This window comes from Syngnathus leptorhynchus, chromosome 16 (genome assembly GCF_054491065.1).
Source record: "Syngnathus leptorhynchus isolate UIUO chromosome 16, UIUO_Slep, whole genome shotgun sequence".
Classification (NCBI taxonomy): domain Eukaryota; kingdom Metazoa; phylum Chordata; class Actinopteri; order Syngnathiformes; family Syngnathidae; genus Syngnathus; species Syngnathus leptorhynchus.
The window spans coordinates 8491773-8729216 of NC_141210.1; the positions used below are offsets into that span (position 1 = coordinate 8491773).

The following is a 237444-nucleotide window of genomic DNA, read 5'->3' on the forward strand; positions in this document are numbered from 1 at the left end:
GCTAATTTCAAGTCATGAAAAAGCGGTTGTGGTCGCTCATTGTTGCTAATGTCAGCAGCGTGACGCGCGCGGACAGGGGAAGGAAGCTCTCCTTTGCAACTGACATCAGCTCATTTCATAATGAGACTCCTGGCAGAGGCGGAGCCTGTCCCAGCGAACTGTGAGCGAGATGATGGCTTTGGATTTTAATGACAGTAAATCGCGTGTTTTTGGAATGCAGGAGGGAGGAGTCGCTAGCTCGCCGTCATTCGCTGAAGGCGTTCCTGTCTGACCATGCCAATGCAGTTTCTGTGTGCCTACAGAGCGAAATAGTGATGAACTGACATTCACTTCGTGCGGTTTCGAGGAACAAGGCCTGCTGTAGCCCCCCCCCCCTTTTTGTTTTTGCAGTTGGTCAATCAGCCTGTGCCCCAACTCCAATCAGACCCATTTAATGTCACAACCTTTGTGTGTGTTTTAGCTAGCTGACGCAATGCTGGTTACAGATACGACTTAATAATAGGTGGCGTGTTATTCGTTTCCATCCAGACCGTCATTCCGTCTTGAACTAATTCTGCTGAGCATTCATCCTCAGAGGGCCTCGGCGTCTAATGGCTCCTAATTGCATGCAGACGCCACAGGCGGAGGGTGGTGCACGGTGGGTCGCGGCGTAGCACGATAATCACACGTAGTCAGCATTTGTTACGATAAAGCGGGGTGACGCCGGGGCGCAGGTTAAAGTGGTTTCTGCCTCGTTTTCTGACCATTTGAGCATCTCATTTTTTGGCATCTGAGCGACGCCACGTCGGAAATAACGTAATTCCCATATAGACGGAAAGAAATGCATTCGAGACGCGCGTTAGCGCAACGGCTGCTAAAATCTTTTCAACACACATCGACTGATTCCATGATCGATTCTGCTCATAGATTCTAAATGGGTGAGGGAATGAAATAATACAAATGATAGATGAGATGAAAACTTTTCACTTAAAATTGAAGCAAACTTTAAAGCGCTTCTCCTTTGACGCATATTGGAAAGGTTCAGAAGCAAAATGAGTGTCGACGTCATCACTCATACGCAACATGAGAGAAATCAATGAGGAATCATTGCACGTGCAAAACATAATGTGGTGCATTTTGTCATTAGCTTCAATAAAAATCCAGGGAGTTCTTGAACGTAAAGCTTTAAAAAAAAAAAAAAAAAATTTTTAATAATGAATATCAAGAAAAAGGCTCATTTCCACGACCAGTGGATGACAACCTGGCGCATTCACAGAGGATTTTAATCCGCTCCACACACATCGAATGCAGGCCAAATGTTCAGTTGTAGTTTAAAGTTGCCCTCAGCATTTTGGATTGTATTTGTCTTGATGGTGGGCGAGCCCAAGCAGCAATCCCTGAAGGCTCGACAAGATTTAGGTAGTAGACACCTGATGATTCAAGAACACGTCTGCAACTTGTCCTCATGCACACTTGGCCTTCGTTCGAAGTGCACGCGGTTCCTTCTTTTTCGACAGACAGATGCGATTATCACCCCTTGATTTTTAACCGATGGTCCATTCCAAATCATCCAACTTGAAACGAATAACATTGAGTGTCATAGCAGCACACTATAGTTAGGCCAATCTATGATGGAGTCATTTAGAAAAGATTTGCCCTCATTAATGTTTTTTTTTTTTTCTTTTTTTCACAAACAACCAAAAAACAGAGATAGACGCTTTCATGTGGCGCAGCCCCTTTTGAGAATCGCTCGAGAATCTCTGCTACAAAGTTTTTGCTTTTCTTCAGCTCCATCTTCACGATGAATGCTGTAATTACAAAATGGGGGGGGGGGGGGTGCTTCTTCGCTCCACTTATTACCAGATGTTTTAAAAGGTCACGCCAGTTGACAGACACGCGCACTAAAGAGTTGGCGCAAGAAAAGCGGGGGTGAAGCAAACAAACATTTGGGCAGAATTGAAACAACAGCAACTGTCACTTACGTAAGGTGAGCACAAAGAAGAAGAAGATGGGTGGGGGGATTGGGTGTCCCGTGTGGACATGGCTGAGCGCACATGATATACGTTTGATGGATAGATGGATGGATTTGCATCCACAGAGAGAAAGTAGAATCAGCCTCCGACACGAAGGAGGGCTTTGTGTTGAAAAATATTCATCTTCTCATAAAGATGTGCACAAACAGCTGAAGACAAAGGTGCCTCAGTGAGTCCGCAAAGGCTGCTGATTGTCTGCTGCACTTGGAAAGCGAGGCCCGGCCCAGCTCGGCTTTCGGCCAACGCCGTGCCACATAAAAGGTGTCCTGCGTGAGACGGTGAGTGGAAGACACTTCGGGAATCCCGAGGACATAAATTTCAGGGTTGTTTCCTGAAGGTGAAAATATCCAGGGACTTGGCGCCTGTGGAGGGCGAGGGCGTGCACGCGGGGGCGGGTGAGGAGGCCAGCGGCGTGGACGTGCCCCCGTAAGGGCAGCTCTGCAAGTCTGCATGCTCGCCAGAACACTCCACGGCAGGGATGTAGCGGCTATCCCACATGCCCGGCCCGCACAGTTTGCACAGGTCGTGGAGGCTGCAAGGGATTCTGGGTAGGAGGCGGAATTGGTAGAGGAGGCTGCGCGCCTGGGGGACCAAGTGGGGGTGGGGGAAACAAGATCAACCCAGAGAGCTTGGAAGTAGTGGATGCAAAACAGCTTGTTGCGCATTTTCATAACAACCGGCGGATTTTAATGTAAGCAATGACCTTGAGGGGGAAAAAAAACCCCTTCGTGGTCATTCTGCTTGTCAGCTACGGAAAAAAAAAAAGTGATGCAAATGTGAGCTAAACAAAAGCAGAAGACGGGCCGGACTGCATGCATAAAAATGAGGATGCGGGCGGCAGCGCACACGCTCGTTGTCAATCGTCACTCGCCCGTGTGGGCAGCTCACATTTTCAAACAGCAACACACAACATATTGACCGAAAATGGGCAGCTCTTCAAATCATCCAGATGGCAAACTGACTACGAATGAGGCGGTAGCGCTTTGGATGTTGCCACGGCAACACCAGATCACTTATTTTGGTCAATTACAAGCACGGAACCATTTCTGGCTTTTTTACATGTTTTTTTTTTTTTTTTAACAACGTTACAGCAATAAAACAAAACAAACCCCAATCACTAAATATACCACAAAATCTGAATATTTTTTCCCTTCAAAATGCTACTCAGTTATGTTAGCACGTAGCATGCTACCTGAGCTGAGCAATTCATCTGTAGTCTTGATTCACTCCAGTGCTTTTGTCAGTATGTTGTTTTTTTTGTTTTTTGTTTTTTTGTTTTTTGTTTTTTTAAAGGTCTAATTTTTGACAGCAAACAGAATGGCGTTAGCATACAAAAGAGCAGTCATTCATTTATCACTGTTATACTGTCGCAAAATTTTGTTTGGTGACTTTTACGACGCTACTGTTGCATCTCAATATTGCAACTGGCAACTTTGCTAGCAAAATCAAATGAATGGGACAAGCAGAACGATGAACGAGCGAGTGAGCAAGCAAGCGGGCGAGTGAGTGAGCAAGTGCGCAAACGAGCTGGCGGTCCATGCGCATGCATGCGGTGCAAGTGCAATGAAAGGCATCACCTTGCGTAGCACCAGCTCTCCGTTCATGTGCATAGACAGGTTGCTGAAGTGCAGCAGCATTTGGTCGGTGGCCAGCTGCTGGTCTGTGACATCCTCGCCGTAAAGGACGATGATGGCCACGCACAGGAACAGGTGGAAGTAATCCGTCTGGAAAAGGGAGAGCCCTTGGCTTTTCAGTTTTGTGGCTAAAGAAAAAAAAGAATGTCAACACAAACGTCTTGATTTGGAGGGGGGGGGAATAAAAACTATACGGGATGCTTTGGGAGTCATCTTGCTTATTAGTTACTTTTTCAATTTAACACTTGAGGCCTGTAATATTTTCCTCAATAATAATTTTTCTGCTGAATCATCCGTTTCATTTCCCCACTCACATTCAAACATATTTTTCAAAATTCGTTTTCAAAATTACATTTTCAAAGAATCCTTTTGTAATGAGTCATTTCATTTGTGAGCGTTTTTGTCTCGAGACCTGGTAGTGCGCCCAGCAGGCTTCCCACATGCGCAGCGCGTCCGTGTCGGGGAACTCGCGCTTGAAGCAGAGGAGGATCCAGCGGTGGCAGAAGAGCAGCTGGAGCCCGTCCTCGCCTAGCGCCGTCAGGTGCCGGTGGAAGTCAGGCAGCATCAGGCGCAGCAGCTCACGCAGGTACATCTGCGCGCACACACACCCACACTTAGGGCAGGCCGGCCACACACACTCGCGAGGTTGAGCTCGGCGATCCCACCAGCTGCCTCTCCATGTCCTCGTCCCGCGGCGAGCTGATGAAGATGGTGTTCTCCATGAGGCCCACGAAGCACCAGAAGGTGTCGCTTTCGTCTTGGATCTCAGTCAGGAGCGGGGCCACTAGGTCTGACATGCCCTGGCAGTAGCCCATGACGGGGTTAAACACGGCATAGTTGAGCAGGATGCGCCTGAGGCAAACAAAGATACATTTTCCACTGCATTCCATTTATTTATTATTTATTATTAATGGTGAGTGACTCGATGCGATTGGCCAGCAGTGCCTGCTACCAGCAGAATTTAAAATTGCTAATGGCATAAAAAAAAAGAGAAATAAATAATAATAAAAAAATGCTGGTTTGACTTCAAGACAAGACGACATCTTTTATGGACACGCTGCCGGGAAACAGCGTTCCTCCCGGCCGTACTGAACATTCCAACGAGGTTAATTGCATAAAAAGAGAAAAAAAAAGACAAACCAAAAAAAGCCACTAACAAAAAGCCCTACTTAAAGTGGTTGCTATAGCAACCCCTATGGTCGCTACAGAGCTATTCAATGTTCTTGTGTGCGTGTGTACGCATGTGTTTTTTTTTTTGTTTGTTTTATGGATAGCACTTTAAAGTGTTTCTGGTAGCACTCATGCATAATTAAGTTGTCTGAAAAACAGAGAAGGAAAGCCTCGAGGATATTTTCTGTTCATATCACAATACAAAAGGCCGAGCAAGACCAACCGGCCAAAGAGAGGATTGAATGGTGCAGCCCCACCCCGTTAATGGTTCGGCTGATTCAAGATGCAACCACTTTTTTTACTGCAGTTGGAGTGAATTTGTTAAGATATTTCCGCCCCACAGATGAGCTGGAAAAATGAGACTGGCTGATAGAGGGAGGGCGAGCAGGCAGAGAGAAGGCCTCATTCACTCACCTCATGATCTCCACGTTGGGGTTGTTGTCGCCCCTGAAGAACTGGTTGCTGCGGTCCGTCCTCACCACGTCCTTGTCCACCGTGAACTGGACCTTCCTCCAGAAGTCGCTGTGCTCCTCGGGGCTCATGTTCAACCTGGCGGCGGGAACAATGTGCGTCAAAAGGCCCGTCGCGGAAATTTGGAGACTCGCTTTGACGTACATGAGACATGTTTGAAAATAATTCCTGAATTGCTTATTTTACATACTTTTTTTTTCTGCAAAAAATTTAGCAATGTGTCACGTTTACAAGGCATTGCTATTCACTTTAAAGGCTTATGTCCATGTTGAGCTGTTGCAGCAATAAATGCCCCAAGCACCTTCTTGAGCACTAAATGTAGCCGAGTCCTAACGAGCAAAAGGGATTTCATTAACAGTGTTTGTTTTGCACGCGGCCCCGCCCGTCCGCCCGCAAGGAATAACAAGCATGCAGGCAGGCACCTGACGCAACGCCATGCAAGTGTTGGACTTGCGGTGTGTTTGTGTCGCCGGGCACCTCCCCGCGACACCCTCTCCTCTCAAGCTTGTTTCTCTAGAGTTTTATTGCTAAGCAGCAACGAGTCAGCTAAATGGATCCACTTTGCATGTTTACTTTGTGGAGACTCCCTGGATAATTTGGGAGGTGCACTGGACAAGCTAATGAGCAGCAAATCTAATTTCTTCTCTTTGGTGTTTATTTATTTTGGGTGTATTTTAGACTTTCTTACTTTTGTGTGCATCTGTTTTTGGGCCCATTTCAATGATCACCTTCTCGTGATTGACTGCGTCACTTTTTTATTTCAAACAGCTGAGGAATCGTGAGCGAGGTCAAGAGACACGCGTCCGGCCCGCTAATGATGGACGAGAGGCCCCGTGGGCGGCTCTCGACAAACAACCCTTTCAAAAGGCCTTTAATTAGCTTGATGGGACAAGTTGACACGTGAACAGGCCACACCGATCAAAGCCGTCCGCTTACGGTCACATGGAATTATGTGCACACTCAGCCCGGGTAGAGGACGGGAGGTGTGTCCGCTCATGCATACCGCAGCTGTGTTTTTAACTCTTACTGACAGGAGAATACGATCTGATAAGCGTTGACATGTTTTTCCTCCAGAGAGCTTTTTATTTCGCACCCGCCGCCTCCCTCTCAACACCTCGTTGTTCCTATTGATTGCTCAGCCACGGCGCATCTGACCAATGTTTCGCAGCCAATCACGCAGCCATGCGACAGTCGGCAAGATGACAAAAATCTCACCTTCTTTGCTGGACGTCGTGGTAGTGCGTCCGCTTCTGCAGCCTCCACGCCTCCCTGTCCTGCGAGCTGGAGTCGTAGCTGTAGTAGTGCAAGAGGAAGGGCCACACCTCGCCGCGGATAGATGGCTCGATACCCCCGAAGAAGATGGCCTGGTGTGGGAGCAAACGCGGTGAGCGCAAAGAGCCTAAACCAGACACCGAGGCTGGGCATGAGACAAGCACTGAGATGATTTTCAAGAGGTATTATCAAACTAATGAGTCAGGATGTCGTGTCTTTTAAAAAAATATAGATATATATAATAATAATAATCCTGCAATCCTACTGCATGTCATTATAGCAGGCACCGGGGGGGTCTGTGAGAAACTGGCTTCAGCAGATTGATTGCCTGTAACATGGCTCACATTGTGACGTTTGAAAGCCACATTGAGGAGGCTCCGAGCAGGACAGGCTGACAATCTGTTGACATGGATGATCCATCGCAGCTCAAGGTCAGGATCAGCTTTTATAGAAGGGGAAAGACTCACCTTGCGCAGCTTGTACTCCTCCTCCACCTGACCGTTTTGATTGAGATGTCGTAACCAAGCGCCTACATCCAGCCTCCGGTAGAGCTTTTCCTCGGGATGGCTCTCGGCCGACGGCAGTATGGACCTCTGGATGGAAAACTGCATGCAGGACTTCTCGTTTGACACCTGGCGCAAGCAGACAGACGAGCAGGGGGTGATGGGAAAAGGACGGAACGGGCAAACTAGGCATCGGAATGAAGAGGAGAAAAGATGAAAAGAATAAAAGAGACTGATTGGATTTAAGGTCAAGCTTTTGTGGAAATGTTCAACTGAGACATGAGTGATGAATTGGACTGCATCTCTTGTTTGCGTCAGTTGAGGCTTTGCCACCTTTCCCACCTGCTGTGTCTCCCTGCAGCACTTCCACTGTTGGAAAACCTCGGCCAGCTTGTCCAGGCCTGCGTGGTGAAAGTGGAGGACCTTGTACTGGCTCTCCCGGCTGGCTATCACCAGCTGGCCGCCGGTGCAGGCTTCGTCGCTGAGGAGGAGGAGGGCATTGGAGTTGCATTTGACAAATTGCCATTCAGCTCACTCTTACCTGAAGAAGAGGCGCAGCGACCTCATGTGGCCCAGGTCTACTCGGAAGACGCCGCACAGCTGCTCCAGCGCCAGCACCTTCTGCTGCTCCTCCCAGCGAGCGCCCTGAAACTGGCCGTTGCTCTCCAGGCTAGAGGCTGAGCTCGCCGACTGCTGCATGAGCTCCTCCGACAGCTCCCTGCAGGGAAGACAAAAAAGCAAACCGGTGAATGTCAAGTGTAGCCCAAGCAGGGAAAGTCCAAAATGCTCAAACAGGGAAAAATCGCTGAAATGCTGAACGTTTGGCAGCTGGCATGACTCTCTCTTTCCAACACACAAACGCGCACAAACACACACACGCGCACACACACACACACACACACACACACACACACACACACACACGCGCGCGCATGCACACAGGCACGCTAATGGAACATAGCTAATGACCATGCTGCTGCCCCCTACACGTCTCCTGACATGCAAATGGTGAGAACCAGCGCAAAGTGCTGAAATGTGTCCAAGCTGCTTATACTTGAAACTTAAGTCACACTTTATTCAAAACATTCGCCAAATTCATTGTCTTTGCTCTCTTTGCGACTTGTAATTATAAATCTTACGTAACAAATTCAGCGCCGAGTTTGCAAGAATGTACACAAATGAAAAACATGCAAGTGATACTTGAGCGACCCGTCTCCAACTTCTGAAAGACGAGGACGATCGATGGGGACAATCCATTCTTGTCTTGTTTGCAAAGTAGTAAAGGCTTTCTGATGACTTGTGGTGCCCCTAATGTAGCGTCTTCGCTAGAGGCCAGACTGGTAGCAGACACTTGTGACTTTGGTTACAAGTATCAAGAAACTCCTCAAAAAGCTCGACTGGGGATTCTTCTCCTCGCCACAGATAAACGGAGAATGAGTCTTGATGAGTAAACTGCACCCCCGATTGTGTCTGCCACCCTGTGACGTCATTTACCTGCAGTCGCCGTTGAAAGACGGTGAAGTGAGTCGCTTACTGGACACATGCGGTATTGCACCCAGGGGGCTGGAATAATTTTGTTTAGGGCTTTACTCTGTGGCAAGCTGGAGTAACTTTAACTCACCCATTGCCGATTTGAGTGACTTCTTTGTTTGCTGAATGTTTGAATTTTGGCTAATTGTCATAAGAGTGTCAGGGGAGTTTATGAAATATAACACACTGACCTGCTATCACTGTCCAAGAAGACGGAGCCGCCGCTCTCGCAGAGCGCCTCGCTGACGGGCGACAGGCAGAAGGGGGAGGAGAAGGTGTCCGAGTCAGAGCCCACGGTGCTCACTTCATCGGAGAGCTCACAGGAGCCCTCATCGCCCTCCTCGCCTGGCCGCTTGTGCTGCGCTGGGGGGCGGTCTGTCCCGCTCTCGGCCGAACCCTGGCTCTCTGCCGAGGAGCTGCAAGTGAGGTTCCTCTCTTCGTCTTCTTCTTCCACTTGCGCAGCTGGCGGGCGCGAGCGCGCTCTGCAGGGACAAGTTCAACGGCACTGCAAGTTCAACAGCACTGCTGACACTCACAATGGACACTTCATTAGCTACACAGTCTAATGAGTATGGCAAATGTGCCCTTCACAAACATAATAATGTACAAACTTTCAGCCCTCAAGCTTTTAATGACTCTTGAGAGAGGTTCATTCCTCCCTCGGGTGGTGTTTCATTTCCAGTGTCATGATTGCCAGGAGCAGCAACAGTAACCAGGTGACTCCCAACACCACTTACCGTCTGCCTCTGCACCGCGCGTGGCGTCGCACGGGCGAACTGTCAGGCGTGATGTAGCGCAGCGCCTCTTCGTCCTGCCTCTGAATACGTGAGTTGGGTACCCAGGTCAAAATGAGAGTGGTGCCCAGGCTCTCGTCCTTCTCCACGTGCACGCACAAGTAGCCTGCAGGGGACGTTGTCACGACACAGAGGGGAAGCGCAAACTTAAAAGGCACAAAATTGGCATTGGTACATTTACAACATGCAAGTAGAGTCGAGTGGAAGCTCAACGAACGTTACAGACGTTGTTGAGGTTCGAATCTTTTCTTAATTCTTGCACGCAAACAGGCGCTCACCGACCTGGGTGGTGTTCCGCCAGGCCCGGCAACGGCTCTGTGGGGTGCACGCACACATTATTTTTGGAGTAAATGATCTCTCCGTCCAGGCCCGAGCGCTGCGCCACGCCGGGGTTAAAGGTCAAGAGGTCGGAGGCCTTGGACGAGGCGCGCCGCAGGAGCCGACCCAGAGACATCTCCTAAGAAAGCGGCACGCGGGGCCCATCCTCTGCGGAGGAGAGCAAAGAGAAGAGATGAAGTGCTATTTCTCTGTGACGCTTCAAAACATTAACCTGACTCTTCCTTGTTCATTTTGCCTCCAGCGTCTGCTCAGTTGTTGCTCGGCCACCCTCAGCAAACAACACGCACCGGAAGGCCAACGAGCACGTGCGCTCGCGTCTCCACTCGTATGGCAGCCCAGGCTCGTATCAGCAGCAAACACGTCACTCTACTCGGTTCAGCATGTGCAGAAAACAGCCGATACCTTTGCTTTCTCGTCACATCAAGCAACCGCCTGTTCGCCTTCTTCACGCTGATGTTGGTTCTTAGGGTTTTCTTGAATGTTTGTGCCTCGCTGTCGGCTTGACTTGCTCGTGTCGCCTGCTTTTTTCGTCTAACCCAGGAATGTTCCCTTCTTCTTCTTCCTCCTCCTGACTCACTCTGTATGTTTACCTCCGCCTTGCTGACTGAGCAGACGCGCCACTTCCCGATGCCCAGCTCAAGATGGAAAGTGCCCCAGCAGAAAGGTTCGGGCACCCAGGGCGAGATTGCAGAGGGGAGAAGCATGGTTTTATTTGTGCATATTGTGAAGCAATCAAAAACGGCTCCACAAAAGTTTAACGCGAGTGGAAATGAAAACCTCACTCGTGAAAGCAGACATTAAATCAAAACAAAACTGACGACAACATTGACTTGGTTCCACAACTGCACTTTGGACTGACGAGGCCCCCGACTGTGCCATATCAATTCCTGCGCTATTATCTTGTAGTTATTTTGGTCGACAGTCACATTGTGGTCCACTCGGTTCAGTTGGATGTGGCAGCTGCCGGTTTCCATGGTGGCACACAAATGAATGACTTACTTGACTTACTCTTCTGATGCCCAGTCGAACAAGACATTCACTCAAACATTTCACAAGTGTATGGTACGGTAGCTGACTTACTCTTTTGATGCCCAGTCTACCAAGACTTTTACTGAAGAATTTTCACATTTGCGTCAGGGATTTTTTTTGTGTGGGTGGGGTGGGGAGTGGGGGTGTAACTGCACCAAAATGGAACGCAGTACACAGTTGGAGTAGCTCCTGCGGGACACTTGATGTTCTCAAAGTGCTTGCGTCAGCTGCAAGGGGTGGATGAGAGTAAAATCAAGTGAGCGGGGCGGGTCACGTGTAATAATGCCCGTCTCGTTGGTAGGCTGGGAGGTTTGCCTGGGGGCTCTATCCTGGACTGTCAAGCAGAACCCGCCTGGCATGACCACTACAGACAGGCCCGGACTAACACACGAACCACTCACTGACCGTATGCCATTTTAACCTGTCAGGAAATGACTCCATTGATATTTAACGGTGTCCATAGTCTCGGAGGTGAACTTTAAAATTAAGAATGACACGCTATTGGCGTACAGAAGCGGAGGGGAAAGACGTCTGGCGTGCACCTGTTTCAGAAGCCAAATGAATGGGAAGCCAAGCGGCATGTCGGGGCAAGAAAGCCGACGCGGCTCACCTTCGTCCCACTGCAGAAGTCTACAACCCACGCTGGACGTCCATGTCAACCCGCAGCGTGTACCGGCGTCGTGTCACTGCCTCTCTCCGGGAATTTAGCTTGAAGTTCACAGGTTGCAAGTCTTGTTTGCCTCGCTGTGTGTTCAGCTTGTGACGCCATTCATCTTCACTGCTGCGACCTTTTCGTTGACGCCAAAGATTCCATTTCCGGATAGTACCTTCAAAGTAAAAAGGCCAGAGCGCGATTGTCGTTTTAAGTTGAAAGGCACATTTCGTCAATTCTTATAGTTAGCGTTTAGCTTGATTTCCCAGCCACTTCAAATCGACCCACCCTCCAAATCACAGTTTCATGCACGTTTCGTTGTTGGTGGTATATCTATTGTTCTGATGATTGTTTATGCATGGTCACAATAATAGTAATTTGGAATTTCGAGTAAATAAATAAATAAATAAATAAATAAATAAATAAATAAATGACTAAATAAATAAAATAAAATCGACGCTTCCCCACTGTTTACGACTGATCACATGACACGGACCAGGAAGTAATGACCCTACCAACCACGCAGCAACGGTCGGCTGTGCCATGGCGTACAGAATACATGTTTTTATTTTACTATTTTTAAGCTTTTTTCTAGTCTTGTGCTTTTCACAAACCTATTATCTTAACGACACAGAGGGATTAGGACAAGTGTTTGATGGAATCGGAGGATTGAGTGGTGGAGGTGCGACGACACGTTTACTCGTCAATTATGCGGAGCCCTACCGAAGCCAGATCCTCGATTACCTTTTTAAGCCAAATTTTGGTGCCTCTTTGCACATCCTTAAGGTTGAAATTGGAGGGGATGCTCAAACTACTGATGGGACGGAACCGTCGCACATGCACTATGAGGATGATGAGAACTACTTCCGAGGGTATGAATGGTGGCTGATGAAAGAGGCAAAGAAGAGGAACCCAAACATCACCCTTATCGGCTTGCCTTGGGCATTTCCTGCTTGGGTGGGCCGCGGAAAGCAGTGGCCTTACGAATTCCCAGACATCACTGCAACATACGTAGTGAAGTGGATCCTTGGCGCAAAGCAGTTCCACCAGCTCAACATTGACTATGTTGGCATTTGGAATGAACGCAATTTTGACAGTAAGTACATCAAGCTACTGCGGTATAATTTGGACAAGAGTGGCCTGGAGAGTGTTAGGATCATAGCCAATGACAACCTGTGGGAGCCCATTTCCCAGTCTCTTCTGCTGGATCCAGAGCTCAGCAATGCCGTGGACGTGATAGGGGCCCACTACCCCGGCACAACCACTGTCATGGAGGCCCTGAAGACGAGGAAGACACTGTGGTCTTCGGAAGACTACAGCACATTCAACGACGATGTCGGAGGAGGCTGTTGGGCGCGAATTCTCAATCAAAACTACGTCAACGGATTCATGACTGCTACCATTTGCTGGAACCTTGTTGCCAGCTACTACGAGGCGCTGCCATTTGGCAGAGACGGTCTTATGACGGCGGCCCAACCCTGGAGTGGCAACTATGTTGTGGAGTCGCCCATCTGGATGACAGCCCACACATCGCAGTTCACCCAGCCAGGCTGGACCTACCTGAAGACTGTTGGACATTTGGCAAATGGCGGAAGTTATGTGGCCCTGACTGACGGCAAGGGAAATCTTACAGTTGTCATAGAAACCATGACTCATAATCACTCCTTGTGCATAAGACCTCCGCTCCCACCGTACTCAGTGATGTCACAAAACGCAACCTTTCAGCTGGAAGGCCCTTTTTCCTCCATCAAGGAGTTACAGGTATGGCGTTCCCGCTTTAACTTCAAGACAACAAAGCCCACTTTGTTTCAGCGTCAAAATCCTTTGAAGCTCAAGAAGGGCAAATTCACAATAAGTCTTTCCGAAGATGAGGTTTACACAGTGACCACGTTGACAACAGGACAGAAGGGCAACCACCCAGATCCACCTGCCTCATCTCCTTTCCCAAAGGACTACGAGGATGACTTCAATGTCCGAGAAGCTCCCTTTTCAGAAGCTCCAAACTTCGCTGACCAGACTGGAGTGTTTGAATATTACACCAACCGGACAGATTCTGGGCTTCATGCATTCACTTTGCGTCAGGTTCTGACTGAGCGACCCATCACTTGGGCAGCGGATGCGGACCAGACTATAAGCGTTATCGGTGACTACACGTGGCATGACCTGAATGTCGAATGTGATGTCTTTATGGAGCGTGTCAAGACTGGAGGTGTTTTCATCGCAGCCCGGGTTGACAAAGGAGGCCAGACAATCCGCAGCGCCAGAGGAGTGTTCTTCTGGGTCTTTGCCGATGGAAAGTACAAAGTGACTAATGACCTCGCAGGTCAAAGCGTTTTGGCCGAAGGACCGTCCGGTACACGAGCTGGTGCCTGGCACACGCTGTCGCTCAGCGTAAAGGGCCAGTTGGCGTCAGGGAAGCTGAATGGTTATCCATTGTGGACGAGCGCCGTGGTGCTGATGCCAAAGAATGGATGGGCGGCCATTGGGACGCGCTCTTTTGAACTGGCCCAGTTTGATAACTTTGCTGTGAAGGCAGGAGGACAAGAGTCCTTCCCCCACATGAGCAAGCCTTATGTTACGATCGTTTGAACGAATGGCAGTTGAGGCGCAAAGCTTCATCGACAACTCATCCATTTTGAAAATGATCAGCAACTGTTCCCATAATCGTTGAGGGACCTCGTTTAAAATCGTCGGTCGGAATTTCAATTTTGCAGTCGTAAATGCTCTGAGATTTATTTCTGTACGTCCATTAAAGAAGACTGAGTTTTTAAAAAAATATATATGTCCAATCATCTGCTTTTAGTTTAGAAAACAATGGTGAACTATTTTGCCTGTTTTTGACACATTACAAATCAAGTGCACTAACTGAATCCTAATTTATTTATTTTTCTGAATTTTCTACACTGTAAATTTGAAATAATATCCTGTTTTTGAATGAACTTTTTTTTTTTTTATCAGATTCTGTTATAAAAGACACGATAATATTGCCCGTCAACAGTTTTTGATGCAGCTCTCATTACATTAATGCAGATCTACCCAATTAAATTGCTGAGAGAATCAGAGGGAAATAAAGTGTCCTTTTCTGATGATGCATTTTCTCTTTTTAAACGTCAAAATACCGTAATTTTCGGACTATAAGTCGCGGTTTTTGTCATAGTGTGGGGGGGGGGGGGTGGCCTATACTCAGGAGCAACTTATGTGATTTTTTTTCACAAATTTTCCAAATTCAAAAATCCGCGATGTAGATTACTGTCATTTGAACTGCAAGTGACGTCACCCGTGCCGCGCGGCGGTTATTTACATAAAGGACAAAGGATTCGATCACGGGATGACGAGGATGACGAAGGGCCCCACGTACTACCGGCATCATTAGCGGCTTTGTTTGTAAGTAACACGGAGGACAAAGAGTTTGAAGGATTTAATGATTTGGAGTGACACAGAAGGTTTGAAAAACTATTATGGCTTTTACGCACGCCCGGTCCTTCTCGACGGGAGCTCTCTTTCACCTCCGTGGATGGAAGTTAGGGGCCGGCGCTCGGCCGGGTGGCTGTCTGTGGACGGTGGATGCGGCTCGGACATGGCTTTTACGCACGCCCGGTCATACTCTACGGAGCTTTCTTTCACCTCTGTGGATGGAAGTCGGGGGCCGGCGCTCGGCCGGGTGGCTGTCCGGGGACGGTAGATGGGACCCGGACATGGCTTTTACGCACGGCCGGTCCTATTTTATGGAGCTCTCTTCCACCTCCGTGGCTGGAAGTTCAGTAGTTGTTGGCTCGTTGAACTCTTGTTTTGTTAAATAAAGAGCCGTTTACCAAACCCACGTCTTTGTTAACGCTACAATATAGTTATATACCAGATCTCTGCAGCGCACGCGCGGCGTTGTTGACAAAGAATGAGAAATTTGATCGATGGATTTAATGATTTGGAGTGACACAGATGGTTTGATAATATTGTTTTAATATGATGGTTATTTGAAATATACTTTATATATTGTTATATGGGTCTGTGGAATAATTAGAAATGCAACTTACAACGGGTCCAACGTCAGCATATGCGGCGCATATTGTTTACATAAAGCAAGATCGATGGATTTAATGAATTGGAGTGACACAAATGGTTTGACAAACGTGTTATTTATGTAATACTTACTTGAATAACTCTGAATGTTACGTCAGGCCCGATCTCAGCTCCTCGTTTGTGTATGTGTCATGTTAGCATACCGTATCGTTTAGCTTGTTGTTGCTGGTTCATGTCTGTTTTTGGTGTTGGATTTTGACAAATAAATTTGCCCCAAAAGTGCGACTTATACTCCGGTGCGACTTATATATGGGTTTTTTTTTCCACTTTATTGTGCATTTTATGGCTGGTGCGACTTATACTCCAGAGCAACTTATAGTCAGAAAATTACGGTATTAAAAAATAAATACAAAAAAATGCATTGAATATTTACCACCCCGAAAAGAGTGGGCATCATTAAGATCCAGTGTAGCAGTGACAATCAAACAAGACGGCAGGAAAAATACCTGCAAGAAAAATTATGTCTCATCTCCAGTGGCAGAAAAAACGGGCGCGTCACAGTGACCACTGAACCGCAAACATCTTTGATATGGGCAAGGCCAGACTGCCGACTTTTAAAAGCTGTTGGAAGAGAGCGGGTGTTATTCTTTTGCAAAGTCATCACCGTGTGTTGGCTCACTCACCTTTGTGTCAGGGTCATATGTAAAATCCCTCACTCTGATGCCGTTGGCCACCACGTATCGGGGCGTCGAGGGCACGCCCATCACCCGCAGTCCTCCCAGCACCAGACCATCCAGGGCTCCGTTGAGCCAGATGGGCTTGCTCACAACCTGTGACTGAAACCGCGTTCAAGGTCAGAAACATGGACGCTGATAGGAAGTCGCCGTTTCGGTCGGGAAGTTCGAGCGACCTGTCTGGCGCTGATGACCATGTAAGAGTAATTTCCTTTTTCAAAGGTATCGATGTCGTCGCCGTCATCCCAGAACAAGTCACCCTGGGCCGAGCCTTTCACTGACAGCGCCACCGTCAGGAAGAAAGGCTTCCTGCGTGAGACCGTTGTCGTTAAAGCTGGCTCCTTCCAGAGAAGAAAATAAATGAACGTGAAAATGGGACATTCATCCAGCCATCAATTTTCTATACTGCTTGTCTTCATTAGCCAAATAAATAAATACAAATAGCACTGTATCATCCTTGAGCGAATGAAAACATTTCTTTGAGAATTCCTTCAGCGTTTCAATGCGGATGTCATTGTAGACGTTAGCTGGAGGCAACCGGACAAACCAGTTCAGAACACCACAACAATCAAGCGCAGACAAAAAGCATCGAAAATAAATCTGCATGTTTCCACCAGTCCTATTTTTCTACTCTTCTTCAGATCTTTATCATTTTCTTCCCACAAATCTCTATTCATTGTTGAAATTCATTAATTTTGTCGTGTTTTGGGGGCAAATTATTAGTTCTTGGTAGTCCATCGAGGTGCGATGATGACGTTATTTCTATACTCAGCGATGACTGCAAAAATAATGCACGCACATAGCGTCGTTCCTCCATACTGAGCCTCCAAACTGAGTATATTCACGTACGACGACGGCGATAGCGGTGCCCCGACCTGCTGGGGGACAATGCAGCCCTCCCTCACGTGGATGTTGATGGTGTCCAAGGGGGCAGGCAGAAGCCGGTACTCGCCGGTACTGTGTGCCAGCCGACCCTGACATAAGGTGCAATGTTTGCACTCGCGCTAAACAATTCAATTTGCAAATCAAAACCGTTCAGCTCACAGTGCGCAGGTTGTACCAAGTCCCGGGAGGCAGATAGGCGGACACCTCCGTTGCGCCCTCCTCCAACACGGGGCTAACAAGGAGACAACTCCCCCAGAGGAACTGTCGGTCTATGGTTTGACAGTGAGGGTCGGCGGGAAACCTGCAATGACAAAAGTCTGCGTCACCCTCGTGGCAAAAGATGAAGTGTTGACGGGACGTACTCCATGAAGAGAGGCCTGGCCACCGTGTTCCCAGAGGTGTGCGCGTGATGAAAGAGCGTGTAGAGGAAGGGCAGCAGGGAGTAACGAAGATTCAGGGCGCTCCGCATGGCCGCCTGGGCCTTCTGCCCAAAGACGAAAGGCTCCTGAGGCTGTGGAGGCCAACGGTCAAGATGCACCATAAGAGAAGACACAGCAGCACGGCTCGATGTAACGTCATGGCGCCTGCGCGTGCGTATTACAGCATACTGCCGATCGTTATGGTTCCTCATAAACGGGTAGAAGGCCCCGAGCTGCATCCAGCGCACGCACAACTCCTCTGCTGTGTCGCCTCCAAAGCCGCAGACGTCGGCGCCCGCCAGGGGCACCCCGAAGAGGCTCAACTTCAGCACGGCTGAGGGCAAAACATACACAATCTTGACACAGACAAAAGTCAGGCCAGTGCTATGATCTCGCCGTCATGCCTCCGAATGGAATGCATCAAAGACGCTCAAGCACTCACAAGGGATGGAGTATGCAAGTTGCTCCCAGTTGCTCCTCACATCTCCCGTCCACACTCCAGAGAAGCGGCCGATGCTCGGGAAGGAAGAACGAGACAGGACAAAGGGCCTCTTCCCACGCGCTTTCACCAGAGCGCTGCAAACAGCATCGGAGCCCACACGACACAAAGCGCGTTTGCAAAAAGTCACTCGAGACAACTGCAAATTTGTTCTTTGAACTCCAAACAGACGCCAAGTCTGCCATATGCCAACTATGCTTTTGCCCGTCAGTCAGAGTCGCAGGGCATTAAAAACCCCAAAATACGGCAGCATCTAAAAACCATGCTACGTTGAGGGTGCCCACCTCGATCCGAGATGTAACACTGTGAGCTATTTTAACCAACCTGTGAGTGGCAAACGCTTCAGTCAGTCCATACATATTGTGTAGGTTGTAGTGAGTGGACGCGTTTTGCCGAGCCGACATGCAGAGAGTGAAAGAGCTCAAGCGGCCTCCGACCACCCCTGTTTAGGACACGCACACAAATATTTCCCAGAAAGGTGCTCTGAATATTGTGCACTGTATTTGACCCATCTCTAGGATAGCAGTAACGAGCAACCGTGCGGGCTTACTGGGCGTGTATGGTGGCTTCTCAAGCTCCGTCTCGGGACAACCCTCCAGTGAACCCGACACGAAACTGGCTGGTTCGTTCATGTCCTGCGTGGAATTTGAATTGGGCCGGCCAATCCCAAGGCACAGAAAGACAAACAAGCAGTCATGCCTAAGGACGATTCCCGTCTGCAACCAAGCCAACGTTCACATTTTTCGGCGCACGCTATACTCTTACGATCCATAATCCATCCACTGATACTTTGGAATAAAAATCCACAATACAGTCCTCCCACCACTGTCTGGTCTCCAAGTTGGTAAAGTCAGGGAAGGCCGTCGCACCGGGCCAGACCTGAAAGCACATGCAGGAAATGCATTTGTTTTACAGTTCTTGGCACAAGCTACGTTTGAGACTTTCCAATTGAAAGCCCACCTTGCCGATTAGGAGTTGACCGCTGGCATTTTTGATGAATACATCTCGTTTGATTCCATCCTCGAAGGGATGGTACGTTCCCGGAGGACTGGTGGTACTGATCCCAGGATCCTCATGAGGAATGCAACACACACACCATTTTAGCAAGGGTCATATTGCCACCTGCTGGGTGCAAATAGTTGGCAGCCGGTTGGAAATGTCCCCCCACCAGGATGAGGACGTACTTCAAGCCTTGTTGGTGAAATTCCTCCACCATCTCCTTGAGGTCCCCAAATCGCACTGGGTCATTGGTGAAAACCCTGCCTTTGTTTGCGTAGTCCAGGTCATTCCACTGCACATCCTAGGGGGGAAAAAAAAATCACCAATAAGCCAATTACCAGATGACAACCTTCAACATATGTGCACTATTGGTTTCTTAGTTTAGTGAAGTGTCAATTTTATCCGGGCTAAAAGATTGGAATGCACAATCACATGACGGTACCATGGGGAAGTTAGCGTCGTGCATCCGCTGAGCCACCCGTCGGGTGACATTCGTGCTTTTGTAGCCCCAGCGACACAGGTGGAAGCCCAGTGACCAATACGGCGGCATCGCCGGATAACCTACATAAGAAAACCTTTCCATGGCAGTCCTTTAAAACGCAGAAAGTCGCTGCTGACTCTGCGTACCGTACCAATGACTTGCAGGTATTGTCGTATGACGGTCTGAGCGTCGGGACCCATGAAGATGTACAGGTCGAGGATTCCGCCTGTGGTCACCCACGTGAGAGCCGGCAGTGGCTGCAAGATCACTTCTAGACACGCACATGGGCATACACTTGGAATTAGGAGAAGACGTATGAAGAGTAGCTCTTATAGAACAGAGGCATCACCGATGGCATTGCTGTTGAGAAGGAAGACCCCATGCGCCAGTCCGTCCCCTTCCTGGACCACGTAGAATGGGTGCGAGCCGTAGAGGTTTGCACCAGCCTGGAGAAAAGAGAGTGCGGACGTGGCTTGTCAGTATTGGTATGCCGATATCGAAGCATACTTTGCTGATATTAAACGGGTCCAGCATACTTACGTGAGGAGCCATGTCCCTGTTCCAGAGAGTCAGGGAGGTCCAGTTAAGGTCCAGGCGGAGAGACGTGTAATGCTCCCCGAGGCCTGACACTAGAGACGAGGCCAGAGTGGTGGACAGCTGCAGGTACTGGTCGGCAAAAAGCAGAGGAGCCACCGTGCTATTCATACTAAATGGGCACAAAAAAAATAATAATAATAACAGGAAGAAATGAGCATTGGATTACAATTATGTCAGATTACATAAAACATACATACCAAATGTTTTTTGCAGGGTGTGCTGAGCAAAATAGCATACTTATTTGTGGTGATTTACATGAACTCACATGACCCTTCCATTGGATGCACGTCTCACAATGAATCCAAATGGGTTGGACTGGTACTCAACGGCAAACAAGGCATCTTGGCGACTGGTTTTGCCCTGAGGCACTCTGGCGGGGAGGTCAACTTCATACCGGTCTGACCATCGATCCTTCAACTGCAGAGAAAGCAAATATTTGAATACCTTGGGGATTATTTAAGTGAATTTATTGCGAGAGGGCGGTAGGTGGTTGGTTGTTACAATGAGGCGCAGGCAGCCTGCGGACTCTTGGCTTTCTTCCAGGTGAAGAGTGGCCACATCTTGGGGCAGGTGAGACGGCGAGGCGCGGGTCAAAGTGGCAGCTTGGCCTCGCGCAGTGGGCGTCAGGTCGCCCATTTTGTAGCCCGGGTACGAATGAGGGTAAAAGCATAGCGGAGCTTTTGATGAGGCGTTGAGAAGAAAGTAACAGCAACCCCGCTCTTCACACTGTCGCCTCGTGAGCGCTCGGTCCCGGGCACAGTCGAAGCGTCTCTCCGGGGACATGAGGCACAGGGAGGCCTGGACTCGCACGTCACTGACTCGTGGTGGTTCGAGTCCATTGCGGGGGCTGGTCTTCGGTGTCTCGCCCATTCGAACCAGTTTGCTGTCGAGAATGAGCATGTGACCCAAATCGGAGAATGTGTAAAATGCTAAAGCAACCAGCGCGGCTACACCTAGCTTGACACAAAAAGCCATGGTGGACTGTTCGAACAAAGTTTGGAGGTCATCAAGCGATCGCTTACTGACGCGGAAACAAAAGAAACGCGTGAACGTAATTTAGAAGTGCGAAACACAAGTGCAACTTCCCAATGTTTTTGTCACGTGTCCTTAAAAGACAAATCAACGACGGCACGCAACGAAGGTCAAATTGACACAAACTGGCTGAGGAAATAGAAATATTGTGTGACCAAGAAAATAAACAAGTTAAAATAAGTTGAAAATACGAACACAATTACCAGAGAACACTATACATTCAAGCAACAGGCGGACAACACCCAAATGACAGATAACGCTGCAAGTGAACCACGACATGGTCCGCGGCCCTGTAGTGGTTCGAGACAGTATTGCAGGTAATCCTCGAAATGGAAAATAATTGTAACATTTTTAAAAATAAGAGTGATTTATTATTTAGATTTGATTCATTTTCTAGCTAATTTTGTGGATTTCTTACCCATCCAAATTATGTCATATGCAGCTGAATTTCCCAAAATAGACAGAGATGCAAATAAATAGCCTGAATATGTCTATCCTCCTTTGGTGCAAAATAAAATAATATTCTGCCAAAGCATTGGTCCCCGAGTTACTTCTTGGTTATGATGGTGGTCCCTTGGAAAAAAAACTGTTGAAAACACCTGCACTACATGAACGCTGACTATTCAATTAGTTGAAATAGACTGAACCGATACACACCAAAGTCAATTTCAGTAAAAAACAAAATAGAATTTAATGTGCAAGTTATCAACTTCATTTTGACACACATGTGGAACGTTCCAAAGCACGAGCATTCGGCATTGACCTTAAAAGTCACACTTGAATAGATAATCACATTATTTAAAGAAAAAATACCTGCAGTATTTTGATCCTGAAAACCTCAGAAGACTGTCCACTCGCAGCACATCATGCGAGCACATTTACAAAAGTTTACACTACAACCATCTGGAGCCATTCAGCACAGAGATGCCTTGTTTTTGTTGAGTTTTTTTTTTTTTTTTTTTAAAGGCACATTTGCCACATGGACCAAGTCTATAAAAATATTCATACAGTATCTCGGCAGTGAACAAATTCACTGCAAAATACATTGCACAATAAAACTACCCCGTATGTTCAACAATTATCATCAACAATTACTACAATAGAAGGCCGGACATTTTTGGGATAAATACTATTTTTGGACTTGATATTAAAATGCAAATAGAAAAATACTCAGTTCAGCTACAACACACAATCCAACAACCTTTTGAATTGTTGAGCTCTGTTGCATTTAAGTCAAGAAGGCACTTGTTAAATCCACAGTGCAGCAGCTGTTCTGGTTGAGCGGCTCCCAAGCACTGCAGGCCCGTTCCTCACCGGCACCAAACTCAGCAACTGGCCAATCGTGTGCGAGATGCGGACGAACTATGTTTGCGTCGATCTACCGTCGGACCCACTGAACCTGAGATGAGATGTCGGGGGTTCAGAGGTGAGCGCATGACAGTGTGGGCCTGACGGCGACACCAGCAGTCTTGGCCGACAGGTCTGCAGAAGCAGAGGACTGGTGCGGTCCCACAGGGCCGTGTCCCTTCTGTGCTTCATCTTGTGAGCAGTGTGCGGATTCTGGGGGTTGCGATGAGTCCATTGTCGGGTGTCGACTTTGTGGCGGGTGGTCCGCTTTTGCCGCAATGGAATAGTAAGGCAAGAAAAACCTCTCTGCAGCGCACGTCCGCATGGCCAGGTATGTGTGGTTGAGCAGGTGGGGGAAACGAGACGTAAAGTAGCAAACAAAGTCATCGGGGACGGAGCCCAGCGTCTCCCGGACCTCAGCGGGCAACTCCCGATAATGATGTTTCTGTTCAAACAAGGCGAGTGTCAGGCTCTGAAAGGGCATGGCCATGAAGTTGTGAGCACTAAAGAGGAGAGCACCCGCACGCTTACCTTGTTCCTCATTGCACGGAGCAGATCTCGGACTGAGCTGCCTTTGTAGGAACGGAACTTTCTCAGGTCTGCAAGCCATTAGAATTGCATGTTGTGTTGAAAACAAACACGGAACTTTGCCTCAGAGAGCTTCATCCTAACAGAAGGTTAAACATCCTGGGGCACAAAGTGCTTAGAATCTGAGTCTTCTAACTGGAGAAATAATATGAACAAACATTTTTTATGCTATGTGGAACGTGGTTTCTAAATTTCTAACCTTGTTCACCAATATAATATCAAACGAGACTTTAAAGCACCAGGCTCCTAACATATCTCCCCTTGGCCATAAAGACAAACGAATGGACAAAATGGATGAATGAGCCACGGCTGCGGGGCGACGGCGTTTTACTTGTGTCCTACCCGTCTGCAGCGGCACCGTGATATGCTCCCTCCAGTCACTCTTGACCACAGCACGCCCCCCTCGCTCCAGCTGCCTCACGATGGCTCCGTCCAGTGGCTCCTTCTCTATTCTGTCGCTCACATCCTGCCAGCGACAACAAGCATGCAAGTAATGCAGCTCGCAAGATTAGCCCGGTAAGCCCCCTATCCCCCCCGTGTGACTCCCATTTGATTTGACTTGTTTCATTTAAGTGCAACCAACAAGACAGACCTGGAAGAACTGCAGTTCCTTCTCCAGGCTCCAGAAGAAAGGGTGCTTGAGAACACACTCGGCTGAGGGCCTCAGATGAGGCTCCATGCTCAACATCTGCTCGATTAGGTCTCGAGCCACGATGTCGCCTGGTTTGAGACAACACAAAGACGGGCCGTGACGAAGCGCTCACAAATCTCCTGTCGATCAGGTTCAGGCCTCACCGTGTTTGTCCGTCTGCAGATGGTCCAGGCTGTACGCGCCCAACAGGATGTTGGCCTGCCTCTGCAAGGACTTGCCGAAAGGGTGGCGACCTTGAGACACCACGTAGTAGAAGACGCATCCGGCAGAGAAGATATCAACAGTGCAGGTCTTCAAAAAAACAAGAGACAAAACATACTGTGAACATCTGCAGTGAGTCGACAGAAACGAGAATTGCACCGTGGTGTAGATGCTATAGATCTCCGACGTGTGGCCATTTGGCACAGCTGGACTTTGAACTCACCGGGTTGTCTTTCCAGTCCTCACTGAGAACCTCGGGAGCAATCCATCCCTCAGTCCCCGGCACGCCGGACCTTCTGCTGAAACTGTGACGACCCACAGCTAATTTCTTGCACAGGCCGAAGTCGGAGATCATGGCCCGCACCCGCCCGTGGGCGTTGGGCATGGACACCAGGATGTTGTGAGGTTTCAGGTCTCTGTGAACTGCAGGGAGAGATCAAAGTTGAGGCGGGAGCGGGGCTGACGATGTAGTGTTGTCGCAAATGCAGAACAAGCATTTTCAAACAATGACCAATGTTGAGGGAGTGCAGATGAGCCAGTCCCGAGGTGGCCTGCTGCAGCAGAATCACCGGCTCCAGTCCGCGACGGTCAAAATCTTTCATCTCTACATACTGGACAGACCGCAAAGGAGCGCAACGTCACACACACTCTACTATGCCAAATAAACGCTTGAGCCAACGACGGCGAACCTCTTGAAGCGTGGCGGCGCATAGCTCAGTGGCAATGTACTGGAACTGGCGGTCCCTTTCGGTGCAGAAGTATCGAATGACATTAGGGTGCTCGTCTGACTCTCGCAGCAGCTGAACTTCCCGATCTGCAAAGCTGAAGCACTCCGGGAGAATTCTCTTTACTGCCACCGGACGGTTGTCAAACTGACCCCTGGCGGCAAAGGCCAAATAGATTGGAGAGCTGAGCCAGACAACCAAATCCCATCTACCTTTCTACTTACTTGTATACGATGGTGCCCTCGGCGCCGTGACCCAGCACTCGTTTGGGATTGAACGTTATGTTGCCCACTCTCACAATGGCGGAGTCATCCTCTGATGAGACAATAAGGACAAACCGTCAACAGGGTCTTCTTGACGACGAGGAGCGTCGACGAACGCCATCTTGACTTCACCTCCGTCCTCGTGCTCATTGGCAGAGCCGCCCAGCTCGGAAAGGGAGATGTTGGAGTGGTTGGAGGCACGCGGGGTGACGTTGGGGCTGCTGTGGTCCGAGCATTCCGAGCGAGCACGGGCCGCTTCCAGGTAGTCGCTGTCTGTGACCAGAGGAAGCGACGCGTCGGCGGTGGGGAAAGGCTGCTGTCTCTGCAACATCTCCAACCTCTCCTCCATCTGCCGTTGGAACTCCTGGTGCTGTAGCTGCTGCTGCTTGTGGACACTCTGAAACAAAAAAGGCACTAAAGGATCTTGGATGAAAAAAAAAAAACATGTCTTGTGGTTTCTTGTCAGTTGTTAAATATGGAAACAAGCTACGCGGAAGCTCAAATTTCAAACGAAAGCATGATTAAAAAGACAGTGCAACAATTATTACTCCACTAGGTGTCGCTATTTAACTTGCCTTGGGGTAGGTGATCACAAAAGCCACCCAGCCAGCCAGAAGGAAAGTAGAAAAGATGATGGTGGCCATGTCTTTGAGCATGGAGTCCACAGGGGCCTCCGGGCGCATGGTGCGACCACTCAGCCCGGGTTCTTGGACTGAGATTTCAGGCATAGGAGAAGGCGGAATGTCATTCCTGACAACATTGTCCACCTCCTAGAAGATGAAGAAAGCGAGCAGCCAAAGAAACATTTACTCTTGATGACCACAGCATTAGTCACATTCACACAATCCAATAAAATCTTTTTTTTTTTTTAATGGAAGGACACAATGGAAGGACACACACACACACGCACGCACGCACGCACACACACACACGCACGCACACACACACACACACGCACACACGAACACACACGCACACACGAACACACACGCACACACACGAACACGCGCACACACGCGCGCACACGCGCGCATGCACACAAACGCACACACACGCACACACACGCACACACACGCACGCACACACACGCTCACCTCCTCAGCCTTCTTGTTGCTAGTCGGTGGAATGACGTTGCCTTGGTTACGAGGAAAGTTGTCAGGGAATCTTTCCAGGATCTTGTTGTGAGCTTCAGGCGGTGTCTCGTGATGACCTAGAAGGCGAGACTCTTGTGTTTAAAACGGCAAAGCCTAGGACGCCAGCATGCGGCGGGCCTACCGATGAGCAGCAGGTAGTTGCGCATGAAGTTTATGCGCTTGCGCTGGCGGAGTGCTGCATTGAATTGGACGCTGGTGCTGGGCGTGATGACGCACTCTTCGTCCTCATCCATCTCCCGCCTGTCGGGGCCCTCCAACATGGGGAAGGTGCTTCCTCGAGGCTGCACACACAAACAAATATTTAAGCCATTCATAAACTAAGGCACTCACTCCACTTTAACATTTTTCCCATTGCGGGCTCAGCTCGAGTTTATTACTATAGGTGACAGCAAACACAATTAGGTTGACATCCTTATCCTTCGGCACTCACCACCACTGTGACTCCGTCGTGCACCAGGGAGGGAGACGCATACAAGCTGGTGGAATATTTACCCACATACAAAGTGGCCCTATCACAAAATGAAAAAAGAAATATCAAAGAGCATGCTTTACATTCTTAAAGAGGTGTGCAACAAGAATGTGGGGAAATGAGCCTCAGACTCAAAATTGAACCAAACATTGGGAGCTCCCCGACAAAAATTAAAGCAACCACCAGCTTCTATTTGCTTACATCAGCTTATTGTCCAGCTTCTGCTCCTTGGGGAAGGGGTACTTCCACTGGGTGATTCGGCCCACCTCTCCAGACATGAAGGTGAGATAGCGTAGGGTTTCCACGGCGACATTTGTGTGAGCAACTTTACGCAGGCCCTCACGCTGCCAGATGTACATGGCCACGACGGGTGAGTTGTAGTTTTGGACCCACCGGACGTCGCCAGACTCAATGTCCACCGTCACCACCAGCCCGTCGCCGTTGGACACAAAGTGGGCCATCTCTGCAGGCGGAGTCAACCGGATTAGCATGGCGACCAACGCTGGCTTGCTAGCTGCCTTACTGTATTTGGCGTCATCGTCAGGTAGGGTGGAGGCGTAGTCCGAATAGGTGGCGTTCCAGCGCAGCTCGCGGCTTTTGGTGTCATACATGGTGATGGTGTATTCTGAAACGGGGACGCAATGTTTCCACTGTGAATAGGCCATGCAAGTTATGCAACGTGAACAAAAGCCAGGGAGAGCGGCCAGTATCCGTTTCAGCTTGTCAATGCAAAAAAGTAAAACTTGATTTGAATGTCAGGGATCACGCCAAAGATCATTTTCTTGCTGCCACGTAATAAATACGCTGCGCGTCCAAAAACGTTTGAGAAAAACGAGTCAAAGGAGCTCCAAGACTTCAAAGTGGATTCAGTGGAACAGGTGCCATCGCGATTCCACTCGCCACACAAACGACGACGAGTTAACTGGGAGGCCTTTCGTTTTGCTTACCCGTGCGTCCCAGATAGAGTAGAGAGGAGGACGGACACGGCATGTCAGCAAAGGATGACGTCAGTGTCTGCTGCTTCTCACCAGTCAACAGGTCCACCACATGCCATAAGTCCTGCTTCTTGCCTACACGCGCACACACACATCACGGTCAGCATTCAGCGATCACTTGGTGCAGGGCGGAAGGCTGTAAGCTTCCTTGCATCTAAGTTCTTATCCTCTTTTATCTGCTGCACTTAGCAAACTGACATCACAGAGTTCGGGATGGGCCTTACCCATGTAAAGGATTCCATCAGAAGTGCGGCAGGGAGACGCTTGCACCAACTCCGGAATGGTGAACGGTAATTTCTGTTTAAGAACGACAAATACACAGCCAACCGGAACGTCCTATTATTGGATGCTAACTTATGAGAGCGAGACAAGATTCTTACTGTGAGCCCTTCGTTGTTCTTTCCACCCAGAGAATACAGGCTGCCGTCATTGGGGTCGGGCAGAAAGGCCGGCCTGGAAGTTACGGGGGAGAAAAACAAGGGGACCTTTAATGTCTCACTGACAGCAAGTAATTGAAGGGCCAGTGAAAATGTTGGAAATGCGTGAAAGCACAAAAAGCAACGTACTCTGCAACATGCGTGGGGACCTGAAGAACTGGATCTGGAAAGACAAAAAGTTGACATTCAAGCGTGACAGATGCATGAATCAGCACAACAGACCAGAAATGATTCATCCCAATGGCAAATGTTTAGAAATTCAGAGAAATCGACCAGCATGAAATCGTTCTTGTATACCGTATTTTCTGGACTATAAGTTGCAGGTTTTTTCATAGTTTGGCCGGGGGTGCAACTTATACTTAGGAGCGACTTATGTGTTAAATTATTAACACATTATTATATAATTTCACATTATTTTTACACTAAACCGCATGAGGGCGCTCTAGGCCTGTGAAATAATTGGAACTGCAACTGACGATGAGTTGACGTAAGCCACATAGAAGAGAATGCGCTGCATCTTCTACCTCTGGAGTTAGTGGAGTTGTTTAAAAGTGACACCAGGGATGATGATTTTAATGGATTTAGTGATTTGGAGTGACACAGATGGTTTGATAAACTTGTTTGCACGTTATTTATGCTATAGCTATCTGAATAACTCTTAATATGTTAAGCCAGGCACATGCTCAGTTTATTGTTTGTGTCATGTAACGTTAGCATACCGTACAATTATTCAGCCTATTGTTGCCTCTATCCTATTTTTATTTTAAATTGCACTTCAAGATGACGTGTCTGTTCTTGGTGTTGTATTTTATCAAATAAAATTCCCTCAAAAATGCAATTTATACTCCAGTGCGACTTATATTAGGGATAAGAATGGCGAATGTGAAAAAGCACAAAAAAGTAGCGGGATATATATATATATATATATATATATATATATATATGCCGCTACTTTTCCGTGCTTTTTATGCACGCACACAGTCGCGGTGGGCGGGGAATACTCGCGAGTCGCCGAGGCTAACGCTCCCCATATATAAAAAAAATATTTTCTCAACGGATTTACACAATTCACGAAAATACTTTTGACGGGAAAAAACAAAAATTCGCGGATCCGCGGAGAATTCTCATCCCTGTTATATGTCTCTTTCTTCGTTATTATTATGCATTTTATGGCTGGAGCAACTTGTACTCCAGAGCGACTTATAGTCCGGAAATATTCCACATCATAAGGCGCTAGGGGTTAATTGTCTCGTCCTTATCACGCTGGTATTCGGCAATGTTACCGGCTTTCCAAAGAGCTATTATGCCAGGACATTACGTCTCTGTGTGCCACACAAGCCACACAAAACAACTTTAGAGATTTTGGAATTTGGTCCACACAAAGGGCGCATCTTATCAAAAGGTGCACCTTCATTTTTTTTAGATAATTAAATGCATTTCAGTGCGCCTTATGGTGCGGAAAATACAGTTCACTAAAAAAATGAATCACTACCCGAAAATGGCCCCAGTTAAAAGACAAGCAAGAAGAATTATAATCTTGCTGGTGTGAACACACAGGTTGTGGACCAGATGATGATGATCCTTTTGATGTGCCCGAAGGAGTCAACGTGCGTGTGTGTGTGTGTGTGTGTGTGTGTGTGTGTGTGTGTGTGTGTGTGTGTGTGTGTGTGTGTGTGTGTGTGAGGGGGGTGTTAGGGTCATTGCAGAATGCAACTCTTTTCTGTCTTATCTCTGGCAAGCGCAGAAGACGGCCTGCCCACGTTGGCTCGCCTGTGTCGACCTTGACAGCAGCCTGCGCTGTATTTGCCCCCCTTGCCGTTAATCATTACACATTTTTCCAAGTCAAAGCGAGATCTCAAGTGCGGCCCAAACGCAACGACTGCAGTCATCTCCGAAACATTCTTGGGTAGCTATCAGACAATAAAACAAGTCTGTGCTCACCTTCTTTCAGCGTCCATTTGATGGAACCTGATTTCTTGCTCACCGCGTGCAAATTTCCATCCAGAGTGGACACAAAGAGCAAGCTCTCGGGGAGCGAAACCGTGCCGGCATTGCAAAACACCTGAAAAGATGGCAGGCAAGACAAAAACAAACAAACAGCAACGTCATTACCAAAATGCCTTCTCAAGTGCAATTAAGAGCAACATAGGTTTTTTCATTGAACAACATGCTGATGCAACATTTCTGTGGTGAAAGTGAAACGAGAAGAAAACCGGACAACCTCGCCAGGGGACTCGCCCTCAAATACCTCAGCGACTTGTGTTTGCAAAATACGTAAAGCTTCGTGCAGCATCCTGAAAAGTTTGATATAGCGCCGTTAGCATAATAGCATGTTATTTTGGAATGTTCTCAGAAAACAAGAGATAACAACAAATTCCACAAACAAGATGAGTCCAGTAGCCACTACTGTGCACAATCAGAACCCCCCTCCTCACATACACACACGCGCGCACACACGAACACAAACGTTTTAGCAAGCAAGTTGAAATAACTTGACAATAATGTGATGAGGCTAGCAATGTGCAAGTACATCGAGATGCCATTGCGCTTGAACCTGAGTCAACGGAAGCTTCGTTCCACGGGCAAGTAAAGCGCATAACTTGGCTGATTCTGCAGCCACAACGCTTTAGAGGACTTTCAGCCGCTTTGTAATCCGCAAAATACAGCTTGGACAACAAAGTTACACTGCTTTGTTTTTGTTGTGCCACCAACAATGGAGCAGCCAAGATGGTCATCTTCTCACCGCTATTGATGGAAATCTCGCACTAATCCGCTTGAAGGGTCTTTGGGGTGGGGGTGGATATGATGCAGATTAGCCATCGCTAATTGCCAATAGACTCATCTCAGCATTTAGACACTTTTGATGGGTGGAGTCCGGGGGATTTCAAGTGCCCTTACGATGAACACAAAGTACCCGGCGCCCCTTTAGCGGTAATGTGCTGTTTGCAGAAAAAAAAAACAACAACGAGGCCAAAAGTGGAGAAGGAAAAAGCAACACTCGTACATGTGCTGTACGGAGGAAATGTCCGCTCTTGTCAGCTTTTCCCAATTTTATTCCAGACACCAATGTGAGGCAGATGATAAAACTGCTCATCCGTAACAACATTGGAGGTATCATTAACATGCGCAAACATAAAATGATCAAACAATCTGCATTGAGCTCAAGTTTGTCATCATCGAGCCAGCAAATTTCACATCGCCGCCGTGTATTTGTTGAAGCTCATGTGCGCTTATCAGAAGCGCGGCGGTGTTTCAGCCCAGCGTGGGTCATGTCACGTGTTGGACCCCTGCGTGGGCACACGTAGCCAATCTGCAGCTGTGATAAGATAGCGCAAGACCGCAACTTATTTATGAGCAAAGTGGCTTGTGTTGGTGCGCTGCGATGGGACCACAAGGCCGCAGGGACCAGGAACAGGCAACAAACATCAAAGTACTCTGACTTTCCCTCCAAACCAGCGGAAAAAGGCACCGGGCTACCTCCAGTTGGGTCACTTAGCAACCAGCAGCAAATAAAGGCAAGCTACCGTTGTCCCTTCGCAGTACGGTGTGTAACTAGCATTTGCATTTTCAATGAAGCAAAAGCGGATGGTTTTTGGAATGTGCAATGAAGCTTCCGAAGAAAACCTGTACTGGTAAAACAAGTTAATTCCACACAGAAGTGCTAATCCGGCGTGCTCCACAAATGTTGCCATCGACAGAATTTGGATTTTCATCAATCTGCCTTGTTCAATGGTCGCCCTTCATAAAATCTGCAAACTAACCAATAATTACGAGTGCATGCCCAAGTTCACTGCAATAAACTCGAAATCTACTTCCTCTGCTGTGACACAATCCGTCCATTCCATGCATCTCTGGTCATCTGTTACACCCACCTACTCCAAGTTATAAGTTGCATCCTGCATTCTCCATCGACCATCATACACGCTCTGCCTCCTGTGGTGAAAATTACACTGGCTTTTAACATCACAGCTGGATTGATGTTTATTGGGCTGAGTGGAGGATGTGCAACACGAGTCAATCAACAGATACGATAACACAAACACATGCTGCTCTTACGACACATCAGTCACAAGAGTATCAACCGCCTTAGCATACTACTGCCCTATCAACAGCATCTGACCAAAATTGTCACTCCGTAAATAAATTCTACGCAATCAATTACGCCATTTTACGTTTATACGTCAGCTTCTGTGAAGCTCCCTGGCCCATGATGTGCTTTTGGTACACCCAAAGCAGGTTCACCATATTTTGGACCCAAGCTAATAATAGCCAGTGCCGCTAATCACCTGGAAGAATTAGTTTTTCACTTGCGTTTAGTCAAACGTGTGCTATTTGATACCTTGAGTGGCAGAGCGGCATAGTAGAGCAACATGCACCAGAGCAGGGCCCGGCTGCTCACTGTCCAGTCCATCATTTGGGGTCTGAGAAGCAAAAGATCTGGTCTTTGACGTCAGTTCACTCCATACAAGACGTCATTTGGCTGCCTACGCGAATGTTGTGAAAGGTTTGATCGAGAGTCGAAAACAGCATTGTGGCAGCGCTCCGGCCATACCAGTTAGCTTTTTCGCTTCCTGAAATGAAACCTGGGAGGAGGTGGGACTTTGTGGAAGATGTGACATAGAGTGGAGGAGGGGCCGTCCCATGGGGCGGTGCCAGCCAATAAGAGACGAGGACAACCGCCGGAAATGGCTAGATCACTTCCGGGAGCAGGCTACTGCTCAACATGTTTTCATCACTGAGACGGATTCGTGCCCCAAAAAATTCTTAATTTATTTTTTATTTACAAATTTTATTGCAAGATGTCGCTTTGATTATGTAGCTTTTTATCTTTTCACGAAGGGTTCATTGTTCACGGTGCGTCATCATCACCACTAGGCCGCGTCGATTGACAAATGTTATGGTAAGCAATTTGATTCAACCCGCACTAATGGAGAATTAAAAGAGGTGGTTTAATTCGACCCTTTTCTTTTCTCACAGAAGTGAATGCTAAGCCATGGCGAAATAGTCGTCACGTAGCAGGCAGCCACGTGGATAGCAAACACGTGGTGCACCACAGAGGCCCTTACTACGTAGGACTGCGTTGTTAAGAAGTTGGCGCTGTTCATAATGATTCAAATGCGTTAGACTTCTTGATGTTCAATGAAGTAAACCCAAAACCTGATCCAGCGCCATATATTATTGTAATCCAGGTTTGTCTCTGCTTGACTATTAAATAAATTTCTATTTTATCACACCCCCCACGACTCCCTGAACTGGACCGCTTGGCTTTGAAGTGTGCAACATATACAAATAAAGCACATTTTCCTCTGAAGAACGACTTTCATTTAATGTCTTGTTTTACATAATGAATGTGAATAATGTAATTCACTATATGTGAATCCTGGTTGAGATATTTGGTGGTCATGCAGATTTGAAAGAAATGGTGCAAGAACAAAATTCACAAGTCCTGTTATAACTGGAGTTTTTTGGCTACTTTCCCAAGTTTCTCTTTTAAAGCATGACAGTTGTGTAATTGTCACAAGTGAGTGGCGGTTATTTTTTACAATCACTTGGCAGTTGATTACTTTTTTTTTTTAAACTGGAAATGCTAGGAAAACCAGAAATGCTTGATGCCGAACAACTAGGTATTTTCCCAGGTTGCGTGAATTCCTAATAAAGTGATGTTGATTAATATAAATGCTCTTTGCTTCATCCATGTCCAATTATGACCCCCATTTATTAGTTTTTTTTTTTTTTTAATTGATACACAATGACCTGAACTGTAACATTCTGACATCACTGAACACAACAGCAATGTTTCGTCACAGTGCGAATGAACATCAAAACTTGTGGAAACAATTTACAATAATGGCACTTTTTTTTTTGCGTGGCTGCACATGTTGCACTGGAGGAATGTTTGCTTATTTTAAAGGCACTTTCTGCCTCATAGTGACACTGACAAGAAACCGTCATCTGTAAAGCAACTAAATGTTGGCATATCTGCACACAATACAGAAAAAAAAAATTTAAATGGCAAAAGATGCACTTGTTGGCTTGATGTCTGTCTTGACACGATTGAAACAATATGGCTGAAATCCAAAAAACAGACACCCAAAATGTCAGTATTTTAATCCTGTTGAGCTGGCAAAATATATAAATATTCCCCCTACAGATGACTGTCAGTCAGTAAAATGTACAGAATTGAAAGCAAGAGTACTCGACTGCAGACAATAGCCACTAATGACCCTTCGAGCCGAACTGCAAGAATGCTTTGGCGATAAAAACACATGACTAACTTTTGAATGAAAAGTGTTGCTAAGAAGCACATTGTCAAGTGAACGAGCGACTCATAAATACATTCATTGGATTTCGGCAAAGCGTTAGGCTGCTGCGTCTGCTCGTACTGCACATTTCAAGCCATACAAGCCCCACCTCCTTTCTAAAGTACTTCTCCCGCAAGAAACAAGGTTTCATTCATTGAGCTGTTTGCAAACTCGTGCCAGGCACACACAGCAAAGATGGCCGGAAGAGTCTCCATAGGAAATTTGTCCATGGGGGATAATTATTTACTCATCCTTTGTGCCAATGTCAATCAGGTTGACAAACTTTTCGCAAGGCGTCGGAAAGGTCACAAAATATGCAGCGTACAACTCGAGTTTGGTGTAGCCATAACTCACAGGTTGAAATGCTTCTTATTGTTCAATCAAACGGCTACTTCTCAAAATGCCACGACATCCAGTTGCCACGGTGACAAAAAACAGCAGTCCGGACGTCGCCTTTACATATGGCAGACCTCGGACTCTTCGGGTTCTGGGCCCCTCAAGGCATCGTTTGACTCGCTCATCGAGCTGGTATTGGATCGCGTGTCCATGGCAGAGTGCATGATGGGTAGCCACAAGTCATCCATGTTTGGCATGACAAATATTTTCTGTCGGGAGGACAAAACATATTTGAACTTTCGGGGGCCTACTGAATTTATGACATCGGCTATCGTTGATTTGAAGTATGTGTTTGGCAAGTAGCGAAAAATTTATTGCGCGGCCATTTTACAATTTCCAACCTGCATCTTTAAATCGCATGCAATATGCTCTGCTCTCAAGGTTGCCACATTCATATGCATCTTGAAATTGGACAGCAATGTGCAGAACAACCAGTTCAAGTACCTGAAACTCCTGGTCCAGTTTCTTCTCAATCCATTCGGTCACATGGACAAGAGTGACCTCCCTCTCTCCGAGCTTGGGCCGCGCTTTGAGCTCCAGGTGAGGTGGACTGCGGAAGCCGTACCTGAGCGCCCAGAAGTACACCTTAATGGGACGCGTTATCCAGCAGAGGGCACTAGCGCTATCCCCTCAAGCATAAAAGGTAAATTTACCATATCCTGTCGGTAGGAGGCGGCGGTATGTTGACGGCAAGCGTGCCTTGACACTCCTGCACCTCCACGGTGAGCAGCAGCGGCGTGTTGGCCACCTCCTCCATCTTCTTCTTGATGAACTCTGTCTCTGTAGCCTTCTGAAAGTACTTGGACTTGGCGATCTTATCCACAAAACGCATGATCTTGCTGGGCCTGTGGCCTCCCATGTAGCTGAGCAGAAAGCGAGTCACACTGATTATTTCTTAATGACAAGTTGCTAAGGCCCCATGATGGGAAGGAGCGGCTGGGTGCTCCGGTAATTCAGCGCTAGGTCAGAAGGTGGGAACATTGGCTTCCAACCAACACGTTCGTGTGGCTTTTCAAATATTGCTCTGCTCACCTTTCACCTCCGGGGAAAACGGCTTTGTCACTGAAAAGTTCCACAGGATCCTCTTCATCAGAGGAGCCGGCGCTGGATGACTCCTCGTCACTGTCCGCCAGACAGTAGGTGCGTGGCCTTGACCACTCCTTGCTGTGCTCGCCGAGGCCCTCGCCCTCCTTGCCCAGACGGGCGAGGTTCATCTTGGTCTCCAGAGTCATGAGGAAGGAGCCCGTGTAGGAGACCTCCAGATCGAACCACAAACCTGGAGGGACAAGCCAGACAAGAAAGCTTTTGACCTACGTGGCCTGTGGTTGCCATGGCGATAAAACCATTGCTGTTAGCAGCGAGCCATTTCATCCCTTGCCAGAAGAGTGCTTTTATCCTGTCATTGTAGATGAAAAGGTCAGGCCTTGGGCAGCTGCACTTCCTAGCTGGGTGAACCTCCTGTAGTAATATCTGAGCTCTCAGTGAATAGCCCAAGACCATAAGTAACTAAAAACAGATGTGTCATTTCCATGAGTTGGCATAAAATGACAGAAAAGCACTTTTTGTGGGACACGTGCTTGCTTGTTTGTTTTATTTTTCGGAAAAGTGCAAGTTGAAAATCAACTCGACCATCGCTCGCCCAAATCATCACCAAGGGCAAAGGGGGATTTTGGGTGCGAATCCGCGCTCGGGTTCCTACCTTGGTGGTCCACAGAAGGTTTGGAGGCTCTGAGAATCTTGGGCATGGAGAAGCCCATATCGAGTTCCGTTAAGGTGAGCTCATTCATAACATACGGCAGCTGGGAAAAAAAAAAGAAGGGGGTTTTCAGTGCGTTGGCACTTGAAGCGCACTTGAGTTGGATTTGAGATCAATTTAAGGGGAGCACCCACCCGGATCTTACTGAGCTTCATTTGAATCTTTTTGGAGACGACGTTGGCCCAGTGCTTCTCTCCTAGGAAGTCCCAGAATATTCTCCCCAGAAAAGCGTTGACCCAGGCTTCTGGTTCAGCCGACTCATGTGAACTCCCGAGCCTCTGAGGGGAAAACGGTTCGATGGACCAAAAATGAAACGGAAAAAATAAATTTCCTAAAAATTCAATTTCCTATTTTGCCAAGCGCACTCTATTGCTTTAAAACGGAGCAGAAGCTCTTTCTCGGGTTTGGCAGAGGTTGTTTTTCCACATCAAACAATATTTAGCAGCGCTACATTCCAAAATATAGATTTTCTAAAAGAGAAGTGAAATGAATCAATTACAACTCATCAAGAAGCAGAACCATCCGCAGCAGCAACTCCAAAGTTCAACCATCTGTTCTGCCATGCCGGTCAACTTCCAAGCTGTTTGAATTTCACAAATGCGCCCAGTGCAAATAATCGAAGCAGTGCCACAGGGTGATGTCAAACCATTACATCTGTCTAAATGACATATCACCAAGGGCGGTTCGGCGGCGCACTGGGTAACACGTCCGCCTCACAGTTAGGAAGGTGCGGGTTCGATTCCACCTCCGGCTCTCCCTGTGTGGATTTTGCATGTTCTCCCTGTGTCCGTGTGGGTTTTCTCCGAGCACTCCTGTTTCCTTCCACATCCCCAAAACATGCTTGGTAGGCTGATTGAGCACTCCAGATTGCCCCTAGGTGTGAGTGCGAGTGCGGATGGTTGTTCGTCTCTGTGTGCCCTGCGATTGGCTGGCAACCAGTTCAGGGTGTCCCCCGTCTGCTGCCCGATGACGGCTGGGATAGGCTCCAGCACGCCCGTGACCCCCGTGGGGACAAAGCGGTACAGAAAATGGATGGATCTTTCACCACGTTCCTTACCTTTTTGGTACTCGAGGGGCTCTTGTCGGGGCTGCGTCTGCCAGGACTTTCAGCGGCAGCCGGGCTTGCGGGCCGAGGGCTGACGTACTTGGCCATATACACATCATAGTCCAAGAGCGTCTTCTGCCTCGAGGAGCTCTCCCGGCGGCGAGGCTGAGGGTGGCACGGCTCGTCGGAGCTTTCTCGGTCGTCAGCCTCCTGACTGCCCACACACTGGTTGCCGTGGCAGGGCTGCGAGGCTAAAACAAAAAAAGTGGACATTGTGGCATTTAGGACAAAGATTTTGGTGCATCACACACTGACCACTCTTGGGCAGACGGCCGCCTCGGCCATCAGACTTCATCTGGGACGCCATCAGAAATCTTCGGAACCACTCCTCTTTTTCCCGCCCGGTCCTCCCAAACAGGTAGATTGTCAGATCCCCTCCTCCGGGCGTCGGCTTCTTCGGCTCGTCCGCGGACGCGTCAGCTTTTTCAACCTTGTTGCCCCCTTGCTCGGCCTTCTCGTCCAGCGTTGTGGGCTTCCCGTCCTCTTGGGTCTTCTTGGACATAAAGTCCTGCTGCTTGGCCAGCTCAATGCAAACGGGGTACTTCTTGTTCCAAACTCGTTTTCTTGCTAGGCTTTGTGGCATCAGGTAGATCTTTGGGGGAGGGGACATAGTTGAGAAGGTCAGGGCTGAAAGCGGCGTACATGGGCACGCTTGCGACTTTGGCTTTGGGCAAGTTTAGCGCACCTTGCTGTCGGTCAGGTCGTAGATCTTCTGGCTGACGTAGGTGATGTCAGGCTTAGGCTCGTTGTGAGCGGCGCGGCGGGAGATGTTGCGGTTTGGTTTTGACAGTCGCAGAATGGAACCTTCCAGGCGTACGAAGACTGAGTGCGTCAGGGTGGCGTGGTACATCTCCGGGTCATAGCTGTGGATCTCGTTCATCCAGCCCTGAGATGCGACGGCCGTGCAAAAGGGGAGACAAAAGAGGGTTGAGTGCAACTGGCTGAGCAGCAAAGAGATGCGGATGCCTCACCTTGAAAATGCCCGGTTCTTGGATATCGAGCCGGGCCGCGTTCCAAGGTTCTGTCCTGCGTCTTTGCTTTCTCATTGCCAAGTGGGAGCGCTGTGGAGCTGACAGCCAAAGGACCAGAACGGCCAAGGTCAAGCCCGCCAACGTGCCGTGGAGCACTGCACATACGTACGGCGGGAGCGGAAGGACCAAGTACCCGTACACCAACTGGGTCAGGTAGACCAGACCCATCCAAGGCACAGTTGCCGCTTCCTCCTCCTCTTCTTCCTCCATCTCCATTTCGCCAGAGCTTCTGCGGAATCTGGGGCGATCCCCGTCTGGGGTCTCCGTGTCAGTGCACAAGTCAAAGTCTTCGCTGTAAAGCTCACAAAAGTCCTCGTCTTCCTGACGGGCCGCCAGGGCCGACATGGAGCAGCGACCCAGATTGAGCGACGGAGACCTCGCCAATGCGGATGCAGAGGTCTGGCTGCGAGGAAAGGAGAGGACGACACAATCGGGTCCATGCCTGGTGGGTGTTTCTTCCTCTTCCTGGCCCTCTGCTCCCTCCTCCTCCTTGATGCTGCTGCCATAACCTTCCGAGTGTCCGTTGACCGCCGCAATGCCGCTCAGCTCCGACGCACTGGATGACAACAACCTGGCTCGATGGGGGCCGCCCGTGCCCGATTCCTCGCCCATGATCTTACTAAAAAGCTGCAGGGGGTCTGACATCACCTCAGAGAGACGCCGCCTTGTATCCTCGATCTTGGCTTCTACTTCTTGAACCTTGAAGAAGGACCTGCCATCCGGTGATACGGTGGGAGATGATGGGGCCGTTTTGGAGTCTCCCCCCACCTGGGTGGCCACGACTGGGGCTGTGGACAAGCGAGGCTGGGAGAACTGTTTGAAGAGTTGCATGTTGCGAGGAGGCGGCCGCTGCGACGGCTGCGCTTGTTGCTGGTGGAGGGCGGAATGAAGAACATGGTGAACGGAGTCTTCCTGCTGCTCAACCTTTGATGTCTCAGTGGAGAGGGACTTGACAAAAGATTTCATCAAGTGTCTGTGGCGGGCATGCGATGGGGCGACGGCAGCTTCGCGGGCCTCCGCCTCGTTGGACATGGACCCGACCAAGCTGAGGAAAGGTCGGGAGGATGACAGCCCGGACGACTTGCAAGGGGAAGAGGAGCTGGAGCTCGTGGCCGGGAGGTTGGCGAAGGGATGTTCGGAAGGCCAAGAGGAGCTGGTGGGAGGATTGCAACTCACTTGAGGGTTGCTCAAGGTGGGGATGATTGTCATGGCCGAAGAGCCGACGTTTGCGGGAGCGCTGGCCGTCGTGCTCTCAGATTCAAAAACCAAGTCCTCTTTTGACCTGCAAACCTCCAGAGCTCCCGAAGCATCCAGCTCTGATTTCCCTCCATAAAGCTCCTCTTCCTCGTCGTCCTCCTCCTTGCCCAGAGCGGAGAAGTGGATGGTAATGGTGTCACGCGAGAGGGAGCGCTGGACCTGCAGTTTGGGTGCAGGCGCGTGCCGAGAGGGCGGAGTATTGGCACGTTGGTTAGCTCCCCTTCCGTTGCCGTCCCTGCCGTGACGGCTCATCGCCACCCAGAGCGTGGGTCACGGCCTGGAGGGCAACGACACAAGCATTCAACAACATGAAAACACTCAAACTCACTCTTGCACACCAGAGTACATTCAATTGTGATGACCATTTGAACGGAAATGCAAGCACTCTTCGACGTGCTTATCCATCCATCCATTTTCTGAACCGCTTTGTCCCCACGGGGGTCACGGGCGTGCTGGAGCCTATCCCAGCCGTCATTGGGCAGTAGGCGGGGGACACCCTGAACCGGTTGCCAGCCAATCGTAAGGCACACAGAGACGAACAACCATCCGCACTCACACTCATACCTAGGGACAATTTAGAGTCTCCAATCGGCCTACCAAGCATGTTTTTGGGATGTGGGAGGAAACCGGAGTGCCCGGAGAAAACCCACGCAGACACGGGGAGAACATGCAAACTCCCCACAGGGAGGGCCGGAGGTGGACTCGAACCCGCACCCACCTAACTGTGAGGCGGACGTGCTACCCAGTGCACCACCAAGCCGCCTTGACGTGCTTATGTTTCAATTAATTATTTTAAAATTAAAACAAACAAGTAAAAATATTTTATCGCATTTGTTTGAATATTAGGGCGGCTCAGTGGCGCAGTGGGTAGCACGTCCGCCTCACAGTTAGGAGGGTGCGGGTTCGATTCCACCTCCCTGTGTGGAGTTTGCATGTTCTCCCCGTGTCCGCGTGGGTTTTCTCCGGGCACTCCGGTTTCCTCCCACATCCCAAAAACATGCTTGATAGGCCGATTGAGCACTCCAAATTGTCCCTAGGTGTGAGTGCGAGTGCGAATGGTTGTTCGTCTCTGTGTGCCCTGCGATTGGTTGGCAACCAGTTCAGGGTGTCCCCCGCCTACTGCCCGATGACGGCTGGGATAGGCTCCAGCACGCCCGCGACCCCCGTGGGGACTAAGCGGTTCAGAAAATGAATGAATGAATGAATGTTTGAATATTAATTATATTTTAAAAAATCAAACCCCTAAAATTATGTCATTTTACAAAATCCCAACTCTGTACATTCAGCTGTGATGATGGGAGGTGATATTCTCCGTGCCTTAACTACTAAAGGCCGATAATACAAAAATAATAAAAACCCCTCAACCTTTTAGGATTCACGTCTGTCAAAAAACATCAATGCATGACAGGCAGTAAACGTGACAGTTGCAATTCCAACAGCGATATTATTATGTATTATTGTGCTCGGTCTAATCCCGACAGCCTCTTTTTTGTAACCATTTAAACAATCTAAACCCCCAATCAATGAACAGGAATTCTCATAAGAAGAGCCAAAATGCGCTCTTGTTGCATCACATTTGGCTTTGCGGGATCTACAATGCGAGTGGGAAAAGGTTACACATCGCTTCATGCATTCACATGATGTTAATTGCCATAAACGCGCTCTTAAAGAGACACGACCTCAATTTTGCCTCACAGTATGCTGGCTGGAGTGTAACATCATCGGGGCCGCTTTATTTATGACGGTTGCGAGGAAGATTCGGTCTGTTAATCTAAAGGGGCCTACAGCAACAAAATAATCCGGTTCATTGTCAAATCCAACCGCTGCTAATTTAATCCATCCAGGACGTAAATAACCTCAGTCTCACCCTGGTTACTGCATCCTCATCTCGGGGATGTCCAGGCCATATCGTAGCATCCAAAACAGAATTTGAATATCTGCGTAATCCGAGCTGGTTCCGGACGTGATGAGCCCCATGCACCATGGACACCCCCCACCCCCAACACACAATAGAGAGCGCTGGTTGCGGGGGTTTCCGAGCGGCCCAATTTGCTCCGCGGCACGTCTCGCTGGCGCGATACGCGATCTGGGCTGGGTTGGGCTGAGTTTGTTTTGGTGAATGGGAGTCAGTCCGCGCCACACCCCCTCGTCAACGGTGACATTTCATTTGCGTCCCCTCCCTCCGCGGACGCGGGTTCATCATGATGGACTACTGCAGGAGGACGCCCGGCTACTGCACGACGAGGAGGCGAGCTGCGTCATGGCACCGCAGGAGCGCGCTTCCTGTTCCGCAAATTCAGCCCTGTCTCACCCGAACATGGACTACAGTTTATCACCCTACAAAAGCTAACAAAATGCAATCAATTCTTTGCATTGCGATTAGAAAGGCAAACGGTAGAAAATGTCAAAATGCTTCATATTTTTGGTCAGATTTGAGCCAACGAATTGCAGGCGCTCAAAGTACTTGTTCGTCAGGACATGGTGCCACCTAGCGGTCTGACATAGCATGTCAGCATGAGAGTCAACGCAGGTCAATAAAACGTTCAGTTATCACCAGCACCACCCTCTGGTGAGAAAATATATTGTGCATGGGGTTGTCGGGTCTTCTGACCAGACTTTTGTAAATTGTCTAATAATAAGAAAGAAAGAGGAACGTGTTGCAGTAATTATGCCTTCACACAGGCACACTTTGTCCTGGTGTGAGGTTCTTGTTGCTTCCTCTAGCTTTGCAAAGTGATCCCACATGATGAATCACATGAGGCCCCCTGCTGTTCAACTCTCGAGGCAGGCATGCAAGCAGTTCATCTCCCTTCTGATGTGCTGATGCTAATGAGTTTTTTCTTTACGAAAGATGATGGTGCGGGTGGTGGTGGTGGTGCTAGAGCAGCAAAATATTGCAGCCAGCCCAGCCGCCTCCGTCAACAGTACATGCACATGAATGCGTGTTGTTTGAACTTCACCAGAGAAGCATTCAAATTGAGGTTTCCCCTCCTCTTTGCATCTCTTTCCGGGGGTGCGCAGCCTTACTCACAAGCGCACCCGATCAGGTCGAGAGATGGGGATTATGATATGCAAATGAGGCTTCGTTATTGGGGTGCCGACATTCGTCGCGCGGAGCAGATGTAGCACGAAAAAGTGCTGCCCCTTCTTAACTTCATCCACCTAGCCTTTTTTTTTTTTTACATTACGTGCCTCCTGCCTAGAACACGTCGACCTACAGAAGCCATCCACACACTCCACTCTTTAATTAAAATAAAAACAAAGAAAGTCCGGAATGGTTGAAAACAGATTGCATTGCTTTCAAACTGGCGTCATCTGGTGGCGTTAAGGAAGTACAACGGCACCTTGATATTAGGACTCACATGGTTCGTTTGGAAAGGCTCCTCCCGGGGCCCAAGTGCGATTACGTTGCAGATTTAAAGTTCCCATGGAAGGGGGCTTTGGTGGCTTTCAGGTTGGGGGCCATAGAGGAGCTCTTTATGAGTTTGGGCTCTGTGTGAATGGACCCGGCCAACTCCCAGCATGCTAGCCCAACATATTGGAGGGACACAGAGAAGCTATTCAAGTTTGCCAGACATAGACTCCCCCCACCTCCTTGAGTTCTCATCTTTGTTATTCTCTCTTTAAGCTTTGCTGGTGGAGAAAAAGACGATAAAAATTATTTGTCTGCCATCATTTTGCACTTTCCTGCCCCTACATGGTCAAGTTTAGTATTGAAGAATCTTTCCAAAGTGCCCTTTCAAAATCAACCTGTCTCTCTGTTTTTCCTCACATTTTAAGCAAAACTTAAACTGTCATTGTGTTTGATAGATTTTTATATTCTTTAGCCTCTGTGAAAAATCATTCATTCATACAGCTTAATGAGTCACTTACAGTTGTGAAAAGCTTACATTTTATTCCATTATGTTACAATTTTATAAAGTACAAAAACAGCACTACCCCATGCTTATATTGATATTTCTTGTACTGTGCACCTGAATAAATCACTACAAAATGTTTCAATGTATAATTGAGCAAAGACTCCTCAGCATCACTCCACAAATGCCGCCCTCCCCATGCGCTTTAATGCCACCGATCTCCACCTTTCTCCCCCTCATCACCCCATCAATCTTTGTCCCCCGTTGGTCCCCCCCCACGGCTGAATCCCTTTGAGCAGCGACGACACAATGCATAAATACATCAATCTGCCGTCTGGCTATGTAACGTGTCAGATGGGTTGCGGCGGCCGAGGGCATGCTGACACATAACCGGCAACGACCTCTCTCGTGTGTCACCGCATTACAGATGCACAACAAGGCCTGCCTCCAGAACCTGGGGGGGGGACAAAAATAGGCAGTCAAACCGGGGGTGGTGGTGCCAGACTGGCTCTCATGCTCTGAAGCCGTGCCGCCGACCTGATGTCGGATGTTGCTCCCAGGTCAAAGGGCAAAGAGGCTGTTAAAGCGTCAGCTGACCTCTTTTGGTTACCAGGCACACGCATGTACTCACTCACTCACTCACTCACTCACTCACTCACTCACTCACTCACGCACGCACGCACGCACGCACGCACGCACGCACACACACACACACACACACACACACATACGCACGCACACACACGTACGCACACATACGCACGCACACACACGTACGCACACACACACACACACTTGATTTAAGCTTGCATAAATCTAAGGGAGGTCACGGCTCCCACTGGTCACGGCTTAAATTGAAACTTCAAAGGCAAAAGATGATTTTTACACTCGTCCTCAAAGTTAACCTGTCTGTCTCCGCTGGGAGAGAAAACAAGATTTCAAAGTGGCTTGCAATTGGATAACTAAAACTCCAACAAAAACTTGGACAAGAATTTCCCCGAAGCTTAATTTCAGCTTCAATTGCAGTATCCCTCTCACCTCCCCTAGACAAAGAAAAAGGTGTGTGAGATAAAAGTTGTAAAAAACTAAGAGCGGAAATCAGTAGACTTAATGGATGAATTTTTATCCCACTGCATTAAATCGGCTATGATGAGGAAAAATTCAAAGAACGAGGGGGAGGGAAATAAGGCCCACGCGCGCCCGCACAGTCGCTCCAAAAACAAATTAAGATGGAAAATGCTCAGTCTGGTCTTCAAAGCGTCATCGGGCCTGTAATAGGGGGCCAAGTTCAAAGGCCCACTCAAGCCTTTGCCGACCGAGCTGGAGGAACAACACTTTGGTCTTGGGTGCCCTCCTGATGTTTGTTTATCCTTTGCATCAGTCTCCCGTCATTGATCTGTCCGACTCTCTTTATTTGAGACTCCCTCTCCTCTTTTTTCTTGACTCCATCCGCCATCGACTGCATTCCCTTTGACGTTGTCTCCTCTCATGCCTTCATCACATGCACCACTCTTTCAGATGTGACGATCAATGTGCAATGGCGGGCAGGGGCCTCGAGGCTCTGTCGTCCCGCTGGTCGGCTTCCCGGAGAGTCCTAACCTTGGATCCTGGTCAAAGCCTGGACAGGAGGACCCTCAAAAACAAGCCAGCCTTGTAGGACAGATGGCCCGCACAAAGGCAAACACCGCACACAAGCTCGTCTCTTGCCTTGCTCTGGCTAGAAAGACTTTACTCGCTCCGTGGCGCTTTGTCGCTTTTGTGTTTTTTTTTTTTTTTTAGACAAACATCATTTATCCGCACGAGGGAGGGGGCGTTGGCAACTCATTTCCCCGAGTGGCTGATAGTGGCTCAGAGATGTTGCCACAATTCAATATGTGAATCGTCACAATGTCGCACATGTAAAAGGCAACTAAAATGCACACGGGCTTCCGCTTAAAAAAAAATTCCGGTACTTGTCACCGTAACGCCAAGACAAAGTTATAGCCAACGTTTGAGTGACAAATTCCTTCCTTCCGCATAACTTGTGCTTATAAAGGTCTTCAAAGGCTCGCATTGAAGGAAAAGTTTCCGTTTGAATACGCGTGCTGTGCGCAGCGTAATTTCCTTCACCTTTTGATGACAGTGGTCTCTCAAAGAGCTAAAAACAAAAGAAGAAAAACTCCTCGCAAGAAGTGAGCCGGCACATATTTGACAAGGCTTTGTTTATATATGCTGACAAAAAGAAATGTACGATTACACAGAAACCCGGACTGTTGGTGGAGATAAGAGGCGGCCAATAAGCCTCGTCTGAAGATAAAAGTTGCGACAAGATGTTTTTGTCTTGAAAGACACTCGCAAAGTCCACAAATTGGTTTGCAGGTCTCAAGCGGCACCTTTTACTGAGATTTCTGCAATTTGACGAAAAAGACGAACAGAAACGTTCCACATGTGGAATTTCTCATCCATTGCGGTGTGAAAATCATCATCATGCCAGTCAACAGAAATGGGAAAGCTTATTACTATCCAAATAGTGTTTCTCTTTGCAAGAATATTGTGTGTGTGTGTGTGTGTGTGTGTGTGTGTGTGTGTGTGTGTGTGTGTGTGTGTGTGTGTGTGTGTGTGTGGGAGGGGGGGCACGAGTCCAACCTCTTTCTTTGAACAGGAACTGCTGGAGGGCAGCGGTGCAAGAAGGTGCAGCACATCACGAAAAGGAACTCCGCCGTGTCGCAAAAACCCAACGACAACTCCGTAAGGAAAGACAAAAACAGGCTCCAGCACGCCCACAACCCATCACCACTTTCCCCTGCCTATACTGCACAAAAATATGTGGATCCCGGATCGGCCTCTACACCCACCTGCAGACCCACAAGTAGACAACCCTGAGAAGAAGACAGTCATAGTCGTCCCGAGTGACCGCCGATGATGATGGTGTGTGTGTGGGGTGGGGTGGGGGGGGGTGGGGGGTTGGTGGGGGCACGAGTCCAACCTCTTTCTTGGTCTAATCCCGTTGTCTAAGACATGCCCTACCTTCATGCATGTGTGTGTATGTGTATGTGTATGTGTGTGTGTGTGTGTGTGTGGTGGCAGACGTGTCATCAGGACTATTGACTCCAGGCTAAACCCTTCCTGGTGGCTTTTTGTTTGAAAGACGCAGATGGAGACCGGGGGCTCTTGACCTGTGACCTGCGCCGGTAAATCACATCAGTGGTTTGCTGGAAGGGGCCGCGCGATGGGCAGCTGCGCCGAAGCAGCTTTCACTCACGTGAAATGCTCGCGCTCAGTTTGAGAAGCGCAGACGGATGCCGACGCGCTTCAATTGAGGAAAAAGACGCAAGCAATGGAGGACTGTGAGGACCTTGGCCCAAACAGGCCAAGGCGGCTGAACCAGGGGTCTCGGCTTCTCTGGATAGTGCTCCTTGATGGAAGCCCGGCTGCTCCGGCAGCGTGCCGAGCTAGCACAAAAGCTTCTGTTGTTGGCTGCACCTGCATAGCTGATGGACCTGGCAGAAAATGTGCAGGTGAGAGGTCAACGAGGCCCAGACAGGAAGGAAGAGCACACCCACTGACCACGGCCAACATGCAGTGGACTGAAATCTAAAACGGGCTTGTTTGTTTTTTTCAAAACGTGTGACTATAATCCAAACATTGGGAAAAAAAAAAGACAAGTAACGTTTTAGTCCACGGGGATTATCCTCAGGTAGGAGTAGACAACATCCTGCCTTCCAAAAGCAAGTCACTGTTGCTGTGCTTCAAATCCTGCAGGATCAAAAAGCAGAACTAGGTTGCAGAGCTGAGGGGGGCGGGGGGTGTATCCACTGAGAACCGAAGCTGCATATTTGCATGTAAACGACACCAAAGTGCGTTGGAAAGTGTGCCGCCGAAACTCTGAATGGAAACAGTGGGGTGGGGGGGCTGACGCTCTTTATTGGCTTATTCATTCACTATGATTGTACTTAAAGTGACATTATTCAGAAATATCTAAAATTGCACCTTCCTATTTCACATTTGTGTTGACTTGATGTTCATCCAAAGCCACTTGTCGGGTTACTTTGCACTTTGGCTGGAGGTGCTCAAGTACAATTTCGGCGACTATCCCTGGCTCATCCGTGTGGAGGCCTGACTGCTCGTCAATCCGTGTGACGACTTTTATTCTCTTTCACAAGAACATCCACCTTGCCTGCAACGGCAGATGCAACCTTCCTTTGCCCATTTCCAAGGAATAGGAAAAGATGAGCCCAGAGGTAGCATCACACAACAGAGGCTTTGAAGAGCATGCGTGTGTGTGTGTGTGTGTGTGTGTGTGGGGGGGGGTAATTCAAACCTGCCAACTAGCTTTAGGGAAAAGGACTCCCCGTCTGTTTACCTTTTGCAGCATTCCTGCCCCCTCTTTTGACGTGCGCCACCAAGCGAGATGACAAAGGAGACGGAGGAAGGAAGTCACGTTGCTTCCTGCCAAACTCATCAGGAAGTAATCACCTTCATTCCAGAAGGCACCTTCACCCACGCATACCATGCATACAGACACAAGCACGCAAGCACGCAAGCACACAAGCACGCAAGCACGCATGCACGCAAGCACGCATGCACGCGGTCCGCCTTCAAGCCACTCAGGTGCACAAGCAAACACTCGGAGAGTGTGCCCTCCTGTGAAGTGACAGCAACACTATTTCTGTGCACAGAGGATGATGATGATGACTAGGATGAAGATGAAGATGGTGGTGAAGCCACACACTTGCATGCTTGCATGCATAAGCTTGGTGCCAAGCTCTGAGGGCTGAGCAAGCTAAGAATATACAAAATAAAAGCAGAGCAAGAAAAAAGTCTGCTGAGGTGTTGCTCCACACAAGGGATTCTGAAATTCCTTTCAACAAAAGTAACTTTGCTCCTCAGCTAGCCTCCACTGAATTCAGACCTCTGCCAGAAAACCACACAGGTGGTCAAAAGAATGGAATCACAATTGTCCATTGAATTGAAGTCCTTGCTACTAATTTCAATGGTTCAAAGCAAAAGTCACAAATAAAACAAGGCCTTCAAATCACCGGAGTGCCCGGAGAAAACCCACGCGGGCTCGGGGAGAACATGCAAACTCCACACAGGGAGGGCCGGAGGTGGAATCAAACCCGCACCCTCCTAACTGTGAGGCGGACGTGCTACCCAGTGCGCCACCGAGTCACCGTCACCAGTACAGTTAAGCGTTATTGTAAAAAGTTACTTTTAAAAAGCCCTTTTTTTTTTTTTCAAATACGACAAAACATTCAGGTTCCTCAGCTCCTGGCCGGAGATGAGGCAACTTTATTAACATATTGTCAAACAAACTTCAAAACAAGCTCCATCGTAATCCCATGCACACGATATGTACAAATTATGGTTTAGAATTTCCACCCAAACGTATTAAGCAGCCTCCACTTGACTTCACGTTGCTTCTAAGGCCGGGCTTGAGATTCTAAGAGAAAAAGTGAATAAAGTAAAAGGAAAAACATCATCCATCACGACGCGCCCACACACTGCACGCTACAATTAAGCAAATCAAAATAACAACATGCTCTGTGATGTGTGCTTCAAAATGCTGAGCAGGCTCAGTTGATCTCCGTTTTGGATGGAGAACAGACGAAGAACGGGGGGAAGATCTAAAAAGGAGCCAGGGTTCATTGTCGGGGCACAGACAGCAGCTTCAGACATGCAGATGCTCTTTTAAGAGCCAGCAAGCTGTGATTAAAATGACATCTGCATTTAGATCACAGAGGAAAGCAACGTTCAATTTGGTCTGCTGCTTGAGGCACAAGTTAGCATTTTGTGCCTCATCAAATACGTCACGTACTGCGAGCCGTTCGCAGATGGAGGGAAGTTCGCTGCTAATTAGCCCGCGGCAGTGACCTAGCAACTGCTGTTGGCTGTGTCCAAAACTTTCAAAATTGTTTCTGCGCTTGTGTCGCCACCGTCACGTGATCTAAAAAAGCGTGAAGTCTTTATCAGAAAGTGAACTTTGGATACAGTAACATCCGACTTGGGCCAGTTGGCTTTGAAAGGGTCGAGGGAATAAATTCCAACTCCACTCTTGTGGTTTGTTGATCCAATTTACCAGGGACGCAAGTGAGAAAAGCTACAATAATAGAACCGAAGCACTTCGTGGCCTTAAATAATTGGGATAAACTTCCTTCGCAATAAAGCGACAACCTTCCAACTGTTAGACATTCAGACTATCAGCCGACTGGAGCCAAACGGTTAAAAATGCCATATTCTGGTCTGATGCGTCATCCTTTGCTGCATTCTCGACATATTCCTGGTGACTTGCCACTAGAGAACATTACAGACTAATGCTTGATGCCCTCACTGGGGGATTTCTTCATTTAACGCAGACACGGTACACTTGTCCTGCTACTTCTCGTTTGTACGCACCAAGCAGCAAATCTTTGTCTCATATTTTTGACCCCTCACGCCCACCGTCCTTCGACAGCTTGAGACCGCAACCTTGACAACCCAAGCTAACTTCTGCTGCGCGGATGGGAATCTTTCACGTTTGGCATCTGTCTTATGATTTGCATCCATACAATACAAACGTCAGTCTGAGAGGGGGGTAATACATCCAGGTCCGGTCCTAAGGGACCGGAGCTGCCGGTGGCTTCAATCTGTGGGAGACTTTGGGCTAAGAAGACTCAAGGGTAAACGTCCGCTCTCCTGGTGTTCCTCTTCAAAGAGTCCCAGAGATGTAAGCAATGGAGATGGGCCCACGGCTTGCTTAACTTGCTCGTGAGTTGGTGTTTGTGGTGCTGTTTTTGCTTCATTTGCTCATTAAAGCAGAGTGTGTCATTAAGGGGGACAGAGGGCGGGCCAGTCAGTCGACCTTCGTGATGCGTCCCTGACATGATTGATTGTGACCGTCAGGCCTCTCAGCTGGGTGTCTCGCAGTGTCGGGGCTCAACATAAAGGATTACACGAGCTGGCGCTAACCTTGGCTGGCTTTGGGCGCCCGGGGGTCTCGCATCAAAGACCCGGCAGGGAACTTCAGCATTTTTAATCAGGCGGGTCCCGACTCCGTGCTGGCGCAGGATGCCGGATCACTTTCATCATGACGACACGGCGACAAGCACAACAACTATTTAAGAAAAAAAAGGGGGGGGGGGGTAATTTCTGGGTAAGTTTCTCTGCATATTTTTTCGACAACAAGCATCCGTTGCTCATAGTGATCGAATTTTGCAAAACGAGAAGCTTTAAAGTTTACGTATCACGTTAATAAGTTCTTCTGTTTTACGTTTTACTCATTCAGTTGTGGTCTATATAAAGTGGAACAGTGATGCTTTTATCTGAATTCTTTGTTTTGATAGAATGAATATAAAAGCAAAAAAAGTGGATTTTCCATGATATGTCGAATTTGAACGTCTTCAAGGCTGGAAAAACAGGCAAAGGCACGTGTTCAAATGCGGCAACATACGTAGACATACAAAGAAACACTCACTGGCATATATTCATTATCCTCTGTGGAAAACAAATGCAAGGTGTATTTGGTTGGGTAACATTAACATTCTGTAAAATGAATGATATACACACATGCATGCACAGACAATTTGGAGAGCTTTGATGTCACTGCTCAAAGGGGCGATCGGGGTGGTTCCCTGACCCCCTACCCCCCGCCACGTCCAGGGCGACCTCGCAGTGGGGAGCCAGGTGCTGACCACTGGATACTTTTTATTTGATCAGCTCATAGGAACACATTGGACTCTTTGAAAAGAGAAATGAAAGATATGGACCAGCATCCACGGAAAGATTCCCTGTTGCGCTCAAGGCACAAAGGCCAGCGTGTGTGCGTGCGTGTTGTGTGCGCATGTCTGTGCTCAATAATGAGAACAAACATGCAAGAGAAGAGAGGCAACTCTCAGCAGTAAGCAGCCTGTTGGACTTGAAAACACAAAGGTTTCTGCATAATTGAGCAAGTGCTGCCTTGCTTAAGAAAATCTCGACAGTCGTAATGTTACCAACATCAAGAACAGCAACAATTCAATATCGTTTATGATAGCCATATAAGAAAATGCACTCAACAGGGAGCCCAACAAACTTTAAATTTGACCTTTAACCTTAAGAAAATCCCTGCTGTGCTGCCCGACATCCTTTCCAACGGGAAAATCGTTTTTACGCCATCGTATTAGATCACTGGTCACGTTGAGTTGAGTGGAATAGATTCATAAAGGAGTCGAGTGCCACGGTCCTGGTTGACCATGTCACCAATGTGCAATGAATGCGGTGCTAATGTAGCGGGTGGCACACTAAGATGAACTTTAGCTTTGTGGAACTAAAGTGGCCAAATGACCACAGAGTCCACAGCTGCAGTTCAAAGCCTATCAGCGTTTGAATCTTAACAAGAAAGAGAAGTGGGGGGCTGGTGGGAGGCCTGCGTGCACGGCGAGCCAGGGCCACAGCCCGGCGGCCTAGATCTTCACCCTCTCTCACACACACACGCACGCACGCACGCACGCACGCACGCACACACACAGAAACACACAGAAACACACAGAAACACACAGAAACACACAGAAACACACAGAAACACACACACGAAGGCCGACATCAAAACCACAAACATTAAAGGCCACGCAGACAATCGCATCAAGACCCGCAGCGAGGGCCACAAGAGTGCTGACACACACAAAAGCAAAGAAAACAAATGACACACACAAACACACACGTGGACACAACATGGGTCCCCATGCGGCCAGCTGCGGGAGGTCGCGCAGATGTGACAGTTGCGCTATCGGGCCAACATTAAGGCCTGCCGCTTTAAACACACGCTTTTGAAGTCACACCAAAGTCAGAGCCCAGGATCTCTCATCTTCCATCTCGCTTTTAACGCCGCAGTGCCGACATTTCATTCTGCCCCCCTTTTCATGCTCCCGCCTTTGAATTCTGCCTTTTTAAAAGACTAATTTGAACTTCTTCAAGGCTGGAAAAACAGGCAAAGACACGTCATTAGGATTCTTCCGCCTGGCGCGCTTCCTTTTGCCGCCGTTCAAAGGTCCACCAAAGTATCGCCGGGCCTCTGATGTGCGCCGATTGATAAACACGGCGCCGTGCGGTCCTAAGTGGCCAACATAAGGAGGCCGTTTAAACTTTGTGCATCCACAACAATGATCACAGCGTTAGAATATCTGCGCCCCTTTGAACCCAGTTGCTGTCTGAAGAATGCAACATGAAAATGAGTCGCTGTGCCTTGTCATAATGAACCATTGAGGCGAAACAAAAAAAGGACACCTCACAATAAAGGCTGTGATTAAATGAGAACTGCAGCAGTATATTGCCCGCCGGTGAAAGGAAAAACACACCTCAACTCTGGGATTGGAAATTGCAAATCCAATGAAAACAGCAGGGGCCCCATCATCGAACTCTGTGGAACACCATACAACAGTGGGGTGAGGACTCTGAAAAACCAAGGCTAACACAAAAAGTCCCGTCTGTCAAATATGATCAAAAGCACACTGTCATGCTAACACGTAGCATTTAATAGCTCCACTACTGGATGAATTTTTAAACGACGCAGAGTACAAGTGTGTCTCGATTATTCCCTAATTTTGGGGATGCACATTACATGGTAGGAGCCATCTCTACTGTCACCTTGGTCACGCACTAAATGTGCGCTAGTACTAACTTGCTCTCTCATCAGACATCATTAGCAAAAGCCAAGAAAAACAACAAAGCAGTGAGTCGACTGTGTCATTTTATTTATAATCTCTTTAGATTGAGGGAAATTCCAGTATACAGAGCGTGGACGGATGGCGCGCATATGATGCAAAGTGCGCCAGGTTGAATGCTGAACTGCAGTCAGCAAAGTCCACGGCAAGAATTCCGGTCTCTGCTTTTGAGCTTGGAACAACCAACATTTTAGGAATGTGCAGCCCCCTGACACACACGCACACGTGCGAGCGCGTGCACGCACACGCACACACTCACGCGCACGCACAAGCGCGCACACACACACTTTCTCCATCATCCTCGCTTGTTGCTGACCCGGGCTAATGTTTCTGTTTACTCCACTCAGTGTTTCACACATCAAACGCGGGTTTGTTTACTCCAACTCTGACCGCCCGGTCTGCTGGCCGGGGACGAGCAGAACCAACATTTTTTTTTCTCCCCTTTTCTCAGACTTTTTTTTCCCTCTTTTCATCTGGATCACAGCCTCCCTTGCTTCTACATTTCTAAGACATTGCACTCTTTTGCTTTGGAAAAACTAGCAAATGTTTGGCACTTTCTTTATTGCCCTGCTGCTCTCGAGCTATTGGGGAGTGCAGATAAGCAAAGATATCAAAAGGTATCTTCAGGATGATGCATGTATGTTGTTTTTCATGATTGCTTTTGGCTTGCACGTGCATAGAAACGAGCCCCTTCCCCCAAAACGGCTGTAAAGAGTTATGCGCTTTTTACATTTTTTTCCCCCACAGAGTCAAGGCAGGTTTGGTGTTCTCCAGCTTCCACTGCGGTGAATGCACAGCGCCCACTGACATCATGCTAACATTCGCCCACTCGCTGATCGGAAACCTGATCTGGGACATCTAAGATGTTATGAAAACAAATCAAAAACGGTGTTTGACTGCAAAAAATCCGTTAGTGAATTAACATCGTCACGTCAAAAGTTTCTCCTTTTGCGTTAATGAGCATCATGCACTCGAACTGCTGAGATCGGGCTCCGTCGTGTCGGGTTTCGCTCAAGGGAGGCGCGAGAGTATCCGTGTTGTTGACTAATCAGTGCGATGTTTGGATTTGAGATATGAGATATGTGCGAAGACGAGCCATCATCTCTCCAGGCCCAAACAAGAAGCACATGAACATGAACATGCGGTTCTGGTTCTCTTCATGGGCCGCTGTAGGAAGAGCGACCCCTCGTCATGGAAAAGACCGTACGAGCGAGCAAAATCCAAAGACGTGGTAAGCTGTAAAACTTCACATGCGCTCTTAAGCGCCCCTACCCGTTCCTCGTCATTCCCTAAGCCCCATCGCCTGCAACTACCCCGACAGCCAGAAGGAGCCATGGAAACAATAGGAGAGGAGGAAGCCACAACAATTGGACATGTCTGGCAAGCAAATATAAAAGCATGGTTGTTGTTAGATTGCCCGGTGGCGGGAAGGTCGGTGAGAGAGCGGATCCCAACGTGATTCCACTTTACATGATCGAGTGTCTTCCTAAAGGGGAAACACAACATGACCGCATTGCTCCAAAGCACCATTCAGCTCCTGTAATGCTATCTTTTTATGACTTGCCACTATATGAATGGTCATCAAAATGAAGCCGCAATCATAGGCCAGCTCGTTCCCATCTGATGGATGGCGTCTGTCTCGGAGCCCGAAGGCGCAGGACTCTCGGGTCATATGACTGCTCACGTGCTCTCGAGGCTACCGCAGCGGCGCCTGGCCCGGTTCCAGATGAGGCCCCCCATTAGGTAGACCACAGTCTCCCACGGCTGTCTTGGATCATGCTCATAAGGTTTCGGGACCTGGAATCGGGGGTCTTGCTTGCTCATATCGCTAACTGGCCGAATGTTTGTGAGATCTTTTAAGACAATACACAACAAATTCCCACCATGGTTTCACCTCTTGCTTTTCTACCAATCGGAAGTACCCTGGCGCCGACCGTATACAAAAATTAGGAAAGGCTCCATGTCTCTTTTTGGAAAAAAGACAATTGAGTGTTGACGTCAAAGACTTGACTGGTCTAATCAAAGCGCTTGTGAGTGATCCCGGCCGCACTTCCTGTTTAGGTTGCCGCCTCGCTGATGTTCACAGCTGGAGCCTTTGATGCGGACAGAGAGCAGGTAGCGGATGTTGGACAGCCACGGCAGGGGAACAATAGTACACGGGGGAGCGAGCGAGCATGCAGCGGCGGCAGGATGGCACGCAGTCACACCAACGCACCAAACACCGACGGTGTCGCCGTCGCAAGAATGTAAACGGAACAATGCAAAAGGCCCAAAAGGATCTCTTGCAGTCGCTGTCCTGTTTCATGTATGTGGAACAACAACGTTGCTTTCCACACAAAATAGCAGGAGTCAGGCCTGACACCTCACACCACCCTGTCCTGTCCTGTCATCCCCTTGACACGCTGATACTACTTCAAAAAATGCAAAACTGTAAATTCAGAATTTCTGAAGCTGACAAAAGGTGTGCTAAATCTTGGACAGGTGATTGGCAAAAGTAAGATGCCACTTCTAGGTATCGTCACATTCCACTTGCCACGAGACCGTTGAGCCAATGAGCAGCAAGAACTGGTTTTGCGTCACGTCCAAGTTACCTTTAAGGACCTTTAAATGTCCCCTAAATCCAAAATAGTCCATCTAAAATAGCCATGGACACAAAAGAATCATTGACAAGGTCCTCCAGTGCTGAGCGAGCGCTTGTGAAGAGTCCAAAAGCTGCCCTTCAAATCTATGCACTGACCTTTGCTGATGAAAGTGGCCCCTCAAATGCTATTTGAACAATATCACGATGCCCTTTCAGAATGAAAGCTGTGCTCTTAAAGCCGGAGCCACTTGAAAAAAGGAGGGAGGCAGGTGCTGCGCATGCCAGCCACCTGCGAGCTGTTACATATTTACGCTGAATTATGCATGATGCCATCCCAACCACTGTGATCTTGCGGAAAAACTGCGCGCTTAAGACTACCATTCATTCAATGGGTGGGTTTCTTTTAATCGAATTTCACATAAAGATCCCTTTGTCAACGTAGTCTGTGGAAAGCTATGTCCGAATGTGGTAACTTCACAAATACTGTTGGTCTGACCCAAATTCGTTATTTAGACGCAATTTAAAGTGTTAACAATACCTTGCAATCAGTAACATTATTGTGGCATTATTTTGCCTCGAGACTGAAAGTCTGCACATTTTTAATCGACAGTTAGCAGTGAAAACAGTTTGGAGTAACTTGGTCAAAGCTCACTTGCATTTCCCGCGGTCATCGTCACTCATCAAAGTTCGCAGAGCTCCAGACCGAATGTACTTGGTGGTGTGTTGTCTGCTCTGGTGCCTATATTCATCATCTTCTCGCCCTGCTCTTTGCTCAGCGTTTTGAGATCGCTCCCTTTCATCTTCAGTCTTGCCCATGATGGGAAGGAAGAAAGTACAGACTCCAAGGACACATGTGCTTTAAAAACGGGATAGAAGCGCAACAGAAAATGGATGCATAGGTAAATTACCAGCATCCAGATGAAAAATTGTTAGGCTAATAATACGCCAAAAGGCACTTTTGAGTTGTCCTCCTGTAAGCGACTCCCACGTAGCGTTTAGCTATAATAGTGCACACCCGGATGCAAGTGGGCGAGCATTTTAATCCGGCGCTAAAATTAAAACTGAAAAATTCCCTATTTACGTTGTTTGAAAACAACTGCATCACGGTGCCCTTTCAAGCGGGCTATTTCTGAAATTAAAATTACATATTTGCAAGCCGCTGTAATTACATGTCTTTTGCTGAATGGATATGGCGTGTCCGAGCACTGAGACAGGAAGTCGGTATTAACCTAGTAACGCCTTGTTTGTTTACAGGACGACGCCATGTTGTTTTGTCTTGTGACGTCACGTGTAGCGCAGGCGTTTTTTTGTTTTTTTTTAGGGGGGGGGGCGCAGGAGGCCAAATAGTTTAGCGTGTAAATAGCATGTTTTGTCTAACAGTCTCATTATCGCATACTTTAAGATGGATGCTTGGCTCGCGCATAAAAACACAGCTGGGCTCTGGCGGCCAAATTAATGCAATGTGCTTTAATTTCCAACAGGGACTGAATTAAGAGCTGATAATGGATGCAAATCTGACAAGAGATTTCTCCGGCGAGTTACGCTCACCACAGCAGGGTGGATGCGGATTAAAGTTAACAACACTAACTTGCACACATTCCAATTAATTTTAGTCCGTCCATACGAAGTCTCTCCGTTGCAAGAAAACCATAGGAAGCCATTTGCTCATTTGAAAAATAGAACATTTTAATAAAGGCTACATCTCTTTATAATTACAATAATTAAAGTACCGAGCTCTATAGAATGCATAATTTACAGTTTTAAGTGGAGCTGACAAAGCCATGTAAAATATTATAAAACATAAAAGGATGATGAAACGAGATATAGATAAAAAAAAATGCATAAAAATATCTTTAGTTCAATATTTTTAGGCCCCTTGTGATAATCAAGGGAGTAACGGGACCCCTTAAAATGGGGTCAAACACGGCAAGAATCCATGTAGGCACAGCTGCTGTACTCCATACAAAATTCGTCATTATCATGCAGCTCTGAGTTGCACACAAATCAACTCGGTCATACATACGCGCACATACAATAAAGCACATTTGGGGAACAGGCTGTCGCGCTTTTGTTGCTCAAAATTCTTCAAGATGTAAACACGTCTTTTTCTCTGTTCGCGGAGACGAAGGCTATCTGTGCAACGCCTGCGCCACTCAAACCAAGGCACTGTGATGAGAAGGATCAAGACCAGTCCCAGAGAGGAGAATTTGTTGAAAGTGGCTCTTCAGAGAAAATGAAAGGGGTGGGCGTCACAAATAGTAGCAGTAAATGTAGGATTGTTCCCCATGAATCAGCAGAGGTATTGGTGAAGTTTGCAGCCGAAAAGAATAATTTCCTTGTTAAAGTGAGGATTACAGAAAAAAAAAAGGAGTCATTTTCTGTTTTCCCGCCCATTATCAGAAGCATGTCCACGGAATTGTCAGGTTGTGGGGATGAGATAGTTTCAATAAATAACAATTCAGATCTTTACACTACAATAATTTTAGGCATAGGGTCCGCTCTGTTCCACTCCATTCCGCTTGCTTGACGAGTGGTCATTCACCTTCAGTCTTGTCGACACGTTTCTGAAGAGTTTAGCGGTGCACTTGAGACAAGTCGCGCCTTCATCGGTCTCAGTCCATCCTCTCCACCTTGCCCAGGATTTTGCCCTCATAGGTGGGCAACAAGGAGCCGTCGTCCGAGACTTCCTCAAATACGGCGCCGCACTCAAACTCGTTGCTGGCCTTCTTGAAATAGTATCTGTGGCAAATGCAAAAACGCACATGACGTTAGGACACTTCTTCAATAAAAACGGGGTTGCTCTGTCGAAGACAAGCGAACAAGGATCATGTGTGCAATGACTTCACTGGGCCGTTAATGATGACACACAGCACCATCCTCATTTTTGAGGAAGAGGAAGCAGCAGGAGTGAGTTCCCAACTGTGTGTGCGTGTCTTTGTGTGTGTGTTTGAGGGGGGGCAGACAAAGAATTTAGTCATTAACTATGTCATGGAAAAATGGCTTGATTTGCACGGTGTGTGTGTTCGACTGGAATGTGTGTGTATTGTTTTTTAACGAGAATACACAATACTTATAAAAAGTATAGTCTTGAGAAAAACATGGCAGAGGAAGGCGAGGGGGGGGGAGGTGGGCTTGACGCTGGCCAATGAGCACGCGGGCTCCCATTAATGAAAAGCTGCAACATGAGAACGAATGTACAGGAGGTGTCAACGTGTTGAGGATACAAGACCAGTGATAATTACGAGCATCACTCCGACACAATGGAGTATCAAGAGGAATCATCAAAAGGTCAGAAGAAACAGACACAGAGGCAGAATTTCCACTCCAACATGTTTTATGTAGCTACATCTGCCTCCCCCCCTCTGTTTTCTCTTTCCCTCCCTCCCTTGCTCTGCTTACACTGACATCTGGCACCAATATCGTCTGGCAGGGCGCAGCATTACTGTTCTTTGTTGAACCGCTGCCATGTTGAAGAAATGACCCAAGTCCACACATTCTCTGGCTGCTAATAAAGCGCCCGCCTGTCGCTCTGCTCTCTCTTGCCCCCACATCAAAAAAATGTGGACGCTAGGACACAGGAAGACAAAATAGCGAGCCGGAGGGATAGCAGCAATAGCGATTGGAGTGGCCCAAACAAGGCTCGCTTGAGCATTTTGCCTTCAGAGAGTTCTAGTGACATTGCAAGCACCAGATCTGGTGCCATCTTGCCCCCCTTGAAACAAAGTCTAAATATTGTCAGCCTACAATACTGACAGAAATGTGCAAACATCACGGGTCTTTGGGGGGGTAGCGGGAGACGAAGCAATGCCCCCCCCTATGGCATCAGTGAGGCATTTGCATGCTGGCCATTTGTGAGAGTCTTTGTTGGGCGAAATGAAAGCAGCCGAGGCTTCAAAGCGGCGTATTAAGTGTGCCTTAGCATGGAAATCAATACCAGATGGGACCCAAATCGGTGCAGTTCAAGCTCTCCCACTAACCCCTGTCACAAAGCCACCCTCCCTCTTGTCCTTCTCATTCCGCCTTCAGAAACACACGCGTGCACGCATGCCTGAATCTAAACCCACAACATAAGTTACACCTGTCATTGGGCCAGTATCGCTGAATGTTGCTCAGACATGCCAGCTTCAACACCTCGCCGTGTTGCCAGATCGCTAATCATTTCACAAAGCGGTGCAGATGCATGAAAATTGTTCCCTTGCTACAACCTTTCCGAAAATGCCAAGTGCCAGGGTACTTCCGGGCATTAATCGTGTCATCGAGTACGGCTACCCCAAACCGAAAACGACAGCCCCGAACCGAAAACGACAGCTAAATCCTCATGTGTTTGGCTGAGGGGGATAAATGGAGCCAAGTCGCTGGCGTCGGCATCTTTTGAATTTTTGGTAATTCGCAATAAGGGAACTGCTCCTCAAGCGCTGGTACACACCTGTAGGTGCCCCTCTTGCGCAGCTGCTCCTTGAAGTGACCGAGAGTGAGGCTGTGGCTCTTCATGGTCCTCCGATACGGGATCTCCTCCCCGCAAAAGAAGTAGGTCACCACCGTCTCACCGCCGCCACCGTCACACGGCCTGTGGGTCGTCAAACTCTTTCGACACTCTGCAGTGCTGCAAGACATCGAGAGAGAGACAAAAGGTGTGAGAAGACTGCCGCTGTGGGGGTCTGAGCTTGCCTTCTCTCATATTGTGAAGAGATGATGCAACATACTCGTCTGACTGGGGACTGGGGCCGGTGGCAATGATGAGGCAGTTTGCAGGAGACACAGGGGCGGACCCCTCAGTCTGCACAGGCACAACGTGGCTCTTGTCTCGCTGGAGACTGGAAATCGAATGCCTGCGGAGAGAAAGCATCATCAGCATCGAGTGCAATTCATGGTTTGGAAAGCACGTCGCACCTTTGCTTAGCGCTCTTGGCAGTGGAGACCTCCTCCAGTCGGCGGCACGCCTCCTCCAGCTGGGCCAAAGTATTGGGAGGGGGCAGGGGGGGCATGGCGGGGTCTTGGACGAACGGCTGCGACGGCTGGTGGCCGCGAAGATGAGCGCAGTTTCCGCCGCCACCCCATGTGTGAGTCTGGGTCGAGGAGACCCCAAAAGATTTTTTGCTGCTCTGGGCACCACTGCAAGAAAATAATAAAATAAAAATTCCACTCAACTAAGGACAAGGTCGACTTTCTTATCGTTCCATTTTCCCAACAGCGTCCCAAAATGGGCATTTTGCTGGGTCAAAGCCAAACTTTGCTCACCTTGACTTGTGTCTGCCTTGTCGCTTGCTTTCGAGAATCCACTGCAAGACATTGCGAGCGGGATCGGCCGTGTCGCTTGGTGGCTGGAGGTGGCCGCACTCCTCGGTGCACCTCTCGGCCATGCCCTCCTCAAGCCCTGAGCGCCGCGTGCGTCGCGACAGAGAACTGGAACGTCTGTCGGCAAAGTTTATGCGTTTGCTCTCGACTCAGACAGCATAGCGACCACGGCTAAGAGGAGGAGAAAAACTGACCCCACGCTGGCATCGGCGGAGACGGCGCTGCACAAGTCTCGGCCCAGGCTGCGGCTACGCTGATAACCCTGGCAGGGCGGGAACTCGCCACCAGTGGAGCATAGAGTGCGCACGCGCAGAGCCGCCTCTCTCTCAAACTGCTCTTTGGTCTTGGGGCTGGCATGATGGTGGATGTAGTGGTGGTGGATGTGCTTGCTGCCCTGCCTGCCCACCAGGGTCCCGTCAGGGCCCAGGCCGAGCACCAAGGCCCCCTGGTCAGGACCGGAAAGGAAACCCGCCTTGAGTCCTGAGCCGGCCCGCATGAAGGGCCGATGATCGGGCGAGCGGGAGCGGGGCGAGTGCCAGATGATGGCCGGGGACTGGCACCCGGGGGTCTTCAGGACACGCGACAGGTGCTCGTCCAGGATGGCCTGGGGGTCTTCCTCGGACGAGCTGGGAAGTAGGCTCTGTGGGTGGGGGGAAACCTGCTGAGCGCTTCCCACTACCTCTGCGTCCTCTCGTTCCTCCTCCTGGTGACAAAGACGCACATTTTCAAGAGGAGCGCACAAAGCCGTGACCAAGGTGTCCTCTAAGCACACAAACCTCCTGAATCTGCTGCAGCCTCTCCTCCAGAGAGCCGAGGCTGTCCTGTTCCCTCTTCAAGCACTCCAGGCGCGAGATTAGCTGAGCGGCGAACTTTGCCGGCTCAACCGTGACCCCTTCCTTGGGAGGACACCGGGCGCGCTGCAGAGAGAAGCAAAACCCTTAAGGACCCCAACCCTCCGTCTTTGAAAGCGCTCCGAGACAGGTGCGGTCGCAGAAGAGGGGGGGGAGGAGGTTGCACCGGGCCGGTTCCCTCGGCCATCCTTAGCGGGGCTCTTTCAGGCCGTCCGACTTCAAAGTGTGCCCCCCCACCCTCCATCAGAAATCAAAAACGCAGTGAGGGGTAGGGCGAGGTGTTGCTGTCAGGGGAGATAGACGGGAAGCGCTCGCTTTACATTATGGAATAAAAAGGCACATGTCGACAGGGGGTAAGGAGAGAACTCCAGGGGGGAAGGATGAGGGATTAAAAACAGATCGAGATGCAAAGATGAGCGCAGGAGGGCAGAGAAAAAGAACGTGAAGAGAGCAAAGGAGCCACATAAAAGGTGCCACAAAAAAGGATGGAAGATCAGAAAGGTTGAGATAATGTATGCCCCCCTTGCCCGTCACACGCTGGGCACCTTTCAGCTACTAAGTGACACAACACACACACACACACATGCTCGTATTAAATTATTTGCATTTTTCGTACTGAGGCTTTCTTTATTTTTTTGGGGTGTTTTGTTTTCTCCCATTCCTTTGTAGTAGAGATGAAGGGGAGGCGAGAGAGAGAAAAAAGTCAGTAAAAGAAGCGTTCCGATGGAGCCTGAGGCTGCGTGCGGCACCCAGGGAATGGCAGCCATCGCCAAAAATCAGACGGGGGAAACAACAACAAGGCCAACAAAGTGAAAAGAAAGCAAAGCAGGCGCGCCAGAGAGGGAGAAAACTTGCCAGAGCCAATCTGAACATCTCTACCCCCAAAAATTGGTGCGTGTCAAAACCAAACTTGAGGTTACACAAAGTTTATTTTCACACTTCTTCCCAAACCTCAAGTTAGCTTCCATTAATAGCCTTAAGCTCGAAACTCCCCTTTGACCAACTGAAAGCTCACATGACATGTTCAAACTCTTCCTTTCGATCCCTCACCTCAGGGGGTGGGGTGGGGGGTGCACGCTCTGCGTGAAGTTGTCACTTTTCCGCGCGCGTGCTCCATTCATCCTCGGATCAAAGCGCAGCGTTCACGCACACATGCGCGAGAACGTATCTTTGTCGGGCTCATTTCCGAGCCCTCGGGACAAAGCGACGCGAGATCTTCGCTCATCTGGCATCTGTGTTCTCCATATTTGCATGACGGGTTGGGGAAGAAGAACCCTGGCGCGTTGCGAGCACGATGGCGATAAACAGCTTAGAGACCTTCTGCTCTCCCGCAGAGTTCAAGGAACCCTAATGGGGGGTTGGAGGTGACACCAAAGGTAGCGAGAGGGCTCGTGCGCGCGGGTGGGAGGCGGGGTCTTTTGACGTTCCTCCTCAGATCTTTGCTGCTGTTGTTGGGATTGCCGCGTACAACTATTCATAGAACCAAGAGCGCCGGAACAGAGGGTGGTATGGAAATGACGGGGCTACTGGGTTGAAAAAGTCTCACATGTCTGCCTACGTGCATGCGTGCGTTAATCTACTTACAGGGAAAGCAGGCAGAGACACTTGGCTGTTCATGCGCACGTTCCGCTGCATCTCCCTCTGAAGCAGCTTCTTGGAGCTCAGTTTGTAAGGAGGGATGCCATCTCTGAAAAACCATCAAACACAGCGCCTGAATAATGACTCATTGTCAGACAAATTCAAGGATCAAAACAGACACAGAAGATGCCATTTCTCATCTTTCAGGCTTAATGGCAGATTAAAGATGCACCGAGCCAATTCCTGTTTTGGTTCAGACCGAGTTCACTTCAATTAGTCGGGGTGTCCGTTTCGCCGCGGACTCGGCTTCTGTTTCCACTTGGACGGCTTTGTTCATGAGGTGACGTTGGAGCACGGCAACACCGTTTAACCCGCTGATGAACTCAGCGAAGAGGAAAATGGTGGCGTGCGATCTCCACTTTGTGCTCTTTGTTTGTGCGGAGTGTAAAGCGTCGCCTTTCAAATGGGGACGGGCACCAGGACATCAGCTAATGGTATTTGAGCTAGCGCATACTCGTGTAGACTGCCAATACCATCCAACGATACTTGAGGCAAAACAAAAAAAATCTGACAGCGTAAATCATCCTTGGCAGTCGTTAGTGCTTGGTTGGATTGTGTTCGTTATGCCATAGTATTCTTTTGTTCAGACAAATTGAATAAAAGAATATTATGGCTAGTAGTTGGTGCTATACCAACAGATACTAATTGAGTGTTTTGCTCTACACCAAAATTAAAGAAGACTTGCTTCATATCAATTTTTGATTCACGTTATACTACATTTATTAAAAATAAACAAAGTGAGCTTGAAGGGTTTGCAGTTTCAGGGTTACTGTTGTAGTACGAGCCATGTTTCCTCCTCTTTCCCTCCCTGCCTTGCACAATTCAGCTAGCATTAGCCACAATTTTGCTAACCCAGATGCCTACGAACTTGTCTGAAGTTCAAATTTATCTGCAAGCGCATCTGGATTAGAGGCACAAATTCTGCAATTCCAAAAGTGACGCAGATTCGTGTCTTAAACGTTATCGTGCTTAGAGGTTCTAGGCTTAGCCAGCGGTTACAATCTCCCAGATGGTGTAATGGCACAACTCACCGCATCGTTCTGATCAATACAAAGTGTCGCTAAAAACCAAAGGTTGACAGACCTTTCCATTTTCCTTCCTTTGGCCGGCCACCATATGGGCTGGCTGGCACTTTTTTTTTTTCACCTTTGCTGGTGACTGAGCTTGAAGTGAGCAGCATTTTCTACTTTAGCTTTGAAATGCCACAGTCATGCGCATAAGAGCCGTAGCCCCCACTGCTGCCGTTCGCCCCCCCTTCCCCAATCTTCATTTGGCAAGCGCTGCCTCTGATCTCCGCACATCAAAAGGCTGGTTTGTAAGATAAGGTAATGTTTGAAGTCTGCGCGAATACAGCTGCATTCCCCAGCGTCCAAGCAAATCCATAAATAAGATATAAGCAAAAATTCCCCCTCTGCCGCTTCTCTTTCTCTTTCCAACCAACTGCGTCCTCCTGCCCCCACCCCTAGCCCCTGCTTCTTTTCTATTCACTTCTTGATCCGTGCATGGCATTCGCACGTTTGCGGCCCATTAAACCGACGTTCTGATCAAGAATGAGGACAAATGACGGGTCTCGCGCAACAGTGCAAAGTAAGGCCGAATGAAAAATGGGCTTCGGTGCCTTTGAAGCAGATACGCAACAGTGTTGCCCTTTTCGGGGACTCTTTCTTTCCATCAAGCACGCTATCACGGGGCCCAACCTAAGTGTCTTCAGGCGCAAGAGCTCGTCAAAACATTTCTGGTTGGAATCACTCAAAAGCTTCTTTCGTATGCGCTTGGTTCGAGGAAAAAAAATGCTTTCCCACTTACACACTGCTGTCGGTCACAGACATGTTGTCGTCTGTCAAGGCATCGCTGGACACCTCGCTGTCGTTGGTGCTGCTGACGGGAGCAAAGGAGCCCACATGGCAGATGTCTCCTCCCTTGGACCACCTGAAAGACGCCGCAAACATTCAGGTGAGTAAACAAGGGCACGCAGGTGCATGTGCGTCGCATCTTGCTCGTGTTTTGTGTCAAAGGTGATGCAAGCCAAGCCCTCAAATGGCTACTAGGTTATGTAAAATTCAATTTCAAAAGCAATGGGAACGCCGCCCCCCCCTTTTCTGTTCCACTTTCTCCGCCTTGAGAGGCCAGCAGCTTCCTTCGTTCGCACTCACACGTTCTTCAAGGTTGACGTCCCGCTGCGTGTGCATCCTTTCCACGGTACAGGGGGAGGCGACCAGGAGGAGCGGCCAGGCAAAAAAAAAAAGCACAGTCGACACGCGAGTGTGTGCTGAGAGTAGGAATGAAAAAGAGGGCCGGGCTAGCATGACTAACAGCGTCTTGGGGCCCCGGCAGTCGACTTGACCTTCACAGGGGCTCGCACAGAGTCAGGTATTTAACACAGCTGGCCTTGCATTCTTCCTCTCTCATTTATCCTTTCTCCTCCCTCGCTTTATTTCAAGAAGTGCACTAAGCGGCCCCCAGCCCCCTCCTCCTCCCTTTTTCAGCTCCTTTCCCCTCACTTTCCAAAAGGAAGAAAAAGGATAAAAGTGGAGAAAGGCGGAGGGAATCAGACGAGGGTTGACGCAAACAGGAAAGAGGGCCTGTGATGGGGTTGGGGGGGGGGGCATTATTCTAAACTGTAGCTGCTACCATTTGGGTTTTTTGTTTTTTTTGTTTGTTTTCCAAGTGTCTGATGAAAAGATGCAAAGAGACGGACGGGGGAGAAATGGCTTCCACATGTTTTGAATTCGGACGACGACAACAAGATACTGAGGGGGGCTGGGCCGAAGAAGCATCACACGGTTGGGTTTTAACCCGAAGATATCTGCAAAGATGAACCCGCCAGACGACACGTCGAGTTTGTTGGCCACGAGACCAAATGTGCCTGACCGACGCGTTATCTTTTGTAAACGCGCGTTTGCAAGCATGGTCCTCTGGAACTTTCCTGGTGAGAGACGATCCTCTGAGTTCCGCGGAATAATTCCAAAGCACCGGAAATGTGCACAAGGGCCAGCAAAAATAATTATGCTGGGGCTGCTGCTGACAATGGTGACAGGGCAAAAAACCATCAATGGGAAAACGCTTCCGCCGCTTTTGTCTTAAGTAATATCGTTATAAAACGCGTTGCAGTAAAACAGTGTCATGTGATTCTTTCTTTTCTTTCTTCTACTCTGGGAATAAGCCCTTCTCCGATTAACTTAAAACGCATTGCAGTAAAACAGTGTCATGTGATTCTTTCTTTTCTTTCTTCTACTCTGGGAATAAGCCCTTCTCCGATTAACTTCAAATTGAAATAACCGAAAATTTTCCAGGCAGGCCAGAATTCCTAGCCATTTCCGACGCTTGCCCTAAAAACTGGACTTTCTGTATTTTCTCAGGCACATTCTGGCTGAACCGGTCTACTGCTGGACTTTTCCAAACACGCACATCATGGGATGCAAAAAAAGTTTGACTGTCTTCAAGATCCATAAAGATGGCAGCCACTTGTTACGATCCTACGCGAAGCCAAAGAATAAAACGTCATACCTGTAGCCCCTCTCCATGACCTCCAACCCCTTGACGGTCACGGCCATCCGCGGCGACTTCACCAGCAGTCCCGTGGCGGCTGCTTTGCTCTTGAAATCAAAATTCCACTCTTCTTCCTCGTTGAGTGTTGGCAGATATCCGCACACGACCTGCAGTTCGCTCAGGCCGTCGGGGTTGACGTGAATGGCGTTCTCGCCGCCACTCCTCACAAACTTGAAGAAAACGTCAGAGGACAGAAACATTTGGTAGGCGTTATCCTCCATGTTGCTCTGGATCTCCATCTGCGCCTGGTCGAACATAGCGGAGTCGATGTGCTGCTTCTTGACGTTATCCCTGATAAAGGTCTTGGTGGCGGGCTTAAGCTGCTTGGCCACCACACCGTTGTTCTCGATGTAGCGCTTGTAAATGGCCTTGGCCACTCGCTGCGTTTTGCTATCCTTCAGGTCCATCTGCCTAAAGCCGTTGCAGGCGAACCAAAAGTCCAAGGCGTCTGCGCACCTTTCGGCCTCCAGGAATGTCCGAAAGAGGAGGGCGCCGTCTTGGTCCCCAAGGAGTGAATGCAGAGACTTGGTCCAGCGGGACAGCGGCGAATCCGGTGAGGCGCTCCCCTCGGGCTCCCCGAGACCATCCTCGTTCCTCCGAGCCGAGGGGCCCGGCGGGCCGAGCGCCACAGATTTGCTGGGCTCTCGTTTCATTGTGGTGCGTTTGCCGGGGTAGCAGGGCGCCTCGCCCTCCTCCCCAGGCACCGGGGGTCGAGGAGCATCTTCTCGGAAACTGCTGGCGATGTGGTCCACGAGCAGCCAGCTCATGGCTCTTCAAGGCAGCAGCAAAGACGCGTGCGTGATGATCCCGCCGCCTTCTGAGCTTTGCTTGTAATCTTCTCACTCTCTTATGTCAGCGGGGAGCTTCTCTCGAGCAGCCTGTCTTCACTCTACAATACAAAGTATTGATCTAATCAAAACCTGATCCGTCTCAACCTCAATTGGAGACTGCTTTCCCCCTTGATAACTTTAACAGGAAAAACATTGCAGTCAACACAGGAGGAGGCAAATTCCGCAGCTCTATAAATATAGGCATGCCTCCCATTGCTATTTTTTCCCATTATTTTAACATGTTGCATGCACACTTAGTGGAAGAATTGCGAGAAGGCGCGATTGTACAAAACGAGTCTTATTCAGACTTAAACCACGAACCGCTAAAACCTGCCAAAAGTCTTTGAGTATGACCTGAACAATCCATTTGCGCGAAAAGGCATATTCACCAAAGGATATTCACCAATACATCCAGTCCAGGTTTCTGGATCAGTCGCGACATGTGCTTCACGTCTGTTCCGAGCACCAACTGAGTACCTGACAGACTCAAATATGGGACAAACTAAACCCACATTACTGGGGAAAAACATTGCCAAAGAATAGTTGACCAAGTTTTCTGCACACCACTAGATTCATTTAAGACTTGTTTTCGGTATTTTGACGTCATCAAGAACTCAGAACACACAATTTAGGTACTCTGATGAGTTTTTGGTCTAAGACGTTTTTACGTTCAGATCTGTGTAAAACGTCCAATATGAGCATCTAGAGTAGTCCTAGAAAACGTATTATCTTGGGGGCAAAACGGACCTGCTGTCAATAAAAGCGACGCCTAAGTCAAAATAATTGGCTGAATGTGTCCTTTGGAGTTGAAAATGTTCTAAAATAACCCCCCCCCCCCCCCCCCGCCTCCCAACTGCCTTGGACGGCAACTTCAAAGGAGAGTCAACGGCACATCAAAGTGAACTCCATTGAAGAAAAGGGAAGGCGAGCACAAACTTACCATCGACTCACACGAGTTCGCTCCTTCTGTCTTTCCTTTCACGTATAAAATAGTCCCAAGTGTATCCACGGAAGGTTTATAATCCACAGCGGGGAGGCCCCCTTCTCCTCCGGCTTGCTTGGTCGCCACGTTCGGCTCCGTCCGCGAGTCCGATCCGTCCACGCTTTGCCGAAGAGCAAAATGCAACTGGCAAGGGGAGCGCGAGAGCCAAAAGGGGGCGGAAAAACAGCGCTTTCCTCGCTCCTCCTCCCTGTCGTCGTTGTCTCCTCCTTCGCCTCCACCTACCGCCTGCTCCTTTCAGGCTGCCATGGCGCAACTGTGGCCCTCCTTTTCTCCTCAAGGCGACTGCCTGCCTCCCTCCCTCACTTCAAAGTAAGTGCCGACCGGCGGGTCCTGGAAGCTGCATAACAACCCGAGACGGCCGCGTTGTGTTAAAAAAAAGCAACAACAAAAAAAACTCCCAACAAAGTAGCGGAAACGTGTCGTGTGTATCCCTCGCGTCAGCGTAGGCACACATATAACGGGAACGGGGGATAGGGGGTTCGGGAGACTGTTTGGCGCGACTGTTGCGTGACCAGGACCTTATCAAAGGCGAGCAATCTTGCGCCAACTCCCCGAGGCTTTGGCGCGTCACAAGTAACTGATCCGCCGCCCCAATAGCATTATCGCTGCAATCCCTCTGTTGCTACATCAACTTTAAAAGGGATTTTTTTTTACCCCTCCTTTTCCTCTGCATACTTTGCGAGATTAACCCGTTGGAAGCCTCGGGGATGCACAACGCGTGCACAGACGTGCGACGCTCGCTCCAAGAGGATTTTTAACGGCATGATAGAGCGCATATTGGAGACCCTCTACCCAGTTTGTTTATGCAGTAATTACACGCAGGGTAAGGTATATATAGTACTGTATTTAAAAAAAAAAGACCCATCTGCAGACTTGCATAGAGTAGACGTCACTCAACAGCACCCGCCAGTGGCGACACGCCCAGAAGCTGGACAGCATGTTATTTGAGCACAAAACCTCAGATCCGGCTGAGATTGCATTACCAAGCCATCATCTTAAACGCTCGGTCCGATCACTATGCACTGTGGCACTCGTACTTATTGGGCTATCACGATATGTTGACTACTTTATTCAGTTCTCATCTTGGTTGATGAGCTTGGACATCCCCAACCTCTGTGCTGGGTGAGAGCGTCCATCAGGTGTGTCTCAGGAAATGATCCACTTTCACTTCATTTGTTCAGAATTTATTGGTTTGTTCGTGATGTACTACAGCAACAGGCAGAATAATAATTGTGCAATTAGCTTGCTAACTGTTGCCAACAACAAAACAACATTCCTGCGTTCAACCAAACGGGCCCAGAATCTTCACAGAGGAAGTCATTGAGATAAGAACTTCACTATTGATGAATATTACATCCAGCTAAAGGCAGGAACAAACAAACGCAGAAGTCAAGGACACCTGGTGGCATTAACGTGCAGTTGTGCGTTTTCTCACGCTGCATGGAGGCACCTTGTACATGTGCAGGTGTTCCCAATCAAGTGTCCGTTAAGATACTCTGTGGAGAAAGATGAACCGTGAACAGCTAGGCCATCTGTTACAGGCTGAATTCAAAGCGACTCATGTGGGTCGTACGGCTATAAAATGAACAATACCAGACAGACGATGTCGCCATTTATTTAGCAACAGATAGCTGATGCAGGGTGCACTCAATGCACCATAACCATTCAGGGTGATGAAACAATTTGAATCGCAGTGAAAACAGTGCCAGCCGGCAAGTCCAACGGCAACCGAGACGCACAATGCTCAATAAGACTAAGCTAACAAAAGCTGCGCAAGAGTGCATCGGCTTGACCTCCGCCATAAAACCCGCCGGGGTGGAGAGCATCGCTGGACCGATGGCATGGGCCCCTGCTGACCGGTAGTGAGGGCCAGTTGGGCTCTCACGTCCGGCCTCATCAACGAGGCTCACGGGAGGTCCCCTTTGAGGTTGGCTCGTCCAGAGGAGATCTGCGACTGACTGCGAGCATCCTTGGCTCTTGCCACCCCCCTCCCAAAAAAAAAGAACCCCTTTGAAAGGGGGCTTGCAGAGAAGAGTTTACGGGCTGTAACCATCACTCGGTTGGAGAATATTTTATTATTACCGGGACAGGTCACACTCACCCCAAGATACAAAGAGCACTATAAATAGAGTGCGCGCATCAATCAAATGTTTGATTAGAGACAGAGCTGTTTCTGCTGCCGCTGTCATGAAGTCGTGAAACACATCCTTTTCAACGACTTGAAAGGCTTTTTTAATGGCGGTTGTAACTGCTACTGGCCACCTCAGTTGCCGCCATAAACGCCGGCGGGTGTGCGCATGTCTACCGGCGCTGTCCTGGCCAGAGCTCGTGGCATTGTGATCGCTAACTGGTCTCAATGACAGGATTGTGCGCTGCCGTTCCTCTCGGCTCGGGGTTAAACTCTTCTGTGAGACCCCTTTGAAGTATTCATCCCTTTATCTGGAGCCGAAGCCAAGAATTTGGGCTGGGGTGGGGTGGGGGGGGGGGACAATAGAAAACGAAACCAAGAGGGAAGCTTACCGCAATTATCAAGCTGGGCCATGAGGAGGAAGTCAGCTCACGCGGACCCGGCTAGGAAAAGCCTGGAGATAAAAGGGCCAGTCCATGTAGCACAGGGGGTGGAGTTGGAGGGCAGGAGAGGGTTCTGTTTCAAGTTTGTTTGGTGTATACACACCCCAAGCCACAAGCGATTGCCGCCAGAGGAAATGGAGGCTAGCTCTTCAAAGCAGGCGACAACAAGGGAAGGGGGGTTCAACAATGGCCTCTAATGGGAGCGAGGAGCTGCATGAGGATCAACACAGCAGATGTGTGAGGCGATAAAGGTGTGCTTCTACAGAGCTGTTCCGTTCAGATCGGCGATCCTCAGTCTTTACTGCCTGGGTAAGAGGGTGGACTGCCATTCACACACCTATGTACATTTTCAAGTCGAGCGAGGCGGTGAAAAGGGTTCAGTTGGAGGGGAATCAAGTTGCATCATTTGAGGCACCAATTGAGCCCAGAACGATGCGCGTTTCTTGTGTGGAAATAGATCAAAGTCGGCGTGGGAGTTGTCGCCCACCTGTGCAGTTTGATGATGGCAAGATGGACGTGGGAGAGGCATGTGTCAGACCGGGAGTGGGATGGCCGCAAAGAAGGAGACATGAAAGGAAGGCACAGATGAAATACAAAATGGGAGAGGGAGGGGGCGTTGAAGGTTATTTATGCCCCTCCCTCTTTTTAATCCCATTTTGCGCTTGACTTTTAAATCTAGCAATGTATAGAAACAATGTCGGATGCAGCGTCTAATCCCGTTTGGGCCATGAAGCCGGCTGCGCTCTGACAGTAATGACTTTCATTTCCGCCTCTTTTGGCATTCGAGCCGACCAGCACACAGTCGACCGGCCGGACGCCACTTTGTTCCGCCATGCTTGACGGGATGGCCGCCCTCCTCCCAAATCAGCCTCAATCCCAAAGACTCTCTCACATCCTTAATCTATCACTTGAACCCTGCGGACCGGCTTCTTCCTCTGTGCCTCCCTCCGGTGAGCTCATTAACTCAGTCGCTCCTTCGATGTCTTACCTCAGCTTCCTACATCGCAAAACAACTTTGTCGACTGCCCATTTTATTTTATAAATCTATTTAGACTACTCTTAAGACAACCAGAAGCAAAATAAACTGTAGTTCCTGAGATATTCGGGATGTTATGCTTTGGCATCCTATTATTGTTATCAAAAACTCAATGTAAACTTTAATGATTGATTTGCATAGTTCGTTCATCCATCCAAAAATCATTTGCTAGCTGTGTCCTCAGCGTTTGGCATCTCTGTAACAACACATGACAACCCAGCAGGCCACAATTTATTCAGAGCACACCGCAGGAAGCATGTATCAGTTTGAACTGGTTTTGCACAAATTCCAGTTTTTGAGAGCAACCCTACTCGAAGGAGCGCTCGCTAATAATAAAAATGGCTGCGCGTTCTCCTCCTCAGCTTCAAGTCAAGTCAGACAATGACACAGACGCAACCTGCTGTGCCGTCGTGGCGGAGGCGATAGCGCCTCTAAAGCCGCTTTCAAAGCACACAGCTGCGTCTCTTTTTTACAGCCAGAGTGACAGGCCGGGGAGGGAGAAAGAATCGCATGCCATAAATACCATAGGAACAAAGAATCATATGAGACAAAGGAGGTGATGGTAGACAGTAAAAAAGCGCAAGTGAAAAGTGTCACTGCCGCCAGACATGTTCATTGACACGAGTAGGCAAAAGCAGGATTCAGGTGCCACGCCCACGTTCAAGATGTCACTCAGGGCAAAAGCAGGCCTCAAGTGCCATGGCCACATTCATGTCATTCAGGTGCCTGTGTGGAGTGGTGCAAATAAAAGTCCCTGACCTTGAGTCTTTTTACAGCCCGCCTTATCTCGGCCTCTTGTCCTCAAACAACCTGTCGGAGGAACAAAAGAACGCTGATAACAAAAAAAACTTTGAAGGGGAAAACGTATTAACCGAATAATCTCCATTTTGGATTACCACTGTGTCATAAAGCAATTTCATGCGGCCTTTTTTTTTTTAACCTCTTCCTGTGAAAGACACTTGATTGTCAGCGGGCTGCCTTGAGCGTCAGGCTACTGTCAAAAAGTCTTTGCGATGTGGAGATAAGTGTGCCGCTTTCATCCTTAATGGGGCTGCCCGGACGACAAGCGGCCCTTCATATTTACACACAGGCAATTACCCATCTTATTTTGGTGGAGACAATCAATTAGCTGTCAGCGTAATAAACCGGAGATCAAAGCCACATTGGGCGTGAGCGGTGGAAAAACATAGACGACTCATTAGGGAGGAATCGACGGCTGCCGGTAATGCGCATTGTGCTGCGTTTCCTCATAGTTGCAGAAATGACTCATGGGCACAGAGTACCTAGATCATGAGTTTAACAGGGAGAAGTTCTTGAACACATGTCAGTTGACTGCTCAACAGATAATTGTTGCATTCAAACAGTGTCAATTTGAGATTTGAAAGCAGGGGATTTTATTTGTAGGAATGAGAGCGAGTGCAAGCGTGGAGCTAGCCACGCCGCTGCCACTTGATCGCTTGACAGATGCCAAAATGTGCACTGTGTATTGCAAGTCCAAAGGTATTTATGTGAGCCAGGCGTCCATTTGATTTAGAGAATGCAGATAGGACAAAGCGGTACGGAACATAGATGGATGGATGTTTATTTGGAGGCCACGTTCATTTTTGTAGAAAAACGATGGTTTCTTGTAAAAAGTTAAAAAACGTGGCGGGTCACGCTCAGGTCGCGCTCCAGAAAAAAATGCCTTAACGTTTACATTCCACCTTTCTCAGATGACATTCTTTCTTTTTTTGCTCTCATCACTCACTGCGCAGGCAGCTAAATGAAAAAGGCCGTCACAGAAAGAAAGACAGGCGTCAAGTTTCATTGGGAGACAGTCGAGCGGCTCTTGCAAACACGCACATGTGGTGTAGGTGAAGAAAAAAACATGGCCATTACGTGCTTTGAAAAATACCTTTTACAAGACACAAAGTATGGATGGAATGTGCGCAGGGCAAAGGCAAAGTTACGGCACCTCAGCAAGTGCCAGGCGCGCGACCAAAAAAACACCCATCTCAACAAAGACTGAATTGAGAAAATCAAATCAATGACATTACTCAAGGGGAAAAAAAATTGTGAAAATGAAGGAATGTCTTTTATTAAGAGAAATTGTGAGACATTCCAACAAATGACATGAAATAAGGATTTAAGTATTTCAAATAAGTATTGACCTCAAGGATGAATCTTGGATATGTAAGACCATCTTAAGAAAATTGAAAGAAGAATAAGAAAAATTCCAGTTAAAAAAAACTACAAAAAAATAAACATCCACTTCTTTCTAACGAGTTTGACACAATCGTAGAAAAATGAAATTAACTTTCTGTGAAAGAGATTTATATAAAAATATATGATCTTGTTTTAGGCGTAGCTAATATTGAGGCTGGTGAGTGGCATGTCAAAACGAGCGCTGGTGGCATCTTAGGAACTTTTCGAAACCGCCAGCGTAAAATGAAGTGTAAAGCGGATGTGGCGGTGTGATCAATGCTCACATCTCATTGGCCGTCTACGTTCCTCTCGGACTGTTGTCCCGCGCTTTACCGGGCCAGCAACCTGCATAGAACGAGTGGCAAAATCAAATCAAATTAAAAATCGCCTTAAATCTGACTGGTGGACATTCTTTTGAACATCTGACAAACTAACCTGTTGTTGTGACATGCGTCTGAGCTTTCCTGTAGGACGTCAGCCCTCCTCTGAAGGAAATTGACCTGCAACAGGAATAAGCATGATCAACATTAAGTGACGTTTTTGTTTGAATTGGGAGGGGTGGTGTGTAAATGAGAGATTGACGCCAAAACAAGCCAGGATGAAGAGTGGCCACCTGAGCTTTGAGTGAGGCGATGGTGTCCTCCAGTTCCTGTCGGAGCTCGGCGGGAATCAAACCTTTCATCTTCTCCTCATACTCCCGACATACCGTGGTCACCTGAATGACCAAAAAACTGTTGAGTGCGGACGTATCTTGTGCCGCTCGAAAGCCAAGGGAGCTGCGGACTCCATGCACATCTTTTTTTGGAGCGGGCAGCAGCATCCACGTGAGCGCACACGCACGTGAGCACGTGCAGTCAGCAGGCAGGCAGGCATTCCCACTCCATTCACAGTTCATGAGTGATCCACCAGTCAGAGCGCCTTTACGTCACCACGAGGGGGTCCCACACAAACCGGCATAACACCCGCTAGTGGCGTCGCTAACTCGATGACACGGCGCATTTACACAACGCATCATTGTGGCAGCAGAGACTCTGTGAGTTTGCTGGCGACGTCTCCGCTGGGGGAGGAACTGGAGGAAATCTGTCTTGGGCAAAATTACACGGCGAACAAACCAGAATCTGATTATAGAAGCCGAGAAAGGCTTTCAAAGCGACACGAATGCAAGGCTCGCCGGCCAAGCTTGGCATCTCACAATGATGCGCGCAAACGCAGGCTTGGAGCTACAAAAGCATCTGCGGCGTGAATCTTATTGCTGAGTCAGGTATTTTGGGAGCCCGAGTCTGATGGATGACATGAACAGAGCAAGTGCCATGGCAAATTGCTGTTGGGCGGAAGCCTCCCAATATTTTTACCTTGACTTGCAGGCTAAATTTCAATATTCCCCATTAAAAATAAGTTGCTGCTTATGAAGCAGTAGCTTCTGAAGCATAGCATTTAAAAGTTTAAAAACGGCGAGTCACGTTGGCCGGTGACTGCTGAAATCAACGCTCGTGTAAAACTGAGGCCATCCTTCGTGACAAAACTTTAGGATCCAAAAGCCGTTCCCCGAAGCAGCTGACTTGAAGATTTAGCCTGTATTTCAAACGTCGCTGCAGTTCCCCATCGAAATTGTTTTGAAGACTGCTCTGACGAGCGTTTTCCCCGCTCAGTCATTGAGAAATTACAACATTTCATCTAAATATAGTCCTCAGATGGCGGGGCCCCGTCGCTACTGTCATGCGTCGTGTTTTTTTTTTTTCTTTTTGACAGCTGCCAGCAGAAGGGAACAAGCCCACAACACTTTGAACATTCAAGTGAAGTTTGTCACCTCGTCGCCGGGAAGGCTGACGTATGCTAATCAAGGCGTTTGTTGCCAGGAAGACATTTTTGCGACACCAGCGACAAGAAAAACCTTGTGAGGAACAAGGCGGCACATCGAGAATGACGCCACTCACAAAGTTTGCACCAAGTCGCAAGCGTGCCATGATTTGAAAGATTCCTTGCCTTGCTGAAAGGACTTGAGAAAGAAAAAAAAAGGGTGGAGAAGATTAAAAGTAGCTTCAGATCTGGCTGAGGGTGTGGGAACTGACGTGGGGTTTCCCAACTTTATTGAGGGCAGGCACCCATTTAAAATCTTAAGGTGCAGATGTTAGTCGTGCCAAAGCTTCAAACAAGCGCCGCACATTCAAAGAGCGCGCTGTCGGAAATTTTCCCACAAAATTTACCGTTGTACAGCACCAGAGACACACAAATCCAAATTCCGACCTGACTTTGTATTGTAAAACTCCATAAGAGGCTTTCAGTACCGAAACTTGAAACAAATGCAATGTCAAATGTAATTTTTCTTGCAGGTATTTTTCTTGCCGTCTTGTTTGATTGTCACTGCTACACTGGATCTTAATGATGCCCACTCTTTTCGGGGTGGTAAATATTTGATGCATTTTTTTGTATTTATTTTTTAGTACCGTAATTTTCGGACTACAAATCGCTCCGGGGTATAAATCGCACCAGCCATAAAATGCACAATAGAGTGAAAAAAAAACCATATATAAGTCGCACCGGAGTATAAGTCGCACTTTTGGGGCAAATTTATTTGTCAAAATCCAACACCAAAAACAGACATGAACCAGCAACAACAAGCGAAACGTATGCTAACGTGACATATACACAAACGAGGAGCTGAGAACGGGCCTGACGTAACATTCAGAGTTATTCAAATATGTATTACATAAATAACACGTTTATCAAACCATCTGTGTCACTCCATTAAATCCATCGATCGTTCTTTATGTAAACAATGCCGCGTATGCGCCGCATATGTGCCGCTGACATCGAACTCGTAAGTTGCATTTCTAATTATTGCACAGACCCATGTAATGATATATAAAGTATATTTCAAATAACTATCATATAACAAAAATATTATCAAACCATATGTGTCACGTCTAATCATCAAATCCATCGATCAAATTCTTCGTCCTTTATGTCAACAACATTGCGTGTGCGCCGCACAGATCTAGTATATAAACTATATTGTAGCGTTAACAAAGTACCAGGAAAGACATGGATATGGTAAACGGCTCTTGACTTAACAAAACAAGAGTTCAACGAGCCAACAACTACTGAACCGTAACGATAAAAACATATACAAGTTGCTACACGAAATAAAATATATCTATAACATAAATACGTTTTTCAAACCTTGTGTTACTCCACATCATTAAATCCTTCATTGTGGGGCCCTTCGTCATCTTCGTCATCCCGTAATCAAATCCTTTGTCCTTTACGTAAACAACCGCTGCGCGGCACCGGTGACGTCACTTGCAGTTCAAATGACTTGCTACATCGTGGTTCGTTTATCGCGGTTTCACTACATCGCAGATTTTTGAATTTTGAAAATTTGTGAAAAAAATCACATATAAGTCACTCCTGAGTATAAGTCGCTCCCCCCCCACCCAAACTATGGAAAAAAACGCAACTTATAGTCCGGAAATTACGGTATATGCATATATAGTATATGGCCGTCACTCGACTTTTCAAATTAAAAATAAAGTTATAAACTGATGTGGGTTGCCATTAGTGCCATTAGAAAAAAAACACACCAATGAGGGGACATCCGACAAGGGCCATTAGAAAAAAAACCACACCAATGATGTAACGCTCAACCTTCAGCAGTTGCTGAAGAAAATCCGCTTCAAGTCTAAAGTGCAGATGACCTAGAGTCACTCAGAGCGACAAGCTGGAGATACACTTGGCTCTCAAAGGGCTCTGTGTGGACGCCTTTGAGCGCTGCAGCGACCTCGTTTGGTGCTCACTGCTAAGCGCTTTTAATTAATGGGGGGGGGGGGGCACATTAAATAGAAGGGCAAAGATGTGACGGAGCGCGTCGATGATGCAACATTAAGCTGGACTGAGTCATGCGGGGCCCCGGCGTGAAGAGATCCAGACGAGGGGCAGCCCATTACCTTCTCTTGGTTCTTCAGCTCTTTGCCAAGCAGCATCTTCTCTGAGCTGCGTAGACGCCTCTGGAGACTTTCCACCTTTTCCTGCAGAGCCTGAAGGAAGGAAGGCAGAAGAGCGTCAGGCGGCTTGTCGACGAGCTGGAACATCAGGTCCAGGTGTGCGCAACGTGGAACTGATGAGGACGAGGCTAGCGTGAAAGCCACACGGGCGCAATATCAATGACTGAGAGCACGGCACAAATGGGTTCCGAAACAATTCAGATTCAAGTGAGAAGACGGGTCTCAAACGCAACGTCTGAGGGCCAGATTGAGCCCACCATTCATTTTTCTGTGGCTCACTGAAGCAAATAATAGTGCATCCACTTGACATTGCATTTTTTAATGAATTGGATTTGTCTTCATTTGAGTGAGTTGCCATTGACAAAAGTATTGAGACGGGAGGAGGAATGGGAAAGAGTCCACTGCGGCTCGATGAGCTTCCGGACAGTAAGGTTGTGACCGTCCTCCATTTGCTTCATAATGATTGGCAAAGAAAGGCCCCAATAAAGAAAGTGATCAAAGCCAATTGCTCCTTGTGACTTGACGGGTAATTATTATGTCATGAGTGTAATTACGGCGAAGCTAACCTCATTTAGCTACTTTTAAAGAGCAGGGTAGAGACTTTCTCACACTGGGGATTAGCCAAGTTTTGGAGCCCCGGCCAAGCCCATCATTAATGCAACGCTTATATTTATATTTGCAAGGCAATAAAAGCGGGGCAGCATCTCGCATCCGTTCCAAGGGCTCACTTGATGACATTGCCCAAAAAGGGCGGCAACATTCTGACAAGAGGAGCAAGAAGGGAATATAAGCAATGAGAGGAAAGTCATGAATGCATTGTGTGTGTGTGTGTGTGTGTGTGTGTGTGTGTGTGTGTGTGTGTGTGTGTGTGTGTGTGTGTGTGTGTGTGTGTGTGTGTGTGTGTGTGTGTGTGTGTGTGTGTGTGTGTGAATGGAAAGAATGGCGCGCATGAAACACAGAAGCAGATGTTTGGAGCGCAGATGTGGACACTTCGTCTTTGATTATTGGGCATGAAAAGGTGCACATGTGCGGCACACACACAGCAACAAGTGTGTGTGTGTGGGGGGGGGCACATCTCCCCTTGCAGGAGTTGAGTGAGCGGGCCGGGTGTGAGACTTTTTCTGGTGTGCTCAGTGGCCAGGTGAGAGAGAGGCCTGACCACCAGACGCCAGAAATCCCACGTTGGAGTGTGTTTCGGGCTCCGGGGGGCATGAGACGGAATGCTCTTCAAAACTCCGAAGCGTTGAGGCTTGACTTCCAACCTGGGCCCATTTCAAAAGCATTTTCCATGCTGACATGGAGCTCGGCAGGCAATTTCTATGGAGCATTTGGTGCCATTCATTTCCAGATTGACAGTGTTCATTGGTCGTCCCGATGCTACTTTGCAGACGTCCTGATTGGCTGCCCACAAGGCTACAAGCGTTGCTGAAGATTTCATCATTCCATTGTGTTTATCATCAACCAAAGGCTGCAAAATAACACGAAGAAGTCCAAGCCGACGGATCGACACGCTTGTTATGTGAGGGAAAGCTAAGCTTGTCTCTGAAACTGGCATATTCCAATCGATTGCTCACAGCTCAAACCGCCGATCTCGGGGGACTTCAACCCACTCCATTTCTTTACCTGGACTCCAGTTGAGACTGTTCAAATGTTCCATGAAACAATGTGCTCATGCTTCATAATTGATTGCTATCATGACTGTTGTTTGCTTTGGGAAAATGTGTCATGTGATCAGCGTCACGAACCGCATCGCATGCCATATCAAAAAGTTAACAACCAGGTGCAGTGGTGCAAAAGTCCCCGTTTCGCCAGTTCAACCACTGCAGCGCGGTTATTACGCAAAGCCTTTTCAACTTCACATCAAACAAACAAATTGCAGTGGCAGCTTTAGGGCGTCATTTTACGTGTCACGTCAAGTGAAATGTGACTGACAACTTGCAAACATTGGCGACGCCCAAGAAGATTTTTAGCGTGGATGCTGTGTTAAATATAGTTTGGAAGCAGCCATTTCGGGTGAATTCCAGAGCTCCGACTTTGACCACCTCCTACGACCCGATGAGTCTCAGCATGGGTGGCATTCTTTTGAAAACCTAAAGTTGCCTTGTTATGCAAACCTTCAAACTGGAAAAAAAAAAAAAAAAAAAGGTGGCGGCTCTCAGGTGTGGTTTTTCCATCTCCCAAAATGTGACAAGGTGACTTAACAGCTTGTAAACAATCGTGGCGCCCAAAGAGATCAGGCTGCATGCTGCCAAAGAAGCATTGTGTCTTTTGTTTTAAACCAAAATCAGGCAAGCTGTAGGAACAGGACTTATGACTCTTGGCTCTCATGATCTATCTGATGGACCTACCTTTTAAGCCATACCCTAAAACAACAAAAAAACAATGGCCAATGTTTAGGACCACTAAGCCAAACTGAATTTAAAAAAAAACACACAAAAAAAACAGGTAGACATTTGAGCATAGTTGCCTGAAGAAGCCGCCCTGACTGGTTTAGTCTGAATTTTTTAGTCTGAAATGGCAGGCTGCGTCCTCCGAAAGAGTCCAAATTTGTCCCACGGAGGATGCGGCTGAGAAATTTGAACACGGCTGAAGTCAGCAGGTTTCTTGTAAGATGTGGGACATTGATTGGCCAACGGCTGCCCTACCAACCCTGCTCAGTAAATGGGGCCTTTTTCAACTGCAAGCGGCTGTTTCATGAGAAGATGCCAGAGATACGTAGAAATCAACTTGGAAAGCGCGAACCTAAACTCAACATGGATCCCCGCTGTCCCGGAAGAGTGCAAGCGTGACGAGCCAACAACAACCTCCCCCCCGCCCCCCAGCCACATCTTTGCAATAAAACCACTTGTGATTCCCGCAAGTGTGACATAGCAATTTTGCAGGTCTTCTAGGAAGTGAGACTTTCTTGTGGGCCTCGCTGGTGTCATGTTTTGTCTCTTTCATGTGGCTTCTGTATTTATGCGCTTCAAAAACATCTCTGAGGGTTGAAGTCATTACAATAATAGGGACTAATCGAGAGTCCAAATCGTTCCCCTGATGAATCATACAAAGACGGTTGAAATGTTTCACTGCTAAAGCGGGCAGACGGAATAGATAGTCACGATGTACACGGCAAAAACACCCACATATCATATTGAGTCCAATAAACGTCACGTCCAAAGATCTGAAGAAAACACTATAGCTATTACTCAATGTGTTGCGTCTGTCTCCGTGGCAACCACTCCGAAAAACGAATGCCGGTTTTGTTTTTGTAGGCGTTCCGATCGTCAGAGGAAAACGTTTTCAAAACCCACCACTCTACGAAAGAGCGCTTATTGACATGCAGGGCTCGTACGTATGTGCTGCAACAAACAAACAAACAAACAAACAAACAAACAAACAAACAAACAAACGTATGTTGCGCTCATCTTTTACACGCAAGAAAGTCCAGATTGTTCAAATGTCAAATTGTGTGTGTTTGATCTGTGGAGGATTGTGGTTAACTGCGTCCAGATGCTGAGAGTGATGTGGCCTTTATCTGCCATGCATCTTTGCAAAACAGACCGGCAAGAAGTGGGAGGATCTCATTTGCTCAGAGAAAACTGGCGAGAGAGAGAGAGACAGAGAGACAGAGAGACAGAGAGAGAGAGAGAGAGAGAGAGAGAGAGAGAGAGAGAGAGAGAGAGAGAGAGAGAGAGAGAACGCAGGAAAAAAAAAGGTGAAGAAAGGTTGCAGACCATCTGAAAGGTGAGAAGTTAATCCACTTGATGGCCTTGAAACAACTTCTACTCGACTGAAACAAGCCTGTTGCTGCGGCTTGGGCAGCAACAGGCGCACACAAACTTCACCAAGATGTGCGCACTACAGCGTCAAGCGAGCGCCAGTATGATCTCGCCCTTCTGTGACGCCTTTCCTGGGTGGTCTCCTCCTGGCGCAGATAAGCGAGGCCAGCGTGGTGCGTCTCCCAGTGGGAGAAGGGGGAGGGGAAAGGAAAATGCCAGGGGCCTCTTTAAACGTGACTTTTTTGTTCGGAGCCGCTTCAAGTGCGGCAGGCGGGGGCCTTCTAGTTGCAGAGACCTGTCAGAAGTTTCTCCCAAAATCGAGATTAAAGAGATGACACTCAAGTTGCAGACAGGAAAAACCCGCACACGCGCCCGCACGCACGCATGCTAGCAGCAATAGTGGAGGTGTGCAGGAGGGTCTACTGAACTGCTTGTGAATAATAGAGGAGAGACGGACTGCCAGACACGAGTACAGATTTTCTTTGAACTGCACTTGAGTCAAAAGGATGTAGGGAAAAGTAAAGAAGTGAGGAGGAGGAGGAGGAGGAGGAGGAGTGGTCTCCCTCCTGACATGTCAGAGGGGAGAAACTTCTCCCCACCTCTCCCACTCCGCTGTTGTCCATTGTGATGCCACTGATGTCCAGTCATAAAGACACATCAAAAAGGCCGTAAGGGGGACGCACTGCACCGTTCTCGCTCTCTCAGCTAAGCCGCTGTGAGCATCAGTAAAAAGAGAATTGGAAACCAAGCTAAATGCACCTTACGTCCACCCGCGCGCTCTGCGAGCATTGTGTCTCAGCTTGATCAAGTTCTGTAGCTCTGGGGATGCCAAGTACGTTTAGCCCAGTCCTTCTCAAATAGTGGGGCGCACCCCCGATGCCAAGGGGGTGTGTGTGACCCCGGGGAACATGCATTTTGTTGGCTGTACTAGATCATCCACGGCAGTAGGTGGGAGTGGCGGTATCATTGTAAGAGTGTGCGTAGGGAGTATTCACTCTATAGTGTTGAGGGCACGGAACATACGCACACACAGTACAGAGCAGGCACAGAAAAGTGCAGTGAGACACCATGGAAAAATACTTAACAGGGTTGAAAAGAACAGCGGAGAAAGACGGAGATGAGAGAAATGAGTCACCCGAAAGCTAAGACAAGGAAATATGATGAAGCGTATGTAGCGTACTTCAGTGTAACTACGGTGGGAGACGAGGAAAGACTGGCGTGTTTACTGTGCCTTGAAATGTTGGCAGCGGACAGTATGAAGCCAAAAATATTAAGGCGGCACTTAAAGACATTGCACACGAATCACGCTGATTGAGTTTTTTTCAGCAAAAACGGCCTGAATATTCCCAACAATCATCCCGCTTTGTGAACCCTACTTCAGTCAATCATCGAGTACTGTTAGCATCATATAAAGTAGCTTACCAAATTGCTCAATACAAAAAAAACCCACACCAAATAGTTTTATTCATTTTTGTTTTGTGGGTTAAAATGTTTTATACACTGCTCAAAAAAATTTAATGAATGTTTTTTATCAGGGTATGGCATGAATTCAATTACACTTTTCTGATAAGGTTTTGGTCAGGCACGTGGCAGAGGGGGTAGTTAATCACTTTCAGCTGCATTGGTGTTGATGGAATTAACAACAGGTACACTAGAGGGGCAACAATGAGATGGTCCCCAAAACAGGACTGGTTTTGCAGGTGGAGGCCATTTCAAGCTCCTTCCTCTTGATCTTTTTTAACTGTTTTTCCACGTGTTGGCTTTAGCAAGAGTCATTATCACGACTGGAAGCATGAGGCGATTTCTTAACCCTCCTGAAGTTGCGCAGATTGTCCAACTCCTCCAGGATGACACATCCATGTGTGCTGTTGCAAGAAGATTTGATGCGTCTCCCAGTACAATCTCCAGAGTATGGAGGAGATTCCAGGAGACAGGCAGTTACTCTAGGAGAGCTGCACAGGGCCGTAGACGGTCCTCATCCCATCAGCAGGACCGATATCCGCTGCTTTCTGCAAGGAGGAACAGGTTGAGCACTGCCCGAGCCCTATAGAATGACCTTCAGCAGGCTACTGGTGTGAATGTTTTTGGCCAAACAGTCAGAAAACAGACTTCACGAGGGTGGCCTCAGGGCACGACGTCCTGTAGTGTGCCCTATGCTCACTACTCAGCACCATGGAACTCAATTGGCATTTGCCATACAACACCAGAATTGGGAAGTCCGCCACTGGCGCCCTGTGCTTTTCACAGATGAGAGCAGGTTTACCCTGAGCACCTGTGATAGACGTGAAAGGGTCTGGAGAAGCCAAGGAGAGCGCTATGCTGCCTGCAACATCATTCAGCATGACCGGTTTGGTGGTGGGTCAGTGATGGTCTGGGGAGGCATTTCCATGGAGGGACGAACAGACCTCTACAGGCTAGAGAATGGCAGTCTGACTGCCATTAGGTATTGGGATGAAATCCTTGCACCCATGGTCAGACCCTACGCTGGTGCACTAGGTCCTGGGTTCCTCCTGATCCACGACATTCCCGGCCTCATGTGGCAAGAGTATGCAGACAGTATCTGGAGAATGAAGGAATTGACACAATTGAATGGCCCTCACGATCACCTGATCTAAACCCGATAGAACACCTTTGGGACATAATGTTTCGGTCCATCAGACGCCGCCAGGTTGCTCGTTAGACTTTGCAGGAGCTCACTGAGCTCCCACCATCCGTCGTCTCATTAGAAGCATGCCGCAACGTTGTCAAACATGCATACAAGCATGTGGGGGCTGCACAAGATATTGAAAAGAGTTTTGAATTGCAGAAATTGAATTTAGGCAAAATGGACGAGCCTGCCACATCATTTTTTCACTTTGATTTTTGGGGTGTCTATATACTGAGCCCTCTGTAGGCTGAAAACTTTTATTTCCATCAGAAGATGTGGCATCCTTTTGTTCCTGAGACATTAAACTGTCCATATCAGTACAGATATCCAACTTTTTTTTTCACCATTAAAATCTGATGTGTTTTCAAAGTGTTCCTTTAATTTTTTTGAGCAGTGTATATTGTGGTCCTGAGTTAATGTTGATTACTTTGAATTGAACATTATTAATTGCTGTTATTTAATATGATTTGTGTTTATTATTATTTTATTGTATTTTTTCAGCACAAACTGGCAGTTGGTCAAGAATGTTTATAGTTTAAGTAATTATAATTTATTTTTTAATTTCAGGCAAAGTGATGCACTTGGAATCTGATCTGTTACAGACTAAAAAACAACATTATTAATAAAGTTATTATTTGTTGTAAATTGATCTTTCTTTTTTATTTAGTTTGTGTTTTCTTTAATGTTAATAAGGGTACAAGCATGGGTGGCGCAAAGGGTGGCGCAAAAGGTTTTCTTCTCCCTGGGGGGGCATCACAGAAAATAATTGAGAAGCACTGGTTTAGCACAAGGGCGGCTCCCCGTGTCCGTGTGGGTTTTCTCCAGGCATTCCGGTTTCCTCCCACATCCCAAAAACATGCTTGGTAGGCCGATTGAGCACTCCAAATTGTCCCTAGGTCTGAGTGCGAATGGTTGTTCGTCTCTGTGTGCCCTGCGATTGGCTGGCAACCAGTTCAGGGTGTCTCCCGCCTACTGCCCAATGACGGCTGGGATAGGCTCCAGCACGCCCGCGACCCCCGTAGGGACTAAGCGGTTCAGAAAATGGATGGATGGATGGATGGATGGATGGATGGATGGATGGATGGATGGATGGTTTAGCCAAAGCACTGCAGGCAACAACGAATAAAATCAAAGAATAAAATCACAAGAAAATGTCTGCAGGGTCTAGAGCATTTTCTATTCGGGCTCCAGAGCTCTGGAATGCCCTACCAATGGATATTAGAACTGCTACCTCAGTAGAAACATTTAAGACACGTTTAAAGACATATTTCTATGATATGGCCTTTAATTAACCTGTAGTGGGCGATTCGGCTGGAGTTTGTTTTTGCTCCCTCTCCCCGACCCCACTTCCCCCATCCCTCCCTGGCTGGGGAGGTGGTTAGGTGACACCCAAGCTGACAGCGGCTATCTAGATTCTCGTGGACCAATTCAGGATGAGGGAACTGCAGCAAATTACCCTCCTCGAAGACACTGCCAGTACGATGGAGGCCTTCTCCGACAGCTCTTCGCTTTGGCCTGGACATCCACTTTTTGATTTCCATATTATGTATTTTATGTGCCCTCTTTGCATCCATTGCAGCCTGGTGATCCTGGAAGGGGGATCCTTCCATCTGTGGTCCCTTCTCAAGGTTTCTCATTTTTCCCCTGGTAGGGTTTTTTTGAGTTTTTCCTTGCCCTTTTGGGAGCTCAAGATCAGGGGATGCTTTGAGAATAATTGTCAATTGTTTGTCTATGTGAAGCCCTTTGAGACTGCTTGTGATTTAGGGCTATACAAATAAACTTGACTTGACTTGAATGTTGAAGGTTTTTGTTCAAAAGCTAAAGTTACGCGATATTGCCGTTTCAGTCTTTTTTCCGCCGTGCAAGAGCAAAAACGTAGTGAGGGCAGAAAGACAGGTGGCCAAACAAAACATCCATCTCCTCTGCACCATTTCAAGATGGCTGCCTCCAGTCAAGTTGTCTGCCACAGCATTTTAGAGAATAAATTGCTCCATTTTGAAATCGATCCCTGTTTTATGGTTAGAGTGCACCCTACGCAGTGGATTGTTTTGGTGATGGAAGCACAGTGCACTCATTTAGCCATTTCCAACTATAAAAAAGTCCATATTAGGTCCACGGCCGGACTGACCATAGGGAGAACCGGGAGTATTCTCGAAGCGCCGGCCTAGGATTGGCCTGCTGGCCTACGTCTCTCCGTTTTTTTGTTGTTGTTTGTTTTGTTTTTTAAGTCTGCCGGTGTGGCGGTGCGCCTATCAGAGACAGCCCAGGCCAGGCCACTTAGGTGACTCAGGCCACGAGCATGTGAGGAGGGAAAGACGATTGGTTTATATCAATTAACACCCGCTACCACAGTATGTATCAACCACACAGCGCGTGTGGAGGAAGGGGTGTGTTACATATGTCAGGTCCCAGCTGCTGTGGTGTGTGTGTCGCTAGCGAGCGGTGCAAGTGAGGATAATGGACTTCAGACGTGATAAAAAGAAGAGGAAAGGCGGTGCAGAGAGGGACAAAAAAGAAAGGCGCAGGAGGATGACGTGGCCAAATGCAGAAAAGTTACGGATTTATTCAGCCTTCCCCACGGTGCCATCAAAAACTGTGTGTGTGCCCGCGCGTGAAGGCATGCCAGTTTGCACATGTTGTGTGCATATGTGCCGCTGCCATGTAATAAGGCTGTCCCGCTGTTGATTTATAGTTAGATTTAGTTCTAGTTGATTTTGTAAGTTGAAGAGTCATTTGTTATTCTTTCTTACATGCACATTCGTCTAAACTTTGTAACTGGCCCTGGCTAATTTATTTATAGGAATGTAATCCTCGACACCATCACAGAGAACATCCACTGTTGTTATGCAGCTTCTGCAGTGCTCTGCTCAGAATTTGACTGCATGGACCCAAGAAACTTTCCTTACATCAGGGATAAAGGGCTTCCAAAAACAGCTCTGGGAGAGCTTAGCAAATGCCTGGCCATATTTATCATATTTGCTGAGTGTGCCACAATTCCAACCTTACAGGCAGAACTGACTAGCCTTGCTAATCAGTGGGAGACAATGAAGATGACACCTTCAGCTTGTTGTAAAGTCAGGACAGACATTGAACTTTCAGAAGCGGGTGTGCACACTGAGAATCCTGAGGAGGGCCTGGAGTTGGAAAACACTCATTACTCCTCTTGTAATGACTGTCCCATATGCTGCTATTACGTCCTGTCTCATTTCAACTTGCTCACAGATGCCCACCATGTCACTGGTCTAACATACATGTTCTTGCTGACGTTATCTGTAACACAAGTGGCCTGTGAAAGGACCTTCTTCACACTGAGATTTGTGAAGAACAGACTTTGAAACTCCATGAGCCAGGACCGCCTAGAGGCTTTTCAGTTGATGTCAACAGAGAAGGAAATATTAATAGAACTTGACAGCGATGATATCCTTGATAAGGTGGCAGAATTCAGTGCTTTGATGCGTCGCATCCTGACCTTCTAAGGCAGCATTTACAAACTGTGGGTTCTCGACTTAATTATAATGGGTCAGCAGGGATTCTATATTTCCAGCACTTTATTTTGGTAATGTGTAAAGAAGTTGAAGTTATTGTTTCAGTCTGAAAAATAAATAAAGAGTTTGTCTTTATTACCTGTCTTCAGTATTATTTTATTTGATCATTATTTGGCTTGAAAAATGAAAACCAAAATATTGACTTGTACTTGCCATTTTGTTAATATACCTTTTCTTTACATGATAATGACGGTGTACTGTAATTTTCGGACTATAAGTCGCTCCGGAGTATAAGTCGCACCAGCCATAAAATGCACAATAAAGTGAAAAAAACATACCATAATTTTTGGACTATAAGTGGCTGTCGAGTATAAGTCGCACCAGCCATAAAATGCACAACAAAGTGAAAAAAAACGAATGTAAGTCGCACCGGAGTATAAGTCGCACTTTTGGGGCAAATTTATTTGTCAAAATCCAACACCAAGAACAGACATGAACCAGCAACAACAGGCTAAACGATACGGTATGCTAACGTGACATATACACAAATGAGGAGCTGAGAACGGGCCTGACGTAACATTCAGAGTTATTCAAGTAAGTATTACATAAATAACACGTTTATCAAACCATCTGTGTCACTCCAATTCATTAAATCCATCAATCTTGCTTTATGTAAACAATGCCGCGTATGCGTCGCACATGCTGACGTCGGACCCGTTGTTAGTTGCATTTCTAATGATTCCACAGACCCATATAACGAGATATAAAGTATATTTTAAATAACTATCATATTACAACAATATTATCAAACCATCTGTATCACTCCAAATCATTAAATCCATCGATCAAATTCCTCATTCTTTATGTCAACAACGCCGCGCGTGTGCTGCAGAGATCTAGTATATAACTATATTGGAGCGTTAACAAAGTACCAGGAAAGACATGGGTTTGGTAAACGGCTATTTATTTAACAAAACAAAAGTTCAACGAGCCAACAACTACTGAACTTCCAGCCAGGGAGGTGGAAGAGAGCTCCATAAAATAGGACCGGGCGTGAGTAAAAGCCATGTCCGAGCCCCATCCACCGTCCCTGGACAGCCACCCGGCTGAGCGCCGGCCCCCGACTTCCATCCACGGAGGTGAAGAAATCTCCGTAGCGTATGACCGGGCGTGCGTAAAAGCCATGTCCGAGCCCCATCCACCGTCCCCAGACAGCCACCCGGCCGAGCGCTGTGACCTACGTGACTTCCATCCACGTAGGTGAAAGAGAGCTCCTTGCGCTGAGGGTAACAACCAATCGCCACCCTTAAAAAGTCCCAAAGCAAGGCATTGTATCTTTGTCAGCAACTTTTTCACAAAAGAGGACATTTGCTTGACATGTCTGCGCACACACGCGCACGCACACACACACACACACACACACACACACACACACACACACACACACACACACACACACACACACACACACACACACACACACACACACACACACACACACACACACACACACACACACACACACACACACACACACACACACACACACACACACACACACACTCGCTCATCTTCTGCAGGTATCCGCAGCACCTGTTCTTGACCCACTGTTGCCATTTCTTCCCACAGGCAAAGTCATCCATCCTTTCAAGTCGCTCAGAAACGAAGGCATACAATAGACCGGCGCAAGTCAGCACGAGCTGCCACAAGGAGCCAACTCGCATTGTTTGTTGCGCCAGTGCCCGGGAAGCCTTCATTAGCACTGCCGGCTAAAAGCGCATGCGAGCGAGTCGTCTTCCAACGACGGGAGCACGTATTATGTATGCTGTCACTTCACTCGGAGGATGTCCAAAGGAAGACCTTGCCTGCCTTTGACAAGCATACCAGGAATCAAAAAGGTGCGCCCCAACACAATATAGCCGGCCGACATGCGCTGCGCCACAGACAAGGGTACTAACTCAAAGCTAGGTTTGCTCCACAAGCTTGAGGGACATAAAGAGTGTGTGGATAGAGAAGGCCAAGTCAGACAAGAAGATTTCAGTCTTGTGTGCTCAGGCGGGCAGGCTATAGAGAAGTGCTCCCGCGGGGAGCGAGAACAGCGGCGCTGATCAAAGCCCTAGCGGGTGACACTGTGGGCGGAGTGCCATTGTTTATTCACCAGCCACCTTTTGGCAAGGCGAGAGGAGCATGTGTGCCTCCGAAACAGTTTGAAGAGTTGGAAAAAGTAGTCTTGGAAAAGTGTGTGTGTATGTGTGTGTGTGTGTGTGTGTGTGTGTGTGTGTGTGTGTGTGTGCGTGCGTGCGTGCACTCACCTTTCACTTGGCAAGTGGAGCGCGGCTTGCAGTCGTGACACATTTTGGCAGATGCGCAGCACAGCAAGTGTTTGCGACCAGAGGCACCACCGAGCAACCTTGCGAGTCGCATAACTATTGATGACTTTACAGACATAATCGTGCTCATGACTTCAAGCTGCTAATTTTTGCTCATACAGACACAAAGCCCTCCGACCACACGTGACCTGCCCGCCTCGAAGCGCAAGCCTTACATTGAGTATCCCATAAAGGCCTCCACCACTGACGCCAACGCCATCACAGAACAATAGCCATTCCACTCATTTAGGTTCCTCCCCCGAAGCCCTTCGTGAGCCTCGTCATCCGCTTGACCCGCAAAGTCGTCTTTAACTGGTGGCCTACGTTCAGGAACATGTCCCTTGGCCCAGACACTACAGGCAGTCTTGATTTGGCCTCTCGTGGGCGCCCGCTCAACTGCCGCCGCATCCGATGCTCAACTTCCATTTTCATGTGCTCGCCTTGTGAATAGCATAAAGCCAAAGTCGCCCTGACCTGGTTGGCCTGCTCGGCCCGCTGGCTCAGATCTCTCCTGTCTTGCTCCCGTTGATGGTCGGCCTCCTCGCGCTGCGTCTCCATCACCTGCCGCAGGGCAGCGGCTTCCTCTTTGGCGTTGCATACGGACTTCTGCAGCTCAGCAATTATCTGGAGGACACAGAATGAGGAAATGTGCACCGGGAATGCGTTTGAGCCCAAGACCGAAAGCCTTGTGAGTGAGTGAGTGAGTGAGTGAGTGAGTGAGTGAGTGAGTGAGTGAGTGAGTGAGTGAGTGAGTGAGTGAGTCGGTCAGTAAATAAACTTTAGTCGCCGTCCCAATTTTTGAGGAACACGTCGTAAGGGGCAAACGTTCTCAGGCTTCTTCATCTAAGTCGTAATGAAAACACATTCCACATGTGCAGTGGATTTCAACGAACGCTCACCTACAATCATGGCTTGCCCGCGGTGGAAGAAAAGGAAAAAAGTAAACGACAAAATGGATGAGACAGGGCAAAAACACAAGTTCCTCTTTGAAGCGCCGAGCCACTTTGTGTTGGCCAACTTGCGGTGCAAAAAGGGACTGCCTTGCCTTGTCATTCCAAAATTAACATTCTATTTAAGCCAGCGTCAGGAAAGCAAGGCAAGATGACAGAGCAAAGCCAAGCGGACAGAGGTGTGTGTGCGTGTGTGTGTATGTGTGTGTGTGTGGGGGGGGGGGGGGGGGGGGGGGGGGGGGGGGGGACGCCGGTGGCGTGCTGGTGCCGTTCCTCGCTTTGTTAGAATGCAAAATGCATTCAGCTCTGAGGCAGCAATCTAGCTAAAAGTCAGAGAGGCTGCAGCAGTAAAAGAAGCAAGAAACACAAGGTGCAACTGTTCATCCAATGCGTTCCTAATAAAGTGGCAACAAGTGGAATAACATGGCCCATTTTGTTGATTCGTGCCTGCGAGTCACGTTGTGAACACATTGGCGTGGCTTGTCAACGGCCGCCCAAGAACTGAGATGCCCTCCTATGAGAGCATCATACAAACACTCATGCGCCGATTCCCTCCTCCTTTCTTCCTTGCTGACCGGCCGAGGATAAAAGGAGCCATCTCCTGCCAGTACGGCAGCTCCACCCACTGCGTGCCCGCTCGTGAAGTGAGCGGAGAAGAAGAGTGAGGAACGGTTCACAGGTCACCCACTCGCAGATGCGCTAATTAGGGCCCGTTTGCGTACACGAATAGGACCGTGCACTATCTATGTGGGCGCGATGCTCGCGTAAATGCGGCGCTCCCTCCGGATAATGCTACCTTTGTAATTGGGCTATTAGGAGCCGTGCCCTTTGGCAGGCAAGAAGGGCTCCCTAACCTTTGTGGTTCCCAGGCATCTTGTTTACATTGGACTGGGCTACGTGAATTCAGTGTTCCGTGAAGCGGTTACCTTTGCGGACCTGGCGAGTGTCTGACTGTATTCCTTCTCAATGTGCTTCAAGCTGCTGTTGGTCTGGAAAGACACAGACAGGGAGTCAAGCATGACCATGAGAATCAAGTGACAGTGCCATGAAATTTTTTATGCCCTCCTTACGTTTTCCATCACAGAGATGCTTTTTATCTTTTGAGTCAAACACAAAAAATGACTTCTAAATCATGATTTTATTGATGAAGAAAAATATAATGCAAAGCTTTTGTGCTAAGATAAAAACAAGTAATTGCTTGTTTAATTACAAATTAACGGTGAAAGGTAAGTTCAATTTCACTGGCCAAACAGCCCGATTTGTTCAATTAAAAAATACAACCAATATAACCTACCAGATTGGTGTACAAAACCAACCAACCAAACAAACAAACAAACAAACAAACAAACAAACAAACAAACAAACAAACAATCACACAAAGCAACCAGGCCACCCATCAGACAAGTCTGGCTGTGACCTTGTGTGCCGCCCTCCCTCCCTGTTGGCACGGGGCCACTCGGTAGTTACTGCACATGTTGCGTGTAGGACGCCATTTCTATTTGATCTCACGCCAACAATGCGTCGCTTAACAACAAGGTTGGGGGCTTGGGGAAATTAAAACCGAGCTGCCAATTAGCTACGGGGGACAAACAAAGACATCGGCCCAAGACAAAGAAGAAGAAAACGGAGAGGGGCGGGAGGGGGCTCCTTGAAAGTGTCTTTGGCGTCGACACGTCTGTTGCTGTTTTTAGATGTGCGTTGTAGTTTTTCCATTCTTTTCAAAGCCAGTTATCACACATGAGCCAGCCGCATGTCAGACGTCAGAATGTTCGAGTGGCAGGATGCATCATGCGGTGCAGCTTGGAAGTGCCTTGCTCAAGACTGGGAGGCACACTCAGAAGTTGGTCAAAAAAAACACACAGTGCTCACTACTCAGAAATTCCCTTTACTGACGGCCACTCGAGGGAATATCGCAGGCAGAATTATACAACATCATGCATTATATAGTTGAAGGTGCTCATGAGCCCATAAAGACGGATCGTAACGTGCATCCTCGTCGAAGGGGGGGGGGTAAATAGAAAGCCGAACCGTTTGTATCGAACGTGTCGGTGCGAACGCGTTGGTGCGAACGCGTCGGTGCGAACGCTTCGGTGTGAACGCGTGAGCACGTTCAAAGCGATGGGCTGCGCCTCGCTGAAGGCATTTGCGTTGCGCCGAGGGCGCTCTGAGGCTGCGCCGAGCTCTTTGAGCGCCTCGCCCGCCTTTGAAGAGCGCCAGCCTGAAAGTCGCTCACCAGAACTGAATTCACAGTCAGTAACGGGAAGCAGCCAAGAAAGTCAAAAGATGTTTCAAGGCCACCTCATGGAGGAGCCAAACTGTGAGCTCAGTCACTGCAGAACGGAACGGAAACACCTCGCGCACAGTTCTTAACAATAAATTCTGCATGTCTTTTCAAGTCAGTGGGAAAGAATTTTCAGAATGTGTCGAGCACAGTCCGTAACCCGAACGGGATATTGCATCCAGATGGCATTTTTTATCCCCCCTTGGCTCCTCCCACACGTTTCCAATAATCTCGCATCGCCGAGGAGCACTTGTGCTTTTCGGCGTTGCAGCCCAACTGGGCAGGGAAGACAAAAGACGACAATGTCAGCCGACAAAAAGGCTGGGACGTGCACGTGAGGGGCAAAGGGAGCGGCGGCAACAAATTGTTGTGGCTGATTTGTTGGCCTAAGGCGGGAATTGAATTCTGGTCTTCAGCTCCAGCCGCAGTGGCATTTGTGAGCATTCAAAACGACTCAGTAAGAAGAGTTCAAAGCGGTGGCGGCGGCAGAGCCACGGGAGACGCTATTTGCTCGTTTGTCTGTAATCATTGCCGTCTCGTAGGGAAGGAGCTGCTGCTGTAATGACAAGAGACTTTCGTTTACATGTCGCAGTGTGCCACGGCTGCCTGTCAGGAGACATTCTCTTCAAGCTTACTTGCTCGCTGTCAGCGTCACACGACACAAATATGGCACTGACACCAAGTATACATCTAAATCGTACAAGAAGAATCAGACGTTAACTGTTACACCCATAACCGTTATCCAGTAACGATCCCCGCCCGGTCGCCGTTTAACGCTTACAATGAGCGCCGAGCTCACGAGCTTTAATCTCGACCTCATGATTGCGTTGTAATGGATCAGAAGTTCAATCTCTTCTTTTAAGATGCATGTAGGATTGATCTCATGAGAGCAGTCTCACGTGTCAATACTTGTGAGAAGCGACGCAGATAGCTACAGCAAGACGACACGGGCCAGAAGAAGACCAAAATCAAGACCAGATTCACCCACTTTGCAGCGCATTGGACCTGTCGTCAGACGGACTCATTATGTAGAAAGTTTGACTCTACTTTGTGACGGGAGACTGTGTGTGTGTGTGTGTGTGTGTGTGTGTGTGTGTGTGTGTGTGTGTGTGTGCGTGCGTGCGTGCGTGCGTGCGTGCGTGCGTGCGTGAGGGGTACAGCAACAGCCACGGATTGGTATGCATGGAAGAGAAAAGAAAAGCTAGATCGGGAGGTGGTGCAGGTGAGAGAGGGGAGCCGGAGCTCGACTGCATCCTGCAGATGCGGCGTCCTTATCAGGCAGCGAGATGGCTTCACAGGCCTGTCAGTTGAGCACCCAGATTGGAGGACACACACGCGCACGTGCATACGTAGACGTGCAAAGATAAAGTTCAATGGCAATACCTAAAAAAAACCTTCCCCTCCACATCCTTTTCCTTCGTGTTTCGACTGCTCAACTAACAGCGGGAAACAAGCTTTTTCTTATCTACTCTGATATTCTGTTTCTCATTATTTGACTCCCAAAAAAGACGCCCGATCCCCTCCCCCTCTTTTAAATGTCTTTGATGAGAATCCATTTATGGATTTAATGGGTTTCTTTGGCCTTTTTTTCCTGGATCTGGGAGATGTGTTTGAAAAAAAAGAAAAAAAGAAGCGGCCTGCCCAGGCTGCGCTTCCAAGAGCACGGCGAACTGCAGAGGACAGCATTTTCGTGCGCATCAAAAAGAAGTAGACATTTGAAGCTCAGCAAACACAGCCACACAGTCAATATACATCTGAGGCAGGCCTGCCTGGCTCACTTCGAGCCCAAAACAGGCCGCAACAAAGTCACAAGTTTGCCCTCGGAGCCTCCAAGTCAAACTTAGAAAGTGTCTGTGTCTGTGTGTGTGTGTGTGTGTGGGGGGGGGGGGGGGGGCTGGGGGGGAAGGGGCTTTATGATTGTTTTTTCTTTTCACTCACTCAAGAGAATGGCAAAACCATTCATCTTTTTTTTCAAATGTACAGATCGTGTTATCAACCACCTAATTCAACATTTACCCATTTGAAATCCTCACAAGAAGAAGCAGAAGACAGCGAAAATAAAGAGCTTGGACGGATCCAAAAGCAGACAAAAAAAAAAAAGAACCAGGGTACAGCTCATCTCTTTCAAATGGGACTGAGCCTGTAATAAGCACATTCTCCTGCTCTGGTCCATTTCCTCCCCGGTTGTGTGCCGGCCGGCCGGCCGGCCACATGAAGGCCAAAAAGACCATGTTGGGTTTGGACTCAGGGAGCCGATGCTGCCGCGCATCTGGCGCACACATCAACAACAATGCCGCCTTTGATCCACACCACCTGAAGTTCGCTTGCAGCGTTACGTGTCAAATTCATCCGTGCGTAAAGTGACCTCGGTAGCAGCTTGCAGAAAAAAAATTTCAGTGCCTGATGCAAATTCCAAAATCACGTAAGGCCATTTCCATACCTTCTCCTGGGCCGTTTCCTTCTCCTGCTGGTAGCTTTGCTTGAGGTCACGGAGGACGCCTTCCGTGTGGGAGAAGAGCGCCTGGTTGTCCAGGTGAGCTCTTTGCTTTTCCTCCTCCCATAGCGCTGCCATCTCGGCTAGTTGGCGCTCGTGCTGGCCGCGGACCACCCGCAGCTCCTCGTGCAAAAGCCGCAGCTGGGCCTCCAACTCAGAAATGGTCTGCAAAGATCACACACGCGTTTTCAGGGCCCGGATGTGATTTTCACACATACATTTACTGCAATGTGCGAGGAGCAGAGGAAGTGCCACTGCGCACTACGCCATGATCAAATCATGTAATCCGTAGTGTTGCCACCTGTGTCTGACAAAAATCCTGTAAATGTTGACCATTGAATCGACCTTTTTGTTTGTAAGCAATGGCGCCCTTCGCACATCTAACCCAAGATAAAAAAATCACCCTTCTACACTGCAATTGTATAGCTCTAATTTGTAAAAATGACACTTGCTAGTTATTTGTTTTGTTAATTGCTTCATTTAATAACAGGCCTTTATTATTTTTGGTTTATTTTCAACGTTTTATTGTCGTGGACACCTGGGGGCAGTATTGGGGAAAAAAGGGGGTAATAAATAATTAGGTTCCGTTTGCTGATGTGGAATAAAAACAAATACCATACATAATTTTCGGACTATAAGTCGCGTTTTTTTTTCTTGGTTTGGGTGGGGGGACAACTCATACTGAGGAGCGACTTATATGTGAATTTTTTCAAACATTTTCAAAATTCATTCAAAAAAAAAACAAAAAGGGGAAACCACGATAAACAAACTGCGATGTAGCAAGGGATTGCTGTAATTTGAATTTCAAGTGACGTCAGCAGCGCGGCGGTTGTTTACATAAAGGACAAAGATTCGATCACGGGATGATGAAGATGACGAAGGGCCCCACGTACTACCGGCCTCATTAGCGGCTTTGTTTGTAAGTGACACGGAGGACGAAGAAATTGAAGGATTTAATGATTTGGAGTGACACAGAAGGTTTGAAAAACTATTATGGCTTTTACGCACGCCCGGTGCGACTCAACGGAGCTCTCTTTCTCCTCCGTGGATGGAAGTCGGGGGCCGGCGCTCGGCCGGGTGGCTGTCCGGGGACGGTGGATGGGGCTCGGACATGGCTTTTACGCACGACCTGTCATACTCTACGGAGCTTTCTTTCACCTCCGTGGATGGATGTCTGGGGCCGGCGCTCGGCCGGGTGGCTGTCCGGGGACGGTGGATGGGGCACGGACATGGCTTTTACGCACGCCCGGTCCTATTCTATGGAGCTCTCTTCCACCTCCGTGGCTGGAAGTTCAGTAGTTGTTGCCTCGTTGAACTCTTGTTTTGTTAAATAAAAGAGCCATTTACCAAACCCATGTCTTTGCTTGTACTTTGTTAACGCTACAATATAGTTATATCCTAGATCTGTGGAATAACGACGAGGCTGATGTTAGGGCCCACGCGCGGCATTGTTGACAAAGGACGAGGAATTTGATTGATGGATTTAATGATTTGGAGTGACACAGATGGTTTGATAATATTGTTGTAATATGATAGTTATTTGAAATATACTTTATATATCGTTGTATAGGTCTGTGGAATAATTAGAAATGCAACTTACAACGGCTCCGACGTCAGCATATGCGGCGCATACGCGGCATTATTTACTTAAAGTACGATTGATGGATTTAATGAATTGGAGTGACACAGATGGTTTGATAAACGTGTTATTTATGTAATACTTACTTGAATAACTCCGAATGTTACGTCCGGCCCGTTCTCAGCTCCTCGTTTGTGTATATGTCACGTTAACATACCGTATCGTTTAGCCTATTTTTGCTGGTTCATGTCTGTTTTTGGTGTTGGATTTTGACAAATAAATTTGCCCCAAAAGTGCGACTTATACTCCGGTGCGACTTATGTTTTTTTTTTTCACTTTATTGTGCATTTTATGGCTGGTGCAATTCATACTCCGGAGCGACTTGTAGTCCGAAAATTACGGTAATGTAAATTTTCACAGTCTGCAAGGAATAACCAAATGTAGTAATGTAAAGTGTAATGTCAAACAGCGCACCTGATTGCTTAGAGTGTGGTGGGTGCTTTGCTTGTGCTTCTGGTGCTTGCTGCGCTTAGTGCGGTTTTACCTTAATATTTGAGGAGAATCTTTGCTGGGCACAGGGAGCAGCTAGCATATAATGAATTGCATGGGCATGGTCTTAGCCACATAGTGCATTTCTCCTGTTTTCATTGTTAAAACATGTCGAGCGTTGATATTTTTTCTTTACTGGCCTGTCATCACCTCCTGTAGCACCCTTGTCATCCGTGTCTCCACCCATTTTCACAATAAAACTTCACTCTTTTTAGTCACTGGATCCTTTGATTTCTCTCTCTCCATATCCTACACACACACTCAGTTTCCATCTCACCATTCCTAATGTGCCGCCACTGCCCGCCGCCCCACCACCACAAATGAGTATGCTACGTCATTTTTCTAGAGCCAATAAGGCTGTGCACAAGTTTATGGACGTAGGCATGCTACAATTAAACTGAAATACACATTTTGCACAACATGCACAAAAATCCGGGACATCTCAGTGCCAGACAAATGACGATGAAAATCCGGGCTAATCAGGAAAATCTGGGACAGGTGGCAACACTAGTCAGCTGTGGATTGACATCCATACAGGAGCTAAATAGGCATTGAGTGATTCTGACCACTAGGGGTGGTAGAGTTTCATGTTGGTGTGTAATTTGAGCAAAGAAGAAGTGGCAGTAGTACAAAAAGAGCTGAAAGTAGAAGATGCAAACAGAAAATGAAAATATAAAGGAGATGGAGAGTTTTGAAATGAAATGGACAAGTACCTCTGGGAAATACACAAAAATGCAGCATGATGTCATCAAATGCCATAGAATCTGCCTCTGCTTTCTCTCTCCAGATGAGCATAATTTATGAAGCCGGTTAATATTCCAAATGCCACTCCTGCTCAATGCTTCCTCATTAATATTGTCAGTCAAAGCTAAGGCGTATGGCTCATGTTGGAAATGCAACACATACAAGATGACTTCCGTCCGTCCTACTGCATCGGAATGAGAGTCAATGCTGGCGTCAAAGGATGGTGAGCAAGCTTGGCGAGATGTTTGTCTCCCATTTCAAACTGCAAAAGCCCACAGCTGAGAGGCCCACGCACGAGCCCACGAAGCCCAGAAAAAAGAAAAAAAAGTCAGACTCGCCGTGTTGCTTGTCTGCATCACATTGGCAGGACTGAAATGCTTTGAAAAACGGACGACTGCCTTATTTAGTTTTCAGAAGAGCGGCACATTGCCGTGCTCTTTGATGACCAAAGAGAGAAGAAATCGTTATTCAAGACACCATTTGAGTAGAAAAGACATTTACCGTAATTTTTGGACTATAAGTCGCTCCGAAGTACAAGTCGCACCAGCCATAAAATGCACAATAAAGTGAAAAAAAACATATATAAGTCGCACCGGAGTATAAGTCGCACTTTTGGTGCAAATGTATTCGTCAAAATCCAACACCAAGAACAGACATGAACGAGCAACAACAGGCTAAACGATACGGTATGCTAACGTGACATAAACACAAACGAAGAGCTGAGAACGGGCCTGACGTAACATTCAGAGTTATTCTAATAACTATTACATAAATAACACATTTTTAAAACCATCTGTGTCACTCCAATTCATTAAATCAATCGATCGTCCTTTATGTAAACAATGCCGCATACGCGCGCCGTCGGACTCGTCGTGATTTGCATTTCTAATTATTCCACAGACCCATATAACGATATATAAAGTATATTTCAAATAACTATCATATTACAACAATATTATCAAACCATCTGTGTCACTCCAAATCATTAAATCCATCAATCAAATTCCTCGTCCTTTGTCAACAATGCCGCGCGTGGGCCCTAACATCAGCCTCGTCGTTATTCCACAGATCTAGTATATAACTATATTGTAGCGTTAACAAAGTACAAGCAAAGACATGTGTTTGGTAAACGGCTCTTTTATTTAACAAAACAAGAGTTCAACGAGGCAACAACTACTAAACTTCCAGCCACGGAGGTGGAAGAGAGCTCCATAGAATAGGACCGGGCGTGCGTAAAAGCCGTGTCCGAGCCCCATCCACCGTCCCCGGACAGCCACCCGGCCGAGCGCCGGCCCCAGACTTCCATCCACGGAGGTGAAAGAAAGCTCCGTAGAGTATGACCGGTCGTGCGTAAAAGCCATGTCCGAGCCCCATCCACCGTCCCCGGACAGCCACCCGGCCGAGCGCCGGCCCCCGACTTCCATCCACGGAGGAAAAAAGAGAGCTCCGTTGAGTCGCACCGGGCGTGCGAAAAAGCCATAATAGTTTTTCAAACCTTCTGTGTCACTCCAAATCATTAAATCCTTCAAACTCTTCATCCTCCATGTCACTTACAAACAAAGCCGCTAATGATGCCGGTAGTACGTGGGGCACTTAGTCATCTTCGTCATCCCGTGATCGAATCTTTGTCCTTTATGTAAACAACCGCCGCGCTGCTGACGTTACTTGAAATTCAAATTACGATTGCTATATCGCGGTTTGTTTATCGCGGTTTCCCTTTTTTTAATGAATTTTTAAACTGTTTGAAAAAATTCACATATAAGTCGCTCCTCAGTATGAGTCGGCCCCCCCACCCAAACTAAGAAAAAAAACGCGACTTATAGTCAGAAATTTACGGTACATGGAACAGCCAAGAAGAACTCTCCCTGCTTGATACCCGTGATGTTGTAAAACGGAATTTTCCACGTGGTGTGGTGCACAGATTGGATATTGGGCGCTTATTATTTCCATATAACAACAATGCAGACTTTTCAAACAATGAAGCTGACGACCTGATGGAGCATTTTCGAACATGTAACATGTTTGCCTGCCTCACTTTCAAGAAGCTTGCCGTCCTGTCCTCCATCCCAGCGAGGTCCGAATGGCAAACCACGCTGCTGAAATGTGCAGGCAAAGCACATATATGGAATTTAAATCTAGTCAAAAGGAGACTACCAGGAGCAGCCTCGAAAGCGTACGACGCAAGTCACGGCTGTGAAATGAGCTACGGGGCGAGATGGAAACACGGCCACGTTGATGCCACGTTTCAATTCAAAACGTCACCACATTGCAAGCCATCCAAGATATCTAAAATTTAAGCAAAAGAACATTTTTGTCACAATTCTGATCGATAAGGATTTTGAAGTCACATTACTGAGAGCCAAAAACATTCTACGCCGTCGCTGAGTTACACTGGCGCTTTCATTTTTTCAAGAAGTACCATCTTTTTTCCCCAGCTAAGAGCAAATCAAGCATAAGAAAAAATCTGTGGCTCATTTCCAACTGTGCGCGCAGGTCACTCAAATGGCTTCTCACAGAGCGCCAAGCAAAAAACGACCAAAGGGCGAACGGGATGAAGAGCCGGCGCCAGTTTGTACAATACAAAATGAAATAAAATCAGCATCTGGCTTGTGGCACCTGCGCAACAGTCTGTGTTGCAATCGGACCCGACCAAACAAACTCAAACAAAAATCTCAAGGAGCTAAACTACAAAGGGGGGAAGAAACATTTTTGCTAGAAATGCCTTTCAAACAACTAAATAACGACCGCCACTTTCCAGATTTCACTCCCACAAAAATCATTTGTAAAACATTTCAATAAAATCTAAAGACGGGCTCAACTGATCTCCATCGATTTCCTTTGTTTTAATTGATCGCTATTAAAAATTCTTGTGCTGCGGTATTTCCCACTTTCTTTCGCGCACTTTCTTTCCCGCAAGAAACATTCAAGCACGTTTGAATGTCTCGGCCAGAATTTCAATAGCCCGCTGTGCTTTTGAAACGGCGGGCGGGCATCATAGGAAGCGGCGGTCGACAGGAGTGCGGGCGGGTCCATGGTGACCGAGTGGGGACCCCCTACCTGGCCGTCGCGCTTCCTCCACTCCTGGCTGCGCTCCTGGTGCGCATGCAGGGCGGCCCTGGCCCGGCTCTCCAGGCTGCGCACCTCCCGCTGGCGCTCCAGGACCAGGCTGTCCTTTTGGGCGCAATGCTGCTGTCGAAGGCGCGCCTGCTCCTGCTCGTGCTGCATGCGTTGCTCAGCCATCTGATTGGACAGGCAGGCAAAGAAAGACTTCATCAGCCAACACACTCGGCAGACTTCGTCGTCATGACAACTTGTCCGTCCGTCCCTCCGCCAAGGCTCCTCCGGTCCACTCGGCCGGACGGCGGCAACACCTCCAAAAGTTTCCCTTGCGTCTTTGCACGGTGGTCACGAGGTGGCGTGTGTACATCTGGCTCCCTCCCTCCGCCCTCTCACCTCGCCTGCCCGTGGAGGATGGCCCTAAACGTGCCATTCGTTGCTTTTGCAATCGACCCCCCCCCGCCTCCTTCTGTGATCGGCATATAAAAGAACATCTCGCTTAGAAGCTGGCAGGGGTTCGCCATCTGGCCGCCGCGACGAGTCCGTGCCCCATGCTAAGCGCCTGACAGCACGTGAAAATCGGCTTAGAAATGACGTTGGCAAAAACAGAAAGAAACTGCGGCAACTCGACTGAGAGAACTTTGCTAGTAGCGAAATGCTAAGCCCATTCGACAAGCTAGCAAGGCTAGTCATGTTGCGTGCGTCTGGAGATGAGGCTGGTTGCAGCTTCTTGTGGGAAAGATTAGGCGAGCTGGCAGCCCATCGCAGCTAAGAGCAAAGTCACCTGCTGAGAGGTGAGTCTTGCCAGCAGCTGGCCAGCCTTTCCCAGGCTCCGCTCTCTTCTCACTCGCCGCCCCCCCCCCCCTCGTTCCTCCCGGGACGACAGCGAGGGGCTGCTAATCCCCCTGGCGCATTGTGTTTGACGGCACCCTACCTGGCCCAAGAGATCGGGCGTCTCCACGCTCGACGCCTGCTCTGTCCCTAAAGCCGTTTCCGGACCTTGTGCGCCATTCAGAGCAGGCGATGAATAAGCGGCCGTCTATGGGAGGCCGGATTCCACCCTCGCTCTTGAGAAAATTACCACAATGCTCACTTCGTTTCGTGGGCAAAAACCGAGCCTGCGGCTTTCTTTGTCGCACGGCTTCTGAAAAGGCCAATTATGGTGGGATCAAAGTGATTTCATCCCTTGGAATCGGTGAGCAATGTGACAACAGACAAAGCCCGTCACAAAACGCAATGACCAAAACTTGTTGGCGGAGCGACAACGTCTTTGCCACTCGCAGCGCTGCCGTGGTCAATTGATGCGCACCTTCTTTAGATGCAACTCAGGCCCACGCTCAGAACACCAACACCCCACGTGTTTGTGACCAAGGGTAGAAATGGGGACTTTTTGTGTCTTTGCGTCGTTGCATCGCAGGACGGTCGTCCGGCCAGAAGCAGCACGGAAAGCAACACAAAGCACCCGACAAAGCGCACTGTTCATGAAAAGCCTCTCGAGAGCGCATTTGAAAATGTGAACGTCGCCAACCTTCCTTCGAATTGCTAACTGCACTCTTTGGGTTTCAAACACGCATTGATTTGGACAGGACGGATGACAGCGTCCCGCAAATATCTTTCCCGCTTTCCCTTTAATCAGCAAGAATGTCGCTCGCTTGCATCGCCGTCGCGCAGACAGGCGGGCCTTCATCTCTCGCTGTTTTTATCTCCAAGACAAAAGTGTGGCTGATGTGCTGCTAACCCGCGTCGCCTGCTGTCAAGCGCACCCCCCGCCACTCTGCAATCTTTTATGGTGTACCTTTTCCTCACGAGACGGGCCTAAGAGTGAAAATGGGATGTTGGCATCCAAAGTGCCGATAAAACCACACTCGAGTCGCTTTCATTCCACAAATAATCCTTTGATGGTTGGAAAGTGTGAATTTAGCCACCTAAATCTTTCCGCTGACAAAGAAAACATCTTGCGGGTCTTTAGCGTGGTCGTGAGTTGAGCCCTTCAATTTATTTTGCGAGTTGAGCGTGTGACGATCATGTCACGAGCAGAACGAAGCCAATCAAGTGGAGAAGAATTGATTCTAGCGTGGCTTCCACAGATAACATTCCAAGCCAGATATTAATTGAATCCAGGGCGCCATCAATGATGTCATCCTATCAGCGAGCGAGATTTTAATGACTTGCGTTCTCCACCTCCAAGCAGAGAGGAAGCATGCCAGTAGAAGGTCACGGTGCATCTGCCACGCAGATTACCTTCATTTTTCACTCTCGCTCTTTGGCGACATACAAATTGTTCGGATGCTGTGGTATCCGAATCAAAAGCGTGTCCCTCATCAGGATGGGGGGGGGGGGCGGTTGGGATAACAAGATGATCCTACTTGGGTGTTGGTCACCGCGGCGAGACGAAGAATGCTTTCTGCCACGTTGAAAAGTTAACACAGACCTGCTGCTGGTGTTTTTGTCGGAGGGCATCCAGTTGCAGGGAGAACTCTTTGGACTGATTTTCACGGAGGGACCTGGAGTGCTGCAGCTCCTCCTCCATCTTCTCCATCTGCACCGCAACATCACACAATAAACGACGTGAAAATAAGTCCATTTGAAAAACTAACAGATTCATCAGCAGTTGAAGTGATGAATAATGAATACTCCAAACCTTCTGTATGTGGGTCATGTTGCATGAGCAGAGATCTCAATTGACAAAATCAAAAAAGTTTTCGCTTGCGACGGCAGACCTGCAGCTTGAGTTGGGCCTCGGCCTGGTCGGAGCTGAGCTTCACTTGGCTCCTCAACTGCTCCAGCGCCGCGTCAGCTCGCTGCAGGTGCAACTTGTGGCTCTCCCGACTTTCGTCCAGCTGCTTTTTGGCATCTCTGTCAACAAAAACCCAGACAGGCATCAACAAAGAAAGAAAACAGGATTGAAAATCTTGACGCATTTGATGATCGCGATTGGACCTTCCCTTTTGCAGCATTTGAAACCAATTGCAACAAGAACACAAACTGGGCGATTGTGCGATATGTGTTGATACACGATTGAGTCTGTGAACGTGAAAAAAGAACAGCAACTGAGGATTGAAAAACAAATATGTGTGCTTTCACATCTCTTTATAGAGTTCTTGCTTTGTAATTTTGGTCTCCCTCAAGTCGGACATCAAACGACAAAGAAATTGCCCACCCCCCCCCCAAATTCCCTTTCCCAATTTTGCGTACTCTGTAATTATTAATCAGACTCAATGCAAGTACCAGCAGATGACGACAAGGAGGAAGCCCGTCCGCCCAGCCAGCCATTAAGTAGGAAGCGGAAACCAACGGCTGTTGAGACCTTGAGTGACAAGCATGCTTGACCAATGAGCGGTTGGAGCGCCCGAGCCAAGCCAAGCCAAGCCAAGCCGTGACTTCCGAGGAGGAAACTTCAAAAACCATCCAAAGCCAAAGAGTCGCCGCCGACCGCACGGCAGTGATGGCCTTCCCTGGGAAAATAACTTTTTTGGCATGCGTGTGGTCGCGAGAGTCGCAGACAGCGCGTCACCGTCAATAACAGAGCGACAGGCCAAGATGAGAGGATGCAGAAAACACAGTGCGGAGGCCTGGCAGCGAGACACACGCAGGCGCAGGGTGCCGGCGCTGCTCAGGACAGCAGGCGCAAATTAAAGATGTGCCTTTGCTGAACAGGAAGTCTTATCCGAAAATTCTCAGCGGGCACAAGAGAGAGGTGAAGGAGAAACGCCATCCCAAAGGAGCGTGGGAATTCTCCAACAAGGGCGGTGGCATTGCTACTGTTTCACATCAGTAAGATGAGGAAACGAAAATGTCGCGTTCTTCAAACCGCTCGGTTAAAAGTTTGCCATGTTTACTCTCAATGCTACGTTGGACTGTGTGATGGAAGAAACGTGCCATGGAAGCCATGACGCACAGTCGACAAGTAAAGCGCTCTCAAATACAGAAGCCTTTGCTTGCCACTTGTCTGAAAGCGTTTGCTAGCCATCCAGAGCCTCTGCGCCTGTGACTTCATCCAAATGGAATGATAACGAATCCACACGTATTTCAAAGAAGAAAGAAAAAAAAGTGCAAAAGAGACAAAACTGAAATATTCAGCGTCTTCCGTAGAAGAAAATCAACCAGGCTTGGTTTTCATCCACATCCCTAGAGAAAGACAAAGAGAGGGGAGGAGGAAGGGGAGGACGAATGGATGCAGATTAAAAGACAGCCCACAAAAGGAAATAAGGACAGAGCAAAGGACTGCTGTCAAAAGATAGAAGTGGGACACACACACGCACACAAGCTCCACATGCACATTGAGATGTTCCTAGATGCAGTGTTGGAATTTGATTGTTGTTTGCTTTCAATTTGCCCTCCACATCGCTTGAAGCTCTTTCACGCACACTTCGCTGTCGTTGTGCTTTGAGTTACTTGACCTGAAATGCTGGCTGGATGTTTGCACGTATCGCAGATATTTCAAACGGAGCAACCAAAGCATCAGAAAAACATCTACAAAACGTGTTGAAAATGAATTCCCAAAAATCTGATGGAATGTTTATCGCGCTTCACCTTGATGTCGCTTTGTGGTGCTTGCTGTTGTTGCTATGGTAACGTGGAGCAAAACCTCAAATGGATGCAGCAGCAGAAGGAAACGAATGGTTGGCGGCGAATGTAAGAGGTTCCAAATGGATCGCCGAGAAACCAAAACTTGCTTTACTTCATAGACACAAACACACAGTTTGCTAAGCAAAACAGCAGCAGCCTGCAAGCACACATTTAAAAAAAATTGCATACTTGAGAGCCTCCTCTAGCTTGTCTATCTTCATCTTGGCCTGGCTCCTCTCTTCCTCTGCCTCATTGTGCAGAGCCAGTACCTGAGAAGGGAAGCGAAAGGTGAGCATGCGCACATGACCTTGCGCACACGCAGGCCCGCCGAGCTCACACGAAAAGTGTGTTTCTGCCCGTCATGGCCTCTCATCACGCGGCGTTCTGGCCGCCATATGAGCGAGCCAGCGAATGAGCCCCTTTTTATGACACACGACAGACAAGTTGTGAGCATGTGGCCTTGACCGTTGCAAAATCATCAAGACGGCGTGACTGGCTTTCATCTGAAGGGACTTCAATTAAGTCAGCATGCAGGGCTCTGCTTTAAGTTCTTGCAGGTGGTACTTTGAAGATGACCCAGGTGCAGTCCAGTCTTTAAACCTGATCTCAAGCTAAAGAGTCTGGTCCAGCTCAGCTCATTAACCAAGGCCACTCACTTTATGAGTGCTTTGAAGAGGACCTCTCCACATTGGGAGCGTGCGTGCTCGTGGCAACCAGCGCTCTCGTGCGCTTTTCTTTCAAGACTGCCTCTTGATCAGCTCTGATTTAATAACAGGCAAGAGGAGAACGGGGGACTCTAGACTTTCATCTGGACCCAAATCCAGGTTTGCTCAAGTCGGCGTTTTGGTGGAGGAGCACGCACCTTTTTGTCATAGCTGATCTGTAACTCGGCTTTTTCCTCTTGGGCCTTCAAATCCTGATCCTGAAGCGAGGCCAACAAGAGTGAGACGTGTAATCAATCAATGTGCCTGGCTATTATCGTACCCGAACTTGTGTCTGGTGCTGATGTTCACTGACGAGGAGCTGCTGCTTGAGTTCAGCGAGCGTCTTCTCAAAGTCCTCCATCACCTCAGAGGCCTGCGAGAGTGAAACAAATCTGAGTTTGCATCATCCTGTCCACTGTTTTTGCCCATGCAGGTCGAGGTTCTCACCTTAGCTGCAGCCAGCGCGTGCTCGCCACGTAAACGCTCGACGTCGGCCTCACTTTTGACTCGGAACTTGCGCAAGGTTTCCTCAAACAATGCACTCTGCTCGTCCTTCTCTTTGTGGAGGGCCGCCAGTCTGCGAGCAGCCATACACAAATACAACTTGGCGCTCACTCAGCACATTGGCCATGAGCAGGACTTTTTTGGGGGACAAGAGGCACCGGGTCGGTTGCCAATCTACAGGATTTCACACTATGGCGGCTTTGGAGCCACAAAAGGAGCCATTGGGACATTTCATATTTGACTAAATACTAAAACCTTGTGTTGGCCTCATGCAGTTGGGCACCGACAGCGGCGAGGGTGACCTCCAGCTGGGCCTTCTCCCGCATGGCCTTGTGAAGTGAGGCGTCGCTCTTCTCCGCTCGGGCCGCCTTCTCTGCCACTTGCCGCTCCAGCTCGTGCAGCGTTTGTGCCTGCCGAACACACGCACGTGCACACGCGCACGCCCAGGGAAGTAAAGTCCGGTGAGTCTGAACTTGCGGCGACTTCAAATAAACTCCTCTCACGCTGATTTTCTTCCAAGATATGCGAGTCATCAAAAGCAAAACACATCTTCACTACATAAACTGTGCCAAAGGTCGAAGCAGCGCTGCGGCAGGCAGCATGGGAAAGATCTTATCGTGTCAGTCTCTTAGAAGACCCCCCATCACCACTATAAACAAAAAAGAATAAAGTATGGCAACTATGGCAGATTGTGAAGTGTCGAGGCTTTGAACTTCAAGCTCTACTTTTAGCATCGTTTCAAAGTGCAGCCTCGCTTCAACGCTATTTGGGGACGTTCTTGGAGCAAACCAGGAACACGCTCAACTAGACCAACATTAGAAGAAAAAAAAAATAGAACAAAATAAAATGGGCTGGGGCCCAGTTTGAGAACATACAATATAAGGTTGATGATGGGCTTCTAATTAAAGATGGCAAGCAGGAGTGGGGAGGAACGACGACAGCACGTGTGTGTGTGTGTGTGTGTGTGTGTGTGTGTGTGTGTGTGTGTGTGTGTGTGTGTGTGTGTGTGTGTGTGTGTGTGTGTGTGTGTGTGGTTGTGCTAGCAGTGCAGCAGGCTAAGAAAGGAGCAAGAAAGAGGCCTGTGTTGCGTTGCCATGTTTTGACACTTTGGCAGGAGATGAGAAGGAGCACCTGCCCCGGCTTGGCCTGCTCCACCTGGACACTCTCGTGGGAGCTAAACGACATCCCCTGTGGCATGCACGCACGCACGCACAAAAGCGCGCACACACACACACACACGCGCGCGCACACACGTACGCGCGCGCACACACACACACACACACACACACACACACACACACACACACACACACACACACACACACACACATATACATACATACATACACACATAGACACACACGATTGTGTCCTCACAGTGGATTGCGAGCGGGCGTGATAGTTGGCCTCCATCTTGGCCAGCCTCATCTTGGTGCTCTCCAGCAGCTCCTGCATGTTGTCCGTGTGCTGCTTCTGCAATTGGAACTTCTCCTTCTCCACCTCGGCCACTGCTGCAAGCAGCTGGTTATGGAAGCATCACATCAAGTTGAATAATTCTATTTCTTGTTACACTAACACCGTTTGCAACAAAGTTTGGAAAATCCAACTTCTACTGACAACTGGCAGTGACATTCATCCTGAGTCTTATGCAAGTGTACATTTTTATTCTTTGCCTTTGGCGAAGGCTGGAGCAGCACATGCAAGCATCTCAACTTTACCTTCTTCTCCCACTCATTTTTCAAGCCGTCGGCGCTCAGATCCGTCATCTTCTTCAGCTCTGCAATCTGCTTGTCTTTGCTCACGCGGATGACCTCGGATTCCTTTAGTACACTTTGAACTGCGGGCGAGTGGGGGGGGGGGGGGGGGGGGGGGGAAGAGCAGTCAGGTTGGGCCTCAGGGTATGCAGCACACAGACGTTTTCCTAAATGCCTGCTAATGCAATGGTGGCGAATCCAGTCAATAGTGGGTAAAGATTTCAAGCTAGGCACGACAACATTTTACAGGACGACATTTCAGATTGAGCATCACCGTGCAAGAACGGGAGCACTTTCACGCTGACAATGTGGTATACATCCTAGCGGTTAACCCTGCAATCCTGTGACCTCTCCCACCGCAACTCACCTTTCCACTTGAGTTTGTGGATCATCTCCTCAGATTCGTTCTGTTGGGCCCAATAGCGACTCTTCAGCTCATCAAGCTCCACGTTCCTTCGGTGCAGGATCTGAGCAGGGCCATAAATATTCAGTGCAAAGTGATGCATTGAAATTGCGACAAAGGTATTGGGAAAGAGACAAGCGTTGAGGAGCTCAGTCCTAAGTAAGCCACAGCAATAATGGCCTTTCTTCACAGATGCTAAAGAATATATGCCTGTGAATAATGTTGTATCGTCTGCCTCGTGCCAACTGATCGGCATTTTTTGGACCGCTCAGCCTCTTAGTTCATCGGGGTGCCACATGCAAATGAGGACGACGGCACCTGAACTGAGGTGCCGCTGCGTGCTAACTGCACGCACGTGCTAACTGCACGTACACGTTGCTGCCATCTGTGCGCAATTAGTCAACGAGACCGTGGGGGGTTGGCATGGCACGAGTTCAAAAAGCACTTCAAAAGCATGGCGGCCAGACGTATGTACCCTAGACCATGACAAAATGTTCCTTGAAAATGGAGTTCCCATTTCATTATTAGAGCAGATCACCAAAAGATTTCATGGCCGAAATGGCTGAAATGTTTTGTCCCGTGGCAGCACACTTAAACAGCTAATGCTGTCATTCTTGGTATGAAATGGACGCAGGTGATGAAAGGAAGACGGCGTGGCTACAGCAAAGGGCATCACGCATTTCGGGAGACCCCATTTTACCAACCCAGAGAAAATAATTTTTTAGAGATAAGACAGGGCCAGAGAGAGTGCACGGGACAGCTTTTAGGTGGCCAATTTGGGGCTTGGTCTTCCTTTTGATACCTCCGCCTCCCTCCAGTCTGGACACAGTTGGAGAGTTACATGAAGCACTGCACGGTTGGTGGAGGCTGACGTCCTTGGTCGGCCTTTGCATTATCAAAATGCGGCTAATTAAAATGAGAGCTTCCATGAGGCTCGTCAAGAGCGCGCCTCAAAATGGCTTCTCTTTGAAGCCATTAGATGGAACACAGAGTCGCATTCAGAGGAAATGAAATTGGACACAAGTCGCCATCTGTCTTGAATTAAGAAGCTCGAGGGAGAAGCGAGCTGTCATTGCGTCTCATCAAGCACAAAGGGATGGGCATCTTAAAGCCGCCAGAGATTTTTTCCCCCGTTTTAATAAAAAGCTTCTGTCGCCACAAAGGAAAGTCCTGCGGTGGACGTGACAGATAGCAGGTGCTTATCTGATGGGCACCCGGTGTGAAGCAAACCATCCCCGGCGCTTTGAAGAGAATATTGGGGGGGGGGGGGGGTGTTAGTCCTTTCCTTTTCATTAGTAACCAAGTGGAGATAAGAAGCCATCGTGACCCTGAAGTCGCAGTCACTCTGGTGGGGAGCGCGAAAACACTAACTCACAACCAGGTCAGAGTAGAACTAAAGTTAGTCGCCATCAAGAAAACTGAAAAGGGAAATGCATTGTTGTTCCGATCTCACTTGGTCAACATTGGCCTCGCGTCTCTGCTGCATTCTCACTTTCTCCTCCTGATGTTTGGACTCCAACACTTTGAGGTCCACCTGCAAACAGGCCAAGACGTCTTGGTTATCAAACCACAGGAGTGACGCGTAACATGACACGTGTGCGACCGTGAGGCAAGGTTTGCATTGTGGAACACTCCTCACTCACCCGTGGAACACAACAGGCTCTATTCATAAAAACCGTGACAAAAGCGATTCTTCGATAACTGATACAAATATCGAGTTCCCACTGAAATCAATCATTACCACGACCCTGATGTCATTTACCCTCAGCACTTGATCACGGTTAAACGGCACTTCCCTCTGATGACTGTCCCCTTGAGGTTGTTTCATATTTTTCTTTTGTTGTTGTTCTGCCGCCAATTGTTGGCACAGGAGCACAAGAGAGTTGCCAGAGCATCAAGGACGGGCAAACGTGAGATGGCGGCGATTGAAAAGCGGGAGCGTTGGCACCGACCTGATTCAAAAATGGATGGATGGCAAGCATGAAGAAAATGTGGAGGTGTCACTTTCTCAGCCACTCTTCAAATGCTCTTTTGAGAAACTTTGTCAAACTAGATCTGAGACGTTCAAAACTTGTTTATAAAAGGCGCGCTACACCTAAGGCTTCACAAGCGCCTTCAATCGGCCCGTCTGGGTGGCGCAGCTTTTTTCCCCGCCTCTCTTCTTCACAGTCAGAGCTGGCGAGATGTAAGATGCCATGTTTTTTGACACTTTGCTCTTGAAAGGATGAGAGGAGCGAGGAGAGGGTGCGCGTGAACGAGCACGTACGGGGGAGGCAAAGACAGAAACGATTGCCCTCGGAACCGGCGCGGGGTCAAGGCCTCTTTCCTCGGGGGAGGTGCTGTCTGCAGAGCTTGAAAAGCAAGGTTGCTTCTGTGCATCATCTTTTGTCTTGTCAGAGATGTGCAATGTTGTGCCGTGTGACTGTCAGGACGCGTCATTAGGCTACTTCTGGGCCATTCCCGCAACCATTCTTGCTGTTTGTCCAAACGCTTTTGGTCATTTACAGTCATGGACATGCAAGATCCATTTCTACAGGGCTGGCAGGAAATAAATGAATTCACTCTCTGCCATTGATAGTGATATAAATCTAAAATCCATTTTACTCTAAGTATAGTCCTATTGTCTGTCTATGTGTGTTGCTCCACTATTTGTGTTAGAAAACAATTAAACACCACAACGGCGATGTGGTCTGCTAGCCCTTCCTTGGTGTTCTGAATTATTTGTTGTGAGGAAGCATCGGGCTGGCTTTAACATACCTGCTTGCTCTCCAGCATCCGCAAGTGCACGTCATCCGTTAAGGTGGCACTCTGAACCGGGCTGGACTTGAAAATCTAAGGCAAGAAAAACGAAGAAGCCGTGATTGTGCGACACGTTCATCGGGTTGGCCACGTGGGACAACTTACAGGCGACAAGGGAATTGTCTTTTCTCGCAGGTACATAGGGTTCTCCATCTGAATCAGAAGAAAAAAAGCCTGGGGTTAGCCCGTGTGGCCATGGTGCGCCACGCGACACACTTTTTTTTTTTTTACTTGACTTCAAGCGCTCAAGGTTGAGGCAAACTAGTCAAGTTTTTAATCTGCCGCTTTAACAAAAATGCATTTAAAAGAGATGGCAGACTAAAAGTTTGCATCTTTGAAAGAAGAACGACCGAAAGAAACCAAAAGCCATCTCGGGCAATCTTGAAGTGTCCAGTGTGTCCACAGAGCCAATTTGGTTCCAGCAATTAGAGCAGCTTCAGACGAGCTGAAACCTCCCGAGAGCGAGCGCTGGCTCGTCTTGGCTGCGGATCCCGATGAGGAGACCGCTTTGAAGGACAGCGGCAACTCCAACAACTTGTGCTGACTACAAGCGCTTCGGTTGCGTACACACGCAATCTGCTAAATTGGAGGAGGCGGCGGAGGGGGAAGCAGAGTCAAGCAATAAGCGTTATCAGTAGGGTCTGTCGGGAAAGGAACAGGCCCAGCCGCATTTTACACAATTTTGAATTCTGTAAAGCTTTTTGCACATACGCCACAACGATACAATACACACAAGACAGAGAGCGCTTGAGTTTCACGACGACCCGCCGATGTTGGCACGCTCGCTGAGGCTTACAGGTGCGCTCTCAGCACGCCTCTGGACTCACCGCTGGGTTCCAGCCGTTGAAGCGAGCCTCCGGGTCGCTGTCGGCGGGAGACGTCTGTCCCATATCCACCTGCTAAATGCAAATTGGCAATTAAATACAGATGAAGAAATAAAACAAGGGAATTGAGAACAAACACTGTGATTGGCACTTTGGCCCGAGGAACACTTGAGTAAAATGACAAGCTTTTGGCAACAACAATAAAAATTGCAAGCAGTCGACTTTGTGGCCTATAAAAAGTAGTTTGCTTTTACATTATTCTTTGTCCAAAAGTGACTGTAGCATACAGCAGTTGTTTGAAGGTGTGGCCTTGAGTATTCTGCGAGTGGCTGTTAGAAAATCTGCCCCTTCAAACGCTAACCCCCTCGCCCACAGGTGTTGCCCTCCAACAGTGAGAGCAGTGTACTCGTCTGTTATCTGCCATCTCGCCACCCTGTGTGCCGTCACGCTTCTGCCTCTCTAAATGTTTGGTGGTCCCAAAAAATTCTGGTCACGGCAGCAATTCCACCGAAGGGGAATAATGCAGCTAAGATGGCGACGCCCCCTTGCCTCACCTCACTTGGACTTGTTTTATGCTGCATCAGCAAGGGACCGTGTTGATGAAAGCGCCGCTTACTCAAGCGGCAAGTTTGAAGGAGGGAAGTTCTCAGAAGACTAACACTAGGACCAGACCAAGGTGTCAGTGACTGGAAAAGCCACGGCACCAAATAGGTTGCTGGATGTTGGTGGAAAACGGACTTCCGGGCTATCCCCAAAAACGGCCCACATGAAAGAAGAAAGCCAATCGCTTGTGTCGACACCGGCAGGATTGCTGCCAGCAAATACGAGGTGGCATGCCAAATCTCCGGCAGGGACGGAGGCGCCGCTCAAAAGCCTCGACGGCGGCCGCATGAACTCACCGCTTTGGCCTTGCGTATGGCCAAGGGCTCGCGTGGGCCGGAGGCGCCAACTTCTCGCAGGGTCTCAGTCAGCTGGCCGGACCTGCAATGGAGCCGTGGTCATGGGAGATCACGTGAGGGGCAAAAGACAAAGCTTGAGTTTGGTTGGCAGCCTGCCTGGCTTGGCTTGCGCAGCGACATCTGGCACCGTTTGCACACTTTGCATCTGATCCCAGTTGGACAAACAGCTGCCCATCTCCGTACAACCTTTTGAACAGCGCACGCCTCAATCAGCAACCGCCTCGTCACATCAATGCCGCAAGCTAATTCCGTGCTCAGACGCACAAGCTTCACTCGATTTCAAAGCTGAGAGGCAAATCAAGTTGGTAATGAATTTATGTTGCTTCATTGACCTGCTCACGTTGCGCGACCATGTCTGAGCTGGAGCCTGACTTGCAGTTACAGCCGTGAAACTTGGAGCTGGGGGTGCACGGGTGGGAGTTCAGCTACGCAATCTCGGGCCTCAAAGTCAACAGGTGGATGAGAATAATTGAATTATATGTCTGGAGTCTGAGGCTCTAAGATCAAAGCTGTGGCAAGTTAGGCCAGAGTAAGGCGCATGCGCGCGCACTCAAAGAGATGACTACGAAGAGCCTCAGAAGCTGCAGCTCGCCTGATTAAAGTAGCCTGACATGAGTGCACCAGCCTGACCTCCAGGTGCAGGACCAGGAAATCAGTCTGACCTTGGGACGCGGAACCAAGCTGACACACCTTTGTGCTAGCCAGAGGGTTTTTCCTGATGAATTTTCCCACCGCAAGTACGGTACGACTATCACAGAAAAAAAAGTCAGGAGATGGGGTGAAAGGTTAAAAGTTCTCACATGAGTATGAAAAGCACACACATGAGAGGAAAAACAAGGACATAAAAGTGAGACCCAAGAGAAGAGCCATCAGCTCAACTCAGCAGTGAACTTGACAGTGGAAGCAAGATGATGAGTTTGCTTTGCTTTCTTTCCAACTACACGGTCACCCTTGGTTGAAGGGATTGTGACGTCACCGAAAAGTGAAGACTGCTCACTCATGCCAAAGCTGCTTGGGATGATGCATTTGTTTCCACAACATATGAGCCAGTGACTCTATCTTGTGGTGTCTTGGAGGACTGCACGACTGTCTTCAAGAGGTTTCCACTGGAAGCTTTCATAATGTTGTATAAACAGAGCCAATTGTTGCTCAGCTGAGCTCAACCTTTAAATTAGCTCCGTTGTTGCGTCACTGAGGGGAAAGAATTCCGCAGCAACAATCTGCATGCCAGAGAGCGGCTATGTTGCCTGTCTTGGCCAATAAGGGGGCAGTATAATACAAGGAGAACAAAAATATGCCTCGACTACGACATTGGTTTCTTTACTCAACTTCATCTATTTATAGAGCACTTTGAAAATGAGCACAGCTGCACACAAAGTGCTGTACGAAAATTAAAAACTAAATCAAAAACAGTCAACACCATAAAACACTACAACAATGCAGAGTGTAAAGCCAAGGAATAAAAATGTGTTTTATGATGAGTTTTAAGGATTGGTTGAGCAGTCCATGTGGAAAGTCATCTGCAGCTAGAGTCTAGCTCAAATTGGATGTGAGAAAAAAAAAGAGGAGCTGAGATGAAGGCAGAAAAAAAAAAAGAGGAGCTGAGATGAGCAGCTTGTGGCGCTCTGGTGCTGTTTTGCGTCTTGAAAAGTCCAAATGGACAGCTCGGGCAGAGTGATGTAAGGAGTGGGCAATGCCTTCCGCTCTTCACATGCGGCACCGTTGAGCAAATACTCGACGATTGCAATCTGGAAAGAAGCCCCCAAGTGCGACGTTTTCATGCAGATGAAGGAGCATCGCAAGCAAGCGCTCGAGGAAATATTCAGTGTCACAGGGAGGAGACGCATACTACGAGAGGGCTGGCGTTGGCGTGCACTCATATGACTCACGTCCACGGTGGTGAGCGACTTCAACATGGACAATGTGGAGCAAAAGCTTACCTGGGAAAAGCTGTGCTTGGCGCTGAAGCACTTCTGTCTTCTCGCAAGGGGGCAGCCAAACTGTCCTGGGCGCCGTCATCCAGCTCTGCCGCCACCCAGTCAGGTAGAGTCACCTTGCTGCGCTCCAGCGAACCTCCGATGGGTGGCTCGTCAAAGTAAATGGACTAAATAAATCACACAAAAGAGTCCATTTAGGACTTCTCAGACAATCGGCATTTTTCACGTTTCGACGCCCAAAAGTGCGTTTTATCCTCGCAATTGGTTATCTTACCATGTAAGCGGGTAGCGTCTTGAGGTTGCCGCGTTGCGGTTTGCTGGCAAACGGGCCTTCCAGGACGCCTCTCTTGAGCATGTGAAGAAGCAGACGGGCATGCAGATTGCGGTTCTCGTGACCCGCCAGACTTGAACTACACGTTGCCGGCTCGCACAGCTTCTTGACCCACAGGGCACAGTGCTGGCGCTCTGTCAACGACAAAGACGCGCGGGGTGGGGAGGATAGTCAAGCAAAATTGACTTTTGTTTATAATTGGGTTCCAACACTTTGGAAAATATCCTGCACAAGTTCTCTATGGAACAATGTCATTCAAACTCATTGACTATAAGTTCGTACCGGTCTTGTTGGGGTGTTTGAGGACATATGGCTTCATCTCCACAACAAAACTATTCAATTCCGAGTTCAGCTTTTCCAGCGACCCCTCATTTTGGTTCATTCTGTCCTGAAACGAGAATCGCGATCGGTTCGAGTTGTGAGGCACTCGTAGCACAACATTGCATCTCGGACACGCAATGTTATTTTTACGTTTTTGGATCCGAAAGACATTGACAGCAAACGAAAACATTACAGCGCCTGCAAGCTAACAACCAAAACTGAAAAGAAGTTGGCGTAAAACTTTGCCGGATATTTTCATTCCTTACAATGCAACATCCACATCATTAGCGCGTGAAAACAAACGCGACGAGCACTGAATACATTTTAGTTTTTTGTTACCTTGAGAAGCGCTGCAGTCCCGAGTTTGATTCAAAATCTTTGCGTCTCCGCGCTACGCCACTTCCGGTTTCCACAACGGTTGTTATGGAAACCTTAGTTTACTAAAAATGTAGTACCGGTTATGGCCACACAGCGACGTCAAACTGCAACTTGCTACGGTGGCATATGCTGCATTCAAAGACTGTCTGTATTTCGTAAAACTCTGGTTGTTGGTGTTCATTTAAAATTGAGACACAATTGGGCTCTCAAGAGTGTCACAACTTAAATTTAGTTAGAATCGGTGCTCTATGTACAATTAACAAGTTATTCTACGCGGTGCTCGGGTTTGTAACAGATTGAAGCACTGGCTACAGTAAAATCCCATACTCTTTAAACGTATCGTGGTTAACGTCAGCGTGAATGAAAAAGAAGCGCTCGCAGTGGTTGCAGTGGCTCAGACAGAGAGGAGGCGTGCGAGCTGTCAAGAGCGCTCCAGCAGGAACCGCATCACTTGACAGTAGCGGTGAAGAGGCAATAACTTCACACAAGTTGACGCTGTCGACTTTTTTTTTTTTTAGTCCCTCCCCCTACCCTCTTCCATAATGGCTGATCACCACCTTTTACATTATAACGACTCAGCCGGGGTTGGCAACAAATTTGCCCGCAAAGGTGCTTTGCGTCAGAAAAACGTGCACGAAGTGAAAAACCACAAATTCACCGCCAGGTTTTTCAAGCAGCCGACCTTCTGCAGCCACTGTACGGACTTCATATGGTGAGTTGCGCTTCACCTTTAACCGCAACTTTTACTCGCAGCGCTGACTCGTTTGATTGCCTTGCAGGGGATTCGGCAAACAGGGCTTCCAATGCCAAGGTAAACTTTGAAAATTTATTTCATGTTGCGGACTTTGAATTGTTTATGTGTGGCCCATTTAGAAGTAGAGTAAGGTCATTTAGCCTTTTTACAAATAAAATGTACCATTAAAAATGTTGGCTTAAAAATTGGATCGACCCAGGAAGTTAGGTCAAATATGCCCTTGTTTGTGCAAAACAAGCCAGGGAGTTGGGTCAATTGTCAGTCAAATTTTTGACTCAACTTTGCTTGTTTTGAAGCACGCATTTTTTAAAGGGGGTGTGCAGAAGATTTTGATTGCAAAGCCAAAACCATGTGAAACTTGCACGTTTTAATTCACACACGCTCGACACGTTCACAACTCACAACAAAGTCTTCAGTGCTTGACATAGAGCTTCCTGGCATAGTTGAGGTACTCGACCAATGGGTGCCCAACTCGAGGGCTGTAACTGGCTTCGGCAATTAGAAAGTTGACGCGGTCGTGGCCATTTCTGAATGGAAGATGTAGGTTGGTTGACCCCTTTACTTCCTCAGGTTCCCCTCCAGCTTGTGGAAGCCAGGGAGAGTCGCAGGGCCACCAGGTGTCAAATGGCGAGTCAGTTAAGACCCAAGACACCTCAGGGTGGAATTGAAAGACTTACTCAAAAACAAGAAGGTCACGCCCTTCGTTCTGGTCTTGATTACCAGAACCAGACTGGGCAATGTCAGAACTGCTCAGCGGTGCTTCTGGATAGACATAGCGGGGAAGCTTCCCCTGGCTGCTCGGCTGGTTCAGAACGCTTTGAGGGCTCACCAGTCCAGAGTATCTCCACACGTCCGGCCGTTTGGCACTGAGGCTGCGTGTCGCGGGTTGCCACACGTTGCTCGGGTCCCAAGGGAGGTCCTCACCGGTCACCCGGTTGCGTGCATTGGGAATTTGTCAATTTCCGTGATCTGCAGCGTGACCGGGTCGAGTAAGTCAAAAGTTGTTTGAGTGAAATGGAATCAGCTGCAATCAGATTCACCTTGTTTTACTGGCAAACCGGCACAGAGAAGAAAACAAACCAGTGAAGCACTGCAAAGAGCAAGTGGAAGCATCACCCTTTTACCCAAAACAAATATTGCATAATTTGGCAGTTGCAGTTTTTTCCCCCAGATCTGCACCACACTGCTGCAGTTGTCTAAAGTCACATTTTTGGGTGACAAACATTCCTTCAAATCCCTCCGGCATCCAGAGGCCTCAAATGAGATTTAAAAATGTCTGCCAACAATATGGTAGGAAGGAAGGAAGGCCAGCGCATGAATAAAACATACCATAAAAGCACTGTGAGAATCATGGCTGCCAGCTGAAAGAAAAAAAGAAGCAGCCTTCACCCTGACCGAAAGCAGCCCTGAAATGGCAGTGGCTCACCTGCCTTTCTCTCACCTCGCAATGGCACACCTGCACCTTGACGAGCAATTGGCGCTCAGCAAGGGGCGGGTTCTATTCAAATTGTATCTCAGGCTCATTCGCTTCATTTTGGCTGAGCACATTAGAAATAGCAATGTAACAAATTGATGTCATTGACTTGATTCAATTTCATAGAATTGTAAACAAAGTAAACATATGGCTACGCACGCATGCCAGCGTATACACACACACACACACACACACACACACACACACACACACACACACACACAGATTTTGTCTATGGCGAGGCTTCCTCTGCAAAAGCTTTGTACTGACCTTCGGAAGGTTTCGTCACTCTGTGCAAGTCAAAATGATTTGTGTGAGTCCTAATCGGATCAATATTTTTTGTCTTCACGGAAACAGTGAATCCGATTGCAATTTTAATACGAACCCTGATCGGATTGAAGAAATTGTAACATGTTTAGTCCCATTTGAGTCGCAGGACATCTTGATCGACTCCCTTCAGGGATTCTAAAACAGTCGGCCGAGTTTTCCCGCCATGATCTAGCTAGTCAAGCGCTTTTCCTTAAAGCGCGCCACCAGACCATTCTCGCTTTTCGCTGCTGAAAATGTGCTGTGCGGTTCTGCTCGGCCGCAAACGACGGCTGTCTGCTTAAGCGAGTCATGTGCTCCTCACGGCACACAAAGACGCCTAATGGCATGGCCTGAGTGCAACGAGGCACCTTTTTCATCATCCCTCATCATTTCCAGATGAGCAGGTGTGGCGGCGATTGGGCCAAATTTGAGCATTTTGCCGACGTTGCGATCCGAGTCAGGTTTTCAGCATTGCCTGTAAGCGGCAGCATTGCGTCCAAGCAAGTTCAGAACATTCCCACATCATTAAAAATCAAATCTGATCAAGTGAAATGCCTCATATTGGAAAGCCTTTCTAGAAATGTTCTGTTTTTCTGCTTAAATGTAGCACGTACAAAGTTTGCTGCCCAACGTCAGCACAGCTGCTCGCAAACGTCCTCAGCAAGCATGAAAGCTCCATTTGGCCCGACTCCGGAAAGAGTTGCAAGGATTTATTTTTAATTCCCAGATTGTAACATTCCCCATAATCCGGGATATGACTGTCTGTTGGCGTGTCACTTTAGCTAGTGGCATTTGAATACGTTGCGGCGGTTCAGCTAGAAATTTTCATTGGAGTGATTCAGCCACTGAACCTTTAATTTGGGGAAGGAATAAATGAGTGACACAGCTCGCATGCATTTCCATCTTTTATTTGTTGCTTTGCATAGATCAGAAGAGGAGGTCGCTGAGTGCTTTGCTCACGGATTTCTATGCAGATGCTTGTCTGACTGGCGTCCAATCCCGGGTGGTCGCCCGAACTCACTTGGGTTAGGCGACCCGAGTCAAAGATTTTTTAAAACTGTCATTGCAGGGCTGTCATTTTAATAGTGTAACATTGTTGCTCGTGCCTATGTCACCCATCGGAATCTAATCCGGGCCCATGCCAAGGTTACTCCTTCGCCACGTCTCTCGCAGACCGCCAGGAAGTGAATTGGTAGTCCGCTCCGTGGCGGTCGGCCCCCTGCAGCCTTTGAACTTCGGCGTCTGTGGGCAATAACGCGGATATCTGGAAACTTGAGAGGATAGCCTTATGTCTGGAAATAAGAAAAGTGACCAAACGCAAGGCTGGCTCGCGACGGAGGAGGAGGAGGAGGAAGGAGACGTTGGAAAAAGAAGCCAAGGAGGAGCTGTCCAACGTGATGTCCGGGAGGGAGGTGCTCTTACGCGCACTTGTTAGTGCCGGCGTTTGCAATTTTGCAGGCTGTCACTAACCAAAACAACAGCACCTGCAGAGGCATTTAAACAAATGAAGCCAAGTGCGGACTGGACGTCGTTGTCAACATCTCCCTCCTCCTTTGTCTCTCTCGCGATTACGAAATGGCCAAAATGGAACGTCTCAAAATGGCTCAGTTCCACTCCCGTACTTGATGTTTTCAGCTTTTATCATCAATTCAAAGTCAAGCTTAAGACACCACTTCAGCCGGATGAGGCGGGACGCATGTTGCCGTGGTAACGGCGCTCTTTTACCCTTTTGTTTTGAGGACCTTCAGCTTTGGCGTCGACATTTTGGAATATCCAAAGCAAGCCGCGATGATTTTTCCCGCCTGCCCGTTTCCCCGCGCAGCAAATGCAACCCTTCATTTCATATCGTGTCACTGCGCTGTGCTTACATAACCCAAAGTCATTTGCTGACATTAAAAAGAACCGAGCAGTCTTTTGGGGAGCCGCCACTCATCCGGTAGCGGGCACTTAATTGTCGGGAGCGCCGCCGCCGCTGCCGCCTTTTTTGCTGAGACGCAAAGCTGTGTAATAAGATGACACATGCACTTTCCCTCATGAGCTCCCTTTGCAGCAAAACATGATTTGAGGAAACAACAAGGAGACGCTAGTCTCGTATTACTCAGATGCGCGTGTGAAGCAAATGCCAAACATACACAAATACAACAAGAGTAGTGTTTTATATGCTTCACGTATTCCTTTAATATTAATTTCATATTCAGATAATTCATCCCTTTCCACCATTGATTAATACGTATGTGGCGCGATTGCGAGCTTTGCGTACATCCCCAGAATGTAAATGTTTTAGAGTGCCTCATTGTTGGCTGGGGGGGGGGGGTGATTACCACAGAGAGCCAGCACGCAGCCCAGCGTTTCAGACTGGAATTGTTGCTTCGTTGTTGCGACAACTCTAGAAAGCGGAGACAATTTTGAAGCCTCTTTTTTATGTAACTGCGTGTTTGTTTGTTGTTTTTTTTCCAATTACTCACTTTTTAATGGCAGGATTGTTCACAACACTTTTTTGTGTTGCGTCAAATTTAGGAGGTATATCTTTCTTCACTTTGCAGAACCTTAAATTGACCCAAAAAATAAAAGATGCCCATCTGTGTTGTATTGCATAGACAGACTGAATCAGATTTTTCATTGCTGCCCTGGAAGAAGGCTTGCAACAGTTTTTTATTTTTTATTTTGTCATGCCATTAATCTCAGCAGGGCACACTCGTGTCAGCATCCTTAATAGACCCACAAAAAAAGATAGAAAGGACATCATCAGCATGAGACATTTAACCCCATTAACGCTCCTTCCTCTTATCCACCTTGCCCATCGGTTGCCATAACAACATACAATAAACCCTCACGTCTCGGAGCGGCGCTGAATAGATCAATAACGTTGTACCGTCCGTGCATCTGTCTATGTGTCCGTCTGTGGGAGTGGGTGTGTGCATGTGCGTGTTGTGTGCTTTGCCCTTTCCTCAGGGGGATTTAGATCAGAGCGAGCGGCTCACCTGGGCGCAGCGCCCCTCTGCAGCTGTGCGTAATTAATTTGAAGATGATTACATTATTTTGGCCTTGAAGAGATTTTCAGTCTTGACCCGCATAAAGCAAGCAGAGCGCCGCTGCCGGGATGCTTGAGGACGATATAGATGAGAGACAAAGAAGAACCGAGAGGCAAAGATAGAGATGAGTCCAAGTTTGGGCAAAACTACCTTAACTTCGAAAAGGGACAAGGTGCCTACTGCTAGCTAGCAACGCTCACGCTAACTAAGCCGGCTACGTCTTCACTCTTGCTCTTTGTCATCGATGCATGCAATTAGAAACCTGTCACCTTCTTAGTGTCCACCTTCTTTCCTAAAGCATCGCAAAACGGAAAAAGGAAGAAGTGTATTCTGTCTAGAGATAAATCTAAAATCTAAAAACATCCAGAAAGGATAAATAATAAAAATATTGCAGTGGAAAAAGAAACACATTGAGTGGGGTGGGGACACGGATGGACTCCAGCAGCCTCAGAGTAATATTTCTGCTATTTCTGGAGCTCCAAGGACAAAGATGCAGGGGGGGTGGAGGCGATGTGTGTGTGCCAGTTTTCTGAAGCGTGTGTTCCTCCTTCCTGCTCCCGTGGTGCTGGAAGCCTGTGTGTGCGCGTGTGTGTGTGTGTGCGCGTGTGCGCGTGTGTGCGTGTGTGCGTGTGTGCGTGTGTGCGTGTGTGCGTGCGTGCGTGTGTGTGTGTGTGTGTGTGTGTGTGTGCGTGCGTGCGTGTGTGCGTGCATTTTGAGGGTCACCAAGTAAGAGACTGAGGCTCAGCTTTTAGTCAGCATCACACCTCGCTCTCACTCTCTCTTTTTTTGATCTTCCACTCCATCTGTCTACATCACAGGAAACAGACTCCGTGCTGTAAACACATCAAAATATGCAAATTTGCCCCCGCGTGATCTCACACGCATGCACGCACGCCAAGCTTTTTTTTCCTTCCCGAAAGCTCTCAAATGAAATTATGGTGGCAGCATTTCATTCAAGAACTGTTTGCTTGGAGAAAATGCTGAGTCGGGCAACTGACATCATGTCGGTAATTGTTGACGAGGGAAATACAGATTTTGGTGTTTTACAGGAATATCGATTTCTTTTATTAATAAAAAAAAAAAATCAATGGAAAGGTCGCAAGTGTTGATTGAAAGGAGCTTGCAGAGCCGGACTCTGCTTCCACTAAAGGCCCCATAAGGGTGCGGATGCAAGCGTGTGGATGAACGCAGCCAATTAGCTCAACACCCAAGATCCAGAGTGATGAGAGGACCCATGCCCTCCCCCCTTTCTGTCCATCCAGTGCTGTGAATCAGCATTAAAGTTGCTGAAGCAAGACGACAGCGGAGCCGATTGCTTTGGGCTCGCAGCGCAGCGGCCAGGTTTTCTGGCTCAAGTCTCTTGACCTCAATACAGCGTGACTGCCTCTATCTGGGGCTTTGCACTTTTCATGCCACACGCACGCACACACACACACACACACACACACACACACACACACACACACACACACACACACACACACACACACACACACACACACAAAGTCCACTTAAGAACGTCACAAAGAAGCACACAGTTGGTTTGCACTCAAATGCACTCTCCAAGTAACAATTTAGAACTGCCCTTAGTGTCTTTTTGGCGCTTCAACAAGGAATCACACCACCAAACACGAGAGAAAGCGGGGAAACTTACAGCACTTCCATCAGTTTGGAGTCTATTGGAAAAGACGACAAAGTGCATCTTGTCATTTTTGTGTTTTGCCACCTCAAATGTCAGCGTGCACGTCTTGCTGGTGCCTGATGTTGCCGTGTGTGATTCTCAGCATCTCGCGTGCCTAGCCTTCTTTGGTGTGTTTCTGAGTGTGAATGTCTCTCCAACATTGTGGGGTTTTTTTTCCTGCAACTTACAACCTGCTTTTCTATGATGGCCAAAGGTTATCGTGATTCATCCTAATTTTGGAGCCACTTGCCTCGCCGCAATCTGATTCATACGATTGCATGAGCTGGCCTTTGATTCACGCTACTTAGCTGAGGCACCACTAGAAAGAAGTGTCACGCCGAGTAAATGTATATATATATATATATATATATATATATATATATATATATATATATATATATATATATATATATATATACACATACACATACACATACACACACACACACACACACACACACACACACACACACGATGTGACGCCATTCGTCGAGTATCAGGAGCAATGAAGTTGAGGAGACGTCCTCCGAGGCTCAAATTGCTCTTCTGATATCACTCAGCTTGTCGTCTTGTGCTCAAGTGCGCCATAGTTTCTGTTTCTGACGACTCATGATCATATTTTGGTGGCTGGAACAAATCAGAGTTGAGATGAACGAGGGAGTTATGAAAACGATCCTATAAACAAAAAACCCAGTCTTCAGAGCTCAGCTTTGACTTATGGTGAGAAAATTCAAGCAGAATTGGACTCCTTCTGTGCAATTGGAACCCCTCAAGAAGTTCATTAAGCCCACCACCTCCGACCCCACCACTGGCTGTGTTTCAGCATTTATGCATCATTAGCTTGCTGCTTTTTTTTAGCATGTGTGTTTACATGTGCGCTTGTTATCGCCTCCCGTTGACACGCTGTCTCCATTACCGTCTAATTTGGTCCCCGTGCAGCCGTGTCAGACTTGAGAGCGTCTCGAAGGCTCCCAATTAGTCAGACGCGTGACATTACGAGCGCTGTCGCACTCGATACTTGGCAGGTGATACTTGGACCGTCTTCCTGCTTGTTAGAAAAAAATGATGTGAAAACAAAAAAAATGGCTGCCTTTCAAGAAGACTGACAGCGAGTATGCAACATCATGTGCAGCTCTTGCTTGTGCTTTTGTGTCCAAGCAGTACCATAAATGTGGAGCTGTGTGTGTGTATGTGTGTGTGTGTGTGTGTGTGTGTGTGTGTGTGTGTGTGTGTGTGTGTGTGTGTGTGTGTGTGTGTGTGTGTGTGGTCATGTTTGAGTTATGATGCTTTGTCATTGTATCCACTGTGTGACTCATAAATGTCTGCCAGCCAAACACTCCTACCTGTAGTTTATAATAATTGATCCCGGGCTCTCCTCGTGGATTTGGAACACAAAACAAAGCAATGATCTGCACTTGAATCTATCTGCATATTTTCAGAATTTCAAAAGAGAAAGGTTGAGCAATCATCAGTAAGGTGCTTATACTGGTTGCTCTATGCTGAAGATAAAGAGCATATGACTATCGTTTGCTAGCTAACTTAAAGGCAAAGAATTGCTCATCACCTCGCGCGCACGGCGGCTAAATGGACTTGCGCCCTGCCCTCGCTTCTTTTCTTCCTTTTCACACCACTTGGCTTTGCCTTTTCAGACATCTGAGCTCGTGGGGGCCTATTGCAAGATAATCACAAAATTCTTGAGAACTTTTCCTGCTTTTGTGTGAGGAGAAAGCTTCAGCACGCTTTTTCCAACTTCTTGTCGAACTCACTGCGAAAGCTTACAAGGTCGAGCCACGGTATGCAGAGTGCCTTCACATGACGTCATTCTTTCCCTGACACTTCACTTGTGTTTTTGTTTTTGTTGTTGTTGTTGCGGCCCACTATGAGCGTCCGTTGGTGGGTGTTACGCTGGAGATGGTAAACAGATATGCTTGCTTGCTAAGGTTCACCCTTGAGCTCCTCAAATTTTCATGAGAACCCGACACAGGAGGCCCGCAGGAGCGATGCTTGCTCGCCGCTCTCCCGCTGGCCTTTTGTATGAATCTCCCATCTTGTTTTGTTTTTCCCTTCATTGTTGGCAGGCCGATGACACAATTCCTTCTCTATTCTGTCTTTGCACGTGTGGCATGTGCCAGCTTGAAATGGGACATACTTTACAATGTTTTTCCCTTTCATTGTGGCAACATCTGAGGTTGCATCCGCTCATCAGGGCTTCAGATCGACTGGTGGTGAATGAGCAGGTTCCGGTGGACGTGATGCTAATTGCGAACCTGACACGCCAGATCGTTAGCTTGACTCTCACATCCATCTGGGAAGGTGCCAGTAGAAACAGTTTCTGAATAAAAATCGGATGTTCCATCTCGGGAGACATTATTTTTTACGCATCTCACCTTACATTTTTTTCTCCAGAACAGCTGGAGCAAAGTGCAGCACGCTAAACATCTGACTGATCACGAGATGGAAAAGTGGACATGGCCAAAAGATGTGTGGGCAGGAGAAAAAAACCTGACGACTGGTCTTTACATGCCGTCACAGAAGCCAGGATGATTTGTGCTCCTCAGCTGGTAGAAGACGCTTTCCTGTTGTTGTTGATGGGATGTGGAAAGATCAAGAAGAGGGGGGGGGGCAAAAAACAGCTTTTTTTTTTTTCTCAAGGATTTAATAAAGTTGTGAACTGTTTTCTTTTTCTTTTTTGGTCTTCTGCCTTTAGATTCAATGGAAGAATGAAGCGTGCCGTTTGCTTGTGGGAGTGCACTCACACAGTCAACCATCTTCCATCTGTTGCGGGCCTTAAGGAGTCCAAAAATCACATTTGGTGCAATGCGAGCGAGGGGATGACGGGCGAGGCCTTGTTAGATAACATTTGTGTTGGGCCATCCACACCAAAAACTCTGAGGAAGACGTGAAAGCTGAAAAAAGCTGGCCATGTGTTCCTTTGGACTCCTATTTTCTAGTAGTTTCAGTTTGTTTGTTAATTTTTTTCAACATTCCAGCTGATATTTTAGCCCCTCCACTCACGGCAACGTTGTTCCTTGTTAGCGAAATAGTGCAAGATTGCACCTAAGCACTACATTTGGACCGCCTCAACTGGTTGCTCACTGTTGATGGTCTCCAGAGGTGAAAAGGCAATTGGAGCCACTTGTGTGTTTGTGCATTACAATGAACGGCCCTCCTTCGGTGATAGGAGCCACTTGTGTGTTTGTGCGTCGCGACGGACGGCCCTTCCGTTTTTGACATCTCTTTCCCTTTTGTTTTGCAGTGTGCTGCTTTGTAGTTCACAAACGCTGCCATGAGTTTGTCACCTTCTCCTGCCCCGGAGCCGACAAAGGTCCCGACACAGACGTAAGTTGTGAACCCTTTGGCCAACGCTCCGCCGTGCCCGTCTATAGAACAAAGAACGGGAGATCATTTCTTCTTTTGGGGGGCCTGCGGTTAAGGCGTAAATTGTCAGTGACTCGATTTGCTATTTCTCATTGCTGATTATTAAAGAAGAGAAGAAGCCAGACGTTGAAGCTTTCTTTTGGTAGCGTGTTGCTTCTCGTGTGGTGTGATGGGATTAAATCTTCTGCGGCTCACTCTAAATACTCCAAGGGGATGGCAGTGTCGGCAACTGCTTTGAAAACACTTTTGTTTTGAAGTCATGATTTGCCTCCTATTGTGAGCGGAAAGCTCAACTTGGAAGCATTTCTGCAACACACATCGATGCACTAACGTAGCAGCTCACTAAACCTGAGCTAGACTTATGACTTAATAACACCCGTGTGCCCATCCATCCATGGTACCACGACGCCTCCATCTCTGCTCATCATCTTCTGAATCAGTGCGGCGTCATCGCTTTCTCTGACACGCTCACGCACGCGGTCGCCCCCTTTTCACTCCCCGGGTCACCAGAATGGCGTCATGCGGCTGGCAGATGCTTTGATCAACTCGCATGAGGCAAAGGGAGCATAATTGCCTTTCATTCGGCCTGTCGTGTAGCGGAGGCGGTTCGTTTTGTGTACCGTTTCAGGGCGTCAAGGAGCACTTGGGAACCCGTGACTCAGGCCGCCAGTGACAATAGGGAAGGGAACGTGTGCACCAGAAGGGCCCAAAGGGAGTCCCTTACAAATCTCCCCTTTTTGATAGGGCTTCATTTCATGTCAGCGCTAGATTTGCAGGAGATTATGCTTTGCATGTCGCTCGCTCGCAACGCAAAATCCTCTTTGCCACCATCTGTCTTCCTCCCCTGATGAGAGACACGGCTGCGTGGCGTTTGACAGTGTGTGTTAGCACATTTGCGTTCGCACATTTGCATCACGTGTCCCTCCATATTGGGACTCCATCAACTTCAAATTGATTATCAGGATTTTTTTTGTTTAAATCCAGTACCGTTCAAAGCTTGTTATGATGCCAATAAATCACGGCAACACAAACTCGCTACCACACACAGACAGCTAATAACCGAGCTGTTGACCGAGAGCGCTGCGTGCACACATGGAGAAGGAGAAAAAAAGAAAAACCAAATAGATCACACACAAGATTTGGCGCACACTTCCAGTCTGGTAGTTCAAAATCAGCTGCAGCCAAACGTGTACAAAATCAGCGGCAGTTTGTCACGTGAATTAGCAGAGGCTCACTTTTGCCAAAAATGTCAACAGGGACGTGAACACACTTTCCGAAATCCGCCACATGGCCTTTGTCAGATATGGTTCATCCCAAAAAATTCAAGGCTTGCGTCACACTGACGGGCCGTTGAGCCGACACGTGACGCAAATTCTTCTTTCTTCCCTTCTTTCTCCTTACGCCGTTCTCGAAACATGTGCCACTTGCAACTATTGTCTCTTCTAGAAATCAACTCTTTTCTTCAGCGGGCATGATTCTTGATTATCAAATGATCATTTAGCTTTGTTTGGATTTGTTGACAATAACCAGAGGGAGCGTTCCACCTTTGCACTTTCCATACAATATTAAGTCTCAATGTGCTCCCAACGGAGCCTAGCATCTATATTTAGCAGCCATCCTAATGTCAGTCTGGATTAATTACATCTCCCCAGTGCGGCGGCGGCGGTAACCTGCAGCAACAGCTGGAAGAGCTACAATCGCTTACGCAATCGCAAATCTCTTTCACTCTCGGTGCTCGGTGAGCAGAGAGACGCTCGAAGCGCCACTGAGGCGGACCTTCTCTTGCCTCATCGACACGTGGTGGCCCTGAGATACGCCGACTTAACTTGGATGGAGACCTTTTGGCGTGTAGAGGTCGCCCCAGAGAAAAAATTGCTCCATTAGATTACATGTGGCAATGCGCTCAACGTGCTTGCTCTACATGTCTTGAAGCTGGAACATTTTTATCTGACAGATAATACATTATCTGTATTAATAATACTGTATATAATTCAGTATTGCCAATTTCAATTGTAAGATAATACAAGACTATATCACGCAACATTGCAACGTATTTTATAATATTCATGAATTGAGGCTTCGGTGGAATATTAGCTTGAAATGAACAAAAAAATCTGTTTAGCGCCACCAAGCTTTTATAAGTCAAACTTCAAAAGAGCTCTAAAAGCTGACACGGTGCAGGCGTTTTTGAGAACGATGGCTTGGCAAGTGTATGCGTAACTGCGAGCGAGCGAGCTCTTGGCAGCATGTTTGGCGAGCCCTGCAGGTGTCCGCATTCAAAGACAGTGAGCCGCCCTTAAACAAGAGTAATGGCTGCTTCAAATAACACAGACTGTGTCCGTCCTCTCTCGTCTGTCCATTCGTGCCTCGGCTAATGAAGCCATTATGTAACAGCAGCATGTACGCTTTTTCGTTGTGAATGTTATTTGTCCCCTTCCTCGTTACGATCGCTTCTCGATTAAACTCGGAAGCCATTTTGCCCTAGCGGACCCGAGACGACGGTGTGGCGGCTAGCTCATTTCGTTTCCTCCCCAGCCGGCCAACTTGATGGAAACGTGTACGTTTTGGAGAACTGCGACGATGATGCGCCCGTGCACTTGAAATAAGACGCGCATGCTTGAGAATGCAATTAGTGGAAATCCTCCAGCACTCTTATTACTCTGTGGGGTTTTTGTTTTCTCTCCCCCAGACACTGGAGTCAGTGTGCTGGCTAATTAAAGGCTGATGATCATGAAAGATAAATTGGAGTTAATCGCACCAATCAAAGCGCATGCCAATGACGTCCGACTAATTAGTGAGCGCACGGAAACCGTTTTCATAACCTTAAATGTGCTGAGACGTGCTCATCTTGGCAAGGCAAAGAAACACAGCAAGCGCGAGTTGTTAATTTGGCAGACGACCGCAAATTGGTGGGGCTGCACTGCGGTGGGAGTGGAAGTGTTATGAATTGGGTCCTTGGAGGCCGTCCCCAACCCGGGTCATTCATGTGAACCCAAAACGCATACGTGCACACGCCAGAGTTGTCCCGGCCAGTGGCATAATTTAGAAAAGATCAAATCAAGGAGAATTGACAAAACCAATACACTCACACAGAAACTGCTGTCAGCCACAGCTCTTGCTCACGCACTCGCATGCATACTCACTGATGTTACATGGTAAGTCCCGCCTCTTCAAGGCACATGCACGTACACTCACACGACATTGTTTACATTATTTCCCATACGTGGTATGGTTGTTTTTACATGTTCCAATATGTTAACCATGTATTAAAATAGCGTTTTAATACGTTTATTTTACAGTGTAAAACGGGGGAAGTAGGCATTATTTGGTTGTATTACTTTTCTGTTCGTGTTTGAGCGTCTCGCAGTGACATGATCGCAAAAGGTTACAAGAAAACCACGCTTACACACACACACACACACACACACACACACACACACACACACACACACACACACACACACACACACACACACACAGAGCTGCCCTAGAAATGTCAGCACAACAGGTTTTTTTTTTATTTGAGAGGAAGCTCGTTTCTTTGAAAGGTGGACTCAAAATAAAAAAGTTCTGGTGACATGTTTACCTCTCCTGGGTTTCATGCACCTGGCGCTGACCCAATTTGATTGTTACGGTTCCTTAAGAACAACCGTCCGCTCTATCTTATCGGCAAGAAAGGGACGGGAAAGGCTGGCGAAGGTGATGGGCTCTGTTAGCAGCTGAAAGGATCCAGGAAAGGCTCAAGGCTCCTTGGCGATATGAAGCACAGGAATGAAAGCGTTTCGAGTGTCGCAAAGATTTTATCCGATTTAGCTAGCTTGCTTTAATGAGTCATTTAGCGGCGCCGCGCCAACGAGAGCCTCCACCTCGCCGTGAATCCGGCTGAAGTAAACGCTAGCGGATGAATCCGTGGGCTCCACCTTCGCCCTGCAACTTTGTCAATGCAAATAAAAACTATTTTAGTCAATGTTGACGTCGTGCTGCGCCTTCAAATGTCATTGTTTGATGCGTCGCTTGCTGTTGACATTTCTCCAGTCCTAAGTTAATTTTGTTCTTTTGGTTGTGGCTAAATTGCAAGATTAGCAATGGATATGAGTTTGCTCAATCGATACTTAAGAGAGGAGACATCGGGCGCTACTTTTGCGTGTGGACTGACTGTGCGCAGGGGTGGACTTTTCTGTCATTTGGCATTTTGGCACGGTTAGAAATGTCCGTTTGCGCTGTTGTGGGACTGAACACCAGGCAGTGACCAATCAATTCCTCGTTCCCTCTAAATTCAGCGCATAGGCATGTAGTCTGCAAAACTACAAATCCTGGACCTTGACTTCAAAGTGCCTCAGCAATGTTTTTCAAATTACAAGCCAGTGACTTTGCTTTGAAATGTCTCAAATTCTCCTGTTCTTTAAGTGTCTTAAAGCCCAATCAAGTCATGCAATAGAAATGGTTGGATGTAATTTAATGAATAGTTTATAGAGCTAACGTACCTACAGTTTGTATAGAAATTTATGGTCTTGCTAACAAATAGGTAAACAGCGCATGCATGAGTGCGTGCGTGAGACCACAACCAGGGAACTGACCTATTCCAGCGTCTGGAGGCGGAGGCATAAGCAGCTCATTGTTTAATGTCACCGCCAGGGCAAGACCACAGGGGACAGCAGTAAGGGGCCGGTGAGATGCCCGCAAAGCAACCATGGCTTTTTTGTTTTTTACCTGAATTGAGATCTAAAAATTATGTTTTCCCTCGAGCACTTTCCCTTGAGCACCATCCACGGCATCTTGTTTTGACCACAAATATTCTCTGCCTCTTTTTCTTGCTCTGACTTGCATTGCATCACTTCTAATAGATCTTAATGCTGCGGATTTGCCGGTTTGCTGTAAAAAATAAATACATATATATATATATATATATATATATATATATATATATATATATATATATATATATATATATATATATATGTGTATTGCTTCAAAAATCAGCGATATAGTTGCATCGCGAATAATCAACCTCTCTCTCGCAGCCTAAATTGCCCTGTGTTGCTATGACAATTTAATCTACTCTGGGCCTTGAGAATCAGTAGCACTGGCCAATGTGATATAGAATTGAGAAATTTGTCCTCCCAGGACTATTTTCAATTCTCTTATTGTCAGTTGGAGCAAAACCTCTGCAGCAATGCAAAAACCAATAAGACTCGAAATCACCTGCAGCTATGATGAGCCAGAAGGATCGTATGCACATCGGATGTTCCAAAAGATCAAAACAGCACAGTTGTGTGCCGTTATGTTGCGTATTAATTTCGTGTTGATGCTTTAGAGAGTTAGATTAAATCTGCTAAATGCGGGCTGAAGGCCGCGGCAGCAAATGCATGGCCTGCTCCCACCTTTTAATCTGGCCCTGCTGTTTTTCCTCATCCTAAACAAGCTTCTGTTGTATCCATTCACAGCTCAAAATTTACCCGTGACATTTTTCAACCCCACTGCGGCTCGTCGCGGGCCTTTTAACAAGTGCTCCAAGTCACGTTGTGGGCGCGGCCGGTTTCCCTCAGATAAAAGTACAGACAAAACACGGCAATCAATTTTGCCCACGAGGCGGCGGGCCCTGGTGTTACGCTGAGCTTTTCTGTCTGCCGCCGTCTCCCCGATAAAGCTCCGCCGGGGACGTGGCGGGTCTCGGAGGGCGGTCTGCTTCCCACCCTGTCCTCAACCATTGCACACGCCGACTGTCATCCAATTTAACCGCCCCCACCCCTACCCAGGGGAAATTATTTATGGATGTACACGTGCGAGTGTTTTGAAGGTGTCGCCTGACATGCTACTGTTTTTTGGGCCAAACTAACAAACTTATTATCTCTCCAAAAACATCAAGAACCAAAGATGAACATTAAGAGATGAAATTACAGCCTTTGCTTCTGTAAAGGATAACAAGCGGGATGAAAAGGATTTGACATTAGTTGACTGAAAATGAGGCAAAAACTAGACTGAGCTGAAATGATTGCCATGTTTGTGGTAGACAGTGGAATTATATAGAATTATATTATATAATTATATATAAAGGCCAGGGCAACCAAAATTGAGTTACAAAGCAGGAGTGCAAAGCTGTGTGAATTTATCTTGAGTGAATTGTACTGTCACAGGTCATCATATTGTCTCATGTCATCACGTTCTTTCAATTTATCGGAGGAGTAGAGATCGTACGGATAATCCGACCTTCACCACTCGCTAACACCTTGAGGATTAGCGACCCACCGTGGGCCGCTCGCTGATCTTTTGCCGTTAGAGGAACAAGTCTCCGATTAATTGACAGATAGGAGAAAAAGGATGTCAGTCAACAAGTAGGCGAGGGCCTCGGATAAAGTGATGAGATGCATAAACTGTCTGTATTTTAGTTGGTTGGGAGCAAATCTGTGCTTTCACCGCTTCCGATAAAGGCAACAAGGAACAGCTGTTCGCCTTACGTAATTTCCCCAAAGTAAACAGTGAGCTCGCGCACACGTAGCATTTGTAATTGTCTGTAGTTTCATTTTGACATAGCCTTATTGGCCTGTGGTGTTCCCCAGGTGTCAAATCCGAGACCCCCATTGTTCAATCTGTACATACTTAGAAATTGAATCGAATCAAATGAATTGTGCTTCATGGAATGCCACGCATTTATTCAAAAATGATTTTGAGTGGACATTTCTAGGCACGATCATCACTTCTGCCCTCATTGTACAAGATAATCAAATCCCAACACATTATTGTCGCAGATGGCCACTGTGGATTAGCACGTGTTTAATTACATCCCCAGCTGCAAAGGAGCTCGCACTCTTTTTATCTTATGTATGTCATAAGCTTCATGCACAAACTGCAATCGCCTGGTTTTGTTGCCTTATTGATGTCTCCGTACCCCAAGAGCTCTGCGCTCTGTGCGTTCATCCTTGGCCGTGATAAAAGATGATTACGATTCAATCGTGTGAGTGTATTGCAATGATAATGATAATGGATGGTGATGTCATTGTCGCTTCTTAGCGACATCCTCTCTTCTCAGATAACATGAACGGGTTTCTTACGTAGTTGTGTTTATCCAGGTTGTCGCTCTGTCAACAATTCCATGGAGTTGATCATATTTGTTCAAATTCAAATCTGAATCTAGGTTGTCTATCGTGCGACCCCCCCGCCCCCATAGGCAATCTATGTCGACACACGTTTAGACTTCTCAGGTTGTGTCATTTGGCTGCTGAACACTAAGCTTCAGTGTTCTCCTGTCGCTGGCGACCGATGTGTTTTCGGAACGGTCCGCTCACGGCCGTGGAAATTAAATTGTAATGAATGAGAAGTCTGCTTGTGAGAAAACCTTGTTGAGCAAAGTCCAAACCAGATAAATTTGGATGTGTTCCAGACTGCAAGTATAAGAGCTGTCCCTAAATTTAGCCATGCTATAAGTCAACATATGTCGGCATGTGTGAGAGAGACACGGGAGGGGGAGAGATGGCGAGCAATATCCACCTGGGGATCCTTTCGCCTCTGTTTCCATGGCAATGTCCAACTGATTAACGTGCAGGTATGTAAAAAGAAAGTTTTCTGGAGTGGAAGCGTTAATAAAAGCTCGAATAAAAGGAGGACTGCGTGCGGCAAAGTACCTCGGAGAAACAGAGGATGACTGATGGCTACTGAAGTTCTGCTTCTCCGCATTTTGCCCCCTTAAAAGTTTGCCGACATTCTTCAATGCAAGTGTTCACCGCATAGCCATTTTGTGCTCTATTTATGGTTCTTTTCTACACAGTGTTGCATCAACGATGCTTAATGTTGGGCTTCAAAGCCGCGTCAAACTGGACTCAGCCATAATACAATTTTGATTGAATGCTGAAAGATCTCAGAAAAGCTCTCAATGTAAAACAAGCTTCACATCCTTGTTGTATTTGATGATGTCAATTGGGTTGCGATGAAAGATGCAGGCTGCCAATGTTAAAGGGCCAAACAGCGTCATCCCGCTCCTTGAATGACACCATTGATCGATCATGCGCAGTCTATGTCCCTGTCCTTCACCTCCTCCGAAGTGCAGATCCACGGCCACGCTTGGCGGCGGCGTGCCACTTTGCCACTGTCGCCGTCTGGGATGGGGCAAAATAAACGGCCTTCGGTCCTTTCGTTTGGGAACAGGGCGAGAGAAGTCACGGGGGAATGGCATCAGTGAGTGGGTGGAGCTTCAGTGGATGGCAAAGAACCAATTCATCATTGTTTGGACTCATCACACATAGTTTGGGCTCTTGAAGGCTCGCATTTTCTCTCAACTGCAGGAGGGAAGTGATCCATTTGCGGTCCTGTACGACTCGGGATCTGATCCCCAGCCAAAAATAAATGAAAGAAAGCTGGTCATGTGCCGTACAGCGCTGCCCAGAGGTACAAGCGCCTTGATAGCTGTTTCAGACATCAGAGCTGTCGTTTGATTAATTTGTGTGCTTCAAGATACGACTGGTGGTCTTAGCGCTAAGGTGCTAAGTATGCTTCCTGCTGCGGTGTTTCCAGGATCCCCGGAGCAAGCACAAGTTCAAGATCCACTCCTACGGCAGCCCCACCTTCTGCGACCACTGCGGCTCGCTGCTCTACGGCCTCATCCACCAGGGCATGAAATGTGACAGTGAGTATGGCGCCCGCATGGCTGCATGGTCGCACGGCCACATGGCCGCATGACCTCTCTCTCAGGGCAGATGGGACAGTCACAAACTGACCTTACGGCACAGTTTCCACTCTGGTGCCTTTTGCTCTGTTTCAACGTACGACCCACGTTTCTTATGACAGCAAAGAAGGGCTACGGAAAGTCAACAACTTTGCGTACCCTTTTGGGGCATATCCTGGTTCACTGCATATCAAATGGACAGACAGATGGATCCTCCCCTCAGTCCCCCATTTTCCTCCCCCACATCACATTTCTTGGCTCTGGCAATGCCAGAGCCCTAATCTTCCCAAATCATCTCCATTCATCACCTCTCACTCACTTTCATCTCCTCTTACGTACTCCATCCATCTGCCGGTCTCACTGATCACGTATGGGAATGCCAAGGGGGCAGAACAAATTGCTATAGGGGAGGCTATTGAGAGTCCCCCCTCAACAACCCCCTGCTACAACTTGTCCTTGTAACCTGGCGAGGTGTCAGCCAAACAGACACAGGAAAGGCGGAGTGGGCTTTCAATAAGAAATGGGAAGACGTCACGTCCCTCTCACCATACTTTTGGTAGATATGCTTACGGGACACAACATTAGGTACGCCTAAATCTGCATGAGCATTTTGATGGACTTGTATGTATGAAGTCTCTCATAAATTAAACAAAAACTCTCAGGGTGTGCGCACATTTAGCCAAGTTCACTCGCCGCATTCATCTTGAGTGCAGTGCTATGACACTTTTGTTTAAAAACTAACACCTCTCGCTCTCCATCCAGCCTGTGACATGAACGTGCACAAACAGTGCGTGGTCAACGTGCCGAGCCTGTGCGGGACCGACCACACCGAGCGCCGGGGTCGCCTCTTTCTCAAGATTGAAGTTGGCAGCGACAGGCTACACGTCACAGGTGGGTCCTTGTGGTACGTGGCGGCTAGTATTGCCACCTATCCTGGGTTTTCCTGATTGGCCCAGAATTTCATGGTCTGTCCCAGAAAAAAAAAAAAAAACGGGACACTGAGATGTCCCGGATTTTTGTACATGTGTAAAATGTGTATTGCAGTTTAATTGTAGTGTGCCTACATCCATAAACTTGTGCACAGCCTTATTGGCTACAGAAAAATGACGTAGCATACTCATTTGTGGTGGTGGGGCGGCGGGCAGTGGCGGCTCATTCGGAATGGTGAGATGGAAGAAGGTGATGACAAGGCCAGTAAAAAAAATATATAAACGCTCGACATGTTTTAACAATGAAAATAGAAGAAATGCGCTATGTGGCTAAGATTATGCCCAGTTGATCTATTTTATGCTAGCTGCTCCCTGTGTCCAGCAAAAAATCTCAAATATGAGGGTAAAGCCGCATTAAATGATCACACCAAGTCTAAAAAACATCAAAATCGAACCCAAGAGCCAAGAGCAGCGAGCAGCAGAGACACAGGCAAGCACAAGCAAAGCACTCACCACACTCTAAGTCTAAGCAACCTGGTAAGCTGTTTGACATAACACTTTACATTGCTACATTTGGGTATTGTTACAGACTGTGGAAAAATTACATTACTTATTTTTATTCCACATAAGTAAACCGAACCCAATTATTTATTCCCCCTTTTTTCCCCCAATACTGCCCCCAGGTGTCCATGACAACAAAAACTTTGAAAATAAACCAAATATAATAAAGGCCTGCTATTAAATTAAGCAATTAACAAAATAAATAACGAGTAAGTATCATTGCAATTAACAAAATAAATAACGAGTAAGTATCATTTTTACTAATTATAGCTATACAATTTCAGCGTAGAAGGCCGATTTTTATCTTGGGTTAGATGCGTGAAAGGTGCCATTGCTTACAAACGAAAAAGTCGATTCAATGGTCTAAATTTACAGGAATTTTGTCAGACACAGGTGGCAACCCCAGTGACGGCGGATGGAAGCCGCTCCCCTGCTGCGAGCGGGAGACGTTGGCAAACATTGGCAAACATTTAGGAGCCCTTGGAGTCTCTTAAGGGCAGCTCGGTGGCACACTGGTTAGCATGTCCGCCTCACAGTTAGGAAGGTGCGGGTTCAATTCCACCAGCCCTCCCTGTGTGGAGTTTGCATGTTCTCCCCGTGCCCGCGTGAGTTTTCTCCGGGCACTCCGGTTTCCTCCCACATCCCAAAAACATGCCTGATAGGCTGAATGAGCACTCCAAATTGTTCATCTCTGTGTGGGCAACCAGTTCAGGGTGTCCCCCCTACTGCCCGATGACTGCTGGATTAGGCTCCAGCAGGCCCGCGACCCTCGTGGGGACAAGCGGTACAGAAAATGGATGGATGGATGGATGGATGGATGGATGGATGGATGGATGGATGGATGGATGGATGGATGGATGGATGGATGGATGGATGGATGGAGTCTCTCTGCATGAGCGGATGGCTGCTGCACTTGCAATATGTGCTTCAAAGCGGAAGCGTAATGCAAAATTGACATTGAAAGCAATTTCAAAAGTAACACAGTAAAGGGAAATATGTTCCTCAAAGTAATGTTCTCAGTCGAACTGAGTTGAGATGGCATCACTCCACTCAGGTGGCCCAATCCCCCCCCCCCACCGCCACCATTTTCTCCCAGAGACTACAGTTGAAGCGTTTCCGTGGTGACCATTGTGATACACGCGCACGCACATGTCTTGCTCAAGCAGAGAGGTGAGAGTGCAGCTCTCCATCAGAGGGGACCAATTCAACTGCTCTTGAGCAAAGAGAAGGCGGCCACCATTCAGAAAAAGGCCCCTTCCTGTTTTTACGTACCAAATATGCATATTCACATTGATTAAAGTGTAATTGCTTGTATATCAGCGTGTGACAAGTGTGATGTGTATTTGTGCGCGTGCATCTGCCGTCTACTTTGGACAATGTATTGCTGTCCGTGATGTATTAGCCAAAATAAACGCAGAATATGTATACAAAAGTTCAAAAGCAGCAGTCTCGGTAGGCAGGAGTAGTTATGTGGTCTGTCTATATGTGTTGCAAGACCGTTTGTGTCGCTAACAACGCTGCCAATTGTTAGCCTGCGGATTTATGCATTTAGTGTTAGCATTCAGAGAGTGGAGGTTAAGTAACTCATTAGCAACTTTAAGTAAAAGCAAAATAGTGTTGAGTCTGAACTAGGCAGTGGATAGTGTTTTTTCTTGTCTTGGTTTTGTGTTCAGTTTGAACAGTGCAGACACAGCTTCTTGTTTTTGTTGGTTTGTTTTTTGTCCCTCCTCTGGCTCCCGCAGACAAGTGGCAGGCTTCTGTTCAGCGTTGACTTGATTAAATCGTGCCAGTCAACAAGTGACAAATCTCTCGCCACTTCCTGGTTCCCCCCCTCACACTCACTCTCCAAATCGTCATATAGAGTTTTCCTGTCCCTCAGCTTCATTCCGCTGCCCAGGCACAACTTTTCCTGGACCTTGATTCACCTGAAAGAGATGCCTTTTTTCATCTTTTCATGAATACTTTTGACTATAGACCGTGTTGCTCATTTCTTCCTCATCCCGCCTTTGGTCATTGTTCCTAAGGTCTGCCCCCTCACCTACTGCAGCTCCCTCCCCTCTTCTTTGTCATCTCTCCTTTACAGAAGAGACAAATAACCCGAGGGCATCGGCAGATGTCTTATTTAGAAGTGCCAAGAAAAGGCCTGTACACACGCACGCATGCACGTGTGCTCGCACAGACACGCACACACACACACACACACATGCACGCACTGAAAGGGCATCTGAGGTTCAGACACGGAGCAGTTGACTTGCTCTGGCTGACATGCTCGCCTCAGGTTCGAAGCACAGGCAGGGGAAAATCCGTCGACGCTCTCGGGCTTGTCAAGCAAATGCTGCACACAATTCTAGGGACCATCAAAAGTGCACAAAAATGCAGACGTGCGCTCTGGCACATTGAGGACAAACGGGACACCGGACTGTTTAAAGAAAGTGTCTCAATCCAATTGAAGTTACAATGGCCCGCATTGCGAGGGGCTGGGGAAGATTCCATTATCATGGCAACACAGAGGACGAACTCTGATTGGACAACAAAAAAAGCCAACATACATGTTGAACATTTGCTGCAAGCAAGAGAAAGTAGCAAATGAGCAGAATGGGCAGCATCGCAGCATGATGGCTCAGAGTGCAGAAGGGATGCAGCCACCCAGCCCTCGACCCCCACCCCCCAACTGATCAGACAGTCTTAACTGGCACGTGGCATTGTTATGCAACAATGCATTTGAATTTCAAAGCCTTTCATGCCACGATGCCGGCGGCCCGCTGCTGCTGCTGCTGCGGCTGCTGCTGCTGCTGCTGCTGCGGCTGCAGCTGCTGAAGCTGCGCTGCACGCAGCTGCCCAAACCGGGAGTACATTTGGCCGTTTTTATTTTGGATGGCAACCAACAATTGGGCTCAGCTGTTGGGAAAAAAAAAAAAAAAAAAATGTTTTACGTACATACCTTCCAGTGACGGTTTCTATGTGGCACCCCCTCTACTTCTATTTAAACTGTCATTTTATCTTTTGCACAAATCTTATGCATAGAAGGATATGAAGCAGGATTTGTTAAACAAAAAGAAAACAGTTGGACAGGTTTTATTTTTCTAAGTTCTAGTAATAGAACTCTGAAAATTCAAACCCTTCCAACATATGTTTTTGGTATTGAACCAAACAGGAAACAAAAAAAACAACATTTGTTTATCAACCAATAAAATTGAAATTCAAGCTACAGCCACGATAGTAGTATAACACTCATTTCATATGACAATTCAGCACCGTAAGAATTTTATTTATATAAATGTAGTAATTCAATCAAAATAAGTCTTGAAAGCCATAGTGCCATCCACACGCAAAAGCACAGTCACTAAATATTTGAGCTTTAAAGGGCAGGAAAATGCGTCGTTTGTTCTTATTGGGAACTTTTGAAGTCGTAAAAACCGCATGCGGACATATTCTTCCACACTGTTGGCAAACTAGCACACAAGGAAACACGCGGCAAGTGGCTCTCGTCGTATCTAAGCAACAACAGACGGTCGAGATGGTCCTCCCTCCATCACACTTTTGTTGTGCGTGGCGCTTGTTAGCAATGCGGACAGCACAAGTCTATGGAAAGCCGCTCGGATGATGTATCTTTGTCGTCATTTGTAAGACAAAGAACCGCGGCCTCTGGTACACGTCTTTCGGCCAGACCAGTTCAAGTGGCCTATATTAGTTCTTAGAGAAAAGAGAACAACAAATAAAAAAGGGATCATTTTTGTTTGTTGTCAAGTACGCCACATATTTGCCTCACTGCTGAATTATCTGCTCTCTAGTATCGGCCACTTGAGCATTTCTTCAATATTCTTGACATCCATCTCAAGGTCGTACTAATTGGCCAAAAGTGCCACTAGTAGCGTGTGTTTGTGTGTGTGTGTGTGTTTGTGTGTGTGTGTGTGTGTGTGTGTGTGTGTGTGTGTGTGTGTGTGTGTGTGTGTGTGTTGGGGGCTGGTGTGACTCGTGTGCTGGTGAAGAAATGCTCTAACGCTTTTGTTTTCCTCCGCTTGTCATTTGTGCGCGTTGGTTTGCTTGATTTGGGATGTGAAAAGTTGCTTTGGCGTTGCCATGGAAGTGCGCGATGGGAAGGGGGGGGGGGGGGGTTATGGCGTGGGCCGCTCAGCTCTCTCATGTCCTCGCACTTGATTTGTGTGCACGTCTCGTGACATCATTGGCGACTGACTTCTGTCATGGGAGTGATGCGACGGAGGGGACGAGGCGGCTATTCTATGAAATTTGAAGTCAAATAGGAATCAAACTCAACGGCTGAGGCTGAGTCGCACGCATTGGGGGAAAAGGTAAACATTGGTGACGTTGACACTTTTCATACACAGCCACTCTACTGCCTTCTGTTGGTAGGAAGTGACGTTGCATGGGTAGTTCATTCAAAGCACAGCATTTTTCCTTACAGACGGCAATTCTTTTTCATAATAAGTTCATTTGGTTTTATTGAAATATTTAAGTATCCACTGTTAAAAATGAAAGAAAACGTAACTATGAAAGCAGTCTTTTCTTGTTGGTTGTAAACTGTAGACAAAAGACACTTTTACGATGCCGTGTCTTTTTTTTTACCTCCTGGAAGATTTCATTTGTTGATGCTTTTGTCACATCTCAAAAGATCAGGAGAGTCTGTCTGGCCATTAACTGTAGATACTGTCACCATGGTGAAAGTGGTAAGCTTCCCCCCCCTACCACCACCACCACCACCACACACACACACACACACACACACACACACACACACACACACACACACACACACACACACACACACACACACACACACACACACACACACACACACACACACACACACACATGCTCCTTTTCCATTGTTGTTGCTATGTAACAGGCTTCTTCTCTTTGCCATTTGTCAGTTCTTGCACAGGCAAATGTCAGACTTCACCTGACGCAAAATGGCCAAGTAGTATTAGTGACGTCAACACGTTGTATTCTATATACACACACGCACACACATACACACACACACACACACACGCACACACACATACACACTGCTTTTTTTGGGGGGGAAAGAAACAAGCATGTGTCCAAGTTGTTCTCATTTCCTCTTGCCTCCCTACCTCCTGCAGTGGGCGAAGCCAGGAACCTGATCCCCATGGATCCCAACGGTTTATCGGACCCTTACGTCAAACTCAAGCTCATCCCCGACCCAAAGAACGAAACCAAACAGAAGACCAGGACCATCCGTTCATCCCTCAATCCATGCTGGAATGAGTCCTTCTCCTTGTGAGCGATGCGCCCATGCGCCACACTGCTGCTTTTCTTTTTGATGCCGATATGAATACAAACTGCAAAGAAATTGTCCTTGTGTGTGCTCAGTAAGCTGAAAGTGTCAGACAAGGACCGCCGTCTGTCCATTGAGGTGTGGGACTGGGACCGGACCACTAGGAACGACTTCATGGGCTCCATGTCGTTCGGAGTGTCCGAGCTGATGAAAGCGCACACGTGCGGCTGGTCGGTCGCCTTTCGGCGCAACGCTCACATTTGCCACATTTTGACAAACAGAGGCAAAGTCTAGAAATTCCGCTTCCGTTATTCAGGGGAGCATGACGCGTAGCATACAACGATTGTTTACCACACGGGTAACATCAGGCGGTTGCAATAGTTTGTTTGACTTTAGAGGCAAGTGAGTGAATTTGGAGGGAGCCGTCCTCCTTGGATGAAAACAAATGTCATGTGTGCACGTCTCTCTAAGGTACAAGTTGCTGAACCAAGAGGAAGGCGAGTACTACAACGTACCCATCCCGGAGGTGGACGAGGTGGATTTGGAGCTCCGACAAAAGTTTGAGGTGAAGCAAGCCCCAAGGAGGTTCACTTGCACATTCACAAGCCTCATGAAAAAAATGTTCTGGAGTTCAACAAGTCAAAAGTATACATTAGATGGATTCACCCCAAAGCAAAATTTGTCACGTATAATTTTATCATTTGATTTTGATGAAGTTCTCATCCCGCAGTACGCATCAGTAATCAATATTATCTTTATAAAGGCAGAATTTGTAATCTGGGTCAATTAATATAGTGGCCAATTGAAAAAAAAGAACGGAACTATTGCCCGTCTCACCACACGGCTTTCTTTCTTTTCGGCCGACCTGCCTTTCGCCTTTACGGGAAGCGGCGTGGTTGCCGTGGAAACAAGCGCCGGTTACCCAGACGCGGTCAAATGTGACAGCGTTCGTTTGCAGCCATGCCTTCGACGCTCTGACAGCAGCAGCGTTCATGTCGAGACTTTGCTCGCTGTGCTGAAACTAAAAAAAACAAAAAAAAACACAGCTAACCAGTGAGGTTTTTTTCTCCCCCGTAGGCCTGCCAGTTAAATATCCACAATCTGAAGGTAGCCGCTCTGCTTGCTCTGCCCGTTCTCTATTTCTCAATGCTCTACTCTGGATTGTTTGTGTTTGTGCGTCCACAAATGAATATGAGTCACCGACACTGCCCCACCCGCTTGACAGATGACTCGACTCGGTTCAGTTCGGCTCTATTCGACTCGACTTGGCTCGACTCGACTTGGCTCGACTCGACTCAGTGTGCGCTTGGCCCAAGGCCGTGACGCAGGCCACAAACAATGACGACAACGCTCAAACAACACACACACAAAAACAAGAATCTGCAAACTCCAAATTTCAAGCACTGCCTCCACACGCTCGACACATCACTGTCAAGACAAAACATCTCATCTGTAATTGTGTCTATTCGCGTCCAAAAGAAGGAAGTTGTGCCTTTCGGAATCAAGTCAGGACATTAGAAACAATAAATACACTGTCTTTCTCTTGCAGTGTTATGTTCATGTATTTTTATGTATGCATGATTTTTTTTCCGTTGGGTCCTTGATACTAGAAACACTGTTTTATGCAAAAGACGACCATTTTGTCTAATAAGCAGCTTCTTGAACTCTATCCTTTGCTACGCCCATCCCCTTGAGAATTCAGTAGGATTTAGTCACCAAAGCACATTTTGGAATTTGTTGTTTTGTTGGCGTAGCATTGGTTCCGCCGCTCATCTGGTGCAATTTCCTACTCAATTCTCTCGGCTGTTTACTTTTTGTGCAACGGCCACCTTGGTCATGGAAAAGCCGGCCTGTTTGAATGTCGGTGCCTAAAGCAGTCGTCACCCACGTGCGCTTTTGATTGCTGCAGAAAGCCAAGATGGGCCACGGCAAGAAAGTCATCACGCCCTCGGACCACCGGCGCTTCAGCTTCCCGTCGGGCAACGCCGAGCGTCTGCGCCTAAGCGACTTCAACTTCCTGGCCCTGCTGGGCAAAGGGAGCTTCGGCAAGGTGATGCTGGCCGAGATGAAGTCTACCGAGGAGCTGTACGCCATCAAGATCCTGAAGAAGGACGTAGTCATTCAGGACGATGATGTGGAATGCACCATGGTGGAGAAGAGGGTGCTGGCGCAGAGGGACAAGCCGCCCTTCCTCACGCAGCTCCACTCCTGCTTCCAGACCGTGGTGGGTGCAAACACGCACATGTAATTTCACCAATCACTACTAGATGGCAGGCAAGCATGTCGTAGTTGCACTTTGCTCTTCTACTGTGCTACAACACCAGTTGGCCTAATCATTTTTGGGAGGATTTGGAATGAGATGCTGGACAAACTCAATATTATCCCTTTATTTTGTTTGGTGTCCTCCAACATCCCAAAAACATGCTTGATAGGCCGATTGAGCACTCCAAATTGCCCATAGGTGTGAGCGTGAATGGTTGTTCGTCTTTGTGTGCTCTGCGATTGGCTGGCAACCTGTTCAGGGTGTCCCCCGCCTACTGCCCGACGACTGCTGGGACAGGCTCCAGTGTATGCGCGACCCCTCTGACGACAAGCGGTCCATAAAATAGATAGAGGTTTTGTTTAGGTGGTGGTGGTGGGGGAGGGCTTGGTTTGCTCTGAGTTAAACTATCGTGCCACTCAGAAGTCTCCTTTGTGTTTAGGATCGCCTTTACTTTGTAATGGAGTACATCAACGGAGGAGACCTCATGTATCATATTCAGCGGATGGGCAAGTTCAAGGAGCCACAGGCCGTGTATGTTTTTTTTCTTTACCTTGTCTTTTTCATCCATCCATGACTGCGATGCAATACGACTTGAGTCATTATTTATTCTCCGCTTTGTTCCCAACAGGTTTTATGCAGCCGAGATTGCCGTCGGACTATTTTTCTTGCACCGGAAAGGAATCATCTACAGGTATGCGGAATCCCCTCTCCCAGCATCAAAATACATACATACCATGCATGACCAAACTCACATAAGACTTTTCAATTAAACATCTTATTTGGAAGCAACGCATCGCATTTGTTTCTATAAAAGTGCACACACAATGTTGAATTGGCTATTCATTCAGTAGTCCACAAAAAGTAGGCCGACCTGACATCCAAACGTGTCCGTGATCCGTAGCAGCTTGGGAAGCTGCTAGTTTGTGCACTCCACGTCAGAATCCAAAGAAGACCCATCCAGTCATGTCCAGTCGATTACAATAGGAACGAAAATCCAGCGACGTCCACTCGATCAGCTGTTCCCATTCACGGCGATCAAAATGAGTTCTTTCATGAGCTCGTAATCAAATCAATTTGCTCTCGCTTCAAAACGTGATTCATTCAGCATGACCACAACTTGAAACAAAGCAAAACTTGCCTTAACGCACTTGACACCATGACTTGGCGCTTTTGGGAGCACATGCGCTACCGTGCGCCCGAACTGGGGAACTCCACCCCAGAGAGAAAAAACAATAAGAATACTGTTCTCAGGGGCCAGCTACAGGCTCGAATGAAAGAGTAAAAAGAGAAAAGAAACGCTCAACAGCGTGCGGCTGTCACTACATGCCCCTCCCTCTTCTCTTCTCCAGAGACCTGAAGCTTGACAACGTGATGCTGGACTCGGAGGGCCACATCAAAATCGCCGACTTTGGCATGTGCAAGGAGAACATGTACGAGGGCATGTCCACGCGCACCTTCTGTGGCACGCCCGACTATATCGCACCAGAGGTGAGGCGCGCATGGTGAGGAAGCGCTCACCACGCCATCAACTCTCTACGCACGCGGGTGCGTGGGACTGACATGCGCGCTGGTAAATTGGGGCGCAGGGGAAAATGTCTTTGTTTGCGCCTCTGTGAATAGCTGGCCATAGTTAATTTGCTTGGCTTGGATGGCATGTTTTTTCCCCCCCTCGACTCTGCCTGTTATTTTTAAGCTTCGCTCTCCTTTTCTTCATCAGATCATTGCCTACCAGCCGTACAGCAAGTCAGTGGACTGGTGGGCATATGGAGTTCTGCTCTACGAGATGCTGGCAGGACAGGTAAAGAACCGCACTTCAATGGACGACATGAGATGCAGTCCCTTTATGACTACTTGCCTCTGCGATCCAAAATTCCCAACAATTAGAAGCCAACCCCATTCCCCCGGGTGCCTCACTTTAAAAATCACCAATATTTCCTCTCAACTACATCACGAAGCTATTAATGCTCTGGTCCTTGGGCCCACGGCTAGCCCTAAACAGGAACGCTAGTATAAGTACGAGTGCTAACACAATTTGATGAGTTGTCCTAGCCCGAAGTCGGTGTGGGTTGCCAGAAACGCCAACAAAGGGGACGGCCTGGTCTTTTGCGATACAAATCTAGTTGTGAAGGATGCGTAGCTCTCGCCTCCTCACCTTAAAATGACTTGACATTGAGCGTTTGTCCGTCGCAGCCGCCATTCGACGGCGAGGATGAGGACGAGCTCTTCCAGTCCATCATGGAGCACAACGTGTCCTACCCCAAGTCCATGTCCAAAGAAGCCGTGTCCATCTGCAAAGGGGTACGTGCGATGATGATGATGCAATTTAGATTGCAAGAATGAAAAGTGAAGGTCAAGTGGCTTTTTGTCGCCCTTGCTGGGTGTTTGCCAGCTGATGACCAAACACCCGTCCAAGCGGCTAGGCTGCGGGCCCGAGGGCGAGCGGGACATCCGGGAGCAGGCCTTCTTCCGTCGCATCGACTGGGTGCGACTGGCCAACAAGGAGATTCAGCCACCCTTCAAGCCCAAATTGGTATTGTGCAATTCCCAACGCCACATCACAAATAAAGCTGCAGTCGCTCAGCGTGTTCCCTTTTGAATGTGCTCGTAGGGCGGCAAGGGAGCGGAGAACTTTGACAAGTTCTTCACGCGCACGCAGCCCATGCTGACGCCGCCCGACCAGATGATGATCGCCAACATCGACCAGAGCGAGTTTGCCGGCTTCTCCTACATCAACCCGCAGTTTGTCCACCCGTCACTGCACAGCGTGGTATGAGCTGGCACCGCTCTGGACTGCCTTGGACCGGCCGGCCCCTTTCACCCGTCTCGTCGTCTAAAGTTCCGACAGCTAGCTGTCACTTCTGCATGATGTGACTGAGGAGCAGCTCCCGGTGAAGCCCCCCCCCCAGACTTGCTCCTTGTGCTTTCGCCCCTGGCCCGCCTCCCTCCTGCCACAATGCACGACAAGTACGACCTGTGTCGACTTTGGAGATTTCAAAAAAAGAACACTGGCGCCAAAGTATGAGTGGCCAAGCATTATGAGGGGTTGCACTTTGAATGGAATGAGCACAGGCTGCCCGGCAGGTTTTGGGCCCATTACGCGGCACTGTTGATCAATCCAGCTCCGAGAAGCTCTTTCCTTAAGCTGCTGCATGCCGACCTGGCAACTCTGCGCCAGCTTTCCCGTTGTCAAACTCGTACGTGTAAAGTTGAGCACCGCAAAATGTCCGGCATATGTCTGAAGCCGCCTGTGTTTGTTGTACGTGTGCCGTCCCCATTCAACACTTTCGCCTACTAAATGCTTTTATACCATTAACTGAATGTGCTTGGACATCCCCGACCGCCCCCTCGTCTTTCCCCCCACCGTCTTCGAGGTGAGATTTGGATTTGCGGTCACGTTTCCTCTCCGCCGTGGAGCTCCTCAAATGTTTTACAAGTCCCAAAACACTCGGCAGTCCAAGTAGCAGTAGTCAAGCATTGTGAAAATACTCTCGTGTTGTGGGCCAACATGTAGACTGGAGAGCGGGTTGGGGCCGTGTGCATGTGTGTGAGGCAAGGCGTGTTCCAAGCATGAACAAAAACCTCTGCATGAAGCAGCGCACACTTGTTTGTCCATCACTCCACATTTGGATCGAATCGCTTCTGTTGCCAAAAATGCATCGCCTCGCTTTCGCTCAATTCTGTCGGCTGGAGTTCTTGGATTCCACCCGATTTGAACGGCTGCCAAATTTCACTCCAATTCATTTGCGTGCAGTATTGAAGAACGTTGACGTGTCTCACATTGAGAATCCGGATGAGAGGAGCTCGTCAAATGGGCAGAGTACATTCTTTTTTAGGCCCACGTGTCAAAATGGAACAACTCGAAGCTTCCGTGTGTGTTTTAAACAATGACATTCCCGAGCTACAGACGAATTTTTGCCGAAGTTCGAAGCACGGCCATGAATGTTTGTTTGTTTCTTGGTGTTCCTCTCATCTTTGCTCTATGGAGACCGCTGTGTACGAATAAAGTATAACAAATATGCAGCGGTGGCAGACTGTGTGGGCCTAACTTCTTTCAAGGTGGGTTTGTACAAAACCTGAATGGCTTGAGGGTGTTAGCGTTATTTTCGTAAAAACTGAACGTTAAAATGTGATCAAATACAACAAAATTTGAAGTTCTTTTTGCGAGACTGTGTTTAGACAACACAGGCCTGAGAGGGCGCCCTCTCCCCACTTACGTCAGCGAGGGTTGTTCTTGTAGTTGAAGGAAGGGGCACAAGTTTCTTGGGGAACCAAAAAAACGAACAAAACGTGGCACGCCAGTATGTCACTGCTACAAGCGCACATTCGGGACCACATGCAAATCCAACAATTCACTCCAAAAAGAAGAATCAACAACATCCGCTGCAAGCTTACTCTCTCATTCTTTATGTGAGATGAATGAATGTGACCGATATATTTGACATAGAAAAGTTAACGCGAGCGACGAGAAGCTCGCGCTGGGCAGTCAAAAATAATTCACCATAATAAGAATAATGTGCCCTGAATCAGAAGACTTCTAAAGAGAAGTAGAAAGTATCGCATAGAAAACTAACCGTTCCATCTATTTATTTATGTATTTATTTAGACAGGACAGTACCAGTTTGGTGAACACTAAAGATATAGACATATAATCCCAGTGTAAAACCAGTCGGAATTAGCCGGAGCTAAATTTCATCTGTTGTCCTCGTGACATAGAACATAGACAGACAGGACAGACAGACAGACAAATAGACATTTGACATTGCATTACTCAGCCTGACAGAGCAGACATACAGATAGACAGACTAATACATTATAGGGAGATAAAAAGATAAAAACATTGTATAAAAAGGTTATATCCACACTGTGGAAAAACTTCTAACCGTCCCAGCAGACTATTTACTAAGAGTGATTACAAATTTGTGAGTTTTTTAAGCCACTGTTTCAGTCGCCTTTTAAAAACATCAAAAGAAGGGATCTCTCTAATTGAGGCAGGGAGTGGATTCCAGCATTGACAGCCATTTATGGAGAGTACGTAGAGTAAAGTTTTCAAGTAAAGTATTCAATTTCACAATCACCCATCTGACATCTTCATCCTGAATATTGCTATCATCGTCATCATCACCATTACAATTTTCAGAAATGTCACATTACGCACTATTTTCTGGAATATCACACACACGTTAGTCGTGGCACAATTTTCTCTCTCTCCCTCCCCCTCCCTCCCTCTCTCTCTCTTTCTCTTTCTCTCTCTCGCTCTAAAAACCATTCCCAAATTGAAGCAAACACATTTTACATACATACATAGCAAACACATTTACAGGCGGCATTAAATCCTTCACAGATTAAAAATAAATAAGATTAACAAGTGATATTATAGTCAGATAGCACAAATAGCAAGCAAAGATTACAGAAACAAAACATGTTTCCACGATGACAACAAACAAACCCAAAAGCTTCATTAGACTGCTGGCCAACATCTTAAAAACGAGGCGTATTAAGGCCACACTGAAAAGAATTGGAAGTTAAGAGATTAACATTTCAGAACCGGGGAAAAAAATCATTAAAAAAAAAAAACAAAGTCAGCAATAAGTATACATCATTGTATTTTTTTTGAATGTGTGTGAAAATGTATTTTTCCAAGTACACACATTACAGGACAGTATGACAGCTTTTTTTTATAATAACATTGACAAAAGTGTAACTTGACAAGACCGCCAGGTAGGTATTTACCCGCCCCAAAAAAAATCCTCTTCTGTAAAAAATGATAATTTTATTGTTGAAAATAGACATCATTTTTGTACAATTACAACTTTGATTGAAAAACTACAACTTTATTCCTTTGAAATAACTTTATTTTTGTTTGTTTTTTAATCTCATATTACAATTTTATTTGTGTAAAATTACTTTATTCTTTTAAAACATTTTTTAAAGTCCTTAGAATATAATAGTCTTCTTATAAAATTACTTTTTTGTTCTTATAAAATGACAACTTCGGATTTTAGGACTTATAGTCAAGATGAATTCAGTGTTACAAAATGGCAACTTTTGATCACAGCAGCTCGACTTGATTCGTTTTTTTTCTTTTTTTGAAACTCAGGAATGACTTTTTTCCTCTTCCTATTGCAACTGTTTTTCTTGGCATGTGAGGCCTTTTTGCTAGATGACTGCTGTTTTTCTTCCTCGTAAAATATCATTATAAACGTAATTTTCCTTGAAAATCCTTTTTTTTCCTCAGACCGGTTTTTATATTGTAATCGAAGAACTTAAGGTAAATTCACTTGTAAAAAACGTTTTTTCTCACAGTAAAACTTTATTAGTGTAAAAGAATAACCTTATTCTAAAAAAAAATATTTGCTTATATTTCTTGAGAAAAAACTTAACTTTTTCATATGACAACTTTATTAGAGAAATAATTTCATCCTTAAAATTGTTCTCATGATAGGACTTTTTTGTGTAAAATATAATTTATATATAACTGAATTTCTTTCTTTCATGTTACATTTTTATTTTTGGGAGATAGTTTTTAGTGTCAGTGATCTTGAACAATAAAGACTTTTTCCTCAAGAAAATATTTTTTTTATATATTAAAACTCACATTTGTCTCCTTATGTTAGTGGTTTTTGTTGAAAATCTATGGCTTTGCTCTCCAAGTATTGCTTTTTTTTTCTTTTCAGTGTAGCCCTAAAAAAACTTGAATGACTTTACATCACAAAAACAAATCCAAGTTAATAATTGTCTGCCCTTCACTAGTGGAGGAAATCAGTCCAGCTGACTCATGGCATTTTAAGGATGTTTCTGTCCTGCAGCACAGTGGCGAGGATCTCTCTCACGCACGCACGCATGCATGCGCAGGCACGTGGTCTCAGATGGTCCACATGCATGTGCATCTGAAGGATGTTTTGGTAAAATGAAGCGAGGGAGGAGGCCGATGCAAAAAGTCTGCGCGAGTGTGTGTGCAGAGCTGGTCCCTCTTCCACCAGGTGCAACTCACTTCAACACCCACCCACCCAAAAAAAAAGAAACACATCACCGTTTTGGCGGCTTTTGCAGCCATACGCTTCACTTCTTGCTGGCGACGCGTCTTTTCCTGGTGGCCAGCATGTCGTAGAAGGGGTCCCTGCTGATACTGGCCCTGGACGCAAACACAAGTGGGTGAGCGGGATCTGCCATGGAGGAGACGTTTCCAGCATCTTTGATATGGAAATGATGGAAGCCCTTGCTTTGATTAGATGGGGGGGGGATGGGGAGTTTGTGCAGTGACCTAGTTTGGTTTCCATGTTTTTTTCCCGGTTTGTGCGTGGAAGTGACGCTCTCCTCCGACTGACGCGCCATCGCAGGTGCTGTTTTGGCGCCCTTTTGTAAGCCCCAGTCGACGCAGAGAAACTTCGCCTCTTGATGATAACAAGCCAAATGCCAGAGGGGCTAACAAATTGCACTCTGTTCTAATTGCACGTGAGTCTTTTGTCTCGAGTGCCCTTCCGAGTATCGCGCCATGTGCACTTTTGCTCTTACTTGATGGATTTGATCCACTCCTCCTTCTCCTCAGGCGTGGGCGCCGATATCCGGTAGACCACGTGGTTGCCTTCCACCACGCGGCCGTCCGCCTCCGTCTTGCAGGCTTTGATCACCTGACCCTTGTGGTTTGGGTTGTACAGTTCGAAGCAGTTCTGCACCAGCGCAAACAGCAACTTGATCATTTTGCCAGATCTGTACTTGGTGTGACTCGTCCACTTTTGGCCAGCAGGTGGCGACACTCACCGGCTTCCTGGGCTCCTCCACTTCCCTGATACTGAGGTTCTCCAGGGGAATAATACCTCGGGGCTCCTTGTCCTGGAACACAAAGCAACCGGTTGAGCCGCTCCATCCGTTTGCTGTTGGATGAGGCGCGCAATGACTTTTGTCGACGGCAGGCTGGAGAACGCGCCGCGCCGATGGAGTAGCTCATGAGGAGGGCACCCCATCGGTCGGTCGGCCGGGCAAAGCAAGGACGCACATTTGCCAACACAAAAGCAAGCAGGAATGGCCAGCCACAGAAGGGTGACGTTAACAGAAGAGCGCAGACGACAAGCAAGAGTTTTCACCAACTTGAAACTCACAGTTGTGTATTCAAAGTAGTAGAGGCAGTTGTCCGTCAGGATGAACCACCTCCTCTTCCAGGTTTTCACTCGGCCTCCTGAGGGCAAGACCAACAACGTTTTCCTCTTCAGTTTGTTGATTTCTTGAATTGCACTCCATCATGGCTTTATTCCTACTCTTTGTTTTTTTCTTGTAAAATGGCAACTTCTTTTGCACCCAAATCAAAATCACGTGGCCCAGAAACAAAGCGATTGGTAAGACTTCAACACATCAAGAAGGATGTGGAAAACCGTTGCTTGCGCTCCAAATCCTGTCAAAGCGCGTGTGTGTGTGCGCTGGTGCGCGTGCGCGCTCGTGTGTGTGTGCATGTGTTCTGAGCCAGCTTTCCACTTCCATTTCTTTCCTGTTTTCTTGGCGCCTGACACCAGTCCGCGCTAAATAGGCCACAAGTGACTTTGCTTTGCTTCCATTTCAATAGACGTCAGAGCCGGGCCAAATTTCCGCTTTGCGTCCACGAGCTTGTAGCCCCTTGCTTCACATCCTCTAGGGCAGACCTGGGCATTGTACGGCCCGCGGGCCACATACGGCCCTTTGGTTGACTTTGACTGGCCCGTGTAAGGTTCATTGGAAATTACAAAATAAACATATTTTCTTATTTTACTTGATGCATGGACTGAAGCTGCATTGCTTTTATTTTGAAGTTGTATTTTATTCACGTACATGATGACGCAATACGTATATCAAGGCGTGCGAGACGTGCGCATGATTGGATCATTGTTGCTAGCAAGTCACAAGACTTAAGCCCTCAGAAATGCCCGCTGCTATAAAAAGGTAGATGCCGAATGCAGGGTTTTCAACAAAAACTGGACTGCTAAGTATTTATTTACTGAAGTCGGAGGTAAAGCCGTGTGTTTAGTTTGCGGGGAGCAGATCGCCGTGTTTAAAGACTACAATTTGAGTCGGCATTACATCTCACTGGCGATCATCTGTCAGCTGTGCTTCGCATCTCCACCTCAGACATGCAACCTCACTTCGATGCACTCGTTAAAGCACAGCAGAGACTAGATTTCTCTCACTGAACAAGAAAAAAGAATTTAAAAATGTAAGAAGGTAGAAGTTTTAAAGCATGTTTTTATGGTTGAGTTGTGCATGATTTTAATTGTAGTGTGGTTATTTTTATTTGCATGTTTAGTGTGTTTTTATTATGTTGTTTTAGTGATTTAATTATTTAATTACATGCTTTTCTTCAGAGATATTGATTACCTGATTGCCTGCATCTAAGTTTATTGGATAAATGTCACAGATAGTAAAAAACGTTCACATTTTGTTTACCATTGTTTTGGGAAAATTTGATTGAATAAATGACATTTTTTGCAAGGAAAACTCACTTTTTCATTACTTAATTATGATATATACTCTTACCAGCTTGTCAAAAATAATGTTATTTACTGCTTTTTATAAAGAAATGCAATTAATAATATAAAGAATTGAGTTCAGCCTTTTGGCCGGCCCTCCACAATATTTTCAGTTTCTCATGTGGCCCCATGGAAAAAATAATTGCCCACCCCTGCTCTAGGGGTTATTTTTAGAGAGTCCAATTAGGAATGTTATGGCAGAAACCGGTGCGAGAAATGGCCGCGGACGTGGGGGCTACCCGAATGGAGCCATTGGCGATCCTGCTGGCTCGTTTATACATCAAGAAGCGGCATTAAGGCGACGAAGCGAAAGAAGCTCAGCAGCCGGGAATGAAACGCTCCCACCGACCTAATTTGAGCAGCCAGCCCTCCCTGTCTGGGTTGAAGAACGTGTGCGTCAGGTCGTTGCCGTCGTCCTCTGGAATCTTGAACGGTTCGCTCTTGATGCTCTCGTACAAATTCTGGACAGCGACAGAAGGGGAAAAAAACAAAATAGAGTAATATAAGAGCAAAAATAAGAGCAATCATCCGAGCACCGGTTTTTGGACTCCGACCAGGACAAGCGTACACCCAAAGGGTTGCCTCTGACCTTGCATTGCACAAAGTTCAGGAGCGGAAGGTCTCACCCTAAGCAGCTCCTCTGGCAGGTCACCGCCCTCGTTGATGCCCCGGTTCATGGAGATGAAGCGCTCGGCAGGCGGCTTGTCTCGGACGTTAGGGTTGTGCAAGCTGGTGTTCAGCATGATGATCGCGAACGAAAGCACGTAGCAGGTGTCTGAGCGGGTCAAAAGAGGACATCAACCCAGGACTCAGGCTCCAGCTTGCGAGTGCGTGTGGCTGTGTGCTACCTGTGGACTGGAAGACGCCAGGATTGCACTGACAGTAGCGAGAGGCGAAGGCCTCCATCATTCTATCAATCTTCTGCGCTTCGCCAGGAAGTCTGAAGCTCCACAGGAACTGCCTGTAACACGACGACGTTTGAACGAGAGCTCGGCGGCAGATGGGCCCGCAAAGCCATTTCCCAAAAGACTCCGACTCACCTTAAGGCTTGTACAAGGTTGAGGTCCGCAAACTCGTGAAGCTCCACAAAAACCTGGAGCACCTTGATGTTGAAGTCATCGCTGAGAAAGACAAGCAATCCGATTGGCTGGAGGCAAGACGGGATGTCTGAGAATGCCGGAGCGGGACTCACCGTTCCCCTAAGTAGTCCCCAATCACCGTCTTGTTAAGCCCCTCCCCTTTGTAGAGAAATTGCGCGATGTCCCCAGGTGTGTTGTGTAGGAGGTCATTTTCCAGAAGGAAGCGGATGCCCTTCAAATGAAAAAAAACAGACTCAAGCTCAAGGCAGCGTTACAAGGACGAGCTGACTCAAAGAATCCTTTGCTGACCTTTTTGGGGTCCATGTTGAACTTCTTCCTCCCCATGGCCATCTGTTTGTTTCGTTGTGTGCTTTTGCTGCGTTAGAAGGACACACGGACACAGCCGTGAGGTGAGCATCAAATTGCACAAAGTGCTCGCCGCTTGCCGAAGACGTTTGTTTACGATATGTTTTCCTAATAAAAGCTGTAAAAGCGGCAGTTGAGGCCACATTTTTGCAGGAGCCCTGTGGGGAGCCTCTCAGCCTGGCGTGGCTGTGTGTTTGCTATGGCTGCCGCATCTGGGACGCGCCACCTCACTCCACCTCATCCACATGAAAGCTTCTTACGCCAGGCGCCGAGCTAATGTTTAGTCTGGGGGATGACAAGACACGCACGTACGTCCCACACAAATACGAGCCGTTCCTGTTCCAGACACACACGAGAGGCAAAGTAACCACAGTCAAGCGTGTCGCTTTTGACAATTCGCGTGAATGCTCCTGCACGTCTTGTTTGTTTTGTTTCTTTATAACAACAGCATATAGCAGCCAACCAGTAAAATCGATTAAATCATTCATTCTCATATTCATAGAATAAAATAGTCACCTTTCTCCCACGCAGGTTAACTGCTCGATTTCCGTCATGACTTCAGCTATCTCAAACTTCAGCCGCTGCAGAAAAAGAAAAAAGCATAAGCGTCTAATAAGGGTCATAATATGTTTAATGATGGCGTCACTTGTCTAAAAAGCATACAACGCGCCACTGCAACAGGAGGAGCCGCCTGCCACTCACTTCAATATCATCCAGCAGCTCCTTCTTCCTGCGACGGATGTTACGCAGCTCATCACGCTCCTCCGACGACAGGTCTTCGGGTACTGCGCACAGTGGGCAAAGTGAGCACGAGAAGGAACCGGCATCCCCAGTTCACACTCAGCCAAAGCCCCCAGAATTGTCCGAATGACAGCGTGCATTTTTTATAAAGGTCCGTCAGGTGACTCGTATCTCAAGGCACCACCGTCTTCCATCTTGACAGGACGCTTGCAAGAGTGCCTGTGTCACATAAAAGCAAGTGGACAGACACGCCTAAGCATCTGGCACGCTGGCCTGGCTGCTTCAACATTTTATTTGATCCACTTGTTGTTGGCTAATTAACACTGCAGGGAGTTGAAAAGACCTCAAACACGCTGCACGCACGCACGCACGCACGCGCGCACGCACGCACGCACGCACGCACGCAACCACCCACCCACCCACGCACGCAACCACCCACCCACCCACGCACGCAACCACCCACCCACTCCCCCGCGTGCGCACACACACACACACACACACACACACACACACACACACACACACACACACACACACACACACACACACACACACACACACACACACACACACACACATACAATCTGGCTCTGCAGGTCCCCAGGGACACCTAGTTTTCTGCCATTTAACCGTGCCAAAGGAACCTCCGCTGCAGGACACACACCGGCGTCCTGCCCCCACGCACGCACGCACGCGTACACACACTCACACACACACACACACACACACACACACACACACACACACACACACACACACACACACACACACACACAGGCTCATCATAAAACAGCAATCCGGTTGAGAGTAAGCTGACAGGAAGTAGGTCATTTTCACATAGAAGTCTAGCAGATTGTGCCTCTTGTTTCTCTCTCTCTGCACAGTCCAACAACAACCAGTGGGTCTGAACAAACCCAGCTGCCTTGCCGCTACTCCTCTCTTTGTCAATTGCCGCCGTTGTGCACAGCTTGGCAATGCTTCTCTTCCTTTGAATCGGATGTGCCATTGTGGTCAAGTGGAGGCCATTCATTTGACAGCCACCACGAGTCGTGGCTCCTCCTCTCGCTGCATGAATTTTGCAAGATGCAGCGGCAGCAGAAGAGCAAAAAGCAAAAAATTTGAAAGATTTAAACAATGTGCTGACCCATGTCAATGAACTGAATGAGTCACTGAGCGCAGTGAGCCCAGTTGTTGAGTGCCACAAATCTTTTCTGTGCCTGTAAAGTGGCCAGAGGAGGCTGCAAGATGCTGGGGGCTGGCGCGCGGGCCAGCCTACACACAAACTCACACGCACGCAAGGAAACTTGGTTTTGCTTTCCAGACACGGGGCCATGCTGGGAGTGAGCAAACATTTGCAAAATGCCATCAGAAGAAATTAGTGTTAAGGTTCTGCTTCGGGAAAACACTTTTTGCACCCCGCCTTGTGATATCGGAGCCAAAAGCGAAACAACAATGTGTGACATGCAACGTTATGATCATAAATTCTGTCGGAAGTAGTCCAGATTTAGACAAAACTCCAAGCAGGCAAACCAATTTCAATAACGGGTATCAATAGTTGATAAGCGGGCAGTCGGGTGTGGCCCGAGCAGTGCAGCCCACAGGATGCACCTTTTTCCTGCGTGTATCACCCAATCTTCCATCAGTGGAGCTTTTCCCATCCGTCGCACCCTCTCTTCCTCTCAGTGAACCTGAACACAGCGTCACGACCCACAAGCATGCGTGGTTGCTGAAACCCAGTTTCAAGACCTCCACATGACTCCAGAGGCACCAGACATGAAGCAGACTCTGAAAAGGGCCAATTTGTCTACGATCCTTTCCACTCAACCTTGTCTCGCTTCATCTTGAATGCGTGTCATTGTTTGTTCCACTGAAAGGAAATTGAATCCGTGCTCGAAAAGAGCACGTGTGCTTTCTCTGTGCCGGCTGCAAATGCCCGTTTATCATCCACACTTTTACAGCTCAGTTCAACATCCTCACGTTCAAGTCAACCACATTTACTTTAGCTTTGTGCCAATAAATTCCAACTGGGAGCAACCAAAAAACGTAAAGCAAGTACACATGGCCTCGTTTCGAAGAAGATTTTCACGTGGACGGTCTCTATTGCAGATTTGCACCTATGGCTGCTGTAACTACAACTTTTTTCTCCCCTCATATCCTTGGCTTTAATGTATTTTTATTCATCATATTTTATCCTAATTGGTGTTTCAAATACAACGTTATCACTCACGGGTCCAGCTGACCAAAATAAATCAAATAAAATGACACTTGCATCATGATGATGACAACGATGCAGTGAGGGGTGATGTGCACAATGCACATTTGACAATCATTCTTATCACATGTGGTGCAACCCCCGAGATGCTTTCAGGACACTTACTCCGGGTGGGAAAACCAACTTTTAGTCCAGATCATGACCGTCATGAGCCTATTTTCGCACGGAACATGTCATACCTTGATTGTCCTCGTCCATGCTAGCAGCATGCGATTCAGGATCCCCGCTGACAGAAACTTCAGGGCCACGAATGAGCTTCCAATATACCCGCCCGAACGTGCGTCCTAAATCCTCAAGGGCCGGCGCAGCGTCAGACGACGCACGGCTCGTCTCGCGGACAGCTTCTCGTTTGGGGGTATATGCTCTCCATTTGCGCTACTACCACCTTGGTCACTTGGACCCTGTCAATCGAAAACGATGCGTTTTAGGAGGCGGCGGGAGCGCCGAGTCAGTGGGTGGCCCTCGATTGCGGAGTGCGTTGGCTATACCAAGTACGCTTCCTTCTTTCCTATGGTAACGGGCAGCTAAACGCTGTGCAGCGTCCTCTCGGCACCTAACACTAACCTGGAAAAGTAATTTCAAAATAAAAACACAAGCTTGATAGTTGCCACTGCACTGGGGAGCCACGGTCACATTTCTTTTGAAAGATTAAAACGGAATGTGTTGTGTTTTGGCGTTTAAGCCCAGTGGAACGCTGCCTCCCACACAAACCGTGAGCGGTAATCGTTGACGAACCTCACTAGACACACTAACGGACTCAAGAAATGCTGACATTTTCAAGAAATTATATATTTTTTTATTAGTCAACTCAAACAAAACAAAAAATATCGTATGCCTTATTTTCACTGCTGATGCGTTCAATGGCTGTCACTTTTATATACGTCCACATCTATCAATTTTCAAATGATTATTAACCTCGTAGGCGGCTCGGTGGAGCACTGGGTAGCACGTCCGCCACACAGTTAGGAGGGTTCGATTCCCCCTCCGGCCCTCCCTGTGTGGAGTTTGCATGTTCTCCCCGGTCCGCGTGGGTTTTCTCCATGCACCCCCACATCGCAAAAACTTGCTTGGTAGGCCCATGGAGCACTCCAAATTGTCCCTAGGTGTGAGTGCGAGTGCAAATGGATGTTTGTCTGTTTGTTTGTGTGCCCTGCGATTGGCTGGCAACCGGTTCAGGGTGTCCCCCGCAGACGGCTGGGATAGGCTCCAGCACACCCGTGGCCCCCGCGGGACTAAGCGGTTATGAAAATGGATGGATGGATGGATGGATGGATGGATGGATGGATGGATGGATGGATGGATGGATGGATGGATGGATGGATGGATGGATGGATGGATGGATGGATATTATCCTTGCTTCGGTGAGCTGAGAAATGTTAAAATCAAAGTTATAAATATCTCCCTCAATGGATTTTTATTTTGAGCAAAAAGATAAATGTTCAAAATGTGACAAATATGAACCAATCATGTCAATTATCTCAATCGTGGAGACGTTTTGCAAAAGATTACCTGCCTGTTTTGGAGTTCCAGAGGAAGCCAGTGTAGCCGAAACGATGGCAACAAGTCTTAAGTAATTATCAGGTGAGGATATCAGGAATGGAAAACACACATTCACATAAATGGAGCCTGAGTGTGGTTTTACAACACACATGGTTTGGATTATTGCACTTACCCCCAGCCAGCGAAGGGGGCTGGCTGCTACCACTTCCCGTTTTTATTAATATTGCAATGGTCAGGCTTCTACAGCTGTATTAGCCACGTACGCATCCCAATGAGTCTGCTGCAATCTTTGAAAGGAAGAAACAACCGGATGAGGTATCAGGCGTTGCACTGCAGTTTCCCTTTCGCAAATGAGGCTTAGTTCATGCTTCTTCAATAGTTTCAGGCCAGGAAGTTGTCCGGCTCCACACGGGAAGGCCGGATTCTAACCCTGCACCGAGCTAACCACCAGTCTCCCTCTCTCCCTCCCTCCATCCAAATATTCAGCGCCACCGCAAAACAAAGCCAACAATTGATGTCATAAGGTGTTTATGGTTTGTAGTGATGATTTTTTTGGGGGGGGAGGGCGGGGGGGAGGTCCTACCCTTCAGCCCTTCCTCCCCCCTGAGGAGGCATACGTCTGGCAGATAAGGCTGAGCGTCGCGGGGGGATACGTCTGCACATTTCCTGACCGACTTCACGTGACCTGATTGAGCCGCTTCATATGTCGTTACGGCGATGCCGAGAGGGACATTCCGGCACGCCCCACTGCAGACCCAGTCTGGAGAAATCCCTGCATCCTTTAACCTGTTTAAAATTACTTTCCAATGTCAGGGTGTCCAAACATAGTGTGTTGATACTTTATTTCACTCTGTCTCGCGTGCCTCTAAAATATGGAGCACCCGCTCTGTGCGGTTTCCTCCCTCAAGCAATGAGGTTCCACAGCGAGAGGATGTGAGCGGCTTTCGCACATCCTTGGCAGGGTGACCTTGGCTGATGGCATGTTTGGAAGGGCTGACGGGAAGTGGCAGGATTTCCCACTTTGGCTCAACGCTCCGCCATTGCATTCTTCCAAACACTCGGCATATGACTTGGCGGCCAACATCAACGTGGTCATTGTGCTGTTCCGCGTGATTGGGATTGGCAAGACATTAACAGCAAAGGTTTTTTTCCCCCTTCAGGAAAGAATACAACATGAAATAATCTTGAACTCAAACTTTCAACAGCCAAACGTCAAAGGTGTAAATGCAACTCAAAAGAATTTGATACCTTCGCCACTTGCCGTCAACTGAGAACAACATTGCGGTTGCTCGGTTCAAGCCAACGACCAATCGCGGATCAATAAATGATGCCGATGCCTTGCATTGTTTAGGAGATATGATTTCCCAGACACACGGGGCTCTGTTCTGCATCGCATGGAGGCATCTGTGACATCACCTCCTTTGGACAAAAAACTGTTTTGAAACTCCAACACCTTGGAGCAGACTGTGTGGATTTGTTTTGATTGCACGCAGCACATCTTGTGGCGGTGGCTCTTGTCTCTTATCTGCGAGCTGGCATAGATGCCAACGGCAAAACGTGCTTTCATGTTCTTTATTTCACTTGCCCATTTTACATTTTACAAGTGGCAGTTAGCAATGCAAGGGGGCGGGGCGTGAATATAATTGATGTATCCATCTATAGATCTCCACCGGTGTACGTATGCGTGCCAGCCTCCTCTCTATAATGACTGTATTAAAATATTTTCCTCTGGCAAACCCCTGAAAAATAAATCCTCTTTTCCCCAGCAAGTGCGGGGAGGGGGCGTCGGACTTGTCTGTCACGAAGCAAAATGTGGTTGCCTTGGCAACATGGGATGCTTTTTACACTGCAGCCTGGCATCATGAGCGACTGGATGGGAAGTTTGCTGGGAACATTTGGTGCTAGCTGAGGGTCGCACAAGTTTGTTTCTGACCCAAACTTACATTTGGGACGACTATGCTCTCAAACAGGGGTGTGCACACTTTTGCACTCAAGGGCCAAATTGGATTTTTGAAAAAGCACCATTGAGCCACATCATTTCAAGATTCAAGAGTCAGGATTTGTCATGCAATTGCATCGTGTAACTAAGTCTTCATCAAATAAATAAAATGCATGTTTCCCCAAAAGACGACCACCCATCTATCCATCCATTTTCTGAACCGCTTTGTCCCCACGGTGGTCGCGGGCGTGCTGGAGCCTATCCCAGCCGTCATTGGGCAGTAGGCAGGGGACACCCTGAACCGGTTGCCAGCCAATCGCAGGGCACACAGAGAGGAACAACCATCCGCACTCGTACTCATACCTAGGGACAATGTTAGAGTCTTCAATCGGCCTACCAAGCATGTTTTTGGGATGTGGGAAGAAAACGGAGTGCCCGGAGAAAACCCACGCGGACACGGGGAGAACATGCAAACTCCACACAGGGAGGGCCGGAGGTAGAATCGAACCCACAACCTCCTAACTGTGAAGCGGACGTGATACCCAGTGCGCCACCAAGCCGCCCAAAATAAGACCAATTAACTAAAAAAATGATTGAATAAGAACTTATGTAACCATTTTTGCTAGCACATTACAGTTTTGTTTTGGTTCGTTTTAACTTTAAGATTAAATATGAAATGTAAAAAGGCAATTTATGCTTTTGGGTTCAGCAAGGGGAGCAATCCAGTCAAACATAAATTACTACCGCCCCCTTGTGGACAAGATTGTTTTAACAGCAGAGCTGCTCAGACTTCCCCTTCATCAACAGTTGTGAACATCTGGTGCTTTCATTTCGCTGCGTTTTTTCCCCTCTAAAAAATGAAAACTTTTCGTTTCACAACAAATTTGTACTTTTTTTCATCTACGACGCATTTTGATTTTCTGTTCTTGTTCTTGAAAAAGGAGTGTACCCGGCAACAAAGAATAACAGAAGTTTTTTTGATCGTGCTTACACGCCACGTAACGGATCAAATCTTACCTGACCACGTTTTAGAATTTTATTGATTTAGTGGAAAGAAAGTTATGGTTTATCTCAGTTAATTTATTGCTATTACAAATTATTTTTTTTTCATCCTCACACATACTCACAGCAATAGAGACAGAAGAGAAAAGCATTTTCTCTTTTCCTTTGTAAAGGCCACCTTTTTTTTATAGAACTAACAAGTGAACATAATGTCTAGATGAGCACATACACATTTGCATTTAAGTCTGCAAAGCTTCCACTCGGGGAGCTGAGGTGAGGTAGCCAGTGGACTTCAACGCAACCTCAATTCAAGCATCCGCACAAAAAGTCATGCTTGTGCGCTCCGTGTCCAGCTACAGGTTCAGAATTTGATTGTTGTGGCCGTCATGGCAGACAGGAAATTGACAGCCCACTCACACAAGTGGCAGCTTGGTTAACCTTGGCTAACGAACCCCTTTAGTTCCTTTTTTTCCCCGAATTTCAATGATAGTGGATGATCATAGTTTGCCCTCCAGAGAGCAAAATGGGGATAAAAAAATCGGAAGCGGCTCCTGAATCTGAAACGGGACCAATCGTCTCCACTCACGAATCGTCTGCGTGCACGCCACCGTGACCGTCCTCCCCAACAAGGAACTGGACTCGCAGCGGGATGGCGTGAGGAAACGTTGCTAGCTGCTTTCGTCATTGTGGCCGGCGGCGAGCGCGCCCTCGTCTTCATCGGGAGGCTGGGCGTTCATGGACACCGACGTCAGTGGATCTCAATGTGGACCTGACCATGGAAGAGCGAGGGCAAGAAAATTAAACATTCACAACAGAAACGTAATGATGCCTTCACTTCCACAATTGCAACTTCAACCACGTAGAAAATCATTGTTTCATATAGAAAGGAAATGTCATTATTCCATTCAAACCGCCAATAAAACAACAACGCAAAGTGATTTTGTATTCAAATATTATAGGCATTTTTAAGCAGAGCTTGATACAAAGGGAAAGATACATTTTACTAATTGCAATCAGGGAATTTAAATTTGGTTGTATTCAGCCATTTAATTTGTTGGCAGGACACTTATTTGTGCTTTCTACATCTGCGTAGTTCACTTGACGTACCTGAAGTCTGACATTAAACATCATCGAGGCGACAAGGTAGATGTAAGGGAATCGGATTCGCAGTCGCCAGGCCAGATCGAAGAATATCAATAAAGTCCTGGTCAGGCCTTTGGAAAACACTCCGTAGGTGCGCCCCGCGGTGCCCGAGAAGCGGAGCACCAAGTGAGACAGCCCCGTCATAGAAGCCAACGAGTCAGCCCCGGAGGCTCACTCGACGGTTACAGCGCGGAGAGAGGCGGCGGCGGCTGAGCGGCAAAGGTTCATGTCTTATGCCGCCGAATGACACCGGCGAGGTTGGCTCGCTTGGACTTGTGTTTGCAGCAGTGCTCCACCCATATGGCTGAGCCTTTCTCCGTATTCCTTCTTATGGTGTTGTTGACATTCGGGAGGAATGAAAATGCTGTGACACCTGTACTTATTATGCTACCCCGACTTTAGACTGTCAGGCAAAAAAAAACGAACATAAAGCTTCTCTTGGCTTCACTGCTTCGAGTCAATGTTGATAAAAAGAAAATGTCAATGGTATTTCAGCTTCTATGTGTTGTTTGGTCTACCTAATCCACCTAGGGCCTCCTTAAACAATAATTCTTGTCGGTATAGTTTAAACAGTATCAGCAATTTAATTTTGTCTTTAACCAATTAAGTTCCCTGGTCCTGATGTCCGTCGTGCAGTTGCTTGTCGTTATATTGCACTTTTGTACAGTATTGGTGATACGTTCAAGGCGATGTGACCTGATCCTGATTATGAAAAAAAAACTTGCATACTGGCTGTCACTTCCCGGAATTAGAGAACCAGCCTGTAAGACAAAATTCTGCTCGATCCATAAACCTTGTAACACATTAAGTCTTCCGCCTAGCATTTTCCTTATGTAGCTTAACGTACCGCAAACCAAAAATGTTGCTTTTGTTCAAAATAGTAGTTCCCCTTCAAATTAATTAATTAATTAATTAATTACATTTATGGAGATAATATAATTAATTGAAGTAGAATATGTCTCTTTTAAGATAAATCGTGGGAGTAACGCTCCCGTAGCCCGGATGCACCATCTGGGGGCGGTAGCTGTTTTTTTCTACCTCTCCCTTCTTCTTAGGGGTGGTGGCCGCTGTTTTGCTTCATTAGCTTACCGTTCGACAGCATGGGAATGTAAGCGAGGGAACCACCCGCATCAAAGAGTTGTGTAAATCTGCTCCTTAAGTCGCCACAAATTCCACGACAGCCTCTTTCCGTACTTTTGGAGCACTTGTGCGAATTCAACGGACCACCTGGTGTGAAGCTTGCGGGCCATTTTAGCGGCGAAGCCATAGCGGACAAAGGGAAGACTTGAGAGCTAACGTCGGCTAGCTCCTGGAGCTAACCTTTTAGCATTCCTCCAACGAGCGCGGCGCAATGCAGGCCATCAAGTGTGTCGTTGTCGGGGACGGGTGAGTCAATCGAGGGCAGTCGGCCTCCGCACTTTAATGGGTAATCATAACAATAATAATTATAATATTTTAGACGTTGCACAATAATAGCCAAGCGATTGCGTCAACTTGCGTGTTTAACATTTTACGCCTCTTTCGTGGTCCCTCAACTTGGCTGTAAATTGTTCAATCGTAAAAGTAGGCATGTCGGTATTTTCGATTTTTGTGTTTAAATGAATGTTGGTACAAATAATTGGCTCTGCTTCATAAGTTGTGACTCAATTTGTACTCCGAGAATGGCCTCGTTTTAATTTACTTTTGCAAGCCTTTGCGGCCACCGTATGTTTGCATTCCTTTCGCTTAGGGCTCCAAATGAGTACGTGCGTGTGAGAGATCTCGGAACGCGTGGGAGGGTGCGCGTGCGCATTTCTAACTTGTTCTGGGTGTGGTGGTGGCGGCGAACGCCACAGCAGCAGAGTCATGCATGGATCTGCTGGCGGTGTTCCTTTACACCTTGATTTTGACACACCGCCGCCGATATCTGCTGTACACGCGCACGACGTTGGACATTTGCCATGTTGACCTGAGGCTTTCATTTCGTGCTTACTTGCTTCCCTTTGTCATTTTTCCCACAGAGAATAGAACTAAACTGTCGCTTGTCTTAACTGCTAGCATCACGTCCATCCACCAAATATTGCATTAATCGTATAAGTTATTAACTGCCAAACAAATGGGGAGGGAAATTATCCACTGGGTCAGCTTAAAAAGTGTGTTTGAGAGACACATAATGGGCAGAGAAATGTGTTAAACACGTTTTGCTGTTCATTAGAAGAAATTAACTGTACAGTAAACCTGAAACAAAGTCAAATATTTGAAGATGCCTGACATTACTTGTCTGGCGCCATCAGAAATAAAATATCTCTTTTTGGCTTGATCTGTAGCCATTGGAAAACATTAGCGAATAGGTCATGTCAATTCACTGTCAAGTGAGTGGAAAGGGAAGTTAACGTCTGTGCAGCTGTTCATCAAGCCAGAACAGAACACAACATCTGTGAAGATGACCCATATTACAGTATTTTTATAAAAACATTTGTATTTCTCTGGAAGGCGCTACAAGTTGAAGTAGTTATTTTATGAACTGTAAAGGTTAATAGAGGAAAGAGAAGTAAAGCTACTTTCTGTTTGAGTCATTCTGGCATTTTTTATTTTTTGCTGGAAAGTAGTCTGCTTGGGCAAGTTTGACAGTTTCTGTATTGTGCAATAGTTGAATAAAGTCCAATAAATGCAAATGTGACTTTCCTGTCACTATTCCATTTCCTGTTCTAACAATATCCACATGCGTTTCCTCATTGCTATCTTCGCAATGCTTTTTTTTTTTTTAAAGACACATTTTTCAACAGTGCATTTACAATCCGAGCAGACAGACATTTGGCAGTCTTGCGTACACTCCAAATGCAGTAAGTGTTCCAAACAGTTGAACATTGGTTGTTTTTCTCTGTCCTTCCTGCAGCGCCGTGGGTAAGACTTGCCTGCTCATCAGCTACACCACCAATGCCTTCCCCGGAGAGTACATCCCCACTGTGTGAGTGGCCGTCGTCTTCCTCCTCATGACTGTGGCGGTCAGAGATAAGGCGCCCTGTGGCGATGCACGCCCCTCCCCTCGTTTCTCAAGCTTCCTGAGGGCTCTAGAATTTTTCTTGTATCTTTCATGAATTGGAAAGTTCCTGACTTAATGCATCAAGTAGAGAAGTTTTCTGATTTCCGATTCAATTGTAAAAAAAAAAAAAAAATCTGATTTGAGTCTGTACACGTGCATCTGTGAATTCTCAGCTTTGACAATTACTCTGCCAACGTGATGGTGGACGGCAAGCCGGTGAACCTGGGCCTTTGGGATACGGCGGGACAGGAGGACTATGACAGGCTGCGCCCGCTCTCCTACCCCCAAACGGTACTGACTGGAACGGCGAGCACACACAACCGAATTAGCATTTGGCACTCTGACTTTAGCGTTTCTCCCCGCCCGCCAGGATGTGTTCCTCATCTGCTTTTCGCTCGTTAGTCCGGCCTCCTTTGAAAACGTCCGCGCCAAGGTGAGTCAACGTGATGCCGCCTAAATCTGTTTTGAAGCCCATAGGGAATGCGAAAAACACAGAGGCTTTTACCAGAATATTGTTTGTTTTCATTTCTTAAACACGAGTTAACAAAAATGTTTTTTCAGTCGTGCTACTTTGGTTGGTTTTGGTTAACTCTGCTAACCTTGGCCGGCAGTGGTACCCTGAGGTGAGACATCACTGTCCTAACACCCCCATCATCTTGGTGGGCACCAAGTTGGATTTGAGAGATGACAAAGACACCATCGAGAAGCTGAAGGAGAAGAAACTGACTCCAATCACCTATCCCCAAGGCCTGGCCATGGCCAAAGAGATTGGTAAGTCCCTCCCAAATAAAATACAAAATGTCATCAGCTCCAGGGGAAGCAGATGCCACGGCCATCCGCACTTATTTAGTATTGTTGTGTTGCACCGGATGTCTCACCCACCCACTCAGGTTCCGTCAAGTACCTGGAGTGCTCGGCCCTGACCCAGCGTGGCCTTAAAACTGTGTTTGATGAGGCCATCCGCGCCGTCCTGTGCCCACCGCCCGTCAAGAAGAAGGGCAAGAAGTGCAGCCTTCTTTAAGGCCGATCCTGGCGGTGGTGGGAGGCGCGACGGCGGAAACGACGCGAGCGGAAACAATGCCAGTATACACAGCAACTTGATAATGCGCACATATTGCTTCCTGTAAATGTAGTCGCGGCGGTTCGAGCGACTACTTTCTCCTGTTCAGATATTGAATTGACATTGCAAGGATCGTTACGTTGTGTACCGCTGAGATGAGAACGGAAATGTCGAACTTTTTGCTGCCCCTCATTTTGTTTACAGTCCGGGTTCTTGTCAGCGGGACTCGGGTTGCAAAACGCAGCCTCCCGCTTCCGGAAACGCATCCGCGCTGCTGTTTGCTCCCTCACCAGCAGTTACTTTTTTACACCGACAGTGCTATTAACCCGCAAACGCTCCTAAAACATCCCCCCTCCTCCCCCCAGCTATGTTGCAAACCATGTCACAATGTCGATTTTTTTTAACTTTTGGTGGCGGGGAATCAAGAGCACCATTAATGCTCCTTGGGCATTTATCAGCAACCTTTTTATTTTTTTAATCGCATCACTACTGGCAAAGTGAAGTCATTTAGACAATGAGCATCTGTCTTTTAGCCAACAAAGCTACTGTCAATTTTGGCATAGTAGAGTGTACTACTTTTTTTTTTTTTGCTATGTGATTTTTTTTTGTGTGTATCTTACACTCCACTCACTGTATTTTTGGACTAACACTAGGAATATGCTTTTTCGTTCGCTGCCTCTAACAGCTAACCCGACGTTAACCTCTCTACCACGCCTGTCTTTGTGTCACGACGCCGATGGCATGCAAGTGCGATGTATACTGAAAAATGTTAACATTAGTATCGCTATATATTTTTTTGCCTTTCCAAATACAAGGGGTTAAAGGAACCATCGCTCATCTGTTGTTTTTTGTGTTCAGATATCAAGCTGTGCTTTAAGTCAAGCCAACGTCTTTGTGACTGCTTTCATTTTTATGGATACAAAGCTGTTGTCACTTTCTTGTGTCTTTGAAAAAGCCAATAAAGTCCAATAAAATTGAACAGCGTTGTCATCCATCATTAACAATAGACTTTTGACTCGATGATACATACTTTATCTCCTTTCTTAATGAAGTCACGTCAGAGTCGACTGACTTTAGGCCTGGCAGCTAGTTAACAGATGTGCCCAAATGCAATTCAAACAAAAAATGCAAGTGACTTTTATTACTTAAATCCAAAGCCTGACAAGAACAAAGTATATAATTGATGGACCCTTTAGAAGGTTTTGCTGATATATTGCAAGATGAGCAGCTTATTTCGCTTTGTCAACAAATCGTAACAAAGTTCCTGAAGTTGTCCGGATGCTGGAGAGAGAGAAAAAACAAAGTGTTTTTTTTTTCAGAATTCAGTTGCAAATATAAATTTGGATGTAAATTCCTTTGAATAACTGTCAGAAGAATTCAAGTTCTATTTGACTTGAGACGCGTTTTCCCACCAAAATATTTTTATTGAACTCTAAACTGTTCCACTGTACACCGATGTTGACAATTCTGGATAACAAAACGTGAGACTGCCACTTGCCTGTCCACCAGCTCAGCACCGATAAGATCGTGGATGTGGTATTTGATGTGGAATTTAACTTGCGAGGTGGTGCGCCTCCCCTCAAGCTCGACCTGCAAGGCTTCTCCGTACCTGGACTTCTTCACCATGCCCAGCACGCCTTTGCGACCTAGCAGGAGGCGACAGCGGTTTAATGAAAATCTTTTCAGCACCATGTCACAATGTGACCAAGATAAATGCGTCCAAATACTTATATCTCAACAGCCACCTTGGATGAAGTGTTTGGTGAATCTGCCAGAGTTGGGAATGGAGAGCCACCAGCTGCCGGCGTCCCTCACAGTCAAGACCCCGGCCTTCACCAGTTGCCTGGAGGCCAACCCAAAAATTTATGAATTTTTTTCCTGCTCTATTACTACAGTGCTCTGGTTACCATCACAAAGTCAACTGTGAACAGGAGATTTAATGCAAATTCAATTCACTCCACAAAATGAGGCCAAAACAACAATTACACAAACTAGTAAAGGCCTTAAGTTTCACCATCAAATATTCCACTTTATTTTTTCTTGACATACGTGATTTCAGCATCTGTGAAGAGGAACTCCCTGATCATTTGGTCTTTGTTGAAGCTCAAATGGGTGCAAGGAGACAACACTCTCTCCAAGAACTTGTCCACGGTCCCTCGAGTCTCTCTGCCCTCCTCTCCGGCGGACACTTTGGCCTTGTAGTCGGACGTGAAGACCAGGCCGTACGCCTCGGCGTCGAAGCCAAGCTGGAACATGAGCAGCTCCCCATCCTCACGCAGTTTATTCTGTAGGCGTTTTGTATGTGCTTTTTACACTCAGTCCATTGAGGTGAAGATTGAAAACGGGCCTTTTTGTCTAACGGGTGCGAGAGGCAAATGCTTTGACAGACCAAAGTTACCCCTTCCTGATTAAAAGGCTTTCGGTAAATTATGCAAACAGTGAAGTTCATTGCTTAAAAGGCTCCCGCTACTCCATAAAGGGGGCCTTCGTAAAACACGCATAAAACAGTGTTTTCAGCTAAAAGTGAACAAAGAACGTCACTAAGAGTGACAATGTAAGATGGCTGCTCTCTGGCTCCAGCTGTAGGGTAGTCCATCAGTCAAGTACAAGTACGAAAAAAGACAAAAAGGGTGTATAGTGTAATTTATGTCTCTTGACATTTGGACTAAAGCATGTCACATATATGCTATTACAACAACAAGAAACCGCTTTGAAATTGAGAAAGAAAAAAAAGTAATCTCACCACTTCTTTGTCCACCTGAGTCTTGTCATGGTGAATGCTGTATAGTTGGTGCTTGAGTACAATTTGAGGCAAAGTGTCATTGAAATGTTTTCTGGGGGACAGCGTCATGAGGTACTGCAGGCTAGCTCGGACATCAGTCGGACCTTGGGTTGGAGAGCATTTTTGACCCGACTGTTACTATCGCCACTTAAAACAATCGGAGCTGTAGTAGGGTGACCAGACATCCTGTTTTTACCAGACATGTCCTACTTTTGAGACCTAAAAAAATGTCCGGGGGGAATTTCTAAATTGACCGGGATTTTGTTCAACTGCCTTAAACATACAGTATTTTCTGCAGTATAAGTCACGTTTTTTTTTCCATAGTTTGGGTGGGGGGGGGGGGGGGGCGACTTATATGTGAAATTACTCACAGATTTTTACTTGATATAACACATTACTTATTTAAAAGTATAGTTGATCACTTCACATGTTATTTTCACTTTAAACCGCATGAGGGCGCACTCCGGCTGTGGAATAATTGGAGCCTCACTGACAATGACTTCCATTCACTGACATTCGGATTCAGGAGATTTAATAATTTGAAATGGTATCGGCTGAAAACGGCCTTCAAAATAAAGCACCCTACCTCAAATCAAAGCACGGCTGAATAACATAACATGGAGAATACCTAACACTTACTGTAGACATGTTTTTAGAACAGCTTTTATTGTTATAACAATTTTAATAAGGTACAAGAGTACATACTGTAAATATGTTTTTAGAACTGTTTTATTATAACGATTTTTCTATAACAAGGTATAACACACTTAAATCTGTTTTTAGAACTCTTATTATTAATTAAATGTTTTTATGAAAAGGTACAAGTGTACGCACTGCAATTGTGTGGGCACTCCCTGCCCTCTGCAGACGTGTGGGCAACATTCGTGCCACAATTCCTCAATTTAAAAGTTTTATTTTGAATCGTATTTTTTTTTAATTTGGGGAAAAAAATCCGCGATGTAGTGAAACCATGATAAATGAACCGCAATGTAGCGAGGAATTACTGTAATTTGAACTGCAACTGACGACATCAGCGGCACGGCGCACACGCGGTGTTGTTTACATAAAGGACGAAGAATTCGATCGATGGATTGATTTGGAGTGACACAGATGGTTTGATAAAATTGTTGTTTATATCATCGTTATGTAATATATACCGTGATTTTCGGACTATAAGTCGCGTTTCTTTTCATAGTTCGGGTGGGGGGGACTTATACTCAGAGCGACTTGTATGTGAATTTTTGCACAAATTTTCAAAATTCAAAAATCCGCGATGTAGCGAAACCGCGATAAATGAACCGCGATGTAGTAAGGGATTACTGTCATTTGAACTGCAAGTGACGTCAGCAGCGCAGCGGTTGTTTACATAAGAAAAAAGGATTCGATCACGGGATGACAAAGATGACGAAGGGCCCCACGTTTGAAGGGTTTAATGATTTGAAGTGACACAAGGTTTGAAAAACTTATGTTATAGTTATCCCCTCTGTGAGTCGTCACCTTATCGTGGTGGAGGGGTTTCCATGCCCCTATGATCCTAGGAGCCATGCTGTCTAGGGCTTCATGCCCCTGGTAGGGTCACCCATGGCAAAAGGGTCATAGGTGAGGGGCCAGACAAAGCACGGCTCACCAAAGCCCCTTATGACGACAAACGAAAATAGACTTAGTTTTCCCTTGCCCGGATGGGGTTCACCGGGGCCCCCCTCTGGAGCCAGGCCTGGAGGTGGGGCTCGAAGGCGAGCGCCTGGTGGCCGGGCTTTCGCTCATGGGGCCTGGCTGGGCATAGCCTGAAAAGAAAACGTGGATCCCCCTTCCCATGGGCTCACCACCTATAGGAGGGGCCAAAGGGGTCAGGTGCAAAGTGAGCAGGGCGGCCGATCCCCAGCTGCAGAGGCTGGCTCCAGGGACATGTAATGTCACCTCTCTGGCTGGAAAGGAGCCCGAGCTGGTGTGTGAGGCAGAAAAGTTCCGACTAGACATTGTCGGACTTGCCTCCAAACATAGTTTGGGCTCTGGTACAAGACTTCTCGAGAGGGGCTGGACTCTCTTCCACTCTGGAGTTGCCCACGGTGAGAGGCGTCGAGCAGGTGTTGGCATACTTATTGCCCCCCGGCTGGGCGCCTGCACATTGGGGTTCACCCCGGTGAGCGAGAGGGTAGCCTCCCTCCGCCTTCGGGTGGGGGGATGGGTCCTGACTGTTGTTTGTGTCTATGCACCGAACGGCAGCTCAGAGTACCCACCCTTTTTGGGGTCCCTCGAGGAAATGCTGGAGTGCGCTCCTTCTGGGGACTACATCGTTCTACTGGGTGACTTCAATGTTCACGTGGGCAATGACAGTGAGACCTGGAAGAGCGTGATTGGGAGGAACGGCCCCCCCGATCTGAACCCGAGTGGTGTTCTATTGTTGGACTTCTGTGCTCGACACGGATTTTCTATAATGAACACCATGTTCAAGCATAAGGGTGTCCATATGTGCACTTGGCACCAGGACACCCTAGGCCGCAGTTCGATGATCGACTTTGTAGTCGTGTCATCGGATTTGCGGCCGGATGTTTGTGGTGGGTTGGCTCCAATGGTGGGGGAAGATGCCGGTCCGACCTGGCAGACCCAAACGCTCTGAAACGTCAGGAAGAGCTTCAACTCCCACCTCCGGCAGAGCTTTTCCCACGTCCCGAGGTAGGCGGGGGACATTGAGTCCGAGTGGACCATGTTCCGCGCCTCCATTGTTGAGGCAGCCGACCGGAGTTGTGGCCGTAAGGTTGTTGGTGCCTGTTGTGGCGGCAATCCCGGAACCCGCTGGTGGACACCGGCGGTAAGGGATGCCGTTAAGCTGAAGAAGGAGTCCTATCGCGTCGTTTTGGCCTGCGGGACTCCGGAGGCAGCTGACAGGTACCGGATGGCCAAGCGGAATGTGGCTTCCACGGTTGCTGAGGCAAAAACCCGGGCGTGGGAGGAGTTTGGCGAGGCCATGGAGAATGACTTCCGGACGGCTTCGAGGAAATTCTGGTCCACCCTCCTCCTCGGTGGCAGGGCCCCGGGGGTGGATGAGATCCGCCCGGAGTTCTTAAAGGCTCTGGATGTTGTGGGGCTGTCATGGCTGACACGCCTCTACAGCATTGGGTGGACATCGGGGACGGAGCCTCTGTATTGGCAGACTGGGGTGGTGGTTCCCCTCTTTAAGAAGGGGGACCGGAGGGTGTGTTCCAATTACAGAGGAATCACACTCCTCAGCCTCCCTGGTAAGAGCTATTCAGGAGAGGAGGATCCGTCGGGAGGTCGAGCATCAGATTCAGGAGGAGCAGTGTGGCTTTTGTCGTGGCCGTGGAACAGTGGACCAGCTCTACACCTTCGGCAGGATCCTCGAGGGTGCATGGGAGTTCGCCCAACCAGTCCACGTGTTTTGTGGACTTGGAGAAGGCGTTCGACCGTGTCCCTCGGGAGGTTCTGTGGAGGGTGCTTCGGGAGTATGGTGTGCCGGGCCAACTGATAAGGGCGGTTCGGTTCCTGTATCACCGATGCCAGAGTTTGGTCCTCATTTCCGGCAGTAAGTCAGATTCGTTCCCAGTGAGGGTTGGACTCCGCCAAGGCTGCCCTTTGTCACCGATTCTGTTCATAATTTTTATGGACAGAATTTCTAGGCACAGCCGAGGCGTTGAGGGGGTCCGGTTTGGGGACCTCAGCATCTCGTCACTGCTTTTTGCAGATGACGTGGTGCTGTTGGCTTCTTCAGGCCGTGATCTCAAGCTCTCACTGGAGCGGTTCGCAGCCAAGTGTGAAGCGTCGGGATGAGGGTCAGACCTCCAAATCAGAGTCCATGCTCCTCGGTCGGAAAAGGGTGGAATGCCCTCTCCGGGGATGAGATCCTGCCTCAAGTGAAGGAGTTCAAGTATCTTGGGGTCTTGTTCACGAGTGAGGGCAGGATGGAGCGCGAGATCGACAGGCAGATCGGTGCAGCGTCGGCAGTAATGCGGACTCTGTACCGGTCCGTCGTGGTGAAGAAAGAGCTGAGCCAAATGGCAAAGCTCTTGATTTACCGGTCGATCTACGCTCCTACCCTCACCTATGGTCACGAGCTATGGGTCGTGACCGAAAGAACGAGATCCAGGATACAAGCGGCCGAAATGAATTTCCTCCGCACGGAGTCCGCGCTCTCCCTTAAAGATAGGGTGAGTAGCTCGGTCATCCGGGCGCTCCGGTTTCCTCCCACATCCCAAAAACATGCTTGGTAGGCTGAGTGAAGACTCTAAATTGTCCCTAGGTATGAGTGCGAGTGCGGATGGTTGTTTGTCTGTGTGCCCAGCGATTGGCTGGCAACCGGTTCAGGGTGTCCCCCGCCGGCTGGGATAGGCTCCAGCATGCCCGCGACCCCCGTGGGGACAAAGCGGTTCAGAAAATGGATGGATGGATTAAAACAATATTATCAAACCATCTGTGTCACTCCAAATCATTAAATCCATCGATCAAATTCCTCGTTCTTAATGTCAACAACGCCGCTGCAGAGATCTAGTATATAACTATATTGTAGCGTTAACAAAAGTACCAGGAAAGACGTGGGTTTATATAACAACAATATTATCAAACCATCTGTGTCACTCCAAATCATTAAATCCATCAATCAAATTCCTCCTCCTTCATGTCAACAACGCCGCGCATGTGCGCCGCACAGATCTAGTATGTAACTATTGGAGCGTTAACAAAGTACCAGGAAAGACGTGAGTTTATATAACAACAATATTATCAAACCATCTGTGTCATTCCAAATCATTAAATTCATCGATCAAATTCCTTGTTCTTTATGTCAACAACGCCCCGCGTGCGCTTCAGAGATCTAGTATATAACTATATTGTAGCGTTAACAAAGTACCAGGAAAGCCGTGGGTTTGGTAAACGGCTCTTTATTTAACAAAACAAAAATTCAACGAGCCAACAACTACTGAACTTCCAGCCACAGAGGTGGAAGAGAGCTCCATAAATAGGACCGGGCATGCGTAAAAGCCATGTCCGAGCCCCATCCACCGTCCGCGGACAGCCACCCGGCCGAGCACCAGCCCCGACTTCCATCCACGAAGGTGAAAGAGAGCTCCCGTCGAGAAGGACCGGGCGTGCGTAAAAGCCACAATAGTTTTTCAAACCTTCTGTGTCACTCCAAATCATTAAATGCTCAAGAAGTTCAATCTGCCGCGGGAGCTGCTGAAGACCTTCTACACTGCCATCATCCAGTCTGTCCTCTGCACCTCCATCACTGTCTGGTTTGGATCAGCCTCCAAACAAGACAAGCACAGACTGCAACGGACAATCAGGACTGCAGAAAAGATCATTGGAATCAACCTCCCATCTATCCAAGACTTGTACCTGTCCAGGACCAGGAAACGCGCAAGCAACATCTCTACAGACCCTTCTCACCCAGGTCACAGTCTGTTTGAACTACTCCCCTCCGGACGGCGATACAGAGCTCTTTATGCCAAAACCAGCAGACACAGAGACAGCTTCTTCCCCCAGGCTGTTGCTCTGATGAACTCACACCATTCTTAGAGTCTCAGAGTCATTGCTGTGCTATAACATCCTGCTCTCCACACCTTTTTGGATTGTCTACACTGTTTCCACGATGTGTCTTCTCTGCATCCATTGCAGCCTGGTTATCCTGGAAGCAGGACCCTCCCATCTGTGGTCTCTTCTCAAGGTTTCTCACTTTCCCTAGTCGGAGATTTTAGTTATTCCTTGCCCTCATGGGAGTTTAAGATCAGGGGATGGCTGAGAATATTGTCATTTGTCATTTTCACATGTCCTGAGTGTTGTTAGTCACCTAAATGTTGAACAGAGACTGTGATGTAACAAAGTCAAATTCCTTGTTTGGCACGCTCAAACATGGCGAATAAATTCTTCTTGAATCTTGAATTAAATCCTTCAAAGTCTTCATCATCCGTGTCACTTACAAACAAAGCCGCTAATGATGCCGGTAGTACGTGGGGCCCTATGTCATCTTCGTCATCCCGTGATCGAATCCTTTGCCCTTTATGTAAACAACCGCCGCAGTTCAAATTACAGTAATCCCTTGCTACATCGCGGTTCGTTTAATCGCGGTTTCACTACATCGCAGATTTTTGAATTTTGAAAATTTGTAAAAAAAAAAAAATCACATTGCTCCTGAGTATAAGTCACCCCCCCACCCAAACTATGACAAAAACCGCGACTTATAGTCCGAAAATTACGGTAGTTATATACTAGATCTGTGCGGCGCGCGCGCGGCGTTGTTGACATAAAGGACGAGGAATTTGATTGATGGATTTAATGATTAGGAGTGACACAGATGGTTTGATAATATTGTTGTTATATGATAATTATTTGAAATCTACTTCATATATCGTTATACGAGTCTGTGGAATAATTAGAAATGCAATTTACAACGAATCTGACGTCAGCGGTGCGGCGCATATGCGGCGCATACGCGACATTGTTTACATAAAGGACGATTGATGGATTTAATGAATTGGAGTGACACGGATGGTTTGATAAACGTGTTATTTATGTAATACTTATTTGAATAACTCTGAATGTTACTCAGGCCTTTTCTCAGCTCCTCGTTTGTGTACATGTCACGTTAGCATACCGTATCGTTTAGCCTGTTGTTGCTGGTTCATGTCTGTTCTTGGTGTTGGATTTTGACAAATAAATTTGCCCCAAAAGTGCGACTTTTATGTTTTTTTCACTTTATTGTGCATTTTATGGCTAGTGCGACTTGTACTCCAGAGTGACTTATAGTCCGAAACATGTAATACATGTCCAGTACATTGTCAATAGTATTGCCACTCCATTCCATTTCACTCAATTCCAGGTTTCTCTGTATCGTTCGCAAATAAGTCACGCACTTCTCCTCAAATTTAGTCACTTTGAGTGTGTGCGCGTGTGTGTGTGTGCGTGCGTGCGTGCGCGCGCGCGAAGGAAGTAGGGTTGGCTAGCCAGTCTACTGTACACCGAGTGTTTGCAAGCAATGGCGAAACGAAGATGCACTTCACGGAGAAGTTGAATAAAAAAATTCCCTGCTTTCACCAGGGTCGTGATCCTTATGAAGCGTGTCCTTATGAGTGTTTGACATGTAAGGCGCCTGCCTACTTGCGTGTCTGTGGCAAATAAAGGTGCCAACGACCTGCAGGCACACGTAATTTCAGCCAAGCACACAAAAGCAATGAGGGGCGAGAGCTCATCATCCAAAGTCACTGATGTACATGTCGTTTTGTGTTATTCGGGCCAATAAATACCATTGCTATACAGACATCACATGTCATTTGGGTCATAACATACGCCGATGCTCCAATTAATTCACCCGCTCCCTCCATACAAAAAAAAGTGTCCTCCTTTTAAGAAACCCAAATCTGGTCACCCTAGCTGTAGACTAGCAGTGGCACCCACCTTGTTCATCACACTCCACACCAAACTTCTCGGTGGCGGTTCGGCTTTTCTTCACCTTGAAAAAATCGTTAACTAGAGCACGTTTCCTGTTCATACCTGAGAATGTAGAAAAATATGTTATGCAACTTCGATTTCGTTTTAGCTGGTACAAAGAAAGACATTCATTTTTTTAATCGGATACTTTAAAAGTTGCTGACATTCTATTTCGACTAGGAACATGAAAAGTGATAAGAAAATAGTGGGATGTGATTTGAAATAACACGTCGTTTCTTTAAGCACTTACCTGGGAGGTTGCTCTTGGCAATAGTAGAGATTTAAATATCATTTCGATCGAATTAGCTTGACATTATATGCCGAAATTATTGCCGTGGATTTTTTCTTCTTCTACGGAAATACAAATTCAATGACAATACTGCCCTCTATGGTCAAACATGTTACCTGTGTGACGCGGATGTGGTGTCGTGTTTATTTGGGGCTAATTTTTACGAATTTAACGAGCAGGTCTAGCCTTAATGATGCGATCTAGGTTCCGAGACAAACGCCAGTGACATATAATTACAGCACGGGGCGCTGTTTGGAAGTAAATCGAACCACGAATCGCTAGCTAGCTTCCTAGCTTCCATTACGCCCCTTTTCTTTTTTCTTAACCTGGGTTCGATCGAACCCTAGGGGTTCGGTGTGTCGGTCTCAGGGGTTCGGCAGAGTTTCCACTGCGCAGGTCCAAACACACTTGATTTATTGTGTAAATTCGTGACGACGCATATCTGAACTGGTCTCGCAAAGGCAACAGCAGAAGTCACACTGGTTTGCAGGTATGTAATTTTTGAGTTCATGCATTGTGTTGGTTATGTTCTTTGAACAAGGTGATGTTCATGCATGGCTCATATTGTGAATCAGTAATAAACATTGATATCTTGAATTTGAAAAATATATATATATTTCACTAAAGAGGGGTTCGGTGAATGCGCATATGAAACTGGTGGGGTTCGGTACCTCCAATAAGGTTAAGAACCACTGCCCTACGTTTACCTTACGACTCCAACTAGTAATAAATCAGAAAAATGTCACTACTTTTGTATTCTTAAACCGTGTTACCGGCTGGGGTATTCTTCATCGAAGTAAGTGACTTAAGTGCTATAAACGTTGATTATCTACGGATAGAATTAATTTGTTTTAGTCTATTTGTTAGAAAGGTTCCTATGTCGATGCTGGAAATCAATATATATTTTGGGTTGAATGTTGTTGTGTTCGAAAGTCACGTCACCGCGCCTTAAGTCTCGCGTGATTTACCTCCGATTTTCGCGATTGTTGCAGCTTTTTGCGCAGCGGTAAATTACAGACGGGAGTTAGAAGTTGTTGATATCCACTGAGCGTGTTGCTGTGATTGTGTGCGTCTTTTGCACAAAGTGAGTACATACATTTAATTGTTGTAGAAACTGAATGTCCTTGTAGAAACTGAATGTCCTCTCAGTTGAGATGTTTTGAATCGGAGCTTTAATAGGTAGCATCACATTCGCTCCTCACTTATCCCGTCCCGCAACAACTCTCTCCCCCACTGTACGTCACCCTCTCACTTCCTCAGTCTCTCTAATGATCATAACACTACATCTCTCCTTTTCTTTTAAATGGAACGGCCTTCCTTAGTGTTGGCTTTACTTACCCTGACAGAGTGTATATTAATAGAAATAAAGTGGCTTCCAAAATACAGCAATATGAAATTGTGATTCCGTACAGTATTATTAATTTAAATCAGATATACAAATATTTTAACAAATAACTAGGCTTAACACATTACTCTTGTTTCAATAATAAACATAACGGTGCCGAGAATTTGTCAGTGTCTCATCACTCTATGTAACCTTTGCAATATTTCAGTGATAAGTCTTTGAGGAGGTCGTCTGTTTACCCTCACAGGGCGTCGCCTCCTGGCTTCAGGGTTAACGTTTTCAGGATCAGCTTGTCCATCAACACTGTCGTCGTCACAGTCATCACCGTCTCCTGTTGTGACTGGGACTTCAGTTTTTCTTTTCAAGAGTTTGAAGTGTGACCTATGTCTTGTGAGTTTGTGTTGATGTCTCTGTGCAGTGACCATTGTTCCTTTCACTGTGATGACTTTGTAGGGGTTTGGGTTGAACGGTGTCACAAGTTTTCCTGTTTTCCTCTGTTATATCAGGACAACATCACCCTCCTTGAGTACAGAGTGTGATGTGTTCCTCCAACCTTTGGAATTCCTCCTCTACTTTCTTCCTCATGTGAAAAGGAATACGACGGTGGGGCTTTTTATTCAACAGTTACAGGTAGCAACACATTCGCTCCTCACTTACCCCGTCCCGCAACAACTCTCTCTCCCACTGTACGTCACCCTCTCACTTCCTCAGTCTCTTAAAGGGGTAGCGTCTAATTATCACAACACTACAATTGTCAGGACTGTCCACTGTTGTGCCGTTTGTCCGATCGCGGTTTGTTTCGTGTGCGCGCCGTTTGATTGACAGCTCCGGCGATCTCCCTTTAGTTTGCCTCGGATCTTACACGCATGACTACAGCCGTTACGCCGCGCCACGTAGCACCGTCAGTGAGGCAGTTTTTAACGAACTCCCCTTCATTGTATGGCTTTTTAGCTCGTGCAATGTCCCAAGCCAGTCTATGCGATGCAAGCGTGACAGTCTCTGAGTGCTTCGTAATTTTTGGGAAAAACTGTACCTGTTTTTCTGCCTGACATTTCAAAGTGTCCAACTTGCGCTTGCAAAATTCAGTCCCTTTTGGAAACTCCTTATTGATATTAGAATGAAGTGAGCTGAAGTGGCGCTCAGGATTTGAAGCTTTGAAATGAGCTAATGACGTCTGATATATCAGGCAGAATGGCTTGCCGTTACGTTCAACAAAAAAATCTAAACTTCCCACTTTGTTTAAAACGTCCTGTATTCATCTTCATATTTTCTTTTAGCTGTGTATTTTCTCCCTGCCATTTTGAGGGAAATTGACACTATTTGTTTCCTCGAATGGGTTTGCCCCTCTTTTGCCGGATTTCACCTCATGCGCATACGCGTTTGACGGAAATACCATATTGAACTCAAGCGAAGCAACACGCACAAAAAACCCGTGAGCCCCGGGTTGGCCACCCCTGCCCTATACAGTCCTCAGGCTGCCCAACACTTTCAGTTGATGAATGCACATGCACTCGCGTCCATATGCAATATTATTGCATGAAACTACACCTAGTTGCGTAAAGTATCATCTGTCATTTCATTCCGACTTGGCGTTAAAAATTGCATCTAAATCAAATATCCTTTGGTGTAATAACAGCTGTAACTCCTCCCTTAGAGGCCTTCCACAACGTTTGTTTCTAAGTGTGTTTTGTGCGATTTTTTTATTTATTTATTTATTTATTTATTTATTTTTTACTTTTCTTCCCGGAGCACATTTGTGACGTAACACATCATGCCTGTCTTTATTTATTCTAACTGTATTATGGACAAACCTGCATTTTCTTACCCGCTGCTCGCGACTTACCAATTGAGATTCTTCACTGCATAATTTCTTGTACTTTCTCTTAATTTTTTGCAGAATTGGCATGATTTTGCGTTGTCTCCATATCAGGCAAACATGAACCAGCACCGATCCCACAATTCCAGCTTACATAGTAAATCTTCCGAACCAAACCACCACCAGAACCGCTCCTCCGGGCCACTGAGCCCTCAAACTTTGAGCACCAGCAGTGAGCTGTATGAAAAAGACTTCCCCCTGTACAAGCAGCCAGTTGAAGTTGGTTGCTTTTCCTTAGACTCAGAACGCAGGTTCTTCAACGACAGCAGGCAGATGAGGTACTACGTGGAACCTGAGAAAACCCCATACTTTGACCTGCGGAATGGGTATAGGGACCGTTATATAAAGAGAGATGAAAATGTGAAGGAAAAGCTGGACCACATCCTCCGATGGATCCTGGCCAACAGACCGAAGCTGACACGGCGGTCGGACGCGTCATCTTCATCGTAAGTAGAGGGTAGAATTGCGAACTTATGAAGTCACAGTACAGACGCAATTTGGATTTGTTTCACAACAGCAATCGCAACCTAAAACAAAATTACTGAAATGAATGGAAATTCTTCAAGCAATACACCAAACTGTACCTTATACAAAAAAAAAAAAAAACACAGTCATAGCGACTAGACACAATGTACCAAATCAAAAGAGTTTTTGCATCATGATTTCATGCTTTAATTGAATGGCATTGCCTATTAAGAGCCACATAGCAGTAACTTAGCCTTTCAGTCGGCTAGCTTTGTTGCTTTGAATCCGTATCCTTACGAAAGCAGAAGTTCCAGAAGCAATACAATTTGGACAAAAATAGAAGCACGTGGCCAAACGTACTTTTTTTTTTTTCTTTGTCTCCCCGCAGAGGTTTCAATGTGGACTTTGTGACGTGGCGAGGCCATTTGACCAAACTTTTGACCACCCCCTACGAGACGCGGGAGGGCTGGTTGCTGGCCGTCACCAAGTTCAAGGGCACCCTCTACATCAGCGAGGTGGAAACAGACGCCGCTCGCCGGGACCGAGAGAATCGCACCGGGAGGCACCGGGAAATGATGTACTGGGGCTACAAGTTTGAGCAGTACATGTGTGCAGGTAGGGAGGCACCTTGTATACTTTAATGCTCAGACCCGAACGTAGCACGTTTCCTCCTATGTCGGTACTGGGTGGTTTACTCAACTGCATGCATGAGGCATTTCCGCGAAAGCAAGCTTCACCAGCATAATTATTGCGAGATATCCGTAACACGATCACTGTCTTTGGCTGAGTAGATGAATATCACCAAGTCAAATGAAATTGTTTTGACTTACAAGATAAGATGGACGGCTACCCCGATTCAAGCGGCACGGTCAACACCAACGAGGCCTTCTGCTCGGTGGTGCAAACGCGTCTCTCGGATCACAGGCTGCTCTTCTCCGGCGAGGTGGACTGCCGCGACAAAGATCCAAGAGCTCCGGCACCTCCCGCCTGCTACGTGGAGCTCAAGACGTCCGCAGAGATTTGCACCCCCAAACAGCGCAGAAACTTTCATAGGTGGGGTCAAACGCGTGCCGTTTGGGGCTCGTCTTGGATGAACCAACCTCTTGGATCTCGTCAGGTTCAAACTGCTCAAATGGTGGGCACAGTCCTTCCTCCCTGGAGTCCCTCGCGTCGTGGCCGGCTTCCGGGATGATCGCGGAGTCGTCGTCTCCGTGGAGACCTTTCGCATCTCCGAGATTTCGCGGCTCATCAAGGTGAGTTGGTCGCGTGTAATGCAAAGCGGACAATGGCAGCGATGTGTCTGTGTCTTACGGAGCAGGCCGAGGACAAGTGTTGGAGGCCAACCGTCTGCATGAACTTCTGCAGCGACTTCCTGTCATTTGTCAGGCGTGTGGCGACCCAAGACCATCCTCGGTGAGCTCACAGCATATTTAATGAAGAAAAAAATCAATTTTTGCCTTGTTTGTCTGTAAATATAATACATACATTATCTTGTTACAAATCATGAGGAGCTGAAATGATTAGTGTGTTTTTCAGAGTGGTCTATCTGTTGGGCTGGAACCCCGGCTGTGATGTGACATACTCGGTCCACAGGGACTCCTCTTATTCTTTCCTGCCGGACTGGTACGTCAAGGAAATGAGCTAAAGATTCTCGTCTGAGAAGTGCCCTCGCTCAACGAAGACTCCAGATCCTTTTTTTTTTTTTTTTTTTTAAGGGCGATTAAACAAGAACACACAACAACAAACGTTCACACAAAGATCTGTCGAAACCGCAGCATCGGCGCTCTTACAGAAGCGCTGGCGGCTTGTAGCGTTTTGATGCCGCGTGCCGCAATCCGGTGAAGATGTGTGTTGTGGCCTAGCAACACGACGTGTGGGAGAAACGTGAGAAATGCTAAAATGTCACGCTCTTGTGGAAATTTCAAAAGTGGCTATCATCTGCTGCTATTTTTCAAAGAAATTAAAAAATTCCATTGTTTACATGTTTGGAAGTGCTTTATTCAAAGCGGACATCATTTTTTTCGTTTGGTGCGATTCCTATTCAAAGTGTACATTTTGCAAGTGAAGTTTATTTTGTTAACACATCCACGCTTGTGACGATCTGTGCTCCCATTGGACAGCAGTGACCAGGGCGGCGCACAGAACCGGAAATGCAGGAAAACATGCGAGTCCTAAGTGCTGCATTCCTGCTCTGCATATTTGAGCTGTTGGTTCAGATCTACTGCTTTTGTATTTACACCTGAAGCAAACCGCACCAGAGTTCGTTTTGGAAGCAAACCGAGACCATTTTGAAAAGTGGGTCTCCGTCCGGTTCTTTTCGAACGAGCATTAGAATCAAACCCTGGTCTTTTTAAAGTGGACCAAACAGTCAGGTCTGAATACACTCATAAGCGCTCCCCGTCAAGTAGTGAACGTCTTCTCGGACAATAGAAGTAATTTCATTCTCGTGATTTCTTTTTTGGAGGACTGAAAACAAAGCATCAAAATTGTCTCATGTCGGGCCAAAAACTATGTGCGACCTAGATTTACTTCACTGAAGGGAAAAATTGGCAGGGACAAGGCCTTTCACCCAACAGGCTTGCACTTAGGGGTGGGGGGCATATGTTTGTCTTTTGTGTCAGGTCTAAGTACCATCAGACATTAGGTCATATACTGGAACAAAGAGGAGAAGACAATCTCAATCAGTTCTGAGCTCTTAGTCTGCTGTCTCCTCTTTTAATGTTTTAGGTTGCCCTGGTTAAAAAGGCGTTGCTACACTAAAGGGAGTTTGTGGCTGTAGCAACGCTGCCTAGCTAATGAAGCGGGCTGACAGAACCTTAGCCTTTCCGTGACCTTGGCAGTGAAGAGTCTCTCCTCAGTCGGTTGGCATCCTCGTCCTCGACTGATTAGATATCTCGGAGTGTGTTGAGTACCTGTTTCCTGTGGGACAATGCAACTAAAGTGCCCCAAGTCCCAATGATCATCGTCACACACACATCTGGGTGTGGTGAAATTTGTCCTCTGCATTTAACCCATCCCCATGTGATTTTGATCCATCCCCTGCCCTGGGGGAGAGGGGAGTAGTGAGCAGCAGCGGTGCCGCGCTCGGGGATCATTTGGTGATCTAACCCCCAATTCCAACCTTTAATGCTGAGTGCCAAGCAGGGAGGTAATGGGTCCCATTTTTATAGTCTTTGGTATGACCCGGCCGGCCGGGGTTTGAACCCTTAACCTTCCAGTCTCAGGGCGGACACTCTACCACTCGGCCACTGAGCTGTGGGAGTTAAGGGACTCTGGAGCTAGACAGAGAGCTTTGTTAAAGCAAAGATATGAGGCCCTCGGTCAGGCTGAACACTGTGAAGTCATGTTGTTGGCAGATGTGTTCCTCACTTCTGCCAAAGTGAAACAAACACTCGAAGATTTCTGAGAATGGAAACTCAAGAGTACCACTTCAGGAGAAACGAAACCAACCGAAGGAGTAAAACAAGTCTCAGCAGTGCTGTGGGATCGTCACATTCACACCCCATCTCGGATAAGGTGAGTGCGACTCTTCCCGTTTCTATGTGCTCAAATTGGTGATAGAGTAGAAAATCAAGCAAATCTACTTTATGCTTTCATTTGATTACGAGCAAATGTTTGAGGTGAAAAGGTCTGAGAATATATCCTCGATGATTAAGTGGCTGTCAGCTACACGGGTACTGATCTAAGTCCAAAATGATCATTATATTCTTCTTGGGGCAACAGCTACCAGTACGATGCTGAGAGTTGTTCCTGACTCAGTGAAGTAAAATGTGCATGTACGGAAATTGGGATGGTGGGCATTTGAACGCATGAAGGAGCAATTATGGATTCCCATTGTTTAAAATAGGGAATCCCACACCAGCAAACTTGCGCTGGAATTAAAATGTATGATACATCTGCCCTGCACCGCTTCTAACTGATTTTTGCTCAACCGCCTCGCTTCTCATTTGGAATACTCTCATTCACTTTCAGACGATGTACCGTGAGACGCTGAGCACCAGAAAGGAGGTGTACGTAGGCAAGGAGCCTCCGTTCAAAGAGCGAGTGGAGGAGGGCTCCTTCTCCCTGGACACGCAGAGAAGTTTCCACCACGACAAGAGTCAAATGCGATACTTTGTGAATCCTGAGCAGAGCCCAAATTTTGACCTGAGGGATGGCTACAATGACCGCTACATAAAGAGAGATGAAACTGTGAAGAAGAACCTGGAACACATCCTGCACTGGATCTTGGCCAACAAATCCAACCTCATGCAGAAGGCAGCTGCGTCATCGTAAGTTACTACTCCGCGGCCGTTAGTCCGAGCGAGGCCATGGAAGCAATTAATCAAATATCTCCAGGCTCCACGTGACCTTACTTTTGGGTCTCAATATCACTTGGCATTTTTGTTTGTTTTTTCCTCCCCAGTGCTTTGGATGACTTTGACTTTGTGACATCCCGAGGCCGTTTGACCAAAGTTTTATGCACACCGTATGAGGCTATGACTGAGTGGTCCCTGGCCGTCACCAAGTTCAAAGGAGTAATTTACATCAATGAAGTGGAAACGGACAGCGCTTGCCAGGACCGGCAGAAGCGCACCGAGAGCCACGAAGAGAATATATACTGGGGGTACAAGTTTGAGCAGTACATATGCGCAGGTAGGACTTTCTTAGTTGGCGGTCTCGGAGTCTGTTGTTTGCAGTTAAAGTGTAATCCCAAAATAATTTTATATCCTTTCAAATTCCTCCTACCTCACCTTAACAGGTTTACAGATGCATTGAAAACTTCCCTATTGCCACTAACTAGGCTAAACTTTTGTAGCTCTTCCCCAAAACACAAAGTTTATCAACTTCAACAGTGTTTCTTGACACCAACTGGAGAACTTTAGTGCAGTGTCTTTGACATTTTATGACACAGAAAAAAAAAAAGCAACTAGGTATCACGCCGCAAGTGATTATTTTCAAATTGTTAGTACACATATCATTACTTATTTGGAAATTGCTTGGGACAAAAATGTTTTGTCCCCCCAAAGACAACATTGACGGCTTACCCGATTCGAGCGGCGTGGTCAACGCCAACGAGGCCTTCTACAGCGTGGTCCGAACTCATCTCTCGGACCACAGGCTGCTGTTCTCCGGCGAGGTGGACTGCCGGGACAAGGACCCCAATGCTCTGGCTCCTCCCGCTTGCTACCTGGAGCTCAAGACATCAGGACAGATTCGCACAGATAAACAGCGAAGCAAATTCCACAGGTTTGTCAAGCCTCCAAAATAGCACAGGTAAATTACATTTCCCCACATTTCATGAGGCCTGACTATAAGGAGATGTTAGTGAATCGAGTCATGTATCCCGCGCAAGTCTCGACTCATGCCAAATACAGTCTGGCATTTTCACGAGTCGATTTCTACATCGGTGTGACGTCAACTTTGATTCAAAGACCAATAATAATGCAATCTGACACTGGTGTAACATGACCTTGGAGCTCAGATGAAAGACGTGTCTAAATCAAGGTAGTTTTTCGTAAAATTAATGTTTAATTAGTCATGGTACTCAGCCCCCTGCCCCAGCTTCATAATACGACTGTACTCCGGAGCATTTTTTCCTCATCAGGTTCAAACTGCTCAAGTGGTGGGCACAGTCGTTCCTTCTTGGAGTCCCTCACATTGTGGCCGGCTTCAAGAATGATGATGGGGTCGTCGTGTCCGTGCGGACTTATTGCACCGACGAAATTCCCAAACTGGTTCAGGTATAGGCTGCCCGAGGCCACACGTGGCGAGAGAACCGTACCTACAACGAACGCATTTGTCTTCTCTGGGCCAGGGCAAGGACTTGACTTGGAGGCCGTCGGTGTGCCTAAGCTTCTGCAGCGAGTTTCTGTCGTTTGTCAAGCGCGTGGTGACCCGAGACGACCCTCGGTGAGTTGGAAGTACTTTGACTTATGTGAATGCTGATGATCATTTACAAAGTCACATTTCCTACATCTGCGCTAATTCTACGGCATTTGTGTTCCAGCACTCGGACAATTTCATTTTGTAATCTTTTTTTCCTCTCTGGTCTTCCAGTGTGGTCTACCTGTTCTCCCGAAAAAAGTGCAGTGACGTTACCGTCACTATCCACAGCGACTCCATTTATTCTTTCCTGCCTGAATGGTACGTGACAGAAATGGGCTAAAGAGGCACCACAGTAATCCCTCTACTTCATGAATTGCATCTATCACAGGTTCTTTTCGGAACGTAAGCCCAGCGAAAAACGAGGGATTACTGGATATCTTTTTACACTGCTTGCGAAAAGGTCGAAGTTCCGCAAAGTATGCGGGCACTCCTTTATGTTTTACAAACAGGTTGGGCGAGTTGATTCATTCCAGGAAGTAATTAGCATAAGCGTCAAACCTTTATTAAGAAATAAACTTTCAGTCTCTGAATTGAATTGTAATGTTTTTACTAACCCATTTTTTACCACTAAAACAGTACAAACCACTTTTTTAAAAGATAATTTCTTGACTTGTAAAAAAAATGACTGGAAATGTAAATCCAAGTGATTTTTTTTTCATCATGTAAACAAGTGATAGAAGCCCGTGTCGTGTCACTGACTGACAGTCATGAGGACTTTCCATTCAAGTCAACAACTCAAAAAAGCACTTTACATCATTTGGCACGAGTCATTTCATCTCATTAGTCGGTTTAACCAAAGTGCACGTGAAGAAGTCCACCACACGGAGCATTTGATCTGACTGATCTCCTTCACCTCTCCAATCGGGTATTGGGAGCGCGAGCGACGACCCACTCAGTGCGTGAGATTCCTGTGCAGGCCCATCATTTTGAAGGTGGCGGCGGTGATCTTCTCATACACCACAAACATGAGGGCAGCCGTCAGCACCGTCTGAAGCAGCTTGGCCTCCAGGCCTTTGTAGAGCCCCAGAAGGCCACGCTTCCTGTCACAGACGCAACAAGGGTTTAGCAACGGACGGCTGGCCGAGCCAGTCGACCGACCGACCAGAAGTCTAAACTCTGACTACATACGCTTGGCATTCGACGGTGCGTCTTGAGAACGGGCGGCGCTTACCGAATTCGTTCCATCAACAAGGAGATGATGTTTGCCAGACTTCCCATCAGGCCGCCCTTGCCATCGCCTTTGTACTGGCCAAACTGAAAAGAGGACACACGCTCAGTTCAGCCGGAAAGACGGACGTGTTAGAACCAATTTATTAGAAAGTGATTAAGATTTTTTTTGTGGTCAAATAGGTCAGAGGAATGTTTAGTCACGCTTTAGACTAAGTTGTATGATCAAGTGCATTTTACTTTATCATTTGAACCTCCTTATGTGATGTATCGACATGTAAATTTCAGCGAACGAGCTTGAAACGCAGGAAACAAACTCTGTCAAACCTTGGTCGGAAAAGAAATGTTGCCACTACAGGACACATCTCCATGTTTGCAAAGAGATGCCACAAAATGCAAGAAACAAACTACCGTGGTTCCAGAGGGATAAAAAGTTTCCTGTGGGGAAATGATTGACAAATGTGCAGGAACGCAATTTAGGGAACATTTTGTAAATGTAGAGGGGCAGTTAATGTTTCCTGGGTCAAACACAACGGGCCGCAGCCAGCGTCAGGCAAGTTCCCCTTCGGATTGCAAACTGGAGGCGAGTGAATGCAACCGAGTCGTGCGGTGCCTTTTGCAATTCATCAATACATTCATTAAGCTCACGACCGACCAATTGCAACATCGTACACGACTGATGCTTATTCCTTAGTAAAGCCTCGTTCGTGCTAAGCTCACACTTTTCATAATTAGCATTTATATGCAATAAAGAAATCAATTTTCCATACGATACAGCAGTTACCCTGAGTATAGCTTGGACGGTCTGCAGTGGATACGTGGCAGTGGTCGCGATGGCTTTGGCAACAGCTCCCATGAGGAAAATCTCACCAGATGAGATCTGTGGAAGAGCCAATTAGCCTTTCCCTGTTTTGTAGCACAGCCATGCACGAAAATGAACACAAGTCTTTTGAGCAGCTCGTTTAAAGATCTGACAAGAGGCACAACTCTCTAGTGGACTTTCCGCCTCGTTTATGTCTGAGGCTCTCGTGCATTTTCCCACAAAGTCTATCACATTGTGTGTCCGTTCACCTTCCTGCCCCCTTTGCCTGCCCTCCTCTTCATGGACTCGTAGAACATGAACTGCACGGCCGGGTTTAGGACAAGGATAAGAGAGGGCAGCATGCCGTTCCACAGCATGGCCGCCCCCTCGCTCCCTATGATCTGGGAGAAGGCATCTAGAGAAGGAAAGCCACAAAGAGGTAAGCACCACCTTCGCCCCACACAAGATGGGGGCTGCTACGCACGCACCAAACATGCCCTTGTAGTGCGTCTGATGAAGGTCCTCATTTCTGAATTTGGCCCCCTGGAGCTTCAGACGAGTGTTGACCACCCACATAGGCGTAGTTAGGATCACATTCACCGCCCCTTCGTGAGCAACACAAGCAACCGGGTTGCACGATTAGGGTGGCGACAAGTGGAACAAATCCCCTCGAGAACATTTCCCAGCCAGCGTCACGGAGCAGATTGAGATTCACCTGATACAATGCCCACGAGCAGGTCTTTGCCCAGTCTGGACTGCTGTGGCCTTGAGGCCGTCAGCCTCTTCAGTGTGTTGAAGGTATAGAAGTAGACAAAGTTGGAGCAGCAGAGGCTGGAGATAACCGGAAACCAGCCTCTGTACAAAGCCAGCCTGCACGGACGCGTCATGATGGAGAGTGTCGAGTCACTTGCGTGCCTCACTCGAGCAGCTCCAATGCATCGGCATACTCACACGCCTTCTTCCTGCGCTATCTCGGCCAGGATGACTGGCGTGGATTTGGAATTTCTGCTCTCATCAACTAGGAAACAACAACAACAACAAAAATGACACAAAACTCCCGGGTTGTTTTAAAGACACAACTTGCAATTTTATTCATTTTAAACTTTGTAAATTTCAGTTAGGACTGGCACTCAATGACTTGAAGCCACTTTGATGTTGAAGCTGCTGCTTCTTATAAAGCGAGTTGAACTCACTGACGTCAAACAGCAATCTTATTTCAAATTTTTGCTGGCGAGTCAAAAAAGAAAAACATCCAAACACCAGCTTGTATCTCAAAAATCAGGCCACTTGTGTTTTTTTCAGGGAGGAACTCACCCTGAAGCCGACTTTTAGCTGTGTCCAAAGGGAAAAAAGTGGTCATTGCTGTCACGCTGCCCTGAAAAGACAAATAAAATTACTAACCGAGATTCACAATGAGCAGAAACCGGTGAGATGACGCACATATCACCGTTGTGCGTATTACGCACAAGACACACCACGCCGTGTCTTGTTATGGCACTTCTCTTTGTTCCACTCACCATTGCCCCTGCCACAGCGTGGACCAGAGTCTCGTAAGACAGCAGACCGACCGGTGAGCTTCCATTGGCGGACATGTTGACAGCCTTTTCTCGGTCACCGCACACGGTTGGTCCTGCAAGAACTTCGAGTCTTAACTGTCCGGCTGGCTTATTGTAAATAGGTGTCGGTTGTCAATCATTCATGCGGAGATGTCAAACTATCAGACAAAAAGATCGTTGATAACTGACAACTTCCCTTCCCATTCATTTTTGCTTCCGCATTCCTTCTTCGTGGTGCGCACAAGACAGAATTCCTCACGAGCGCCATCTAAGGGTCCCAGACATTTATCCGTATCCAACGTTATAGTACATTTTTAAGAAGTATAAGGGGAAAAAAAGAATGGACACATTTTAATTGAGCAATTTTAGGTGCGGTGGCTATCATTAACCACGGATTGACATATAAGAGTATTGTAGGACGGAATCAGTAAAGAAGGCCAGACTCATGACCACACAGTGGGAGGTTTGCGATTGTGCAGGAGATGAGGTGCAGCAGTGGACCTGGACTTTGCCATTGTTTTATGGCTCTGAGCTGTTGACGTCGACGCCCTGCACGAGCTCACTTGGTATGAAGTCTTTGGGCTCTTGACGGAGGTGAAGAATTTGTTTGTGTTCTCGCTTTGGAATCCTGGAAAAAGACCGCCATGTCTAGGTACCACAAGGCAGCCATTGACGGTTACCTGGACCTTCTGAAGGAGGCCACCAGGAAGGACCTGAACTCTCCGGACGAAGACGGCATGACGCCCACCCTGCTGGCTGCTTTTCACGGGCATGTGGATGCGCTTCAGCTCATATGCAGCAGGGGGTGAGAATTGAATTGCGTATTGAATGTGCGCTTTATTGAAAAAAATGAACAGTGGATGAGTGGGTTTGGATTATAATATAGCCTATATACCAAGTGGACTTCTAAACTGATCTGATTTCATCCTTTCCTGGTGCAACTTGGTGAGATGACCTTAATATAATATCTCACCTTATCTTCAAAAAATACATACAATTCTAGTCTTTTAATTTATATAAACAGGAATAGACACGTGTCTATTACTTGTTTTGAATAACAAAGTACGTTGTTATTCGAAACAACTTCCTTCTCTTTTTATCTAAAATTCTGTTCCACTTCTGTAGCAACTTGCTGTCAGGCCGAGCCAAATGTTTTAGCAAGGAATAAATGTCTCGCAAAACAAAAGAAAGCTTTGTTCACCGTGCCATCTCCAGCCCTCCCTCATCAGACACCACAATAGAGCCTGTTCACTACTCGCACGTCATTCTCGCTGACAATCTTGTCAGAGGCTCGTTTCTGTAACGTGGCGGTGAACAACTGAGCAATGTTCAGGACATGCACGACAGTTGCTGCTGTAATGATTTTTATTGCTGGAACACCGAGGCGCGCCTGTAGAGGACTTTACATCTTAATGGCTTACCAATTACTCTTGTCTGCGTTCGATCATGGGCTGATTATGTTTGTCTTATCGATGCAAAAAGCGCATTTTCCAACATTTGCAGTCTGTTGATGGAAAAAAAAATGGCTGTTTGTTTTGGGGGTTTTTTTCTGAAAGTTTCACAATAAAAAAGATATTGAAACGACGAGTTTCCCCATCAAAGCAGATCGCCTATTTACCGACTTCTAGGTCTATAATTTGGATAAGATGATGTCATCCTATTTGTGTGTGACAGGGGAGACGCCAACAGAAGTGACATCTGGGGAAACACGCCGCTGCACCACGCCGCTGCCAACGGCCACATGCACATCCTCAGCTTCCTCGTCAGTTTTGACGCTAACCTGTTTGCGCTGGACAACGAGCAGCATACGGCAATGGACGTGGCCGCTTCGCGGGATCGCATGGAGTGCGTGCGCTTCCTGGACGGCGCCGCCTCCCAGCAGAACAATCAGAATCCAAAGAGAGTTGCCAGGCTAAAGAAAGAGGCTGCCAGGGAAGCGGAGAAACGGGTGAAAATTTGCGAAAAGGTGAAGAGGCGACACCAAAGCAAGATGGATAAGATGTACCGCGAGGTGGACGGCGCCGCCTCCGCTTCAGATAGAGGTGACACGTCAGCCTCGTTGAGTGTGGGCGCTGCACCTGGCGTCGATGATCACTTCTCCAAGTTCATTGCATCCGACAAATCCGGCTCGCTGTCAGCCAGGTTGAAAGGCACACTGCAAAAGAAGCTCAGGAAGAAAGACATGGCCACTCTGCAAAGAGACGCCAATGTCATTTTCCTGAAGCAGGAGGATGCAGCGTCGGAGAATGCTGAGTTTTTAGACATCTTCGATGAGCGGGACGAGAGCATGCTTCAAGATGAAGGAGAGCTCAGCTATGGAGATGATGATGATGAATCGGCGGGCCAAGTCAAACAGTCCATCTTCAACAGGCCTGGCCTGGGTGGTCTTATTTTCATGAAGAGGATGAGCCTGGACACAGACGACGTCGCCGGTGGGAACAATGAAAACCTGGGCTACCTCGTTGAGAACGACAAGATAGAGGAAGACCTCTCTGGCTTTGAGGCGAACACCGAAACGGAGGTCCCGTGGGAGCAGGACGACCTCGGCCTAGACGACGAGGAGGAGGAAACTTCTCCGCTTGATGCATTCTTGTCATCCGTCTCCTTGCCCGAGTTTGCCCTGGCCTTCACGAGAGAGCACCTGGACCTGGAGGCGCTCATGCTCTGCTCCGACCAAGACCTGAAAGGCATTCGCATCCAGTTGGGACCCCGAAAGAAGATCCTGGAAGCTGTTGTGCGTCGCAAGAATGCACTAGCGAGACCGGGTGCTTTGGGAGACAGCTGCTTATGAGGACCTCAATCAAAGATGACACTTGGAATCTTTAGTTTCATCTATGCACCTGTAAAACATTCATACTGAATAATGAATAAAATCTTCGTAATTTGACTTTCCTTGGCTCTATAACATTCACTATACCAGTCAAGTATAGTTGAGGACCGATGATGAAATGCTCTTCCATTAGATGTCAGAAGGTACAATAAACCTGTTTCCAACCTCTTGCCATTCATTTCACAGAACAAGTCACAAGTGAGTACATCAGTTTTCAGTTAGATTTCAGATTTCACGCTGCATAGATTAACGAGCAAGTTCATACTTTCAGACCAGTTGGGACCCCGAAAGAAGATCCTGGAAGCTGTTGTGCGTCGCAAGAATGCACTAGCGAGACCGGGTGCTTTGGGAGACAGCTGCTTATGAGGACCTCAATCAAAGATGACACTTGGAATCTTTAGTTTCATCTATGCACCTGTAAAACATTCAAACTGAATAATGAATAAAATCTTCGTAATTTGACTTTCCTTGGCTCTATAACATTCACTATACCAGTCAAGTATAGTTGAGGAACGATGATGAAATGCTCTTCCATTAGATGTCAGAAGGTACAATAAACCTGTTTCCAACCTCTTGCCATTCATTTCACAGAACAAGTCACAAGTGAGTACATCAGTTTTCAGTTAGATTTCAGATTTCACGCTGCATAGATTAACGAGCAAGTTCATACTTTCAGACTCTCACATTTTTTTGTTTCGTAGTGTCCGGGTATTTGTGTCTGATACAAGAACGTCAGCATTCGGTTACACTACATTTCCCCTTTGCCTATAGGTGGCGGTAATGAGCCCGAAAAGTGCTTTGCCAACCGCCTATTAAGAGAAAAAGCGGCTGCGTTCCGTTTCACCTGCCCGGATCGAAAGTATTTTTTAATGCTGTCGTTTAACGATTATGCTTACTGGTGAGTGCACTCGATTTTTTTTAAGCTTGCAATATCGCCATTAATTAAAATGTTTGGCAGTCAAAGAGCTAGTCTAACCCCCTGATAAATTCCCACCGTGACACTGCTACTTAAGCCTCATTAGTCAGCGAGCTAACAAGCTAATCTCGGGATCTCACTGACTTGTGAGATGTTTTCTCTAACCTAGTTGAAATGACTTTAGACCAGGGTTCGGGAACCCAAAATGTTCAAAGAGCCATATTGGCCCAAATAAAATAAAAACCATACCGGTCTGGAGCCGCAAAAATCTAAAAGCCTTTTATAAGGCAACATAGACTGTCAATACATAAGCTGTATGCGTACTAATAAAATAATTAATAATAATAATAGCGGTATCAATTCGATCGTTTCTTCTCGCGGCCCATTAGAATTCACGTACCTGCATAGCAGAGCTGTCTGTTCGATATCGGAATTGATGTCCTTGATGTAATGATCGGTGATATTGTTTGTGCGGAGAGGCATGTCTTTAGTTTCTGAATGATTTCGTTTAGAGACGAATAGAGACTGATATTTTAATGAATGAATCCCTTCATGTACTCGCCATCGGTGAATGGTTTTCCGCGCTTTATTATCTCCCGGGCTGCAACAAAACTTGTAGTAGAGTTTGGAGATGCAATCCACTTTTTGGAAATGTTTTTTCGGCCCTCAAATTTCTCCACCAGCACTGCAATTGCACGTTTCCTCTCATTTGCAACTGGGTGATCGTCAGGAAATTTAGCGTGCTTTATCTGAAAATGTCGCTCCAAATTCCTCTTCTTGTTATTTGACAACTTCTCATTGCAAATCAAACATGCAGGCAATACTTCAGCATTGGCAATGAAAGCAAATAGTTCGGTCCATTCTTTCTTAAAGCCTATGTTCTCATTAGCAATCTTTCTCTTTTTGCGTTTTGAATCCATGGCCAATTACTCACACACCTGTTTACAACTTGCATGTGCTGTGCGTAGACCATGACGCACGCAATTTTGCTATTTGACGCCATTCTTAAATTTGGTATTTTTAATATATTTATAACTTCATACATTTTACAGCATGAGAATGGTTGTGTCTGATTACCATATATAAAACATATTTAAAAAAACAACAAAAAAAACAACATATTTTTCCATTTTCACGCATTTCTGCAAAAATTCCAAGGAGCCGCTAGGGGCGTGCTAAAGAGCCGCATGCGGCTCTGGAGCCGCGGGTTGCCAGCCCCCGCTTTAGACCAAGTCCTTTTGAGTGCATCCGACCCAGTGTTGAGCATTTCAGAGTGTCAATTCTTTTCTTCTTCACCCTCCCTTTCTCGGGCGGACTCGCAGGGTTTCTTGCCAGCGTTAGAAATGTCTGAGATTGTGGCAGACAACTCTCTCATTGGCAACATCCAGGAAGATGTTGCTCCAGGATTCCCATGCGGCGAAGGCTACCTCTTTGTGGAAGCCCGGCACCCCAATACGGTCCTGCAGGGTCTCAACGCCCTGCGGCTCAAAAACTCTTTCTGCGATGTCACGCTGTGCTGCGGGGGACAGGAGTTCCCCTGTCACCGCATCGTGCTGGCCTCCTTCAGCTCTTACTTTGAGGTACGCATGAGTCAATACCACCTTAAAGTGCCTTTCAGGCCACCCCATTTTAACCGCCCCAGATGACCTAATTGCGGAACGCGTGCTTGGCCTCATCCCCCTTTGCTGACCACTCACCAGACAATGTTTAGCACTGCCCTGAAGGAGTCCAAACAGGAACGGGTGGCAATCAATGGAGTAGAGCCACAGATGGTTGGCATGCTGGTGAGCTATGCCTATACGTCTGAGGTCTACATTTCCAAAGCAAATGTCCAGGTAGGTTTTGCCAAATTCTGTTCTTTGACATTTTTCACAGAACATATACTCGCAAAGCTTTCCTACCCTTGTGCACTGTTATGCCAGACCTTGACACAATTCACAAACCTGATCGACTCTGCTCCGTCCAGGCGCTGTTGGCAGCAGCCAACATGCTGGACGTGATGGCCGTGAGAGAGGCCTGCTGTGGTTTCATGGAGCATCAGATGGATGAGATCAACTGTGTGGGGATCCACTGCTTTGCTGAGGCCCATTCCTGTAAACTGCTGGAGAAACGAAGCATGGACTACATTCTCAGTCACTTTAGCAGCGTTTGCCAACAGGTGCGTTACGTTGCGGCCGGAGGAATGAAAGCCTGCCATAAACTAAGGAGCCCAAGCCGCCAATCCACTCAGTCAATTCCTTTGTACTATTTGTGTCGTACTTTCTCAAATCTCGGGCGGTTTGATTCATGTTTGAATTCTCCCTCGCAGGAGGAGTTCTTAACCTTGTGTGTGGACAAACTAACTGAAATCCTCGCCAGCGACCACCTCAATGTGTCCAGAGAGGAGTTGGTGTTCGAGGCCGCCATGCTGTGGCTAAATAAATGTCCAACTCGCAAGCAGAGCTTTGACAAGGTGGGATTTGAAGTGAACGCTTCGTAGCTGCCGCGTGCTTGACTCTTTGCTCTTTTCCTGCAGGTCTTGGAGCACGTCCGCCTGCCCCTCATAAGTCCTTACTATCTGCATGACGTGATTGAATCTCTGGAAGTGGTGAAGGAGAACCGCAGATGCCAGAGGCTCATCTCAGAGGCCAAAGACTACCTGCTGCTGAAGGACCGCCGAAGGGAGCTCTTCTGCTCCCGGGTACGGCCGCGCCGATCCACAGGTCAACATTTTACCAATACAGATGTTAGACGCTGCGTGGGAGTAATTTATTTGACTGTCAAAAATAGTGCCACCCTTCACATCATGTTACCTTCTGTTACCATCCTTATGTTACCATGGTAACAGGGACTTCGGAAGTAATCATAACAGTTGGCGGCGAGGATGACAAAGTAGTGCTGCGCAGTGTGGAGAGCTTCGATCCCCTGACGAATAAGTGGAGGGACCATGCCTGCCTGCCCTTCGCTGTGAGCAAGCACGGGCTGGTAGTGTCAGGTGGGTTGAGACAAATGTGACTGTAAAGTCCATGGTTCTTATTATCCTCGTAAACTTCAATTAATCTCCAAGAGATCACAAGCCCCACCAAGACGTGTGCGCCTGCTCTTGTCTTGCCTGCAGACTCCGCCCTTTATTTAGCCGGTGGAGAGTTTCCAGACGGCTCAGCCAGCAGGGAGATGTGGCGCTACGACTCGTGCTCCGACACCTGGTTGGAAATGGCTCCCATGAACACGTCTCGCTCAGAACTCGGTGAGTCTGTCTCATTTCACGTCACAGCGCTCTCCATTCACTCCCCACAACAAGAAGTGCAACTTCTGCGTCATCGTATTTATAAAAAAAAAAAAACAGCCATCGTATAAGAAAAAAAACAACAACAAAAAAACAAGAAAAAAAAAAAGCCATTGGACTACATGAGCATCTTTCTCTCTCGTCCTTGCTGGCAGGCCTTGTGATGCTGGATGGTTTTGTGTATGCTGTGGGCGGCTGGGAGGGTCACTTTCGTCTGGCCTCGGTGGAGTGCTACAACCCTCACACCAATTGCTGGCAGTTTGTAGGCTGCGTCAAGATGGCAGTCACAAGTCCTGCTGTCGTGGCGCTGGACGGTCTTCTCTATGTAACAGGTAGAACAAGCTGCCCACCTACTCCTAATTCATAATTAAGCGCCTCACTTTAAGATTCTAAATTGTCAAACGATCCTGGACCCTTGTTGACGGTGTGTGCGTTTTATCTGTCCTGCAGGCGGAGCCGTTTTGGAAGACGGCGACGGCTCAGATCTCACACAAGTGTACAACCCGAAAACTGCTATGTGGACGGAGGTTTCTCGGATGCAGATTAGTCGTTCGGGTTCCGCGGCTTGTACACTGAATGGAAAGATTTATGTCATAGGTACAGTATTTGGCTTCACTGTATTTACTTAAAGTCCCAAAGTTAAAGTCCCAATGATTTGGGTCTGGTGAAATTTGTCCTCTGCATTTAACCCATCCCCATGTGATTTTGATCCATCCCCTGCCCTGGGGGAGAGGGGAGCAGTGAGCAGCAGCGGTGCCACGCACGGGAATCATTTGGTGATCTAACCCCCAATTCCAACCCTTAATGCTGAGTGCCAAGCAGGGAGGCAATGGGTTCCATTTTTATAGTCTTTGGTATGACCCGGCCAGAACCTTCCAGTCTCAGGGCGGACACTCTACTACTAGGCTACTGAGCTGACTCTCATTGTGTCAAAGGTTGACACTGAACAGAAAATGAAGCATTAGCTTTATTGTCAATGGGTGCTATGATGACACATTTTGTTACTATTTTAGTTGCAAATCTAAAAACTGTAAAAAAAAAAAAAAAAATTTAAATGCATATTTAGAAAAACTCAGTCCAAATTCATTTGTAATTGTGGTGCCCCGCAGCAGTAGTTTTTCACGTGTGCTACGCCAGCTCCCTCCATTGGCACACAAAAGAATCACTCATGAAAATGTTCGAATCTCGCGTGATCCTAACTAGGGTATCAAGTTAAGGTGCTTGATTAAATCAAATGGCAACCTGAGGTTTTTTGTTCTGAACTTTAGGTGGGTGGCACGCCTCCAAGGAAAACACAGACAAGGTAGAGTGTTACGACCCCAAGACCGACCAGTGGACCATGTGCGCTCCCATGAAAGAACGACGCTACCGGCCCGGCGTTGCCGTGGTGGATGGAAAGATCTACGTCCTGGGAGGGGAGGAAGGATGGGACAGGTTAGGTGAAATTAAAGCTGTCGACACCTTTGCATTTTCTGTCGTGTTAACAAACTGACGGCTGATTTCCCCTCCCGTCAGATATCACGACACTATCGAGAGATACTGCGACGAGACGGACACATGGGAAATTGTCGGCGAGATGCCCACCAGTCGAAGCTGGCTCAGCTGTGTGTCGCTTCTGCTGAGGAAAGACAGTGCGTCACACTACTTCCCCGCTTTGCCAAACAGCTAAGTGACAATGTCCACGAGTCGCCTTTCGCGCCATCAACACAGGGACACGGCACAATGATCCTTGTAGCTGTGTTTTTGGATTATTTATTTGAACTATGTCAAACTGTGAGAAGGACATGCTGACAATTGTTCTATCAGCAATATCCTGTATGGGCAAAAAAATCCAACTGTGAATATTTTTAAGGTATTATTTTCAGGTACTCTGACAAATGTAAGTTGTGCTTTGTATTGCAGATGTTTTTTTCCCAGGATTGTATTAACTTCTTGTTGATTATTTTTGTAATTGTGTCAGTAAATAGAATCAAGTGACTAATAAAATGTTATTTTAAAACATCTGCTTGTCTTGTCTTGTAAAAGAAAACCAAGCTCACAGTAAACATCAGTACCAAAGAACCCTTGTGTCCGTTGTGAACAAGCTGTCATACTCTGATCGAAATGTACGCTATGATAAATTGTGTTTCGTTTTTGTGTGATATTCTTTACGTTTTATTTAGGACATACGGACCAACTCTGGTATGCAAAAAATAAAGCACGGCACATGAACAGAACGGAGTTTGTAAAAATAGAACGTTTGATTGCAAACTATTTGGCTTTTTAAAAGTGTACCGAATGTGGTTATCAGACGCCGCTGTGGAGCGGACGCATTGACGTCACTCGTCCGCCATATCTGTCCTACTCAGGCCGTCGACGTTGGAGACATGAGGGGAATTCGATCCTTAAACAATCTCTCTGTGAGTTGTGGGATTTCTTGTTGTCACTGCAGTTCATTTTAGTTTGGCCACCGGTCGTTAGTTGACAAATGTGAACTTGCACTTGGTTTTGTGGTGAGCCGACCGGCTACTTAGCTTGTGAGGGCTGGCTCATGCGGCGTTTTTTAAGAATAAAAATAAATAAATTCTGCAGCTTATGTGCATTTGTCTCTGTTGGGTCATTTCAAGTGTGCCGAACGTCAAATGTGCGACAATGCGCGTGTGCTCGTCTACTTGGCTCAGTTGGGCACGACCTGAAGGTCATATTCGGAATGCCTTGTTTTTTTTCCCTGCATTAGTAAAGCAATTTTTCTCCCACCCGTGTTGAATGAGCCAAAGTTCATAATTTACATCGGAAAAATCTCCCGGTACAGTACCAATTAAAAATGTCCCAACCGTATGGACTGAAATAATAACGGACAATCCTTGTCCCGTTCTCAACTTTGCATTAACTTGAATGTGACTAAATCAAGATGGATGCTAACGTGTTTTGTTTTGCTGGTCTGGTTTACACTCAATCAACTTCCCTTTAATGCAATGTAAACGTGCACACTATTAGACAGAGACTGCCTGGACTCTGGAGGTCGACTTTGCCTCATGAAATCCGCCACTGTTTGAGTTTCAGTGGAAAAGTGTATGCATTTAAGTGTTGTCAAATGCAATTTCTTTTTAGTGTAGGACTAGGCTAATGACAATTTTTCTTTTCGGCTTCTTTGGCTCTCATCGCCACACTAATTGTGTGAAGATGTCAAAATGCAATGCCTTAAGCCTTTTTTAAAAAAAAATGAGAGTAATTTGATTTTTTTTCCCCGTGGGCAGAGTGGTCACAGCTGATTAAGTATGTTTACAAAAAATATTTTATTTCAAGGCCGTATCCCCAGCCTTAATTTGTGTCTCTTTGTGGTTCATGTAGAACCATTGTTATGCAGCTACCAGGCCAAGTGAAGCGCTAACTGAGTCCTACACGGGATACAAGTCGTCCAGAGTGTCGCTGCCCGCTCCTCAAAATGTCCAGGTTGGTGCTGCTTCACGGATTAATTTATTTTGCCGGCCTTGGTCAAAGGTAGGCGTTTGCTTCGCATCAGGTGTCCAAGCTCCCAAACGGGTTGGTGATAGCGTCCTTGGAGAACTACTCACCACTGTCCAGCGTGGGTGTTTTTGTGAAAGCGGGGAGTCGCTATGAGTCTGTGGAGAACCAGGGTGTCGCTCATGTGCTGCGGCTGGCTGCCAACCTGGTAAGTTGGCACGTGTTCAATCCCTTTGAATCTTTCGCCCGGACGTGTCACCATCATCATTGAAATAAATAGAAATGCTATGAAGCTGTTCTAGTCCCCCAAAATACCTAGCAAACGTTTTGTCCTGTGTTTTTGTTTTTTTTGTTTTTTTTAAAAACACCACTCTGCAGTGTTGGATTTTGTGAAACCATACAGGAATGGTGTAACGTCGTAGAATTGTAATTATCCATGAGTTGCCAAATGTTTGCAGCGAAGGCAGCCGCAACTCTGGCTCACTCTTCCAAGAGGATAAAGAATAGGCCATTTGTCGTGGCCCTGTCCAACGTGGCGTTCCGGACCAGGTTTGTTATGGGTTTGATTTTTCCTCACAGGTTCCTTTTGTTTTGCAGACCACTAAAGGCGTTTCTGCCTTCAAACTCTGCCGTGGCGTCGAAGCACTTGGAGCCAATCTAAAGTCAGTGCCTCTTGTGCTTGCCGAGTGCCTATCTGACAAGTGTAAGCGTGACCCTATTTGTGCTCTCGGCCATCTGCCCGCAGTGCCGCGCTGTCCCGAGAAACCATGGTTTACACCGCACGCTGCTTTAGAGACGACTTGTAAGGATGGATGCCGTCGGCCCACTTCTGTTGAGTTGCCGCTCCGAGATGGATGCCGTGCCGGGTGCTGACATCAATGTTTTTGTGTATGAGCAGAGATAACATTTTGGAGTACTTGGTCAACGTGACCACGGCACAGGAGTTCAGGCCCTGGGAGGTGCGTGACCTGACATCCAGGGTGATTGTCGACAAGGATCAGGCCAAGCGATCTCCTCAGCTAGGTCAGTGGTCTCAGCGCCCGGTCACCGCGTGGCAATTGGCTTTTGTGGCCACATGCGTTTGACAAACTGTTGTGCTCAAGGCCGCACCCTCAACATTGTAAACTGGTTTAAAGAACTGAGGGGGCCGCCGCTTGCCCTTCCCATCTTGATCATCAAATTAACATGTTGCCAAATGATGATGTTTTTTCATCCCAGCCAAGGCGCCCCAATGCACATTTTGGAATGAGTCTCCTCCGTCTTCTCCATTCAGGCGTGATTGAGAAGTTGCATGAAGCGGCTTATAAAAACGCCCTATCCAAATCGCTGTACTGCCCAGAGCACATGGTCGGAAAAGTCTTTCCTCAGCAAGTATGAATTTGCACTTTTTTTTCAAACTTTGAAATGTGGATCTGTTTTTACCGGTTGACATTGTCACTTATTGTACAATCAACCGCACAGTTCTAGCAAAGGACTCTTTCTGAACATTCATCTACCGTATTTTACGCACCAAAAGGCGCACTGGATTATAAGGCGCACCCTCATTGATTTTTTTATTTTAGAAATTATTTCATATACATAGGGCGCACCAGAGTAAAATAGAAGCTATTCTGCAACAAACTGGGGTTGACTAGGGTTGAGGTATGCATCCATCAGCCAATAACCAATGAGCCCTCTGTAAACAATCACGTTTCTCAAACTATCTCCTATAAAATTATCAGATCTGACTAAACTTCGAGCTAACGCATTGTTTCCCTTCCATATCGATCCGTAAATTCACTCGAAACATTAACGGAACAGCCTATTTTGACATGAGATAGCCTCATGCATATAGCAGCTATCACTATAGCATTAGCCACCCGCGAACCCCCATGAGCCTCAGCTCGCAGACTCCCATGAGCCTCAGCAAAGTGTAAACAATTGCGTTTCTCAAACGAGCTCCGATAAAATGATCGGAACTGACTAAAGTTTGATCTAACACATTGGTACTGGTTACCTATGTTTCCCTTCCATATTGATCCGTAAATTTACTCGAAACATTAACGGAGCAGCCTATTTTGAAATGAAATAGCCTCACGGGTACAGCTATTCAGTGACGCCCCCTGACCACCGTTGACGAAATGCTGGGAAGCGATGCGACCTTGTAATTTACTAGTCGTACGAAAACGTACTGAAACATTTTGGCAGAGCACTGTGTACAACCAATATGGATCAACAAATTCATCAATTAATCCATATATAAGGCGCACCGGACTATAAGGCACACACTTTTGAGAAAATTGTAGGTTTTTAGGTGCGCCTTATAGTCCGGAAAATACGGTACGCTTTATTGTTCTTTACTCTTTCTTATCGTACACAATATATGGATGCTTTTGCTCCTTGGTCTAAGTTTGAGCCTTTGAAAACATTTGAATGCACCTGCTCAGCCTTTTTCTAGCAAGCAGCTGATTTTTTTTTTTTATGCATCTATGTTGTTGTCTTCCACATGTAGCTGCACTCATTTGTGGAGGACCATTTCACCACCTGCCGAATGGCTGTCGTAGGGCTCGGTGAGTGTCTGCTCCTCATGGTGGCTCCTTTCTTTTTCTTTTTTTCTTTTTTTTTTTTTTTAACATCCCGCCTCCGACGTGTGTTTTCAGGAGTAAAGCACTCTGACCTGACAGAGCTGAGCGAGAGGTTCCTCAGTGTTCGCAGTGGGGCCGGAGCACCATTCATTCAAGCGACTTACCGTGGCGGTAAAGACCGTGTTCGTTCACCTCATGAAAGCGTTGTCCCCGCCGTCTACCGTAACCGCGCTCCGTTGCGTCCAGGTGAGCTTCGTGTTCACAACAAGGACAACCAGGTTCATGCGCTGGTTGTCAGCGAAGGTGGCGTGGCGGGCGGCGCGGAGGCCACTGCCTTTGCCGTGCTGCAAAAGATCCTGGGAGCTGAACCACACGTTAAGCGGGGCACTGGCATCACCAGTAAACTGAGCCAGGGCGTCACCAAGGTAAACGCGCAGCTCTCTGATGTAAGAAAAACATTTGGCCTCTTGGATGGAGTTGCCTGTTACCTGTTGAGCCAACAGCAACAATTAGTGCCGCTGGTTGCAGCCGTACACGGCCATCCATATGGTGAAGTCCGCACTTCCGGCGGAAACACAAAGACAGTTCCTTGGAACATATACGTACAAACTGCAGGACCAAAAGTAATGTTTATTTTGAATCACTGCAGATGATCTTCAACATAGTGTTGTCCAGACTTAAATAGTCTCTGTTTTTCTTTCAGGCTTCAGCCTTCAATGCCTCATATTCCGACTCGGGTCTGTTCGGCGTCTACACCATCTCGCAAGCAAACATCACCAGAGACGTGAGTCCTGGCGCACACGCACAAAAAAGGCCAAGCTGACCTTAGCTCACAAATCACCCGATGTTCCTTGTCGTCGCCATCTTGTACAGGACATCAGAGCGGCCATCGCTCAAGTGGGCAGCGTGGCCAAGGGCACCGTGACAGAGGATGACATCACAAGAGCAAAGTGAGTTTGGGCTGAAGAGTGCAGAAATACGCTGTCAGTGTCAAAGACACAACATTGTTTCAAACTGGCATGCTGATTAACATGTCAGGAAATTGCCAAACATTTTCACCATTCTTTTCCAAAATAAGGGCCAATGTTTTGTATTGATCCAGCACAAAGATAGCCCGTCTGCTATCAGGGAGGACAATGGATATTGACTGTTGAGAAGCTGACATTTTTAGCATACGATTTGAAATGTATCCAAATGAAGAATCCAGACTGCAGAGATGTAACATTGCTGCCCACCCTTTGTGTGCAGGATTCAGGCCAAAGTGGATTATCTGCTGTCAACTGAGAGCTCGGACGGCCTGATGGCTGAGATTGGCGCTCAGGCCCTGGAGACCGCAGCATACCGGCCGCCCGAGGCGGTTCTCCAGGCCATCGATGCCGTCACTCAGGAACATGTGGTCAAAGTGAGTGTCTTCTGAAAGTGACTATGCTAACAATGCTCAACTTCCAAGGAAGGAAAGGACGATGACACACGATATAATTTCTCTTATTTTATCTAATCAAGGCTGCAAGAAAATTCATGGATGGCAAGAAAACAATGGCAGCTTGTGGACATCTTATCAATACCCCTTTTCTGGACGAGTTATGAAAAACGTCTGCTCTATTAAATAAGAAAAACTTAGTCCAGAGTTTTCTGCTGCGACTCATTTTGTGTGACCGGTCATTTACAGTGTGTCCAACAGCAGTATCATCACCCCCCTTCCCTTTCCAAAAAAGGGAGGCGGGGGAGCTGCTCAGTTGAGGTCTATGTGGCTCTTCTGGTCCGTTTGTGTGAATAGCTTTGTAAATTAAACACTGACAGTAAAATCACACCGTGTTATTATTTCTTTGTTTTGTCTTGAGTCATGTAAAAATAATACTGCTGACATCAAAATAACCTCACTAAGGTCACTTTATGGTATAGCTTGCGGTCGATAGACAATGGCCACTTTTTTAAAATCAGGCTGATGGTAATTTGTAAGTAAGGGTTAAATATGTATACTAGTTTGATCAAAATATTTCTTACTAAGTTATACATAATCAAAATTAACTGTTGATTGAAAACAATGTACCTTATGTATTTTTGCATTGGATAATTTACAATAAAACAAAAGAAGCAATTGTCCAAGATAAATTCAATAAATAATAAAAATTGAATACAAAACACATTTTAAGAAAATAGTACACGTACATCATAATAATAGAAGATATCTTAATATTAATATCCTAATTTTCAGCGAAAGCGCAACTGCTAATTTTGCAAAATGTTTGGACAATCATTATTTTATTAAATAAATAAACATCGTATTAACCACTTTTAAGGGAAGAATAAGCTAAATGAACGCACAAAACTATTTTAACGTGGCCATTGGCCAACCTTGGTTAGCTCAGTGCCCTTGACAATCGCACGTGGACTCGTTTCAACGCTTTGGGATTAAAAACAGACAAATAAACAAAACGTTCTTATTCCACAGACGGGGCCACCCGGGACAAGACCCCCGTGGGCATATTATTATTATTATTATTATTATTATTATTATTATTATTATTATTATTGTTGTTGTTGTTGTTAGATAATATCGCGAGAGTATTGAACGAAGACTGTAGGACGAGAACAGCGCGGGGCAGTGAGCCAGTTGTGTGGACCAAGTGGGTGTTCGTGTTCGGCCTGATGTCATGAGCCGGAACGGGAGGTTCGGATGTGAACGGCGTCTACGCGGCTGGGACGCTAAATAATCACAGAACCATTTTGCTGCTCGCCCACTTTTCGGACTTCAATCGCCTGTGTCGCCTCCCCTCCGTTCTTTCCTCCACCAGCGGTCCATGGAAGAAGAACAAGGAGCGGGGAGGAGTGAGGCTGCTTGGCTAACAAACTGAGGGAGAACCAGGGTGCAGCGACGGTGATGGGCTGTCGTTTTCCTTGGTGACGGCATAAAAAAAACAAGAAGAAGAAGAAGAAACCTCCACTGCTCGGCTTGTTGCGGTTTCGGTGTGAAATGCTAGCCCAGTCTTGGTCTCGGTTGTCGAGCAGCCTACGGGCCGCAGCTCGGCTCACCGAGCCCGAATCTGGGAAGTAGCTAGCCGCCTGCTAGCCACATTTTTGCCCCATGCTTCTGAACGTATCCGAGGGGGGACAACACGAGCGCGAGCGATTGTTCGAGCAGCGGGCCTTTGAGATGTGATGCTTCGGCGTGGCGGAGAGGAAGCTAAAACATCCCTACGAAACATGAACAGTGGAAGCACAACAGCGGGGATTCCGCTGAGGTGCTAGGTGGGGCGGGGGGCGAGGTTAGACTGCCTACAGCCGCCCCACCGTCTCCCTCTTCCCGAGGTCAGACTTGGACAAGGACCGTCAAAAACACACCCACGTACGAATCCCTGCCTCCTCCTCGCCCCCATCATTGACAGGCTCATTGGATGAAGGAGAAAATATGGATAAGCTGACCATCATTTCAGGGTGCCTGTTTCTGGCGGCAGATATCTTTGCAATAGCAAGCATCGCCAACCCGGACTGGATCAACACTGGCGAGTCGGCAGGTAAAGAAATGGAAGTCTGTTTGTCTTGCGCATGTTTGGATGTCAGTCCACTGCCACTGCAGCCGCATCTATCACCAGACGTGAGTTTCCACCTTGATGTGCAACGGAGATAAATGGTTTGACCAACTAAGATAATAATAATGCTCACAGTACCACCATTGTTCATTTAGCTCAATTACTCAAATATCAATAAAAAAACACAGTTTGTGTTCAGCTGTGGCACAGAGGGATGTCATCGTGCTTCGGTTTCTCAACAGGAAATTGTCCGCTCTCGGTTTTGCTGAATTTGCTGGAAGCGTTTGAACGTCGCTTTTCTGTGTGCTGTGCTGCTCTTTTGTTTGTTTAAGATTCATTGCTATATTGTTTCGTCTTGAGACTACACGCTGCCCTATCACAGACGTGTTAACACAAACTTCCCCGTCTACAGTTATTCATTTAAATTTTTTTGAAAAGACAGTCACTCTGGTGAGTTTGCTGAAAATGTCATTTGTCCTTCCAGGCGCCCTCACAGTCGGTCTAGTCCGGCAATGTCAGACCATCCACGGACGGGACCGGACTTGCATCCCCCCGCGGTTGCCCCCTGAGTGGGTCACCACGCTGTTCTTCATCATCATGGGTATCATCTCCCTCACCGTCACCTGCGGACTCCTTGTAGCATCGCACTGGCGCAGAGAGGCCACCAAGTACGCCCGCTGGATTGCCTTCACTGGCAGTAAGTGAGCCGCAGAACTGGAGTTCTTGCGTCTTATGGCACGTAACAGTTTGTCGTCCATGCGGAGTCCTCAAGTTACTCGCTTCAAGTGTTTACCTTCACAGATCCCCAGACGTTGACGCGGTTGTTAGCTCGTGCCGATGTTGACATATTTGAGTTTTTCTATGAGTACAGGCACAAACGTGCAGTTTTTATCCGTCCATTACGCTTGGAACAAAAGCAAGTTGTTGCTATGGAAATGGTGAGCAATAGCTTCCCTGCTGCGCTGCTCATGGTCAAACAAGACCATGCCAGACGAATGTGACCGGTAGCACGGCGCTCCTATGTTTCGGGAGCCTTCACTGAATCGAAGCGTCCTGCTTCTGTGGGGTCGCGTCTCGCTGTTGCCAGTAAAAAGCGCACAAAGTGGTTGAATGCGTTTTCTGTTGTGCTCCTCAAGTGATCCTGTTCTGCATGGCGGCACTGATCTTCCCCATCGGCTTCTACATCAACGAGGTGGGAGGCCAACCTTACAAGCTGCCCAACAACACGGTGGTGGGCTCCTCCTACGTGCTCTTCGTCCTCTCCATCTTCTTCACCATAGTCGGACTGCTGTTCGCCGGCAAAGTTTGCCTCCCGGGCTGACGTGTGGACCTGCGCCCGCCTCTGGACAAAGAAAATAATTTGTCAGGATTTATTGGACGCGCGGCGCGACAAACTCTTGCCGAGGCTTTCCGGGACCTGTTGAAGTAACAAACAACAGAAAGATGAGCGTACGTCGAGACAGCGAGAGCTCGGGGGAGGAGGCCGGCCGGCCCGCCGCAGTTCATTTCTACCAGGAAGGGTGCCTTTGTCATGGCAACTGCAGGGTCAACGCCCGCACGCAGTCCCCGAGCGCTTGACTCCCCTGCGCCGCCCTCGGCATATGCGAGCACCGTCGCGCATCTGCCCGTGTTGCTATCTTGGGGGCCTTGTAGCTATTTTCAGTGTTCATTTTTATCCCATTTTTGTTGTTGTACATTTTTATTGTGTTCGCTTTTCCACAGAAGTATTTTGAGGAGGAGGTGCTAGCTGTTGACCTGGGTCATCCACCGCTCGCCCGTAACGTAACACCCCCCACTCCACTGCCCCAAGAAGAAGGGGTGCGGGTAGCGGAGGTGAGCGCACATACCTGAGGTCACACACTAACACACACACACAGCATAGGAGAATGGCACCTTAGATTGACGAGCTTCTTGCTTCTCCAACTTTAAAGCAAACGTAATGAACTTAAATTCCCTTGAAAGTAAAACTAAATCCAACGGTGCCTTGAGATACTAGTGACTTGACTTACAGGTTTGCTCTATGAGCTGCCGTCAACCTCTTTGCCCGACTCAAGTGTATGAGTGTTTGGAGTTACAAGCAAAGTCGCGGAACATGTCCAAACTCATATCTCAAGGCGCCAGTGGTACTTCTTTTTGTCACGTGTGATGTATTTACAAACCAATCTCTTCCAGTTCTTTCACTGCATATATATCGAAATGAAACACAAAAGACATGAACTGTCAGGACGGCTATTCAGAAATGTTGTGAATTTACATCCTCCTCCTCTATTTGTTAGCATGCTTGTTTGCGTAAAGTGCAGCCACAAGGGCGTGCAGATATGCGTGCTGCTTCGAAGCTGTTGGAAGCGACTTGCGCAGCTAAATATAGCACCCGCTATTGACAAAAAAAGCTGCGCTGACACAAGGTGAGAATTGGCTTTTGTCAATGGTGACGATTAGCGGAATGCTCCGACACGGGAAGAGAGCTGGCTGGCTTTAGCATGTTTTTTTCCTCCTTTGGATTGCCTGCCAAGGCGTAGGGACTGCAGGTCAGGTCAGGTCCGGTCATGGGGTTGTTTATCAATTTTGGCAACATGACATTGTTACACGCCCGGCCGGGACGCTCGTAGCAGCAGGGTGACAATTGGAGGGAATTCAGCCACATGGCTCACGTCTTTGTCGCTGCACACGTTGAGTTTCAAAGTGGAGGCCACCTTTTGAGAGTCAACGATGACAAAGCTCCGTCACCAAGTCCTGAGTTTTGTGTTGTTTGCCCTCCTCTCTTTAGCTGTTGCTTGACTATTGTGACATGCCCTGTTTTTGTTTGATAATGATGTACAGATACCATGGCAGCATTTTCTGTATTGGGAACAACATATGATGGTAGAGCTAACAGGAATAGTTGCACCACAAAAAAAAAGAGAACTCCTTACCTCATTGTTTTGTTTTCAAATGCCGCCAAAGGCTGCCCTCTTCATTTGTCGCTCGCCTTGATCGGATATTGAAACCCAATGCTCACGGGAATTTATTTATCACTGAATAAAAAGCTTAAAGAAGCTGTGTGTGACTACTAGCAAACGGTGCGAGTCATTCTTCTTGTTGACCGAAAGTTCCACATTTCATACGTCACTTCATCGTTTTGTTAGAATAGGCCTCTTTGACACGTGTGATTAGTTAGATTGCTTGAGCTATGCCATTATCTTGCTGTGATCTTTCTCTTGCTTTCACTAGTATGGACATTTCTTTCATCTCATTCTGGTGTACCTGCTTTCACCACCAGACAGCAGTACACTACGATACAGTCATACAGAGCCAAAGAGAAGGAATGCTACGAGGACTACCATGTAATTGACTCCAGTGTGTTTTTGTGGGTAACTGTGGTTCATGCTAGTTGTGTGTGTGTGTGTGTGTGTGTGTGTGTGTGTGTGTGTGTGTGTGTGTGTGTGCGTGCACGCGCACGCGCTAATCTGTATATGTGTTAGTAAAACCTCCAAAACTAACCTCTGTTTCATGAGAGACCGGGCTTTCTGGTCTGTCTCTCCCATATTGTGGAATCCCCGACCAGTCCACCTGAGAGCACCGCAGTGGGTTGACACAAAAAACGGTCTTAAGACATTTCTTTAAAAAAAAAAAAAAGCGTTTCTGGAGCACTTTGAGATTTTCTTCGAATGTAAAGTGCAATACAAATATAATTTATTATTGTTATTATTATTATTATTATTATTTTATTATTATCATCACTTTCACGTCCCTCAACGTTTCCCATCCATCCATCCATCTTCTTCCGCTTATCCGGGGTCGGGTCGGGTGAAATTTGTCCTCTGCATTTAACCCATCCCCACAACCTTCCAGTCTCAGGGCGGACACTCTACTACTAGGCCACTGAGCTGGCAGGAGGGACTCCCAGACTTCAACGTTTCCCATCTGAGATAATGTGAATTCATTTGTTTCTGGGTGACCGCATTAAACCCAATTTGTAGCTCCTGAGACGTTTGGAACTTCGGACTTCCTGGATCCGATTGTGCACAAGCGCTTCATAGTCATGGTTGTGTCATATATGGCAAACTCTAATGCTCAATGTGACCAGCAGGGGTTTGCATGGTTGTCAGTAATGTTTAAGTCAGCGATACGAACCGAAGAAGAGGGACTGGCGATGCGTGAAAAATAAAGTTTGAGCGCAAGCTCGTTGTTCAAGACAAAGTTTGGTCATTCTGAATGATGAACAACACAATCTGGCGCCCTCTGCAGTTAGAAATAGAACAACGCAATCTGGCGCCCTCTGCAGTTAGAAATAGGACATTGTTGATTGCATTAGGACCCCACCACCACACACTAAGTACGCAACACGTTTGAATTGGTCTTAGCTTTTCTTCTATGATCTGTCGGCAGAATGTCCCCGACCACTTTCCACCATCTTTGCTTGCACGGCAGGACAGACAAGGTTACAGACTGAGTGACAAGTGTGCAAGGCATCATTTATTGAGAATGGCACACACATTCACACACAGACCGAATTGATTGATTGATTGATTGATTGATTGATTGATTGATTGATTGATTGTGAGATGGATGGGTGGCTGGATCCCCACTCGAGTGTTTTCCACTGCTTGCACAACTTGCTGAGTCAACTCAGGTTTGCCGTCTCCTACATGAAACATGACGGCTCCGATTACATCCTCTCGGGAAACAAAGCGTGCAGGAAGAGCGTGGCGCTGCTGCACACCTGCTGCCACCTCACTTTTACATCATTTAACAGGTTGACCTTTTCAAGACCCTCAAAGGTTACCATCTCTTTGTTAGTTTACAACAGTGGTTCCCAAACTTTTGCAGGCTGGCGCCCCCTTGGCTCCCCAGTGAATCCCCCCCACAGACACATATGGAAACAAACACCTCTTTCTTGATATTAGGTATGCTGCAATTTGAAAAGAGAAAGGTTAAACACATGTGTGTATTTCACAAATAAAACCCAATTTAGCAAACCAATTTATTTTTTTTGCAGTTTTAACTGTTTCAGCAACATAGAATGGTAAAGACCTAAACTCCACCAGTAACATTTTTGTCTCACAATTCATATTAATGGGATGTGTCGTCCACTGACTCGTCCTGCTGCACGTGTTGTGTACAAACCGTCAAACAAACGTTCGAACTTCTGACTTCGACTTCAGATTGCCGCCCCCCTACCGCCCTCTTCTTCCTCACCAAGAATACGTTTGCAGCTTTTCAATCTATTTGGTTAAGTCCAAGCACCATAAAAGGAACGAATGATTTGGACCATTTGAATAGATTTGGCGGCCATTACAACGGCACGCAAATGATTCAGATGGTGGAACCAATTTGGCCTTTGAGATTGTATTGAAATGCCTTGCATAGTTATTGATTTGAATCACTGTGTGCCAAATGTCATGGTAGCGCTGAGTCATTTGAGGTTTCTCTGCATTTTCTGGTGCTTCAAAACCGCTTCAGGAAATCGGAGCCAACAAAAAGAGCATGTCTTGTCCCCATAAGAGGACCAGAGTGGCACGTGGAAGGAGGGTGCGCACTGCTGTCTAGTGTTACGGTAGTAGAGTGCGCGGGTGACGGCGGACGTGCGGCAGGTGACAGACAGCGCAAGAGCGCGAGGCTGCTTCTCACGCCGCTCAAGTATGAATGCCGCCGCTGGACCGCTGCAATAGCAGACAGCTAAGTTTCCGTCCACTAAAGAATGTTTGCTGTTGTTTATTAAGTGTCTTTCGTCAATATGCCTTGTTGATTATTAAATGCTGTATTTTGTGTTGATTGCTCGAATTAGCAGAGAAGAAAAAAGTTCCTTAGCAACATACAAATGATTCTTTTCTACTCTGCTTATTTATGTACACTTGTAACAAGTTGTTGCAATCACAATGTCACAATTATGTGTTATTGTCGTTCATTTCCTATTAGCATCACAGTCAAGCTTACGTTTGTGAATTGAAAAAAAAAACCCCACATTGCTTATACACCGAATGATACGAAATGTTTGCCATTTTTGACATAATTAATGTAGCTCAGCAAAGTAACTAAAATTTCAGGGAGAACCATAATACAGCATGTGAATTATATATTTATTAAAAGTACAAAATGGTCATCACTGTAACACTAGAATACAATCATTGATACAGGACTTTGAATTTATGGATGTATTTATTTCATTGAACTGCTGTAACATTTTAAATTTTCCACTGGAAATAACAAAGGATGTCTCATCTTTATCTTTGTCTCATGTCAAATATAGAAATACAGCAGTTATAATACAGCTACACAACAACTAGATAAATAAATGAATAAATTAATGGGAAAAAATATCCATACAACAAAGTGGATGTATATTTTCTGGACAAGGTTGTTTTTTTGCGTCATCTAACAAAAGACAGCAACACCTGAGCATCTTGTTCTTCTCATTTTCCATGTCGTCCATGCAGGCAATGCGCGGATGGAGCTGTGTGGCGGCAACACGAGCGAGGGCCGAGGTTCCCTCTGCCAGGTCAAGCAACTTCCCTGCCAGAGCGTCTCCCTTTGCCGCCTCCAGGCTAGCGGACAGTCCCTGCACAACCTCCCCCCTCCCGCGGCCCTGCGACACCGGCCCAATGGCACGGCGGCCTGCCACAGCAACCTGGGCCGCGGGGCCTCCAAAGCAGGCTCATCTGCTCGGAAGGTGCTGGTGACTGGTGGTGGGGGATACTTTGGCTTCAGGCTGGGGAGGGCACTGGCTGCACAGGGAATGTCCGTCATCCTCCTGGACCTCCACAAACCTTCGCTGGACCTCCCTGATGGAGCGCTCTTCCATCAGGTACAATATATTGGGCCCGAGAGTTGTTTTGCACAGTCACCGAAAGCTTGCCAGCATTTTTTCCATGGGGTCACGTGATGGGGCCATTATTTTGGTGTCCAGCGGCACACAGAATATAATAGCTAAGAGGCAACAAGCGCACCTGCCTCGCTCTCCCGCCGCACATCTCGTCGGTGCACACTTGCAACTCAAGCGCATTACGTGGCACTTGCGTCAAGATGCCATCAGCGAGCTTCTCGTGTGCCTCGTCCATGTGGCTCAAAAGGGACAAGCCGCTGCTGACCCGGCCGCAGAGGTCAGACGGCATGATTCGGGTTTCACCTGCCCGCCTCAGGTCGCTCTTAACTTAATTATAGTCATTTCTTTTTCCACAGACCGCTCAGTTCTCGTGCCACTTGGCCTTTGCTCATTATGCTGGAGCAAAACGGCAGTCGTGAATCACCTGAACCTGACTGTTCCTCTCTTGTTGTGGCAGAGCGACATCCGGGATTACTTGTCCCTCTTCGACGTTTGTGACGGGGTCGACTGCGTGTTCCACTCAGCATCTTATGGCATGTCTGGTCCGGAACAGGTATTGTGTATTATTTGAATGAGATTCATCATGTCTTCGTAATGCTATAAACAGATTCTTTTGTTCAGACAATAAAATGTTTTTTAGTTGTTACCTGCTGACAGTTTCGACTGCTACTCCAGTCTTCTTCAGAGCCGTCTGAAGAAGACTGGAGTAGCAGTCAAAATTATCAGCAGGTAACACAAAATTTTTATTGTCTGAACAAAAGAATCTGTTTATAGATATTATGTATGTCATCATCATCGGCCTTCTGTTTTCTTTTCCTTGACTTGTGCACAAAAAGCTAAGATACGAGCGCTGTGCGGTAGTGGCGTATTTAAAACGGCCACATCTTGTCAGGAATGAGTTTAGCCAGGGAGACCAAATGTAGCCTAAACCAGGATTTATTGAAGGGAAAGGGAGTTGGAAGGGAGGCAGGTGGGGAACCGACGACACAGACAGGAGAGAGACTCACCGCCAGTAAACTGACAGACCAACGGACAGAAGTCCACTTGGACAAGGTTAAAATTCTGACCGTGAGCCTCCAGACAGACTGAGGGCAACCTAGACAACGGGAAAAGGAACTCTGTGCACGGACAGAACAGAACAGTAGACACCGACAGGGAGAAACACACGGGCAGGGCTTAAATAGTACATGAGACAACAAGAGGGAGCAGGTGACAAACATAACGGTAATGAAGGGGTGTGGCTGAGCCAAGTTGCCGAGCATCTCTGGCACGGCACGTGACACATCTAATCTTACAAGTGTCTATAGCATAACGTTAACAAGCATTGCAAAACGCCAACTCGTGCATTTATTGCAATACTCACTGGCATATATTCTTTATCCTCTGTAAAGATTGGAGCAGCTGAGCTTCAATTGAATTGAAGCAACAACAAAACAATCATTTGTGTATGTACCACCAAAGTAAAAAATTGTCTTCATATCTGGCACCAGCTGAGGAGAGAGCAAGTGGAGTCTGTCAACGTGGGCGGCACCGATAACGTTCTTCACGGTGAGGCGGGCTTGTACAAGCGTCAAGTAGCACGGTGATAACGCTTTCCTTCTTTGAAAGTATGCAAAGAAAGGAGCATTCCCCGGCTGGTTTACACCAGCACCACCAATGCGGTATTCGCAGGGGAGCCCATCGAGGACGGTGACGAGACCTCCGTCCCCTGCGTGCCCCCCGACATGGTCGGTAAAACCTCACCGTGGCTCCTTTCATTTGACAAGATGTGTTTTAAGTCTGCTTTTGTGTGCTTCAGCACATTGATCACTACTCACGGACCAAAGCCATAGCGGAGCAGATGGTCCTCTCCGCCAATGGGTGCTCCCTCAAAGGTACATGATGCTGCCCTCATCATGGAAAAATGAGCATTTGGAAAGCAAATGTACCTTCCATCTATGTTGTGTAGTATCGTGCGCGAGCCAAGCCACTGGTGATGGCGAGCCGGATTATTTTTGGTCATGGCACCTCATATCCTCTCAGCCTCTCATGTCAGATTTCCACCTCGTTGACATGGACAGGTGTGAGGCCTCTCCCTTCTTGTCTGCCTTGTGACCCGACACCTCATTAACAGCCGCCTCCTTATATATTCAATTAAGCTTAGAGCCTTCTGGTTCAAGATGGTGTCGCAGCCCACCACAGTGCCATTGTTTGTTTGTTGACTCCAAAGGCACGAGAGGTCCGTGCTTAGGTTTGTGTGCTGTTCAGGTGGCGGTGTGCTGAGAACTTGCGTTCTGCGACCTTGCGGCATCTACGGTCCTGAAGAGCGCCGGCACCTCCACAGAGTCATGGTGAGGAACACTTGCACACATTTTTAGCCCACCAAAATACTCAACAGGTCCCGCATCGCTCCGTCCGTCTCCCGCCGGGAAACAATTTGCATTATTTATGGGTCTCTCGGGTTACACTTCGTCTTTTTTCCAGTATTTCCTCTCCAGGCCCTTCAGCATTTCTTCTTCCTCAAGTGTCTTAGAAGCTTGAGGTTTTGAACACAGCCAACAATGAAAATGATTTGACTTGACATGAGCTGGCTTCGCATAGTGCAAGCGAATACATGATTATTTTTTCCAATGCTTGTTGCTACTCTATGTGGGTGTTCGAGTCAACTACAACAAAATGCACCAAAAGTGAATTTTCATGTTCATGGTCAATCCGACCTTGTCTTTTACTACGTGCTAGGTGAACGTGGAGCGTCGCTTGTTCAGTTTCCGCTTTGGCGACCGGCGGGCCCGGATGAACTGGGTCCACGTGGACAACCTGGTGCTGGCCCACAGGCTCGCCGCGGAGGCTCTCACCATAAAGGAAGGCTGTGTCGCTGTTAGTGTGTATCTTACTGTGGTGCTTTTTACTTCACTGAATATTATTTTGTCAGTGTTGTGTGGCTTTATTAGATTGCATGGTATTGCACGGAGCTGTAGCGCACTGCTTCATATCCAAACATATCGCATCGTGTCTTAGTTCTTGAATGAAATGCTGCGCCAATTTCGGTCTCTATGTGTTGTTGATGTGTTGTTTTTTTTTGTCTAGAGTGGGCAGGCCTATTTCATCAACGACGGACTGTCAGTTAACCTCTTTGTGTGGTTAATGCCGCTTGTGAGTTCAAAAATGTTTGCTGATTTTTCATATGGATCACAATTGGACCTTTTTAGTGTTTTAATATTATTATTATTATTATTATTATTATTATTATTATTATTATTATCCACCCAGGCGGCTCGGTGTGCAGTGGGTAGCACGTTCGCCTCACAGTTAGGAGGGTGCGGGTTCGATTCCACCTCCGGCCCTCCCTGTGTGGAGTTTGCATGTTCTCCCCGTGTCCGCGTGGGTTTTCTCCGGGCACTCCGGTTTCCTCCCACATCCCAAAAACATGCTTGATAGGCCGATTGAGCACTCCAAATTGTCCCTAGGTGTGAGTGCGAGGGGGTCGCTGGCGTGCTGGAGCCTATCCCAGCCGTCATCAGGCAGTAGGCGGGGGACACCCTGAACTCGTTGACAACCAATCGCAGGGCACACAGAGACGAACAACCATTCGCACTCGCACTCACACCTGATGATAACGGAAATGGAATGTTTTCTTGAATTGCGTGCATGATTGATGGTTTCTTGTTTTTGTTGCAGTTTGAGAGGCTGGGCTACAGCCGGCCGTTGATCACCCTGCCCATTTGGCTCGTCTATTCAGCAGGTAGCGCCTTGCTTGGATTCAGACATCTAAAGGCTTCCTATGTGGTGCCTGTTGTCACAGCACTTGTGTTCTTTCCCCAGCTGTCCTGGTGGAATATTTGCACCTATTGCTGAGACCTGTGATGGAGGTGCCTCTGCTGCTCACCAGGAGTGAAGTAACAAGCTCTATTTTTTTCACACCTTTCCCACTCACAGAGTTCCTTTGAACACGAAGCGTGGCGAGGGAAATACACACAATTTTTATTTTAAACCTTTAAAACTTACATGAAAACTTAGAACAAGTCTCCCACCGAGGGGATTGGGGTGGAGGGGAGCAGACCTGGCATCCATCGTAAAGAAGTGCAGTCATGGCCGAAAAGATCCTCCTCGTGAATTTGTAATGAGGCCGACACCAAAGCTGAGGTTGCGTCGCCGCATCCGCAGCTCAGTCTGTCAGACAGCTACCAGCGGACGCGCGATTGTGAACGAAACAAACCCTCGCTGTTGCGAGGCCGTGGTGGGAAAATGGAGTCGAACGTGGCCGTACGTTGCCTTACGTGTGTGTGTATTTGTGTGTGTGTATTTGTGTGTGTGTGTGTGTGTGTGTGTGTGTGTGTGTGTGTGTGTGTGTGTCCGTGTTTTTTGTGCGCAGGTGAGGAACATAGCCGTCAGCCACACCTTCAAAATAGACAAGGCCTGCAGAGAGCTGGGCTACTGTCCCAAATCCTACAGCCTAGCAGATTCTGTGGAGCAGTACCTGAAATCCCGCCAGGCTCGCTCTGGTTTTCCCGGGGTCCACTGGACGCCTCAGCTGCACGGGGCCCGTGTGCTGGTGATGTTGCTGATGATGGCTTTGGGTGCACTGCTCGTCTTGTTGAGCTGGACTCTGGCTGACCGCTAACTTTGTGAAAAATTGTAAACAGTCATTGAGTGGAAGGTCAGTGTTGAACGCGCTTGTTTCCAAAGTAAGCTTGCCCCATAATAAAATTTGTCATCTGTAGTCACGGTCTCATTGGATGAAATGATTCACTTTTTACTTTTATTTGACATTTCAAGTAACATTTTCCAAATATTAAAAAAAATAATAATCTTAAATGTTTATCTGAACCCATTTTTACTGTCATTTAATTAGTGTTAATTCCATTCTAATTTTTATATTTTACGGTATTACTCTTGATTCCCATTTTAATTCATTATTTTTTTCTCCAAATCAATTGTATTGTAAAAATAAAAATAGACAAATAATTTTACCTTTTTCTCTTTTGAATTTAATTTTGACACATTCATTTTAGACAAACACAAAGCTTGAAGATTTTTGACCTTTTGCTCTTTTTTTTATTTTTTACAACGCTTCTTTAGCCATGTGTTTCTTCAGGCTGTCACAGGAGAGCGCCAATGTACTACTGCTGCTGTGCTACTCAATATTTCATTAGGAATCGTGAGCTATCCACCCACTCGAGCTTTTGGGGAATTTTTAGTCTCACGTCATTCACGGTCAAGTTTTTTTTTTTGGTGTGAATTTTGACTTTGACAGCGTGTTTTCCCCCAATTTCGCATTCGACTTGGTTCCACTCATTCTGTATTCGTTCTACCTAATAAACACACTGTTAAAAAGACACAAAACTACTCCCACGCATGTAATTACTTTTTTATCAACTTTTTTATTTTTACATCTGTAAAGGTTTGAGTCACAAGTGTCAGGCATTTCATTCAGTCACCTCCTTGCAACAAAATATAAATAAACTCAGTCAAAAATAAATAATGGGAAAGTGCTAAGAGCAGTGTCCTTGTTCCAATGTATTTCACTGATGTAATATGCATGCTGGTAATATATATATATATAAATATTTTTATGACATTTAAAGTCAAATAATAGAATTTGTAATATATATTACACTATATATATATATATATATATATATATATATATATATATATATATATAAAAGGGTCATTATTAGCATTACTGTAAACTGTTTTTGATCCTATTAGAACATTCCAACACATCACATCGGCAAATAGTTTCGAAATGTATAAATCAGGTTTTTTAGTACTGTCACTGTTTCAAGTAACTGAGAATTACAAAAAGAATCACCGCTGCCTGACTAAAACCTCGGAGCATTTGAACAGAAAGTCGGCGCATGGTCCACTATATATGAAGCACCAGAATGGTTTGAAAGTGCCCAAGAGTCCAGGGTGAGGACCGATGAGATCATATGGCGGGTGCGTCGCTGACGGGTCTGAGCTTGTTCACGTCTTCTTTGGTCTTCTGGATGCAGGTGAAGATCTCCTTGAAGAGAACCTTGTAATCAGGCTCCTCCGACGTAGTTGAGGCTTCTGTCGGCGAGTCGGAGAGGCGGCGACGGGAGATGCTCACGGATGGGCTTCGGGACGCCTGGACGGACTTGTGGGGGAGCTCCACGTTTGGCTGTTGACACCTTTGGAGCAGCTCGTTGTACTTCACCTAAAACATACGCGCATGCATTTCACTGACCGATTGTAATTGTCAGAATTGATTGGTACTGAGAAGGCCGCAAAGCAGTGCTTTGATCTCAGCAAAAAAAAAAAAAAAAAAAAGAGAATTATTGAAGGATAACAGCCCTTTTTCAAAAAGAAAAAAAAAAATCCAATGAATTTACAAACGCTATGCCACAAATATGCAAAGATTGTACACGACAGTATTACAGTGTGGCGTTTTCTGTAGATTTTCTGCTTGCAGTTGGATTCAAATGTCATCGATGATAAATATTTCTATTTGAAGGGCCCTAAATGAGCAAATGCGTGGCTGGTAGCGACCTGCAGTGCGTTGTAGTGCGCGTCCACCTCGTTGAGCAGCAAGACACCCCTCTGCTTCACCACCTCCGCCCTCCTCACGCACATCTTGTCGTGATCGTCCCACATGCTCGCGGCACTCCTGCGCCTCTGTCCCTGGTGCTCCTCATCCTGGCCTTCAGTCATCTCGTAAGCCGCCTCCCCTGACCCATCTTTATCCGCTTTGGATTTATCAAATAAGTCATAGAACATTCTGTCGGGAAGAAGTAGTTGGTCTGGTTTCCTAGGTCACACAGGAACCTAAAATTAGCATCCCAAACAGTCTGCACTTCTTTACTTGGTAACTGGGGCCCACCCGATTGCTACATTACAATGTAACTACAAAAATATGGGAATTTTGCAGTCATGCACCTGGATGTGCAGTCGTTGCGCCACATGAGCCTCAGGCGCTCCACTTGGGCCTCCAGCTCCACCTGCCTGGCCTGGCAACCTGCCAGGAGGCTGAGTTGTCGCTCCAGGCCTCGCTTGTCATTGGCTGCGAGTTCGCTCTCGCACTCCGCTGCCTCCCGACGTTTCCTCTCCGTTGCTAATTGACCGTGGAGAGTGCGGACGGATCCAAGAAGGATCCAATGTTCCTCTTCTGGGTCTTGGCGTCGGTGTGGGTTGACCACGGATTCCTGGGGCAACCGCCGTCCATCTGTTTGTCGCCTATAGTTGGATACGAAGCAGAGCCGCGACAAAGTCGAGGTGGGCGGGTCCAAACGACCTCCGGGGCGCTCGACCGGGCTGCACTCTTTACCTGTCGGACTCCAAGTAAAGCAGCTCCCCAAGACAGGAAACGCTCTGCGCGCGGAGGTTGCGTAGCCGCTCTTGTTTGTTCTGCTCGGACCTGGCAGACATGAGCACCTCCAGCCGGTTCCGCAGAGCTTCCATGTGCTTTTGTAGTCCTTCGATGGACTCGGTCAGACTGGAACGAGACGGAAGACAAATGAGGTACGAGCCACACCTTTGACTTGTTGGACAGGGGATTTGGGGATGAGTGAATATGTAGCCCACCAGCTAGGTTCATCTCGCTGTGATAGGCTGACCTGTTTATCTTGTTTTGGGCCAGGCGCTTGTCCTGCACGAGCCTCCCGTTGCTTCGTTCCAGCTCCCTGGTGGACAGGTCCAGCTGCTCATAAACTTTGGCGTGCTGCTCGTTTACGTGACGCAGCAGCTCCACCTGCTTGGCCAGATACTGGCCAACAGGACAAGGAAGACGTTTGGAGTTGGAGTCAAGTAATGTCATTTTCAATCGACGCTCACCGACTCAGACTACCCGATTATTGTTTACACTTTGCTTACAAGGAAAATTTCATTTTCAAACCCGCTCCTTGTCAGTGCTCTCTTATGGAGCCTCATTCCCGAAATAGCATGCTGCTAAACACAACGACAGTCGCAGTGAGCAAAACAGGTCAACGCCACTGCTGACTTCCTCGCCCGCTCCGGGCGCGTGCGTGTGCGCGTGTGTGTGTGTGCATGTGTGTATGCCACCTCTATTTCCAGCAGCTGCTCTTGGTTGGCGGAGTACATGTGCTGAAGCGCCTGCTCCAACTCGCGGTTGCGCTCCAGGAGGGTTTTGCCCAGCTTAGCGGCCAAATGGAGATCTGTCCCAAACATGTAGAAACAAACTTGAAATCGTCAAAAATACAGGACGACAACATACTTGGCCCGAGCCCTGCCCTAGATACAAATCTGCCTGCCTCGTAGGCACTGCTATCCACTGCTCAGGACACTTAGATACAACTAATGCAATATAATATAAATCCTCCATGAGGATTACAAATGAGGTAAGAAACATCTTTCACTATATAATGATCTAATAAATATTGGTCGCTTGTAAAAAATAATAATAAAAAAAATACAGAAACTCTAGCACCTAACCCTATTGTACCCACTTTTTGTGGTAGTTTTGTTTGATGGCGTGTGATTAGCTCAATAACGTTTGGTGGATAGTCTCACCGTGCTCAAGGTCCCGCTGAACACACCAGGAATCTCCATTTTTGTCAAAATCATCCTCAAGAATCCCTTCAGTTAACATTGTTACAAGATACCGCAGCGTCTGACTAGAATGAATACAAGTTGTTCCCCAGTTGCTCTCGCACTCCGCCCTGTTGCCAAACTGCACAGCAAATCCACAGCCACACTCGGGGCGGTGTTGACGACACAGACGCGTGGCAAGTCGCGAGTACATAAAACAGCCGCCAGGTTGACATAGAAAATGTCGTCTCAGCAACTCCACTCCGTGAAAATAAATACACTCTGTGATAACGACAATCTTATTTTATTCTTTCAATGTTCTGACAGAATATTGAGTTATCAAAGTTGTGTATATATTAAAGTAAAAAAGTAGGTTTTAGCTTTCGGTTTCCGGTGTGTGATAGACTATCATCCCTGACGTCAAATTCGTTTCGACCAATCAGCATGCTCGTCAAAGTACCGCCTTCTTGACAAACACTTTGTTGTCCAGGAAGTAACGTTACTTAGTTTATTTATTAATGAACTCTTACCAGGGCGGTTGCAGTGTGTCACCATTTGACACAACTATTCACAGAGGCACGACACCGTTAGTTACATATCGGTGCTTTGTGTCGCTAATAACTGCGAAATGCTCAACTGCAGGTGCGTTTGACCGATTTTTGACGGTTTGCAGAGCGTCATCTGGGGCTGCGGTGGCCGCGGAAGGCGAAAGGTGTGCGAGGAGGCATCATGAAACTGCTGCGACATTTGGGAGTAAACCCGGCGGCTTTGGCTTATGCCATGACCACTCTGGGAGCTGCCATGATCAACAACATATTCAACTTCTACTACGTGAAGCTCTTCATCAGCAAGTACCAGATATCCGAGGGTGCTTTCCACCAATCTCAAGTGAGTGTCACAACGTTAGTACGCGCCTTGTGTCAACATGATTATCAATATGCTTGCTGTTCGTGTATTTATGAAAACAGGCAGTTTTGAAGTATATTGTTAAACTTGTCTTACAGGAATGTTTGAAAGGAAAGTCACTGAGCGGTTTGCTCGTGAATTCCAAATTGAATACCGTTGAGGTTATTGTATTTTCAATCATTTTTATTTGTAATCAGCCTGCTAATATTCCAAACGCGGTTTGCCTTTGCACAGGTGGTGTACATGCTGTGGAATGCCATCAATGATCCTCTCTTTGGATACCTGCAAGACAACTCCAAAATGGCATGCTGCTCACAGCGGCGTCTCTCCATCCTGTACGGTGCCCCGCTCTACTCCTTGGCATTCCTCATCGCCTGGTTTCCATGGAGGTCCTACCCCCCTGGTGATTGGCTGTGCGGCGTCCACTTGACAGTGGCATTGTGCACCTTCGACGGCTTGCTCACGTTTGTGCTGCTGGCACAGTGCGCCCTATTTGCCGAGATTTCCAGCCAGCATCAGAACCGACTGAGACTCATCAAGTACAACCAGGTAAAGTTAAAGGTGGGCGGGAAACTTGGAGGATGATGTTGTTATGTTTTGCCAGTGAAGCTTTGAAAGGAAAAAAAATTGTAGGAGCACATTCTGCTGCTGTCAATCAAATGACACAGGCCGTCTACCCAATTGCTTCTTTGTGACTTCCCAGGTGGCGTCCCTGCTGGGCTCCTCAAGCGTGCTCTTCTGTGGCATGCTGTCCCAAAATATGGAGGACTTGACAGCCTTCCAGGCGTTCGCCGCCCTCGTGGCCATCCTGAGCTGCGTCTGCATGATCTACACGGGCCTCCACAGCCAGAGCCAGTTTGACGACAAAGCGTCTGACGACTTAGACGAGCCCGCTCCCAGCGGCTCCGAATCTTCCACCCACACCGTGAAAACGCTGACCTGGCAAATCCTCATCAACAGGGACTTCCGGTTCTTTGTGCTCATGAACTTTTTCCAGGTCTTCATGCTGGCGTTCTTCAGTAATTTTACACTGATATTCGCCGAGCACTTGATTCCTGCAGACGTGCTTTCGCCACTGGCCAGGAGCGTCATGTACGGCGCGGGATTCATTTGTCCTCAGGTAGTGACGGGGCGTTAAGCACCACGCTTTCATTCTTAGGATTTTGGGGGGATGTTGACTATGATTTGAATGCAAATCTAATTTGATGCCCACCCTCAGCTGTTAGTGTTGACCTGCGACAGGCTTCTTCACAACCTCGGCTACTACAGAATCATCCTGTACACCTTCTACTTTGAGGTCTTAATGGGGGCTTTTATGCTGGCCCTCGGTGCTCAGAATTATCGTATCCTGGCGTTATTCCTCACCCTCAGCATGTAAGTCATTCAACCAACTTCTTTTTTTAGGATTATTACATCCATGACAATGTTTGTCTGCTCGCTCCTCTCTGCTCGGCAGGATCACGGTGCAAGCCACCTTCAGTCTGTTCGGCTTGCCACTGGCAGATATTATCGATGTCGACATGCACAAGTACAAGCGCAGGTAGCGTGTGTGCTGCGCCAGCCCTTGCTTCTGTCTGCGTTGCCGTCGCAGGTTATTTTGCGCCGATTGCGTCGTTTTGTCCGCTTTGAATTATTCTGCTTGTCGCGACGCATCACCGCATGTATTTGAAACGATAAATCTCCAACCACCCGAATCCAAATGAAATTGCTTTGTTTACCGTGGTGCAGCTTTGAAGGGAGCAGAAGTCTTTCCGTGGAAATGATTTACAAAGTTAAATTAAAATCTGAATATACAACTTTCTAGCTAATATATTCTTGAAGTTGTAGCGCTGCCAAAATGTTGTTCTTTCTCATGTCAACATCTGACCTTTGCTTTGTTGCTCGCATTTGACTGGGCAGACGTTGTTGCGTGTACGTGAGTGGTTCTCTCTGATGGCATTTTGGCAGCTCCCCTCTGTCATCCATGGTGTTTGGGACCAACGCCCTGTTCACTAAGCCCGCTCAGTCTCTCGCGCCCATGTTGGTGATCAACATTCTCAACCAGTTTGGCTACGAGCAGCTGAAGGATGCCGGGCAGGACGTCGACGTGAGGTAAATAAACGGTGAAGTGAAAAACGGAATAATTGACCTGCACTTGCGTCGGTTCCGGATGAGCGGAAGACGCTCAAGCACTAAAAAAGTTTCTAATTCACAAGAGCTGGTGCGCTGGCATGATTCCATCTCCTCTTCGCAGAGCTGCGGAAAGCCTCCACAGTGTCATGTTCTACTTGGTGTGCACGGTGCCCATGTGTGTGGCAGCCGTTCAAGTCCTGGCTTGGAGGCCCTTCTCCATACGCAACAGTCACACCGTGGACAGCAGGTACGCCGACAGCGAGTGAGAAGATGACCCACCTGCCTCAATCGGGCTGGATCATTGCGGAGAAGCGACGCCGGCCACCGTGTTTTCAACAGAATCCAGGCGACTTTTTAATCTTCTCATGAAGATGTGTCACTCAAGGCAGATGTAACTATTTGACTGAGTCACAAGACCACATGATCAGCGGCAGAGTCTGTTGACTTTTGCCTCAGCAGAACCAGTCACAAGATTCATGAGCCTCACAGGTTGGAGGCCAAGCACTTTGGCGTGATGCGGCTGGAAGCAAGGCGCACCGCAACACCATCTGTGCCGTGACGCCCGTGAACGGTCAACTTGTTCAAATTTTAGATGTTTTGTTGCCCTTTGAGGCATATTTGTCCAGGAAATGCCCATTGTTGCATTCTAGACATTAAATTTCGTATTTTCCGCCCCCACGTCATGGTTGTGGGTCAGAAGGGTTTCTGACGCTGCTGTGGTGTGCTTGCGTAGTGGAGAATGCAACCCAACGCACCTTGTTTGACATGTACAATGATCAACTGTCAAGGAGCAAATGACAAGCACAAGTTGGCTTTCATCTTTCATTTTAAAAAACTGTTTACTCTTCACCTTTTTCCTGGTAGTTCTATTTGTGCTCACATACTGGATCTAAAAGTCAGACCGATTTCAAATGACTAATCAAAGTATGTGATTGAGGCTTTACTTCACATGTATACACCAAATTTTTAGTTAGTTATTGTTTTAGGTGTGTGTTGTTGTTTTGTTTTGAGGGGGGGATTTTGCAGTTTTGAAGTGAAACGTTTGCCCTTTGTAATGATTTTAGGAAATAATAAAGATGCCACTTGCTTCGGCAGACGGGCTCAACTGCTCCACGTATGGCATGGCCGCTCTACGTATTGGGGGGAGTTAAAATCCTTAAGTGAGTCAACATTGTGAATTTGTTTTTGTTCCCACTTCAAGACAGATAGAAGTGAAACAAAACAACAAATGATGTGCAGCACGCAGTGTCTTCTTACACATTTTGATAGATGTCATCAGGCGCATTGTCCACCTGGGCAGCTGCTGCCTGCACAACATATCAGTCTCGTCAGAGCCACACACGCACCCGCACGCCTCACTCAGCAGAGTGTACCTGGACCGGCGCCGGGTGTCTTTCCGCCGTCTCTTTGCTTCTCCCGTTGCGTCGGCGGTGCATCTCTTGCAGCACGTCGTGGAAGATTCTCGTTCTCTTTGTGTTTTTCTGTTGACAAGCAAAGTTTGTGAAGCGCAAGCAGCAGTATTTCTTGTGTTCCCGCTGACCACACACAGCCGCCACACCCCCGGCCAGTTTGCCCGAAAGGTGCGTCCCGTTTTGTCCGCCGGAAGAACACGTGGTCTCGGTGCGAAGAAGCCAGTGACTACCGGTGGTGTAATGCTATGGTGGTTCCTGTTCTGTTCCTCTGACCTTTACTCTGGATTGTTCACACATCAACCTCCAAAAGTACCAAAAACAGACAAAATTAAAAGAACTGACCTTGTCACTTTTGTGTGTTCGTTTACAGTTGCATACGTTCAGGCCATACTGAAATACACACAGAAAGCAGAGATTACAACACACGCGTTTGCTCCTTGACACTGGAAGGAGCTGTTTTGCATCTGTTACCTTCTTTTGAATAATGAGTGTCACCGTGGCCGAGCTGTAGAGGGCCAAGACGACGAACGTTAACCACAACAGAACATGACCCACCATGAGTTTTGTCTTTTCTGCAAGCACAAGGAAACTTGGAACACCACATGTCCAGATATGTATTGATTCAGCTTTTATATCATATATATCATAAAATCAGATGTTTTAAAAAATCTGATTCATTAATTAGGACAGATGAATTAATTACTTAAATAGGGAACGTTCCTGTGTTTCTTCCTTACCCTTCACGACAAGAGTTGTTCCCAGGCCAACATGCTGAGCGCCGGGTGTCGGTTCCCTTTGGGACGTGGAGGCACAGTAGTATATCCCACTGTCGTTGCCGTTCAGAGAGCGAATTTGCAAATCGGCTCCATGTAGGCTGTACTTGTGATGGTTTTGGGCGAGGTCAAGAGTGCCATGCGATCTGTGCTCAAAAGCGAACCACTTGTAGCGGAGCTTATCGGCCAAGCAGTTGGGAAGGACGCTGCACTGGATGACGGCATCTTGTCCGGGTTGGCGCCAAATCACGCCACTTGGTTGTGACAGGCAGCTGTGAGCTTGGGCCATTCCTGATGGAATGGGTTGACGCCTTCAACTTTGGTCGTGCGTTTGTGATGAGTGAGGAACGGCCAAGCACGTACCTTTTGATGTCAGCCGGGTGAGAGAAAGGAGAGAAAGCCAAAACAACGGCACCATGTCTGCGGACAAATGATCAATGATCTCATGATAGCGTGCACGAGGCAATGAAAATGGGTAAATTCCACTTACTCAACACTTCCTTCCTCTTTCCTCCCAGCCACCGAGTATTTGCAACTTTACGGACATGATATCGGAGCTCATCGGCCCACTAAATTTCATGCGAAAACTCCTTCAGCTGTTTTGGAAAGACAGCAGGAGGGATTTCCAATTAAAACAGTCACATATATTTTGTTGCCTTTTATGCAATGTGGAAAAAAGGAACAAACAAATCGATGTTCCCCAATGAAATGACTGGAAAAGCCATTAATATGTTCCAGCCCCCCCCCCCCCCCAAAAAAAAAACACCCCAAAAGATTTAGCAATTATTGTACTTCATAAAACCAAACTAATATTTAAATAGAATGTAAAGACATACGTAGTTTATTAATCAGAATTCACTGACTGTGGCTCCTCCCGGTGTGCACTCTGTGGCTTATTATGGATGGATGACTTTCTATTTTTTTAACACGTTAGTAGAAAGAGCTACGTGACTGAAAAACCTGCATAATTATTGACTTCCTTTTATTACCAGTCTCAAGCAAGTGACATATCACTCACCCAGTTTATGGACGGGTCTTGTTGCGTTGTCAATCAAACATAATGTCCAATAACAATTCGTTCATGTGTTGTGTTCACGCCCCCTTCCACGTCGACCTGCACACACGCCATATTTTCAAGCCGGGGAGAACCGCGCCGCTCCGCTTGCTTTCTGAGTGAAAGCGAACAATTAGATTTCACCAGAGGTTATAAAAGTAGAGCGTCGACATTTTAGTGGAGGAATTTCATCTAAGTTGGCGTTTGAGTTGAGAGCTTGTCACCATGAACGTTTTCCGCCTGACAGGAGACCTTTCTCACTTGGCAGCCATCATCATCCTGCTACTGAAGATATGGAAAAGTAGGTCGTGTGCAGGTGAGTTCCGACCACATTGGCACATCTCTATATCTTCAAACAAAGTAGGATGTTGGTAAGGTATAGTTGAAAATGATCGTCTACTTGATTCGCCTGCTGCGTTAACCGCGAAGTAAGCTAGCGACCCCCCATTCATTCATGTGCGGAAATGATTAGCATGCACGACGAATACAACTGGATCTTAGCATTACTATAAAGAGCTGCAATTTATCTTTAGTCTCTTGTTTTGCTGACGTCAGTGTTGTGTGCATTGATTAATGACAAGCGGTCAATCGTTGGAGTCAACAAACGATCTTGCCTGCGATTACTGTAAATTGCATATTTAATTAATTCCAAAATGTCTGAATACCTGCTTAAATCACAGGTCCATATTTATTGCATTATACTGCATGTGGTACAGCAGCTTTTTTTTTTTGCTTCTACCACATTCATTCTCTACACTCCCCCGTCGTTTGATGTTCGACGCTCGATTTTTTCAGTCTGGCGTCTGACGTGGCGCTTTTGACGCGCTACGGAAGTAGCTAGCATGCTAACACGCATCTTCGCTTTTTGGCGTTGTTGTGGGCGTTCAACAACTAAACAAACATTCAACAACCCGTGCTGTTAGATTGCTCGATAACAGAAGAGCCCTGTTTCTAATTAGTTCCGTATTTCAGGCTTGAAAAGTGAGAAGTCTGTCAGGTTACTGTCTAGCGATGCTTAATAGTTTTGAATTTACCATTTAGGTAGACATTTTAAATAAATTTGTGATATATTTTGAAGAAACGTAACAATATATAGAAGACCCAATTTTTCAAATTATATTACCTTTGTCTCTTTAGAATGTATCGACTCGGCATCCTTCTTGAAGTCACTCTGAACAGTTTCAGTTGGCTTTAGGCCTGGGTTCTGGGAGCTCCCTTTAACAAGCGTGAGTCCAGTGTAGAACAAAGAAAGGCTTGCATGAAACCTCACCCTCTAAAAACACGTGGAGGATTGCATTTAGAAGCCAAACACAAGATCCACGAAAGTATGCACTGGGGATCCTGAACGACGGTCATCAATGCGTCCGTAATTCCACGAGGTGGCACTGTTCTAGAATTTTGGAGGATCGGTTGCAGTTTCCAGGCTTTGCAATGAAAAAAAATCATTGTGCTTCTTTCGGAAGGTATCTCTGGAAAGAGTCAAATCCTCTTTGCGATTGTGTTCACCACACGCTACTTGGACCTACTGACCTCCTTCATCTCGCTCTACAACACGTGCATGAAGGTAAGTTCTCTTGAGTTATCATATTGTTTGCAAACAATAAGTTGGCAGAAAGTGATTGACTTCCGCTGCGGTGAACTGGAACCGGTAATCAAAGGCAACAGTTTGGCCTCCCGGGAGCGAGCGCAACGTCACGGCGAGCCGCTCTCGACTTATGGTGCGACGCTCCGCCTTTCCAGGTGATCTACATTGGCTGCGCCTCTGCCACCGTCTACCTGATCTACGTCAAGTTCCGGGCTACCTATGACGGCAATCACGACAGTTTCAGGGTGGAGTTCCTGGTAGTCCCTGTAGGGGGTCTGTCTGTGCTCATCAACCATGACTTTTCCCCCCTTGAGGTGCGTTTTTATTTTATTTTTTTAATAGACATGTATTAACAGGCCACCTGCAGAATCAATGGTGTCCTGCATTAAAACACTACGTTTTCAGCGACTATCATATACGGGAGCAAGGCAAATATCCCACCGTGTGTTTTCAGATCCTGTGGACGTTCTCCATCTACCTGGAGTCGGTGGCCATCCTGCCCCAGCTCTTCATGATCAGTAAAACGGGTGAGGCAGAGACCATCACCACCCACTATCTGTTCTGCCTGGGCCTGTATCGAGCCCTCTATCTCTTCAACTGGATCTGGCGCTTCTACTTTGAGGGATTTTTTGACCTGATCGCCATCGTCGCCGGCGTGGTCCAGACAGTCCTCTACTGCGACTTTTTCTACCTTTATGTCACCAAAGGTATTTATGATTAACTTGCATTTCGAGCCCTTTTCCTCTTCAAGAACTGCATCTATTACTGTGTGCAACACATTTCATGTCAGATTTGAGCAAAACACATGACAATTGCTCGGAAAACTGGTTGAAACATTTCCAAAAAGTGGAATCCGCAAATAATGGTGGTGGGAGGGAGTGAAGTTTGTCCAGCTAAGCTGTATTGGCATGATTTCAGAGATAGTCTCGTTTGTTTTTCAAAGTAGGGTTTTAAAGACGACAGAGTGTGTCAAATTAGATTTCTAAACTAGGGTCAGTATTTTCAAAGTTGGGTTTTATATTTAACCTTTTATAGAGTTTATACTCGAACAACCTCCTTGAGTTTCTTTTATCGGTTTCATGTAAACACAGCGAAGCTGAAAAGTTCTCAAAGGCTTTTTATCTTTTTTGTCGATGTCACATGATGCGGCGCTTCATGAAACTGGTCGCCAGGAAGATGTCATTTTTTTCAAGGCTATAGTCCTCTGTTGAGAGTTGAAAACCTATTTTCATATGATGGCCAATTTTCCTGCATGCTTGACTGTTTTGCGGCTGCCTTTTTTTCAGTGTTGAAAGGCAAGAAGCTGAGCCTGCCGGCGTAAGGCCCACGCACGGTCCCGGCAGCGGCCGAGATAATGTGACGGAACGCCGTTGCCTTCCAATCAGCCGGTGAGCCGACCGATACTAACAGGGAAAAACCAAAACAAACACTCTTGATGGCCGATCGACAGCGGCGCACGGGGGAAACTCCTTTCGAGTCCAACGTCACATTTGCGTGTTTGACCTTCTTGCCTTCAACTCCCTTTTCATAGCTGGTCCAGTGGCAGAAAAGGTTTTTTTTCCACTCATGGGAGGCTCTTACACTTTTTAAGTATTTTGCCATGTCCAATTTATTAGTTTTTTTATTTTTTTTTATTTTTTACAAAGTCACAAATAGGGCGACTCTTGGTAAGGAAATGCACAAATGTACATATAGTTTTATTAAATAAAACAAAAAGTGTATCTGAGTGCCTCATGACAGCCACTTGTCACACTTTTTTGTGTTTTTAATTTCTTTTCTTCTTTTTGTATGCATATTATTTCATACATTTATTCTCTCTGAGAATGAATTTAAAGACCGATAAATACATTTCCAATGAACAACAAAGAATACAGATGACAGAGTTCACAAATGCTTCAAGCAAGACCAGCCGTCATGTTCTTTTCCTTTCTTGTCTGGATGTGAACTGGCGACTGACACTGTCAGCTGGCGTCGCCACTTTGATGAACAGCTAAGAATCTTATCTCTGCTCTAAATCTGATCCAAGTTGGCTCCTCCTCAAGGGTTTGGATGGTTTTGCTTTCTAATCCCAGTCTTCATTTTGCATGATATCGGCTTCATTAAAGATTTTGAAGAGAATCGCTACTGAGCATTTGAGTGGAGTTATTGAAAAACGCAGGGAGCTGATTGGTTAACGAGCACAGGCAAAAGCTCCTTATGAGCAATTTTCTTGACAGTCTGTTCAAAGCAAAGCAGGACATGAGTCAACAAAGATTTATTTCCACATCCAGTACCCTACGCAAAAATATGTCAAGCCCCCCCCCCCCCCCCCCAAGAGAGAGCAAATTTGACAGACTCAAATTAAGTTTAATATGAAAAACATTAACAGTCACTCAGTTTTATATAAACAGTTGTTCCACCTCCTACTCAGTAACAGCGTAGACACAAATGTAAAAATACAAGAGGTTAGTAGATAGGTAAATAGAGGTAACAAATAGGCTGCACTTAAATTTGTTGTATTTCCTCAATTAATAGACTGCCCCCTAATAGTAGCTTGCCTTTTTGTAACCTTGTCTAAAACGACTAAAATCGGCAAGAAGTCAACATGTAAAATTAATTCTGGCAATGGGTAGTCAAACCATAAAAAGAGAGGGATTTCATTGCCTTGCTTACCTGACTGCTGTTGTCTTTGCTCATTGTCATGAAGACACCACTTTCTTTTTTCATTACCTGATTTCAAATGTCGCGACATCTTTGCGGCTACGATGACGCACTGCTGCAAGCCACACAGCGCTACTAGTCTGGACAAGTTACTACTTGTGACAGAATGATGACGTCGCACGAGGCCTAAAGCTCAAAGTCAAAGTCCGCTTTATTGTCAATTTCTTCACATGTTAAGGCACACAAAGAGATCGAAATTACGTTTCCCACCGTCCCACGGTGACTAGACACAGTACAAAACACCCACAATCAAATAGCACAAAGAGTAAAAACGAACAGACGAGCAACAAAGAAGTAATAAGCAAACAACCCAAATAAATAAACAATAAATAAATAGACAAAAAAAAAGCGTGCTAGTAGCAGACAGCCAGATCATAGCGCAAAAGAACAGGAGGTCATGCAGCAGAGGGTGGAGGGGGGAGGGAATTCTGGGGGGTTTCTGAGTCTGGTGGTGCGGGAGCGCAGGCACCTGTACCTCTTCCTAGAGGGCAGAAGTACAAACAAAGAGTGAGCGGGGTGACTCATATCACACACAATCGCGGCCGCTTTGCGGGTGAGACAGGAGGCGTAAACTTCCTTCAGAGAGGGGAGTGGAGCCCCGGTGATTTTACTTGCAGTGTTCACTAAGTGCTGCAGGGCCTTCATGTTGTACTCAGAGCAGCCACCACCCCACACAGCGATACAACTGGAGAGGACGCTCTCAATGGTGCCACGGTAGAATGTGGTCATGATGACGGGAGGAGCACTTGCTCGCCTGAGTTTCCGCAGAAAGTACAGGCGGCGCTGAGCTTTCTTCGCCAGCGACGCAGCGTTGGTAGTCCAGGAGAGGTCCTCACTGATGTGCACCCCAGGAATCTGGTGCTGCTCACTCTCTCCACCACAGCACAGTCGATGGTCAGCGGCAGGTGGTGTGTGTGACCCTTCCGGAAGTCAATGATAATCTCCTTGGTCTTGTTGACGTTCAGCAGAAGGTTGTTGTCCCTGCACCATGCGGCCAAAAGGTCGACCTCCGATCTGTAGTGAGTCTCGTCGCCACCGGTGATCAGACCCACCACAGTCGTGTCGTCGGCATATTTCAGCACGTGGTTCCTGCTGTAGTAACTAAGCTAACTGTATAGTGTGCGTATTGGGTGCGCCGATACTGTCCACATCACAAAAACCCTACATTTGAGCTTTTGAAATCCTTTTTTTACGGTGGGCCTTTGAGGAGGGCCTTCCCCTTCAGTAACAAGTGGACAAGTTATATGAAACTGGACCTGATGAGCATCACTTTTATTCACTCCTGAAAGTATTTGGCAAGCGCTTGTGCAAAAGAAGTAAGAAAAAGGACTTTGAGGGAAGAAAAACAACAAGTCGTTCTTGAG

At 47.2% G+C, this 237444-nt stretch overlaps 24 protein-coding genes across 56 annotated transcripts; 12 read left to right on the forward strand and 12 right to left on the reverse strand.

Moving 5' to 3' along the window:
• Positions 1-1157: 1157 nt before the first annotated feature.
• tbc1d16 (TBC1 domain family, member 16) lies at positions 1158-13087 on the reverse strand. Its single transcript, XM_085934625.1, has 14 exons — positions 12967-13087; positions 11365-11581; positions 9669-9872; positions 9330-9492; positions 8784-9074; positions 7604-7780; positions 7405-7543; positions 7027-7191; positions 6503-6651; positions 5231-5365; positions 4312-4498; positions 4059-4238; positions 3590-3736; positions 1158-2594 (listed from the first exon to the last, which is right to left on the reverse strand). Exons 3-14 carry the CDS (start codon positions 9838-9840, stop codon positions 2331-2333), a joined length of 2169 nt encoding a protein of 722 aa, XP_085790751.1. The 5' UTR covers positions 9841-9872; positions 11365-11581; positions 12967-13087; the 3' UTR covers positions 1158-2330.
• Positions 11887-14466, forward strand: galcb (galactosylceramidase b). The gene has a single exon (XM_085934626.1). It carries the CDS (start codon positions 11950-11952, stop codon positions 13993-13995), a length of 2046 nt encoding a protein of 681 aa, XP_085790752.1. The 5' UTR covers positions 11887-11949; the 3' UTR covers positions 13996-14466.
• On the reverse strand, positions 13941-21340 carry gaa (alpha glucosidase). 11 transcript variants are annotated; one of them, XM_085934611.1, is made up of 19 exons: positions 20539-21340; positions 20303-20454; positions 19981-20146; positions 19790-19886; positions 19592-19711; positions 19402-19520; positions 19129-19260; positions 18921-19031; positions 18726-18839; positions 18511-18595; positions 18285-18402; positions 17904-18037; positions 17644-17795; positions 17405-17553; positions 17202-17343; positions 17033-17131; positions 16334-16498; positions 16107-16253; positions 13941-16044 (listed from the first exon to the last, which is right to left on the reverse strand). In XM_085934611.1, exons 1-19 carry the CDS (start codon positions 21010-21012, stop codon positions 15979-15981), a joined length of 2742 nt encoding a protein of 913 aa, XP_085790737.1. In that variant the 5' UTR covers positions 21013-21340; the 3' UTR covers positions 13941-15978. The 11 variants fall into 11 exon arrangements, 7 of the variants coding, with proteins under 7 accessions (XP_085790737.1, XP_085790738.1, XP_085790736.1 ...); XM_085934610.1 differs by having other exon boundaries at positions 13946-16044; positions 16107-16259; XM_085934612.1 differs by lacking the exon at positions 17033-17131 and having other exon boundaries at positions 13944-16044; positions 16107-16259.
• Positions 21341-21735: 395 nt separating this feature from the next.
• ern1 (endoplasmic reticulum to nucleus signaling 1) lies at positions 21736-32508 on the reverse strand. The gene is made up of 22 exons (XM_085934609.1): positions 32240-32508; positions 29842-29962; positions 28030-28063; positions 27844-27916; positions 27688-27760; positions 27416-27538; positions 26992-27093; positions 26670-26931; positions 26430-26508; positions 26121-26280; positions 25940-26055; positions 25421-25615; positions 24978-25242; positions 24807-24897; positions 24547-24736; positions 24369-24468; positions 24081-24280; positions 23800-23947; positions 23597-23724; positions 23347-23470; positions 22948-23015; positions 21736-22861 (listed from the first exon to the last, which is right to left on the reverse strand). The coding sequence occupies exons 1-22, from the start codon at positions 32312-32314 to the stop codon at positions 22490-22492; spliced, it is 3099 nt and encodes a 1032-aa protein (XP_085790735.1). The 5' UTR covers positions 32315-32508; the 3' UTR covers positions 21736-22489.
• Positions 32509-33285: 777 nt separating this feature from the next.
• On the reverse strand, positions 33286-41687 carry tex2 (testis expressed 2). Its single transcript, XM_085934606.1, has 11 exons — positions 41615-41687; positions 38431-40024; positions 38145-38345; positions 37715-38051; positions 37412-37650; positions 36489-36632; positions 36298-36397; positions 35631-35874; positions 35252-35461; positions 35043-35163; positions 33286-34807 (listed from the first exon to the last, which is right to left on the reverse strand). Exons 2-11 carry the CDS (start codon positions 39997-39999, stop codon positions 34658-34660), a joined length of 3315 nt encoding a protein of 1104 aa, XP_085790732.1. The 5' UTR covers positions 40000-40024; positions 41615-41687; the 3' UTR covers positions 33286-34657.
• Positions 41688-48837: 7150 nt separating this feature from the next.
• Positions 48838-69460, reverse strand: LOC147044718 (axin-2-like). Of its 3 annotated transcripts, XR_015068516.1 has the most exons (13): positions 68945-69460; positions 67133-68063; positions 65432-65554; positions 63572-63674; positions 61913-62053; positions 61331-61839; positions 61080-61253; positions 60732-60953; positions 60545-60670; positions 60268-60444; positions 58384-58580; positions 50532-50676; positions 48838-49026 (listed from the first exon to the last, which is right to left on the reverse strand). XR_015068516.1 is itself a non-coding variant. In XM_085934188.1 (11 exons), the coding sequence occupies exons 2-11, from the start codon at positions 67939-67941 to the stop codon at positions 58454-58456; spliced, it is 2511 nt and encodes an 836-aa protein (XP_085790314.1). In that variant the 5' UTR covers positions 67942-68063; positions 68945-69459; the 3' UTR covers positions 57510-58453. The 3 variants fall into 3 exon arrangements, 1 of the variants encoding a protein (XP_085790314.1); XR_015068517.1 differs by lacking the exons at positions 48838-49026; positions 50532-50676 and adding an exon at positions 57510-58063; XM_085934188.1 differs by lacking the exons at positions 48838-49026; positions 50532-50676 and having other exon boundaries at positions 57510-58580; positions 68945-69459.
• A 5215-nt stretch (positions 69461-74675) lies between these two features.
• cep112 (centrosomal protein 112) lies at positions 74676-118277 on the reverse strand. 5 transcript variants are annotated; one of them, XM_085934740.1, is made up of 27 exons: positions 118160-118277; positions 117782-117887; positions 117443-117633; positions 117172-117335; positions 115172-115253; positions 114276-114344; positions 113554-113601; positions 113407-113481; positions 112103-112183; positions 110614-110713; positions 110211-110329; positions 109870-110013; positions 108748-108902; positions 108436-108565; positions 108269-108361; positions 108147-108206; positions 107474-107553; positions 105436-105571; positions 105147-105254; positions 102716-102898; positions 96733-96951; positions 92938-93000; positions 91536-91685; positions 78743-78832; positions 75412-75513; positions 75234-75298; positions 74676-75143 (listed from the first exon to the last, which is right to left on the reverse strand). In XM_085934740.1, exons 2-27 carry the CDS (start codon positions 117879-117881, stop codon positions 75128-75130), a joined length of 2823 nt encoding a protein of 940 aa, XP_085790866.1. In that variant the 5' UTR covers positions 117882-117887; positions 118160-118277; the 3' UTR covers positions 74676-75127. The 5 variants fall into 5 exon arrangements, with proteins under 5 accessions (XP_085790866.1, XP_085790867.1, XP_085790865.1 ...); XM_085934741.1 differs by having other exon boundaries at positions 108302-108361; positions 114276-114347; XM_085934739.1 differs by having other exon boundaries at positions 114276-114347.
• A 331-nt stretch (positions 118278-118608) lies between these two features.
• Positions 118609-150476, forward strand: prkcab (protein kinase C, alpha, b). The gene is made up of 16 exons (XM_085933022.1): positions 118609-118910; positions 118978-119009; positions 128705-128787; positions 137332-137443; positions 138245-138373; positions 144078-144234; positions 144328-144462; positions 144704-144797; positions 146142-146456; positions 146935-147026; positions 147124-147186; positions 147845-147983; positions 148213-148293; positions 148686-148793; positions 148885-149025; positions 149104-150476. The coding sequence occupies exons 1-16, from the start codon at positions 118741-118743 to the stop codon at positions 149266-149268; spliced, it is 2016 nt and encodes a 671-aa protein (XP_085789148.1). The 5' UTR covers positions 118609-118740; the 3' UTR covers positions 149269-150476.
• Positions 150477-151062: 586 nt separating this feature from the next.
• Positions 151063-161115, reverse strand: LOC147044721 (cytohesin-3). 4 transcript variants are annotated; one of them, XM_085933024.1, is made up of 14 exons: positions 160624-161115; positions 158134-158216; positions 157948-158012; positions 157375-157441; positions 157179-157297; positions 157027-157107; positions 156835-156947; positions 156613-156761; positions 156336-156447; positions 154592-154668; positions 154254-154325; positions 154008-154162; positions 153526-153627; positions 151063-153382 (listed from the first exon to the last, which is right to left on the reverse strand). In XM_085933024.1, exons 1-13 carry the CDS (start codon positions 160640-160642, stop codon positions 153555-153557), a joined length of 1185 nt encoding a protein of 394 aa, XP_085789150.1. In that variant the 5' UTR covers positions 160643-161115; the 3' UTR covers positions 151063-153382; positions 153526-153554. The 4 variants fall into 4 exon arrangements, with proteins under 4 accessions (XP_085789150.1, XP_085789149.1, XP_085789151.1 ...); XM_085933023.1 differs by having other exon boundaries at positions 151063-153627; positions 160624-161114; XM_085933025.1 differs by lacking the exon at positions 160624-161115 and adding an exon at positions 157529-157716 and having other exon boundaries at positions 151063-153627; positions 158134-158214.
• A 3186-nt stretch (positions 161116-164301) lies between these two features.
• smim10l3 (small integral membrane protein 10 like 3) lies at positions 164302-166190 on the reverse strand. Its single transcript, XM_085934916.1, has 2 exons — positions 165993-166190; positions 164302-165654 (listed from the first exon to the last, which is right to left on the reverse strand). Exons 1-2 carry the CDS (start codon positions 166170-166172, stop codon positions 165634-165636), a joined length of 201 nt encoding a protein of 66 aa, XP_085791042.1. The 5' UTR covers positions 166173-166190; the 3' UTR covers positions 164302-165633.
• An 849-nt stretch (positions 166191-167039) lies between these two features.
• Positions 167040-171089, forward strand: rac1b (Rac family small GTPase 1b). The gene is made up of 6 exons (XM_085934915.1): positions 167040-167414; positions 168904-168975; positions 169224-169341; positions 169421-169483; positions 169662-169821; positions 169941-171089. Exons 1-6 carry the CDS (start codon positions 167380-167382, stop codon positions 170069-170071), a joined length of 579 nt encoding a protein of 192 aa, XP_085791041.1. The 5' UTR covers positions 167040-167379; the 3' UTR covers positions 170072-171089.
• LOC147044724 (winged helix repair factor 1-like) lies at positions 170681-180892 on the reverse strand. The gene is made up of 7 exons (XM_085934914.1): positions 180580-180892; positions 180297-180392; positions 172854-172996; positions 172160-172395; positions 171856-171953; positions 171609-171756; positions 170681-171391 (listed from the first exon to the last, which is right to left on the reverse strand). Exons 2-7 carry the CDS (start codon positions 180388-180390, stop codon positions 171340-171342), a joined length of 771 nt encoding a protein of 256 aa, XP_085791040.1. The 5' UTR covers positions 180391-180392; positions 180580-180892; the 3' UTR covers positions 170681-171339.
• On the forward strand, positions 180676-186286 carry LOC147044725 (decapping and exoribonuclease protein-like). 2 transcript variants are annotated; one of them, XM_085934912.1, is made up of 9 exons: positions 180676-181108; positions 182211-182353; positions 182470-182593; positions 183861-184285; positions 184693-184919; positions 185138-185357; positions 185422-185557; positions 185623-185717; positions 185829-186286. In XM_085934912.1, exons 4-9 carry the CDS (start codon positions 183900-183902, stop codon positions 185947-185949), a joined length of 1185 nt encoding a protein of 394 aa, XP_085791038.1. In that variant the 5' UTR covers positions 180676-181108; positions 182211-182353; positions 182470-182593; positions 183861-183899; the 3' UTR covers positions 185950-186286. The 2 variants fall into 2 exon arrangements, with proteins under 2 accessions (XP_085791038.1, XP_085791039.1); XM_085934913.1 differs by having other exon boundaries at positions 180682-181108; positions 185841-186286.
• A 1397-nt stretch (positions 186287-187683) lies between these two features.
• On the forward strand, positions 187684-190702 carry LOC147044726 (decapping and exoribonuclease protein-like). Its single transcript, XM_085933532.1, has 7 exons — positions 187684-187820; positions 188277-188575; positions 188710-188939; positions 189314-189533; positions 189892-190027; positions 190102-190196; positions 190344-190702. The coding sequence occupies exons 1-7, from the start codon at positions 187713-187715 to the stop codon at positions 190450-190452; spliced, it is 1197 nt and encodes a 398-aa protein (XP_085789658.1). The 5' UTR covers positions 187684-187712; the 3' UTR covers positions 190453-190702.
• On the reverse strand, positions 190650-193972 carry slc25a17l (solute carrier family 25 member 17-like). Its single transcript, XM_085933533.1, has 9 exons — positions 193659-193972; positions 193456-193516; positions 193093-193159; positions 192857-193011; positions 192630-192746; positions 192411-192556; positions 192124-192219; positions 191344-191426; positions 190650-191212 (listed from the first exon to the last, which is right to left on the reverse strand). The coding sequence occupies exons 1-9, from the start codon at positions 193731-193733 to the stop codon at positions 191065-191067; spliced, it is 948 nt and encodes a 315-aa protein (XP_085789659.1). The 5' UTR covers positions 193734-193972; the 3' UTR covers positions 190650-191064.
• anks4b (ankyrin repeat and sterile alpha motif domain containing 4B) lies at positions 193463-196702 on the forward strand. Of its 3 annotated transcripts, XM_085933530.1 has the most exons (3): positions 193463-194263; positions 194350-194502; positions 195372-196702. In XM_085933530.1, exons 2-3 carry the CDS (start codon positions 194435-194437, stop codon positions 196486-196488), a joined length of 1185 nt encoding a protein of 394 aa, XP_085789656.1. In that variant the 5' UTR covers positions 193463-194263; positions 194350-194434; the 3' UTR covers positions 196489-196702. The 3 variants fall into 3 exon arrangements, with proteins under 3 accessions (XP_085789656.1, XP_085789654.1, XP_085789657.1); XM_085933528.1 differs by having other exon boundaries at positions 193463-194502; XM_085933531.1 differs by lacking the exons at positions 193463-194263; positions 194350-194502 and adding an exon at positions 194524-194642.
• A 598-nt stretch (positions 196703-197300) lies between these two features.
• On the forward strand, positions 197301-202709 carry LOC147044729 (kelch-like protein 24). Of its 2 annotated transcripts, none has more exons than XM_085933527.1 (12): positions 197301-197425; positions 198766-199023; positions 199144-199278; positions 199410-199601; positions 199752-199895; positions 199959-200145; positions 200271-200417; positions 200541-200669; positions 200864-201040; positions 201159-201305; positions 201977-202147; positions 202224-202709. In XM_085933527.1, the coding sequence occupies exons 2-12, from the start codon at positions 198787-198789 to the stop codon at positions 202328-202330; spliced, it is 1773 nt and encodes a 590-aa protein (XP_085789653.1). In that variant the 5' UTR covers positions 197301-197425; positions 198766-198786; the 3' UTR covers positions 202331-202709. The 2 variants fall into 2 exon arrangements, with proteins under 2 accessions (XP_085789653.1, XP_085789652.1); XM_085933526.1 differs by having other exon boundaries at positions 201977-202142.
• Positions 202710-202871: 162 nt separating this feature from the next.
• Positions 202872-208508, forward strand: uqcrc2a (ubiquinol-cytochrome c reductase core protein 2a). 3 transcript variants are annotated; one of them, XM_085933828.1, is made up of 15 exons: positions 202872-202889; positions 202999-203107; positions 204039-204140; positions 204211-204360; positions 204750-204814; positions 204898-204954; positions 205051-205175; positions 205426-205523; positions 206644-206701; positions 206792-206887; positions 206963-207141; positions 207420-207500; positions 207590-207666; positions 207965-208118; positions 208220-208508. In XM_085933828.1, exons 2-15 carry the CDS (start codon positions 203075-203077, stop codon positions 208301-208303), a joined length of 1359 nt encoding a protein of 452 aa, XP_085789954.1. In that variant the 5' UTR covers positions 202872-202889; positions 202999-203074; the 3' UTR covers positions 208304-208508. The 3 variants fall into 3 exon arrangements, with proteins under 3 accessions (XP_085789954.1, XP_085789956.1, XP_085789955.1); XM_085933830.1 differs by lacking the exon at positions 208220-208508 and adding an exon at positions 207245-207339 and having other exon boundaries at positions 207965-208114; XM_085933829.1 differs by lacking the exon at positions 204211-204360.
• Positions 208509-209309: 801 nt separating this feature from the next.
• mosmoa (modulator of smoothened a) lies at positions 209310-213303 on the forward strand. The gene is made up of 3 exons (XM_085934835.1): positions 209310-210231; positions 210731-210943; positions 211383-213303. The coding sequence occupies exons 1-3, from the start codon at positions 210126-210128 to the stop codon at positions 211565-211567; spliced, it is 504 nt and encodes a 167-aa protein (XP_085790961.1). The 5' UTR covers positions 209310-210125; the 3' UTR covers positions 211568-213303.
• A 2442-nt stretch (positions 213304-215745) lies between these two features.
• On the forward strand, positions 215746-221801 carry sdr42e2 (short chain dehydrogenase/reductase family 42E, member 2). The gene is made up of 12 exons (XM_085933648.1): positions 215746-215865; positions 216663-217030; positions 217506-217601; positions 218539-218596; positions 218657-218775; positions 218847-218922; positions 219296-219378; positions 219767-219904; positions 220115-220180; positions 220706-220769; positions 220850-220923; positions 221400-221801. The coding sequence occupies exons 2-12, from the start codon at positions 216674-216676 to the stop codon at positions 221646-221648; spliced, it is 1380 nt and encodes a 459-aa protein (XP_085789774.1). The 5' UTR covers positions 215746-215865; positions 216663-216673; the 3' UTR covers positions 221649-221801.
• An 850-nt stretch (positions 221802-222651) lies between these two features.
• Positions 222652-225806, reverse strand: LOC147044733 (cerebellar degeneration-related protein 2-like). Of its 2 annotated transcripts, XM_085933644.1 has the most exons (8): positions 225521-225806; positions 225053-225165; positions 224608-224756; positions 224319-224486; positions 223931-224227; positions 223544-223802; positions 223125-223211; positions 222652-223037 (listed from the first exon to the last, which is right to left on the reverse strand). In XM_085933644.1, the coding sequence occupies exons 1-8, from the start codon at positions 225750-225752 to the stop codon at positions 222960-222962; spliced, it is 1383 nt and encodes a 460-aa protein (XP_085789770.1). In that variant the 5' UTR covers positions 225753-225806; the 3' UTR covers positions 222652-222959. The 2 variants fall into 2 exon arrangements, with proteins under 2 accessions (XP_085789770.1, XP_085789769.1); XM_085933643.1 differs by having other exon boundaries at positions 222652-223211; positions 225521-225802.
• mfsd13al (major facilitator superfamily domain containing 13a-like) lies at positions 225117-230296 on the forward strand. Of its 2 annotated transcripts, XM_085933645.1 has the most exons (8): positions 225117-225348; positions 226212-226426; positions 226679-226993; positions 227148-227564; positions 227664-227818; positions 227901-227984; positions 228392-228535; positions 228678-230296. In XM_085933645.1, the coding sequence occupies exons 2-8, from the start codon at positions 226268-226270 to the stop codon at positions 228820-228822; spliced, it is 1419 nt and encodes a 472-aa protein (XP_085789771.1). In that variant the 5' UTR covers positions 225117-225348; positions 226212-226267; the 3' UTR covers positions 228823-230296. The 2 variants fall into 2 exon arrangements, with proteins under 2 accessions (XP_085789771.1, XP_085789773.1); XM_085933647.1 differs by lacking the exons at positions 225117-225348; positions 228678-230296 and having other exon boundaries at positions 226011-226426; positions 228344-228512.
• On the reverse strand, positions 229346-233191 carry LOC147044735 (immunoglobulin superfamily member 6). 6 transcript variants are annotated; one of them, XM_085933649.1, is made up of 9 exons: positions 232919-233191; positions 231760-231855; positions 231232-231337; positions 231105-231161; positions 230706-231032; positions 230440-230540; positions 230311-230358; positions 229930-230037; positions 229346-229863 (listed from the first exon to the last, which is right to left on the reverse strand). In XM_085933649.1, exons 4-9 carry the CDS (start codon positions 231157-231159, stop codon positions 229810-229812), a joined length of 693 nt encoding a protein of 230 aa, XP_085789775.1. In that variant the 5' UTR covers positions 231160-231161; positions 231232-231337; positions 231760-231855; positions 232919-233191; the 3' UTR covers positions 229346-229809. The 6 variants fall into 6 exon arrangements, with proteins under 6 accessions (XP_085789775.1, XP_085789776.1, XP_085789779.1 ...); XM_085933650.1 differs by having other exon boundaries at positions 231760-232144; XM_085933653.1 differs by lacking the exon at positions 231760-231855.
• On the forward strand, positions 231829-235149 carry kdelr2a (KDEL endoplasmic reticulum protein retention receptor 2a). Its single transcript, XM_085933655.1, has 5 exons — positions 231829-232111; positions 233259-233359; positions 233536-233694; positions 233835-234087; positions 234667-235149. Exons 1-5 carry the CDS (start codon positions 232021-232023, stop codon positions 234699-234701), a joined length of 639 nt encoding a protein of 212 aa, XP_085789781.1. The 5' UTR covers positions 231829-232020; the 3' UTR covers positions 234702-235149.
• Positions 235150-237444: the final 2295 nt, after the last annotated feature.

Coding starts and splice junctions, on each gene's coding strand:
- tbc1d16 (XM_085934625.1), bottom strand. CDS start 9,840: ATGTCTCTGGGTCGGCTCCTGCGGCGCGCCTCGTCCAAGGCCTCCGAC. Junction 9,493..9,668: donor CCTGGCGGAACACCACCCAG/GTCGGTGAGCGC, acceptor CGTCCCCTGCAG/GCTACTTGTGCGTGCACGTG. Junction 4,499..5,230: donor CCCAACGTGGAGATCATGAG/GTGAGTGAATGA, acceptor TGTTTGCCTCAG/GCGCATCCTGCTCAACTATG.
- galcb (XM_085934626.1), top strand. CDS start 11,950: ATGGCGTACAGAATACATGTTTTTATTTTACTATTTTTAAGCTTTTTT.
- gaa (XM_085934610.1), bottom strand. CDS start 21,012: ATGGCTTTTTGTGTCAAGCTAGGTGTAGCCGCGCTGGTTGCTTTAGCA. Junction 19,712..19,789: donor TCTCAACAGCAATGCCATCG/GTGATGCCTCTG, acceptor GTGCGTGTCTAG/AAGTGATCTTGCAGCCACTG. Junction 16,260..16,333: donor TGGTCATCAGCGCCAGACAG/GTCGCTCGAACT, acceptor ACGCGGTTTCAG/TCACAGGTTGTGAGCAAGCC.
- ern1 (XM_085934609.1), bottom strand. CDS start 32,314: ATGATGGACTGGACAGTGAGCAGCCGGGCCCTGCTCTGGTGCATGTTG. Junction 28,064..29,841: donor CAAATGGACGCTGAAAGAAG/GTGAGCACAGAC, acceptor TTGTCTTTCCAG/ATCCAGTTCTTCAGGTCCCC. Junction 27,761..27,843: donor AGAACAACGAAGGGCTCACA/GTAAGAATCTTG, acceptor GTTCTTAAACAG/AAATTACCGTTCACCATTCC.
- tex2 (XM_085934606.1), bottom strand. CDS start 39,999: ATGAGCCGTCACGGCAGGGACGGCAACGGAAGGGGAGCTAACCAACGT. Junction 38,052..38,144: donor ACGACCTGACCGACAGCAAG/GTGCGCTAAACT, acceptor CCTCCCCCAAAG/ATCTACCTGATGCCACAAAG. Junction 36,398..36,488: donor TGAAGCTCAGTAAGATCCGG/GTGGGTGCTCCC, acceptor TTTTTTTCCCAG/CTGCCGTATGTTATGAATGA.
- LOC147044718 (XM_085934188.1), bottom strand. CDS start 67,941: ATGAGCTGGCTGCTCGTGGACCACATCGCCAGCAGTTTCCGAGAAGAT. Junction 60,954..61,079: donor CAAGGCAGACACAAGTCAAG/GTGAGCAAAGTT, acceptor ATTTTCTTGCAG/TGGTGCCCAGAGCAGCAAAA. Junction 60,671..60,731: donor GCCAAGAGCGCTAAGCAAAG/GTGCGACGTGCT, acceptor TTCTCTCCGCAG/GCATTCGATTTCCAGTCTCC.
- cep112 (XM_085934739.1), bottom strand. CDS start 117,881: ATGAACCAAAATGAGGGGTCGCTGGAAAAGCTGAACTCGGAATTGAAT. Junction 117,634..117,781: donor CAAACACCCCAACAAGACCG/GTACGAACTTAT, acceptor TGTCGTTGACAG/AGCGCCAGCACTGTGCCCTG. Junction 96,952..102,715: donor GGAGGAAGCGCGACGGCCAG/GTAGGGGGTCCC, acceptor TGATCTTTGCAG/ACCATTTCTGAGTTGGAGGC.
- prkcab (XM_085933022.1), top strand. CDS start 118,741: ATGGCTGATCACCACCTTTTACATTATAACGACTCAGCCGGGGTTGGC. Junction 138,374..144,077: donor CGACAGGCTACACGTCACAG/GTGGGTCCTTGT, acceptor TACCTCCTGCAG/TGGGCGAAGCCAGGAACCTG. Junction 144,798..146,141: donor AGCTCCGACAAAAGTTTGAG/GTGAAGCAAGCC, acceptor TGATTGCTGCAG/AAAGCCAAGATGGGCCACGG.
- LOC147044721 (XM_085933024.1), bottom strand. Junction 156,762..156,834: donor TGGCGTCTTCCAGTCCACAG/GTAGCACACAGC, acceptor TGACCCGCTCAG/ACACCTGCTACGTGCTTTCG. Junction 153,628..154,007: donor GAGTGGATCAAATCCATCAA/GTAAGAGCAAAA, acceptor GTTTGCGTCCAG/GGCCAGTATCAGCAGGGACC.
- smim10l3 (XM_085934916.1), bottom strand. CDS start 166,172: ATGACGGGGCTGTCTCACTTGGTGCTCCGCTTCTCGGGCACCGCGGGG. Junction 165,655..165,992: donor TGTTTAATGTCAGACTTCAG/GTACGTCAAGTG, acceptor TTCCATGGTCAG/GTCCACATTGAGATCCACTG.
- rac1b (XM_085934915.1), top strand. CDS start 167,380: ATGCAGGCCATCAAGTGTGTCGTTGTCGGGGACGG. Junction 168,976..169,223: donor GGAGAGTACATCCCCACTGT/GTGAGTGGCCGT, acceptor GTGAATTCTCAG/CTTTGACAATTACTCTGCCA. Junction 169,822..169,940: donor GGCCATGGCCAAAGAGATTG/GTAAGTCCCTCC, acceptor CCACCCACTCAG/GTTCCGTCAAGTACCTGGAG.
- LOC147044724 (XM_085934914.1), bottom strand. CDS start 180,390: ATGAACAGGAAACGTGCTCTAGTTAACGATTTTTTCAAGGTGAAGAAA. Junction 172,997..180,296: donor TGTGGAGTGTGATGAACAAG/GTGGGTGCCACT, acceptor CTCCAACCCAAG/GTCCGACTGATGTCCGAGCT. Junction 171,392..171,608: donor GGTGCTGAGCTGGTGGACAG/GCAAGTGGCAGT, acceptor CTCTCTCTCCAG/CATCCGGACAACTTCAGGAA.
- LOC147044725 (XM_085934912.1), top strand. CDS start 183,900: ATGAACCAGCACCGATCCCACAATTCCAGCTTACATAGTAAATCTTCC. Junction 185,358..185,421: donor CAGCGCAGAAACTTTCATAG/GTGGGGTCAAAC, acceptor GGATCTCGTCAG/GTTCAAACTGCTCAAATGGT. Junction 185,718..185,828: donor GCGACCCAAGACCATCCTCG/GTGAGCTCACAG, acceptor TGAAATGATTAG/TGTGTTTTTCAGAGTGGTCT.
- LOC147044726 (XM_085933532.1), top strand. CDS start 187,713: ATGGAAACTCAAGAGTACCACTTCAGGAGAAACGAAACCAACCGAAGG. Junction 189,534..189,891: donor CAGCGAAGCAAATTCCACAG/GTTTGTCAAGCC, acceptor TTTCCTCATCAG/GTTCAAACTGCTCAAGTGGT. Junction 190,197..190,343: donor GTGACCCGAGACGACCCTCG/GTGAGTTGGAAG, acceptor CTGGTCTTCCAG/TGTGGTCTACCTGTTCTCCC.
- slc25a17l (XM_085933533.1), bottom strand. CDS start 193,733: ATGTCCGCCAATGGAAGCTCACCGGTCGGTCTGCTGTCTTACGAGACT. Junction 193,160..193,455: donor AGCTAAAAGTCGGCTTCAGG/GTGAGTTCCTCC, acceptor GTTGTTTCCTAG/TTGATGAGAGCAGAAATTCC. Junction 193,012..193,092: donor ATAGCGCAGGAAGAAGGCGT/GTGAGTATGCCG, acceptor GCGTCCGTGCAG/GCTGGCTTTGTACAGAGGCT.
- anks4b (XM_085933528.1), top strand. CDS start 194,342: ATGTCTAGGTACCACAAGGCAGCCATTGACGGTTACCTGGACCTTCTG. Junction 194,503..195,371: donor CAGCTCATATGCAGCAGGGG/GTGAGAATTGAA, acceptor TGTGTGTGACAG/GGGAGACGCCAACAGAAGTG.
- LOC147044729 (XM_085933526.1), top strand. CDS start 198,787: ATGTCTGAGATTGTGGCAGACAACTCTCTCATTGGCAACATCCAGGAA. Junction 199,602..199,751: donor TTAGCAGCGTTTGCCAACAG/GTGCGTTACGTT, acceptor TCTCCCTCGCAG/GAGGAGTTCTTAACCTTGTG. Junction 201,306..201,976: donor TGGAAAGATTTATGTCATAG/GTACAGTATTTG, acceptor TCTGAACTTTAG/GTGGGTGGCACGCCTCCAAG.
- uqcrc2a (XM_085933828.1), top strand. CDS start 203,075: ATGAGGGGAATTCGATCCTTAAACAATCTCTCT. Junction 204,955..205,050: donor CGCTGCTTTAGAGACGACTT/GTAAGGATGGAT, acceptor GTGTATGAGCAG/AGATAACATTTTGGAGTACT. Junction 207,667..207,964: donor GATGACATCACAAGAGCAAA/GTGAGTTTGGGC, acceptor CTTTGTGTGCAG/GATTCAGGCCAAAGTGGATT.
- mosmoa (XM_085934835.1), top strand. CDS start 210,126: ATGGATAAGCTGACCATCATTTCAGGGTGCCTGTTTCTGGCGGCAGAT. Junction 210,232..210,730: donor CAACACTGGCGAGTCGGCAG/GTAAAGAAATGG, acceptor TTGTCCTTCCAG/GCGCCCTCACAGTCGGTCTA. Junction 210,944..211,382: donor CTGGATTGCCTTCACTGGCA/GTAAGTGAGCCG, acceptor GTGCTCCTCAAG/TGATCCTGTTCTGCATGGCG.
- sdr42e2 (XM_085933648.1), top strand. CDS start 216,674: ATGGAGCTGTGTGGCGGCAACACGAGCGAGGGCCGAGGTTCCCTCTGC. Junction 218,597..218,656: donor CACCGATAACGTTCTTCACG/GTGAGGCGGGCT, acceptor CTTCTTTGAAAG/TATGCAAAGAAAGGAGCATT. Junction 218,776..218,846: donor CCTGCGTGCCCCCCGACATG/GTCGGTAAAACC, acceptor TGTGTGCTTCAG/CACATTGATCACTACTCACG.
- LOC147044733 (XM_085933643.1), bottom strand. CDS start 225,752: ATGTACTCGCGACTTGCCACGCGTCTGTGTCGTCAACACCGCCCCGAG. Junction 224,757..225,052: donor AGCAGCTGCTGGAAATAGAG/GTGGCATACACA, acceptor CCTGTTGGCCAG/TATCTGGCCAAGCAGGTGGA. Junction 224,228..224,318: donor CTTTACTTGGAGTCCGACAG/GTAAAGAGTGCA, acceptor ATCCAACTATAG/GCGACAAACAGATGGACGGC.
- mfsd13al (XM_085933645.1), top strand. CDS start 226,268: ATGAAACTGCTGCGACATTTGGGAGTAAACCCGGCGGCTTTGGCTTAT. Junction 226,427..226,678: donor GTGCTTTCCACCAATCTCAA/GTGAGTGTCACA, acceptor GCCTTTGCACAG/GTGGTGTACATGCTGTGGAA. Junction 227,819..227,900: donor TTATTCCTCACCCTCAGCAT/GTAAGTCATTCA, acceptor TCTGCTCGGCAG/GATCACGGTGCAAGCCACCT.
- LOC147044735 (XM_085933653.1), bottom strand. CDS start 231,159: ATGGTGCCGTTGTTTTGGCTTTCTCTCCTTTCTCTCACCCGGCTGACA. Junction 231,033..231,104: donor CACCCGGCTGACATCAAAAG/GTACGTGCTTGG, acceptor CCATTCCATCAG/GAATGGCCCAAGCTCACAGC. Junction 230,359..230,439: donor CACTCATTATTCAAAAGAAG/GTAACAGATGCA, acceptor TGTGTATTTCAG/TATGGCCTGAACGTATGCAA.
- kdelr2a (XM_085933655.1), top strand. CDS start 232,021: ATGAACGTTTTCCGCCTGACAGGAGACCTTTCTCACTTGGCAGCCATC. Junction 232,112..233,258: donor GAAAAGTAGGTCGTGTGCAG/GTGAGTTCCGAC, acceptor TTCTTTCGGAAG/GTATCTCTGGAAAGAGTCAA. Junction 234,088..234,666: donor CTACCTTTATGTCACCAAAG/GTATTTATGATT, acceptor CCTTTTTTTCAG/TGTTGAAAGGCAAGAAGCTG.